The sequence below is a fragment of the Rhamphochromis sp. 'chilingali' genome (assembly GCF_963969265.1).
Source record: "Rhamphochromis sp. 'chilingali' genome assembly, chromosome: 2".
NCBI lineage: Eukaryota > Metazoa > Chordata > Actinopteri > Cichliformes > Cichlidae > Rhamphochromis > Rhamphochromis sp. 'chilingali'.
In genome coordinates this window covers 5,193,741-5,481,231 of record NC_137930.1, presented here as the reverse complement: position 1 = coordinate 5,481,231, position 287,491 = coordinate 5,193,741, and the positions used below count along the sequence as shown (strand labels likewise).

At 41.2% G+C, this 287,491-nt stretch overlaps 16 protein-coding genes and 2 long non-coding RNA genes across 29 annotated transcripts; 6 read left to right on the top strand and 12 right to left on the bottom strand.

The window, feature by feature from the left end:
- Positions 1–2,005: 2,005 nt before the first annotated feature.
- On the bottom strand, positions 2,006–4,048 carry LOC308392519. The gene is made up of 3 exons (XR_013970827.1): positions 3,399–4,048; positions 2,532–2,667; positions 2,006–2,251 (listed from the first exon to the last, which is right to left on the bottom strand). It is a non-coding gene; the product is annotated as an uncharacterized lncRNA (long non-coding RNA).
- A 7,609-nt stretch (positions 4,049–11,657) lies between these two features.
- LOC308392873 (carbohydrate sulfotransferase 6-like) lies at positions 11,658–15,317 on the bottom strand. Of its 2 annotated transcripts, none has more exons than XM_080876162.1 (2): positions 15,179–15,317; positions 11,658–13,770 (listed from the first exon to the last, which is right to left on the bottom strand). In XM_080876162.1, the coding sequence occupies exon 2, from the start codon at positions 13,684–13,686 to the stop codon at positions 12,448–12,450; it is 1,239 nt and encodes a 412-aa protein (XP_080732288.1). In that variant the 5' UTR covers positions 13,687–13,770; positions 15,179–15,317; the 3' UTR covers positions 11,658–12,447. The 2 variants fall into 2 exon arrangements, with proteins under 2 accessions (XP_080732288.1, XP_080732289.1); XM_080876163.1 differs by lacking the exon at positions 15,179–15,317 and adding an exon at positions 14,530–15,166.
- Positions 15,318–18,924: 3,607 nt separating this feature from the next.
- chst6 (carbohydrate sulfotransferase 6) lies at positions 18,925–31,878 on the bottom strand. Of its 2 annotated transcripts, XM_080875141.1 has the most exons (3): positions 31,662–31,878; positions 25,025–25,125; positions 18,925–22,485 (listed from the first exon to the last, which is right to left on the bottom strand). In XM_080875141.1, exon 3 carries the CDS (start codon positions 22,404–22,406, stop codon positions 21,210–21,212), a length of 1,197 nt encoding a protein of 398 aa, XP_080731267.1. In that variant the 5' UTR covers positions 22,407–22,485; positions 25,025–25,125; positions 31,662–31,878; the 3' UTR covers positions 18,925–21,209. The 2 variants fall into 2 exon arrangements, with proteins under 2 accessions (XP_080731267.1, XP_080731266.1); XM_080875140.1 differs by lacking the exon at positions 25,025–25,125 and having other exon boundaries at positions 18,926–22,485; positions 31,662–31,876.
- Positions 31,879–50,548: 18,670 nt separating this feature from the next.
- On the bottom strand, positions 50,549–63,017 carry tmem231 (transmembrane protein 231). Its single transcript, XM_080873968.1, has 7 exons — positions 62,598–63,017; positions 61,470–61,636; positions 60,175–60,303; positions 54,514–54,657; positions 53,746–53,827; positions 53,554–53,659; positions 50,549–51,545 (listed from the first exon to the last, which is right to left on the bottom strand). Exons 1-7 carry the CDS (start codon positions 62,734–62,736, stop codon positions 51,383–51,385), a joined length of 930 nt encoding a protein of 309 aa, XP_080730094.1. The 5' UTR covers positions 62,737–63,017; the 3' UTR covers positions 50,549–51,382.
- A 1,338-nt stretch (positions 63,018–64,355) lies between these two features.
- Positions 64,356–73,567, top strand: gabarapl2 (GABA(A) receptor-associated protein like 2). Its single transcript, XM_080875825.1, has 4 exons — positions 64,356–64,563; positions 65,728–65,783; positions 66,693–66,865; positions 70,515–73,567. The coding sequence occupies exons 1-4, from the start codon at positions 64,530–64,532 to the stop codon at positions 70,627–70,629; spliced, it is 378 nt and encodes a 125-aa protein (XP_080731951.1). The 5' UTR covers positions 64,356–64,529; the 3' UTR covers positions 70,630–73,567.
- A 1,399-nt stretch (positions 73,568–74,966) lies between these two features.
- On the bottom strand, positions 74,967–84,606 carry adat1 (adenosine deaminase tRNA specific 1). Its single transcript, XM_080875824.1, has 9 exons — positions 84,306–84,606; positions 84,009–84,077; positions 83,871–83,925; positions 83,655–83,785; positions 81,644–82,235; positions 78,587–78,732; positions 77,976–78,075; positions 77,803–77,889; positions 74,967–76,219 (listed from the first exon to the last, which is right to left on the bottom strand). The coding sequence occupies exons 1-9, from the start codon at positions 84,487–84,489 to the stop codon at positions 76,087–76,089; spliced, it is 1,497 nt and encodes a 498-aa protein (XP_080731950.1). The 5' UTR covers positions 84,490–84,606; the 3' UTR covers positions 74,967–76,086.
- A 1,695-nt stretch (positions 84,607–86,301) lies between these two features.
- wwp2 (WW domain containing E3 ubiquitin protein ligase 2) lies at positions 86,302–149,901 on the bottom strand. Of its 2 annotated transcripts, XM_080874382.1 has the most exons (24): positions 149,835–149,901; positions 146,677–146,758; positions 141,583–141,739; positions 141,145–141,266; positions 137,809–137,946; positions 125,451–125,529; positions 123,429–123,586; positions 122,146–122,392; positions 121,116–121,205; positions 115,579–115,753; positions 101,013–101,067; positions 99,616–99,697; positions 97,910–98,038; positions 96,735–96,813; positions 95,266–95,337; positions 94,873–94,961; positions 92,931–93,090; positions 91,406–91,539; positions 90,160–90,300; positions 89,928–90,048; positions 88,970–89,074; positions 88,797–88,893; positions 88,363–88,435; positions 86,302–87,027 (listed from the first exon to the last, which is right to left on the bottom strand). In XM_080874382.1, exons 2-24 carry the CDS (start codon positions 146,744–146,746, stop codon positions 86,928–86,930), a joined length of 2,673 nt encoding a protein of 890 aa, XP_080730508.1. In that variant the 5' UTR covers positions 146,747–146,758; positions 149,835–149,901; the 3' UTR covers positions 86,302–86,927. The 2 variants fall into 2 exon arrangements, with proteins under 2 accessions (XP_080730508.1, XP_080730509.1); XM_080874383.1 differs by lacking the exon at positions 97,910–98,038.
- Positions 149,902–150,959: 1,058 nt separating this feature from the next.
- On the bottom strand, positions 150,960–159,981 carry LOC308391645 (diacylglycerol O-acyltransferase 1-like). The gene is made up of 18 exons (XM_080874303.1): positions 159,862–159,981; positions 158,438–158,622; positions 157,458–157,545; positions 157,329–157,369; positions 156,806–156,891; positions 156,612–156,664; positions 156,408–156,513; positions 155,839–155,934; positions 155,693–155,752; positions 155,513–155,616; positions 154,847–154,885; positions 154,145–154,186; positions 154,000–154,044; positions 153,795–153,904; positions 153,650–153,715; positions 153,472–153,559; positions 152,041–152,103; positions 150,960–151,776 (listed from the first exon to the last, which is right to left on the bottom strand). The coding sequence occupies exons 2-18, from the start codon at positions 158,566–158,568 to the stop codon at positions 151,573–151,575; spliced, it is 1,422 nt and encodes a 473-aa protein (XP_080730429.1). The 5' UTR covers positions 158,569–158,622; positions 159,862–159,981; the 3' UTR covers positions 150,960–151,572.
- An 846-nt stretch (positions 159,982–160,827) lies between these two features.
- Positions 160,828–164,749, bottom strand: polr2c (RNA polymerase II subunit C). Its single transcript, XM_080874891.1, has 9 exons — positions 164,657–164,749; positions 163,331–163,380; positions 163,021–163,089; positions 162,879–162,931; positions 162,362–162,490; positions 162,227–162,278; positions 161,956–162,124; positions 161,788–161,862; positions 160,828–161,276 (listed from the first exon to the last, which is right to left on the bottom strand). The coding sequence occupies exons 1-9, from the start codon at positions 164,740–164,742 to the stop codon at positions 161,132–161,134; spliced, it is 828 nt and encodes a 275-aa protein (XP_080731017.1). The 5' UTR covers positions 164,743–164,749; the 3' UTR covers positions 160,828–161,131.
- Positions 164,750–164,981: 232 nt separating this feature from the next.
- Positions 164,982–173,115, bottom strand: coq9 (coenzyme Q9 homolog). The gene is made up of 9 exons (XM_080874234.1): positions 172,987–173,115; positions 170,906–171,131; positions 170,659–170,794; positions 170,426–170,568; positions 169,583–169,667; positions 169,398–169,502; positions 166,061–166,216; positions 165,783–165,836; positions 164,982–165,612 (listed from the first exon to the last, which is right to left on the bottom strand). The coding sequence occupies exons 1-9, from the start codon at positions 173,042–173,044 to the stop codon at positions 165,577–165,579; spliced, it is 999 nt and encodes a 332-aa protein (XP_080730360.1). The 5' UTR covers positions 173,045–173,115; the 3' UTR covers positions 164,982–165,576.
- A 2,049-nt stretch (positions 173,116–175,164) lies between these two features.
- On the top strand, positions 175,165–187,227 carry ciapin1 (cytokine induced apoptosis inhibitor 1). 3 transcript variants are annotated; one of them, XM_080906723.1, is made up of 10 exons: positions 175,165–175,452; positions 176,443–176,795; positions 181,660–181,822; positions 182,357–182,500; positions 183,471–183,550; positions 185,225–185,393; positions 186,079–186,155; positions 186,372–186,493; positions 186,804–186,885; positions 186,980–187,227. In XM_080906723.1, the coding sequence occupies exons 2-10, from the start codon at positions 176,472–176,474 to the stop codon at positions 187,088–187,090; spliced, it is 1,272 nt and encodes a 423-aa protein (XP_080762849.1). In that variant the 5' UTR covers positions 175,165–175,452; positions 176,443–176,471; the 3' UTR covers positions 187,091–187,227. The 3 variants fall into 3 exon arrangements, with proteins under 3 accessions (XP_080762849.1, XP_080762851.1, XP_080762850.1); XM_080906725.1 differs by lacking the exon at positions 176,443–176,795 and having other exon boundaries at positions 181,631–181,822; XM_080906724.1 differs by lacking the exon at positions 176,443–176,795 and having other exon boundaries at positions 175,166–175,452.
- Positions 187,228–187,693: 466 nt separating this feature from the next.
- On the bottom strand, positions 187,694–195,693 carry prmt7 (protein arginine methyltransferase 7). The gene is made up of 17 exons (XM_080906710.1): positions 195,446–195,693; positions 194,758–194,794; positions 194,456–194,605; positions 194,253–194,361; positions 193,903–194,015; positions 193,572–193,801; positions 193,315–193,495; positions 192,701–192,828; positions 192,295–192,433; positions 192,128–192,211; positions 191,988–192,035; positions 191,722–191,811; positions 191,269–191,430; positions 190,672–190,746; positions 189,883–190,043; positions 189,398–189,494; positions 187,694–188,394 (listed from the first exon to the last, which is right to left on the bottom strand). Exons 1-17 carry the CDS (start codon positions 195,538–195,540, stop codon positions 188,236–188,238), a joined length of 2,058 nt encoding a protein of 685 aa, XP_080762836.1. The 5' UTR covers positions 195,541–195,693; the 3' UTR covers positions 187,694–188,235.
- Positions 195,694–195,940: 247 nt separating this feature from the next.
- Positions 195,941–218,282, bottom strand: exoc3l1 (exocyst complex component 3-like 1). Of its 5 annotated transcripts, none has more exons than XM_080874452.1 (16): positions 217,987–218,282; positions 215,052–215,179; positions 208,230–208,405; positions 207,090–207,309; positions 206,167–206,370; positions 205,448–205,647; positions 205,144–205,362; positions 204,947–205,017; positions 204,480–204,597; positions 204,149–204,274; positions 203,642–203,742; positions 202,839–202,955; positions 201,589–201,859; positions 201,273–201,428; positions 200,139–200,275; positions 195,941–198,943 (listed from the first exon to the last, which is right to left on the bottom strand). In XM_080874452.1, exons 2-16 carry the CDS (start codon positions 215,092–215,094, stop codon positions 198,757–198,759), a joined length of 2,346 nt encoding a protein of 781 aa, XP_080730578.1. In that variant the 5' UTR covers positions 215,095–215,179; positions 217,987–218,282; the 3' UTR covers positions 195,941–198,756. The 5 variants fall into 5 exon arrangements, with proteins under 5 accessions (XP_080730578.1, XP_080730579.1, XP_080730577.1 ...); XM_080874453.1 differs by having other exon boundaries at positions 218,094–218,282; XM_080874451.1 differs by lacking the exon at positions 217,987–218,282 and adding an exon at positions 216,170–216,569.
- A 5,053-nt stretch (positions 218,283–223,335) lies between these two features.
- Positions 223,336–240,052, bottom strand: anln2 (anillin, actin binding protein 2). 3 transcript variants are annotated; one of them, XM_080875855.1, is made up of 24 exons: positions 239,913–240,052; positions 239,009–239,108; positions 238,726–238,893; positions 238,325–238,399; positions 237,483–237,667; positions 237,172–237,264; positions 236,148–236,232; positions 235,432–235,641; positions 233,801–234,111; positions 233,575–233,666; positions 230,660–230,789; positions 230,093–230,228; positions 229,647–229,835; positions 229,431–229,557; positions 229,206–229,254; positions 228,461–228,514; positions 228,348–228,380; positions 228,240–228,264; positions 227,631–227,737; positions 227,139–227,192; positions 226,575–226,661; positions 225,852–225,959; positions 225,205–225,353; positions 223,336–224,691 (listed from the first exon to the last, which is right to left on the bottom strand). In XM_080875855.1, exons 2-24 carry the CDS (start codon positions 239,100–239,102, stop codon positions 224,535–224,537), a joined length of 2,718 nt encoding a protein of 905 aa, XP_080731981.1. In that variant the 5' UTR covers positions 239,103–239,108; positions 239,913–240,052; the 3' UTR covers positions 223,336–224,534. The 3 variants fall into 3 exon arrangements, with proteins under 3 accessions (XP_080731981.1, XP_080731982.1, XP_080731983.1); XM_080875856.1 differs by having other exon boundaries at positions 228,240–228,261; XM_080875857.1 differs by lacking the exon at positions 235,432–235,641 and having other exon boundaries at positions 223,337–224,691.
- LOC308392685 (monocyte chemotactic protein 1B-like) lies at positions 239,403–247,993 on the top strand (the record flags this gene model as incomplete). The annotated part of the gene is made up of 4 exons (XM_080875858.1): positions 239,403–239,437; positions 247,307–247,542; positions 247,635–247,761; positions 247,897–247,993. The coding sequence occupies exons 2-4, from the start codon at positions 247,479–247,481 to the stop codon at positions 247,991–247,993; spliced, it is 288 nt and encodes a 95-aa protein (XP_080731984.1). The 5' UTR covers positions 239,403–239,437; positions 247,307–247,478.
- Positions 247,994–253,833: 5,840 nt separating this feature from the next.
- On the top strand, positions 253,834–254,349 carry LOC308392075 (monocyte chemotactic protein 1B-like; the record flags this gene model as incomplete). The annotated part of the gene is made up of 3 exons (XM_080874932.1): positions 253,834–253,897; positions 253,991–254,117; positions 254,253–254,349. The coding sequence occupies 3 exons, from the start codon at positions 253,834–253,836 to the stop codon at positions 254,347–254,349; spliced, it is 288 nt and encodes a 95-aa protein (XP_080731058.1).
- A 1,537-nt stretch (positions 254,350–255,886) lies between these two features.
- LOC308392250 (C-C motif chemokine 16-like) lies at positions 255,887–257,077 on the top strand (the record flags this gene model as incomplete). The annotated part of the gene is made up of 3 exons (XM_080875217.1): positions 255,887–255,956; positions 256,743–256,866; positions 256,996–257,077. 3 exons carry the CDS (start codon positions 255,887–255,889, stop codon positions 257,075–257,077), a joined length of 276 nt encoding a protein of 91 aa, XP_080731343.1.
- Positions 257,078–273,688: 16,611 nt separating this feature from the next.
- LOC308391850 lies at positions 273,689–277,841 on the top strand. The gene is made up of 3 exons (XR_013970706.1): positions 273,689–273,822; positions 276,355–276,475; positions 276,880–277,841. It is a non-coding gene; the product is annotated as an uncharacterized lncRNA (long non-coding RNA).
- Positions 277,842–287,491: the final 9,650 nt, after the last annotated feature.

Here is a 287,491-nt window from a genome sequence, read left to right as displayed (position 1 = left end):
TTGTAAGATTTAAATGTGCCGTTGCTCACAAGTAAAATGTGAAATAATCAGCAGCTTGTTTTTATTTAAATATTTATTTCCCATAATAAGTTCAACAGGGTAGATGTACTTAAGGAACATGAGACTTTTTCAGATAAATAAAGGCAAATATTGCAAACTACACAAAAGGCAGCCGCTAAAGCGTTTAAGTTTCAAAACAGAACAAACGAAACAGACTACTAAATTGTCAATTCCACTTAGAAACAAAATATTAATTCTAAAAATAAATCTTAGTTTGTTTTACAGAAGAACAGACAAAACTGACTAACTTTTGTCAATATCAAATAAACTGAGAACTAAAAGGAAATTCTCAATCTCTCCTTGTTGTATAGCTGAGCTTTTCAAACAGTTTTAACAGTTACTTTAGTCTGACAAAAGCCGAATAACGAATTAGCGCTTCCAGTCAGAGACTGAGGCTACGTCCACACGTACACGGGTATTTTTGAAAACGGAGATTTTCCGTTTTCGTTTTAAAAAATAATCCCGTCCACACATAAAGGCAGAAATGAAGGAAAACGCTGCTATGAACATGCCAAAGCAGCAGGTGGCGCTAGATTCCTAACTGTGCAGAAATGTTGGCCAATCAGAAGTCTAGAAGCCTCAGTGGGAAAAAGTAAACAAAGCTGGGGCATAGAAGCAGAACCGAGTCGTATGTGTGGACGGACAGTAACTGTGTGTATATGTAAGCATTTAAACACTGCAGAGAGTAGAATTAACAGTATTGTAGAAATTCATTTCACCGAAACAATAACGCGGCGCACAGTGTGACGCATGCACCAGTTTATTGTATTTCCAGACTTGCTTTCGGCACAATTTACAGTGCACGCTACTCTGTTTTTTGTCAGACTTGAAATAGCCGAAATACCTTCACACTACGGAACTTCTTTGGCTCTTCCGTTCGACAATCTCTCCGGCATTGGAACCATCATCTGTTTTCTCTTCGGTCACGCTCGGTTGATTTTTCTAGTCGGCACACTCATTTCCTCCATTACGCGCTGGCTCCATTACCCGCTGGCTGCTTCCCAAACAAACACACGTGCGGCTTGGCACTTGTGCTGTACATAACAAGTCACGCGACGTGACGCTGCGGCTGTGATTGGTTCAGCTCTGCGCTACTTAATTTAGATTGGCTGACCTTTTTTTTTTTTTTTTTTTTTTTTAAAGAGGACAAGAGCGGCGAGGTCTATCGCGATAGCTTAATTTCTCTATCGAGTAAAAGTTATATCGCGATACATATCGTTATCGTTCTATCGCCCAGCTCTAGTCACAATAGGTATTAATTTACATACAACATTACACTTTCTGAAGACGGCTAACTCAGTCATGTACATATATATCCCAGTCTCTAACTTATGCACCACTGTTTTACACCTTTTAGTTTTTAGTTTAGTTGTTGTTCAACTGCTCATCAGTGGGATGTAGTGGTGTGACTTTGTTGTGTGGGCACAAGAGGACTACCTAGTGCAAAGAATATACATGGATACAGATGTGCACAATGCAACCAGAGGAAAGGCAGACTATTTCTTTTTTTACATATATATGCCAAGATACCTGTGTTTGGAAAAATGAACAGTGAAAACATAGCAAAAAGAAAAACAGATCCTTCAGGCTTGCTGGAACAAAATAACTGATGTTTTATTTGCAATGTATTTCATGAATTATTTTGTTGTTACATGTTACTTTTATGTGAAATCAATAAACTGTTATTTAAGCAATGGCATCAATTTCATTTTTTAAAAACACACAAAACATTGAATTTGTGTAGAACTTATTTACATGGTATTTAAAACTCCATGCCTAGCATACTGATATACATTTAGACAATAACACAACTGAATGAAGAAAATGACAAATGGTATTTTTGATGTTACAAAAGCACAAAGTCACTTATGATTTTAAAACGATTTAGTGATTTACTTTATAATTTTGATAAACAATTTTGTTGAATCTGAATAGTAATATAGTAGTATAATTAAAAAGTATTAACATTCAACATTTGCAATGAATTTGAATTATCAGTAACTTAAACTCAACTATCAGCACTCAAGTACCAGTTCTGTAATTAAGTATTGTCAGCTAAGAAGTCCATGTTGCAATAATGCGGCTCACTGTGGACTGGTGTATGTTAAATCGGTGTGCCAGGTCCCGCTCCTTCAAACCAACTGACAGGAAAACCAGGAAAAAACTCGTCAATTGGCTGTAGCAGCTGCCTCTGGAAGGTGAAAACAAAAGGGAAAATGTTACTCCTTAAGCTATGAACTAGTAAAATTATGCTTTTCTTGGCTAAATGTTTTGTAATGGTTATGCATACCATACTGTACCATGGGGTAAACAATGAGGTGCTGTAGTACACAGGTGTATGTATGTAGGATACTGAGTCTAGCATACATACACCTGTGTATGTATGCTATTGTACATTATGTAATGTTATTGTACATAAATACAATAACATTACACCTCTAGTTCTAACTACCAACAAACCCATAACCTACCGTTGATGTGCGTGCAGGTGTCAACACTTCTTCGTTCCGATTGGCAGCCGACTTGGCTCTTGAAACCCGGATCATTTTATAGCTGCAAGGCTCAATCAAAAACCAAAATGCCATCAAATGAGCATAGCTTGGAAATCTATTCACGAGAGAGACATACATCGTGTCAATCATTAATTAACATCCAACATTGGCATAAAATAAACTGTGACAAATATGCTAATGGTATGCTGTATAAAATAGTCTGATTAAGAGTCTATTTGGTGTTGTATTTTATCTGTAGCATTAGGATATCGTTTAAATACTAAAGCATCTACATGAAACATACAGTCAGCAGAGAAAAAGTAAATTTCTATTGTGTTTCATTAAGACTTGTTACACCCCGGCCTAGGCAACCGGAGTGCAACACGAAAAAAGTAAAAATAAAGAAAAAAAAAACACACAAAAAAACCCCCCCACTAAAGCTCACCACCAAAATCCCAAAACGAAAGTATCGACAAATCTATTTACAGCTATTTAAAACAAACTATTTATTTACAACAAAACACCAAACTATTTACAACACGGGGGAGATCGCGACCATGACACACTGAAACACAGGGTTTAAATACCTAGAGGGAGCAATCAGGAAAATGGACAACAAGAGGGAAACACAGCTGGGGCAACTCAGAACTGACGAGACAGGGAAACGTAAACTGAAAACACTAAGATAACACAGACTTTCAAAGTAAAACAGGAAACGCATAACAGTCACGCCAAAAACAACACACTGACAACACCGAAACGTAACAGACTGGAAACACTTGAAATTTAACTGATGGTGACCTTGGTATATTTTAAACAGTTAGCTTGAATAGAACTTAGGTGTACCTGGTATAGAATCGGATGTCAGTGTTGGAGCCAGCAAAACGCTGTAACCCAAATTCTCGCTGGACACGTAACTCCTGTATTTCCTTCCTCAGAGTCTCCACGTTTTTTGAACAGGTCTTCTGCAGCTGATGCAGATATGTCCAATGCAGACGGCTCGGGGACTGAGCAGTAGTCATGATCTCTTGTAAGACGAACTAGTTCAGGGCGTCGCTCCGTTCTCTCCCAAACACTACGCCGCGGTGGTTCAACTTTATAGCCATTCCACTCAAAAAGTGTTGGTACAGCACCTTTAATAAGCCGCCTTCGACCATCGAGGGTTGTTGGCTCTATGAGTTGATCACTGGCAAAGTGTCTGCAGCAGAGCCTGGTGTGAGAGGTAATCGTGAAATGATCCCGGCGTATGTTTACCAGCCATTGTCTTCTCAAGTCGGAATGGGTCGGAAAGCCATGAAAACTTAGTATGCCGTTAAATTTGGCTGAAGCCGAACAAAATAAGACACAGCAATGCTCGGAGTATTTCTTCTCCTGTTTTTGAAAATGTTCTGTTTTAAATACTTTCCTTTTTATACTCATTCTGAAGGGACATTAGCATAGCTACCGACAGATAAACAAACATACCGGAAACGCCCAAGCGGTAGTATTTGGAAACGGAAATACGTCACATGCCCTAGTGCAAGTAGTCCATTCTACACTGCAATCATCGAGTCCATCCTCACCTCCTCCATCACCGTTTGGTACGCTGGAGCCACTATCAGTGACAAACAGAGACTGGAGCGTGTTGTGCGCTCTGCTGAGAAGGTGATTGGCTGCAGACTCCCATCTCTGCAGGACCTGTACACCTCCAGGACACTGGGGCGTGCAGCTCGGATCTCAGCTGACCCTTCTCACCCTGGACACAGTCTGTTTGACCTGCTCCCCTCAGGCAGGAGGCTCCGGTCCATTCGCACCAGAACCTCTCGCCATAAGAACAGTTTCTTCCCCTCTGCTGTTGGACACATGAACAATAAACGTACGACTGTTCCCACCACTAACACATGACCCTACGCTGTGTTCACTGCATCATTCCATGTTTGGCACTGATCACCACCTGCACTCATGTATATATCTTTCTACGTAGCACTTTTAATTCTTATTCTTATTTTTATTTTTTCATGTCTATTTAAGCGTAATTTATGACAGTATGTTTGCACTGAAGCACCGCAGCAATTTCCTAATGTTGTAAACCTGCTCAACATTTGGCAATAAAACCCTTTCTGATTCTCTGATTGTATTTTCATTTATACTATTATGTTTTACTGCAGGCAGAGGTTTTTCTGTGTGGAGTTTGCATGTTCTCCCCGTGTTTGTGTGGGTTCTCTCCAGGAACTCTGGCTTCCTCCCACAGTCCAAAGACATCCACTTAGTGGAGATAGGTTAACTGGAAACTCTAAATTGCCCATAGGTGTGAATGCGGGAGTGAATGTGAGCGCGAATGGTTGTCTATGTCTATGTGTTAGCCCTGCCTCTGTCCAGGGTGAACCCCACCTCTTACAGCTGGGATAGGCTCCAGCGCCCCCCGCGACCCTGAAAAGGATAAGCGGAAGCGAATGGATAGATGGATGTTTTACTGCATATTTATTGACAGCATTATTAATTGGCTTTGTTCACACTGTTGCAGAATTAACGCTGTTTTTTACTTATAACAAAAGAAGTTCAACTTTAAAAATAACATCTTAACCGGTAATAAGAGTCACCTGTAAGAAGTGCCATATCTAATCCCTGTCACCTCAAAAAAGAAAAAAAGTACTAACAAAGGGAGGAAAATGAATGTCTGGACTATATTCAAACAAATTATAGAATTCACGTGTCTGCAACACTGTGTGCTTCAGGTCCCAGAATAATACTGGGATTTTCATAAAACAGAGCACAAATGAACTGAACCGAGCTTCTTTTTCACAGAAGTGTGCACAGAGTGAGGGACTTTGCTCTATTGAATGTGTAACAAATAAAAGTGAAATGTCTGTAAATACAGCTATCAATTAATCTTATCTTCCTTCTTATTCCTATACAGTTTCTGACTGACTTGTCTTACAGAGTGAAATAGAAACAGAATGCAAACATGTAATAATGAGTTAATCTGTACTTGTTATTCTGTCATAATGAATCATTACACTGACTGACACATTTCATTAATGCTGGTGTCTTGACAGACAGAAATTACATGTTTGTGTTGCACAAAGGGCACTTTAAGAGCAATTTAAGAGCCTCAGACACTTAAATGGAGCCAGGATGCAATGCAATTAAGAGCTTAGTGCTGGTCTAAGAAAGGGCAGGTAAACTAACCCATGTTGGGAGACTTTAGTCGATCACATCTAGAAGTTTTGATGCGTCACTTCTGGTGGGAAATATCTGAATTAGTGAATTTTTGGAAATGATATCCAAATTCAAGAGTTTGATGAAAATAATTCATATTTTATTAAACTTTATAAAACAATCCACAATATTTTTTGAAGGAAAATGTCCTTCACTCAAATGTTTTCCCTCCACTCAAATGAAACATTCTTTGTCAATAAGCTTTTGATGAACTCGTGAAAATAAAATACAATTTTAAAAAGCCTTTGCAACACTTTCCAGCAAATTCATACATACAGACCAACAAGCTCAAGTAAAACAAATCAACATGTATTTCTCACTGTCCGTGCCGGAATACCACCCGTAGAGATGCCAAAGCCAGAGGTGGGAAGTAACAAAGGGCAAATACTCCATTACTGTACTTAAGCAGAATTTCCAGGTATCTATACTTTACTTGAGCATTTCTTTTTCTGGCAACTTTTTACTTCCCACATTTCTGCACAAATATCTCTCGGCTACCTTCTACTCCATGTAACAGGAGAGGAACAAGACAGGTTGTATTTAAAGGTAAGGACTGCTCAAGAGCATTAAATAAACTGTAAAGTTAAATATTACACATCAGTTGCTCATTTTGTAAATCAGATATTTGATCTGTATGATATGCAGTTATGTTTTTTTTCCCTTTTGTTAAACACCCTGCAAAACAAACTGAGCTTTATAGTTGCTTGTGATATTCCGAGGTTGCAGGAAAACCGGTTCAGTGCTGAATAAACAGGTTAGTTTGCTGTGCTGTGGTGGGTGTACTATTTTTCTGTGTAGGTGGTTTATGATTACAGTAATTTGGTACATTATTTAGACACGAGTCTCTTGTGGAATTTTCCTTCAAAAAGTGCTACTTTTTAACTTTGTGTGTGTTATTATTATTACTATTATTTATGGTGTATCTATATTGAAGAAAAGCATGAGATGACTGTTATTTAATGTTTGATTTGTAGTACAAAAAACATGGCATCCATCCATCTTCTTCCGCTTATCCAATTCAAGGTCACCGGTGGGAGGCTGAAGCCTGTCACAGGGTGAAAAGCGGAGTACAGGTCTGTCGGAGGGCTAACACAGAGACAGACAACCATTTGTTATCTAAAATCATGGGGAACATCGACTGTGTGGATCATTATTCATCCAACAATTAGCATATCTCTGTCATACTCTCTCTGTCGTACTTACAAAAAATACATATGAAGATCTAGTGCAAACCATCTATGCTGTCTTCAGTGTGCTGGTTCAGCGTATTCTTGAATCCTAGTCTGTACAATTGGCCTCCTCAACACAGCCTCTGTTTGGCAGCTACAGGCTGACCTGGGTAAACGGCTAAAGTTCCCACAGTACATTGTAAAAACATCTCTCCAGACATGATCATTATGTCTGAGGCCTCAAAACATCTGATCATAAAGCAGTTAATGCAGTACTTTTGTTAAAAATGGGATTGTTTCTGTCGTGCATTTCAATGATTTTATAAAAGTCAAAAATGTCTTTCAGAAACACAATGAGCAAATTCAGACCTGTCTTCATTCTGGTATGATCTAGTGATTGGGGGGCCTTTCCTGCAGTCTGGGTGAAAGATGGGCTGATCCTATATACAGTATCCAGTATCGGTCCGATCCTGACCTAAATTACTGGATCAGATATCGGCGAGAAATAAAAAATCAATTAAATATCACAAAAGCGCCTCACAGAACGTCCGACATGGCGTAACCCAGCTAGTGACCTTAGCACGTCGGAGCAGCAGCTGTTGCGTGCGAGACCTGTCGGCGGACTGGAGTTGCTTCACAATGAAGGCATCTGGAGCCTTGCACAGGAAAAACGTTTCTCCCACAGAAAACGCTACATCCAGATGAACAGAATCAACTTTCAGAGATTTACTTACCTGGATGATAGAGCATGCATCAAGATGACCATACAATGGTTAGACTCACGTCTTGAAACTTGAAATGTCTGAAAATACAGCCGTTGATAAATCCATGTTAGTGTGTTAGATTAATGCCTGAATGTTGCAATGCGCCATTTAAAAAAAGAACAGATTTACACACATGGCACATTAACATAGTTACTGGGAAGGCTCATGATCTCATGCAGCAATTTCCTAATGTTGTAAACCTGCTCAACATTTGGCAATAAAACCCATTCTGATTCTGATTCTGATTCTAAATAATGTCTTGTGTTGTTCTTCTGCACAGGGGCGCTACCAAGTTTGCTGACCACCCCAGTGGCCCCCTCCTTGACAAGACAGTCCTAGGTTGGCAAAAATGTTAATAAACGCGAGCACAAAAGAGAGGAAGGCACCCTAGTTGAAACATAAGCTTGTTATTTGTTCCTGCATTAAAGCATATTCTTAGCAGATCATCCAGCGACTGTGGTGTTGCAAGAATTTGCCCCACTTCATAAATCTTTTTTTTTTACCCTTGTGTTTCTTCTTCCTTTCTTTCTGTGTTTCTATTTTTCTCTTCTTACCCCCCTAATTCCAACGTGAACCGTAAAACCTTAGCCCTAGACCATGAGTAAAATTAAAGCTCTAAATCTTACAACATTTTTTACTCAAATCTTAAACTGGTGTGAATAAAATACCCAATAAATTATGCATATGCTATATTAAGGGAACATCAGTAAACTGCTCAAACAGAAAAAATGGGTAAAAGAAAAGACAGAAAGGAAATCCCTTGCATGGTATTTCCAAGTTTGTTTGTTTAGTTTTTTTTTGCTGTGTGTTAGGAAAGATTATTTCTGTTGCATTTACAGTCCAATGAGTATTAAAAAAGTAGTTTTATTGTATTCCAAAACTAAACAACTATTCCAGGTTCTTCCTTAGTTTCACTGAATATCGAGCTAACAAAGATGAGGAAGGATGACAAGATGATACTTATTAGTGACTCAGCCAGTGGATGGTACTACAGTGCAAATTATCCTTTGATGAGAAAAGCTGCTTATCACCCCCTTAAAATGTGAAGTCAACAAGGTTCCTAACAATAGACTAAAATACACAGGAGTACCTGTCATTATTTATTGCTGCCAATAGTCAGGAACAGTTTCTGACTGATTCATCTTACAAAGTGAAATAGAAACAAAAAGCTCAGATATAGAATCACAGACACGTGTTTCAAGTCTTTCACACAGTATAGAAAGATATTTTACTGCAGTGGAAAAACCTTCCCAGATAACTAATAATAGCACACATTACTCTACAGTAAACCTCATTCTCTCACAGTGAGTCGCTGTACTGACTGACATTTATTCTATACTAATAACTGCCTTGTGTTCAGTTGTTTCACTCTTCAGTATGGGAAGCATCATGCCCAAGGGCAGCCAGCAAACAAACCGCCAACGTTCTAATCAGTAGATAACATGCGCTATGTCCTGAGCTACAGCGCTTCAGCCACCCCTGATAATAGAAACATATTTATTCAATCCAAACCTTCTTTGTTTTGTCTTGAGTGATACTTTGTATCATTACTTTTGAGACTCTGAGAATGTAGGTTAAAAGTTGCTGAAATTCAGAATCAGTTAATGCAATACTTTTGTTAAACACCTTTATCTGAAAGTCTGTGTTTCAATCACAAGTGGATTCTTTAGTTTAAAATCCATAGTGATGGCGTACAGAAGTAAAATTACAATAATTATGTCACTGTCTAAACACTTGTGCATGTAACTGTATCCTACATATGTTAGAAACACCCACTTTGGACAACTTACTACAGATATACATAGATTTTACAGTATATGACAAGTACTGGCTTTCTAAGACAAGCATGCATATTCCTGTAACTCCATTAAATTTGTTTTTCTTTTTTCACGGTAAGGATTAATAGATGAGCCATATTTTGCTGTAGTGTGTGATACATATGAGGAAACATGACAAGTGACGCCAAAAGCAGCAAACCTGTCTACAGCAAAGTCTGTCATGATAAAGTGGCAAGTAGCGTTACTACTCCCTCTTGTGCTGACAAGTTGCAATAACACCAAAAACATGAAATGGCTCTAACACACCGGCCCCTAATTGTTCTTTGGCAGAGCACATAACAATTTCACATTTCACAAAAATAACAGAGCCATTACTTCAATAATTACAAAGGCATCAAATACTTAACGAAGAAAGAACGAAACCTTTTGCAAATTAATCATCGTAATTTGTATTGACTTCAAAAAGGTGGCGAATTTTGGTCAAGAGCCTTTCAACGATCCTTGTCTTAGTTTTTTAGACCCCAGATTAAACGAGTCCTCCTTTGTCAGGATACACCTCAAGCACTTTTCAAAGGAATGTGGGGACAACGTGGTGCTTTGGGATGAACTACGCAACATCGTCTCCAGATGAAAGGCTTTTTCTTTCTTTGTTCCATTCTTGCCTTTCTTGCAACAATGGCAAATATTCTCAAGTCCATCTTTTCCAGAAGAGATGGCCCAATTATTGAATTTGTTTCCATCTTCTTAGATATTGCTCAATCCTTTTGAAAACTCCTGGTGGGAGAACTGGTTTTCCTTTCAGTAAAAGAATGATTTGGCGTAAGTGGGATATTTGTTGCGATCATCAATTAATGTAATGGGACGGTCATTCAAAATGTTTTCGCGCAATATAGTGCGTAGCCCTTTGTCGTCGTTGCATTGTCTCACTCACAGCATGACTATTTTCTTCAACCCATTTAATTAGAGCAGGTAGGCATCCATGTCAGTCAAGTCGAGCAGCCACCTCTACTTTTTCTGGTATACCGAAAAAGTAAATTGGGTGGTTGTTACATTAAAAAAGTCTAACTTGTAATTTGAACGCAATAATTTCGTGTTTCTATGAACGTAATTAAATCATGAAGGATCTGTACGAAATTCAACAACTTAATTTGTTCTTGTTGAGATGACATGATACAGTCTAGTAAGAGTGGTTAGTTGCTGAACTCATAAAATTCACAAGATCGAACGAGATCTCAAACTGCAGGAAAATCACTGGAGTTAAAAGAGGCAGACAACTACACACACACCACGTGCATGCTATTGCTATTTATTGTGGATTAACCTGTCAAGGACAAAAACAAAAAAAAAATCTGCATCAAATACAGGAAATCATAGCTTTCTTGTGTTTCCTAGATTGTTGGCATGGTGGTTAGTGCTGTTGCTTCACAGTAAGAAGGTCCTGGGTTCAAATCTACATTCTGGCTAGTTTGCAGTGGTTTCTCTCTGGGTATTCTGGTTTCCTCCCACAATTAAAAGTCATGCAGTTATTAGGGTTAACTGGTGATTCTAAATTACCTGTGAATGTAAGTGCAAATGGTTGTTTGTTTCTATGTGATAGACTGGTGAGCTATCCAGGGTGTACCCTGCCTTGTAACCTATGGCTTCAGGGTTATTTCCCAGCCCCCCTGCAACCAGGATAAAGATAGAAGGATAGTTGTTGAAGACCCATTCAATTTTTATGGTAACCAGGATCTACACTTTGTTGAACATTATGTAATATGAAGACAACATGTAGTATTTAAGTGACCAAGTAGTATTGGGGTAAAAGTTATTGAATACTGTTGAAATAAAATGACAAAATTGTGAAGGATTAAAATATTCCAAGAGCTCAACTTACTTCATCTAAACATGTTTCAATCGCGTTTTATGAACACAAAATGCACAGGTTTATTGAATATGAAAAAGTTGTGTTGATTTAACTCAGTTGTTTAAGTTTCTGCCAAAGCAAAACATTTGTGTGCAACCAATGTCCACTATTGAATCAAGGCAATCCAACATGGCCTTTTTTTCAGTGTACTGTGAGCTTCATGAACTACCTGTCCATTTAAGTCTCTCTGAAATGGAGAGTGCTGTGATCTTATGTGTGTGTATTTAAAACCTCAACTCTGCTGATACAAAAGAGACCCAAACCAGTGCAAAAGAGATTCAAAACCAGTGTTTTAATGAGTAGAATAAGCCATTTAAAGTTTCCATTGATTGAATAAACCTCAAATTTGAGTGCTTATCATGTAAAATATTGCAAAATATAGCAAATTTCCAAAAATGTACAAGTGAAGATATTGTTTTATTCAGAACACTCAGTCATTTAGGAAAACCAAAACTCTCACAAAGTTGTGACTGAAGTCCATCTTTAGTGTAAGTGTTTGGCAATTTTTCATGTGCTCAAAAAAATCACTATCAACATTTTCCCAGATATCACCCTAAACACAATTAATAGTAGTTAATTTACCCACTTTCTCTTACTCTGAAGAGATAAATCAACATGATTTAACATTTGCTACTCATTCAAGTCATTTCAACGTCAAGCCTAAATGTACCATCACAGATTAAATGTTCTATGATGTTTATATGTGATGTTATTCTGTCTGTGCAGACAGCAAGAGATATTTGATTTTCATTAATTTCTCAGAGTTGGTTGCTGTATTAAAAGATGTATAACTGTGAACTTGACTCATTTGTTTTCAGACTGATATCAGATGAGCAACATTTATGGCAGGTTGGTTGGTGTACTTTACAATCTCTTTTTGCAGCAATGAATAAATAAATAACTATAAGTTTTGTCTACTTATAGAGACACTTCAGGAAAAGTCATGTGATCGTGGCACGCAAACACTAAATGTACATTAACAGAATACTGTGCTGCCTTTTCACATTTCAGTCTTCTTACAGTGTCCGTGCTTTAAAAATGGACATTATGACAGTGTTCTCTGTTTTTAATAGTCGTACCCTAATGTAGTTTTTTGTGCGGTCCATCTGTCAGAAAGTCTTTGTCATTCTTGTTGTAACTGTTGTCCATGTGCTGTGTTTTATCAGGTGACCAGCTGAGCTGTTCTTGTGGTACCAGCAGATCTACGTAGAGATTCTTCTGCTCTATTTCACTGTTTACCATCGTGTACCCGAGATAAGACATGGCCTCTTCACACACTTCCTGTACTCGTTTGACCGTGTTGTGTGGCAGCATGGTGCGCCAAGCCTGAGAGATGTCAGTGGCGCTTCGCGATGTGATGTCAAAAGCCTCTTTAATGGAGCCTTTGCCTTTTCCGTGGGTCACCTGGTAGATCCATGTGGCCAGCTGTGTGGTCATCTCCAGACCTACAAACTGATACAAGGATTTGATCTCCTTGACTGGGTTGCGCGTCACATCCTCGTAGCGAACCAGTTTGTAGCGGCCTTTTAGAAACGGAGGAGGCTTCAGGACCGCCCTCTTATTGATACGCAAGTGGCTTCGACAGATATCCTGCATGACCTGATACTGTACCTCTGCTTCATTGATGGGTTTCTGCTCCAAGACGATCGCGTTATCACTCGCTAAGTATTCAGCTACCTTTTCCTTAGACCGCATCACTCCCCGTGGGTCTCGGACCAGGTGGATGATGCGGAGATTTAAGTTTGGGTCCAGCAATAGTGGGTAGAGGGATTCTAGCTCAAAGATGCGCACTTCCTTGTACACCACATGAGAGTAAAAGCCACACACCTGCTCTACAATCTTCAGGTCCCGAGGTTTACAATTCTGTTGGCAGTGTGTCTTGTTGCTGAGCTGATTACGTGGCATGAGAGGACAGACCGGGGGTGAGCACAGAGCTCGACTGTGACTCCACATAAACAACTCTTTCTGGTTCTCTGGAAGGTAGGACTCCATCACTGAGAAGTCACACTGGAACAGGCTCCGTAAGAGATCCCTCAAGGCCATTCGAAGTGCCCGTGCACCATTTTGCCTCAGCTGGGTCCACACATGCCAGCCAGGCTCCATAAGATAGAAGACAGACGGGTGCTGACTGAATACCTGGCCCAGGAAGGATGAGCCTGATCTCCATGATGACAACAATAGAACGTGGACTTTGTCATTGGAGGGTTGTGGGTCATAGAGGCTGAGCTGCATGTACCAGCCGCTGACCAGCAACAATGCTGCCCCACATAGGATCACTTGGAACTTCATGGTGTTGTGGTTCACTCTGTAGTGCAACATTATGGCTGTGAGCTGCTGTCCAGTCAGTGGTGCTTTGTGCGAATTCTTCTCTCTTCAATCTTGTCTTAAGCTGTGTCTCTTTTGCTGCATAAAAAATACACAAATAATATTAATTATTTTTTATAAAATACCAATTTGTTTGCAAATCCTGTCTTTGCTGGAAAACCTGGCATGCCACTGGTTGTGAACCACCTTCTTAAACATTTTAAATCACATGATACAATTTTGTATATGGTGGAGAAACTAAACCGAAACGGCAAACATTAACCAGTGATACTTTTTGTAAGGGTCATTTCATCAGCACAGAATTTTAGCTTAAAAAATCTTGCATACTCCTTCTGTTTCCCTTGTTTGTCTCTCACTCTGTGTGTGTGTGTGTGTGTGTGTGTGTGTGTGTGTGTGTGTGTGTGTGTGTGTGTGTGTGTGTGTGTGTGTGTGTGCGGTTTTACCACAAAGGTCTGCTACCCAGTACCCAGTTGGAATTAAAGTTTATCTTTGATGGAGTGATGCATCCAAATGTGAAATTTCTGATTGAAATAGTTGTCAATATGCATGGAGGAAGTTGAGAAAGGTACAGCAGTGAGTACAACAGCCATACAGTTCTGTCATACAGTCTGATCACGAAAACGTAAATACCCACATCAAGGCTTACTGCAGTAAGAACCAAGGTCAGGTTAACTATTAATTTAACAATATCTAGTGCATCTGCAGCAGTCGTGATAGCATGACACAGTGGGACACTGATTCTTAGAGCGCGTAAGTCTGTCGAAATCAGAGTTTGGGAAATATCCATCATACGTGTGTGCAGCTACAAAGAAGTCATTCATCAGGTTTTGCAGTTACCGTTAAAGCATGAGCTCACATCGAAATTGCAAAACAACTGGAAAGACTGTCCAAGTTTGTGGTACGTCACCAAACAAGAGCATGTAGCAGAACAAGCTGCGTGTCACTGTAAGAGAGGATTTGACAGGTTTTTCATTGTTTTTGCAACCCGCACACACTTAAACACTCAACACCCCTGACTTTCTGAAGCTTCCCATTATACCGGTTATACTTTCTGTAACAACATTTAATGTGCTGTCTTTTATCAAGAGGGATGATTGGTGGAAGACAATGCATGTTTTGATAATCACTTAATTATTTCAGCTATTTTACAAGCAGATATGCTGACTTATCAACATCTGCTTTTCTTTGTTTGATATGACAAAGGTCTAGGTAGTCTAGGTATCATTCTGCAAAAGACCAAATAATTAAAATAATAAAAAATAATAATTATAGGCAGTTTGGCGATTATTAGAAATACTTATCTGCAACCACAGTGCTGTTATCCTCCAATGATTTCAAAGGGCAGCAAAGTTGATTCTCAGAATCAGAGAGTCATCTGAGTCAATTAATATTTTAAGTGACTTGGCATTGTTAAGCTCGTTTTCTGAAAGATAGGGTTAGGGTTAGGGGTTAGGGTTTATCCAGTATTCTGGGCTGTAGAATCTACCGTAGCATCGCAGAACAGAGCGTGTCCACAGTCCTTTGAGTATCCCAGGGGAGCTCTCCTCTCCTTCTCCGCTTCCTCTGTCAAATGCTGCTGCTCGGATAATTATTTTCTTTAGTCCCCGGGCGTGTAAAAAGCGGAGATTTTGGGCGGAGTCTTGCATGCACAGAGTTGACGGTGTGGCAGGGGACTGCCACAGCCGATGCTATCGTCACCTTCCGGCATAACAGGTCAGCTGGGGGATGTTCGAAAGCTGGAACAGAACTGTTAAAAAGCCGTAATTTACATTTACCCAACTGCCGACATCGTTTAAGACATTTGCTCTTTATGTGTTAATTATCTTGTGGTTCTGTCTGTGTTTTATATCTTCTGGTGTGCCAAAATATGATCATCTGCCAAACAGTAATTTCGGATGTTCCCAAAAAGCGATTGCCCGTACCTGTAAAATACTTATTTGTTGAATTATAATATATGAAAAGTGTCTAATGCCTCACTCACGAATGGTATCAATTCATCTTGAGCTACAAACAACATTCTGGCTGCATCAGTTTTTAACACAGCAACTTTTATATATGCTCAAGAGTTAAAAAGATATTTTAACTGGCCTAAAGGGCTGGATTGATTAAATTGTAGGTACAATATCATAAAGATAGCCTACAAGTCATAAAGATAAAGAACAGGTAATGTCTTTAATTTATATATAACCTTGTGAATCCTGTTCGTTATTTAACAATATGAGTAAGACATCACACACACACACACACACACACACACACACACACACACACACACACACACACACGCAAAACAAGACATTGGACATGCAAACGTAGCAGCCACGATAACACAAAAAAACAAATATATATATATATATATATATATATATATATATATATATATATATATATATATATATATATATATATATATATATATATATATATATATATATATATTTTCCTCCCCCCCCATTTCTTTGTACTTTCACGTCCATTCCGAGAATTCTGGCAATTTCCCTTAAGGAACTCGGTGACATTTGTGAGTTCTTATAAGCGATGATTAATATTTTCTCCGAGGTCTGCAGCAGATCTTATGAACTAGACCAGCAAAAATGCCACTTACTGCCGTTGGGGGTGAGTGGATGAAAACAGGACAAAGACACGGTGAAAGAGAGGCAGAGGTGAATAACCAATGATTAAATGCGTAAAGAGAGGCGTAAAAACACGCAGCGAGTGAAAAAGGTGAGTGAAGAAACAATGCGTCATGTGCAGCTACAAAGAAGTCATTCATCAGGTTTTGCAGTTACCGTTAAAGCATGAGCTCACATCGAAATTGCAAAACAACTGGAAAGACTGTCCAAGTTTGTGGTACGTCACCAAACAAGAGCATGTAGCAGAACAAGCTGCGTGTCACTGTAAGAGAGGATTTGACAGGTTTTTCATTGTTTTTGCAACCCGCACACACTTAAACACTCAACACCCCTGACTTTCTGAAGCTTCCCATTATACCGGTTATACTTTCTGTAACAACATTTAATGTGCTGTCTTTTATCAAGAGGGATGATTGGTGGAAGACAATGCATGTTTTGATAATCACTTAATTATTTCAGCTATTTTACAAGCAGATATGCTGACTTATCAACATCTGCTTTTCTTTGTCTGATATGACAAAGGTCTAGGTAGTCTAGGTATCATTCTGCAAAAGACCAAATAATTAAAATAATAAAAAATAATAATTATAGGCAGTTTGGCGATTATTAGAAATACTTATCTGCAACCACAGTGCTGTTATCCTCCAATGATTTCAAAGGGCAGCAAAGTTGATTCTCAGAATCAGAGAGTCATCTGAGTCAATTAATATTTTAAGTGACTTGGCATTGTTAAGCTCGTTTTCTGAAAGATTATGTCATAATTGTCCTGAAATTTGCTGTCCAAAGTCCAAAATTTCTGCTGGTGTCTGTTTGTGGTGAGCATCAGATCAAAGTTAAGAATTATAAATTGTAATTATAATTAGCTTCTAGTGCACTTTCAGGCCCGTGAGACTCATTTAGACTCTCGGACACTAAGCCATGGCTCTTTGTGAAGTGCACACATTTCTGCATATCTGCCATTCAAAGACACTTTTTATAGAGTTTATTTTATGTAATATTCAATACTGAACTGTATGTGGGAGCCGAATCTTCAGCCCTGCTGAGAATCCATGTGGGACTTTACTTCCATGGGCATATCATGCAGGCCAGTTACATGCAAATACCAAAGGGTCATTTATAGCTGACATATGAAATTATCTTGCAGACCAGTTATATATAACAGAATAGTAACTGCTCAGCTGGGGTTCCAAGCAATTCAAGCAGGTACTAAAATATGACATCATACCCAGAGTGCGTGCCACCAATTGGCTGGTCAGTGGTATCACTCAGTGGGTTATTCACAAAAATCAAAGCTGCTATTTCTGAAATCCAGCAACGAGGAAAATGGCTACAAAAACAATGCTCTGTTCATCCAGTCTCACAAAAAACCACAGACTGAGCAACAGTTACATCGTTGCCTCGACATCCACCTTTGTTGTAGCATTCATGTCACATACTAATTATGTCACAGGACCCTCGTCAGCATTGCTATGACGAAGACCACACACATTAGGTAGCACTCGATTGTAATGGAAAACAAATGGATCCGAGTCAAGTCGTGGTGGGTCAATCCAAGTAGGTACTAATGGAAAAGGAGCTTAATGGTATTGCGGGCCAGAAGTTTGACGCCCCTGGTACGGATGCTTGATGTAAGATTTCAGGCTATAGGACAATGAAAACTGTTTTGTAAGGACATTGTGTTATCAAGTTGTGAAATGAAAGTGTGAAGTGTTGCCCTGATGGTAGGGTATGGAAACAAATTTCAAAATCCATTCAATACTTCGTGGACAGCATCAGCAGGATCAACGAAGCTGGAACCATTCTTTTGCCAGAATCTGGAGGTTTGAGTCGATGAGCGCCACTGAATGATGGACAATCGATTGCACTCGCTCCACTCCACAGTACCGAGGTAGCAGAGCTCCTTCTTCCTCAGACTTAAACCCTGCTGCCATAGAATGTTTCAGAACACTTCAGGAAACCATTCTCTGTGAGACTGTATGCAACTCCACTTTCTTTAGCAGGTACGTACATCCGTCACCATGCCAGAATATACTTGTTACACCTGTTTCCAGGCAAAGTGTTAAAAACCCAAAAAGACACCCACCAGTGACAGGGGACCTTTTGCTGACTCCTGTCAGTTGTTCTCGTGTTAAACCAGATTCCTATGTGAACAACAATATGGTGAAATGTACATTTATTCAACTAGCATTCTCACATTCTCTTGCACAATCTTGCAAAATCAAATACTCTCAGATCCATATGTTTTTCAAGGGTCTTCTGAGCCGCTTTCAGGCCTTTTTTGCATAGTGAAATCTTCTACAATGATTGAACATGAATATCTCAAAGACTGTCAAAGATAACCTGCCATGGTTACTAGAATCAACAAGTGAATGAAAATGGCATTTTATTTACAATAAATGCCATTTTCTTGTTGAAAAGTATTCTATATCCTTAATTTTGTATTGTAATGAAATATTAAATAAATAAGAAAGTTATTTTAATTATTTGTGCTCAAATATGCAACTTTCCAGGACAGCTTGAAATTGTTTTTAATATTTTAAACAGCCATTTCACATTTTCTACCATGAACGTAAAACAGAGACAGTCGAACAGCAAATGTTCTGAACGTTGGCTGTTTTGAAACAGAGTAACCCATGTGTAAATTTTTGCATCTCACAGTAAATGTTAGGCCCTGACAGTGTCCGGCTGTGACCTTTTATTTTAACTATGTTGTTTATGTATTGTGAACGGTACTATTTTTATTCTTTACTCTTCTGAGAACATGCTTCCTAGTACAGGGCTCTATGGTCACATGATTAGTGGTGGTATTCTCCAACGCATGTTCAGTTTCACGTCAAAATATGCCTCTAATTTTTCCACTACTCTTTGCTCTGCTTTGAGCTTGCTGGACCGCCCATCCCTTCAAACTGGAGAGCACTAGTTTCCTTTTGAGATCTTGAGTCTGTGTATTTAAGATTTTATCTTTGCTTATGGAAAAGAGACCCAAACCAGTGCAAAAGAGATTCTAACCAGTGTTTTAATGAGTAGAATAACCCATTTAAAGTTCCCATTGATGAAATAAACCTTAAATCAGAGTACATATCATCTCAAATAAACAATATTTTGTTATGTATTTTACTCCATGATGTAAAACACTTCTGTACTTCATAGCAAGTTTCCAAAAATGTACAAGTGAAGATATTGTTTCAATCAGAACACTAAGTCATATATGAAACACAAAACTCACACCAAGTTATAGCTGAAGTCCATCTTTAAAAAAAAAAAACCATGACAATTTTTTATGCATTAAAAAAAATTAATGTACATTTTTTACTACAAAGCACCCTAAACACGATTAACAGTAGTTCATTTATCCTTTTTCTCTTACTGTAAAGATATAAATCAACGTGATTTAACATTTGCTACTCATTAAAAGACATTTCAGTGTAATCAAGTATTAATCAATAAAACAGACAGATCCCGTAAACAAATGTAAATAATGACACTGAGCACTTTTATCCAGTTTAAGTAAACATGTTAATTCCACTCCTTCATGAATGTATACCTTCATAGCTACAATACACTGTGGAAGTGAGGAGTTTCAAGTGGGAGCAAAAAAAATAATGTTTAAATTCTCAGGCACTTAAATGGAGCCAGGATGCAAAATAACGCTGTTAGTTCTGAGCTGAGAGCAGGTCTGAGAAGGAACAGATAATCTATCCCATGCTGTGAGACTTTTGTCAGTTACATCAATATATTTTGATGTGTCAGACATTCATTTGCAGAGTAACAGGAGACTGACTCCATCTTAAAGCAACATTTATGGCAGGTTTTAGTAACAGCGTTGGCGTGCTTGACTCATTTTGGAGCAAAAAAACCATGATTTTTTGTCAATACCTGTTTTTTTATACTGCAGGGTGTCTGGTGATTTCCGCCCATTACTTTTTACTGCGGGATGAATTAAGCTTGAGTCCAGTTAGTGAGTTTCCTGGCTGTACCGTATTAATAACATGCACATTGCTAAGAGAGGGTAGGTGCGTTTCATTGTGCTAATGCATTTTCTCACGGCTCTCTGCAGCTTCTTAACTTTTCTCACACTATCAGCATGAGAAAAGTATGTGAGGTGCCAAATGAGTAGCCCTTCAGTTCTAAGTGCTGTTAGTGCGTTAACACATCAGGTGCTGGTGATACTTGGAGGCTGGTCAGTATTTATGCATCGTGTTGCACCATTAAAGACTTTGCATAGGAAACATTTGTATTTATTTGTTCTATGCGTCTTGGTTGTCCTTGAGGTGCACATAAGGGATTTGAAGAGCAAGAGTAGCCACTAGAAAGCATCAAATAGCATCATCATCATCATGAATCAAGCCTTCAGGAGACAATGGTTTGATGCATATGCTTAAAACAATGTGGCATGCAACGGCCAATGGCCGGCTCTGTGTGTTTAATGTGGCACATCATAAATCAGGATTTTGGTTATGTTACATCGTTTTGTCATAAATTGTTTTGTCAGTGAGTCTGTGGACTGTTTTTGTGTGTGGTCTGTGCCTTTAAGAGACTATACATGTCCCTTGTCTGATTGGGTGAGCTGTTTTGGGCTGGCTTCAAAATGGCATCTGCTGATTGGCCCCCACTGTCAACTGGCCACTTCAAAAACTGTGTCTCCATACATCCCCTGACAGCAGCTGACACCAGACCTAGTTTTGATTAGTTTGATTTCTTGCTTTTGACCTTGGTTTACCCCAGAGTTAATGGTTTCAGTTTTGGTATTATTGGTGTCCCCACTTCGGCCTCCAAACCAGGAGAACCAGGGCAGGGTGGTACCGTTATCCGGTCCTTTGAGTAGTCCATTCTTTAAAAAGTCTGTTTTTATTCCTGTTTTAACAAGTCTTTGTCATTCCAGTTCTAATTGTTGTTAGGGTGCTGTGTTTTATCAGGCAACCAGCTGAACTGATAGGGTTCCCGTGGCACCAGGAGATCTATGTCAAGCCTCTTCTGTTCCTTTTCACTGTTCACCGTCCTGTACCCGAGCAACGACATGGCCCCTTTACACACTTCCTGGATTCGTCTGACCTTGTTGTATGGCAGCATGGTGCGCCAAGCCTGGGAGACGTTGGTAGCGCTCCTCGACGTGATCTTGAAGGCCTCTTTAATAGAGCCTTTGCCTTTTCCGTGGGTCACCTTGTAGATCCATGTGGCCAGCTCTGTGGTCATCTCCAGACCTACAAACTGATACATGGCATTGATCTCCTCGAGTGGATTGCGTGCCATGTCCTCGTAGCGAACCAATTTGTAGCGGCCTTTTAGAAACGGAGGGGGCTTCAGGACCGCCCTCTCGTTGATACGCACATGGCTGCGACAAATCTCCTGCATGACCTGATACTGTACCTCTGCTTCCTTAATGCGTTTCTGTTCCAAGACGATTGCGTTATCACTCATAAAGGCCTTGGCTGACTCTTCCCTAGACCGCACAACTGCCCGTGGGTCTCGGACCAGGTGGATGATGCGGAGATTTAAGTTCGAGTCCTGCAAAAGTGGATAAAGTGATTCCAGTTCAAAGAGCCGCACATCTTTGTACACCACGTGAGAGTAAGAGTCACACGCCTGCTCTACCCCCTGCAATCCCTCAGCACCACATTTCTCTAGGCACAGAGTCTGGTTGCTGAACTGATTACGTGGCGTAAGAGAACAGATTGGTGGCGAGCACAGAGCTCGACTGTGACTCCACATAAACAAAGACGACACATTGGGGTACTCTGGAAGGTAGGACTCCATCACTGAGAAGTCACACTGGAACACGCTCCGTAAGAGATCCCTCACTGCCATTCGAAGCACCCTTGCACCGTTTTTCTGCAGTTTGGTCCACACATGCCAGCCAGGCTCCATAAGATAGAAGACAGACGGGTGCTGACTGAATACCTGGCCCAGGAAGGATGAGCCTGATCTCCACGATGACAGCAGCAGAACATGGACTTTGGCGTTGGAGGGTTGTGGGTCACAGGGGCTGAGTTGGGTGTACCAGCTAAAGAACAGCACTACTCCTGCCCCCTGTAAAATCACCAGAAACATCATGGTGCTGCAGTTCACTCTGTAGCGCGGCATCGTGGCTGTGAGCTGCTGTCAGACAGTCGTCCTTTGTTTGAATCCTCTCTTTGGTCCTGTGTTGAGGTGTTTATCTTTGCTGCATGAAAAAGCAAGACAGACAGAGAGAGAGAAATTCATATTCAAGATTTGACAATCATGTTTATGCAGCACTCAAAATCTCTTGCAAATTATTATCAAGCATGTGTCAAGAAGAGAGAGCCCATACGCTCTTATAAATTAGCTGACTTTGGGACATTAATAGTGACACAACATTGATTAAGAAAATATGACTTTTGTTATCAGTTTTTTTATCTGATGAAAAGCTCAAATAATAAATAAATTAGATTAATTTTACTTAGAGACTAGTTATACTTGCTCCAGTAAATGAGGCCTTGTGCAGCTTTAAATGCTAAAAAAAATTACATGTATAGTGGAAGTATTTTAAACTGTTTTAATTTTGATGATTATGGCTCATGAAAATCAGAAATCTGTTATCTCAAAGTGTTAGCATATTTAATTCAAAGTTTGCATATGAATGGCGTGTATTTCTCAGTCTATTTTAGCACTAAAACCACAATCATGGGGACAACTGCCGATGCAACAGTTACCCAAATGATCATCGACATCCTGTACAAAGATTTTTGTATTTCATTTCAGGCTCATAGCGCCTAGGTACAGGAGTCCAGGTTTTTGAATGGTTTGAGATACTATGTCCTCTATGTTGGTGGTGGTGGTTGGTCTGCTGTGTTTCATCGAGTCCAAAGCCAACACAGCATTTCCCAGGAGATGTGTGAACACTTCATGCTTATATCTCCTGACAAGCTTTATGGACATGGTGCTTCCCTTTTCCAACATGACATAGCACCTGCCCACAGCTCAAAAACATCATTACTGTGTGTGACTGGCCTGACCTGGCACCCCAGCAGTGCAACAATGTGATCGCCTCCCTGCCACACCACACGTGCTGAAATTCTTGGCAAATAAGTCCCAACCAAGTAATGAGTTTGTAAATATGGTTTAAGTAAATTTTAAATACTTTTATCATGTGTCTGACAAAACATAATCTGAGATACTGAAATGATGATTTAATGAGCTTTAAGCCCATAATCCCTGAGTAAAGAAACATTTTACATAGATGAAGAACCTAACAATAAACTAGTGCAGAGTGAACTCAGGTCAAAGAAGTGGAGCAATATCCTTTAAGAGCACTACTTAGAAATCCATTGCGTTCTTATTCTATTACAGTTTTGTTTTCATCTAAAGTCTCACCTTAGACATTTTATAGAGATGTCTGCAAAGATTATGGCTAATGTCAGTGCGTCAAATTACAAGCTGAGCAAGTTTCAACAATTTAAAAGGATTCAAATGACACTCAGCCAGTCAGACTAAGTCACTAGCTTATATCTGTTATAGCCCATATAATGTTTATATCTAACTTTGTAAATAATGTGTTGCTAATATTATTAAGTGTACTGACAGCTAATAAACCAAAGATAGGTTCATTTGATAGATACACTCCTCACACTTGGAACACATCATGCACTGACTGTACCTGACAAAGTCACGTGCTACACACAGCACAGTCAGACCTTCCGGCACAATCTCAGCAAAAACTGTGAAAAGGTATTTGAATCATTCATTACCTTTTCAGGTTTATTTTTACCCATTCATGTTCGCACCTTCATTTTCAGTGCAGATAAAACAGATAAGCAGATAAGATTGCAAAACGCTCTTGCAAATTTTTCCTGTTGTACTTCTGTGTCTGTAATTAGCTCAGTGCATTTTTACCTCATTCTTTCTACACATACGCACGAGTATACATCCATCGTCACAGTCTATTTTAAGTGACTCAGTTTCCATTACAAAATCACATAAATTCCAAAGAACCACCTCCCATTCTGCTTGCTTTTTATTATTATTATTTATTTATGATGTGTTCTACAATATTTGTCAATTTAACCAATTTTGCAGGGCAATCTTCATATACAAGATTAATTTTCATATATGAGAGACCTGACAGAATATGGAAATGACTTTTGTGCTTTTTCCTGCCTATCTTGAAATCTTTGAAGCATTTCCACTGGACTAAACATGTTAAAAACAAAGACTGTGCTGAGAATTCAGTGACATTTACAAGCAAAGCTGTCATCCAGAGAACAAGTTAGAAGCATGATTGCATCTTAATTGGTGGATTTTGAGACATTTGTTGGACTTTGTGTCCCTCGCTGCTGCAGGAGAACTTCATGCTGGTTTGGAATGCAGAGAGAGCTCGGGTTAGTGCAGAGAGAAAACTGCAAACACTGGCACGGCTTCACTGAATGATTTTTCCTGCATCATGCCACTGTAGCAAGCGGCCTTTATGTAGCTGTTCAGTGTACATTTTTAAGGATTGAAGAAGAAAAAAGTTCATTTACATTAAATGTGTTTTCATAGAAAATAAAGGGTCCAGTTTTATTGTTACTTCATTGCATATGAGATGGTTTTAGTAAAGTTATAACTTTTGGCTACTTTTAAATGCGACACTTTCTATTGATACTTTTTAGATACTTTTAAACCAACCCTATACAAAACTCTGATCTCTCCCCTAATGTTCCAATGTCACGCAACATGCTAACATGTGAGGCGTGTCACCTCACCGGCGGCTTATGACAGGAATGCTGTCACCTGATGACAGTTGAAAATACTGGCAGCATTCTTCTTTCGCCGAGTGCAGGAAGAAGGAAGAAGAGCAAGATCCCTGATGATAAAGCAAATCATGGTAGTATGTCATAAGATGTCTGAACAGGCTGGGACACGAGCTAATCAACTTTTGACCCTCGAGATAGTGAAACAGTGATAGTGAAATCCTAGTGTGGCAATAACTACCTAGTTAGTTGGTAACTGATGTGAACCACCCTTCTTAAACATTTTGAATCACATGGGCTGATTTTGAACATGGTGAAAAAATCAGACCTAAACATCACACATTAATAATAATAATAATAATAATAATGGATTGGATTTAGCGCTTTTCAAGGCACCCAAAGCGCTTTACAATGCCACTATTCATTCAGTCTCACACATTAACCACTGAAACTTTACACAGGTATTAATCACGCCACTGTATTCCTGCTCTCTCTGTTTCTCTGGGTCGTCTGACTGTTGGGAATTTCCCTCTGTATCAATGTAGAGTCATTACCTTACATACAAATTGCCTCGAGGTGATTGTTGCTGGGATTTGGTGATATATTTAAAAAATCTATTTCATTTATTGAAACTATCAGGTGTTAGGGCATTTAGCCACCTGCTACTCACAGATAGAAGGGCCTGAGTTTGACTCGTGTATCTGGGGCCTTTCTGTGTGGAGTTTGCATATTTTCTCAATGTTTGTGTGAGTCTTCTCTGGGTACTCTGGCTTCCTCACACAGTCCAAAGTTCGTGGGAATTAGTATTTAATTATTTAATTATTAATTAGTGATTCCAAATTTCCCATAGGTATGAATTGCTGTGTGTCTCTCTGTGTCAGCCCTCTTTCAGATTCCAGGGTATGCCCTACCTCTCAACCCTATGACAGCTGGGATAGGCTCCAGCCCCCCCTGGTGCATGAAAGTATCAGTCAAAGATTCAATCCTCAAATATTTTCAGACAAGCACTTATTCATCCACCGAAAAACACACGCTAAGCTCGACATTTAGCTAATAACAGAAGATGAAACCTGAGAAAGTTACAGTCTTGTTAGCTGCTGATCCTTTCCCTATAAGAACCCCTTACCTGTTGAGTAACCTTCCTCTTAAACTTTCAGATAAATGCAGAAAAAAAATCTTAAAATTAACAACTTGTGACAACTGGCAAAAGAAATCTTTCAAACCATATTTACTCACTTGTACTGAAAGGCAGGATTTTATTGTATTATTTTCTAACTGAGCTATCACTAAATACTAAAATATCTGGATGAATGTCTTGCTTAAACTGTAATGCGCGTCCACATACTTGCATGTGGGCGCAGATCTGATGTAGAGGCAATAATGCCAGGTAATGTCAAGTTTCAGATCACTTTGTACTCTCTTAAATTTCAACAGGCTGCTCAGCTGAAAAAGTGGAAACTTTCCCCGAGGTGATGCTGCACAATTTAGCATTGTAAGACTGAAGTGCTGAATCGTCAAAAAAACGAAAATCCCGATTGGCTTTCAAAGATGCTGTTAAATGATATTTAACTGCTGAAAACAGCAAGCACTGTGCACTCAGACATAAGGTGACATGGATCCATCACATGCAAAACTGCCTGAGGCTGTAATCTGCCCTTTAATTTGAAATGCTAACATGAGCCTGCAGTGTCACAGACACAGTGGATAAACAGGGACAAGCCTGCAGAATGCCGCCCAAGATCAACATCATTTCTGTTAGAAATATAAAGAACATTTATACTGGAGATGAATTTCTCAACCCACAATTAAAGGAGCGATGGCAATCTGTCTTAAGTTTGGGATCACAGAAACTAAAGCGGGACAAACCACATATGAAGCTACAAGTGTGTTGGTGGAGCAGATCAGGTGTGATGGCGCAGTGGGGAAAAAAGATTATTCTCAAAATTGTCAAATTCTTTTGTACTGTGACTTCAGTAGAACTGTTTTGTTTGTAGGGAGACGAATCAGCTGACCAGGGCACTAGTCAAATGAAGTTTATAAATATGATTCCATACAAGAGGATGATAAATGACACTGGCATTTTGCTGCTGGGATTCTTTCACCTGTGCTTTGACAAATTTCATTTACTGATTTTAAATCTGTTTTCGTCTTGCAAGTTCCCGTTTTTTTAGTTATGTTCCAAGTATTGGACAGCTGGACTGGACAGAAACAGCGACTCATTATAAAATTAAAGAAAGTAAGTGTGCTCTGCAGAAAAGTAAGCCCAAAATTAATGAAGGTCTTTTTGTTGGTTCTAAAATCTGTGAACTGATACTTGACGATGAGTTTGAATGGAAACCGGAGCCAAGTGAATCAGTAGCCTGGGAAGCATTAGTGCAGGTTGTCCAAAATTTACTTTGGAATCACAGAGCAGAGAATTTTGCTAAAATCACATCAGCTAACGAGTGCAAAATGTCACTGAAGATGCACTTTTGTTCACCCAAACCTGGGCAAAGTCAATGATGAGCGTGGAAAAAGATAAAAGATCAAATAAAATGTTGGAAAACTGATACCGGGGACAGTGTAATCTGAGCTTGATGGTTGACTGCTTCTGGTTCTTTGTAAAAGACATGCATGCTCAGTACAAGTGCTAAAGTAAGTGGCTAAAACATTTTTGAGCAGACATTTTTTTGACAGTCTCAAATGTATGCTCAACTGTGAGGTTCAACCATGTGCACCTCACAGTTGAGCAAAAGTTCAGCACAGTTCATTACTGTAAACGTTGCCACAGTTCCCTAGCACTAACTAATCCCAGCAGCCTGCACACGCAGCCTTTAAATTGATCTGAATGCAGTGCCCTGATCAGGCTGCATGAAGAACATACTTGACATTAGGTATTACCCCGCCTCTTAGATTTAATTACTCATGAAGGTGCTGACATGTTAAGACTTTCTCTCCTGTTTATGTCTTGAACAGATTAGACAGCACACTGAACAATGGAGAAGTAAACAAAAGGTAAATGCTTTTAATACCCCAATCTTCATCTGGATTTATATAATTTATGACTGTGTGATATTATACACACGCACCTTGTGTAAACATGGATCTGCAGCGTCTTGTGTGCAGACATTGTGCGACGCCTTGCGTGGTGAGTCCAAGTGCAGGAGACACTTTGCTGTCTTTGTGAGGAGAACAGTGCTGGCAAGCAGCACCGTGAACTACAGCGCTGCAACACCGAAGAGATCCAGATATTCGTCTGCTAAGAAGCATACATTATTGCACCTGCATGGCGAGCTGCGCCAGCTGCAACCTTTCCTTGTGATTATCATTTCTGACAAAGCGGCTACTCGAAAACACTCGCTGCTCGTCCTGCTCAGCTTTGTGTGCATGAAAGAACACAGGCTCTCAGGGTTGTTTCGGGGTGTCTTGCAGCTGCTTGATCAGTGGATAAATAAACCACAGAGTCAGCCAAACCTCAACAATCCACTTAAATTAAATCACTCGCTTTGTTCATGAAGTCTGCCTGAAGGTGGCCATTCTTTAATTGTACTTTCTGATGTTTGTAGTTGGTAATGGAATGCATATAAGAGCTGCAGAGTGCTCTTTAGACCACTCTGTATCTTGTAAGTGTACAGATCCAACTCTAAAAAGCTTCTTAAACATATGACAAAAGATTTGAGCCGATATGTGTATAAACAAAATCAATGAGCCTTTCAAGCTGGCCTATCACATACTCTGTAGTCTTTGTGAACCTGAACCGTACTTGTTTCTGAAAAGTAAAAATAAACATTTGCTCAGTTTTTGACGTAGTTGTTCACACTTTGGCCAAACAAGCAAAAGATCCCTAGTTTGTTGAAGGAGAGTTTGTGGGTGCTCTTGGCCCATCAGCCAATCGTGGAAAAGAGTAAACTTCTTAAGTGCAAACAGCTAAAATGAAGCCAAATGTTAAAAACCGTGAAAAGTGCCCGTTGTCCCTGTCTGTGCTTTCAAAAATGTATATTTGGATATTTTATGGGGGTTTTCTCCTATGAAACTCTGCGTTCACCTTCTATGGATGCACAATCTGATACTGGACACAGGTTCAGTCCTATTCAGTTCATTGTTGCTCTGCATTTATAACTCTACATAGCAGAAGCGTTGCTCCTGTTACCAGCAGCACAGCTAATATAGCATGGAGGAAGCTGGCAGCATAGGTTCAACAGTCGGGAGGTATTCCAAGCATACTGCATCAACAGCTTTACATATTTGAAGTGGTTTTTACTGCTTATCAAACTGTTGCCAAGTGGGGTGACTCAACTGAAAATCTCCAACAACAGTGCTTTCTTTGTTGGTTTCTCTCTCGCTCTGTTTACTTTAACACATGTTGGGAGGCTTTTACTATACTCACTGTAACATAAAGTGTTGATAATCTTGGTTAATATTAAAATAATCTCTCATTTCACCTGCCTCCTATTACACCAGTCTCCTTCCCCTGCTCTGACAGCAGGGTGCAGTAAAGACCTGGTCGTTTTCTTCTGTAAGCAGACCTGAAACAAACATTGACACTGAAAACATGATTCATGTGTGTTTTCTTTCCACCTCTTCTTTCTTTTTGCATTTACATTTATCAGCTGTTATAAATGCTGATATTCAGCAAATCACCAGCCACCAATTTTTTGCAAGCTATTAAATTTCAAGACTTGGTGGCGTTTAAAACAGCGCAAATAAGATAGAAAAGAAAGAAATAAAGTGTTTGCAAAAGAGGGAAATGGAATTTTAAAATACAAAGTGTTAGAACAACTTTTAAAAATGTCTATCTCAATAGCAGGAGTTAAATTATGGAACAGTCTAACAGAAGAAATTAAAGAAAGTAACAACATAAACCAGTTTAAAGTGAAATATAAAAAACTGATTTTTAACAAATATAAGAATGAAGAAAACGGGGTAAACCCAGGGCGGTAATGTTGTTCGTAATAGTGTTTTAGTTTGTTTGTCTCATCATTTGTGAATCTGCAAACGTTGCCACTCAGTCCTTATTTATATGAAAGTAACTATACTGTGGTGGGGCTTGTTTATTTGTTTTGTTTGTTTGTTTGTTTGTTTGTTTGTTTTGATTTACTTTTGCTTCATATGTTGTTTGTTTAATTTAAGGCTAAAACAAAATGAAATCAATGAGAGGTAAAATTTGAGGCGGTAGGGACTAATAAGTGTATACTTCTGCCTACTCCGTTTCAAACAAAAGAATGGAATGATATTTTGTAATGATTGTGAATTCACGTTTGAAATAAAAATGAAATGAACTGAACTAAATCATAAATAAATCAGCTCATAAAATTTGTTTATTTTCTGTAAATGTTCCTTAAGCATGTGCTTATATAGAAACAGTCTCTCAGCTATCCTCCGTCAGAAACACCTTTGACATTATGACTCATATTTCTTCTCATAACCTGAAACACTCATAGACACATCCAGTATTTCCTCTGATGTCACAGTCCCTTGATGTGTTTCTCAAAAATTAAATTGTAGTTTCCTTTAGAGTACGAACAACGTAATAACAAAGCCAGTGTTCTTGGTTTGCTTTGTTCTTGGCCGTTACTGATTCCCCCTTTCGTGTTATCAATACTGCTTTGTCTTTTATCTCCACTCCCTTTGAATATTTAACCAGTTTAACACTAATACGAAAGCACACATAAGTAATGGTCAGTGGTACCCATGCACCAGTCAGCTGGGATGCATCTTTTTTTTTTCAGACATTATTTGGTAACTTTATATTTTTGCTGTGGATTTCTACACTGTCACTATCACAAAGTGCTCTTAATCCACTTACTATTATTATTGTTATCTCTTCCATTGAATAGCGATTTGTGTGTTTGCAGATCAGCTGAAGTAATCTTATCAACTACCCACTGGAAACGCTATAGAGGAAAGCCCACATTTAAGGATGATTGACACGGGCACTTGAGCAGAGCAGGCTTCCTCATATTACCTCTATAAGTTTACAGTTAGTTCAAACACTCAGCCTCAGGAGTACCCATCACCATTCTTTCTTTTATATATATATAAACATTATGTCAAATTCTGTTTCAAAATTGGGGGGAAGAGAAAAATTTTAAATGAAAGGCAGTGTGACAAATTTAATAGCTTTACACCTGATGTTTTTGAAAAAAAAAATAGCTATATATTCATCTGTACGACAGATAGAGTCTCACATTTTAGACTGCTGCTCAGCGTGTGGCCCGTATAATGTCTGTCTGTGAAGCACAAACGTGACATGAATATTGGCAGCTTTTAATTACTTCATTCATTCACTGCCTTCAAATGAACCCCGTGGAATCTGGTAAATATTGTACAGAATAAAAACGGCCGAAGAGGCTTGTAGCTGGCACTTGTAATCACATTACAGAAGACTGTGTAACGGCACAGACCAAACTAACTCTGAGGGGATAAACGGGGGGTAATGGAGTCCCCTGCGCCTACCTGGGTGGTCACGGATTCTGATCTTTGGAGTTTCGTTACATTGTTGCGTTGCTCGGTCTTAAAGACGAATTTATTGACATGGTTGTAAAAGAATCGCCAAGATGGGCAGAAAAGAGGGTCGTAACCGTAGAGAAGCGAGCGGGTTGTAGTTTATTCGTCTTTTTTTTTTTTTTTTTACCTCTTATTCCACCAAAGAGAAAGAAAAAAGTCTCACCTTTTATTTTGTTGTCGGTCGCGCTGTCTGACAACGGAGCCGGTCCACAGCCCTCTGAACTCTCCCCTCCTCCGCCGCCCTCGGTCACCAGCTGCTCGGAGAACTTTCTTGTAGTGGCCGTGCACAAGGCGAAGTTTTGAGACGTGGCCGGTGGCAGTGCAGGGCTGACGGGCTGGCAGAGGGCTGGGCGGGGGCTGCTGGTCACAGAGATAGGAGAGTGGTGGAAGGTGGGTGGGTGCGTGGATGGGTGTAACGGAACAGTTATAAAGGCGACATTTACGGCGCATCGATGGCAGACATCCTTCCCAACATTTATTCGTGTGTGTGGTGCAGTAGGCTACAGATGTTAACTGCCCTGTGGTCCAGTCCCAGTGTTTTATCTCCGTTACCAGCTGCAATGCAGCCACTACCTTTATAACTCTGTGTTTATTGTACTTACATTTTAACCCATCCGATCTTTTTTGGCCACTGAAAACATGTTTACAGAACTATTGTTATGTTTTATATTGTTATATTTGTGCTGTCCTCTTGGTCAGATTACGCTTTAAAAAGACATTTTTAATGTGAACGAGATTTTGATATCATTCACGAGGGATACATTTGACATATATTTCACATATCCTCCTGAGAACCAGCAAACAAGTATCTTCCAGTTTAACGTTTTTTGTGATGCCCTGCCTATTTGAACGTAGAGGCGACTCAAAAACATGAGGTATCATTGGAAAGGCACAGATGTCCCCGTTTGAGCTCACTTTAGGGCTTATTACAGTAGCTTGAATAAATCAAAAGATGTAGACCAAAAACAGATGTCCATTTGTCCAGTTTTTGGCAAATACACACTTTCAAGTCACTTTCCTATTCAAAAATAACTTTGCAAACAGGAGAGACACTAGATCTAAACTCAAGGACGCGTGAGGAAAGTTGACATTGTCGTCAGAACATTTCCATCCTATTTGTTTTTGCTATTTTCAGTACAGTCAAGCTTTAAAACTAGCTGCACAAGCTGACGGGTAGATAAATGAGGGCTCCTCCTCTGCACTGGCTCATCGGCTCAGTGTCCTCCCCAGTTATGCTGGTTATCATCATGGCTGCAGAAGCACGAAGCTGCAGAACTCTACTGAATCTCCAAACATTGATTCTGTTCATCTGGACGTAGCGTTTTCAGTGGGAGACTACTGAATAATTCAGCTGAGCTCGCATTGCATTAATGTGGGGGTTTTAAGTTTTCATTACAATGTCTCACTGTCTGCAAGGGCCCCTCATCATAACTTTTCTAGCAGGCTACAATTTCAAGTGTCCATCCTCCGTTTTGATAAGGGACTTAACCAAGGTGTCGTTGAGCATTGTGCCTTAAAGTAAACTTTGATATAGTTCAATCCAACGACTGTCTAAATGTATTTTCTACAGTCATTGGTTTAATCAGTCGATAATAGGAGAACCAAAGCAATTTTAATAGCCAGTATGTCACGGCTGCCGAGGCGAGCTGTGTGGTGTTGGAGGAAAGGAGGACCCAAAATGCAGGCGATGACTGATGTTTATTTACAGGGTGGTGTAGTGGCAAACAAGCAGTGAGGGATGACAGGGAACTAAAGAAACCTAAACTGGAAAAACTAAACAACAAACCTGAGAACATACGAAATGGGGAGAGTGGCAGAGAGCCGCAGACAGGGAACAGGACACTGTGGAACACAGATGAACCGACAACAGGCAGGAGAACACACAGGGCTTAAATACACACAGCAGTAATCAGGGGACGAGACAGGAGGGCAACACACCTGGAAGAAGTCAGAGCTGACGGGACAGGGGAAACGTAAACTGAACACACTCACACGAGACAGGGACCTTCAGAATAAAACAGGAAACTCAGACACAGAAGCAGACAAGACACTGAACTAACTAAACAGACAGATTCACAAACAGACAGTGTGACAGCATAGACAGACAGAACACAGAAGTGGGACCAGGGTAAGCACAGAACAGAAACCTAACAAACGGTAAATCATAACAGAATACATACTCAGGATAAACAAAAGCATAAAGAAACACAAAACACTGAGTCGGCAGACTCAGGACCATCACACAGTAAAGCAGCATCTGTTTCGTCCAGCATCTGTGCTTGTTGCACCTTATAAGTTTGACCATCCTTTTGTTTTGCAGGTAGGCCTACATAGATTTTACAGGTTCGGATCACTGAGCTTTTGTGAATTCTTTGCGTGTCCCATTCAGGGACCAGTAAAGAAGTCACTGATTCTGTGCTTTATCTTCAGCTACAGTTTCTGAATCACTTTTAATGTATACTGTACCATTGCTACTTGGTGGGGTAAAGTTATGTTTCACATATTGTTTTGATTGCCCAGATTGTGATAATATCGTGTAAAACAACAAATGAATACTAGAAAATACTGTGCATTGTTTTTCTGGAAGCATGGAAAACACTGAGGACAGTACACAGGTTGCTGGCAAATGAATGCCAGTATGTTATTGCCAACAAAATGTATTTACATTACTGTAAATACATTTGCAGTAAAAATATCCTGCCTCACTTGCATTTACATGAAAGTTGCTGTAACTGGAATTTACAGTAATTTGCTGTGAGTCTGCATAGAAGTTTGCAACTCTGCCTGCCGCACACAACTTAACATGACATATATGTCTCTTAACTTGGACATAATAGTAATTCAACATGTAGAGCTATGTTAATATTTACTACAGCAATGTAGCTGACTTGTCATTAGCTAATCTGAAACCGGCTGGGGTTATTTTAAACCCTGGCAGTTTGTGATGTCTGGTTTGCATTATTGTGCCAAACATATTTGCTTTTCCAAGATGAGCTCCATAAATTGTCTATATGCTTCTCTTGTTTGTGTTTTTCTTTTATCTGTTTATTTATTCATGTCCATCATTATTTCTATAAATAGCCTAAGGAGTTTGGAATGAAGGTGACTAGACTTTCTTTAAGTTGCTAATAATTTAGGGGTTCAACAATTTAAAAATTCTGTTACCTGTTACATTTATTGAAACTATCAGGTGTTAGGGCATTTAGCCACCTGCTACTCACAGATAGAAGGGCCTGAGTTTGACTCGTGTATCTGGGGCCTTTCTGTGTGGAGTTTGCATATTTTCTCAATGTTTGTGTGAGTCTTCTCTGGGTACTCTGGCTTCCTCACACAGTCCAAAGTTCGTGGGAATTAGTATTTAATTATTTAATTATTAATTAGTGATTCCAAATTTCCCATAGGTATGAATTGCTGTGTGTCTCTCTGTGTCAGCCCTCTTTCAGATTCCAGGGTATGCCCTACCTCTCAACCCTATGACAGCTGGGATAGGCTCCAGCCCCCCCTGGTGCATGAAAGTATCAGTCAAAGATTCAATCCTCAAATATTTTCAGACAAGCACTTATTCATCCACCGAAAAACACACGCTAAGCTCGACATTTAGCTAATAACAGAAGATGAAACCTGAGAAAGTTACAGTCTTGTTAGCTGCTGATCCTTTCCCTATAAGAACCCCTTACCTGTTGAGTAACCTTCCTCTTAAACTTTCAGATAAATGCAGAAAAAAAATCTTAAAATTAACAACTTGTGACAACTGGCAAAAGAAATCTTTCAAACCATATTTACTCACTTGTACTGAAAGGCAGGATTTTATTGTATTATTTTCTAACTGAGCTATCACTAAATACTAAAATATCTGGATGAATGTCTTGCTTAAACTGTAATGCGCGTCCACATACTTGCATGTGGGCGCAGATCTGATGTAGAGGCAATAATGCCAGGTAATGTCAAGTTTCAGATCACTTTGTACTCTCTTAAATTTCAACAGGCTGCTCAGCTGAAAAAGTGGAAACTTTCCCCGAGGTGATGCTGCACAATTTAGCATTGTAAGACTGAAGTGCTGAATCGTCAAAAAAACGAAAATCCCGATTGGCTTTCAAAGATGCTGTTAAATGATATTTAACTGCTGAAAACAGCAAGCACTGTGCACTCAGACATAAGGTGACATGGATCCATCACATGCAAAACTGCCTGAGGCTGTAATCTGCCCTTTAATTTGAAATGCTAACATGAGCCTGCAGTGTCACAGACACAGTGGATAAACAGGGACAAGCCTGCAGAATGCCGCCCAAGATCAACATCATTTCTGTTAGAAATATAAAGAACATTTATACTGGAGATGAATTTCTCAACCCACAATTAAAGGAGCGATGGCAATCTGTCTTAAGTTTGGGATCACAGAAACTAAAGCGGGACAAACCACATATGAAGCTACAAGTGTGTTGGTGGAGCAGATCAGGTGTGATGGCGCAGTGGGGAAAAAAGATTATTCTCAAAATTGTCAAATTCTTTTGTACTGTGACTTCAGTAGAACTGTTTTGTTTGTAGGGAGACGAATCAGCTGACCAGGGCACTAGTCAAATGAAGTTTATAAATATGATTCCATACAAGAGGATGATAAATGACACTGGCATTTTGCTGCTGGGATTCTTTCACCTGTGCTTTGACAAATTTCATTTACTGATTTTAAATCTGTTTTCGTCTTGCAAGTTCCCGTTTTTTTAGTTATGTTCCAAGTATTGGACAGCTGGACTGGACAGAAACAGCGACTCATTATAAAATTAAAGAAAGTAAGTGTGCTCTGCAGAAAAGTAAGCCCAAAATTAATGAAGGTCTTTTTGTTGGTTCTAAAATCTGTGAACTGATACTTGACGATGAGTTTGAATGGAAACCGGAGCCAAGTGAATCAGTAGCCTGGGAAGCATTAGTGCAGGTTGTCCAAAATTTACTTTGGAATCACAGAGCAGAGAATTTTGCTAAAATCACATCAGCTAACGAGTGCAAAATGTCACTGAAGATGCACTTTTGTTCACCCAAACCTGGGCAAAGTCAATGATGAGCGTGGAAAAAGATAAAAGATCAAATAAAATGTTGGAAAACTGATACCGGGGACAGTGTAATCTGAGCTTGATGGTTGACTGCTTCTGGTTCTTTGTAAAAGACATGCATGCTCAGTACAAGTGCTAAAGTAAGTGGCTAAAACATTTTTGAGCAGACATTTTTTTGACAGTCTCAAATGTATGCTCAACTGTGAGGTTCAACCATGTGCACCTCACAGTTGAGCAAAAGTTCAGCACAGTTCATTACTGTAAACGTTGCCACAGTTCCCTAGCACTAACTAATCCCAGCAGCCTGCACACGCAGCCTTTAAATTGATCTGAATGCAGTGCCCTGATCAGGCTGCATGAAGAACATACTTGACATTAGGTATTACCCCGCCTCTTAGATTTAATTACTCATGAAGGTGCTGACATGTTAAGACTTTCTCTCCTGTTTATGTCTTGAACAGATTAGACAGCACACTGAACAATGGAGAAGTAAACAAAAGGTAAATGCTTTTAATACCCCAATCTTCATCTGGATTTATATAATTTATGACTGTGTGATATTATACACACGCACCTTGTGTAAACATGGATCTGCAGCGTCTTGTGTGCAGACATTGTGCGACGCCTTGCGTGGTGAGTCCAAGTGCAGGAGACACTTTGCTGTCTTTGTGAGGAGAACAGTGCTGGCAAGCAGCACCGTGAACTACAGCGCTGCAACACCGAAGAGATCCAGATATTCGTCTGCTAAGAAGCATACATTATTGCACCTGCATGGCGAGCTGCGCCAGCTGCAACCTTTCCTTGTGATTATCATTTCTGACAAAGCGGCTACTCGAAAACACTCGCTGCTCGTCCTGCTCAGCTCTGTGTGCATGAAAGAACACAGGCTCTCAGGGTTGTTTCGGGGTGTCTTGCAGCTGCTTGATCAGTGGATAAATAAACCACAGAGTCAGCCAAACCTCAACAATCCACTTAAATTAAATCACTCGCTTTGTTCATGAAGTCTGCCTGAAGGTGGCCATTCTTTAATTGTACTTTCTGATGTTTGTAGTTGGTAATGGAATGCATATAAGAGCTGCAGAGTGCTCTTTAGACCACTCTGTATCTTGTAAGTGTACAGATCCAACTCTAAAAAGCTTCTTAAACATATGACAAAAGATTTGAGCCGATATGTGTATAAACAAAATCAATGAGCCTTTCAAGCTGGCCTATCACATACTCTGTAGTCTTTGTGAACCTGAACCGTACTTGTTTCTGAAAAGTAAAAATAAACATTTGCTCAGTTTTTGACGTAGTTGTTCACACTTTGGCCAAACAAGCAAAAGATCCCTAGTTTGTTGAAGGAGAGTTTGTGGGTGCTCTTGGCCCATCAGCCAATCGTGGAAAAGAGTAAACTTCTTAAGTGCAAACAGCTAAAATGAAGCCAAATGTTAAAAACCGTGAAAAGTGCCCGTTGTCCCTGTCTGTGCTTTCAAAAATGTATATTTGGATATTTTATGGGGGTTTTCTCCTATGAAACTCTGCGTTCACCTTCTATGGATGCACAATCTGATACTGGACACAGGTTCAGTCCTATTCAGTTCATTGTTGCTCTGCATTTATAACTCTACATAGCAGAAGCGTTGCTCCTGTTACCAGCAGCACAGCTAATATAGCATGGAGGAAGCTGGCAGCATAGGTTCAACAGTCGGGAGGTATTCCAAGCATACTGCATCAACAGCTTTACATATTTGAAGTGGTTTTTACTGCTTATCAAACTGTTGCCAAGTGGGGTGACTCAACTGAAAATCTCCAACAACAGTGCTTTCTTTGTTGGTTTCTCTCTCGCTCTGTTTACTTTAACACATGTTGGGAGGCTTTTACTATACTCACTGTAACATAAAGTGTTGATAATCTTGGTTAATATTAAAATAATCTCTCATTTCACCTGCCTCCTATTACACCAGTCTCCTTCCCCTGCTCTGACAGCAGGGTGCAGTAAAGACCTGGTCGTTTTCTTCTGTAAGCAGACCTGAAACAAACATTGACACTGAAAACATGATTCATGTGTGTTTTCTTTCCACCTCTTCTTTCTTTTTGCATTTACATTTATCAGCTGTTATAAATGCTGATATTCAGCAAATCACCAGCCACCAATTTTTTGCAAGCTATTAAATTTCAAGACTTGGTGGCGTTTAAAACAGCGCAAATAAGATAGAAAAGAAAGAAATAAAGTGTTTGCAAAAGAGGGAAATGGAATTTTAAAATACAAAGTGTTAGAACAACTTTTAAAAATGTCTATCTCAATAGCAGGAGTTAAATTATGGAACAGTCTAACAGAAGAAATTAAAGAAAGTAACAACATAAACCAGTTTAAAGTGAAATATAAAAAACTGATTTTTAACAAATATAAGAATGAAGAAAACGGGGTAAACCCAGGGCGGTAATGTTGTTCGTAATAGTGTTTTAGTTTGTTTGTCTCATCATTTGTGAATCTGCAAACGTTGCCACTCAGTCCTTATTTATATGAAAGTAACTATACTGTGGTGGGGCTTGTTTATTTGTTTTGTTTGTTTGTTTGTTTGTTTGTTTGTTTTGATTTACTTTTGCTTCATATGTTGTTTGTTTAATTTAAGGCTAAAACAAAATGAAATCAATGAGAGGTAAAATTTGAGGCGGTAGGGACTAATAAGTGTATACTTCTGCCTACTCCGTTTCAAACAAAAGAATGGAATGATATTTTGTAATGATTGTGAATTCACGTTTGAAATAAAAATGAAATGAACTGAACTAAATCATAAATAAATCAGCTCATAAAATTTGTTTATTTTCTGTAAATGTTCCTTAAGCATGTGCTTATATAGAAACAGTCTCTCAGCTATCCTCCGTCAGAAACACCTTTGACATTATGACTCATATTTCTTCTCATAACCTGAAACACTCATAGACACATCCAGTATTTCCTCTGATGTCACAGTCCCTTGATGTGTTTCTCAAAAATTAAATTGTAGTTTCCTTTAGAGTACGAACAACGTAATAACAAAGCCAGTGTTCTTGGTTTGCTTTGTTCTTGGCCGTTACTGATTCCCCCTTTCGTGTTATCAATACTGCTTTGTCTTTTATCTCCACTCCCTTTGAATATTTAACCAGTTTAACACTAATACGAAAGCACACATAAGTAATGGTCAGTGGTACCCATGCACCAGTCAGCTGGGATGCATCTTTTTTTTTTCAGACATTATTTGGTAACTTTATATTTTTGCTGTGGATTTCTACACTGTCACTATCACAAAGTGCTCTTAATCCACTTACTATTATTATTGTTATCTCTTCCATTGAATAGCGATTTGTGTGTTTGCAGATCAGCTGAAGTAATCTTATCAACTACCCACTGGAAACGCTATAGAGGAAAGCCCACATTTAAGGATGATTGACACGGGCACTTGAGCAGAGCAGGCTTCCTCATATTACCTCTATAAGTTTACAGTTAGTTCAAACACTCAGCCTCAGGAGTACCCATCACCATTCTTTCTTTTATATATATATAAACATTATGTCAAATTCTGTTTCAAAATTGGGGGGAAGAGAAAAATTTTAAATGAAAGGCAGTGTGACAAATTTAATAGCTTTACACCTGATGTTTTTGAAAAAAAAAATAGCTATATATTCATCTGTACGACAGATAGAGTCTCACATTTTAGACTGCTGCTCAGCGTGTGGCCCGTATAATGTCTGTCTGTGAAGCACAAACGTGACATGAATATTGGCAGCTTTTAATTACTTCATTCATTCACTGCCTTCAAATGAACCCCGTGGAATCTGGTAAATATTGTACAGAATAAAAACGGCCGAAGAGGCTTGTAGCTGGCACTTGTAATCACATTACAGAAGACTGTGTAACGGCACAGACCAAACTAACTCTGAGGGGATAAACGGGGGGTAATGGAGTCCCCTGCGCCTACCTGGGTGGTCACGGATTCTGATCTTTGGAGTTTCGTTACATTGTTGCGTTGCTCGGTCTTAAAGACGAATTTATTGACATGGTTGTAAAAGAATCGCCAAGATGGGCAGAAAAGAGGGTCGTAACCGTAGAGAAGCGAGCGGGTTGTAGTTTATTCGTCTTTTTTTTTTTTTTTTTTTACCTCTTATTCCACCAAAGAGAAAGAAAAAAGTCTCACCTTTTATTTTGTTGTCGGTCGCGCTGTCTGACAACGGAGCCGGTCCACAGCCCTCTGAACTCTCCCCTCCTCCGCCGCCCTCGGTCACCAGCTGCTCGGAGAACTTTCTTGTAGTGGCCGTGCACAAGGCGAAGTTTTGAGACGTGGCCGGTGGCAGTGCAGGGCTGACGGGCTGGCAGAGGGCTGGGCGGGGGCTGCTGGTCACAGAGATAGGAGAGTGGTGGAAGGTGGGTGGGTGCGTGGATGGGTGTAACGGAACAGTTATAAAGGCGACATTTACGGCGCATCGATGGCAGACATCCTTCCCAACATTTATTCGTGTGTGTGGTGCAGTAGGCTACAGATGTTAACTGCCCTGTGGTCCAGTCCCAGTGTTTTATCTCCGTTACCAGCTGCAATGCAGCCACTACCTTTATAACTCTGTGTTTATTGTACTTACATTTTAACCCATCCGATCTTTTTTGGCCACTGAAAACATGTTTACAGAACTATTGTTATGTTTTATATTGTTATATTTGTGCTGTCCTCTTGGTCAGATTACGCTTTAAAAAGACATTTTTAATGTGAACGAGATTTTGATATCATTCACGAGGGATACATTTGACATATATTTCACATATCCTCCTGAGAACCAGCAAACAAGTATCTTCCAGTTTAACGTTTTTTGTGATGCCCTGCCTATTTGAACGTAGAGGCGACTCAAAAACATGAGGTATCATTGGAAAGGCACAGATGTCCCCGTTTGAGCTCACTTTAGGGCTTATTACAGTAGCTTGAATAAATCAAAAGATGTAGACCAAAAACAGATGTCCATTTGTCCAGTTTTTGGCAAATACACACTTTCAAGTCACTTTCCTATTCAAAAATAACTTTGCAAACAGGAGAGACACTAGATCTAAACTCAAGGACGCGTGAGGAAAGTTGACATTGTCGTCAGAACATTTCCATCCTATTTGTTTTTGCTATTTTCAGTACAGTCAAGCTTTAAAACTAGCTGCACAAGCTGACGGGTAGATAAATGAGGGCTCCTCCTCTGCACTGGCTCATCGGCTCAGTGTCCTCCCCAGTTATGCTGGTTATCATCATGGCTGCAGAAGCACGAAGCTGCAGAACTCTACTGAATCTCCAAACATTGATTCTGTTCATCTGGACGTAGCGTTTTCAGTGGGAGACTACTGAATAATTCAGCTGAGCTCGCATTGCATTAATGTGGGGGTTTTAAGTTTTCATTACAATGTCTCACTGTCTGCAAGGGCCCCTCATCATAACTTTTCTAGCAGGCTACAATTTCAAGTGTCCATCCTCCGTTTTGATAAGGGACTTAACCAAGGTGTCGTTGAGCATTGTGCCTTAAAGTAAACTTTGATATAGTTCAATCCAACGACTGTCTAAATGTATTTTCTACAGTCATTGGTTTAATCAGTCGATAATAGGAGAACCAAAGCAATTTTAATAGCCAGTATGTCACGGCTGCCGAGGCGAGCTGTGTGGTGTTGGAGGAAAGGAGGACCCAAAATGCAGGCGATGACTGATGTTTATTTACAGGGTGGTGTAGTGGCAAACAAGCAGTGAGGGATGACAGGGAACTAAAGAAACCTAAACTGGAAAAACTAAACAACAAACCTGAGAACATACGAAATGGGGAGAGTGGCAGAGAGCCGCAGACAGGGAACAGGACACTGTGGAACACAGATGAACCGACAACAGGCAGGAGAACACACAGGGCTTAAATACACACAGCAGTAATCAGGGGACGAGACAGGAGGGCAACACACCTGGAAGAAGTCAGAGCTGACGGGACAGGGGAAACGTAAACTGAACACACTCACACGAGACAGGGACCTTCAGAATAAAACAGGAAACTCAGACACAGAAGCAGACAAGACACTGAACTAACTAAACAGACAGATTCACAAACAGACAGTGTGACAGCATAGACAGACAGAACACAGAAGTGGGACCAGGGTAAGCACAGAACAGAAACCTAACAAACGGTAAATCATAACAGAATACATACTCAGGATAAACAAAAGCATAAAGAAACACAAAACACTGAGTCGGCAGACTCAGGACCATCACACAGTAAAGCAGCATCTGTTTCGTCCAGCATCTGTGCTTGTTGCACCTTATAAGTTTGACCATCCTTTTGTTTTGCAGGTAGGCCTACATAGATTTTACAGGTTCGGATCACTGAGCTTTTGTGAATTCTTTGCGTGTCCCATTCAGGGACCAGTAAAGAAGTCACTGATTCTGTGCTTTATCTTCAGCTACAGTTTCTGAATCACTTTTAATGTATACTGTACCATTGCTACTTGGTGGGGTAAAGTTATGTTTCACATATTGTTTTGATTGCCCAGATTGTGATAATATCGTGTAAAACAACAAATGAATACTAGAAAATACTGTGCATTGTTTTTCTGGAAGCATGGAAAACACTGAGGACAGTACACAGGTTGCTGGCAAATGAATGCCAGTATGTTATTGCCAACAAAATGTATTTACATTACTGTAAATACATTTGCAGTAAAAATATCCTGCCTCACTTGCATTTACATGAAAGTTGCTGTAACTGGAATTTACAGTAATTTGCTGTGAGTCTGCATAGAAGTTTGCAACTCTGCCTGCCGCACACAACTTAACATGACATATATGTCTCTTAACTTGGACATAATAGTAATTCAACATGTAGAGCTATGTTAATATTTACTACAGCAATGTAGCTGACTTGTCATTAGCTAATCTGAAACCGGCTGGGGTTATTTTAAACCCTGGCAGTTTGTGATGTCTGGTTTGCATTATTGTGCCAAACATATTTGCTTTTCCAAGATGAGCTCCATAAATTGTCTATATGCTTCTCTTGTTTGTGTTTTTCTTTTATCTGTTTATTTATTCATGTCCATCATTATTTCTATAAATAGCCTAAGGAGTTTGGAATGAAGGTGACTAGACTTTCTTTAAGTTGCTAATAATTTAGGGGTTCAACAATTTAAAAATTCTGTTACCTGTGTGGGCATTTCTGAGTTCAGTTGCCAGCAGTGTTGGTCAAGTTACTTGAAAAAAGTAACCAGTAACTAATTACTGATTACTTCCCCCCCAAAGGTAATCCCATTACTTTACTGATTACTTATTTTCAAAAGTAATTAATTACTTAGTTACTTAGTTACTTTTTAAAAACACGATTTACAACCTGAATAGGTGATAAAGCGATAGATCTTTCAGCCCAATTCTACTTTTTCTGCATAATCCATCATACAAAATGTAATCAAATGGAAAAGTCTCTTTTTAAAACTTGTTTTATTAGTTTTAATCTTTTAACTTTATGCATCAAGCAAAAATTTAATTATCTGCAACATTCTCTGACTGGAAGAAATTAGTTTAACATTTAAACCTATTTTCTGCACATTCCAGCACATAAAATAATTTTTTTTGTGTTTACACTCAGTCTTTCAAATAGATGCAAGTAAAACACAGCAGAAAATAAATAAAGTCAAAGACTAGCGGTCCTGTTGCTCTATTTTCACCTGTAAAGCAGGAGTGGCGTAGGCGGAGGTTTACCCTGGTGCAGGTGTGCTGCAGCGGTGTGGAAGAATCCGCGAGTTTCTCTGTGAGTTTCCCATTACGTCTTTGCGCACTCGGTGCTTGCTCGGAGGTTTAGGGTTTTTTCGCTGTAAAAAGAAGTTTTCTTCCCACGCACAGCGGACGCTAATGTTTTTGTCACTTTATATGGAATCAAACTCAAAGTAAGGTCAGTACTTCCACGCTTTAAACGCTGCACGCTCATACTCTCTCCACACTCCATATATTATTCACTGTTGATCTGCACACAGCTGTTGTCACGAACGTCGCACTCGCTTACGTCATTGTCATGAGACATTCTCGCAAAAATTCACGGTTTTAGTAACGCAGTAATGCAGCGTTCCTACGGGAAAGTAACGGTAATCTAATTACCGTTTTTGCAATAGTAATCCCTTACTTTACTCGTTACTCGAAAAAGTAATCGGATAACAGTAACGCGTTACAAGTAACGCGTTACTGCCCATCTCTGGTTGCCAGGGATTAAATCTTTTCTCTATGCTGTTCATCATTTGCTGATATTTAAGAAATCTACTGTTGGTGAGCCTATATTTTGATATGCATTCTTGGATTTTTTTTTTTTTTTTAATTGTCATGAGTAACATGTTCCAGATTTTTTATTCGTTTTTATGAAATGATGGAAAATTCTGTGTTTTCTTTTTCGGGCAAACTATCTGGATTGTCCCACACCTCCAGACTCACAAACCAACCTCTTCTTCCCCTGGGCTTGTGTAGAACTACTAGTAGAATTTTCCAGTCACCCTATGAGCTATGAGCATGTTCATATGAAAAGAATATTATTGGCAAGATCTAGGTCAAAGTTACCATGGCAGAGAGTGAAGTACCTTTGGAACACTGAAAACCAGGGTTTAACCTAAATTAACCTCACCAAGTGCATATCCTGCCCGCAAATACAGGTCTCTGGTGTGCTTTTTTGCAGCACAGAGTTAGCTGTATACAATGCAGCGATATTTCCATTGCAATAAGAATCCATTAAAAAGATTCATGCTTACATAACCTTTCAGAAACCCTGAGAAGACAGAAATGTTTGCAAATGGAAGTCAACCAAATAAAAGCACTGAGTCGATCATAATCGTTATGCTAAACCAACACTGCACACATGTGTGAACAGAAATACAATATTTTAAAAAAAAAAACCCAAAACAAATATGCCTGCATTTTTGTTTTTTTGTTTGTTTGCTTTCTAAATTGAGCTTACCTTCAAACCCTGCCTGTTGCCAACCAACCAGGTAGATTCCTCAGATTTGGTACTTTAGTACATTTTCAGCTCATTACTCCCTTTCAACAAAAACGGTCTAAAACTGATTGTTTAAAGCAGTCTGGTGGTTATGTTTAACATGAACATCCACCACTTTAACAGCATAAATAATGACAAAAATCACCTAGACAGAAAGTGAAAATCATAGCAAATTTGCACATTTCAAATGATTTTGATTTTTAATTCCCCACTTCCTCCTTTTGATAATGAAAATAACTTGCTTGGTACCTTAATGGCACCAATGTTGCCTCACTGCACAGGCTGCACTTCCAGGCTGGGGACCTTTATGACTCTGCACATTCTCCCTGTGCATGCATGAATTTTCTCCAGGTTCTCATTCTTCCTCCCAGAGACATGTGTGTTGGTTAGGTCAGTTGGCTGCTTTATACTGGCCTTAGGAGTGAATGGTTGTCTGTTTCTCTTTGCAAGCCCTGCAGCACACTGGCAACCGGTCATAGGCCTCTCACGCTATGCCAGCTGTCACAGTGTCTTCCTTTCTTGTGGCATTTAGTGAAGCAGAAGTTCTTACTTTGCTGCTCTGACAAAAATGGTAATAACATAAAAATAATTAAAAAAAAATAAGCAAAAATGTGAAAAATAAGCAAAATTTGCCACAAGTTCTCTTCTTGATTATAATAAAACTTTAATAGCTGGGAGTGTTTTCATAAAACTTTGAGATTATTTTGGCATTGTTTTCATTGGGATGAAGAATTAGAAAGAAATCTGTATGTTGATGCTCTGTCTCTAGAGCAAAATAAAGTGGAACTTGGGAAAAGCAATGAAACACTGAAAAAAGAGATGCAAACAAGGGATGCACCTGTTTCCTGTAAGACCCAGACTCATATCCTGTTTTCCTTCTCTCTGCAGCTGAAAGAAAAGCTTTTTGGTGACCAGTAAGAGCTGGATGGAGGCGGAGGAGGGACTTTGGGCAATGATGTGGAATTAGTTGTAACAGTTGCAATAAGGTGTTAAAAAGAGTGCTCTTTCATTCAAACAGGAGACTTCCAGTTTGAAGTGAGCCAGCACTGTTATTGGTTATATGGCTCTTTGTTACTTTGTCCCTGCATTCCCAAAAAACAATGGTCTACGACCCTGTTTTGTGAATGGACCTGTTGGCCCATCCTTAGTAATTTCAACATCTATTGGTGAGATTCCCACAAGATGCTGCATATACGCCCATGGAAACAGATTGCATTTAACAGGGTTGTAGAAACACTAAGCTACTGTTACTAATAAGATCACAATACTAACTTTATTTATGTTGACTCTTTATAAAAAGCAAAATAACAGTTTGCAATATTGAAGCACAAAGCCGGAAATTACAGATTAAATTAAAGTTAAGGTAGAAACAAAACTTCTTAATTTCAGCTTCTCCCTTTAGGGGTTGCCATTCTGGACCATCTGCCTCTATCTCAATCTAGCGCTACGATCCTCCTCTCTCATACCAACCCTTACACATCCTCCTTCATTGCATCCATTAACCTGCTTTGGATTTTCCCGTTTTTTGTCTGACCTGGCAGCTCCATACTTAACATCATTTGCCCAATCAGCTATTCCTCTTCTGCACATGTGCAAACCATCCCAGCCTCACTTACTTTGTCTCCAAAGCATTCAACCTGAACTTTCCTTCTGATGTGCTCATTTCTAATCTCCCTCCTGATCACTCCCATCTTAACATCTTCAGCTCCACTCCTGTCTTTGTGTTAGTACCACTGTCTCCAAACCCTACCTCATACCAGCCTCACTACCACCTCTTCTGTTACAAATCACCCAACACTCTTCATCACCGCTTGCGTGCACTGTCTGTTGCTTTGGCTGGTCGATCCCAGGTATTTTAAATTTACCTTGTCCATCACCACTCCAAACAAGAAGATGCTCAGAGCCGATCCCTGATGTACTTCCACCCCGACCTTGAATCCATCTGTCACTCCTACTGCATGCCTCAACACTTGTGCGTTTTCTTCCTACAGGTCCGTCCTTACAGACTTCTCTGTCAGTCTTGACTTCCTCATGCAGCACCGCAGTTCCTCTCTTGGGACTCTACCCCTATCTCTCCAAAGTTACTGCAGCTCTGCACGTCACCCTTGAACTTGAAATTGGATTTCTCTATTCTTCAGGAATCCTCTGACCAAAATTATGTTAATCAATCTGTTTAAAAGAAGCCATCTCTCCTAAAGATCTTCATATTTCACAGACATGCCATCTGAACCACCTTTCCACTCTTCATAGTGTAATATGTGAAATCTGCACTTCCTGACTCACTTTCCTCCATCCATCCTCCTCTCTTTCTCATTTTCATCATTCATTAGCTCCTCAGAGTACTCCTTCCATCTTCTCAGCACACTCTCTTCATTTGTTAGTACATTATGATCTCTATCCGAAACCACCCTAACTCAGTACACATCCTTTCCAGCTCAGTGTCTGTGCTGCCTCGTCCTTTCCTCAGTGCCCAGCCTCACATGCAATGCCCATAAGCCTTTATCCTTTGGCACCCTCTCTCTTTGCCGTACACCTACCCTCTCAGCATTCCTGCCAACTTTCTTCATCTCCTTGACTATCCCACTTTTCTTTGCTAACGTCTTCCTTTAAATATGTTCCTGTACTTTGTCAGTGCATAGAAAGTCACAAATCATCAGCATAATGAATGAAATAATAAAGAGCAAAAATTGTGAGGCTGTGAGGACAGCAGTCCACCTCTCTTAAGCTAAACAGGCATCCTAGTCAGAAAAACGCACCCATTTGATTTTTTTAAGGCTTTAAGTTAGGATCGTCAGGTATAATATTCCAGTCACATATTCTACTTTATGTTTGTGCTGTTGTGGTGATGCAAAAACATCCTTATAATAATGAATCTAATTGACTAATATGAAACATTAACCAAATATAGCAGCAGCGTGTCCTTTCTGTGTCTCTTGGGTAAAGTTTAGTTGATAATAAAACACCTTTTCTTTTCTTGTTTAAGAGCATGCAGCACGTTTATGATAAAGATAATGACATCAACAGGAAGTGAGCCAAGACTTATATGTTCAGATAATCTGACCTTGAGAACGAATAAAAGGTAGTACCCACAGAATGGTTAAGACATGATCTTTCTGAGATGAAGTTGCTGAGCTGCTTGGGTGTTACTAAATCGTTTCGTCCAGCACAAACTTTGACTGATTGGTTTAAATGAGCTAATGCTCTGGTACAGGCACAGAACCACATAAACACACATGCACACATTAAAAAACTTCTCCCTGGAGGATGAGTCACAGGGAGGAAGAGAGTGCAGTACTGCAGCCTATACGCCCAAAGTCAAAATGAAGTAACTACAGAGCCTGCTAATAGTGTGAAAGATACAGTACTGTGCAAATGTCTCGAGCCACCCTTTGTTTCTGCATATTTTGTTCCCAATGGGACAGATTTTCCTGTAATGTGTAAAAGTGTTCTTAAGTTAAGCATTCAGTAAATACTTTTTTAAATCCACTGAACACCGATCTGTAAATCATTCAACCATCAAAAGGCTCCTAGCTCAGTCTCTTGATGTGTGGAAACCAGTGTGGTTTCCAGTGTGTAGAAATCAGTGTGTGTAGAAACCAGTGTGGTTACTACACATAACAGACAACTTAGCAAAGAACCAATTTTAAATTGTATCTTTAGGCATTTTGTTACTAGCAGTGTATCTCAGAAAACATCATTTGTTGCCTTTTATTTAGTTAAATCTATGAAAAATGCTCAAAATAACAACAGTGTTTCTGCACCTGTATCATTAAAAGTTTTAAGGAACCCGGACAAGTGCACAAGGGTTATCTGAAAATGTTGTCCTTAAAAAAAATGGGGATAACAGACATCAGAGACAGAGGTAATCAGAGGTCAATTGATCCAATTCATCTACTGTTTACTGAAGCCTGATCAGGAATTCTCTCAATGCTGTCAAGAAGCCAAACTATCTATATAATTGGTTTAAAAAGTTGTCATACTAAATATTGACTTTCAAACTTAGATTTATACAGACTCTATTTTTGCCTTATAATCTGTATTTCCATGTATGTTTGCAGATGTATCAATAAATCGCTGCTCCAATTTCCCATTATCTTATCAACAAATAAAAAAATGGGGGGTGTTTCATGAATTTTGCAATTAACAGTGAGAACTTGGTGACATATTAAAAGGCTTGAAAGTGAAGTTGGCCATTCTAAACCACTCTGCTCACAGTCTGCTGGCTGTCCATGTTGTACGCACACTGAATAAAAACATCTGCTGTTTGTGCAAAGCCCTGAATGGCCAAAAGGGGAGAGACACAGAGGAGCTTGGACTGCTACAAAAACATCGGTCAAGCCAACCAGCAACACACACACTGCTTCTCCTCCAAGCACCAAAGCTTAAAGGACGTGTAATAAAACATGAAATGCTTGTCACCTTTTTATTTCCAAGAGTAAATGTTAATGAGAAACTGGTTTTTGCACCACCAGGAATGCTTCCTAACACACAAAGAAAAATTCTTCTGTCCTAATCTTGAGGATTAGGGCTGTGACAACTCCAAGACAGGGAGAGAATCATCCTTCAGCCAGTTCGAGCTGTGTTGGCCATTTGCTCTGTCTAAATATTCTGATGATAGGATCGGTTAACCATTAATTCTTTTGAACCTCATGATTAACATTATCTCATTTTCTCACACTTAGTTCCTTCTGGTATTTCACATGCTAGGATTGCACATTTATGATCTCTGGTTACTTGCAGCCCTCCATTAGCTCGGTTGTTGTGAACTCCTTTGAAGTGCTTTCACACAGGAGATCATTAGCTCATTGGTTATTAACCCTATGATATAAAGTGTCTTAAGATAAATATTGTTGTGAGTTGGGGTTATGGCTTCGTGAAAAAGTCACAAAACATTAAAAAACAACAGGTTGCTTCAGAAAAAGTCTGAATACTTAAAAAAAAAAACAGGTTTTAGTTTTCATTTCTTAGGAAATCATCACACACATGTTATGGTTAAAGCAGACACACATAGTTAAAACTGTAAAAAATATTTATTATCCATTATGCCACAACACAAAAGACTGATTCTGCCACATACACTCACACAATAGCACAAACTCTTCTCATATTTCCTAAACAGTTGCTAGAAAACAGCAGTAGAAAGAAAAAGATCCACTTTTCAGAGAAACAACTATTCAGCTTTATTAGAGGAGGTTGCTCCATTGCTCCTCAGGTGGTAAAGAAAAAAGCAATAAAATTTTAAAATCTTAAAGATTTGCTACATGGGATTTCATTCATACAGAAACTCCTGTTTCTCACAAAAAATATCTCCAAACTGCCAACTACAAATTCCTAACTACAGCAGACAGTTTGTTTTCAACACTGCCACGCCCATGGATGTTCGAGATAACGGGACATCTGTGAGTCGTATAACTTCAGTGCGCTTTATCGTATAGAGGCAGCTGTTGAGTTGTGCCAGGTCAATCAGCGCTACGTGCACTGTTGTCTCTGCACAAAAGAAGGAACCTCGAACGTGTCTAACCTTTCAGACACTACTTTTTGTTTTTTAAGTTCCTGCGTGCAACAAAAGACAGACTGATTCTGCTTTCTAACAAATATCAAAGCAGTTTTAAAATTGAATGTGCAGCATGGGTGCTGGTTGTACTGATGTTGCGAGGATGCTGCCTGGTCCTAATGTGTGAATGTGTTTCAGATCACCAAAACAGGTTTTCTGGACGATGATGGGGCAGCACTTACTGCTAACTGTAAACCTGAGTTAACACACGAGAGGCAACAGCAGAAAGAAGTTCAAAGAAGAACAAGGAAAAAGAAGATTGTGGGCAGGCTGCATAAGGAGGTTGAAGCACTACCATCATGACATGTGAGGTTTTCCCACTGGGACTGGGACAGTTGTCAGAACCTGGTTCTGGAAAACAAATCTCTGGATGCGTTCAAAGACCCAGAGGAAGATGAGGAGGATGCTGACATATTGAATCCAGGCAAATTTGATGGTTTCCCAGAAGCCGGGGCGATAGGTGGAGGGAGAAGTCAAGGCAGAAACAATGACAAAAATTAGACACCACACCCCAAAATCAGGGGTGTCAAACATTAGAATCAGAATCAGCCCAACAAAGACTCCAGTCTGGGCCTCTGGACTGCTTTGGCAGATGTGAATGCAACGGCACACATTTTTAATTTTTAACTGTATTTTGGCACGGTTTACAGCTTCTGCTACTACTAATGACCTTTTTTAAGGTCATTCACACTACACCAAATGAATTAAATAAAATACACAAACAATTAAATGACAGAGGTTTTTTTTCAGGATAATTACATGTTAGAACAATGAACTACCAGAACTTTTTCTTTTAACTTTTACACATCTGTTTCTCTACTGTGCAGAAAAATGACGTAAATGTAATGTTGTATTTGCACTTCTTATTCTTATATTAAGACATCTCCAGGATTAAATGTGCAGTTAAACCTCTGTACAGTGACAGAAAGGGGAGTCTAACACCTCTGGCCCACTTAACGTTGGAGCGTGGGCTGAGCGTGGGTTGGAGAGGGGCCGATGGCACGATATGGCAGCCTCGCTTCTGTCAGTCTGCCCCAGGGCAGCTGTGGCTACAACTGTAGCTGCCTCCACCAGTGTGTGAATGTGAGAGTGAATGAATAGTGGTATTGTAAAGCGCTTTGGGTGCCTTGAAAAGCGCTATATAAAATCCAATCCATTATTATGTGGCCCACTGTATAATGTGACTGTATTATGTTACTATGCTGTTTCTTGTTTTATTGCTGCTGGCCTCTGTGAGCTACCAAACAGATTTTGTTGTATAACTACAATGACAAAAAAGTTCTTCAAGTCTTTAAGTCACTTAAGTCACTTTAATGATTTTAACATCCCTGCTCTAAATTTTCTGTACTCATGTTTTACAAGTTTCTTAATTTTACCTGACTTTTCTTTCACCCAAAACTTCATAGCAAAGTTTAGCATGTGAATAAGTAAAGCACTGAATGGGACAAAGAAAACGACATCCCAGTCCCCTGACATAAAATGTTAATATCATGCAAACGGAGCTGAATTACCAGCTAAATTAAAGCACTTAGTTAATTAAGCTACTGCATGTTATTCTAACTCACCACATTCATTTTACTTACTTTTTCTGATGCAGTGATTTTGCAGAATTATTTTACAGTGCTTTGAACAACAAAGCTATGTGACGCCTGATTGAGTAAAGATGAAATAATATTTGATTTTTCAGAGAATAAACATTCAGAGGTTTGCTGCTACAGCCTCCCTTTACCTTCCTAGTTTTATGCATGCACAGTACTGCTGTGGAAAACATGTCCAATAAAAGCCTACTTACATGAGATAAAATTTATCATAAACCTCTTTTTTATTATGAAATGTTTCTGGGCTTCTGGAGACATGGAGCTAACATATACTGACAGAAAGTTTACTTAAATTATTTATAATCATTTTTTACATTACGAGGTTTCACAAATGTCCAAATGAAGGATCACCCCAAATGAGTTCAAGGTTTTTATAGAGGTAGTGTTTGAGATCTCTCTTTATCGCTTCATGAATCAGAAAATACACAATGAAATCCATATTCTATAGCCAAAAAGGCCATACAAAGCATCACGATACAGGCAGGAATAAAACAGGAAACTCTGGTGTATGCAAATGACGTAGAAGAGTATGTCAGAGTGTAAGAAAATGACTGTTAAAGTTTTGTATTGGGAAATGACAGTAATTTACATACATGTGCATTACCAGAGGTGTAAAACAAGCACCTCAGTGTTTGTTCTGGACATTTCCTTTGTATTACCATCTCAAAAGCATGTCAGAGGACTGACAAGACTATATAAAATACCTTGGAAGCTCAAAATTGAACAGTCCATGAAAAAAACATGCTTTGTCTGCAGCGTCCCACCTTAAATAAACCTTATCCATAGAAAGTATTCAAAGATATATTTTTTTGAAGGTTACTCTATGTGAAAACAAACATGTCCATTTTAATGTATTTATCAAAAGGATATCTGATGACCTCCACAGGGTAGCGGATTTCAGCTTTAAACTCAAAGGGAGCAGCAGCAGCTCGTCCTATAGTCCACACGGGGATTGGGCAGGACAGCACTGTGGTCACTGTGGCAGGAAAAAAAAATACACACTTGCAAAATTTGACTAAATTTACATTAAACCGAACAAGAGCAGCGCCTTTGTCAACTCACAGTTTCTGTTCTGGTAGCTCCTGATTATATTCTCGAGGTCATACGCGCTCGCAAAAGGGCTGGAGCCATCGATCACCGACACCTTAGCATCAACGCGGAGGAAGAGAAAACAGCACATTAATGTATAATCATCCCCCATAGCATGTATTAACACTGACACAGCAAAGATGCGTGGTGTACTGCAAATATATTTTTATACGGGGTTATTGCGATGGCTAAAATCACTAGCTGAATTACTCTGATATTGAAGTAAACTTTAGATTAATACTTCAGGAGTATTTTATGCAGATTTGTTTTGTTTTATGTGGAGTTACATTTGCTGTGGATGTCTAAGTCACACATATTCTAAAAAATGACACCATATGGATACAAATTTGGGCAGGTGCCTCTCTGACACCATCATGCATACACCCAGTTTAAAAGCGCATTTAGTGGGCTGTTACAGTGGTAGTGAGTGCTTAACAAATACACGCCTTTACAGAAGACAGAAAAGATAAGAAGCTACTGTTCTGCTGTGAATGACCCTTCTTGTAAAGCAAGACACTTGGGATGTGGTTGGTGTGTTTAATTTAACATTAGCAAACATTGTTAGCAAACCAAACACATGCATACTACAATGACGCTAACCACTGAAGCACGAAGCTTTTGGATATCAGATCTTAAAAGTGCCTTTCTGCTCCGCTCCAGGCTCAGAATGTGGTAGCAAAGCACTCATCTACTCTAAAGGGTGTAGCGAGAGAAAAAGGTGGTGATCCCGTGTCCTCTTACATTATAAATATTGTAGAGCCCCCTGTGAGGCAAAGGCGTTCTCTGCTGCAGCCTCAGGTCTCCGCTGATGAACAGCTTAGCTCCGGGGACAGAAGAGGAGTGCTGCATGTATGCCAGACTCTGCATCACCACGGTGGACATCCGCTGGGAAAACAACAACAACAAATATTACGCTCTGCTTTAGCTGAACCACCAGCCGTAGACGGTCCTGAAGGCCCTACTTTGGTGCTGTCACACTGAAGGCCACATTTTATTATTTACAGCACTTTGAAATACCTGTTATTAAACAGGTAATATTTATTACCTGTCTGAAAAAATGTGTTTACACATGTAATAATTGGGGCCCAAACACTAAAAGTGTGAAGGTTATTGTATCTGCTTTGTTGTTTATCAATATTCAGGCAAATGAATCGCCTATTTGAGGCTCAAAAACTCGTGAAATTGTGCATACGCCTCAGTTCTGCTGAAAATTTACATAAAATCTACATATTTTACCGATTTAGCGTTTCAAAATGGCTCTAGAGCGCCACCGATGCTGGCTATTAAGAAGTACTACAGACACATAGCTGAGCTACATGAGTCAAATTTGGTAAACATGTATAACATGAGACAAACAAAAAGTCTCGGGGCCCATTGACCTAAACCTAACAGGAAGTCAGCCATTTTTAATTTAAAGTGGAATTTTGCGGCAATTTCGTCCATTTTCAGGCCTCGTACGTTAGCTAACTCCTCCTAGGGTTTTTATCAGATCTACATGAGCTTTGGTGAGTACAATCTAAAGGCTTCGGTGATGTTAAATTGCAAAGCTTTTGAATTTTCACGAAAAGGCGTGGTCCTGGCGGCACGCTAATTTTCACTCATTCGCCACAGGACACGACATTGTCAAATCTCAGCTAAACATCGTCCAGTATGTCCCAAACTTCACAGCTTCGATGCGAGTCTAGAGACATCTGTGTGCCAATATTAGGTCACACTTATGGCGCCACCTAGTGGAGACAGGAAATACACAGTAGGTTATTTCCCGTCTTCACTTGTGGTTCAACGTCTGATATGCTTCAGAGATCTTTAGATGGTATTCTCCATCTAAAGATCTCTGAAGCATGGGAAGGGTCGCCACTATAAAAATGATGATCTTGCCAAAAATAAATTACTTATTTTTGATGATCCCTAACAAACCATCACAAGATTGGTTCAGATCTCTGGATTCATATATTTCCAAATTCCTTTGGAAAGATAAACCCCCGCGTATTAGCTTAAAAACGCTACAAAGAACCAAGGATAGAGGAGGATTAGATCTGCCTAATTTTCACCAATACTTCTTAGCCAACAGGCTTCAGTTCATCTCAGAATGGTTAAAACATACCTTCTTAGTTGAGCCCTGGCTAGATGTTGAACAGGCACTATGCAAGGATCTAGAGATTTCAGACCTACCATTTATTAGCTCAAACATCAAAAGACATGAATGCTTTAAAAGTATCAACATCAGCTTTTCTCTAACAGCATGGTGGGAGTTTCTAAAAATAACGGAGTCTTCATTAATCCCATGCAAACGTACACCTATCTGGAATAACCCTGACATATTACAAAACAATAATATGATTAATTTCCCAGAATGGAGTTGTAAAGGAATTAAATACTTAGAACATATATTAGAGGGAACAGAATTTATTCCATTTGACAGACTAGTTGAACAATATGGGATCAACAAGACAAGGTTTTTAGAATATCAACAAATTAAATCCATAGTAAAAAAGAAATTTAACCTCAGTCAAGTTGAATTACAAACACCACTAAGTGCGGCACATTTTCTTACTCTTAAATCCCCCAAATTATTATCTAAAATATACAGAACACTTTCTAAATTAGATGAATCAATATCCCTTCCTACTGCAAAGTGGGAAGCAGATTTATCAGTCAACCTAGACCAAAACTTCTGGTCTCAGATTTGCTTAAAAACTTTTAAATTAATTAAAAATCCCAGTCTGCAATTAATACAATACAAAATACTTCATAGAGTGCACTATACAGGTCATCGGATGTTCAAGATGGGCTTTACATCTTCCAACAACTGCTCACACTGTCAAGGCAATACACCAGACAATTACATCCACGCTCTTTGGTTCTGTCCACCAGTGCAAAAGTTTTGGCGCGAGATATGTGAAGACTTATCAAAATGTCTGAAATGTAACATTCCAACCTCCCCCTTAGTGTGTTTGTTGGGCAGCTTAGATAATGTCACTTCAGAAAAGAATATAGCCCATATGATCTTCACTGCCCTATGCATAGCCAAGAAAACAGTCCTCATGAACTGGAAAAATAAAAATAATCTTAATTCTAACCAATATAGAAATTATCTATTAGATTACATTAGTCTTGACACAGCCTCTGCCACCACATTAGATCAATTGCTCTGGGCCCCTTTTATCAGCTCCATCACCTAGTGGGGGTGGGGGGTCATAGTTTGGTCCCGCCTTCACTGTTGTGATTGGTGAGGGGGTAGGGACAGGCTTAGGGCGTCGGGGGGTTCCCCGGAGGCATCTTCCTTGGGGGGCTCAACCCGGGGTAGCGGTCACGTCCGGTTGAGGGCTCTGTTTCCTCGCGGCTGCGTGCAGCGGGGCTAGGGGAGGGTCTGTGCTGACGGACGTGGGTTACTGACCTGGCAACCTGGCTGCCCCTGGGTGGGTCCGGGATGGGCGTGAGGTTTTGGGAGCGCTCCGTCTCTGGGCTGGGGCCTGGGCCGGGCCTCGGGGGCTCGGGTCCTGGTTGGTGTGTTGCCGGGGTTGTGGGCGGGTGGGTGCATGGGGGCCCGGCCCTGGAGCAGGGTGCCGCCGGTGCATCGAGCCGCCTGGGGGGCTCTTCAACTGGTGGGGGGGATGGTCACATCTTGCAGGAGCTTTCTTCTCTCAGGAACTCTCTGCAGGAGGGGGAGATACAGGAGAGGTGGAGGAAGATCTCAGCCTGGGCGTTTACCGTCTTATGTAGTCTGGAAGATGTGTGGTTGGTGGGGTGGGTGCAGTTTTCTCTGTGGTGGGGTTGGGTGGACTGTCCAGGGCTCTGTGGAGCCGGGGGGCGCTACTGCACTGGGCCCCGGTCTGATGGGCCTGGGCCCCCCTTCCCTGGCGGATCGCGGAGGGTGGGAGTGCCTACTGGGGTCAGCGGGGGAGCTGGCCCCAGGGAGGGGTTACCTGCCCCTCCCTTCCTTCCCTCCCCATCTCCAGCTGCCTCCCTCTTCCCGCTCCTCCACAACCACCCACACATGCAGGGCCTTGGAGTGGGGGTATGTCACCAGGGTGCAGAGGAGGCTACCCCCCCCCCCCCCCCCCCCCCCCCCCCCCGTCCCCTTCTGGCTGCCTCTGCCTCAATTTTATCCCACAACTTAGACATTCACATTATTCACACTCTCATCACACATACATATAGGATCTTGGGGGTGGGCACAATCACGGAGTCCAAATCACCATCAGGGTGTATACCTCACCCCTGACGTCGTTGCCCACCTCTCAATTTTAAATACACTTAGTCATTGAGGGTTAGCAGGAGGGACTATGCGCTTACCTGCTGCTCCTTGGCAGGTAGCTCCATGCCCTCCTGGGTTTTAATTGCACCTTAGAACACATATGCATCAACACTACAATGAGCGGGTGGAGGGAGGTTTGGAGTCTTCTCCCACCCCCATTCTCTGCGGCCTGCTGGAGCGGGAGGGCTAGGAGGAGGAGTTGGCCGTCCGACTGCGGTCTGGGGTGTGGGGCCTCCCTGCTGCTGCGGAGTCGGGGGGGTCTGCCTCTCCCCACCGCAGGGAAAAGGGTAACACCACCTGGGTCTGGGTGCAATTCCCCCCTCCAGGGGCAAGGGTACCTAGACCCGGTTTGTAGAGTACGCTTGGGGAGTGTGATTGTGTGTACAGCGTCTCTTTATGTCTGTCTCCACGTTGGTTGAGTGTGGAGTGAGTGCATATGAGAGCATGAGGGTGGGAATGGATGTTTGTGTCTGTGTGTGCCTGTATGTCTGTGTCTATATGTCAGGTTGGATATCAGACGCCACCTCTCTGGGGACACCTCAGGCCCTCCAAGGTTTGGAGGCCTATCTCCACCCACCACCACTTCCCCTGCCGGTGGCGGACTCCCTCAGGTGTCGGTGTGTTGGTGGTTCTTTGTGTCTGGGGGTGGGCGTCCGGGTGCACACCGGCTCACTCCTTGGCGGCCGCTTGTCGGGGCCTGGGGCCTGGGGCTCGCTCGGGCCCCTTTGGAGGTGGGGTGCCCCCGGCCTCTCGGCCTAGGGCTCGGTCACTCAGGCGCAGCTGGGGGCCGGCGGAGCTCACGGGCGCGTCACTGCAACTCCCCCTGACTTCTGCTCCGCGGCTGCTGGGCGAGCCCTCATCTGGGACTCTCCTCAGCTCTTACTGGAACAGTGGCGCGGCTGCCCCTCTGTTGGTCTTCCATGGTCTCTTGTGTTCTGGGGGCCTCTGGATGTCTGGAGTTTTGATCTCCTCCATACCCGCTTCACACCCTGGAGGACGGGGCTGTGGCCCCCCCCACACTCCCTAGCAGATCATTACATGGAGAAACCTTTGGAATGCAAGCATGCTGATCCACACAGGTATGTACACATGGGTATTCACAGACGCGGACTACAGCTTTCTTGGCTGCTGCCTCAAAGCACACTGTGCGCTGTCTATCTTGCGTGCTGCACAATATCGTTTATTACTTAGTAAATACTGATATCTATGACTAGCTAGTTTATTGTGATGGTGCTTTGTTTTCTCTATTATTATGTTGCTCTTTGTTGTTTGCTGTCTCCTCTGTTTGTTTTTGTTTGTTTGTTTTTTTTTTGTTTTTTTTCTCCATACAGGTGACCCAGGAGTTTTTTTTTTTTTCTCTCTCTTCCCCCCCCTTCTCACCGTCTCTTCTCCCCTTTGGTTTTCTTTCTTTCTCTCCCCCTCTCTCTCTCATTCATTCCCCCTGTCCTATTTATTAAAAAAAAAAAAAAAAAAAAAAAAAAAAAAATGACAAAGGATGAACTGAAGCTCTGCCATCACGTAATGTCGCATACTGCTGTTTCTGATGTCATTTAAAAAAAAAAAAAAAAAAAAAAAAAAAAAAAAAAAAGATGGTATTCTCCATCGCCACCTATATCCAGGTGCAGCGCACCTGGATATACGCCAGGGTGCGGGGGCCCTCTCGTCGCTGCTTGCAGCTTTAATTCTATTTTTAGCAGGCAGAGTGAGAGAAATATTGACATTTAAAACTGCTTAAAAGGCTTTTAAAAAATCCCCAAAGCTACTAAAACTGATAAAAATCACGTGGTGATCTGTGCCTCTTAGCTCCAGCCCCACCATTACCTCACAAGTTTTATCACGTTTCATAACATTAGTTTCGTAAGTGAAAGAAATAAACTTTTTATGGCTCCTTCTCAGGTTTAAAGTTAGTAGAAAGCCTTGTCTGATGAAAAGGTGTTTCCTACGGAGGAAAGGTCAAACCTAAACTATCTAAAGTCAGTAACGTGGACCTCTTGGCCATCTTATTGCTGTTGGTGCCTTTTTGGAGCATCTTTAGTGGTGAACCATGTTATTTATGGCCCAATGTGCAACCTTTAATTTGCACTAACTAGCTTAACAGATTCATGGAGTGTCTGTGCGAGTGGGTAATGCTGTGGGATACATACAAAGAGCTGGTAGCTGAAGGTGAGCAGCAGCTGAATGCTGTACACCTGCTCATTGGGTTTCAGAGGAAGCTGCAGCTGAAAGACCAGGAGGTCCAGTTTCCCATCCTGGTTCTGGTCCTCTTCTCTCACCTGCAAAGTGCAGTCACAGAAGAACAAAGCAGACTCTACTGTTATTAAAAGTAAAAAAAATCATATCTGTCCACTGTTCAGTACAAACATGATGTTTATTATGCAGGAACGGACACTTTTTTAAACCAGGGCTCGCTACTTAATACGTTTTCCAGCTTTTCAATGACAGTAAACTCAAACTGCTCACTGAGCAACTGGACTACGAGGAAAAATAACATAATTGACATTTCTAATGTATTACACACAGTGAAATCATTAATTATTGTATGAAATAAGAAAATTAAAGTAATTGCCATGTGAGGCCTTTCGGTACTTTTGTGATGGTACAATGCAGACTTACCTAATGTTTTTGTACATTTATTACAAGTTTGTATTGGAGCTGAAAAATATTAAACCAATACATAAATGCCAAAATCTGCAGCTATTCTATACTGACTGATTTTGTGAGGCAGTTTTGTATCAACGTGGGGACACCAAATATTGATATTGTATTAAATAAATTTAATAATCACTAAAAACAAGAACAAGAAGCTGCACCTCATGCACCACCATCCTGAGATAAACGAGCAAAATTTACATTTAACTGGCCCACCTGAAAAACATTGCTTCACTGGACACACTCGCCTTAACAAAGCTGCCTCCTAATTCAAAGCAAGCTAACGGCTCAGCCACATAAACGAAATTCAACAGCAACCTTGTGACATTGACAAAAACTCCCCACAGCACTAAATGGGAGTCTATGGAAACTCCCTTACTCTTTGAGAAGGCCCCAAAAGGGAATCAGGGGAACTGCATGTTCATTTCTCAGCCCCATAAGTTGCTGCTTGGGTCCTACTGATGAAAAACACTGATGCACTCACTAACAGCTACTTTGGTCACAAGCACCATTCACAAATACACAGAATGAGCATGAAAATGAAGCTTACACCACGGCCAAGTTTCTTACTTCTAAATTCTGATTTCAGCATAAGCTCTAATCACCTGTCTAATCTCATCTAATCCAATCCAGTCATCTGCTCAAAAAACTCAACTGTGAACACAGTGCTTTAGTTCATTACTTAAATATCATGTCTTCTATTAAAACAGGATCGATTCTGCTGTAGTTTGTTACCAGAGAACATAAGCACCGTGCTGATTTGAGTGGCGTGTTGTGAACACATTCTTACAGTGACAGCAGGAATCCGGAGGTTGGCTCCTAGCATGTTGTTAAGTTGGGGGAAGGTGCTCCAGGCGACATATTCTCCCCTAGTACTGGTTGCTGCAACAAGCAGAGTCTGATACTGGAATCTCACAACTGGCTGTTCCTCATAAGTGCTCCTTTTTATCCAAAAACCTAAAATTAAAAACAAGTTTGAGAACAAGGAGCATGTATTTGTACCACTCAAACTGTTCAGTTTTCTACAACTACTTACTTGGTGTAATTACAGACATATGCAAAATAAATCAGACTAGCACCCATTTGAAATAAATAAATAAATAAATAAATAAATAAATAAATAAATAAATAAATAAATAAATAAATAAATAAATTGCTGGACCACTCCTTGGAGGTCAAGAGACTGGAGTTGAGATTTTTGTGTGGGGAAATCCCAGTAAATTCCGGTAAATCAGCAGTTTCTGAAAGACCCAAAACAGCTGGTCTGGCTCCAACAACCATGCTGTATTCAAAGTCAGTGAAAATAATACTAAAATACATTTCTTAAATTATCCTCATTTAGAAAACAGAAGCAGCTTGATGATGTCACTGAAGGCTTCTGTTTTCAACTCTGTTGTCATTTTACACATGGACACCACCAACCACTTGCTTATCAGTTGTAATAATAAACGTGAAAATAATTACTGCCAATCAAACAACCACGTACAATGCTTTCTATGTGTTTTCTGTTTAAAGCAGACATGAATTAAGCGTTTTAACATGTTTCAGTCATACGAGAGCAATAAGAGAAACAGGGAGCCTGTGATTCCTGACAGAGATAAATGAAGTCTGATAGTGCAAAATGAATCTTAATAGGTGTATAAAAGCTTCAATCGGGAGTTTTATAAATGTAATTTAAAACTTCATGGCTTGTCCCATGCTTTGATACCTAGCAGACTTGGGAGAATAGAGGAAGTGCCACTGGATTTTGCCTTACCAGCAAAATCTATCTATGAAAATTCCATGGCGTGGCGCAACCCGGGTGTTTTTCCATGAGTGACGTGCAAACAAATATTTTGCTTCTATTAGCGTGGCGTGTGTTGCTGTTAAAGGGTGTAGTTTTTAGAGCGCATGTAGAGTTTCTGGACCGTAAATGTACCTTGGCTCCTGTAAGCAACCAGCAGAGGCGGGATGTAGGTGAGGCACAGAACCACAACCAGGAACAGCGTGGCTTTCGTGCACACGCTCGTTTTGTACCGAATCAAAGCCGGGTGAGAGTACACCTCATAGAAAGCCATAAGTCTGCTGGAGGTATAAACAGCTCAGTCTTCCAGATAGCAAAGATGCTAAACCGACGGAAAGCCCTCGGAGGATCAGCGTGGGCAAACCGACAATAAAATGCTAAGCAACCACAAATTATCCCTTAGTCATCTAACCGCTTCCGTAATGAAGTGAGTCTAGTAGGGCACTGGTCAAAAACACAGCGAATTAACATGCTATTTATGTTAGCACCAAGTACCGCGCCATGTTCCTTCCTAGCTTAGCGTCTGGCGGTTACCATGGCTGCCAGTGTTCGCGTTTGTGCTGCATTCACGCGATACCAGCACGGTGAGGAGCACACACACACACACACACACACACACACACACACACAAAACGTGTACAGAAGCAGAAACGCATTACAGGCAGGGATTCTATATTTTTGTGGTTATTGTGCATTTATTTCTTGTAATTTTGACTTTTGAATAATTTCATCACCGTTTTCATCAGTTTGCTTCGCTTTGCGGCCCTTTTTGTGTCTGTTTCAAGTTGTTTGCGGGGTTTTTTTTTTCAATCTTTTTGAGGATAGGGGGGTCTCTGATTATTTTTTAGTTTCTCTTTGAGGAGGTTTTGTGTCTCTTACTTTGTGTCTTTTTGCATCTCGTCAATTTGCACCCGTTTCAGGCCACTTCCTGTATTTGCCTATGTTTTCAGTTGGGTATGTCTGCAAACACGTGTCTGTTGGGTTTTTTCTATCACTTTCTGTTCATTTTGCATTTTCCCTTTACATGCCAATCTAAATATTCTTTATTTTTCACTATGCAGTCACATAATGAAATTCTGTGTGGTAGTTTTCATCTTAAAATAAGATATTAATTGCTACATAATATATAATTGTACACAATAGAAAATAAATCATCATTAAAGATAATTTTGTGTTTGTTATTATTATTATTATTATTATTATTATTATTATTATTATTATTATTATTATTATGGATGGTTGGATGGGTTCATTATGCATTAACACCGATGTCAAATTCATTTTACATTGTGGCCCACATGCAGACCACTTTGATCTTAAGTGGGCCAGATGAGTGAAACTCTGCTTATTGTCATTGACCAGAGGTTTAACTGCACATTTACAGTCCAAATCGGTTTTTCTACATGATAACGTTTTTGTACTGTAGTTAGTGAAAAAGTAACACCAGCCTTAATGATTCTGGGCTTATATTGTAAAAAAAAAAAAATACATGTGTAAAATTAGAGAAGCAATTCTGCTATCTCATTGCCCAGACTGTTCTGTAATTATATAACAGAAAGTTTTAGTTGTTAATTTTTTTTTTAAATTTTTTGTCTGTGGACTTTTTGCAAATCAATAAATTGCTCTAGTAGAGCATCATTTAATTGCTTATTTGTTACTTAATTACTTTGTTATGAATGGCTATGAGGTGGGAAAAGCTGTAAAAGGTATGAAAATACAGTTAAAAGTCCAATATTTGTCATCTTTCACATTTTCCAAAACCCCCCAATGTGCCTGATTACACTCTTTGCCCGGCCGAAGATGGCCCCCGGACCTTATGGTTGACACCCTTGCATTCGTAGCTGGACTGAGAGCACTTGAAGGCAGCACCAAAACCATCAGCACCTCCCCTGTGTCAGACAGTGACGTCACCTCCCTGATAGACGGACAGCTGAAAGCTCCTGGCTCAGCGGGGTTGTTGACGTTTTGTTTTGACCGCTTTTGTCTGGATTTTTGGACATTATCCGCAGATTCAGAAGCCCGCCTTTCGACCCTGCCGTCACGCGTCAGTGCGGGGATCCAGCAAAGATGAAATGGATGTTTAAAGAGGACCATTCCCTCGGTAAAGGGGTTTGGATTGTTATGAAACGAGAGATCTTGTCATGTCACGCACCCTCCGTTCTGTCTTTTTCTCCGCATCCATTGTTGCCATCTCATCCCATATAGGTGTAGAAATGTATTGCTTGCCTCAGCATATAAATCCATGATGGCTGATGCTGCATGGCTAGCAACTAATGCTAAGATTATTCTTGCAAGTGTTATGACCGCTGTCAAAATCCGGCTCACCTTTCATATCCCTGATGCATCCAATCAATCCTACCCCGAAATGTGTTTTTCCACTGCATGCATGTTCTTAACCAAAATGCATTTAAAAATCCCACAATTTAATGTTGCTTTGCCTATATGTAATCACTACTTAAAACCCTGTGGTAATAACATGATTAAGGGCTGTCAGGGACTGTTGTGGCAAATTCGGCTGTATGCAGTAGGGCTACAACTTTTTGTGTTGGTTCATGCTGCTGGGTAACCCCCTCCAGGGTCTATTTAACTAGGCCTTATAACTTAAATGGGTACTGAAGAGGGCTTCCTCAGTGATTCAGAGCTGGTAACACCTAACACAAACAGTGTAAGTGTTATTATGTTTATTAATAATGTGCCAGAATTTGGAACTGAGTTTGGTGTAAAGTTCTCTCCAAATTTAGATTGCTGGAACGGCTTTGCTCCTCAGCCTTTGTCTCCATACTCTCTTCAGATAATCTCGAAGTTCCTTTTTAAAGAAACACACAGCAAAAGTAGGCCTCTTAACTGGGCTAATGAAAGTGTGCACCTAAATGAAGCACACATCTTCTCACCCATCACCTCATCCTCTCTGACCTCTGTTCATTGTTTTCCCTGCTGCAGGCAGTCTTTCCTCCAATAGATGCTCTTTCCTCCTCCTGATATAATAATCACTTAATAAAAGCTGCTGATGTGACTTACTACTGATCTGTGACAGTAATGCCTTTAAGTGTCCACTTTAACACACATGATCACACTGTGAGTTGATGTTAGAAGGCATCCGCCGCTCTGTCTGCGTAAACTGCAGTCAACCTTAATGCTGTGCTTGAATGTGCATTTGAGCCGATATATCTGACTAGCCTTGGCTTGAAAGGCCAGAGGAATCCCAAGAGGCCTCGCTCAGCCCTTTAATCTCTGACTTCCTGTTTGTTTCCTGTCTCTCCTTCAGAGCACCGATGTGTGGAGTCAGCCAAAATACGCAACAAATATCCTGACAGAGTACCGGTGAGTTGTGGGGGAGGGCAGTCACCCAAAACCTGCTAAATTCACATCAGGATTGGGTAAATGTGCAGTCCTCTGGCATTGTTTAAATAAGCAGAGCTGTAGGCCCGTAGCAAGAAGGATGGTCCTTCTCATCTTTAGCCTGGAGGATGCAACATTCACGGTTTCCATAAAGAATTTGAGATTCTGATTGACCAGACCACCATCCATTTTCTTCTGCCTATCCGGGCAGAAAATGACCACAGGACAACTTTCCATTTCTCCTCAGTCTGTCTTAATTAAGTTAGGCCCCAGCAGAGTGCCTAGGTCTGTTCAGTTTGTCTATTTTTTCCATTGACCATGGTTTACTAATGTATTCCTAAGCCCATGCAGTGATTACTATAGAGAGCAATGTCTGTCTCTAATGCAGTAGAACATGAGGACCCCAGAGATCAAAATTTAAAATTAGTTTTCAGCCTTGTCCCTTGTGCAGTGGGATTTTCCCTCCTTTGTCTGAATCCTTTAATGATGTTGTGCGTCACAGACGCAGCGACAACCTGGGCACACTCTACCTCTCGCACTATGGCAGCTGGGATGGGCCACAGTTATGGCTCTGTGACGTTTGGTGTTGCATTCAGCCAGTGAAAATTGCAAATGCAATAAAAACATGCGTGGATAGAAGAAGGACTATCAGCCATGGATTGTGACGCACCTTAAAACCTTACAAGTACCTTGCTGCTGAGGGCTTACTGGTGACATATGTTCTTACAACTTCACTCACAGACATTATTGTAAGGCTAAGCTTAATGGTCAGCCAGAAGCTTTCAGATAGGGAGTGCAGGTGTTTGCTACAGTATTGGGAGATTTGTGGCCCACACACAGCATGACCACAGTGTGTAAGAATGCATTTGTCTGTTAATGTGTGCACTCCAGGTGATAGTGGAGAAGGTTTCTGGCTCTCAGATAGTGGACATAGATAAGAGGAAGTACCTGGTGCCCTCTGACATCACTGTGGCCCAGTTCATGTGGATCATCAGGAAACGCATCCAGCTGCCTTCAGAGAAAGCCATCTTCCTCTTCGTTGACAAAACGGTCCCCCAGTCCAGGTGAGAGTGCGCTGCGTTCTGCAGCAAGTCAGTAGATTTAAAGGTCAAACTCATGAGTGTGCACCACAGAGACCAAAAAACCTTGTGCCAACTCATTCTTCTCGATAATTTTATTGAATGTAAATGTGTTAGATGATTTGAACTTTTTTTGAGTTTAACAATACCTTTGAAATAAATATTTATGCTGTATATTGTTAATATTTACTTTGAATTGCATGAATTGTACTCTGTAGTTGTAGCTTAAGAAAGAAATGTGAGTTACGTTGATTTTTTTAGCATCTGTTCTCCTCACTCAGATGTCTCCTGGGAACCAAGAATTAACTGATTCGAGTTTAGTGGTTTTTGGCCATATCGCCAGAATTCATTACATAGTTACAGCAAAATTTCTGCAATAAATACATAAAAATAAATATGTTTAAAATCTGTTAGCCACATTTTACCCTGGATCAACAGCCTGACGTTATCAAAGCTGTAATGTGCGCACTGTGTGTTACCTAAAATGTGTTTAACCATTCATCTTGTGTAACTGATGAGCAGGATCGTATGTAGAAGTATTTCTTATCCAGCTCCATTTGAGTCTGAAGCTACACTTTCACCTCAATCAAAACTTTCACCAGTTTTAAGATGGAATAAGCTTCATGGTTGTTGTAAGGTTAAGTAAACAAAGAAACTGGAAGCACAGCTGAACTTGGTGTATACAGACAAACATGAACAAGAATAAAAGAGTAATATATTATCATAATTTAAAACACCAAGTACATAGGGGCTAATCCTAATGTTAGCAGCTTTATCAATGGTATGGGTAAACAGTGGAATAGATGGAAATAATAGAGGTAGGTGAATATTATAGAAGGGGTGGGGGCGTCAAGGGTGGATCGATCCAAATATCGGTAGTATCGATACTAGCGCTGGTATTGGTATTGGAGCAATATTAGTGCGATAGCATCGATACTTTGTTTCTCTCCTCTAAGTTCTGTGCGTTGCTCCCATTCACCAGAAAGAAGTCATGTCTGTGTAAACACTGCTCCTCTTTGGACACTTTGCTGTCCTGTGTTTAGTTGCCCTTGGGTCACGTGTCCTACCGGCACTAAACAGCTGTAAATACTAAAAACAGTGATACTGTATGTATTCGAAGAAAATTCTCTTCTGTGGCTACACCATCAACCATAAAAGACCATGAAAAAGCACAAGAAATGAAGAGAGGAGGTAATGTGTATGTAAATTCCTCAAATTGACCCAGACAGACAGAGCTCGCTGTCACAGTCCTTTCAGAGAGGCAAAGAATATCCAGGTAGCTCACGTAGTGGTGAAGCTAATGTTAAATAATTCAGTTCATCAGCGCAACTTAACGTGGACGTGTTATTGTCCACCGTAATTGTTAGTGGTCATTGAATTATGTTCATGATGATTCATCTTATAAATCATGACACATCACTCTCCACCATATATTATTTTTACTATAGTGCTTTGCACTTAAGGTAGATATTGCACAGGGATCAGCAGTTTTCTAGGTGTGAGTGTTGAGTAGCCTGATGGTCGATGGGAAGAAGCTGTTTTATGCTCTTTATGCTCCTGTACTTTCTTTCATAAGGCAGCATGAAAGTCTCTCATCTATTCGTCGTTTATTCAATTAAATCCGGTTTTACTTATATAGCACCAATTTCTAACAAAAGTCACTTCATTGTGCTTCATATTGTGAGGCTAAAACCCTGCATTATTAGAAAGAAACCCCAGCAATCACAAGGGACCCTATCAGGAAGCAGTTGACAAAAGTGGGGAGGGCAAACTCCCTGTTAACAGGAAGAAGTGTCCATCAGAAACAAGTAGGTGCAGCCATCTGCTCTGACTGGTGGAGGCGGGACGGGATGGGATCAGAGAGAGGCGGCTTATCAAAGGAATCTGCTTCTGAGTGCTTTGTAGCGCGCTGATACTGCTCTCCTTATTAAAGTCTAGCCACAGCACGTATGCCACCTCTTCACTAACAAAGCAATAATGCTGGAGCCAAATCTAGAACCAGTTCCACAAAAAAGACTGGCTCTGGGACAACGTTTTTTGGCATCGTCTCTACTGATGTGGTTGCTCCAAGTAGTTGTTTAGCAAGAGGATGTCAAAGATGTTTCAGAAGCACAGCTCCTACAGTCCACAGCTTTGATAAATGGAACCAGAAGGAAGAACCACTAGCGGCTCTTTTTTATTTTTAAAACTTAAATTCATTTTTTATGAGGAATTTATTCCACACGTAAATCAGCTGTTGTGAGGAATGTTCATGTTCATGTTGCAAAAACATGCATCTGGCTGTAATCGCTGAGCTCTCAACCTCACGCTCCCATTGAAGGTATTAAACAGACGGCCTGTAGTTTTTATCAGATTTGACAGTGAGTCTAATGAAATTTAGACACACCGACACAGTAGGGCTTAACATTGCTCAGGTCTTTGTCATATTTGACATGACATAACCACTGGTTGCTAAGGAAATGTGCAATGCTAGACTGGTTGGCAGATTTCCCAGGTAATTCTCAGTAATTACTAGTTGTTGTTGTTGTAAAATCGACGCAGTTCCCACCTTTAAAGTAAACGCTGCAGCTAACTTTTACTTTTAAAGGCACACGGTCTGCAGTTCTGCTTCTGCAGTTTAACTTTGAACAGTGTGAAAAGTGCAGGTTTTCTGCAGGCAAACCCATCATTGGTTCCCCACAGAAAACCACGATCTGGGCCTTGAGGGTTAAACTAGGCTAGCCCATAGCAGGTTTGCCCTTTTGGGTTGGCAGTGGGTCTATCCACAGATCTCCCGCATGAACCCTGAGGAGGAACATTTGCTAGAATGATTGTCAAATGCCCAAAACCACAGACAAGTTATCATCACATATCAACTTGTGTCTACAAAATCTCAGTACATGCAGTTAAATCCTGGTACTTAGATTACAGTTTCAAATTACTTTTATATCTGTTCCTCCATTTAAAGGGTGGAGCTGCCCAAATAACTGCTGGGTGGAATTACCAAGGTCACTATAGAGTGGTGAGAGTTGCTTCAAGAAGGATTTTGATATATCTGTGCACTGTATATAAAGAATGCACATAGCTAGTATTGGGCCACACCTCAGGCTCAGCTTCTGAATCCGGTTTTCAGTCTCATTGAATTTCAGTCCTGTGGCATCAGCACATTAACTGTGCACCAGGAGCTTAATGATACGGGTTTCCAAGGCCGAGGAGCTTCTGTCGGTGTAATGTGTTTGTTGCCCAGGCCTTTTTTTATACGGTGTTGGCCTAAAAGTGAATCTATTCCACAATATGCATTTGTTTTAATTGCCAGCAGGGGGCGACTCCTGAGGTTCTTTGCTCTGCGACTTCACGTTCCTGATTACTTAATGGGCTAACTCAAAGTAGTTTGAAGTGATACTGAGTAAAACCTAAATTTAATTTAATAATTATGGTCATGATATGAGTCAGAAACCAGGATATCCGATAGCCGTCTTCCAGCATGTTATTCAGAAGCTCACACTCATGACCTCTCAAAACAAAAAGATGAAGGTGGCATAAACACTCGGCGCAGTAATGCAATGGTGTCGAATCTGTCTTTAGGTAAAGCCTGTAGACATGACTGACTCTGTTTTGTGCATCATCTAACTATTCGGTTTTTACTGTGTTTCAGTCTGACGATGGGCCAGCTGTACGACAAGGAGAAGGACGAGGACGGCTTTCTGTACGTGGCCTACAGCGGAGAAAACACCTTTGGTTACAAGGCCTTTTATACAGCACAGGGTTAATGCATAACTGATTACTAGTTTCTCTCTCACACGCTTGCACACACACACACACACAAAACCCCAAACACACCGACACATTAGGGCTTAACATATACTGGTGCATAGTGCTTCAGAAATTGGCCTTTACATGTGTTACACAGGTAACGCACCTACACATTTGGCACTCGCATTTCTGATCAGCTTTTGATACTTAAAACTGCTCATTTATGATGCGAGTTTGCTACAATAAACAAACTTTTTTCCCCAGATGCTTGGATGATGTAAAAAACAAACAAACAAACGCTGAACTTTATCATGATCTCCATTTCAAGGCCAGTTACTGAGAGAATTATCTTTAACACTGCCGCGAATCTGAATAACAGTCATGTACATTAAAGCCACTTCAGATACCATTCATCATCCTGGCACTGTTAATAAACACACACACACACACACACACACATGCACAAACCAATCATTATGTGACACAGTCATGCTCCATTTTATTTGTTGTCACAGATATTTATGTTCAGTGGAAGTGAGAAAGAGACGCAGTAATCCTGTGACTAGAATACTTACCCGCATTCTTTGTATTGCTCATCATATCATGTATGAAATGTTCACCACAAGACAAAAGATACTCGTTAGAAGGCCCAGGATAGGCTTGAAGGTTGATCATAAGCACGTGAATGTTAGCCGGCGCCACTCCTCGGGATGTTACCGAGACTGCTCCAGCCCGACGGTAGTCTCTCGGCACAGGATGTTGTGCTGGATAAACACGAATTCATTGAACTGCTTCAAAAAATCCAACACTTTACTTGAAGTTTTAAAATACCGTCAGAAAAAACAACAACATATAAACAAAATACAATTAATGACAAAACAACCTTGTAATTAATAAAACCTTAATGAATATTTCCTCAATTTAGAGACACAAACAACCGAAGCCTCGTTATTTATTATTATTAATTCACTGAACTTTTAAAAATGTAACATTTCTGTTCAAACCCATTAAGTTCTGAAATGTTCAGTGGGAGTTATTCTATGAATATTACACTGACAGCACTAATAAAATATTCCAACAGTCTTCTGATTCCCCCTGATTCATAATAACCTGTGAATGAGTTTAGCTAAATATAAATGATGTAATGGTACAAGTCAAACATATTGACCGCACCCAGATAGCAAGGAGACACTGAACAGATGTTGATTTTCATTCTGAACCGTCAGAATCGTCAGGATGGAAATGTCAACACAAAACCAATGTTGAAACAACATTGAAATACCGATGAAACCTGACACTGACATTGAAATAACATTGATTCACTGTTGTTCTGTCATCGTTGGTTGTTGATCTATTTATAGTTGACAAGGTGACAACAATCACGTTGAAAAACCATCGATTTATGGTTGAGCGGGAAATTAAAGCTGCTCACACTCAGCTGCGGTGTATATTTAGCACTGAGAGTTTCATGTTCCTGCCAACTTTGTTGTCACTGCACACTCAGATTTGCACATGTGCTGGTCTGTCACCGTGCAACATGGATGACCGGAGTGTCGCGTTACCGTCTTAGCCAGCGTGCGCAAGCGTGAGCGGCCGGGAGGTGACTGCAGTTCACAGCTGTGGGTGAACTTCTCTCCTTTTTCTTTTTCTAATCCAATATTTAAATTTTAGCATTCAGTGTTTTATTTTTACTACCTGTGTCTTGGGGTGCAGTCGAGTCCTTATGTGACATTTAATTAAAAAGTAAAGCTATTTGAATTGTATTAAACTCGTGTGAACGTTTATGTTTAAATCCTGTTTAACATTTAATTATGGGCTCATTAACCACAATAATAAAGAGCTCGCTATTTATTTGCGATTTTTATTTCTGGGAAACCTCATCCCTCATGAAATGTGATTGGGAATTGAATATTCACAGATCTGTAATTAAATTGTTTTGCGCGAGTCCTGCTGTGTCTTTTGTGTTATTAATGAGCTGTGATAACTGGGATTTACACTTCAGTGCATTGCACCATTTCACTTTAGGGAGCTCAAAAAATGGACAGTAAAGAGCCGAAAGGATGAAATCGTCATTAAAACGGAAACGTCTTGGCTACTCAGAAAACACACTTAAAACCAGGGCTGAAGGATGTATTCAGGTCTTTACTTAAAAAAAGTAATTAAGTAAGTAAAACTATATTTATAGGGGCAAGGATAAAAAAAAAACAGCATTAAAAAATGAAAAATGTGACAAAACAATCACCATAAAGTGATTGAAAAACTTACAATTCAACAGAATCTTTTCTGAATGTGTCATGAGATTTAAATATGAATTTTAAAACAACGGGAGAACTATCGGGTTAATAAACACGGAGGTCCCACTCTATTTTTGGCTTTATAGGCTTGCAAACATGGCTGGAGCGAAACCTGCGTTTAGAAATGACGCGCCGTGCTTTGTCATTAACTTCAAGTAAAGTGTTGTTTGTCTGCAAAGCATTCACAGCCTTTTCATCTCTCAGCTCTCACGTTGCATTCAATATGACTTCAAGCTTGTAACTGAGATAATAAACTTGTATTTAAAAAGTTTAACAAATTCAAAGACCAATGGAGCCAAAGGATGACGTTTCATACACACAGACTTATGGCCGGAGGAGATGCCTCCTGCTGGCAGGTTTAAGACTCGCACTGGCTTCATTTTGCACACCTGAAAGTTACACCTGTCCGTCCACTGCAGAGCGTCTATGGATGACTCTGAGGCTGAACTTTTAGTTGCACCTGTAGTTTCTGGTGCTGGTTTCCACCCATCATTTGACCTCGTTGCAGTTTTCATGTCTGCGCTCCACAAAGCTGGTTCACTGTCTGATGTTGTGTAATATGCATTGGTAATTCTTATTTCATCAGTGTTGTATGAATATAAAACATATCTTAAAGACATAAATAAATTTTAGATATCTGATAAAGGGAAGGTAGCTGGAAGACCTGACCAATAAAAACTAATGTAAAATTTACGGTGTGGTCTTTGACTTGGTGGTTGCACTGTAGAGTTTCACAGCTGTGTCCCTATTTTTAATGCTTCATACACATAAACACTACATGATGATGTAAGGGGGTCCGAGGAAGAGGCGCACAATTAAAGGCAGAATCGTCCACTTTAATAAAAACCTAGAGATTTAATGATGAGCACTGATCGTGTTGACAGGCTTGTAAAAAGATGTAACACAAAAATGCTCCATGCAGCAAAAGCTGACATTTCCTAGTTTTTTTTATACTTTATGTCTTATAATGCATCAACGTAGATTAACTTCATTAGCCCTCACCTTTCAGACTTAATCTACTGGAAAAGCATGAAGTTTTCAATCCGACGCCTTTACAGCAGAGTTCAAGCTCACTTCTTTTTAAAGGGGACAGTTTTAAATACTGTTGCTCTTAAAATGCATCACCTCATTTATTTCCCTCAAGCCCCTGGTCTTTCTAATAAATCCATAGTCTTTGCTGATAACATGAGTTATTCTCTTGAAATCATTTGGAGCATCTCTGGAAGTCGAAGCTCCAACTGGGAAACATCACAGTGGAATAGATTCACACATAGATACACAGAAGTGATCATTAATCTACTGAGTCAGAGTTTATAAATAAATTATCCTAATATTTGTCAAATACTGTGTGCCACATTATCTGTGACAGATATTCATGTTCTTCAGGTTCAGTGATATCGAAGTCGGCCGTGGCCATGGACCCTTTAAAGTCTAACTACTGCCAGATACATTTACTGGCTTAATCAGCCACTCACGTGGCAGAAACTGTGCATTTAGGGTCAAGATGACCCGTTGAAGTTTAATCTGGGCATCAGAATGGGTGATTTAAGTGACTGTGGGTGGTTTTCTTCAGGAAATGTTTCCAGCACCTTGTCGAATTAATGCCACACAGAATTAAGGCACCTCTGAAGGCAAAAGGGGTCAAGGTGTGTCTAAAGAAGTGAGCGTTTGCCCCTGGTTCAGTTTTCCTGTAAGGTCTGTTTAATCGGACCTCATGGGCTGAATCAATACTTCAAATATAAAACTCTGCTTTTTCTGTATTAGTCCAACGCTCACAGACTAAAATTATGAAGCTGTTAAAAGATTCTCTTGAATCTAAAATATGATTGATATTGTTTTCCCTTGGCTTGTAGTGCTTTTATTCATCTGATTATTGAATTGTGCAGTTCTGGAAACATCAGCTTTCTCTCTAATGGAAAAGAACTACAATGAATCCCCTCATGCCAAGGGAAAAAAAATCCAACCGAAAACTTGCATTAACCTCAGGTTTATTTATGCAACTATCCATATATTTAAAAAAACAATATAAAGAATTTAATTCAATTTTATTAATACAGCACACAAAACACAATGAGGTGCTTTATATTGAAAGGTAAAGACTCTATAATAATACAGAGAAAACACACAGCTTTCTATGAGCAAGCACTTGGTGACAGTGGGAAGGAAAAACTCTCTTTTACCAGGAAGAAACCAGGTGCAGGGAGAGGCAGCCATATGCCACGACCTGTGGTTATTTTTCCCCTGAGCTACAGACGAGCTTGCACTGATGTAATCAGATGTCTGCAGCCCAGTTCTCTGCATCTCTACGATGGATGTGACGAAAACAGCTCAAAATCGCTGAAGAATGAGAATGAGAAAATTGAGGGCATCCTGGACATAAGCCACCATGTGCTGTTTGTCATTAGCAGAGAGGAAATAGCAGGAATCAGCTGAGCCACATCACCAACTGAACTGATCCTCTGTCCCTGCACCGTGGTCCTGAATGAACGACCTAACTGTTTGTGCAGAAATGTGCAGCTTTACCTTTTTCTTCACAACAATGTGTCCTACACAGGCCGAGTTAACAAACTGGTGCGAAAACGTTTTTGCAGGGTTCAAACCACTGCCAGAAAGTAACTGCTGGTCGTTTCCTTACGATGAAATTAGAAAGCTTTTCCCAGAATTTGCCAGTTCAACCTGATAAACCAACTAAAGCAATTCCTTTGATTCCAAATTTTGACATAGTCTGGGACTTCAGGAGTATCTTCATGTTTTTAGTGCAGGACGCATTCAAACTAGGAGTGAGACTGGAGGCTGTGTTTTCCTGTGCAGGTATAAATGGCTGTGCGCTTTTAAGAACACCTGGCAGCTGGAGCCACGACATGCACTGTGAAAATAAGCCATCGTGTGTGCTGCATTACCAACAGTTTCAAACAGCGTGACAGCGCAGAGCGTCCTGCTGAGGCAAACCTGCACTGCAGACCAGCTGAGCCAACACACACACAGGAAGAGAGGAAAAAGACAGCGCAAATTAAAGAAGCCAAGCTTGTCCTTTCATTAAAAGGGTGCCGCAATCCTTTCTGTTCTCTGCAGCATGTTTGAAATCCGAGTTTCACAAGGTCAAACCTTGGGCGACCCTTGACCTCTGAGTTTCTCCTACAACAAAGCTGCTTTGTCATCAAGCCTGTCGAGAGTGAGTTGTCAGTGGAAGAGGAGGAGGTTTCTGTCACTGCGCGGCCACAGAGGGAATGCCTGACTGCGCAGCTGCTGCCAGGCCTGCTGGTACGACTGGGAGGCCTGCTTGTAGTCCCAGTAGGTCTGCAGCTCTGCTTTCCTGGACACATGTAAGAAAAGAAAATCCTCGATGTAAAGCAAGAAGCAAAAATTATTACTCTAAGTTACTTTTAAACCACTACAGAAGTACAAAAAAACCCCATTGGCTGAAACTGTTCGTGCAGATTGCTGCTACAACCTGTTAGCACGTAAAATGAGCTGAAGTTTAAGTTCTGTAATAAAGATTCAAAATACATCATTCAAAGGGAGAAAGTGGATTACTGTGTGTTAGATAGGAGAAACAGATTGTTCAAATATCTGCTGGTTACCGTGGTTACTTGAGCCACTGTAGTAAAGAAGAACATCTTGTAGATAAAGTGATCAGGACTGGCTCTCAAAAGGCAGATTAACGATTGATTTCCCTCAGCTGCAACTTCCTCCTTCGTCTGCCGTTTCTCCTCCTCGGACGTACCTTTGTCATTAAGTCCTGTCATTGTGCTGAGCTGAGTGTTTACAATATGTCTGTTGTGTGTGGGCCGTATCAGGTTTTCTGACAAACACAAGGACCTTTGTCCTCCATTGTTAGTCATCAGAGTTTCATTTTCTCAGATTCATTTTCAGGAGACCTACTGTCATCCTGAAGCCATTCTTCCACATAAATGTAGCACAGCACACTATGTGACAGGATCTCCAAAAACAAAGACGATGCAAACAAAGTAGCCGTGTGACAGACTTAATATAAGTACACAGCCAGGGATTCAACTGCAAGGACCAATTTTCACAGAAAAAAACCTTACAGATTCCTGTCGAGTGCAACATGAAACCGCAGCAGCCTTGGACAGTCCTTTATTTGGCAACAGCCTGGCATGACTGCACCACGGTGGTGGTTTTATCCATAGTTTAACAGGTAACAAAATGAGAGCAGAACAAAGGCACCAGCCGAGAGAAACAGTACCTCCAGCATGTCCTGGATTGGCCCTTTAATCTCCTCACAGCTGGACACCACATCCTCAGCTCATCTCTAAAGGAGAGCCCGAAACCTGCCGAAGTCCAGCCGCTACCCGGAACTCATGGCCAAAAGTGAGGTAAGGAACAGAACACAGCACCCTTCTCCACCTAACCTGGTGCATGTGAGATCCACATGACCTTAGATTTGGAGAAGCTGCTAACTCTGAGCTCAGTCACTTCAGACTCGATTACAACTTGCTCCAGTGCAAGCTAAAGGTCACTGCTTGATGAAGCCTTAATACGAAAGCTTAATACAAAAAAAATCAAAAATCACCTGATAACTTCATAAAGTGATCAGTAAACATGAAGCCAATCAGCAGCAGCATAGCACACAAGTCTGAAAAAGTGCACACACAACATTTTAACCCACAGCAGGCTGGAAATCTAAGACTGAGGAATTCAAACCAACCCCACCTGTTTAATACGAGCGTAACAGTCAGATTGCATAACACGATTTCCAGTAATGAACATTTCACAGTGATGTGAACATTTCCTTAGTGATTGGTGCACGTAGTTTTATGTGAATGAGAGTTGCACAAACTGAGAGAAGCTGCACTGTTCTTCAAATATTGCAGCTCTCGTTGGAGCGTTTTCAAAAGCTGCAGCGAGTTTCTGAAAGAGCCAATTGTTTGTTACCTGAGAGAGTCGGGGAGAGCCGAGGGATCGGTGGCCGACACCAAAGACAAGAAGGAATGAAAAAGCTCTGATTTGCACAGAAGAGACCTGAAATCAGAGAAGCACGCCGGGATGTTTGAGAACACAGCAAACTCACATGGTACTCATGTATGATGACAGTGGATTGGTTCTACCTGGCTTTTGCTGTTCCCAGGGCCTTCTTGGTGACTCCGTGTTTGTAGCCGTTAGCGGTGACATCTAGTGGCTGCTCTGTTACGTTACACCAGCTGATGGCTGAAACACAGGGAGCAAACCTCAGATACACGCCGAGATTGCAGCTCAGTGCTGGAGCAGTTTAAACACAATTAAAACTTTAATTGAAACCGTAAAAACTGCTTCACTGAGTGAATGGGTTAAATGCAGAGAGGAATTTCCCCACGGGGATCAATAAAGTATACATTATTATTATTATTATTAAAAAACTGATACCATTAACAGAAAGAGACAGCTGCAAACTGGACCTAAACTGAGAGAGGCCTGCAGCGAGGCAGACACCCTGAGTCTAGCAGATACTCTTGATCTGAAATCCTTTCTCATCTCATGCTCAGTTCCTCCACTAAAGCAAGTGGAGGAACTAAAGCAATTTCCCGATTGGGTGATCCTCACAAACAGAAGGTCTAAGCTGCAGGTGGGTGTGGCTTCTTTGAGATGACTATATTAGGGATAGTCCATGGTTGATGTCAAGTGTTGACATCTAGTTTTTTGGCACTTACAAATAATTTGCAGAATACGTGGACAGTCCTACCTGCCCCGCAGGGGGAGATGCGGCCCTGGCCGGCCTGGTGCTGGAGCTCAGTTTGGGCTTGGCTGAAAGGAAACTCCAACGTGGCCTGGAGCAGCTCGGGCGGACGTACGGCGAAACCGGCAGGGAGGTCCGATACACAGGCGCACCTGACAGCACAGAAGCACTGCATTTAATTGAGTGTGGTCTGATTTGATGAAGACTATTCACTGCCTAACACCTGCAGTGCTGCAGGTGTTCCACTAAATTCCACAGAATTTAGCAGCTAGAAAATTCCCACATGATTAAAGTGATATCAAAGCAGTTCTTTATTGTTGCATACTGAGGCGTCAAAATGCATTATCTTCATGGGTGAAAGAGTTCATTGTCTGTGTAAATAAGTGATAATCACACAAACTGACAGCTACCTTGATGTAACCACTTAGCCCGATTACAGATGTTAGGCTGTCAGAAGGCAGATAAAGGAAAGATATCCTGGTTATACGGCCCAAGGAAGTGGTTTTTAAACCAGCACCAGTTGGTGCCTGTCCAACATGCACACTGCAACAAGAACACTATGCTGTCTTAAGTATTTGCTCGTCTGCTTTCACGTGCATATGAACTTGAGTGACATCCCATTCTTAATCCATGGGGCTTAATATGATGCTGGCCCACCCTTTGCAACTATACCAGCTTCAACATTTCTGGGAATGTAGGAGTGTGTTAGTGGGAATTTTTGACCAGGAATCCCAAATACAGGAAGGTCTGGAACTGGCTCTGTTTAAAAGCCCTAATCTCTGAATCCCATGAGCATTACCCAGTAGGCAAACACAGCTTAGATGGAGCCAGGGAGGAGACTCACCCAGCTCAAACTGGTACTCAGCCCTCCGGATGCTGATCCTGAAGGTGTGCTTGCCAGGGTGGCTAAGCCCGCTTCCTCTTCAGCCACACCCATTACCAGCAGCTCTCCTCTAAATCTGTGTACTTGGTAACTGACTGGTTTAAATGCAGTAGCTTGGAAAATTAAGCCCCAAGGATCTGTTCATTTTTAAGGTTAAAGTAACATGTAAGAACCCACTGAGTGACGTTCTAATTAAATGCAGATTTTTACCTTTGAGGTTTCACACAAGGTTAAAAAGGAAGTGTCCACTGTTAAAAACGGTTCTTTTGATTCTTAGGGCCAAAAAGACACGGCTCAAAAGTGGTCTTTTACTTTAAAAAATGATCTTTAATCTTACATATCCCGGGATATGGAGACTGAGCACACACAGAAACGCCTGCTCACATCAGCCAGTCTCAAGCAGAAAACAGGAAGCCAGGTTATTTATGTACCTCTCGACGTCACATACAGTTTCATTACACACAAAACTTCTTCTATTCAGTTCCTCTTTTCTGTGTCTGATTTATTAATATGCCTGTGCACTAAAACTTCTTGTGCAGCTTGCAATAACTTCCCCTTTCTAAGGTCTGTTGCCAGGGCAACCTGTCTAGACTTAGTCTCACTCTGTCGGTTCCTCATATTCTACAAAAAACATGCAGTTTCTGGTCAGCCTGTAACCTAGTTTTACACTGAAGTCTGGGCCTCTCTTATATAAACCAATAATAATCAGCATAAAAGCATTTAAGATTATATATATATTACCTAACACCACCTTTTAGACTTTTTGAATGCAGGATGTTTTACCAAAGCAATTTAGCAGGAGCGAACTAGAGCCAAAAAAATCTCTTGAATCATACGTATCCAATAAACTTCTCTAAGCTAGTGCTGGTTTTGTTTGATTTTGAGAGAGATTGACCAAATAATGAGCACATCCAGGTGAGACGATGCACTTATCTCTATTTCGTGTTGACATAAATAATCCCAGAGGAATACAGGGGAAATCCAAATCTGCTCAAAGTTATCAGCTGCAGGACATCAGTGGAATTCTTTGGAAGCTGTAATCTAGCAGGAAAACAACAGAAATCCAGATCCTCTTCAATTTATAATCAAACATGACAAAATGAGTAGAGAAAACCCCCAAAAAAAATTTCCAAATGTGAACTCTTTGATCCAATCTTCTGTAAGGCTCGTCTCCCAGGAGACAAAAGGATGAACAGCTCGTCTCTTCTGCTTAAAACAACAAGGCTTCGCTCACGGTCTCCACTCTAATTCGCTCCAAAGGGGTTCTGTCAGGCTGAGGTTAGGATTCTGTGCAGGCCAGTCAAGTTCTTCCACACCAAACTAGCTCATCCATGTCTCTATGCACCTTGCTTTGTGCACTGGTGCGCAGCCGTGTTGGAGAAGGAAGAGGCCATCCCCAAACAGGAACAGTCTTGGTGTGCTGAGGCATTCAGGGGCCGAGCCCAATTCCTCCAGAACAACTCCACACCATAACCGCCGCCCTCCACCAAACTTTACACATGGCACAATTCAGTCAGACAGGTACCGTTGTCCTGGCAACTGCCAAACCCAGACTTGTCTGTCGCATTTACAGACAGGGTAGCATGAACATGCAACATTGTTCTGGAGTCCAGTGGCCTCATGCTTTACAGCACCGATGCTTTGCATTGCACTTGGTGACGTAAGGCTTGGATGCAGCTACTCCACCATAGATACCCACTCCATGAAGCTCTCTGCAAACTGTTCTTGAGCTAATCTGAAGGCCACATGTAGTGACTAGAACACCTGAATTCAATGATTTAGATAGTTGGCAAAATAGCTGAAGAATTAAGTTCACCATTTAGCAGTTTTTTCTCTCAGGAGTTGGTGGAGAGGACGTGTCTTCGTTCATTGAAAGGCAACTGTTTGCAAACAGGTCGTTTTTCTGGCAGAAACCAAACTGAACTGTGAAGTCATTACACTCATTTCACTTTCATTAATATCTGCTGCATTTAGCTTACTCTAATTGAACCTAACGTTGTTTTACATCAAGGAGGGTCCTTGACATGCTGGTCATGACTGGAACTGTTACATAAACCTTCAATATCTCTATTTGGTGTTTATTATTATCACGAGTTGTGATTACTGGCTCTGTATCTGTTTAGGTGAAGTTTTCACAGCGCATGACTAATAAAAATATAAAGCAGCCGGTTCAGCATTACCTTGTGACCAAAGCTCTCTGCATGACTTCTTGGTCATATGGACACTTTCCCACCACCATGGTGCTGAAGTACAGCGCCTCCTGTAGGTAATGGGACAGCAGTGCACCCTGGAAGCCCAGCACCCCCCAGCGGGCCATCTTGTCGCTGCAGGAGAGGGAGAGAGTTGGCTCTCCTCTGCCGGGCTTTACCCGGAGAACGCCCGGACTGTGATACCCCACCCCAGGCTGCAGAGGGTCAGCTGGGCCACCCGGTACACACTTGGCCCCTGTTCTGTGAATGTCTGAGACCTGATGATGCAGGCCAGTGCCATCAGTTTGAGCCAAGACTGCAGAGCTGCTGGTTTGTGAGGATGTTTCCGATGTTTTGTTAAAGTTCAGCGATCCACGCTGTTCTGTGTCTCCTCTGTCCTCTTCCTTTGTCTCTGCCGTCTCCTCCAGATGAGGCTGCTTAGAGATTCGCTCCTCGCCGGATTCCTCTGCTTTCCTTTTCAGGTCTCCTCCTCCATCAGTCTGTTCATGGCCCTTTACTGATGTGACAGGAGGGCAGGGCTGAGGCTGGCTGTCAGTCATGGGGATGATGGAGGCGTCGCCACCTGGTTTCAGATTGGACAAACAAATGGCATGAGGGCACACTTCTGCATGATTAAAGCCAAGATAGATAAAGGTATGGTTAAAGGTAGAATGCATATGTCTGAAAGACAACAAAAAAGAAAACGCCTGCAAATGCCTCACAGCTAATAACAAATACTACAATGTAAGGCTACGTCCACACTAATGCGTTTTAGTTTGAAAACGCATCATTTTCTCTCCGTTTTGGCCTCCCGTCCACACTGAGACGGCGTTCTCACTCATGGAAAATGCAGCGTTTTGAAAACGCTCTCGAAAACGCGTAATTTGAAAACGGTGCTTTATGTGTCGCAGTGTGGACAGCGAAAACTTTTGACAGCCCTATTAAAGCTTAATATCAGTCCGTACATGCTCCAGAGAGCTTTTCTTCAAATTCTTTAATTCTCACTCGCTTTTGCAACTTTGTACTTTTGCGTTACTCGCAGCAACAACTTCACCTCATTGTCAGTCCATTTAAAAAACTCGGTGCTTTCTCAACGTTTCGCCGCAACGTTTTTCCCATTTTCCTCTATAAACCATTGTGCAATACATATTTACTTTTTTCTTCTTACACCAGATTGTACTTTTTTTCTGTTAATACTGTTTATATGTATATAGTGCATATATTGTGAAGTTTTTGATATATAAAGCTGAAATTTCACAGCAATCATTACAGGTGTCCAAACTTTGGACCATAAAAGTTTCGTGTAAATCAGAGATGATTAAGCAGGTGAGCAACGATGATTTGAGAATTACTTTCTCTCTTTGTTCCCACAGAACTGTGCCGGTCTCAGTTATAGCGCAATGTGCTTTATCACAAATGATCCCTGTTCTCTGCATGAAAAGGCTGGACTGACTTCCTTCACAAACAAGAATAATCATGTCAAGTCCTCAATTATTCATCATCTCATGGAACTAATTTTACCATAAAGAGGTTGGAGAGTTAAACATTAACAATCCTTATCAGAAATGCATCTTTATTATTTATGGGCTAACAATGCCGCTGCTGACTAATATTTAGGTTTACTGCTTAATAAGCGGATGTTAAATGTTATCAGTGGTGAATATTTAACTGTTGCCATATCAACTCTGCATCAAAGCTCAAGAGCTGAAAGACTTTTCAGGCTATTTGTTTGCATCTCTGGCACAAACAGGAGTTATTACATGTTATCATTTATAAAGACCTTCATTACACTCTGCTAGAATGGGTTATGTAATCAAAAAACAGAATAAATCTAAACTGGGTAAGTTACCAAACTACCTCACATTAACTCACAGTAACTACAGCTGATAACCTAGCCACTCTCTGTGTGAGCAACACAGATCTGGTTTGATTTCTTTCCATCTACTTTCTGCTGTGTGTAACTGTATTCGTTATTGTCGCTGTCCTGTGTGCTGACACTCACAGGGAGTGTGGCTGGTAAAAAGGAGGAAGGAAACTCTGGGCCGAAGCTTCCACTTTCCTCGCTCATCTGCTGCACAAAACACAGAGCTGCCCCGACCGCTCACAGCCCCGTGCAGCTCCTGGATCAGGTACCTGCAAATAAAAACGCATACATATACATAAAGCAATCAGCACAGTCAAACAGCCTGCAGTGACACAGGTGGGTTCATACACACACCTGATACATCCCCTCCTGGCAATGACCTCTGCGTGGCTGTCGTTAAGTACATCACCTGAATTAAAAAGGAAAACAAAATTTGGTTTGCACAATCGACACCTTCAGCATCTGAGACACAAAACGTCCATCTGCACACACCTGTGGGACTCATGGCGGTCTGTCCAATACATTTGGTCCCAGTTCCCAGAGAAACAACCTCCATAGCAACTGTGATGGAAAAAGAAAAATATCGCATCACTATACCTCACTCATATCAGTGTCTACAGGTCCGCTGAAATATACATTATGGACATAATTTAGAACAATTTAAAGCCTTTTTCCCCATCTTCAGAAAACTTTAAATGTCTTTTTAGCACTGACGTTTGATAGAAATGGGGAAAAAATGAATGAAACCGGGGTTTCAGAACAGTGGACTGGTCCATCCTGCCGAACAACCTGAATGAGAGTCAGCTCCGCGGGTGATCTGGAGCACAGCGGCCAGCAGGGTCCACTCTCTGCCCGGCTCAGGCTTCCCTCTGCGGGGAAGCTGACTGAAACGCTCGTAGCACAACTTGGCGACTTCATCCGCGCTCACCACATTAAAGCGACGGGGAAGGCGGATGTGAGCACCAGTAGGCATTTCAGATATGATTAAATTCACCGTTAATGTCCCGGTGTCATCCGAACACTACAAAGGTGGCATTTTCATTTAGAACTGCGACTAACTCCGGTGCACTTCCGGCGAATGAGAACGAGAAGTTACTTCCGGTCCCAGCAAAGGAAGAGGTACTTTCACAATAAAAGTCCTCTCTTCAGCACCCTATGTCAAAACATCCACCAACCCTCTTCTGTACGTCACCAAACCACCTCATCCTTACCTCTTGCCTGTGTCCAGTGGGCTGATTAAGTAAACCTCTCCAGCGTACTCACTAAATTTATTGTCTTTCCACCGCTGTAGACATAATCTGTTGTGCCCAGAGCCACAAACTGGACGGCCAATGGGAGACTGAGAGTGAAGATTCACTCAAAGTTTGCGTGCATGGTTACATCCAAACATGCATTTTCAATTATTGTGACCCAGTCGGCCAAACCTAAAACTGCTTCGGGCTGAGCTCTAACTGGGGGGCCCAGGCAGAGTGTAATCCCCCCTACAAAGACAGTGAAATAACATATGTCAACATTCCTCAAGCCGTCTCTTGTCAGTAAAAAGGTGACACCGCTACCCTTGATAATCAGTGTAAAACACCTTTAAAATATTTTTTATTATCTGATTTTTTTAAAACAAAAACCACAAACAAAGCTACAGAGATGGTTCGTTTTTTTAAATTTTCCCTAAACATTTCAATAATATCGTTGATTATTTTTTAAACACAGTAATGATGGCAATCACGACAGCAATTGTGACATGGTGAATTTTTCTATGCAAAGCATGTTTTTATAAATATTCTATTTTGGGGAATTAATCATAAACCACACATAAAAATAAATTTTGAGTAAGGTTATCATTTCATCTTTCTTCAACAGTACAGTATTGTTATTGTGAAGTTCAAATCTGACATCTGGACATTGCTAACCTCCATCATCATTTGAATTTTCCTCTGTAAAGAAGTTATATACACTTTAATGATTGTAAGTCATTATGTAATTTCTGTGCAAAAGTCTCAAGCCGCCCCTCATGGGTGCAAACATATTTACAACTGGAAATACAGTATATAAGGCAAAAACAGTACAATTCTGTACAATTCTAAGGGGCCTGAAAGTCAATATTTGGGATGACCACCTTTACACTTCACCATAGATTGAACTCTGAGGCTGCTTTCATGTCATTTCTTTAAGCACTCTTCAGGAGTAGCTCTCTGAGCTCCTTGAAGGACATTTAAAGCTCCTGTTTGAAAGCCGGCTGCCTTTTTGTTCCGTCCTCTATCAGAATGATCTCACACTGCTTCAATAATATTGAGATCCGAGCTCTGGAGAGGCCACTCCATGACTGATAGTGTTTGCTTGTGTTTGTCAAACTGTGTTATCGTTGATATTTTTCATAAATTCAACAAAAGAAATGGGAACAAATTATGTGTCTTTGCGAAATGCTCCTAGTACCAAAGTGCCTAAAGATACCATTTAAAATGTTTCTTTGCCAAGTTGTCTGGTACTGGTTGAGTTTGGTGCCTTTTTATTCTTGAATGACTCAGAGTTTGGTGTCAAGTAGCTTAACAAACAAAAGAAATGATCAGGTTCAAGTGAAAAAGCCGCCAGTGTCCAAAGAAAAGCTGTGAAAAACCTTCAGAAAGCCTGCAGAACGATTGCTCAAGAGCACTTTAAAAAAGAAAGTCTGATAATAAAGAAACAAAGGGTGGCTCGAATTGTTTGCACGGCACAGTAAACCAATTAATGCTGAACCTACGTCACTCACACTGGATTAAGCATTTTAAAAAGAAAGCCTCACCCAAACATCTTATGACTGAAATCTCATTTATTTGAGTTATATACAGGAGAAATCGACTGAATTTCACAATCAACAGAAAAAATAAAATCGCATCTCATCTCTCTGACCTCTGTAACAGAGGCGCACTAGTTCACAATAACAGCTTCCTCTCACACGCTGCCGTCTCGCTGCTTTAATATGCTTAAAATGTACGTCTCTCTGGTAGATATGTTGTACTGCATTTGCGGGTAGCTGTGCTGTCGCTGTGAGTCGCTGCTGACATTAAAACTATCATGTCGTCTGGTTTTGGTGCGGTTCTAAGCAGTGAGTGAGGAGGGGGGGGGAGTGGTCATCCTGTTTAATCCACACACATACACACCATTTATATGCAAATACACAATGGCATTAACATGAGCAACCACACACACACCCACACACACACACACACGTAAGCATTCACTCTTCTGTGTTCCTGTGCCTCAAGCCTGATCCCATGATTCAGCTCACTAGCTCACTAACATGATCCTCGCCCAGGGAGGGCTTGTTTAGCTGACAGGTGACTCCTCAGCCCTGTGATGAACAAACAAACGCAAAATAAGACCAATAACAAAAAACTATTCGTCGATTTAAGTGTCGTCCGTCTCTGCCTCCTCGTCTCACTCCTGTCCAAATCCCTCCGTCTCCTCGATGGCGAACAGGAGCTTCTCTCGGAGCTGTTCCAGGCTTCGGTAGGGAGGCAGATCCAGACGATTGAAGCTGAGGAAGAGGAGACAGAGTTACACCTCAGCGTGGATTTACAGATGGAACTTCAGGGTGACATTTATCTATTTTTTTTAAACGCTCCCAGGCTGCTCACAGCTCAAACAGAGGAAGTGAAATCCTGATTTTTATTTTTCCCCCCTGTAGTAACCGTTTTAAATCCTACCTGCCCTGCTCAGTGGCTTTAATTCATTTTAGATCATGTGTATTTTTAGCTGAAATTACTTTTGTAGCTGAAATCCTGTCCGAATCCACGTCCTTAAATTTCAACTGTCTTTTTCTTTCTCCTTTAAAACGAGAATTCCCTTCGAAATGTAGCAGAAGTGTTACAGCTAAGATACAAGCGTCTTCTCCTGATACTAATCCAGGAGGTGAAGGTGACAGAGGGGCGGTCCTGAGATGGTAAAACATGCATAAAAAATGTGACTCTTGTCAGGAAGGTTCTGAATACTATGTGACTTTAAAAAAGTGAATTTATCAGGAATAGCTGCTCGTTTCAGACAGACGATGACCTGAGGGACTGCACAGAGACCATCTACAACATGAAGAAGGATTCTAAATTATGCAAAGCTGCTCTAGTAGAGTCCCAGAATAAAAACCTGGAGCTGGAAGTTGAGTGAAATGAGTCCACTTTAAGACGTTTAGTTAAATCTGCTGATCTGTCTATCAGATGTCTTTTTGTACATTCATTTTTGGCTCAGAGCGGCAGCTCTCTGTACTGTGAAAAGACTGTAATCTAAGGAAAGTGATTTAAGTAGAGAGAGGTGAAGAAGAAAGTGCAGGCAGGGTGGAGATGGGTGTCAGGGGTGATTTATGACAGAAGGATAGGTTCATAAGATTGTTGCGAGAGCTGCTATGATGACAAAATAACAGGAGGCCGAGCTGAATATGTTCAGAATTTCATTGGGAGTGAGCTAAGTGGGCGGGATTAGAAACGAGTACATCAGAGGAAAAGCTCAGGCTGAGACAAAGTTAGAGAGACGAGTGCAGAGGATGGATAGTGGATATACTGAAGACAGGATGTGGAAGAGGGAGCTGCCAGGTGGGAGGGAAAGAGGACATGCAGGGACTGATGTGACAGAGGAGGATGTTGGGATAGGGTGATGGAGGCAGGTGATCCGCTGTGAGGTTTGTAAAGCTGTCCTTCTCGTTTGTAACCTTGCTAGTCTTAGGCTATTTTTAAGTTTTTCAGAGGAGCGCTTCAATAAACACCTTGCTTTTTACCCTATAACAGCTTGAACAGGCTCCGCCCCCTCGACCCTAAATAAGATCAGCGGGAGACGATGAATAAATGGATGATTCGGAGAAGCAGAACATGAGGCAGCATCTTACCATGTGTGGCTTCTTGGAAGCCAAGTCTCCTTCCCCACTTTGTCTATGCAGAACTTCTGGGGACCATTACTTCCTGCAGGACACACACACACAAACAAAACTCAAACCCTGAACAGGAAGCTGAATGCTGCCGACTCGCATAGCAGAAACTCAAACTGAAGATGATTAAGAAAGTGAGTAATTTTATTATATCTTATGAAAATGCTCTGGGATTTCCAGCTCCCAGAGCAGCATGGAAAAGCTTTTGTTTCAGCACTTTGGTTTGGAGCTAAATGTCTGCTCAATTTCCTTACAATTGCTTGAGAATTTCCTGTTAGTGTCTGTAAACATCACAGGTCCCTCCATGCAAAGGCAGAGATCTATTTACAACAGTATTAAAACCAGGAGAATCCTCATAACCAGGACACTCCTGTCCCTGTAAACGCAGTCAGTACCTATGAGCTCGGAGAACCCTCCGACGGGCAGCCGACAGGTTCCCGTTACAAACTGAAGCAGACGGATTCTCTTCTCATTGTCCATCTCTTTCACCACCTGCAGAAAAAACGCTCAGGTCAGCGCTTTCCTAGGAGCATCAGCGTGGTAGGTGTGTGTGTTTACAGGCCCATACCTGCCAGAACCAGTGGATCTGCTTGCTGTTCTTGGTGTAATGTCTGTAGATGGTGTTCTTCTGCCAGTCGGCCAAATCGATCTCCTGCATCCCACAAAGCATCAGCTGCAAAAAGGACAAAGACGGGGGGGTTACTTTAAAATTTGGAGTTTAAACTACTCACATGTGACTTCACTCTGTGTGCTCAGAGACATTTTTGCATGTGGTGGTACAGAACCCTGACGTCCTTTATAAAACTTTACTGATTACAGCCCAAATTCTCACATTTCCTCCTGATAAACGGGGCTCCTGCAGCTCAAGTCGGATGAGATTTCAGACTTTTCAAAAAAAAAAAAAAGAAAGAAAAAAAAGTCCAAGCTTACCCCCCACCAGCTTGTTTTGGGGGTTTTTCTCTTGGCTCATGAACTCTTTCCCTTCTGTTCCTCTTTTCTGAGTTCTGTTGTTTTAGGTCTGCTTCCAGAACAAAATGTTTGCATATGAGGTCAGCGAGGGTCTGTGCCTATACAGCTCACTAAAGCTATGATTGGGGAAAACCCAGGAAACTATTCTGATGGTCGTCACACCACGTCTTTACTGATCTCTAAAGAGGTGTCAAAACGGCTCAATAAGGGTGCAGGGAGGTCCATCCCTCAAAGAAAAGCTAATGGTGTAAAAGGTTGAGACATTTACACTCAAATAACTTTATTTGAGTACATGGTGTGAGATTAAACTGCCTCAGGCTTTCACTGAATTCACAAAATATCAGTGTCACACGGATCCTGATCCGTGTGACTTTAAATCCTCAGTGGAACCCTGGGGCGCAAATGAGTGGCATTATGGTGCGATCAGGCAAAACACGAAGCATCGTTTTCACGTGGTGTGATTTTTGCTGGGAGACACACACAAGTAAAACGAGCTGCTAACAGCTGGATTCATGACATTTTAAGCCTAAACACCAATAAATACAAGTCTTCCTCACCTCCAGCTCCTTCTCGTCAAAGTAGCGAAGCCACTCCAGAGGCACCACCTCGTTGAAGCCGTCCAGGAAGGCTTTGGTTTGCTCCTCCACCCCGCGGGTGAACCTCCAGTCTGTCAGCAGGCTGCGTGAACAAAGAGGCTGCTTTTTATGGTTTGCTCTCCACCACAGACCTTGTTTCTCCTACGCTCATCCGTCTTCATCAGCCCAACTGTCCCCATTTCTGCTTACTGACCTGATGTACTCCTCCTTGTTCTCCTCGGTGACCAGCTCGTTCTCCCCGTCGTCCTTCAGCTGGTGAGTGGAAACCTTCCCGAGGATCTCCATGTCCTGTGCAAAATAGAGCTCCACACCGCACTCCTCCAGGTTGTTCTCTCTGAAAACACAGACGCACACATAATGAAACTAAAAACATTAGCACCTCGTCCTCTCTGTGTCGCCTGCAAGACTGACCTAAATCCAGCAGCCTTCTTGGAACAAACTGCGACACCAACTCCTTTATGTGGCAGTTCATACATAAAATATAAAAATATCAGAAATATAATTTTTTTTTTTTTTATGTATTTACTAATACTGTTAATTTAGAGAAGGGGTGTCAAACATAAGGCCCATAGGCCAAAATTGGCCTGGCAAAAACTGCAATTTGGCCCACTGGATACCTTTAGAAAATGTAAAGGCGGGCATAAATTTTTTACCTGTATTTTCCTGCTGAGAGTCATTATCACTCAAAGTAGCAACAGATAAACATGCTTCTGTTCACCATGTTTAGAAATGTATCTTAATAAAATTGAATAAAAGTGGCTGTGAATCAACAAAAACTTCATGTTTTACAGATACGGGACAGGCTGGGCAGCTGCCAGAACCTTTTCTGTAATTTTACACATTTATCGTGTAGAGAAACTGAGGCGTATTGTTGAAATTGCACTTCCTAATCTTATAACAAGACATCTCAGGGATTAAATTTGTACTGAAACTTCTTTACACTGACAGAGTTTCACTTGTTCAGTCAACTTCAGATCAAAGTGGGCTGTATGTGGCCCTCGATGTAAAATGACCTTGACATCCCTAATTTAGAGTAAAACCTCACATTAGGTGGTGGTCTGATAAATTTTGTAGTCTGTCCAGCTGAGGGCGCTCCTACTCCACTGTTTGTGATCAGCACTGTCAGCAGCACATGTAACAGAGCAGCATCTCAGAGTCTTATCAGCTAAGCTTTTAGCTGGTTTGTCAACTAAAAGTCATTTAACAATTACTTGATATATCAATGTGGTTTGGGAGGCATTTTAAGACTTTCAGACTTCCTGCATCCAGGTTTCTGTTGTTTGGATATAACTGGCTTAGTATGACCTATTCACCTGGACTCCTACTGTTCATTTCTTTTATTAGTTAAAACTAACTAACTCACATGCCAACCTCTACCCTTGTGAGCATAAGGTGGCCAGAGCGCACAGATTCAGAGGAATCATAACTGCATTACTTACTTGACCCACATGATGGAGTTATAAAACTCCGGGTCTATCGACTCCAGGTCTTTGAGAGTGGGTTTCTTGTCCAGCATTCGCTTGTAGAAAGGCAGCGTGAAGCCGGTGTCGATGAACTTTCCATGATACAAAGCCTGCAGGGAGGATTTATTACATTAGAAACCACAATAAGAGACGCCACCTGGTGTTCACCGCTCACATTTCATAAAATGTAATTGGGTTAGGCTGATGATAGCGCAAGTTTGAGTTCCTGGATGTAACAAAGCAGAGGCAGAGGGAGGTTATTTTTGGCCTGCTGTAATTCTGCGATATTAGTGTTTTTTTATGGACTCTGGTTGCACATGTTTCAAATTAACGCCCGACAAATTACACATATTTTCATCTCGGACGCGCGCCATGCTGATGATTCACACGGGGGCCGTTTTGAGCTCATTCAAGTGTTAGAAACGCTTTAACAGCCAATCACACTTGCAGAAAAAATGAATGGGGCTTTTATTTCTGAAATCACTGCAGCCACAAGAACAACGCAAATCATTAAGACTCAGACGTGGACATAAACATGTGCAGCGACCACAAACGGCTCCAAACCACATCTTAATCTTTCCTTCGTGTGTGTGTGTGTTTTCAGAGAGAGCACACTCAGTCAGACGGAGCTGTTTAATGTTAAAAACCCTGTGAGAGTTCAGAGCTACGATGAGCCAAGAACAACACAGACGCTCACTGACTCAGTCACAGACTATCCTGTCCTGCTGACCCACCGCATCTGTGGAAGCAGAGCAGAGGGTGACCGAAGTGAGAGCAAAGCAGGTAAGGAAAAGACACGAGAAATAAAGTCAGAGAGGCTTTGGGAGCTGGGAGTGGGTAGAGACAACGATCTTTGTGAGGAAAGTCAGCAATGTGCAGTTTAGGGCTAAATATAGGCAGCTGCTGCCGGGTGTGGGCTGGGTGCGGCAGTGAAGTCATGGTGTGGGTGAGGGGTGGGGTAGCAGATGGAGGGGAAGGTGGAGGGTGACGGCTTTGGGACCTACAAATTTTTTTGAGTTGACCCCAGAATGCCGTGCATGAATGCTTCAAACTACTTCAAAACGAAACCTGCTCTGAGCGAGAGCTTTCCCGGCTGACAGCCTGTGGAATGACTTTTATGTGACGCACTTTCAGGAAAAATCCAAAATATGCGATATCTGTTCTAAACAGTGAGCAAAACTAGCTAACCAAAGATTAGAAATGCAGTCATCTAATCACAAAGGTTAGTTAAACACACAAAGCCTACATACGTGCGGTGAAATCCATTTTTGCTGCTAAAGTAACAATATTACTAAGATCGCAACACGATAGAGGAATGTCTCAACTACATCACATCTGCATTTTGGCTTTCCCAACGTGAGCGTCGCTTCAGTTTATTAAACTGAGGTTTCACTTTAAACACATCTGGATACAATGTTGCCGTATGTGGCGATCAAGTGAAAAAAAATGGCTCAGATGTAACAAAAGAACTGTGTTTTTGTGCGATTTCAATACAGCTCACCATAGCGATGAAGCGACCGATGAAGCGAAAGTACGTGAGGTGGTCGGGGTTTATGGAGGATGCTGGGTTGATCTGCAGACAGTAGTTGTTCTTGCCAGCATACTCAAACAGGCAGTACATGGGATTCAGGACTTCATGGGACAGCAGGAAGAACCACTCCCTGTGGAAGAGGAGAAGAGGACGTGAATGCACGAGAGGAAGACACAAGGCTGTCATCCTGCAGGGACCTAACAGTAACATACAACACTGAAATTAAACACCTCAAAACTATTATTTTATTTTAAAAAACCCAAAACACATTCTATACTAGCTGTACAGTCAACAGAAGAGCACATGATCACAGGGAGTTTATAAGAAAAGCAAGAAAATGAAAAAGCATTTCTCCCACACGAGAACGAGGTGCTTTTTTTCATTGGCAGCATATAATTACGACATTTATCATCCTAAACTTCCAGCATCTTCATTTTTCACTCATTTGCTGCTTTTAATCTTCTTGTCAAAAAGACAGGAACCAATTACAAGGTGTTGCCAAGCTCAACTCTAAAATTACTGCCAAACATAAAGTCCACTGGCACGGCTTAATACTGATGTCCTGTAGACACGATGATTTCTTTAAGCTCATCGATGCCTCGTGTAAATCAAATAGAAGACCAAATAAGGTTGGGTTTAATTCTCTTTATTCTGCTGATCCTTAAGATGATGTTCATTTCTGATAATGGATCTCGCTGACCAGTTATTAATCTAAATAAATTCTTTTAACTGAAAAAGAAGATTTTTCTTATGACTCTGAAGTGGTTTAGATGGGAATAGAAAGTACATTTATAGTTATAAACACATCCTACAAGCCAAATCTGACACATGAATTACATGGAGGCAAAACATATAACATTTAGGATAAATACAGCCAGGTAGAACTAAATAAAAAGACACAAACAGACTGTGGAAGGATGCACGTTAGAGAGAATGAGGGCCCCCTCCACCAGCTGCAGCACCAGAACCAAGCACTCCCAAGGCCCCTGCCCTCTCCCCTTTGGGAATATTAGGGAGGAGGGTGTATGGACTGACGGACGCAGACACCTCCCAACATCCCGTCCGTGGTTCTACCCTGTGGTAGAACAGCATGATGTCACCTACCATAGGGTAAAACCACTGACGTGACACCGGAGACAGAGACACAATGCAAAACCAAAGAGAACAAAATGAGGAAAAATAACAACATGTACAGAGAGGAAGACCTGAGTGACAGCAGACGCAGCGGGCAGCATGGACACGTGTGATGGACGGATGGAGAGATGGAGGAGGACAGCAATGTTGTGAGAGGGTGAGAGAGAGAGCAACAAGTAACCCAACACTATCACACACGTCTGCACTTCTAGAAGGCAGAAAAGGCAGTTTTATATCAAAATGATGTTGCTGTAACAATTTCAGACAAAAACAACAGATTAAAATCTGCGCCATTGTGTTACTGCATCTACAGGCTGGAAAGACATACATCGGTATCACTGTGTCTAGGTTTAGGCATCATAACGGTGACAACGCTACCACCATCAGGTCAGGATGGAAACTGTAACGATGCCCTATCTTGCAGGAAATTGACCTTAAAAACAAAATTTCTTTCTCACTTTACTTACAAAAAGATTGTAGAGGACAATTTTTAAAATAAAACAATGAAGCTGGGGGAAGAACAATGCAGAAAACAAAGATTTTCAGAGAATCGCAAGTTTTGAAAAGCAGTCATTTAAACACCACTGGTTTTTCCGTTGCTTTTTTACCCAACAGGAAGCTGGTGCAAAGATTGAGAAGCAGCAGGAACAGACGAAATACACCATCACCAACGTTAAAAACCCCTGGATTACATAACAAGCTTAACAAACCCATATAAAATGACAGAATTTGAAGATGTAAAGAGAAGCTGCAGGAAAGAGTTTTAGGCTGCTCTCACCTGGCGATGCCACCGTAGTCCAGCCCCTCCTCCCCTCTCATAATGATGTAGAGCCGGCGACGAAGATCGTATGGCTTCACGTTCATGATCTGATGACAAAGCACGTTATTTAGACGTTGATGGTGTCCAAGAAGTGGCCTCACTTTCAGCCATTCCTAGACTCGCTCCTAAAGTAACTAAATGATTCTCCTGATACAAGAAGCTCTTTCAAATTAAAAGCCCTCAAAAAATTCACCACACAGAAACCCTTTATTCCTTATCACAGTGTTTTTCTATATAACATAAAGCACCAATGCAAAGCAGAGATAAGATAAGATGTAGTTATTAAATGTTACCATTATGTAAACTAGAAGAACAAAAAAAAATAACAAGTGTGTTTCATCCGTCTCTGACCTGCTGAAACGAGTCTTCAAACAGCGTCTGTCTGGACACAGAGATCTTCACGTGGCTGGGTAAGGCATTAGACTGCACATTTCAAAAAGAAAAAAAAGAACACCACCATCAAGGCGAGAAGAAAACCTCGGGATATTTCTGTAATCCCAATCCTAATCCCTTTCTACAATTCACATGTGTCAGCATTTAAAACAGGTACAGCGTTTACAGAGCACGTCACTGCTTGATCTGTACCATCTCATTACTGATGTTTCTCTTTTTAGTCTCAGGCTGCTGGGTGTGAAGTATACGGAGGATAAAAAGCGGCAAAAAGTGAAGAACACTATGGCTCACAGACACACATAGTTCAACTTTTAAAGATTTTTAACAAAATGGCAAATACATTTAAAATAAAGCTATGGCATCTTCATCAAATCTTCTTGAGTATGAATCAGAACACTGAGATTAAATGAAGACTGACAGGACAGATGGGAAGAGCTTGATGCTGGAGCATACCAACTAACTCCAGTTCATCCAGGGGGCTTAAATAGAAGCTAGTAATAAGATTTTTCCAGACACCATAAGTATAAACAAACTGGTAACGATGCCTACATATGCAACCTGAGATTTTCTCTTTTTTCGAGACGGTATCTGAAGCTGTCTGTGGATCCATGGATGCCTCCCCCTCTAAGACCTCCCCGTAACCACAATGACATCATGTGGCTTAGCTTAGCTCAGTCTGAGTTCAGTCACAGTGGAAATGTCACTTGACAGATATAAAGCGCTTGCCAATCAGTTTGGTTTGGTTCACATGCCGCTAACATGTGAATGCTCCTAAAGCCGTGTCTACTACAAAATAAAAGCCTCCTGAAAGTCCAACTTTGCGTTAAGAATGTCAAAGACTCGAAGATTTTATATGAGGCTAAAACCAAAAAAATCTTGCCGTTTTTGAAATACTCTCCAATTCTGAACGTGCACTCTGTTCTCCTGTTCAAAGGCTTGCACCAGTAAACAGCTGCGCTTCTATGACGGTAATGACTGAAAGTGGCAGCACTCTAACGCCACAAACTGACATTTTTCCCTTATTATCAGGATCTCACAGGTTTTCTTTCTACAGTATTAGAATGTGCACAAGCAGATGTAGCCTTCAACTCCCAATCAGTCTAAACGGTCTATGCAATAATGCTTGTGATGTGTAAAACGATAGTTTCTCTCTAGTTTGGCCCTATACTGCTGTAGCTCGTGAGGAAAGGTGTGCAGTTTTAATAAAGAAAGTGATGTTTTGTCTTGAGTTTATGTAGAGAGGAAATAACTGCCTGAAAACCAAGTCGTCCAGAAAACTGAAAATATATTTTTTGGCCACACTTTTCCAGTCTTAGAGTGAATTATGCTTTTTTTTCCTTCTCTGGGTGAACAGATCCAGACTGCAATAATCAAGGTGAGCAAAGTGGGGAGTTTTATTGTGGCTACAGACTCTATTTAACACTTACATGGCACAGGAAACGGAACTGGTGGTATTTCCACCTGAAGCTGCGGTCGTAAGCGCCTGGTGAACCGCCCTGCCGTGACCTGCACGCGCACACACACACAGACACACACACACAGAAAACAGAGAAAGTTGGTCAATTTTACAAGTTTCAACAGAACTCTAAAGGTCAGCTGACCAACAGAAATTTGGCGTCCTCTTTTGAGGAATACTTAATTTGCATCAGCTCTACAGCCCTCGAGTGTCTGAGTCGCAAAGACAGAGGTGAGCCTGGCCCCGCAGCTGTGTTAGTATAAGCTCCACCAACCCACTGTATGCGCACACGCACGCGCACACACAGTGGATATCTGCCTTGTCAGCAGCACAGAGGCTGAGAAGCAGAAGTAGAGTTAGACAGATGATTTGGGGGGGAGTGAAGAAGAAGGAGGCCTCTAATGCGTCGGGTCTGTGCTTGCCGAGCTGCCAGGCACATCTCGGTTTGGGTTAGGAAATGGCGACCGCAGCAGCAGAGCGCTGGCCGCGGACGCACACTCCTGCAGGATCCAGTGTAAGAAAACAGTGAAGGAGGCCTCTGTGAAATAGCAGCCTAAAAATACGTGCAAATATCTGCATGAAAAGCAGCTCGCCGATGCACACACACACACACACACACACACACACACACACACGTCTTCAGCACTGACCACACAAGCAAATACACACTTGCATGCAGAAACACAGAAAAGCACAAACACCCACACAGATGCCAGCGCAGTCTGCAGTGGATGTGTTGTCGCACATCTGCACATTCTGGGATTTGAGACTGCTTCAAGGCAAAGCAAACACTCACAGGCTGAGGGGAAGAGCAGTGTGTGTGTGTGTGTGTGTGTGTGTGAGTTTTCTGAGATCCTCTGTGACACTGATTCTCTCTGACTCAAAGAAATATTCAAAACAGGAGAGAAAGGAAAGGTAATGGATAAAAAGGAACAGCAAAGATGATGGGAGTTTAGAAAAAAGATTATTTTCAGGTTTTCACCAAACGAGCGGCTTGTGTGACTTAATATTTTCAATGCAGTTATGTCAGGCCGAGGCAAAAATCACTTAAATATTTTGGAGAAAGTGTCGAATGATCATTTAATTAGGAAGTCTTTGCCTCGGCCTGTGACAGCTTTGGGAGGAAAGGGCTGAGAGAATATTTACCCTGACTCAAACCCAGGTCGAGGGTCTTTAAAGGTGGTGGTGCGCGAGTTGTGGTCCACGAAATATCGGACTCCCTCGGCGGTGTACTTCATCTCCCAGCCCGGGGGCAGGGGGTGCTCCTTGATCATCCTGCAACAGGGGAGAGGGCAGTGAGCGCGGTCCCGGCTCGAGGGGCCCCGTCTCGGGGGATGAAACTGACATACCTTCCCCTGCCAACTCGTGCTAAAACCAGAAAGCCTGCGCCGGTGTGCCACAGTGGAGTTTACCTCCTATGAGCATGGCAATGGTAGGTTTGATTATTCAGGTGGCTTCAAACCACAAGAACGCTTAGAGGACACAGAAGCAGCATGTTTGGCTTTAAGGTGAAAAGCAGTTTTCTTTCCCTGATGCTTTAGTCGCTCTATTTAAACCTACTGTGTTGATTCGAGGTCTAAAACTCTAAACTTTTGTCACGGTCAAGGTTGTGTTTAGGTTAAAGTTTAGCACCCCGTGTTTAAAAAATACAAAGTGTATTTTTTTATTTGTTCAATGCGATATTTGATTGATCTTTTATTTAGTTGTGAAATGGTTTCAACTTTACACAGACACACACACACTTATTAAGGAGTGCAACGATACTGACGGAAAACCTGATCATTTAAAATTAAATACGGATGTATAAATGGTGTCAGCAGTGTGATATTAATCTGAGTAATTGTTCTTTTTGTATGCTTTTGTGTAGTTCTGACTGAGTCTCTCACCAAATCCATGCACTCCAACGCATTATGGCCACTTTTTTTTTTCTTTTCTTACATGCTCTATATTTTTTAATCACAATAAATTTCATAGCAGTCGCCCTGATCTGCCTGTGAATCTGTTTCCTTTCTATCGTGTTCCCGGATGCTAGGCTAACACAGTGGCATCACCACCTCACAGTAAGAGGTGACGATGCTAATACAGCTTTGTAATAGATTCCTGTCTTAAAAAGTGCTACATAAATAAACTTTACTTACTAAGAAGTGCCTGCTTTTAAATCTGTCTGTTGTCCGAGGAATTTGCAGAAATGCAGAGGGGGAACAGCGTTTTTCACTTTTCAAACCAATTTGGATGAAAATTAAGAAGAACAACACAGCTTTTCACCTTTTCGTAAACGTTGTCTTTTTAACGTGTTTTTGCTTTGCTTGTCTAGCCTGAAAATTTGAATCAAAGACTCTATAAAAGGGGAAGGGGAAAATAATCAGTTGGCTGCATGCTAAAAAATGAATAATTTACAAGAAGAAAATCATGCTTTTAGGATTCTAGAAAAGATCTAGAATGGCAACAAAGGTGTATCTAACACACCGAGGAGAGCAACTGAATCTCCAGAAGAAGATGCAAAGAAGGCTCAAACTCTGAAATGTCAGCGGGTCAACTAGTATGGGTGAGACGAGAGGAAAATCAGGAAAGTGAGCGAGATGACCAACAGCGCATCAGACCTGTGTCCAACATAATGTGAGGTAAAGCTGCTTTTTTTTAACTTATGTCAGGCTGTGAAATAAATGTTCCTCTCGGGGATAATACTCTACTCGTGTTTATATCATAATGTAGATGAGTCACTGTGTTGTCATACTAAACTGTGCATGACTACCACGTCTTGAGTATGAGCAAACACCCAAAGCGGCACGCCACCTAACAAGCAGGCCAACACATGCACGCACACAGAGATATTTTCCAGCTCGCTGTCTCACCCTTGGGTCCGAGGATCATCCCACTGCGTCGTCCGTGTGTTGTGGTTGACGAAATACACCCTGCCATTGTCCTGACGCTTCTCTGTGGAGACAAATGGGGCAGAAGGAGCATGCTCAGTGGGCTCAGAGGTTCTTGGAAAACTCCACACTCGACGGGATCAGAGGGATCACCTGACCGAGAGGAGAAGAAGAAAAAAATCTCGCCGCTATGAGAGAAAAGCAGCGAGTCTTTGTGGCATTTCGCTGTGGGGTGATCCAAATACCTCACCGGGGTAAAGCAAAATGTGTGTGTGTGTGTGTGTGTGTGTGTGTCAGAGTGACCACAGACATACAGCAGAGAGTGTACACTGGTGCCCCATCCTCCTCCTCCCGCCGCTGGTCTGACATCTTTTTCTCATTAACAGGAGTGTGTGGAGGGTTCAGAAACAGTAGTGCTCGCATTGCAACTCCTACTCACTCCACCCCCCACTTTACTATAACCACCCCACTTGCCACTTTCCCTTCTTTTCTCCTCCATCTCCCATCTTTCTCTTTTTCAAATCGGAGCAACCGCAGATGAGGAAAAAAAAAAAAAAAAAAAGCGCACCGAGAAGCAAATCAGAGCCAGCGATGTAATTGAGGTTTTGAGGTACCGCAACATGTTGAAAAGGCATCACGGGCAGAAAGCTGGGGGTTTTTATTTTTTATTTTTGGAGAGAACACGGCTGTGATGAAGTCTGTGAAAATGTTGGCGGACCGGGAGCCGCCAGCAGCGTTCGTTTATGAATGAATGTGCGGGGGACAATTCGCCGTGGCTCCGGTTACATTGCTCTTTTGGGGCAGCGGTGGATGATGAAGAGCCCCATCAATAACGCAGCCCTCTGTAATTTGTGGATTTCAGAGCAAAAGGAAAGCGTACAGTGATAAATGAGTAGAGCGCTGAAAAGAAACCATGAGACACTTTATCCAGCTTTTCTACATGGGAATGAAAATCACCATCAGTGGAGGGATTTATCAATCAATTAACAGTTGGCTGGCTCACAGGTCAGTGATTCAGGACAAATGTAATAGCCACAGAACCAGAAGAAAGGTTTGAAATCTCCAAAAATGTGCTTTGAGATCTGTAAAAGGGAGGGAAAATTTCACCGTGCAGCAACTGTTTTCCAACACCTCCACCTAACAGCTGCACGCACATAAGGAAAGCGCATTTTGAACCATTAAATCGAAGGTTCACGTCAGGTAGTTTGAGTGTCGCCAAACCTACCTGCAGGACCGGTGAGGGAGGCAGAATCACTCTTTTCAAACAGGCTGTAAATCTAGCACACCTGGAGACGATTTTAGAATATTCTCGTCTTTGCCTGGAGTTTGTTAACAGTCGCAGAAGTGTGTGCATGTGTGCGTGCGTTAGATGAACTCACCCCATCCAGGAGGCAGCGGGCCCAGAGGGTCATTTTCCACCGGAGCACCGGATGGCTGAGGGGGGGGGAACACAGAGAGAAAACAAATCCGGTTAGGACACCTTTAAGTGTCTCCTCTCATAGCTTGCTTTTGCTCCGGTTTTCTCTCGGTCCTCGTCGCCACCATCGCAAAAAAGTTGTGGAAAACAAAAACACACAACATGTTGTGAATAAACCAATCAGAGCTCAGGTGGGTGAAGAAAAACTGAGAAAAACTCATACAGGTGCTCCTAACTGTCGCGACCAAGTCTCTGCTCGACCTCCCTCCCTCAGCGATATCTGTGGCTAAGTGAGGGTGTATGTGTGGGTTATGGGGAGAAAAGGTGGATGAGGACGGGGTAGTGGGGTAGCTCCTCTCTGCCTCAGCACTGAGGGGCGACTGAGAGAGCTGGCCGGCCGGCGGCTCGTATGCCTTCCAAAAACTACACGCTCGGTAGGAGGATAAAACAACAACGCTGTTCCAATGAGCTCACTGGCTGGATGCAAGCCCCACCCCCCCACCAGCTTCCCGCTCACCTCCTCCCTACCCCACCCAGAGGTCCTCCTCCTCCACCACCGCCTCCTTTCTCTCGCTCTCTTCTAGCGCTGCTGTGAAAGTAGGCAGGGAAGTGCAATGTCTGAGGGAACTGAGGGAACATTCATGCTTGTTCCAGACTGGACACCACCCACCTCCCTGGCCCCCACCCACCCCACGCCTGACAAAAGGCACCTTTATTCACCCTGGGCCTGGAAACCACTGTGGGGTTTACTCAGCCTGTACTCATGCACACACATACACACTGAAAATGAAAAAAAAAAAAAAGAACATGTGTGCGCCATGGTGTGGAAAGTTTGTCCATGACAAACAGTCAGTCAGTGTATGTTCTTATGGGGGAACGAACACACACACACACACACACACACACACACACACACACATATACAGGAATATATTAGCATGAGTGGAAAAGCAGCTGAAAAGATGCTTGTTAGGAGTTAGCAGAAGATTTTTATCAAAAGGGACGATTTAGGTGTGTCGCAAGCAGCTTCAACAACATTCCCTGCACCACCAAGCAGAGTGCTCCTCATTCTCATGACAACATGTTGTGGTGCTGCTGTAAATAAAAACGCTGCTATTTAGCCATAAAAAGCTCCGCTTGGGAGAAAACCCCCCCAAAATCAATTAGAAAAACTTTTAGGCGGATTCACGACCTTTCTGATGGACAGCTGATCGACACTCTGCCAAACTTGCTGGGTGTGTTGCTGAGGACGTGAGTGAGTATGTGCAGTGCCATGAGGCCCACTGTCATATTTTGGGTAAAAACACTTTGTGTTTCTGCTCCAACATGTGTGGAGAGATGACACACAAACCAGGGACTGTATATAAAAGATGGACGCGGCGACTTTATACAGGTTGAAGCCTTAATGTTAGCATTTTGCTAAGTTGTTGCATTTGCATGATTCTAAGTTGACTGTGTGGGTGCTAATAAATGAACTACCACAAAAACAGAAGCACAAACCTCTTTAAGGTCTGTGCCAACTAGCAAGCCACCTAAACAAATGCTCCAGTTCCAACTATTGCAGTTGGGCAGCCCACCAGTTAATTACAGCCGCCACACCATTAACTTTACATCATCCCAGCACACAATAGTTATAAAGGGGACAAACTATCAATGATTTGGATTGTTTGGATTCAACCTCTTACCCCTAAGTTTAGTGATTATAATAGTGTGTCTTTTCTCTCAGTTCCCTGAACTTCAACCAGTCGCAGCAGATGCCCCGCCCCTCCCTGAGTCTGCTCCTGTCGGAGGTTCTTCCTGTTAAAAGGGAGTTTTTTCTTCCTGCTGCCGCCAAGTGCAAATTGAACCGAATTAAATGTGGAGCCCGAGCCTATTTCTAACACGAAACCTCTCAACTCAAACATGATATTGCATTATGTCTTTGGTTTCCTGTGTCAAATGATTCAAATCACTCATTCATGTTTGGATGAGCAGTTCCTCAAAAACCTGCAACTGGACAGTTGTAGCTGCAATAAATAACCTAATTTACACTCTTAGAAAACAGGCTGAGCACTGGTTTATTAAGGGGCGGGTTTAGACAGCACAGGTAGTCTTTGTTGTCTTCTGTTGGCTATGAAGGGAAGGTGGCAAACCAGCATTTTCCAAATGAAAGCTGGTGAACCTTCAAAGATTTTTTTTTCCCACATAGACATATTGCACCACACAAGCAATGATTATTTCCTGAGTAACCATAAAGTGGAGTACTATCCACCGAATGTCAGCATCACCTTAAACACCATCCCGCCCCCCCTCCCTCCAAAAAATGTGACTGTGCCCATTTAAAGAAGCTGTGTCATGGAAACAGTGAGGGAACTGGGATGGAAAGGACTGGGCCTGCTGGAGGAGCAAGAGTGGGCACATAGCAGGGTTAAAGGGTGTGTGTGTGTGTGTGTGTGTGTGTGTGTGTGTGTGTGTGTGTGTGTGTGTGTGTGTGTGTGTTGTTCCCATCGACAGCCAATCTATGCCCCGGCGCCCCACCCTTATGGGTTTTCTGTGACTAAAAAAGGTAAAAGGAGAATATAATGATATAAAGACACGATGACTTCATCTTGGCTCTGACCATTCAGCTCTTCAGCAGCTTCCAGACGCAGTGAGGCTGGAGGGAAGAAAAGAAAAGGAGGCTGAGAAAACAAGGGAGGGGAGAGGAAGCGAGGGAAAAGCGGCGTGCTGGCACAAATGTGTGAAATAAAGGTTGGGTATTATGGACCTGGAAGAAATACGCCACAAAGGCCTCGTTCAAGGCCAGGCACCACAGGTGAAAATGGCAATTTCAGCTGGTTGCTTTTAACACTTCAGAGGCAAGTTAAAAAAAAACAAAAAAAAAAAAAAACACACACAAAACAAAACTGAAATGCTTTTGCACTGTGAAATCCTTCGTCACATTTTGGTTGCAAAGAGGACTTGTTGCTTGCTTTCCACATCTGCAGAGAGCAGAGAGGATGGTGTGTGCACAGCTGGAGACGGGAAAATCTGAGGTCAGGGAGTTCATGAGCCAGTCGACACTTTATCTGTGTGGGTCTTTGAAACTAACACATTCAAACAAATTAATGGCTCATAATTGTCCAGTGTTTATGGTGCTGTGTGAATTTACAGCTGCACACCTATATGAGATTTTTAAAGATACTTTTACAACCTTAAACTAAAAGTGATGATTAACCACTCTTTTTCTTGATGTACTGAAAGATTTTCGGATTGATTATAATGTAATTTTCTGTGTTATGTGATGTATTAACAATATGCCAAAGAACATCTGACAGTGAAGTTAAAATGCTAAAAAAGAACTACAACATTTGAAGAGCAACACATTAAACTTGACTGACTTTCGAACATATTTTTGTCATTCTTTCCATGGGTAGGTGTAATAATGGGGCTAAACTGCCATGTTATCAATAACCTACTGCTGGATATTGATATTTTTCAGACTCTATGACTGTGACCACACTCACTGCTCCATCACTCTTGGTGTTAATCAAATGAACAGAACCTACCGTATTGAAACAGGAAAAGACTCACTGGGAGACAGCGAGGGAAAGCTCATCAGGAAACCTTAATAACTGATTAAAACTGAATTATAAACAAACAAATAAACAAAGACATGTGAAACATGTCCCGGGAGCCGGTTTTAAGCCCTCTGCCTTTCACTACCTCCTGATCCACACTGCGGCTGAACAATCCACGGGAGGGCTGGCCTATGTGGCTCATTCAGGCTGAGGGCCCCAGAGGCTCGCCAACCAGCACCTGCCCCACGCCTGGATCCAGGGTAGGCCTGATAAACATGGTCCATTGTTTCAGAGGTCACTTTGACTCTAAATCAACCTTAGGCCAGCCCCTCACCCGGGACCAATCTGCCTTGGGAGACTCTACCAGGGGCAAAGTGACACCTGCTGGCATCACCAAAGCTCCTTTAACACAATAAAGGCGTGATTCATGGAGGGATTCTCAGAGGTTCACAGTAGAGGTTCTACTCCTCCACATGGAAAAGAGCAAATTAAGGTGTTTTGGGTATGACCAAATAGAAGGAGACCTCAGAGTAGAGCCAGGACCCAGGCTTCGGACAGTGGTGCCCCTGAAGAAGAGCTGAAGAAGGTGGCTAGGGACAGGGAGGTCTGGGAGGTCTGGTAGTTTAGGTAGCTTAAACTGCTACTGCCCCGTGAAGCAGCCAGAAATGGACAAACATTTATACTTACTTGCTGCTCTTTTCCTTCTAAAGGACAGTCTTCAGTTCAATTCAGCTCTATTCTTATCGCACCAAATCACAGCACCAGTTGTCTCAAGGCACTATATATTGTATGGTAAAGACCCTACAATAATAAACTGATACTGTGATGTATGGCAGACATGTAGGGCTGACTTGAGGTGTTGTCGTTATTATAGGTAACAGATACAAACACGTTGTTGTCACTCTGTGATTTTAAATGGTGTACATAGTGTGGAAACTAATTATTTTCAATTTTCCCAAAAAATATTTGAATGATTTTCTCAATTAATTGACTTTTAACTTGACTTAAATTCCAAAAATTATGAAGCATATTACACACTAACCTACTATAATGTCACATCTATTTGTGTTGTCTAGTCAAGTCTACAACCACACGTTAACTTCGCAAACGATGAAGGAAAGCAGCAAAAGAAGAACGTTTCTGCTTGAAAGTGAAACACTGTTGCTGATGAATAAGTGATGTGAATAAGTGCATTACTTTATTACTTTTTATTACTAGTTCTAAACAATGTTGTCAAGCTGAGAAGACTTCTTTTTCTGAACGAGATTATTGGCCAAAATGTCTTTGGAAATTGAAAGGATACAGCACTAGCTCTTATGAAAACTGCCATGAGGGCTTAAAGACTCGATTTGACAGCACACAGTAAGTTCCTAATTGGTTTAAATCTTCTAATTTCCATGAATAAATTCACAATGATATAAAGACCAGCATGAGTGCAGTTTTATAGGCTCTGTTCATTGTTCCTTTCCTGTTATAAAAGTGCTCTATGACGAACTGAGTGTAAACAGAAGTCGACGTCACATCCAGTCATGTGGACTGTGTGAGTTTTCTGTTCAAGTGATAAAACACAGGGCTGATTCAGGTAGAGCTGTTAAGGAGTCCTTGTTGCAGCCAGAAAGGGCCAAAAGTTAGAGGGCAAGGGGGAAACGAGGGAGGGAGGAAGGCCTCTGAGGGAAGGTGAGGGGGAGCGAGTGAATGAGTGATGTGAGAGCTGAGAATGAAGAGGGTAAGAAAGGGGGAGGTTATCTGAAACGAGTAGAGATAAAACTACAGATATTTTTGAGGCGAAGCAGAAAACGGGGATTTTGGAGAGGGAAACGGGAGATTGGGGGGATTCTGGAGAGGCGACAGAAAGATTGGGGAGGGGTTAAAGGAAAGAGTAGAGGTAAATAAAAAGGAAAGGCAGAAATGGGGGAGGGCCGGAAAACAGCAGTTAATGACTGCGAGCTACTCTCACTGGGGCTTCTAACGAGCAGCAATTACTCGCCAAACACACATTTGGAACTTCTATCACTGCGAGGACTGCAGCTGCAATCATTATTTTCATTCCACATTAATGTGACAGTTATTTTCCCTCCTAACTGCTTTGTGGCTAAAATATCACGAAGGTAAAATCTGCTCAAAGAGATAGACAATCTTTTTTTTTTACAGTCATGCGATAATAAAAAGTGCACAAAATATTCACATTCGAGTTAAAAAACTCACAAAGCAATTTTTTAAAATATCTTTTTGCATTTGTTGCAAACTCTTGGTTGGTTGGGATGAATCCTCTTGTACCATCAAGTCAAAACTTTTTGCCGTTTGAACGATGTTAAGATCTCACTGAAAACTGAAAGTTTAAAAGCTGTTTGTTTTTTCCACATCACTGTAAAGAGAGCTAGAAAAAGACAGCCCTCTACAACCCAACTGGCAAAGGTGGACCGCTTCCTCGTCAACTCTTCTACTACAGAACTGCGCTGCCCTGGCATGTGGGGACAGTGACATCCGATTTCATCCGTGTGTTCAAAAACATCTGTAAAGATCAGTGGGTGCTCTGTCATGGATTGGGGCTGCGTTTAACCCAGCGGTGTTGGAGATGTTGTGAAAATTGGTGGAATTGTGAACACAGAAAGGTACAGTCAGATTTTGACCCGCCATGCTATATCATTTAGAAAAGCTTCAGATTAATATCACTTTCATTTTATAGCATGAAAATAATCCCAAACACACTGTGAATGCTGTTAAAGCAAACCTCGGTAAAAAGACACACAGTGGAACACTCAGTCATGGGCTGGCCTCCCCAGAGCCCGGACCTCAATGTTACTGAAGCAGTGTGGGATCATGCTCACAGAGAATTTAAGAAAAAAAAAAATCAGCCAACATCCAAATAAGAAATTTCAATGTCCTTCAAGAACCTTGGAGCACTATTCCTGAAGACTACTTCAAGAAATTACAAGAAAGCTGCCTCAGAGAGGTCAGACTGTTCAAGGATAAAGAGGGTCACACCAAATATTGACTTTGAAACTTGTTACAGTTGTACAGGCTTTATTTTTCACACATATATATTGTAGCTCCATGTATGTTTGCAGATGTTAAATCGTTGTACCTATTTTCCATGTTCTCAACACTTTTGCACAATACCGTGCAGTAATGTGATGTTAAAAAGTGCCCAAGTGGCAGATACCACAAAAGCAGCTAACCTTAAAATCTCAAGCATTCTGTTCAAAGTAGGGCTGGGCCATATTATACCGTTCACGGTAATACCGGTATAATGTTAGGCAACGATAGGAAAATGACATATCGCGATAGAATGGGAGTAAAACGCGCATGCGCAGTGCCTTTGTTTTCATACGCACATGGCCGATTGTTGAGTGAAACAGATGAACCAGAATTGGTTTGTAAAAATGGTGCAACTTCAGTGATGTGGAACTGGTTTGGTGTTTGTCCGTCAGATACACAACAAAGCACATTTTTTTGCAGAACATGCAAGCGGCCGTTGTTATTGTCATATTTGTCGGACTAAGATGCTCTTAAATCTGGGAGTAATCTGGGTCCTAAACTCCGTATGCTTCAGGTCAAACGAACACTGCAGCATCACTTAGAGTTAAAAACTGTCTAAATTCTTTCATCTTTAATAAAACGATCAGCATTGCTGCTTTACCAGGTGTAACTATAAAGTTTAACTTCCAGGCATCCATGAAAACAAAAGTTATTACATTTAACGGAGTTAGAAGTTAGCAGGAAGCTAGCGGAAGTTAGCTCGCTAGTTTCGCTAGTTACCTAAGCATGATATTGCATGTTCTGACTGAGAGATTTCTGAAAAAAAATCAAACGTACAGCTCTGCTATCACTTCCAACATAGATGAAGACAGGAAACTAAACAGCAGTGACGTTTGTAGGGTTACTGAAGTTGGGCTAGCTGGTATATAATGATGTGCTACGTGATCGCTAGCGACACAGCTATGTTAGCATAACATAAACAGTGAAGCTGGAGGACGAACACTAACACTTTTCCACTTATAAAAGTTAACGTGAAGGTTCTTCATGGTTAGAGACAAATGCAATCGCATGGCAGGATGCTGTAAACGGACCAAACTTCAGTCAGGAGAACAACTGAGATAATCCATCCACAATACGAGGTTAGTCATTAATATACTGCAACAACATGGGAATAGAGCAGCTGCCAGAGAATTCAACATTAATGAATCAATGGTACAGAAGTGGAGGAAGCAAGAAGAATGAGTTTAATAAAGTTTGATTTATCTGACTGCTTTGTTTCACTTAATGTGCCTTATAATCCCGTGCACCTTATGGTCCGAAAAATACGTACTGCACACTGCAGTTTAATGTTGCAAAGCACCTCTTTTTAACTTCAGTGGATATTATACATGGTTACGCTCAGGATATGTCAGCCCATTTCTACTGGAAATGCCTTTTGGTTAAACTTTCAGCAAGGAATTTGCATTTGCACTGTTACATTTTTATAAAGCTTTAATGTACATAAAAACCAGCTTCTTGTTTAAGTGAAAATAAATGGAAGGTTGTCTTTTTGCGCTAGTAATGTTGTGGAGTTGTATTTTGTCTCGCATCAATTATATCGTCGGTTATATCGTTATCGCAAATTCTCAAATATATATCGTGATAAATATTTTTGGCCATATCGCCCTGCTCTAGTTCAAAGTGTGTCCTATAGTCACTACCAACAAAATCGTCTCACCTCCCACTCTAAAAAAAAAAAGGCAGACACACAAAACCATCAGTAAGCAGCTGAAAAGTTTCAGTACTCGAGTGTCCAACTCCTTTACAACACCCAGTGCATGATTACTTTGGTGCCTGTGTTTATGGAGCTTTAGACAGTCCATGTTTTTGAGTGTGTGCACAGTCTCATTGCAGCGGCATGGTCCATTTAAGAGGGCGACTGGCCCCTTGGCTCTCTTTAGTTGTCATGTGCTTCAGAGGAGAAATGTGGCACCTGACCTCAACATTACAGCCCTGTGAACACATCTGCACCAACACACACAGAGGAGGAGCACATGACTGCATGGCAAGATCATATAGCTCCATATCACAATATCATCACCAATATTGCAAACTTGACTAATGGGACATTTACCAGTAAAGTTCCACCACAAACAAAAAAAAATGTAATTGGGGGGGAAAAATGGAAGAAAGCTTTGGAGGAGTCATGGTGAGCGTGTGAGCCAGGCAGCAGAACATGTGGCTGTGTTCACAGGAAAACTATGAAGAGTTTGTGTGTGTGTTCCTTGTTCACACACACTGGGACCATAAATAGTCGCTGCTATCAGCAGTGTGGGCATTCCAAGACAGAGCAGTGTACTATCAACACGGAGGGCAGACCTGACTCTTGGGTTTTCTCACACACTTGGAAGGAGAGAGGGAGGAAGGGAGGGGCGAGGAAAGAAAAAGTTTCCAGCTCGAACTGAACCTTTCTGTGCGGACATTAAAAACCTGAATGAATAGTGACACCGCTTATAACTTTGTTTTTGTTTGTTCAACTATTTTTACGTTACTTATACAATCTGACATCACTGGAAATGTTTACATATGGGCTAAGTTGGCCATTAGTCAGCCTCTGCTTAGTCTGCTCAAGGACCTGATTGAAAATATTCTTCACATCATTGAGTATCGGGGCCAAGCTCGGGTGAAGAAGTGGGGTCTGTTCTCAGACGATGCCTCATTGAAGATGCTGATCGTGTTGACACAGACATACACTTTGCTGGGAAATTCAAATGTCACAACAAGACAAAGGTCAGGGAGAAAAGGTGAATTTGAGGTTTATTAGAAAAATTTAATTAAAAAAAATATACAAAAATTTGTGCACAAATTAAAAAGCCAAAACACTGCACTGTTGCACTGATTAGCTAAGACGAAGAGGACGTCTGTGCTGAAGATAACAGGTGACGCAGACGCCATCAAATAATCAGCAGACCACGAATCCTCCTTTAAATTCACTAGTTTGCGTGAAAAACACTGCTCATTTCCTCCTTTATATATTTATTCTTGAACTCTACCTGGGCAGAGAATAATCTTTGATAATGTTCATTTATCGTACACTGGAGCTTCAAACTATTCTAGCTGCATTTCCTCCTCCCTTTAACCCTTTCTTCTGATTGGCCGTCCCTCGCAATTAAAAAGTATGAAGAGCAGGTGGGTGGGGCTTCTGTCCCCATAGCTACAACTGATACAGATGACAAAACTCTTACCCCCTGTATGAAAATTTGATTTTCCAAGTACTGTTAAACAGTGCAAGGATTTTTAACGTAGCTTTTCCAAACACTGCTTTCATTATTTTACTTTATTTTACATTAAAATAAAATTATTTCACAAAATCAAAAAAACTATATTAATCAAATTAAACTAAATTATTAGCCTCCCTGATGCTAATAATTGGTCCTGGCTCAGCTTCGGCGCCTAATAAGCTCATCACTGGACCCACTTCAGTTTGCCTACCAGCCTGGCATTGGAGCGGATGATGCCGTCATTCACCTCCTACATCGTTCCCTCGCTCACCTGGAGACCGCTGGAAGCACTGTGAGAATCATGTTCTTTGATTTCTCCAGTGCCTTCAACACCATTCTTCCCTCGGTTCTAAAGGACAAGCTGGTGAACTCTGGAGTGGACCATCACCTCACTACCTGGATCCTGGACTACCTCACCGACCGACCACAGTATGTGAGGACTCAGGGCTGTGTGTCGGACAGGGTCGTCTGCAGTACGGGGGCCCCACAGGGAACAGTTCTGGCTCCGTTCCTCTTCACCATCTACACTGCAGACTTCTCCCACAATTCCACCCAGTGCTTCCTGCAGAAGTTCTCTGATGACTCTGCAATAGTCGGCCTCATCACTGATGGGGACGACAAGGAGTACAGAGGTCTGACCCAAGACTTTGTGGACTGGTGCCAGCTGAACTACCTCCAGATCAACGCCAGTAAAACCAAGGAACTGGTGGTAGACTTCCGCAGGCACAAGCATTCTCCACTGCAACCACTGAACATCCAAGGTATGGACATTGAGGCTGTGGACAGCTACAGGTACCTTGGTGTTCATCTGAACAATAGACTGGACTGGACTCATAACTCAGACGCCCTCTACAGGAAAGGGCAGAGCAGGCTGTACCTGCTGCGGAGACTCAGGTCGTTTGGAGTGGAGGGCCCACTCCTGAAGAAATTCTATGACTCTGTTGTGGCTTCTGCTATCTTTTATGGCGTGGTCTGCTGGGGCGGTGCATCTCTGCTGGGGACAGGAAGAGACTGAACAGGGTGATCCGAAGGGCCAGCTCTGTTCTAGGATGCCCTCTGGACCCAGTGGAGGTGGTGAGTGACAGGAGAACGGCGGCTAAGCTGTCATCCCTGATGGACAACATCTCCCACCCCATGCAGCAGACTGTGACAGCACTGAGCAGCTCCTTCAGTGGGAGACTGCGGCACCCACGGTGTGGGACGGAGAGATTTCGCAGGTCTTTCCTCCCCACTGCTGTCAGACTCCATAATAAAGACTTTAACTGATCAAGCACACACATCCATACATATGCAATAATACTAAGTGCAATAATCCTTTCTGTCATCGTTGTATTTTTACTCAGTTGTATATAGTATTTGTATTTGTATTCTATTTTTATCTTATTGTATATTTATTTTATTTTATTCTACTGTATATAGTATTTTATTTTATTCTATTCTGTACAGTTGTGTACTGTATTTATTCTTATTGTATTCTAATTTTTGCCTCATAACTTTTGCACTGTCCACTTCCTGCTGTGACAAAACAAATTTCCCACGTGTGGGACTAATAAAGGTTATCTTATCTTATCTTATCTTATCTTAAATAGTCAGACGTGTATCCTCTTTGCTGGATAACAGCTTGAAGTTGTTTGTTGTAGTCTTACACACGCCCCCTGTTTTGTTTTTGGCAGGATGTGCTCGAGTGACAGCTCAAAGGTTTTTATACTGTGTGTAAAATAGGTGTCAGGCTTTAACTTGATTTTACAAGCTTTGAGCATTACAAAGTCAAAGCACATCATTGGACAGCAGTGATTTGTGCTGTGGTTCAATAAAAATGTCTAATAATCCTGATTTTTTTTCCAAAATAATTCTGTTGTTGTGTGCAAATTTAAATAATTTATGCTTTCTAAAGAAAAATAAGATATTTAGAAACGGTATGTTAAAATCCACTGCTCTGTTAAAAAAAAAAATAATTAAAAGACTCATCTGTCTTAGGGATATCCTCGTTCTAAAGTCACGGCTTTCAGCCAAAGGGATTACTTTCACATAGACTTTGACCATGTATAATACAGCCATCCACCATTGTAACAGGATTGTGGAGAATAAATCTGACAGCATTCAGTATCAGATCGAGATAACAAACACTGATACAGCTTTCATCTTATATGAGAATGTGAAAAAAAGTAAAATAAAAGGAAAGACCGGTGATGTAATCAAAAGAGGACTGTTTCCATTTGATACGGACACCCTGTCTATGCATATCTGCTGATAGAGAACATCAATCCAATATCAGTGTTAAATGAATTAAATTAAAATTAAATTAGCACCTGAGAACAGGACCAAATAAACAATAATTCGCCTTCTTTATAAGCACTTCTCTCATTTCAGCTCAGTATTAGAGCCTTTACTACACAGGCTGTAATTTATGATCATGCTAATTTCTCCTCTCTCTGCTCTCATTCCGAGTGCACACCTGATAACAACATTATGCTTTGTAATCGTAAGAAGCCGACAGATGAATGATCGTTTTTGAGATGATTAACTGTGCAGGTTCACTTGGCTGCTGTTTTCAGTTTAGTTGAAAACTTCTGCAAACATAGAAACAAAGGAAAACTGCTGACGCAGCAGCTGGAAAGTATCTCCAACCTACCTACTGTTTGCTGTTGCTTCGTCTGTGCTATGTATAAAAGTCAAATGAGGAGATCGTGCCATTCTTTTTGGAGATTTCAGAGTGATCTGATCAACATAACACATCAATGCATCCCTAACAACTGCAGCAGTCCAAAGTAATTAACGTGTGTAGACAAGAAGTCAGGAAAAATACAAGCCACAATGAAGACCAAAGCTAACTTTGACAGTGTTTTCCATTAAATGTTTTGCCTTCAAGTTCAAACTCAGATCATGTCAAACAGATACTGTCCATCGTGAAATCAACAATGAGTGAAACAAGTGTAAAAAGGGAGGGACTCACTGATGGATAAAAGAGCTGAAAGATGATGAGAGCATTTAAAAAATGACTGGAGCAAAAAGGACAAGCTGATAAAAAACAAGTGAAGGTTGTTTCAAAGACGACAAACACGACAAAGGAATCAGACAGCTGGAAGCATATAAAATAAGCCGCCACAAGCAGACAGAGTAAAACAGAAAGACTGAGACGAACACACAGATTTCATAAAAACTGAAACACCAGCACGGGGAGTGCAGGGCGGGGTGTTTTTATAGAAGCCTATAAGAGTTTTAAGGCGTTTTTTTACTAATGGTCCATTGAGAAGGCTCTGTTGTTTTAGCCCCATAAGTTTTTACTGTCTGGCTGCAATCTGACCTTGGCTGCTTCATGGAGAAGATTGTGATTGTCAGAAGTGCGGCCAAACATCAACTGGCTGCGCTGGAAAAATACTATAAACAAGTCTCAAATATCATCCCTAACCCCCCGCAGACGACGCCTTCAGACTGCTCGACTTACTCAAATCATACAGACATTAGTCTCGTGGTGCCTGCGTGACAGTCATGTCCAAATCTAAACAAAGCAAACGTTTTGTGCCAAATTCAAGAATTTCACCGTCTCCTCAGTCTAAATGAAGGACGGCTTTTCCAAAACATGGAATCTTCCGCCTCAAAAGTCTGGTGTTTTTAACCAACTTTATTTTCCTCAATTTCAAACCCGCCAGAATGGGGGAGGATAGCTGTGTCTAAACGACACAAAGAGACAGCTTTACTGAGACTAGGTGGCTATTACATTAATGTTCCTTATAGCTTGATTCAGACATACCAAGATACATTACCGCGTTCCCTCTCGTCTCAGAACTTGACCAATTTATAGCCACCTTTCAATTCATTTCAGTTGTATTTATGTAATGCAAATTTACAACAGCATTTGCCTCAAGGTGGTTTATACTGTAAAGTAAAGGCCCTACAATGAAACAGAGAAAACTCTAATAACCAAATGACCTCCTTGGATTTTGCACTCAGCAACAGCGGGAAGGAAAAACTCCCTTTTAACAGGAAGAATCGGGCTCAGCGAGGGCAAAACACACTGTGGAAGAGACCCAGAGATTTTTGCAACCTCACTAGTGTAGTGCATGTTCATAAAGAATTTAACCCTGGGTATCTTTGGTTGCAACAATTCACATAATAAGAAATAATAAACTTCCAGGTTTAAAAAGGGGATATGTATCTACACATGCCTGCAAAGCCCTAAATACTGTGTAAATTTAGGGTTATGAAATCTGGGAATACGGTAAACTCTGTGTGCGTGTGGACCCTGTCCTGTGGACAGAGTGGCGCATGCAGTACTCAAAAAAAACTTTTAGCCAAAACATGAGAACTGCTCACCACTGCACTTCGTTTAAGTCCTAAACAGTTTAACCAGCAAGTTTAAAGGCGATCAGATGATCAGCTGTTGAGATAGATTTATGAGGAGTTGGATGGACAGACACACGTTTATGGTTTGGCTCAAAGCATTGACCAACACTGCCAGAAAAATAACCCAGAATATGTAAGTAGATGCTTGGTGTTATCTGGAAATGCTGTCACCACATAGGTTTATGCATCAGAGAGATAACAAGAGTCTGTTGTAAACATTTAAGGGCTTTAACCACCAAGGTTATTTGTTCTCAACTTGCAACACTGTAGCTTAAATGGATATATGCTACTAGTGGGGTTACTTTCCAATTGTTCCAACATTTTTAAAGTATTCAAAAACATCTTTGACTGAGCTCTTTAAAGGCCAGTGTACTGCATGCTGGAAACCACTAAAACCCTGTGGTACCTGGTAGAGGAAGCGCTGGCTGAACTGGTGCATGGCGCCCTGCAGCTGGCTGCGCTGGCTCTGCCACTGCTGGTAGTTTCGCACAGACTCGGCTGTAGGCCTCTGCCACGTGGTGGTTCTGGTGTTGTGGTCCACATAGTAGAACCTGCCCCGCTGGTCCACTCGTTTCTCCCAGCTGCAAGGGGGGACGCAGAAAGGGTTAGTCGGGGCAGCAACGGGCGCTGTGCCTTTCAACAAGATTTTATTAATCGCTTCAAGAGTGGGTGGTTGCATCGAAAAGCTGCTGATAGCAACGGTACTTATTTATGGAGACGAGGAAAGAGAAACAGACGAGAAAAGGAAGGAAAACACAGTGAGGAGGCAGATAGAGAGTAGGATTCAGGAAAGGAAAAGAGGCAGGCATAAGGAATGTTTCCGATGGAAAACTGTTTAATGCTTCCTTTTTAAGGATGTTTTAAGATTATTCCAAAGTCTCAATCTTGCTTTGGATTAGTGCTCCAGTAAATCACCTAAAAATCAGCTGTAAGAGACAGAGACTGAAGCTAGCTGAATTTTGTTTTAGTACGTTATCACTTTAGCTTAGCCTGAAATATCAAGTAGTTTATTCTCCTTAAGCCGACGCCTGGCGTTACGCATGATGAGTAAAAACAATGGAATATGTCAGGTTTCTGACTGAGACTAACCATGTCCTTCATGTGAGTGCTCAGTTGTTTATGTACATGCTATTCTTCCCCTGAGACAGGAGGTCTGGACTTGGACTGAGATAGTGACAGTCTACTTAAAGACAAACACACAAAGAATAGACCCACAGAGGACAAACGCATGAACAAAGCCCCCCTCCCCAACACACACAAACCAGCTCCCCAGGCTCACCAGGACCGACTGCTGCTCTGCTGCTATTCTTGTATCTCTGACTTAAGTTCAACAGAATTTGGTAAAGAGAAAACAGCATCGACCTCCGAAGGCTAAAAACACTCACTGCAGATACAGACCAGCTTAAAAAAAAATCCAAATGCACACAGACAGCCTCAGATAGAAAATAAATAGTCGTGCACAGCAGCACCACACCTCCACTCTTGTCTTGCTACATTTGTTCTTTTTACCTTTCATATATTTGGAGAACAGCACAACTGCTACTTAACGACTGATTGAAATCAGCATAATACAAGCAGTGTAGCTGGCTCACACAGAATCAGTATGACTGGAGCCGCTGCCTTTCAGTTTGTCTAAAGTCCAGGACCACTCGCTGCAAACCTGAGTCTCTAAACAGGCTCAGTTTTGTTGCACTGAAGCATATATGCAAACTCACATTCAGGCTGCAGGAGGAGAACTGCATGGAAGATTTAGTTTACCAACCGAGGCTAAGAGTTTACTTGCTGCATCATGTTTTATTGGATGCCTGCATATTTATATAACACAAAATGGTAATAATTTTCATCTGTTGGGTATTTAAGCCTTTAGTGCCCAGCAGAACAAGCTCACAGTGAGATGGAAGAAAATAAAAGACATGCAACAGAAGATCCTGGACTTGGTTACATCTTAGGACAAAGACACACATTACGCATTTCTCAGGACAAACAATCTTCTTGAAAAGTAACATGCATAGTTAGGTCAAGGTAAGTGGAAATAATTAGTTTTAATGCCGGCCCACAATAATAATTTTTCATCTACTTGTTAAATTGTTAATGATGGGGGGAAAAGTACAGTTCAAATTCTTTTTTAAGTCAGGCTTTTTGGTTCTAATAACCAGACAGCAGCCCCATGTTCAAAAGTTAGTAACTAAAAAATGGTAACAAATACAATGAAAGCAAGCGATCCAATAAGGTGTTTAATTAGATAAATTACTATTACATATATAATATTTAAAAACACTGCTGAGCTCTCTAAGAACTTGATATGATATTTTATATGATACTAATGGGTGACGCAGTGCATGAATGTAAACACAGACAAACCAGGAGGATCATGTGACAGCCCCGGCAAAGAAGTCTCTTTCTCAAGGACACTTCAGTAACACGGATGACTGCAAACACAGCGAGTTATTTGGTGGAGGGACAGTCTGTCTGACCACGATGCCTCTGAGCTTTCTTTAAAATGCACAAGAAAACTCTGCTCCCTCTCTGATATTAGCGCTGGCTTGTTATTTACTGGAGCCGAGGAAAATCCCAGAGCCCACAGAGGCCCGTCTGAGTCTCTCCTCAGTTGGGCTATCTGTCTCTGACGCTCTGTACCAGTTATGGTACCATGTCATTAACCATCTACTCCGCGTATTTCCTGGAATTTGTAGACTACAGTCCCATCACCATGTTCAGATCACACAGTGCAGTGTTGAGCTTCGTTTGAACAGTTCAATCATTATTTATAACCGTGTCAATCAAAAGCAACACTTATTAGCTCCGTCTCCTGTCTGTGCTTGACTTACTTAAACTGCTGAATTATTGGTGGGAAAAAAAGGTAATAATGAAAAAAACAACATTAGGTGAACAATATGAGCATTCAGTGTCGATTCCATTTTGGGTTATACTCCAAGCAGAAAGAGTTAGTTGCATCTTCAAGCGGCTGAGATGATTTCTTCTGTAGAGTGGACTCAGAGTTAGTGTGAGGAGTGCAGACAGCCTGGAGCCGCTGCTCCTTATATCAAAAGGCCAAAGCTGGTGGTTCAGGCATTGGGATGGGACTGGGATGCCACCTTGATGCATCCTCTTTTGGAACCTTATTTCTCCCATATTAGATTCTCTTCATTGGCTCCCTGTTAAATCCAGAACCAAATTGAAAATCCTTTTCATCACTTAAGGTGATGACTAATCAGGCTGCGTCATATCTCAAAGACCTTATAGCACTGTATCAATCAATTAGAGCACTTTGCTCTCAGACTGCAGGCTTACTTGTGATTTTTAGGATATTTAAAAACAGACATCTGGAGAACCAGCTTCCAGTATAGATCTGGAAGAAAGACACCCTCTCTACTTTTAAGATTAGGCTTCAAAGTTTACATTTTGATAAAGCATATAGTTAGGGCTGGACCAGGTGTCCCCTGAATCCTCCCTTAGTTATGCCAAAATACGTCTAAGCTACTGGGGGCTTCCCATGATGCACTGTGTTTCTTCTTCACTCACAATGTGTTTATATACCTCTTTGTATTGAATCATTAGTTATTATTAATCATCTCTGTCTCTCTCCCACAGCGTGGCTTCGTTCCTTCTTCCTCACCTCACCCCCAAACGGTCACAACAGATGGCCGCCCCTCCCTGCTGGAGGTTTCTTCTAAAAGAGAGTTTTTCTTTCCCATTGTCGCCAAGTGCTTGCTTATAGGGGGATGTAGCACTTTAAGATGACTGTTGTTGTGATTTTGTACATTATAAATACAATTTAATTCAAAAGAAGTAAACTGAACAGAATTAAAATGCAAGAATTTATACCTTTAGGTGTATCGTTAACCAACAAAGAGTGGATAGTCAAAAAACAAGACAGAAAAGGTAATCTCACATGGGTTTCCCGTGGAGGGCAGAATGAGATTAAAGCTTCAGGCCGGGCTCGGTCATGATAGCTTCAATCTGAACTCTGGTTTGTTTAGCATCAAAGAAAAAATACTGTTGCTCAGTAACACAGCCGCAGATCTGATTACTGCTTAAGGCTTTGTTAAGTTTTTCAGACTGACTTTTTAAGTGGAAATCACAGCTACACTTTGGTCTGGCATGCTGTACTTCTTCTTAACTCTAACCATTTTAGTCAAGATGTAATCATTTGATGTTTTGAAATGCTATACTGGATATAAACAAAAGCTTTTCAGTTTAGTCTGTTTGGTCTAAAGAAATTTTTGAGCTTGTGACGTGTTACTGCTCACAAACCCTGCAAATGATATGATGAAGAACAATGTGAGAAGCTCTCCTCAGTCTGGCTTTGGATTGCTTTCATTCTTTAAAAAAAAACACTATTGCCTAACTACCCCAACCCCACCCCCTTCATCCTCTAAACAGCTCCTGATGTGTACATCTGGAGCGTTAGCGCAGTATTAGCTTGCTAATTGATCCTCTGAAGGGCCACAACGGCCATCCGCCAGTACAGTGGTGGATGGAAGTACATGTGGAATGAAGAAAGGACTTTTGTTCTCTGGGCCCCCACGCTCTCGTTCCTTGTATGGAAAATCTGAGGTGGAGGTTTGGGGGGGGCAACCGTTTCCTAAAAACAGCCTCTCTTTCTCTCTGTCACCCAGTCAAACGCTCTGAAAATCAATCAATACTCACTCCAAGTAAAAATGTGGTAAATGGGCTGAACTCTGGCAGAACACTGTACTCCAGAAGAGGGAGAAACAGTGTTCTCGTTACGATGCCTCCGCACACAAACACTACGATCAAGCTGCAGCGTTAGGCACAGTTACAGTGCAATGTGTGTGTTTATGCCAGAGAACATATAACGTGCTCTTAATAAAACAAGAAGCTTTGATCGGGCAGAAACCAAGACTGGGAGGGAACTTTATATGTTCAGCTTTAATTTTAAAGTCACAGTCCACCCAGAACTGAAATTCTTGTGGCAAGTTCACTTCAATGGAATTGCTGCAATCAGAGCTCACAGGGGTCAGATGCCCCTCCCACCAACTCAGAGGCTGTTTTGGCTCGTTTCAACAGAACGCTGTCAACTTTAGCAGCCAGTCAGCTGATGTGCTTCACAAGGGCCTCAGAACAATAAAGCGTCTCTCATTTCCTTCTGTCCCACAACACCTCTGCTTGCTTTTCCATCGTCGACACTGCTGACTCACACACTCCACTGCTGTTTAGTCATAATAAACTCCATTCTCTTTTGGCCAGTTTTGCTTTAAGTTTTACTTTTTTCTTTGATAAAACATTCTTTTTTTTTTGTCATTTTGACTTTGATGTTTCAGGAATGATTTAGGCGTCGGCCTAAATCATTGTGGCACAGGGCATTTCAACCTAGTCCAGTTTAAACCTAATGTCCTCAACCGTTCGGTGCAGGGCAATGAGATCAAACTGCGCCTTTATTGTCTACCTATGCTGACGTGCAAGCCTGGAACAGAAACAGTACGTCATGATTTCAACCTGGAACAGAACACTTGTTTATCTTCAGTGGGGTTTTTTTTTGTCTAGATGCTGAACTCCGCTGTTGTTCCTTTTCCCGGACAAGCCAACTTTTTACACAATCAGCTCTCAACCTACGCAAAGTGTCATTACCACTGGGCAAGGACGGCACACAAGTGGGCCTCTGTATCTTCTGTAATTACCATAATCCTCCTCTCTATGTAGCCAAATAGACACAAATGTCAGACCATTAATCTGAATCTGGCATAAATGGTTATTTAAGGACAGATCCTGCTTTTCCCCAGTTACGTTACTGTCAGATGGTGAAGCTAAAAAAAGTGGCCACAGATATCAGAGGAAACGGTTATTTTCAGACAGGTGATGACTGAATGCCCTTTAGTTTACAGAAAGGAATGTTGACACATGCATTAGCCTAACTTTACGTAACCCTAAACAACCAGCGCACTGATGGAGAAAACACATTTAAAAGTGCTACGGGCGCACCCCGGTGGCAGTGGTCTCTCCCACGTTGTGGTTTTGGTGTTGTGGTCAACGTAGTACACTCTGCCATGAGGCAACACCCTCTGCTCCCAGCTGCACAAAGAGAGAAGAGACAAGCACGCACAAATATTCATTTACTATCACACCGAATACATTCCAGCAACGAGATATCCAAGATTTTCTTGGACTGCCAAATACATCTTAAGTTTTTTTGTTTTGTTTTTAAAGTAGTCAGGGAGTGTCCCTTAATGTAATAAACCTCTAACTGTATGTCGCTCACCTGCAGCCATCCACACACTTAAGCTTTTTAGGGGCACTGACTCAACAAGTGTTGCTGAAGTTTTATCCTCTATACAAAAAAATCATTCACCTCGACCTCTGTAAACACACGACTCACACTGGAAACACCATTTTAGTCTATCAGTAAAATATTCTTTTCTGACATATTGGTGGCAGTCATCTCATTCTGTGCTTATTCATCTGATAACTATTAATGAATCCCCACTTTTAGGTTGAAACTGCAAATATACACACACTACGCAGATTCTTACAAAACTATTGGAAGATTTGACTGGGTTCAGAGTTTCAGAGGCAAATATGGTGCTGGTAATAAAACGAATAAAACTGAAATAGGTGAAGTAAGCTACAAGAAGCAAAAATATATATAGAAGGCAGACTTCATTTTATTACAGGATGAGGAATGAAAAGGAAATTAAATGTTTTAGTATGGGAGGACTCAACTTTCTCAAAATTAAATACTTATGACGCATTCACAGTTTACACGAAAGATCCGGGCCTACTCCAGCATCCATACAAAGTTTATCTATACACAATAACAGATTATTAATCACTGCTTACTTTTAACATTTAATGTGCTAGCATTTTTACATGTAGATACAGCAGTGTGTGTTTAAGATTTTCTTAAACAATAAATATTCCTCTCGTTGTTTCTGTGGCAGTCTTTCGTATCGTTTATAGTTTGCTGCTCAAACTACAGGCTGACTATGAGATGCTGTGACACACTGGCTCTTACCCTGCTGGGAGTGAGTCTGTGGTGGGCTCTGTGGTGCTGTTGCTGGCCTGCTCTGTGCTAGAGGTGGTGTTGGAGCTGGGCTCCACTGAGGCAGCTGGACCCAGGGCTTCCTGCTGACCAGGAGAGGGGCTACTGCTGCTGCTGCTGCTGGCAGCTGGAGACCTGCCCGAAGGAGAAGATGGAGGAGGCGTGTGTAGGGACACGCCGCGATTGTTCTCCAGTCCATTAGACGTCAGCTCAACCTTATCTGAGAGAAGACACGGGCAACAAGAAGCATAAGAAAAGCTGGGAAGATGATGTGATGCGTTCTTACAGTCAATTAAGAAATTACGGTTTAAGAGTGAGTGGACTGATGGCTGCATGAGAGATGATTTGGGACCAAGATAGACAAACAAACGTTTTTTTTGATTGGTTGATTACAAGTAGCTGAAGCATCTGCTGTATATTACTCAGCTACTCTCTTTTCCCACATTTCCTTTCTCTCCACCAGTGCTGTCAAATAAAGGCATTAAACGCTTCCAATGACCTTTAAATTAAATGTTAAGTTTGGCAATCTTTAGACGGTAACACAATTTCAAGCTTCAAGTTTGGCATTTGCACTTGGAAGGTGTTTCTAATTCCCGAAAATGAGTGGGCGATCCTTAGGCTGCAAAATAAACAAAAATCTATCTGCCTGTGAGAAAATCACCGAAGGATGCACACATACAATGTTTTTATTGACTGAAGCCCCTGCAGTAGCCTTTCAGCATATTTTTCAGCCTGCTCATCTCGATAAGTTGCTTAATTGAATCATTTTGTTTAATTTTGTTTAGTGTGTTGAACGTCTTTCAAAACTGTGACACTACGCATATCTAAAATTGTCATGTGACATATTTAGGAGTGGATAAAAACTTTTTGATTATTTTCACTACAGCTCATCTCCTCATAATTCTTTTTTATCACCTAGAAAATGGTAGAAAGTGTGAAGAATTCCCATTATCTCTTTTATGTTTCTACTTTTTCTGACCTAAAGTCCAAAATTTCTCTCATTTGTGACAAAGTAAAGCTTAAAATCCATTTTCCATACGAAGCATATATAAAAGCTGCTGATTAAATTTCTGTAAATAAACAGCTGAAATATTATCTTAGCCACATCTACCATTCGCTGTAGCGTGGTGTAACGTGGTTATTTTCTTGGATGCTCCCTTTTAAAAGCTTCCTCAGCAGTGTAACCACGTAAGTGTAAAAAGCCTGTGTTCTTAAACTGTGCGTGACACCGTGGCGAGGTGAGCAGACTTTCCTACCTGCGCTGTTTCCAGGGCTGCCGTGACTCTTAGAGGACTGCCGGCGAGCAACGGGTCCGGGGATCTGCTCCTCACTCAGATCCCCATTTGTCAGAGAGCTCCCTCTGGAGTCCCCCGAGGACTCACCCTGCGAACCCCCCACTGAGTGCCTGTTGCTCCTGAAAACAGAGAAAGAAAAGAAGAAGACATATCAACATCTGCACTTACTTTATTCACCTCGTCCTTTTATATCCTTTGTTTTGACGACTCACAATTCAACCACACACGCAGAGGTGTCAGCTGCTTTTCCTCTCTGAACACTATCATATTTTCCCCAACGCTAAATATAACTTTGCTTTTCTGACGAGAAAGAGAAAAGCACGATGGCTTGCCCCCCCAGGACTGAGGAATGCTGGGGCCGAGCTTGGACGGCGATCTCTAGATTCAGTTGTTTACGCAGCTCAATAAGGAGAAGAACTAACAGTGCAGTGTGCACGTCTGCATGTTTTTATGACCATGTTCATGCAATGAGAACACTTGAGAACAGCATAAGAAGCCTCTCATCTTGTCTGTTGGTGGCATCTCTTCATATGCAGTATAGAGATGTTGACTGCCTCACCATGAGAGCAGCGGTTTAGGCTCTTGGCTGAACTGTGCTTAATGCCCCCCCACAGTGTTTAGAGGGAAATACCATCTGACCCCATGCACTCCCGCAGCAAAGCTTGGAAATAAATGCAGCCTGCTCCACTATTTATTATCTCGCTACCATTCTAGCCAGTGAGAGCTGCGTCTGAAACCACACTTGGGGGGGGGGGGGGGGGGGAATAACATGCTGGCACTCTGCATAAGTGCTTCAGTCGAGTGGCTTCCTCCACTCGACCCTTTTCTTCTCTTTTCTGCATTTATTTTGATTACAATTACGCCTGGGGTTTATGACTTTCATAAACAGTTTTTTAGAAACGGGTTTGGAAAGTTTAGCATTGTATTTATTATTATTGTTCTTACTGTACCACAACGTCTGCAGACTTTCTAAAGCGGTGGGATTAAAGAAGCCTCTTTTTCTTTGAAAAGGCATTTTTGGTTTGTTAGGCTATAAAGAATCACAAAGTCTTTTAAAAATCTGACTTATGGAAATAAACATTAAGACAGAATAATGCTGAAATGATGGCTTTTATAAATACACTCTATTATTCTGGTGTTCAGCTATTCAACAGGAGATAATCATGACTTGTATTTGATGTTTTGCTCGCCTGATATGCCAGAAAAGTGAATCTCTTTGGAGTTTTATTGCCTATTAGAAAAAATGAGCTGATTTTTATTTTTTTTTATTTAATGTTTTAGACATAAGCTATAACTTTAGCTTATCTAATGCAATATATCCCGCAGGAGATGCCAGTACAGTCTACAGTATTCCCCACATAACTCATAAAGAAGCTCTAATGAAAGCTGGCTACAGTGTATGCACCTCCTTTTGTATATCTTGTTATATTTCATGTTATAATTCAGAAATTTTATGAGCCTAAATGTCACTGTTCATTATGACAGCCATGGAGTTATGACAATTAAGAAATCCCAGACTTTTGGGCCATCTGTCCTGCTGTGTCACCCCAAGCTCTTCAGGAGCTGGAGAGCAAAACAACAATATCCCACGACGTGCTCTAATAAAATAATAAAATAAAATATCAAATTTCCCCTAGATGACAGCAAGCTGTGCAGATCCAGGAACCCAAAGTCCGTTTTATGCAGATGCCAGATGGTGGGAATTATTACACCGTGACGCAAACGCAAAATTTTGGGAAGGGGATAAATGATCCCCTTTCTTGTGTGGAGAAAACCACAACTAACCACCACATATGTTGGTAGAAAAAGATTCAGAGTCTTGAACTGAGCTATTTCCCAGAATCCCCCGTTACATGTGTAACGGCACAATGAGTTGGATGTTAACCAGTTTTACTCCATTAAAATATTGTTGAAGCATTGTTGAGGACTGTACCCAAATCCCAAACAGTCACAGTGTGTGTGTCTTTGTGTGCGTTTTCTGACCTGGCCTGTGATCCCGCTGTACTGGGAGTCTCCTCGCTCTGTGTCCTCCTCAGGTTGGGTCTATCCGACTGAAGTATCTCTGCAACAAAGACCGATTACATCATTAGTGGACAGACATACACACGGACACATCCATATCACGCTCCTACCAGCACAGTAACAGTTCAGCAGTGAATCCTTGACTAGATAAAAATTAGTCAAGTCTCCTTTAGCTTGTGACAAAACAGTGACAGTTCAGGCTGTTTCTGTCCCCTGCAGTAGACAGCCCTGTTACTATAGCAACCCAATGCAGTCCAATAAAGAAATAAAAGAGGAGGATGTAGAGTCAGGTTTGGTTTAATTCACTAAACAGTCACAGGGCCAAACAAGTGCACGTGCAAGGTTTCTGAAACTAAAAATAAGGATGTGTGAAATTAATTTAGTGTACTATTTAATTCACGCAATATTTCTGCAAGGTAAAACAGAAGGTTTAACCTCAGACACCACTGTTTATCTGCAGGAAATGTCACACTTGGTTTTAGGGCAAACAAAAAATTCCCAAAATGTGTAAAATGTCCATCTGCATCTAAAGGTCAGAGGTCACTCTTTCGAGGACGCAATGTTCACATTTTGGACAGAGAAGACAGATGGTTTGAACGAGGAGTAAAAGAAGCCATCTATGTCCACTGTGAACGAACATCTCGGATGAGAGGTGAAACATCTTCAAGGAAACTTAAAGAAGTCCAGATGCTTTTCTTTCCAAGCTTCTTAGACTATGATGACCTGGATGACTGAGAACCTTCACAGACATAAAATGTCAAATATACAATTAGAAATGTTATATTTTCCATAATAAATACACTATAGTGAGAACTGGGCTCACATCTGTCAATCTGGACCAAGTGACAATCCTCAGGGCCGGGCCCAAATGAAGCAAACACATACTATAATCATCAAAACCTGCAGTTCCTCCAATGGCCACTGGAGGCTGGCTCTAAATTTGAGACAATCCCCATGGACTCGTATGAGAAAATGTCCATTTTCAGCAATTAAATAAAGAGGTTTACAACCTGGCACTAAAACATTGTTTGTCTTCTTTATAACGGCTGCACATGGATAGGAGTCTATGACTGACAGTTGTGCTAACAGGCAGCAAATCACTCAAATGAACCTCTGAATGGTTCAGATGTTTGATCTGGACAAAAAAAAAAAAAAAAAAGATGGATGGATGGATGGATTTTGGATGAAATTATCTCAATAATCATAAAACTATACAAATACAACATACACAACTGATTTGCTGCTCAAAAAAAACTTCAGTTGCTAGTAGGGCTGCTCAATTAATCGAATTTTAATCACGATTACGATCTGGGCTTTCAACGATCATTAAAAATGACTGAGCCGATTATTAGCCCCTCCCTCATTTATCCGCGACACCTTAAAGGCCGGTCCGTGAAAATATTGTCGGGCATAAACCGGTCCGTGGCGCAAAAAAGGTTGGAGACCGCTGATTAAGAGGACCCGAGGGAAGCTCGGAAAGCTAAGCAGAAGTTATTTGGAGAGTGACTGCCGTTGGTTGAAAAGAGAGTTTAAAAAAAAAAAAAAACTTCAGTGGTGTTGCACACTATTTTATATTATTTTTTTAAAGTCATTGTTAACCCTTTAAAGCCGGTCAGAGCAGCACGCTCCGTTTTGCGTAACTATTGTTAAATCCCTGTAGAACCTGAACCGTGTAAGCTAGCGCAATAATTTGTTTTGCATATGAAACCGGAGGAGTTGTACTTACATCTTATGCCATCAGCTTGTCCTCGGTCACGGTTTCGTTCCACATATAGCTTTGCAAAAATTGCATAAAAAGCGCTTGCAGGAACAAAAACATAATATTCCAGAAACATGCTTTGCCGTTCCTATCAGCTGTTCGTAACACTTCCCACAGTGAAATGATGCACATGCTGTTTTCTTTGCAAATTTGCATCATAGGATTGTTTTTTGTTTTTCCTGCAGTATATAAAAATTGCTGTATCTCCAAAATAAAACTATGAAGACACTCAAAATAAATTTCCTGTGGTGGGAAACTATTTTTTGCAACTTTATTGTATTTAAAGTTTTGAGGGATAAACCTCTTAAATTTCTCCAAGTAGAAATATATGTAAACAAAACAAAAGCGATTTTCAACTTTTTTTGTAGTTTATTACACTTTTTTGCAATTTATGTAATTACTATGGACTTAATGCAGACATATTATTAAAATATGGGCTATAACAGTTGTATTGATGTATAGCAACTTGAAATGCTCCCACAAATGGCACTACAGCATGTAAAAAAAATAATATAAGCTCTGGTGGACTTGGTTCTATAGTAGGTCTTAAAGGGTTAAATAAATATCGTCAAATAATCGTGATCTCAATTTCAGTGAAAATAATCGTGATTATCATTTTTGCCATAATCGAGCAGCCCTAGTTGCTAGTAAACTATATATAACTAGCGAATGATTCCACGTGGTGAATCTCCTTTATGAGCAAAGTTTGCAGAATAAACATCAAGTTGCATTCAATAAAAACTTAAACTAGTGAATAAAACCGTAAACCCATCAGGATGTGTTCACTTACACCACACAGTAAAAGAGCCAAGCACTGTTCACAAATGAAAGACTTTGAGTCGCCCCCTGCTGGCCATTATCAAGAATGCAAGATCAAGGGACTTCACATTAGCTTAGCTTTACAGACTCTGAAGATACATCTTGCGAATACAATCCATGTTTCCTATCACTTCGTTACCATCGCTGATAACAGGCGAAAAACTTTCAGACAAATTAACTTTTTAAAATCACACTTTGAAGCAAGTATTGACAATCCTGGCTAAAAAACTCGAAGCAAACTCACTAAGCAATAAGTTCAGCTTCCCTAACATCATCATTATCAGTCCCAGTGTCTTCTAAGACAGCGGTCCCCAACCTTTTTTGCGCCACGGACCGGTTTATGCCCGACATTATTTTCACGGACCGGCCTTTAAGGTGTCGCGGATAAATACAACAAAATAAAACTAGTACCCGTACCGAAAAAAAGAAGATTTATTCATAACACACGTGAAAAGACCCAGGAAAACCGAGTAAACGATAAAAACGATAACAAAATAAAGCTGAAAACCGATAAAAACCCTGAAAACCATACATTTCACACCTGAGCCTCAACTCTCGCGGCCGGTACCAAACGACTCACGGACCGGTACCGGTCCGAGGCCCGGGGGTTGGGGACCGCTGTTCTAAGACACAGATTTATCGTCGCACTATGAAATTTGCGGTGGTTACCTGTCCCTGCATCTCAGAACTGTACAGTAAATGACAAAGTGCTCATACTGAGGCTTTGTGTGCACAAATAAAACAATAACCCTGAAAACCATACATATAGGTCTGACACATGTGGTGGTGGAAGCACAGTTGGCGGTTTAATAGAGACCATTCATGCTTGTATGTATCGAGTAGTCTGTGCTGGTTTGTGTGCGCAGTGGTATGTGGTCTTGGCGGTGTGAGGGACTATACAGTCCCAACTGTGACTGAAAGCCACAGGCCTGTAACGCGCTTTTCATTAACACTCACTTTCTCCTTTACACACCACCTTCCTTCGTGCCGTGGGCACGACAGCCTCAAATGGCATCCATGTTTACACATTTACATATCCCGCTATCTAAGGTAAAGAAAACAGGTAAAGTCTCACTGACTCACATACTTACACACACACACACACACACACACACACACACACACACACACACACACACACACACACAGAGCACTATTTTAGAGCTATGAAAGAGCTTCTTGTGAGCAGACCTGGTGGACATACAGAAAAATAAACAGTGGTCTTGAGGAGAAACCATTGTGTCATAGCCCGCTCACTGAGTTCATCATCCCCCATCCCGCGTAATGGTCCAATTACTGCTCTGGTGTGTGTCTGTCTGAGGTGGTATGCCTTCTCAACATCTAAACTTCAGTGAAAATAACAGAGGGCACACATTTCAGTCACACAGCTGCTATGGAGAGACTGGAAGCTTTGGCTTACTTGTTTAACCTCAGTGTCCACTCGGATTAGCCCCTGTGAAAGAGAACACCTTTGATTTAAGACTGCAATAAAAGAGGTCGATGAGGCCGAGCCCAGAGGTGTTCACTGATGTTAACAACGACACAAAATGAACACATTCACACAACTTGCAGCCAGGGCGACAAATGAACTGATTATGACAACACTTAGATGAGGGTCTACACCAGAGGTATTAAAGATAAGGTTCGGGGCCAAGAATCAGCCCAGCAAAGACTCCAATTTCGCCCACTGGACAGCTTTAAAAATATGAAGGAGTGGAACTTAAACACAGACACCAACCCTAATATCCTCATTTGCCACACATCCTACTCCAAGGCAATTAAATAATAGATAAACAATTAAATTACAGAAAAGCTGCAGTTTTTCCACAATTTACTACAGAAATGTATGTTTGTTTAATTATATAATTAAAGGACGTTTTTAGCAAAGGACTACAGGGACCTTTTCTGTAAATTTACACATTTATCATGTAGTTTCATGCTTCAAGGCCCAATTATCAAAGTTTGATGTCCCTGGTCTACATGAAGCACCGGGGAGACGGTCATCAACTGGCCATTTATTTGTAATGATGATCGTAACAGGTCTTCATTGCATAAAATTTCATTGCAAATGGAGCTTATTTTTAACCTGTATCGTGATATTAGGATTTATGAGTAACTACAAAAACAAATATTGGCTTTTTAAAACCATGAAATATCGGTACTGGTATCGGTCTTAAAATTCCTACACTGCCTAAACTCTACATAACAAGTAACAGGGCTCGCAAAATCGCTGGCCCGACGTCCCGGGGCTAGCGATATCTCTGGTCGGACGACCAAAATCTATCTCAGCCCAAAATGCGCAGTTTGTGTTTAACTAAGCATTTATGAAATCACTTTATTTTTTTCCCAGTCTGTTTATTCAGTGTTGGCCACACCACCCTTTAATATCAGTCCCTATATATAGACATCATTGGGCAGTGACTGGGATTTTCACATCACATAGTTGCCCTCGTTTTGCAGACTGTAACGTCTCATCCATGGACATTTTCTTGTGGATACATGCTATACCGCAATATATACATCTGCCAGTGACACTTTTGGCTGAATTTCTGTCTCACGCTCTTAATGAGTTCCACAACTCTGGCACATTTAGCCAGTTAATTAACACAGTCTAGCGTGACGTCTCAGTGTTGACCAGTGTTAGTCAGTGGGTCGGATAATCTGAGGGTGTCTGTGCTGCGGTTTACATGTGTCTCCTGCTTCTGTGGGATAGGAAGCTGTGAGTATGTGGAGTGTGTATGTACGAATCTGACAGTTACAAAGTTTGCCAAAAGTTGAAATATAAGGGTTTGTTTATGAAGCCCACCACATGCGTGCGTGTGTGTGTGTCAGAAAAGCTGCCAGGGGAAGTGAGCAAACCCCCAAACTAACAGAGCTGCGTTCAGACTGAGAACACAGAGCCCCTTGACATCACCAGAAGTAACACACTCCCACCTTTATGCACTTTGTATATTCAAGCAGCTCACATACGGCTGAGCACACACACTCTGCAGAATGTAAAACACATGTGCGCTCACACACAAGTGCAAAAAACCCAAAACAAAACAACAAAACCCCCACACATCTGCATCGACACTCAGGACAACATAAAAAACACACACAAAGTCAAGTGCCTCAGCTTGAAACCCAGGATCTGGAGGGCACACTTCAGGCCTCTCCTCCCCCTGAAACACACACACACACTTGCATTCAACTTTGTCATCGCTGCCCCTGCAAGCTTGAAGAGGAAACCCCCCCCCCCAACTCTCGCTACCATGCACACTGCTCCAGGATCACAGAAGGCGATTGTACTACTGAGCTGCAAGCAATGAGACTCAATTACGCAATTCTCTGCAACAAATTAGACAAAAGCGCTCCTGATGTTGGTGATTATGTGTGTGGAGAGGCTGCAGATAACAGAAAACTGGGGGGTGGAGGGCTCTTTTCGTTGTACGTCAACCTTTGACCTGCACACACACTCAAATTACGGATGCACGCTTGTTTAACTGCATTATGAGGGCCTCGTTTTCACTGCATTCATTCGTTTATATCCAGAAAATGGTCTTACTTTAAACCATGGTTCCACATTTTTCCATAAACGCGCTCACTCGCTTCCACGCCAAGACTTTGGTGAGAAGATCAAAGTCAAAAGAGCAGCATGCAAGCTTGGCTTTGTATCACAACTACTCAATCTTTACAAAATTATGCGTAAAAATGAGATGTTCCCACTAACCTTTCTGCAGCCAGCTCTAGCTGCTGGATGAAAGGATTATCCAGAAAGTCAAAGTACTCTGTTAAAGATCTGGATATTCAAATTTTTTTTCTGTTTATTTTGAATATGACAACACTGCATTTAGGTTGTTTAGGTTGTTTGGGCTGTAAAATTACATAATAATTCTCACCTTTCAGGAACCATTTGAACTTTCTCTGCAGGTTAAGGAGTTACAGTCATGTGAAGCACGCATGATAAAATCTAGGCCGAGCTGATTCTTGTGCCTGTGTTCAGCCAACAGTACCTTGTGAAGCTTTTGTGCTGTCGTGACAAACAGCATATCTCTGTAAAGCCTGTCTTTTCTTCTTTTGGAAACAATCTGAATTTTGTCTGTAGCACAAACGGGAACGGACGGACACTTGTAGCATGGGCTTGCCACCAGGCGGATAGTTTAAAAAGGCATTATGGGATAGTTTGCAGACTCCTTGTTCTTTATGCACAAAGTGTTTTCAATCGACGACGGGTCTGCAGAGCAGTTTAGTAAACTGCTTTATTACAGAGTTATGCTGTTGGAAAATGTGCCGAATATGTTTAAGTGTGACTTTGCAGAAAAAAGCAAGACCTTCTTTTAGCTTTATATAGCAGCTCCATAACTTACATATACACATGTAGTATCAAAAGTGCCAACAAGCTATAATAAACTTTGCAGGGAAACTTCAGCTTCCTTTGAAGGCCTCAAATCCACATGGGGAAAAGAGTTGGGTGTCAGATGAAGTTTGGGATTCAGTCCTCTCCGGTAAATTCCACATCACTCTGCGCTCCCTATTACAATTTAAAGTATTTCGTAGGTCCACTTATCTAAACCCAAATTAGCTAAGATTTATCCTGGCTTAGGCCCCCGCTGTAATAGGTGCGGGTCTGATGATGCCAATCTCACCTCACCAAAAATTTGGTGAGGTGGAAGGCTGCTGCCCCGCCCACCTACAGTATGTTCAGTGACTTGCTGATCTCATGTCGTGTCTTAGTCTTGAAGTCTTTGCAAGGAAAGGTTTTTGTCAACATTAATCGGCCCTCCCGAGTTTTGGTGTTCTGTTAACTTTCTTTACCTATGAGGAGTTCTGCTCTGCCTTCGATGCAACCAGTGTTTATGTTTCCTTTTTTTTTTTGGTAAACTGTATGTATATCTTAATAAAAATATTTCGAGTAAAAAAAAAAAAAAAAAAAAAAAGTGCCAACAAGCAATGCGGTCTGATAATGATTTTCAGTTTCCAGAGCCCTGAGCAGTGATTTTCACTTCCACACGAGGACACCAAAGCTGACCGCCCTTCAGGATTCTCTGCATCTCTTTGATTTTTTAGTTTTATTTTTTGTTCATTTTGTTGCAACACATATCGCTGCATCTATTTTTCTGTGCTGAAAAAAACCACACTGTTTGCATTTTGAGCGAATCAATGCTGGGAGAGCGTCCAGCCCACCCCACGACCCTGAACTGGAGAGGCAGTTAGAAAACAAAAAAAGGATGGATGAATTGTTTCATTGCTGTTTTTGTACCATTTTCAATTAAACTCAGGGTTTATAGAATTTGCAGATGATTGCATTCTGCTTTGATCCACATTTTTCACAGAGCACCAACCTTTTTGGAAATTGGGTTGATGTTGGAAAAACACTGTAAAGAACAAATAATGCATCAGAAATTTATTTTAATTATCTTTTAAAAGTCAGAAAATTACAGATAAGTCCACAAAATATTAGCGGACAATGTTTTTCCTTTTTCGTGAACTATTAGATTCATTGTGTCCACACTGATTTAGTGGAATTATTCATCTGGTGCTAACTGTGATGAAGTCCTGGCATGCAAATATGGAAAGAGTTGCCGCAGAAACAGCAGGGACTTTGGCGACTGTGTCCTTACAACTTAAAAACATGTACGTGTATGATTCTTATGTGCATTTAAATCCAAACAATTATCTAATTATCAAAGAAAAGCCCCATTTACAGGATTTGTTTTTCCATCTTGTCCCTCTCGGGGAGATATATGTTACAACAGCATGCACACACTCGCACACCTCCTCTTAACCTCTCTTCACATCTGAACAGTCACAAAGAGACACATTTACGCAGCCCATGCTGTGGCAGGCCTCAGGCCTCACTGCTGGCTGTGTTCATTCAGCAGGATACACTGCGGGCTCTGTGTGGCGCTCTATGAAGCCTTGTGTGTGTGTGTTGCACAGAGAGAGGAGATGGATGCATGGAACCTCGCTATGGCTTTAAGAGCAGATTAAGAACACCGTATTTGTTTAAAAAAAACATAGACCCAGTCTTTGCTTCCAAACCATAAAGGAAGGCAAAATGTTAGTGTAGTGCTTGGGAGCGGAAAATTCTGTTGACTGAGAGTCAATAAGTGTGTGAAGTGTTTGAAATCCTTCCTGGCAAACTATGGAATCATTTTATATTGGTTTGGGAATAGCAATACATGAATGTGAAGATAAAATATCAACTGAGGCCACAGTTACACAGTGTCATATATTCTTTTAATATCATGATTTAAGTGTAACGATATTCTTGTTTTGTTATTCTTGGCCGGACAGACAGACTACTGGGACACTATTTAAACATCACCTAAACTCTCTACTAAAAACAACAACCGACTTTGGTGAAATGAATAAATACTCTCTAGTCTAACTTTACAGTAACTGTCATCAGGTATGACACAATACACCTGAAGCTAGCCACTGCATAACAAATGCTTTATCCAAATTCTTCAAAACTGTTATCTTTATACAGTTAAAGCAGATAAAAGCAATACAGAGAATATTTTCTGATGATCCAGCGCTTTCTAAAACTCAAAGTGCACTCAGTGAAAAATAAAGAGTTTCTAATGAGCAGAAGCCTGAGTCACCGGGAATGTGACGGCAGAAGGCGGACAGAGCGTGGAGATGTTTTTGGCAGAAGCGAGCTGGCACAAGGGCAATAAAAATAAATTTGTTGAGACTAACAAGAGCGTAGCCGCTTCTGCCGCTGCTTTTTCAGACACTTTCATTTGTCAGATATACGGCCTGGAGGCCAGGCCCTCTGCTTGTCTTTGGAAAGTGTGAAAATGGCAGAGGTGGTGGTCAATTTTTAGACTTTTTACTGTGTTTTGCACCAGGAAGCATTGTGTTCCAAGACATTAAGACAGCAGCTGTCAAAATCCGGTGCAGAGGTGTGATACAACATCAATTTAACAGCCTTCATGACATTACCCATGGCCTGCTGTGCCACTGGAAGGATGTTAAAACATGTCAAAGTCACGGAGGCATGTCAGTGCTTCTCTGACTTTCAACAGCAGCTCTTTTTCTAAGTGGAAAAAAACGACTTTGCACACTAAGACACCTCCAGCTGTTCATCGTATGTGTTGTGAGGATGAATCCTGAAATGCTATGGTGTTTACACTGCAAAAACTCAAAATCTTACCAAGTATATTTGTCTAATTTCTATTCAAAATATCTCATCACACTGGAAAAAAGACACAATCAGCTACAGAGTGACATTTCAGTGAGATATGGGAACTTGTTTTTAGTGCATCTTGGATCTGGAGAAACATCACTTGTTCCATCGGCAGATTTTTTTTCACTTATTTCAAGCAAAAATATCTTGTATAAGTGAAAAGAATGATTAATTAAATTCTATTATCTAGATATTTAGAAATATCTGAAGCAGCATTGTACTCTCAGAAAACATCAAAGATCACAGGTAAAATGCTGACCTTACTTTGACTGCTGCAAAGGAGACCAGGTCAGGTCACATTACTGCATGTAAAGGAGGCAGGAGGAGGCCAAACTACTTGTCAAGCTAATGAAATCTTCATTCATATAAATGTACATGAAATTACCATCAAATCTGACTTTTTCTCCATAATTTACGCCAAAGCCAATATGGCCGCTTTTGACAACGCACTTTAGATTTAAAGACTAAAGAACATGAGCAAACGTGTGTGTTGCCTGTTAGATAAAATAAGTGTAACACCTCTGGTCAACACATTAAAAGGTTATCAAAATGATCCTGGTTCTATGATAGACGTTACTTGGAATTACAGCTTGAATGACTGATGGTGATTATACTATAAACAATATAATCAATATAAACATAAAAAACAACATTATGGCATTTCAGACATGACAAACACAAGCGGTTAAATAGTTTACATGGAAATAACAGGACATGGAAAGGTACAGTGCTATTACTGCTAACATTAATATAATTAATAAAACTGCAAAAATGTGAAGAGGGCGCAAACGCCTTCGCTGTCGCTACAAAACAAACATCCATTTAATGCACGCTGGTATTTCCTAATGAAATAAGTGAAAAATGTCACAGTATAGGATGTTCAAAACATCAGTAACAACTAGTTATTGATTACTCACACCTACTGACAAAGGATGGAGTCTGCTGGTTAAAGTCTACAATACTTAAACAAATTCCGATAAAAAAAAAGCAACAATAATTTAAAACAATTCAGTTATTGAAGCATTTATTTTCAGGTTATTCACAACATTCATGCTTCAAACCTGCAGCAAAGGTTTACTTGTTTTTTTGGTGTAAAAGTGTTGCTACATAGCAGAACACTGCACCACCATCACACCACAGTCTGCTGAATCTTTAAATTTCAAGCTGAATCTTTTTGCAGTTAAACTGTTTCTAGGATTAAAAAGACAAATCAAATGCAAAGTTGCATCAGTCTACCAAACCTTAAGGCTCACCTTCACTATTCCTGCTATTTTTAATTGCACTATGAAATGAGGTTATGGCTCCCTGGAAACGTTTGTTATTGTCCTAAGGCCTTCTCCTGCGTGGGAACCAACAAATATTTTAATTTCCAAAGGTTTAGGCAGCCGCGTAGAGAACTCAGTGACTGTGGGTTGCTGGGACAAGGTTTCGGGAAACAGAGTATTTATGAAGCTTTGAAATTTGAATCACCTCCCTAAAAATAATTAGAGTTAAATTAACTGAGGTTAAAGGTGCTTTTTGGACACTTACATTTTTAAAAAGAGAGAGGGAGAGAGAATAAAAAAATAATCTTGCTTTAAGGCTGAAAACAATGTCAGCTTTTACTCGGCTGTCTTTAGTAAGACTAAACACAGTAAAATGTTAAGGCATGCTACTGTACAGCCACAGCGTAGAGCAGGAGGCAAAGTAGGCCAGCAAAACATAGAAGGCTTCCAGTCCCACTGTTTTTAATAAACAGTGGTTAAAGTACTTTTAATAAAGTAAGACTGTTAAGCATCTGCCTAACGTTTCATCTGATTCCTGTCGACACCCACATCTGGATAACTTTACAGATGTGGGTATCTTTAGACTTATTTGTTGATTCTCAGTAGACCATCTAAAAACTAATACAAATGAAAGACAACAATCAACATTAGATTAAAACAGCATTCGGCTGTCACCGGTGTCACCACATAAGCAATGTACCAACAAGCTGTCATGTCACCATGACGAAAAAAACTCCACTACAGAACATGTCAACAGCAACTGTATTTAACCTGAGAGCAAAGAGGGCAAGAAGAAGCGATTTAGACTATTTTGAACCCTTTGGCTTTTTCCAGCACTCATTACCAGGGCGGCGAGACACACAAGCATCTCACTGTACAGATATATCTGTGTGTGTGTTTGCTTTCTGGCAGTGCTACAAAATATTAAAGAGAAAGAGCAAGGGGAAAGAGGGAGAGGAGGAGAAAAACTTTAATACTGCGGTGTATTCTGTACTAATAAGCTGTCTGGGCTTCTGTGGGAAACTGTGTGTGTGTTCACTTTAATATAGCTTGTCTGACCGGTGTAAGCTTTGCCATGCACTTCTGTGTGCTTCTCCAAGGCTTCATGTTTGACTGAGAGCTTTCTTTGAATGTGCTGCATGTTATTTCATTTTTATATTGTGCACGGTGCAGCTGTGAGACAAATCTTCACATCTGTGGTGTGACTGCTTTGCAATGTGCTTTTCAGGTCATTTCTGTGCGATTACCTTTACCCTTGTGCATGTGTGCGCGTGCTTGAGAGATAAAGGCAGGACTCACTGTCTGCTGCCGTGCTGCCGTTGGGCAGCGAGCCCAGATCAACAACCATGCCGTCCAGACAGACGTTGAGCTCGCCTCCTGCTACAACCGAGCCTTTGTTCTCCGTCTGCAGCACCAGACTCAGCTGGACGTTCTCCACTAGAGGGTGGAAGAATGACAGACAAACAGAGAAAGAGGGGATGAGTGACTGAGAAGGCAGAGGGACAAAGGAAAATGGATATCCTCTGTTATTGCTCTAACAGAGGAAAACAGCGTGAAGTCACCGAATACCACAAGGATTGTTTTCCAAAGATGTCGTCCCCCATTTCACTTGGAAAATATTCTGCATGTTAACAGATATACAGAAGGTCTGACTGATCCCCTCACACGTCCAGTGTGTAAAGTTGTTTTTAATTGCAGTATTTACATGAAGTAAGTCGTCTAGCTGCCAGATTAAGTTCCACACTGCACGTATGCACTGAATCTGCCCACAGCTTCCTGCTGGGCTCAGAGGCTTTGCTTTCACATCCACTTTGTTTTTGGTTTTGGGGGGTTTTAAATGCTCAAACCATTTCACAGTTAGAGAGGTAAGACTAACATGGTTTGGACATGAGGAGAAAAAGAGAAAGATCTCAGAGGAAGTTCATGGATGTATGAAAGGAGGACATGCAGAGTGGTTGGTGTGACAGCGGAGGATGCTAGGGATGAAGGAAAAAAAACATCCTGCTTTAAATGTTTCTCTAAGATATTTAAGTTAAAGTTATATATTGCAGCTTTATTTCATTTTAAATTAGATGAAGGGTTCAGGCTTTAAGAATTAAAGCTCTTGAGCATGTACCGCTCCCTTTTTTAAAGGACAGGTGTGGCATTTCTTCATCATTGACCCTGTGCACGAGAAAATGCTAACTTCCTGGTTTGAGACCGGATGTGGGGTTGTACATTACTTTGTGGTCAATCGCTACTGCGAAGATATACTCCAAAATCATGTCCAAAACTCGAAAACGGAAAGATCACGTTAAGTTACAAAGAGGAGAAGGTGGGAACACTCACCGCTGTTGTGTCATAAAAAATCTAATGATCAATTTTGACGTTTAAAGCGTTTAGATCGATCAGTTGCTTACATCACTCAACACAAGCAGAACTGCATCACTGCAGCAGAAGACACATCGTCCACATTCAGAAGCACATCTCTGTATAGTGACTGGTCTTATGATTTAAACAGGCAAATGTAAATCGCCGCTTGATTCATTCATTTGCTTAACTTGCTTTGGACCGTAAACAGGGCGCGAATAGGACACCGGAAACAAAGCTCCCCACAGGAGTTTCCGCACCGGAAGTAGCATATGCTAACGCACACATAGTCAATAGAGCTTCCATCGTATCTGGAAGCCGTCGCTGTGAATCCAAAACACAGCTGCAGTTCAAGTACAACTCAAAAACCGTTAATCCTCAGACTTTAAAAATAAATCCATCGGATATAACAGGAACACTAGTTTAACAGGAACATCGGTGGACACAATAAGGAGCTTGGCAACATGAAGACCCTGACATCCAAAGAAAAGAGAAACGTGGTGCATAATCACAGGATCCTTTTTACGGTAAAAGGTCTTCAGAACACGTAGCCAAGCACACAACACTCTCCAGGAGGAAGGCTTAATACCATCTACACTTAAGATAAAGACCGGGATGGGAAGTAGGCAGTAAACAAGTGTCTATCAGGCTCTCAAACACATATGCCAAATTAGACTTTGCCTAAAAATTGTCTACAAAGTTCTCTGTACAGATGAAAGCACGACAAAGCACCTAAACTAAAAATGTTTTTATAAATATTTTCATTTGTTCAATTACATCTAAGAAGACCATGTATAAGATATAAAATGTCTGTAATAATGTGTCCTTTGATATTTTTGTTAGAGAGTGGGTACATCTTTTAAGATGAGTAGCAAAGGGAAGTTCACTCTCTTCAGCTTGAATGTGCAGGCTCAAGCAGGAGACGCCTAAGGCCATTGCATCCTAGTGCTCAACCTACCCCAATACAGGATAAGAGATCAAGATAAGCAAGATCCATCCAGTATGGCACCATCTTAGACATACTTACATTACAGTCTTATAACTCTAAGACTCGTCTGACTCAGTCAAATATGCAAGGGTAAAGAATATTAAACGCTTACAGAGGAGTTATTTAGCAGTAACCATCAAGCCAAAAGTTACAGAACACTGAAATCTTTTCCGAGGAGTTCATAACAAAGTTAAGTTAAGCTTAGCTGGCAATGTGCCACCATCACTGAGGCTACTGAAAAGGTTTGAGACATCCAATCAGTGTTACTGTTCAGTTTAAGTGTGAATATCAAATAAAACTCTCTGTCTCAGCACTGTTAACAACAGTTATGCACATTTTTACTTTGAAAGTAAAAAGAAAATTCAGGTGTTGCGCCAGTTATACATCTGCATGCCTTACCTCACTAAGTGCCTCTGAGTGGATGAAAACCACAAGCATGTGAACAAGGCTCTGGCACCCTTGGTGTTAGTTAGCACATCGTTCTTTAAAAGAAACAACTTATTCTGTAAGCTTGAGTACTTTCAGTTTTTTGCCAAATCTGCTGGTGATAAAGAAAGTTTTTTATTAGTATAGTGAGCTTCTGTCAAAGTGGGTTAAGATAAGCTGCAACAGCCTGATTAAAATAACTGACAAGTAACTATCAGAACTTCCAATGCTACAAAGAAAAGTAAGAAAAATTTAAATTCTATATATTCCTTGCAAGGCCTCGGCCACTGCGTGTAATTTTTAAGGTTATTTGATCTAATCTAACTAATGCACATGGATTTGGAGTCGGCATTTTAGTCTCAGCAGCCTCTCTCTGACCGTGTCTGCCGTGTATTTACAGCAATATTTTCGAATTTCCTTCATAGATGGTTGGTCGTGGCTTACATGATGATGTGATGAAGTCTCTGGAAGACACAGAACCTTTCTGTATATGAATGTATATGTCCTGTATACAGACTTTAAATTCCTTATACTGCTAATAATTTTGGTTACACGAAAGCAAACATTGTTTGGGTATGCTGCATATCATCAGAGTAATTCTGACAGTTCCAAAGAGGCTTTGGAAATTCACCAGGACTGTAATAAAAATGCCCAAGTGCAATTTTTAGGTAATTTTATTTACTCAAAGTAATATAGAGAAAATTTATTAAAAAGAATTTTTTTTTATCATCAAATAGCCAGGAAAAAAACAACGAGGAAAAACGCACAAACCTCTGTTAAGTAAGGTAGAGAAACACGTACAGCGAAATTGTGCTCGACATGCATGGTGACTCCAAACTGTGTGTGGGTGTTTGTGTGCGTTTTTTTCTTACTCTTGCCATCGTGCGAGCGCAGCGTGTCCAGCAGGTCTATGGTTGCGCTGCCCAGTAGCTCCTTTCTCAGGGTGTGGCAGCTCCACAGCTTTAGATCCAGACGACTCTGTGGCGTCACATTACTGCAAAACGGCATGAAAAATACATCAGCTACAAATGCTTCTGCTTACAGCAGCTGCATTTTATTATTGCATCCTGCTCTTCATCGCCTTTAGCGACGGTACGCAAGTTCTACCTCAGACAAAATGCTTTAAATAAGCTGACGGGAAACAAGTACAAAATCTCGATTAAATTTTATCTGTGTTAGAGCGCTACCACGACAGCAGTACAGTCCAAACACTGTCAGATGCATGCAGTTAATTTAATGTTCTATTGAATTGTTTTAACAATAAAACCCTGGCTCTCATGAGAGCCCGAGTGTGTGTGGTGCTCACTCACAGGGTGAGGTCTTCGTTCCACTGCAGCTCAAGGTGCCCGCTACGTTTGCCTGTTTTTTTGGTTTCACTGGTGAGGCCGTCTGCAGTCACCTCAACGAAGGAGCTCAGCCGAGAGTGCCGGTTCGGCAGCTTTGGGGACTGGGGCTTCGCCGACACCACTGCAAACACACACACGCATAAAGCATGTATCGTAGTGGAAGAACACATCTGTGGTTGTGACAAAACCTCTGCCAGCAGTGCAGCAGTGCTGTCATTTATGGCAACAAAGGACAATAAATGTTAACAAAAGAGAAGCATTTCTTTTTTTCATTGAGGTTTAACTGACTGCAGCTCTGGTAAGAAAGAGTCGGAGCTGATCAGATCCTCACGTGGAAAACGACAGTCTAATCACACTAAAGAATTTTAGTTCAGAATCAGAACACTTTATCAATCCCTGCGGAAATTATGTGGTCACAGTTACTCCAAGACAGCAAGAACAGCAACTACCTGAATTATATTAAATAATAAAATATATTGCAAAGTTACAAGATGTAACAAAATAGCTTACAAATAGTTCTAATATTATAATAATAGTTCTAATAAACAAATATTCCAGTACATTACAAAAAACTAAATATGACACTGAGACGGCCTTCTTACTATACCGACATCCTCTGTAAAGGATGTTCAGATCGTTAGGGTGTGTGCACTGTATGCTGTGCATTAGATGGAGGAACTGAACAACAGGAATGACTTCCTGTGTCGTTCGGTGATACATCTGGGCCTCACTGAACAGCTCCTGTGACTCGCCAACAGTGGGTGAGCGGGATTGTCCAGCATTGTCCTTTTCTTGGACAACATCCGCCTCTCCGACAACACCTTAAGGGAGTCCATCTCCGTCTCCACAATGTTACTGCCCTTGTGGATCAGTTCATTGAGCCTGTTAGCATCCGTGACCCTCAGCCTGCTGTCCCAGCATGCAACAGCATAGAGGATGGCACTAGCCACAACAGACTCGTGTAAAATCCAGAGCGTGTCCAACAGATGAGAAAAGGCCCCGGACAATACAGACGGCTCTGACCCTTCCTGTAGAGTGCAGTGGCGTTTTTATTGTCACTGTGTAATACAAGGCAACACCCTTCTTTTTAAATCAGACTGACTGGTGATTGTATATATGCAGTTTCTTCATCCGGGTGACCATGGTAACTAAAGCTAATGCAGCAATGCTTCCAAAATAACTGGCCAAATAAGTCTTTGTAGGAGTGTTAAGATGGCTGCCAAGAGGCGATGTGTACATATAGGATTCTGGATCCTGATTTTTATGAGATTGTTTTCTATTTATTATGTAATAATGTGAAGCAGCGCGGTGTACACTACCATTCATTTTAGGTCACCTGGAACGGTTCTCAGCGGTGCTGGAGTTAAAAGTTAAATAAGTGGTTCAGTAAATTGGACAAATGTTACAGCGTACTGCAACACCCTAACAGAAACTCCTTGGACTGTGTGTACTCCTGCATGTATACTGGCTGTTGTGAGTATTTTGTTACACGCTGTGCGCCACGGCCTGTTCAGGATGGATTTGAAGTACACGGAGTGTATCAGACAAATACAAACTTTGCCCTCTAGTGGAAGAAAGGAAACCACCTTCATTTATTTAATTTTTATTTATTTAATAAAACGTATTTAATTTATTTAATTTTGGGGGAAAAAAGAATTGACTGACCACAATAAAGCCTTCATGTTAAAAAATTTTTTTCCAAACATTGCACTGTTTACTTATGCTCCATTTAAGGTAGAATGAATATTTGAAAGTAAAGAAACTTTTTGCATCCACTGATTTCAAGCTTTTTTGTTCTCTTTTTTTTTTTTTTTTTTCCCATTTGGAGTGGGGTAAAAGTGTACATCCGGACATTGGCGAGCTCAGAGGCTTGGAATTCTTGCAGGCCTGCTGATACTCTTGTTATCGCATGTATCAGTCCTCAGAGGAGCTGATTTCTTCACACTGAATCACAAAATCACAAGATTGCAAACTGAAGAACATGCTGACTAGCAGCGTGTCGCAGAGGGCCTCTGATCAGGACTACCGACTGAAAGAATAAATGTGACAGATTAAGATTTTTAAAAAAAACAGAGGGGTTTCCATCTGTACTTTTTCCTTTGCAGTGAGACCTTAGCAGATCCACACTGGCAGCAACATGTTGATGACCTCAGATCTTCTGAACATCTGGCATAATAGAACATGACTCATGTGAAGTTCTCTAGAAACAGGGAGGAAGTGACACGGGGAGGTGGGAGGTGTGCCAGAAATGGAAGAACTGAAGTAAGTTTCAACAGTGTGGGAGGATGTGGGAGGAGGTGGGAGAGGTGGAGGAGTGGTAGACAGCCTTTGAGAGCAGATCGGTAAATAAAAAGGTGAGTCAGTGTTCATATGATCAAACCTATGGTTATGACTCTGGTGCAGTTCAAAGACATAATTAAGGAAAAAAGTTCTGATGAACTTTTTTTCGTCTCTTTAAAGATAAGGGGCAAGAAAATTCATTTTATTCCCGGCAGACTCAAGTGATTCATGCAAAAACAAAAAGTGAGTCAATCACCTTATAGCTTCATGTTAAAATATTACAGCATAGTACAAAGAAAGATTTATAGAGGTGGAGTTATCTGATGCATGGACGCTAGTTTCAATCAGTAAAAAAAAGAAACAAAAATGCTAAGCTATGCCTGACTTGAAATTTTGATTCAGATCTGCCAATCAGGAAGCTCTACAGAGGTACGTCATTTCTTTATTATCCAGAAGGAGAAGGCAGAAGGTGTCGGCTATCCAGCAGTTCAACATGAACACAGTGACTCCATATCCATGCAGTTATCACTGAAGCCATTCAAAGCTCACACACCTGGCGCCAGTTTGTTCATACTGATGCTGTCACTACCTAAGTTTGCATTTGCACCATCTGTTTACAGGTAACGACAAAACAACAGCTCTCATTAGCAAAGCTAACTCGAAAGTTCGAGTTACGGATGGGTTTTCTTTTTCTCAGTGGTGGAGACACAGTCTTTTGTTCAATATTTATTAACAGGCACAAACAGGCACTTGTGTTTGTGCATTACACAGTTTATGAATGCATGCCTGAACACCAAACTGCTAACGACGGGCTCTAAAACAAACTAACCTAAACATGCAGACTTCAAAACGCTCAGGTCATATATCCTTATATCAGGTCTATGATGCAAACTCATATTAAAAGGTAAGAAATACTGTTACTGTGATGTTTTCATCCTTTTGACCATTTCAAGTGTTGGATGATTAAACCAAGCAGGACTCTCAGGCTTGGATTAGACTCACTGTACGACACTGTTCTCAACTAAATCGATTTTTGGAACGACATTGAATGACGTCTCAAACACATGAACTAAACCTTTTGAAAATTAACACAGAAAAAAACTGTTTTAGAAAAAAAATCTCTGCATTGACACAGTTACTATGGTAACTTATGCTGGACACATGACCAATGAAATCTCTCAGCACTGAGCCTGAAACAGAAAGTCTGGAGCCGTAAACAAGGTTGTGTTGTAGGTAGCACACTCATCTGGTCACCTTAACCTCCAGTGAAAAACCACCAAAACCTCAAATCAAAATCTTTTATGTGCAATTTGAAAGTCGCATTAAATGTTGCATTAAAACCCCTGCAGCTCTGCTGAAGCTGCGAGCCCTCCTGCTGCCTCAGTCGTTAGAGATAAGAACATAAAAAGTCTATCACAGCCATCTATAGTGAATCTTTTTTGTTTCCTGACTCCTCCATTAATTAATAAAATTCACTCAAGTGAACATGATCTATAAGCAAAAGGCTTCCTCTATTCTCCAAGCTAGTGTCAGGTCATCATTTGGCTCTGTTTCTCCTGGGTTAATGCATAAAACTAACAAAACATCACCATCTGTGGGAGATCACTGTCATTCTGCAGGTTAAAGTGCACCGTATCTATATTTTCCTTGATTATCGCAAGTACAGATCAGGATTTTAAATATGTGATATTTTCAATTGCAAATCGGATTTGTGAAAATGAAAATCCATCAGTAGATGTGGCATTTACATTGATGCATGCGCCAGCTGCGATGTAGGTGTTCAGCTGATGAGCTGAGAGGTGTTAGACTGCATAACTGCCTGGATGGATTGAAATTATTTATTTAAACCACAGAGGGAAAATGCTGCAGTGCAAGGTAAATTCATCCAACGAACCAAGGTGTGAGCTAAGTGAACTTTAAACTTTGCGGATCCTGGTCTTTACATTTTATCAAACAGTCAAACAAACTAAAAAGGAGAGAAACCTGAGGGTGTCTGGATTGTTCCCCTCATTTCCTGTTTTATTTTCTAACAGCTGTTTGTCTTCACCTTTAGTTATTTCTATTTCCGCCTCTTCTCCAACAGCGAATTACACACCTACACACCTACAGGTAAAACCCCCAGTTTCCCTTTCTTTCTTGCCAGGTCACCTTTGTACTTCTGGCAGTTAACACCTCTGGGCACATCTCCGGTTTTCCAGGTAAAGTTTTTCCTCTTTGTGGTTTGTTTGAGTGTTTCTCTGTTTAAATTTTTGCCTTTTGTGTTTACATTGTGCTGAACCCTGGACTGACATGAAGTTGGGGACTTTTTGGACCTAACTTTGCCATCTTGCAGTTGGATCTTCATCTCTGTACTGAATCCTGGCAAGAAGATAATATTGCATTACATTAAGAATGAAAATCCTCCTTTATCTCGCTTTATAAGTCAACGTTTATGTCAGGTAGCGACCAATGCTGCTTTTCTCAAGTCAGCAAGCTAAAAAAAAACCAAATATTTGTTTGCACAACAACAAGTACAGCCCCGCGTCACTAAACTGGCCCCTCCAAAGCTGGTCGCAGCTCATCATTCATGGTTTCACAACCAAAGCAGCACTACTTCAAACAGAAAGGACATAGTCACATTATGAAATATGTTTATGGGTAATAACATATTGTCTTATGCTTGGAGAAGGGATAGCCAGATAAAGAGATTAAAAAAAAAACAGAAGTACCTGTACCACACTTCTGTTTGCGGTATCAACATTTTGTCTGTGTGAGCAATAAAGTAGAAAAAAAAATTACCTTTCAAGGTCAACTGAGACTTCTCAGTGGTCTGGGCACTGCCAGGTCTGCTCACGCTGGCAGCTGCCATGACATCACAGCTCTGTAACACAATCACAAACACACAAAATATTACAGTATACTGTCACTGCCTTCCAATCAGGTGTGTGTTGGGTGATACAGCTCTTCTATGCAAAAAATATTGTGGTGGAGGCAGAATTTTACTGCATTAGATGGTAAATCTGGAGCAAGAGGTGGATGACATAGCTTGATTTATGTGCAGTGTCTTGAACGACAATCTTGAAAGCAACGCAAGTTGTCTCATATTATTTTAACGTCACCAGCAGAACATAACCCCTCCTTCAGACAGAAAAGCATAAAACTCCCACCACACTGCACCTCCAGTCCTTAAACACTCACTCCAGGGGAGTGATAAGTGACGTTGTCTAAGCACATTTCGCAGCATTAGAGAGAAAGCTAGCTGGGATAACCTAATTCAACGGGGCAAAACATCATGACATGCAATCACGCATCACTTATAACTGCACAGTTACAAAACTCCCACAAGCAGAAGGGAATTCTGAGTCTTTTAAATGACTGGAGAGGTCGTATCACTACATTCACCGGCAGCAGAGAGAGACACGGGATGAACAGGATAAAGAAGCAGCAGAACACAGGTGGCGCTACCCCACCCACAGCAACAGGTACCAGGTGGTGATAGTAACGGGTGTTTTTCCTCAAGACATGACAATTTATGCCAAAACATCTGGAAGAAAACATCCAAATGGAGTTTGTTTCAAAGCAGCTGTGCAAACATTAAGGCCAATGAGCCCGACCGATGTTTACTTTAAAAACTGTGGCGTTAGATTCAAGTCAAAAGCAGGACGCAATGATTTCCACAGCCAAATATCCACTTTCTCTTAACACAGCAAAAAGCTTATTTATTGCTTTAGTTATTTTATTATTATATTATTTTTATGGTCACATTAAAACACTTAAAAACAGACGTTACACATACTTAACTCAGCAGTCAGCTCAGATATGTTAATGACCACCCAAGCATACACACCGACTTGTTTCAGCATTTTCTAGTATAACGCTTCCCCCACTAACTGGCTCAGACTTCACTGCCATTCAGCTGTTCCCACAAAAAGGATCTCTCGCTACAGGTCTGCTGCTCTCTCCTGAACTCCACCTGGCAAAGGTAGTTCTACTGCTGTAAAGATCTGCTGAAGGGCCACTTTAACCACAAGCTACACCCTACAGCTCACCAAGCCTACAGAGCAAACAGGGCCTGCCGTCTCCAGCTCCAGTCCAAGATAGTGGAGGTGAATCTCAATTGAGGCAGCCCATTTTATCACTCTGTTTAGGGATTAGGGAAACTGCTTTTTGTAAGCACATGTACACACTCAGATTCCCCTCTATGCCACAAACAGAAATCAGTAGGACACTATATTCTGGCAGAAGCCACAAGACACTTTAAAACTATACAAAAGGGCCACTCATGCAAAAATAATATAGAGTGAGACATCTAGACTCTTGCTGGTTGAGTGTGCATACTTGTTCTCCACTCTGATCACACTGCCAGAAACACTAAATCAGAGCGCATTCACTGGGAATTCAGCTGTATTTAAACATATATATGAACTCAGACATCAGGAGGGAAGATCCACAGACCCAGTAAGGAGTCCTCTCATATCATTATCATGAATGAACAGCTTATACAGGCACATGTTTGCACAATTCATGGATGCTGTAATAATGTTCACTTACCCTGGTGTGATTACAAACCTTGTTCCACTATTGTAACTAAACCAGATTGTTTTCATGTACATGCAGATTGCAAGGGCTTTAACAACACTCAGGAAATTAAAGGGTGAATCACTATATTATTTATAGGCGAGATTACCTACCCCAAGTTGGAGCTTGTCTGAACTATTTTGTACACTCTGTGTGATCTGTAAGACACTAACTACTTATCACAACACTGGAGTACAAGGTATATAAAGCTGATTAAAGGTGCACTGAGTAGCCTGTCCTAATGAATTTACATTAAAGGCGTGAAGTTGTTCTCCCTGTAATATTAAGTAAAAGCTATGACTTTCATCAAACCCCATCAACATCACCTTGAGCAAAGTCAGAGCACCCTGCTGAATTTAAAGCACCGCAAATACAATGCAGATTAAGGCTGGACTCTGCTCTGAAGGTGTGCTTATACTGATCTGTACTATATGCATCAAGGAATTAAAATTAAAAATAAAACCCCGATTCTAACACTGCTCTGCGAAGGGGACCCTCGTTTTGAAGGTGACATGCTGCAGGCACTGCAACCGAAACCAAGACAAAACCCAGCCAGAGGTGACCTGGTCCGAGTCAGAGTGACTAACCGGGTGTTGGATTGCCAGAATATCCACCTGAGGTCTGTCTCAAGGCTGCAGATAAACAGACGAGAGCTACCAAAACAAAAAGCGCACAGCATCCTCCGTCAACCTTGTGAAAGAAGCTGGATGCTGCGCAGCGTTTCTTGGCCGCTGTGAGCTGTCTGAACTTCTCAAGAACCAAGAGAGGTTTAAATGATCCTGACAAACTATTTTATCGCTGCCGTATAAAATACCTTTGGCTGCTGCGCACATAATACAAACGCGGAAGGTGATCAAGGTTTGTATGCATCACCGTCAACGAGAGCAGACCAAAACGCTAACGCTTCTGGTCACGTTTGCAAAATAAAATCTCCTGTTTTGTTTTGTTTTGTTTGGGTTTGTTTGCGTTGAGAGTGCGGAGACAATAAAACAGCAAATTAATCCTTTTATCAGCAAGTAGAAACTGTCGAAGGTGAGCTTCTTCTATTGAAAAACACAAATGTATTAGAGACTCACAATTTATACATTGATCTTTAAGAATCTGAATATTTCAGTCGAACTCTAGTCGCATTTATTTCGAAAGAAAAGCCAACACACTTCCGCTTTGACTCAACGAACTTCAGCTAGCTTACCTAAAAGAAGCTAATAGCTAGCCAGCGAGCTTCTTGGTGGGATTTTATAAAAGGACATGCGGATAAAACCCGTTCTAATCACCTGACAGCAAGTAAAGCCTCACCCACAGCCTCACTGCTCTCCTCATGCCATGGTACACGTATTGACACGATAACAGTTTAGGCTTATGTGTGATCCTGGACGTACCTTTTTCAGCTGTGCTCCGCCGCTGTCGCTAGTGAACTTTCATTTCCGCCTCAGTGACAGTATCACGTGACCTAGCGTTCTCATTGCACAAAGGATTGTGGGTCGTAAACAATAATAAACAGCCCACACAATTACCTTAAATCACCTTTAATATATATATATATATATATATATATATATATATATATATATATATATATATATATATATATATATATATATATATATGTATATATATATATATATATATATATATATATATATATATATACACACACACATACATACGGCCTCTTGCTTTCTTACAAACCATGAAAAAATATTAAAATATGGAATGAGGAAAGCATGCCCCTACTTTTTAACAAATCTGTGTATCTCTATGTAGTTTACATCTTTATCTAAGCTCTGAATGATCCCTGGTTTGATCCCAGGAGGAGACACAAAACCCTAATCCTACTGCAAAAGTATGAAGTTTGTTCGAGGTCAAATGCTTAGCCAACCTTTGCACTCATGTCCCCCAAGGCCTAGTATGTTGTTATGAAGTTTGAAGACGATCCTTAACAAATTGTGGGTAATATAAAGCTTTTAGTACTTTCTACATTTGGTGGGTCCTTGACCATGACCCGATTTTTTACCAAAATTAAATCAGCTTCAGCTGTTTTTGGCATCTACCGTCTCCCAAAATTGAACACAATATCTTGAAAGTGCATGAAAAGTTATAAGTTTGAAAATTTTATTTTCTGTACATTACCCCAACTCCCACTCTCCTCCTTCGACTGTAAATATCCTGATTGATTAACAAACTGTTTAAACCTGTACTGTTTAAGTTTGCACTTTGAGTCCACCTGCTTTCACTTGCATTCATGACAGATGGTAAGTGCATTTGAAAGGTCTTGAGAACCAGCTAACGGGAGCAGTACGTATCTGCGCAAGTGGGAATTTGTAACTGTGTCCTCCAGCAGCAGGCAGCAAGTGAGCAGGTGATTTTAGTGTTGAACAGGCTGTATTCCTATCAGATGGCAAATGTTAATCCACAAAAGAACCTCCAGAGAAGAGGAACCTGATGGGAATGTTGGAATATGCATCTAGGATCTACGACAAGGAGAGGAGATGAGGCTAAGTAACTCAGATGGCTTTATTTGAAAACAATAGCCTGAACAAGTAACGGGGTATACTACAAACAAAATTCAACAGCGCCAGTCTTTCTTTGTGTTAGCTGCCTCGACAAAACCCTACCTCAGTCGGAGATAACAAGTATCATGATGGAAGTTATAAACTTTCTGTTGAACTTCGCTTTCTGCTTCAGATTCTGTGCACACTCACATAAGAAGAGGCAGTCTGCGGTTCTTGTGATTCGGTGAACTTATATAAATGAAGGCCTCTTAATCACACGTTGACGTGGCGGCGTCCTAGCAGCAACTTTGATTACAGCAGGAATGGTCACATCAGGAAGAGCTTTACAAATTAATTGCAGCTGAGTCACCACCTCACTTTGCTGTCCACATTCAGAAAGCACGAATGTACAAATTTAAATAAAGAAACCTTAAACAGTCATTTATTCCAATAATATCAGCATGATGTATATGCATAGTAGCATAACTCAGGTTTGGTGTACACAGAATAATATGTATTGCTGAAGTGAAACATCAGGCATGTGCAGCTTTGCCTCACAGATGAATTCTCAGCCCAGTCATAAATGCAAAAGTGTAGGAATATCTGCTAGACTGCCTTCACTCAGTCAGTGAAGCTGCAGGAAAACTCTCCGCTCTGATGTTGGTGGTGACTGTGACGGGCAATGCTGACGGTTAACGCGGAGGCTGACGTAGTGGTCGTGAAAGTAAGTGGCCACAGCTAGAGGAGGGCCCAGCAGCAGGAACAGCCACACTAAACCGTTGCCATAGTTTCCCTGGAAATAGTTTCGGAGGAATACTGCGACCAAGAGCTGCAAGAAGAAGACATAGTGTCAGCTCAAGGCACGCCCCGATTATAATAACACAGTGCATTGTGTTAGGTGTGGAAGGCCAAAAACAATAAAGTGGATCAGGTTTAATTATTAGGACTAAGATTTCAGTGTGTAATCTATGTCTCCATTTAAAGCCTTTTTGCATTTGTTAACACTGTTAAATAAAAGAGCATAAAATTCATCCATGAATGATAAAGTTGGATCCCCATACAGCAGCAGCTGCCACCAGTGCAATAATCTCACCTCAAACACCATCATGAGAAAGATCCACAGACGGCAGCTATGCAGTGGCAGAGCAATCATATACTGTGTAGGAGAGAGAAGAGAACCATCACGGCTCATTAGTACTGGTGTTTATCCAGAGGTACCAGCTTAATTTTATTGTATAGAAGTGGGCTGCAATTCAATCCTAATCTCTAATCTCTTTTCCTTTTCCCCAGTGGGAGAAAAAAATCACGAAGTCAAGAAAAAATGTGAAGTCTGACTCAACTCCAGAAACCAAACTACCTAATAAAGCGACGGTGGATGTCACTGACGTGGGTCAGCTGTGGTGAAACTACAATGTCCCACTGATGGACTACAAAGACTCATCTCACACTGACTGCTCTGTTTCATGCAGCTTGTAGGTTATAAACAAGGTCATAAATCTCACTTAATTACCAGACAGAGGAACAGAGGAATAAAGATATATAATAATATACAATAAGAATGGTAGGATACAGTAATTTACAGTAGTATACAATAGCATAATGCAAATATAATATCAAACAATTCAAACAAAGTGACGATATAACTATTCCAGTAAAATAAATAACATAACAATCAGTGCAGGTGCTTATAAAAAAAAGTGACATAGTATTGTGCAATGAATAAAAAGAGAGTAGCAGCGTATAATGGAATGAAACAAACATTCAATAACATACTGTTAAGTAATATTGCACAATCTGAATGAGAATAAAATAACATTGATATTAATCTTAAGAAATGTCACCCGTTTAAAAAAAGTCTTTCAGCGTCTGTCACTGATGTAAAGTCAGTTCATAAGAATCCTAAAGGCCAGAAATAGTTTTACAGCGAAAACTTAACCAAAGTGTGAAAACAGATATTTTTAAATCTGAAAACACGAGTTCAGAGAGTCTAAAATAGTTCCACATTTACTTTTAGCTTCACATGGGACACAAACCAAAGTTTCTGGGGCTAAAGATCAATGTTTGGTCCTTGAAAGGTCACCTGCAATCTTGGAGTATATGAGATCGTTCAGAGGTAACTTCTGGGTCTGAAATGGGAAGAAATGCAGAAGTTCCTTAAACCTGCATTCTGGTTAATGACCAGCAGGGTTGGCCCTTGGATGTTGATTCACCTTTACAGTGTCTCTGGCCAGTTCTGCACAAACTTAGTCTGAACGTTATTAGATTGCTGTAACTTATGCTGGATTCCCCGTTTATTAAATGCTAGATTTGTGGGACTAAATTCAATAAAGCCAAGGCCCTGACATTCAAGCCTTACACTCTATAGTTGCAACGATGGTCCTCTAGCACCTTAAATATGATACTGTAGACCAGTAAGGTAAGAATCAGATACTGCCATAAGCAAGGGTGCAATGTATCCTGTGCCAAAGGAGATAAGGAAGCATTGATAGTTCCTTTCCAAAGATGCCAGAAGAGTGGACTGTACCTCACAAAGCGCAGCAGACATCAGGAAAACCAGCAACTCGGCATGTGATGGGGAAACATTCCTCTCCACCAGACGAGTGTAAATGTGTCTTTTTATGCATAAAAAGAAAAACATGTAAGCAAAAAAAACAACCCATGTCAAACATTCAAGCACACAGACCAAAAAATGTTGATAATACCTGTGACACCACCTCTGAAAGGGAATATTCCAGTTCTTCCAGAAAGCAATCAAAGTTGTAGCGTTCCTGTAGATAAAATATAAACTGCATTAATTCTGAGATGCAAAATTAACACAAATTACAGTAAATGTTCTGTACAACTGACCACCAGTCTCCATAAAAATGGCGATCACCAAAGCGCAGCAGTTCTGCACAGAAGTTCAGGTATGCATGAGTCAAAAAGAAGAAGAGGAGCCACAGGAAGTGGGTCGGTGCCTGACAAGAAAGTATGTGTTAGCAATGCCAATATGCCACACATACAAACTCTTATCTCTAAGTATCATGGACCAAGGACAAAAGAAATCACTAACCACCAGCCCCACGAGGTGCTCCACCCTCGTAGTGATGGCCATGCTCTGGATAAAAGTATACAAATAGAAAGAAGGGTGGATTCAGCAAGGGTGGGAGCTGCCCTTGTTTTAATGAGCACACTTCAGAAGATCATGTTTCACTTACAGAGAATGAGATTTCTGATCTCTGGAAGATGGGTTCAATCCACTAGAATGAAACAAAGGATTCTAGAATCATGAAATTCAACTTGGTTCTTGAAGATAATAGTCATCGATTTCCATGACTCCCTACTCCATGAAATACCAGCTGAAGATTTTACCCATTTATAGACAGGACATTAAAATCACTGAGAGGTGAATCAAATGCACTGAAGTCACTTTGATTCAAATAATGCTGCAATAATGGCACAGCATGTCCAACCACACCAATGAGGAACGGGTTGAGGAACACGATAAAGAGTCATGACGCAGTTTTCTAAACTCCCGAGGTCATAGCCCAGTGCCTGCTTGACGCCCTGTGCACAAAGGCTCGTGAGTCCAACGAGTGGACTGTAAATGCTACAGTGATCAATGCTCTTCATGTGTGCATTTTTATGTACGTGTTGAGAGGTTATAGCCAGGAAATAACTTCTTGGTGTTATACTAAAGTTTTAGGACACATAACAAAACATGTATCAGCAGAGTACATTCAATAGCATCTGTCATCATCAGTGCTGCTCCTAATTCACACATACCCCCCAAATCAACCTCCAGAGTGAAACATGCTCTCACAGCCGTGCAGTGCCAGACTCCCTGAAAGGTCTGCACATAAATGCAGTGATACTAAGCTACTGTATAACAAAGAAAGGACTTCAGCGATCTGCTGTACCTGCTGCACAATGCCAACCATGATCTGGACAACCACCACCTAAAAACAGAAAATTATGTTTAATTATCCCATGTAGTGTGTGCACAATAATTTTACATTTTGTTGAAAAAAAAAATACATTAAAAAAAAAGACAAATATTCAACACATGTGATTTAATGTGGCATACAAAACAAATCTTAGATGTCGGGACTTTAAAATGTAGTAGCTAAGTCCTTACGTTTCAAATTCTCTCCAACAATAGAGAATTTAACAGGAGAAAAGACAGAGGAGACAGGAACAAGGAGCAGCAGAGACTACAATACAATCAAATGAAAAAGAAATAACGAAACAACAAGGATTTATATCAGGAGCAGTCACACTGACATTAGCGGGGACAGAAAATCCCCTGTGCAGTGTCAAAGTATTACAAATACAATACTTCTGGTTAAAGGTTCAAAGATAATCTGATTAAAGGGCCTGAAGCTATCCAAGAAAAAGGTTTGTTAGCGCTCGTTTTGTTACCATGCCAACAGAGGATGAAGAACGCCACGGAGCGCTCAAGTCTAGACTTGTAAAGAGAAAACGGAGTCATCCATATCAGCGCTATTAATCCTTTTTACTTTTTCTATTCTCCTCTCTCATAGAACAATACTGTGTAAAAATAATGACACCAGTGTTCAGCTCACCATTTCTATCAGTCTGTGAAGCAGCTTATTAATGCGGACATTAGGACAGCAGGGGAAGCCCCTCTGGAAGCAGAGAGTGGGGGCGAGGAGGAAATAATAGAGCTCTGAGAAAATAAAGACAGAGTTAAAAATGCTGAAACATCACTTTGAGTCACTATAAAGAAATGAAGCAGCTGTTACCTCTGAATGTCAGATGCTCATTGTGGTGTTTCTGTGATGCAGGTCCATTCTGATCTTTCTCTAAAAATAAAACAGAAGCAAAAAGCTGCAGCAGCTGCTGTTCTTCTGAGATGGGGTCAATGAAAAGTTTAGAGTTGCACAGATACCTAAATGAGCCAGACGATACCAACGATTTGTTTCCTGGTAGGAATAAAGCTTCATCCCCAGAATAGTGAAGAACAAGAGAGAGAAAAATGCTCCACCTGGTGGACAAAGCATAAACGTGCTTTTCAGACAATGAGACACATACACATGGAAGTCCTGGAGTCCAACAAATCTGCAGTACCAGTGCGATGCTGTCACGTCATCCCCTCCCCTCACCCAAACCGGTCACGGCAGGTTTGGTTCTGCCACAGGTCTCCTTCCTAATAAAGGGAGGTTTTCCTTCCCACTGTTGCCAAAGCACTTGGTCATAGAGTGGTCAAATGATTGTTGGGGTTTTCTCTGTTTTATTTGTATTTTTGTGTGGCTTATAAAGTGCTTTGAGGCAACTGTTTTGATTTTGTGCTATATAAATAAAACTGAATTGGATTAAACTGAATGTCAACATGGATCAAAATCTGACCTGAATCTGTTTCCTGGTATACTTAATGAAGTGGCCAATGACTGTATTTTATAAGGGAACTCAAATCTATCGGTCTGGATTACAGTAAATATGATGCAGGTTTGAAGTTACCTGTTGACATTGCAGGCTCGTGTACGATGACAGCAGGAGGAAATAGAACCAGCAGCCCCAGATTAGTAAGGTGTAAACGATGTGCGTTGGAGAGAGACAGCATTGCCTGACAAACAAAGATTTGTTATTTTTTCTGTGTCAAAAAGTCCCTCTCTGGAAAGATACATCCTTTCACATCTAAAAGAGAAAATAATAAGCTCTCACCTTTTCCTGGGACCTCTCCAGAAGCAAAGCTATCAGAGCAAACGTGTTGGCAGCTGGGAAAATAAGAAATTTATTCATTCACAACAACAAGTGTGCTGCTGGAGACACCTATTCTCTCTACTCTAAAGTAATCCTGTATCATTCATGATGTGTTGTTTCTCTGCCACAGTCCTACGGATACCAATGGTTCTCACCCAGAATGAGGATGACTGACGGCCAGTTGCAGTTGTCCTCAATCAGATGTCCCAAAACCTTTTTGACATCTATCAAAAATCCATGTCTGTTATGAAGAGGAAAAAAGTAAGCTTTAGTAAACAGTAAACAGAGAGCAGGGATGTATTTAAACTGGAAAAAATACTGTAATGAATAGAAATTCTTGGTTTTTAGACCAAGAGGTTTTAATATGTTCATGTGACACATTCAGTGTGGCGTTTCTCCTCACAAATTATCATCCAAAAGTCTTCTGGATTCAGAGTGTGTTGTGCTGTTGTGAAGCGCAGTGCTCGTGCTTTTCTTCCACTAAATGTGCCCGCAGAGTCCCAGCATATAGATTTTACACTGGAGTAAAGCATGGGAGGTTTACTAAACATGAAACTTTAATGGTTTACAAAAAAGCAAGTGTGTTTGTAGGTGAAGGGTCTGTTTTATAGATGGATGTGAAGTCCACCAAATCTGAAAATTCAAACCAAAAAAAGGACAGAAGCCATTTATACTCACTGTATGAAATTCTCCAAGAACAGGTGAGCATGAGTCAGGACCTTAAAAATCAGAATGACAGCGTTTTTATAACTCAACAAAATCTTAAATGTATTTCCACAAATGATAAGGCAGGGCTGAGAAACTAACCAGCAGGATGATGATCCAGTTGAGGATGCCTCTGTATCCGGTAAAGCTGCTGTTAGAGCTCAGCAGAGAGTCTTGGATGCTGTGGCAGCTGCACAAAAACACATTTTCATCTTCATCAGGCTTATTTTTTTTTGTTTTTTCCTGTAAATATTATCCTGTCAGCTCTAATATGACTGCATCGCAAAAACATTCCAGGTCTCCTCCAGTGGTAAACAAATGGAAAACCACTCAGCTGATGGTTTTTTGTTGGTTATACGAGGCCCTGGGATATAAAGAAACTAAACATGTCTACATCTGATTGTGTGTTTAATATATTTTAGCCCAAATTCAGAGGATTTTAAATTAAAAGTGACACTCAAGAGTCTGAAGATGGTTTACTATTCATTAACTGTTAATTTTGTAATGATGGTGCTGAATAAGTATTTAACGGGATGATCTCTGTGTAGTTATGAAACAGGGTGTTTTGGCTCTACAATGGGCCACAAAGACCACACGGTACGAAAACACAATGTCAGAGAGGTCGGTGTAGTTGTTATCCACCACCAAAGTTCAAGGATTCAAGGATGCCAGTGTTCACATTTTGGACCAAGAAGACAGATGGTTCAACCGATCACCTTCTTTTGAAGCTTTTAAGATGTAGGAGAGGGTTTTTGAAGCTGTGTGTGAGATTAGAGCTTCAGAATTAGATGGCCACGCCTGCTGTAACATGTGTCGTTACTTGTTCACCAAGTTGTCAAGTATTATTCCTCATCTACGTTTCACGCTATCCTCCTGAACAGTTATTTCTGCACAATGACAGCCAGGTCTGATGGGTTCTGTGAGTTTTTATTATATGATGCCTTACACGTATATAAATCAATGCATTCATAATTTTTTATTTGTGCTTTTTATTATTTGAGTAAAATATGTGAACATTTCATCTGCTGGTGAGGTCATACATCTGCCACATGGAGACACGAGGAAAGCAGCAGAGAGCTTACCAGAGCAAAGATGCGTAGGGGTGTTCTTCTTCACTGGTTAGATCAAATGTAGAAAAGGAAGTGCTATCACAGAGGCTTATACCGTCTTCTTCGACTGAGGAGGAGGAGAACCTCTTCCTCATCGAAGCCATCTTTAACTCCAAGGATCAGTCCACCGAGGTGGAGGTTACAGATGTTTGAGTCCACTTTAAGAGTCAGAAAACAGATTTATTTAACTCTCACAAATAACATTCTCTTATTAGATATTTGATTTGAAATATTAAGATGATCAAAGAATAAACATAAATATTACATAGTGTCATATTTTTATCTGAATTTCATGCAAGAAATAAAGTGTAGACCAAACTCCGCAAATTCCTATTTACGTACACTGCTTAAATAATATCAAAGTTTCTGTTCTATTCTATCCTAAAACTGGGCTCTGAGGAGGTCAGCTGATATTGTTCCAATGGGTGCTTTTTATATCCAGTTATGCTTTCCTGCATTTGCAGTGTGTTTGGGATCACTGTCATGCTAAAAAATAAAAACCTTTCCCAATCAGATGTTTTCCAGATGGTATTCCATGGTGGATTTTAATGTAATTGTACATTTCTGCATTTCCATCAGTTTTCTCCAACACGACTGGCTGAAATGGAGCTCAAACCACGACAGAGCCTCCACGTGCTTTACAGATGGCTGTACACACTCACTGTCGGGCTTCTATTTCGAACTCTTCTATATACAAAAATTTCAGATTTCCTGTTTCCCTTCATTGAGACAGGATGTCCCTTAACACCTACCCATCCTGTGCAGTTTCCTCAAAGTTTTTGAATTCTGACACAAGATTGACTCCAGAATTTTGCACAGTTGTTTACTGTACTTGTTAAAATTTTCTGCAATGATTTATTGTCTTTCTAATCTTTGCCATGTTGAGACAATGAGGCTGTAGGTTGTGCAGAAAATACGAGCGCATCATCAGATCATTTAAATGCAAACTGCATCTTAGAAAATAATTCCAACCAAATCGCTGTAGTGGATTACCACTTTGGTGTTTTATCGCTTGTATACGCGGGTGAACATTAAGTAAGATAAAGTTTTAGCCTTTACCCGAGCTTTAAGTTCAATTTGTGAAAATTCGGCAAGCATACAAATTATTATTAAGCCATTTAGTTCATGAGAAATTAGACTTTAGATGTCCTTTCTACCTCAAACGACCCGTTGTCGCAGGCATCTTATGCTTAAAAGCCAAGAGGTTACATTTTTGTGTTGCTGCTTGTCGATAAAATGTACGCCGAATGAAATAGCTGCCCGAAATACATTAGTCAGTCTAACCAACTCGTTTTACAACCACTGTAACACCGGGTGCTAACAAGTCAAACTTTTAATTTCCGCATTTCCTAAAGAAGCTCGGTGTGACCTTCTGAAGCGAAAGAAAAACGTCCTACCGCGTCATCCTCCGCGTGCAGCATCCTTCTAACCAGGTCCACATCTCAGAGCATCCGCCGCCTGTCAGCTGACTGCCCGACACAGAGCTTCTCTGACCTCTGAGCCCTCTGAGGACTGAGGAGGTGCTATTCGGTGTGAAGCCACGAGATCCTTTTATTGTGAAACATTCAAAATAAAAGCCCACTTAAAGTAAAAAAGACTTTAATTTCTGAGATGCCAAAATAAAGGCCTGTAGTCTGATTGATTAATTGTCATTTTGGTGCCTTATACGGAAGCCCGTGGTTTATATACATATGTCATTTATTGTTCCTCCAGTATCCAATTCATATTTTGCACACAGTAAATGTCACAACAGCAGATTTAAAGTATTAATAGATTCATAAGATAAACATTTTACATAAAACAATGTTTACAGAAATTGTTACGCTTTAAAACATTCATTTCTTTTGTACCATAAAGGGATTGTAAACAAACGATTAACTTTGTGCATAAAAATCAAAGAGTTGTCTGGGAATAAAGCCTTCAACTGATTTAAGTTTAAAGGTGTAAAATAAAAAGCGGGGAAATAGAAAGCAGGGTTCCCAAATGAGTTTTCTCCCAAATGACTTGAAGAAAACTCCTGCCAACCAAACATTACTATGTTTTAAGTCAGATAACTAAATGTGTAACTGTTAATACTGAAACTGCTCATTTCGATCATTACTGAGGAAATAATTGATGCAATTTATATGAAAAAAGTTATACGTTTTTCCCTTCATCCACTCAGCACCCAAAGAACTGTACGCCTTCACTTATATATTCCGACTCTTTAGACCTAATTAATTACATTTAACCTTGATTAAATATATCATTTTAAAAACAGCTACATCTGGTATTAAAACCACATATTTATTCACAGGCTGCAGATGCAGGTTAGTTATCACAAGCCCAGAAAAACTGAAATAAGGACACTTCATGAAAAAAGATAATTTCCTTTAGAAAATATTTATTTAAAAAAGGAACATTTAAGGAAAAATAACAGTTTAAAGTGTTACACTGACAGCAAAAAAGATCAATATGCATTTGGCTCAAACTCCAAATTAAGCAATGATCTCGCAAACTCATTGAATTTTACATTTCTAGTGACTGAGACTCAATTTATTTATTATGACCAGAAAACACAACCCACATTTTAATGGATCAGATCTCAGTGATCCTGCCAGCCTGCAGGGAGGACACAGCAAAGCCATTTCTGGATGTGAAGATCAAGCTGGTGTGGAGGAAGGTCCTTTAGTTGATGATCAGTACGTCGTTCTGGATCTCGTGGCTCAGCTGGGTTTGGAGGTCACTCAGCTTCTTCTTCAGGACAGCCAGCGCTGACATGACAATGGTCTCTGGCCGCAGGGAGCCGCATGACTCCACGTTGTAATAGAACCTGTGCAGGGAGAAATGTGAGCCGAGCTGCGTGCAAAGTTTCCTTATAAAAGTCAAAGTCATTCAACTTCAGAATTTAGTCTGAAACTTCCTGGATTGCATTCAGAGCCTAAAACACATGCACGGTACTGAACGTGCTAATCTTTGCTTGTGTCTGGAGTTCATTTCAAGCTCGTTTTGGTAGACCAAGCAAAAATAAGAGAAGGTAAGCGATCACAGCCATCTCATGCTTCTTTATTGACAGTAGATTCTGGCCATCTCCAAAAGCCTGTGTATTGATGTCTTTGTGAATATTTAGGGTGGAAATATGCAACACTCCTCATAGGCTTGCCTCAGGACATTTTCATGCAGTGGGAAACACTAGTGTGAATGTTCGATTCAAATAATTCAGGAAACTTGTTTGGTTTCAGGGATCAAAACAGACCTAGATCCTTCTGGCTAAGGTCAGGTAATGCAAATCCCAGTGGGCAGAATAATAAAGATGAGAAAACATCATGAAGCTCTTTGCTAACCGTTCCGGTTTCCCGTTGGGGTCGTAAGGGGCCTGAAACTCGTCCTCTTCGATCTCTGAGTACTCGCTCTTCGGCCTGGGAATCAGTGCATTGGGTGTCAGTATTTTTATGATAATTATTCGTTAACAATGTAGTTTTTAGATGAGCCAAACTGGGAGGAAAACCTACCACTCCTCGGGTCGTGGATAAACTGTGTGTCTCAGTGCATTGTCGGGGTCATACTCGAAGGAGACCCCCGCTGTTGGGTTCCACTTGGCGTGTTCCTTCCCAAAACCTTTCTTAGCGTAAGCTCTGAGCCGAAGTTCCTGACCTTTACGGAGCTTCACCAGCAAAATGTCTGCGTGGTATCAGAGCACAAGAAACATTTATGAAGTGATGTGAAAACAGACACCAGGCAGAGACCTCAGCAGTCGGTATGTACTCGTGAATACAGCTTTACCATCTTGCTCGACGTAGTCGTTGGGATCGTTGTCTCGACTCCTGGAAGTCACCTAGAAAACCACAATGCACCACAGTCAACTTCACCTCTGCTTCCAGTCAACTAACGATCCTAGAAAAAGGAGAAAAGCCTCACCGGGATGACTCTGGGGTTGTTAGACAACAGGTCACGCGAGGTCACGTGACGCGTCTGGTCCTCGTTACATCGAACATCCAGGGTGAGCTCCACAGAGCACTCCTGACAGAAATCCTCACAGGTGCAGTCCTGCAGGAGAATTTGACGTTGTGGTGTTAAAGCCGGCGCCCGCATTCAAAAGTTAGGAAGCTCTTGGCTTTGTTCACAATCTGATATCATGTATTGTTCACACCAGGGAACCATCAGGTTAATGACCAGTCTGAGTCTGTTTATGTTGTCACAGGCAGCTGACAAATCGTGTGTAGAAACCACAAATGTCTGAAAATTAGGAACAGCATCTCTGAGTCTCACGAGCAGGAATGGCACTCTAATCTGGCAGGAGGAGTTTTTGCAGGAAACAAGAGAGAGGTGTCCCCTGAACAGCAAGCGTGGCAACACAGATAAGCTTTTAAAAATACGTTGGAGAAACAAGGATAAATTGAAACTGTGGTTGGCTGTGCTACAAATGTCTGCTTACCCTGGAATACTGCATTTTGTCCACGATGTCGTCGCTGGTGAGTGGTATGAGCCCTGAAGATACAGGAAACACTCAGGTTTTTACAGCAGCCTTCTTTGATCTCTCGCACTACCACAGGTATTACACACGCTCTCATACATACCCACTCTGTGGGCGATAAACTCATCGTGCAGTACAGACGAATTGGCGTCGATCTGGATCCAGTCGATGGCTGGAAATGAAGCAGTGCAGTGCAAGTCAGTCATTTAGGCTTGCAGAGGTGGGTTTGATACTGAACGCTTTCCCCAGAGTTCTGGTGAAGCTACACAACTTTATCCAACACAATATCCGTTTTGTTTTGCTCTCCATATCATAACAGCAGCTGAGACTTGACTGCTTACTTATATAACTGTACAGAGGACCCCACCAGAACTTGGCGATGTTAAGCAACGACACACACAAAGCTACTGTACCTATTGTAGGAACCTCCGACATAAAGACACGGCGGAGGGAGTTTGCAACCCTGAAAAAGAGAAGAAGAAAAAAAATGGTTTCAGATGAATAACACACCGTTAAAGTCCCCCTTAAACTCCAGACTGTGCTTTCAGGTTTTTATGTGTGCTTCATAGAACGAATTCTAATAGTCCAAGATCACCTGAAATCTGCAACTGAGAGGGCTGAATTATACAAACATTTAAAAGGGCTTCCAGTGACGAACGATGAACGATGATTAATAAGTCAACTAGCAAAATACCAAACTATTACTGATGCTGATTACTGATCAAAGTTTTGCTTTTTGTTTTTAATCAAAGAGGCATTCCTTAGTCATAACATCAGCAAACTCTGTATTTTCAGATTTTGGACTGTTCAGACATTAAAAAAAATTGCACTCCACATTTTCACGTTGTGATGTCACAGAGGCGTTAAGATTTTTATCTGGAATGACTATAATGGACAAGCTTAGAATTGATGGATAGCTAGATTTGAATTATGAGGGACATTGAAGACTGAGTAATATGGAGACAAAGTTAGAGAGGGAAAGCTGATCTGCTGTGGCCAAACAGTCGCTGAAGTGAGAAAATAATCAGGAGACTAATTAAAGAAAGGAAATATTCTTCTAGCGAGAAACAGCTGATTTTTTTTATGATTGATTGCCTAATCAATGAAATGTTTCTTTTAATTATCAGACAAAACACATTTTACAGAATTGCAAGACAAAGAAAACTAAATTTTAAGATAGTGTCCAATGAAGTTTCCTCAGCTTTAATTGGTGTGTTGTTAGACTGCCAGTTAAACCTGGTAATCTAACAAAGGAAAGGCAGGAAAATACTTTAATCTTTAGGAATTTTCATTTCCTTATTTAAAAAAAAAAAAAGATTAGAGAAAAATGTACATTTTAATCAACGCTGGAAAATATAAAAAACTAATGGAATAAATGTTACTGTGCAGTAAACTAGCCCATTTGACTTCTACTTATATTTCTTTATTTTTACAGCCTATGTATTTACTTATTGGTTATTTGTATATGAAACTTTGTCCTAAATGGTAATTCATTCACAGTAGACTAAAGACCCATTTAAAAACATGACCTAACTAATGTGAAGCACCTGCGTTTACTTCCACATTCAGCTAGCTTAACATACACTTAAATAATAATTATATTGTATATTAAATATTAGTTATACGAGTTAAACGAAAGCAGCTTTACACTGTTACTCAGCGTGTGTTTTGGTGCTGAGAATAATGGCCGCCCTCGTCCTCCTCACACACTGCACAAGGGAAAATATACTCGTACTTACGCCAAATCCGTGTTTTCGATGACAAACTTGACATTTTCATCTGTCAGCTCTGTGATCTTTACCGTTGGCTGGTTAGCATACGGCATTACTGAAGCTAAATGAAGCTAAACTAGACGTTTCACTATCAACACACTTCACACTACCGCTGCTTCTGCTTGAAGACCTCCACGGAAATATTTACGAGGCGCTGATTGGCCTCGAGATGTAAACGCGTACAGTGATTGGGTCAAAAGAGGCTCGAAGGCGGGTCTTCTTTTAACCACCGGGTTACAGACGACGGTAGCTCCCTTTTCAAAACAAAAGCACAAACTCTCAAGTTTGACTTGCTTGCAAACATTATCTGCATATTCCTTTTCAGGCAAGAACTTTATTGTCTCACATTAATCTAAAACAAATATTTCAAGCGTTTAGATTGGTGGGCAAACCAAGACATTAACAGACAATGTATTGACGTTTCAAAATTGCTTTTTCATTGTAATACAGTTAGACCAATTACAATTAATGCAAACGTCCCAAATCAGACACTTTAAAGTCTCTATATACAAAACTTTAACTGCAGAACATTTCAAATCATTCTGGTGGCACAGGGTTTTCGCTCTAGTAAAATATAGCGACTTTGACCTGAAACGTAGTTCTTTAGTGGGAAACTGATTTCACAACTGAAGACAAACCAAAAAAAAAAAAAAGTTAAATATACAATTACTATTTTATTGAACTTTCACTTGATTCAACAACTAAATTGCAGATCTGTGTCCTTCTGTACAAAGGAAAAAAAGATCTGAGCAGGAGAGTGAAAGGATCAGCGGGTGAGAGTTTCTGCAGGTGATCAGAAACAAATTTGCTCCTTCTATTGTTTATTAACAGCCATAGTCCAATATTTCAGAGTTCTGCTCATCATGTGGACGGTCGGGATCGGTGCTTCATCTTCTCTGGTTCAATCCTGTGAGGTTCTTCAGCTGTGAAAAAGAGGCGTGCAGACATTAATGAACACAGTTTCCTTCAAGAACGTGAGAGTTAAGAGCACAGATCAAAGAAGAGGGTGAAGACTTAAGTATCTCCGCTAATCCTGTGGCAGAAGTTATGAGAAGAGTGAATTTAAATGGTGAATATAACACAAAAGACTCACTGTAACAGCAGCTCCCATGAGTCCCTGCACCACTGCTTCACCTGTTGACTGCACCTACACATCAAAGTGGAACATACAGCTTACACATGGCTGAAGAACAGGTTCAGGTGTCACATAAAGACTCATTTTTACATGATTTCTCTTAAAACGCTAAATCTCAGGTCATTTATTTGTTATTATCGTTGCTGGGTGATGCTGCAAAGCGATTAAAGATGTGCTTCTGCAAAAACATTCAAAAGAAGTCAGGAGTGAGTCTTTAACAATGTTTCACTCTCTACCTGTTTGGCTGTGGTGGCCATGTTGACTACATCTTGGATGCGGTTATCGAGGAAGGCCCAGGTGTCCTGGTAGTCTGGAGAGGAATCCTGAATCATCACCAGCTCTGTGGTGTTGTAGATGCCCGTCAGCGCCGCACGCTTTGTGTACCAATTCATCTACAACAGAAATGAGTCCTGCAGTTTTACTCCTAGTCCACATTTATTTCAAGGTAAACTCAAAAGTAAAGTAAGTAAAACGGATGCAGTGGCACATAAAACAACTAAGCTGTAGTGCCTCTTCACCTCACTGTGCAATACCTTTTGTGCAATACTTTTGTAAATAGTCATTTGTTCATTTGTTCAAATGAACCAGCTGCTAGTTAACGAGAGACACCCGGAATGGCTAACTGAAGGCCGGACGGTCCTGATCCCCAAGGACCCCAAGAAGGGACCGGTCCCCTCCAACTACCGACCAATAACCTGCCTCAGTACTACATGGAAGCTCCTGTCAGGCATCATATCGGCTAAGATGAACAGGCACATGGGTCAATACATGAGCGGGACACAGAAAGGAATTGGCAAGAATACCAGAGGCGCAAAACACCAGCTACTGGTAGACAGAACAATCAGCCGAGACTGCAAGACCAGACTGACCAACCTGTGCACTGCCTGGATTGATTACAAGAAGGCCTATGACTCAATGCCCCACAGCTGGATACTGGAATGCCTAGAATTGTACAAGATCAATGGGACCCTAAGAGCCTTCATCAGGAACTCAATGGGGATGTGGCGTACAACACTAGAGGCCAACTCCAAGCCCATAGCACAAGTTACCATCAAGTGCGGGATCTACCAATGAGATGCTCTGTCCCCACTGCTGTTCTGCATAGGCCTGAACCCCCTCAGTGAGATCATTAACAAGACTGGCTACGGATACCGACTACGGAACGGAGCAGTTGTCAGCCACCTCCTGTACATGGATGACATCAAGCTGTATGCCAAGAGTGAACGAGACATCGATTCACTGATCCACACTACCAGGCTATACAGCAATGACATTGGAATGTCGTTCGGACTGGAGAAGTGTAGTCGGATGGTAACAAAGAGAGGGAAGGTAGTCAGAACTGAGGGGATTGAACTACCAGAAGGCAACATTGCAGACATAGAGGACAGTTACAAGTACCTGGGGATCCCGCAGGCAAATGGGAACCATGAAGAGGCCGCTAGAAAGGCTGCAACCACCAAGTACCTGCAGAGGGTCAGGCAAGTCCTGAGGAGTCAGCTGAATGGTAAGAACAAGATCCGGGCCATCAACACATACGCCCTGCCCGTGATCAGGTACCCTGCTGGGGTAATAGGCTGGCCAAAGGAGGAGATAGAAGCCACTGACATAAAGACAAGAAAGCTCCTGACCATGCATGGAGGGTTTCACCCCAAGTCCAGCACCCTGAGGCTGTACGCTAAGCGGAAGGAAGGGGGCCGGGGACTGGTGAGTGTCAGCACCACAGTCCAGGATGAGACAAGGAACATCCAAGAATACATTGGGAAGATGGCCCCAACTGACCGAGTGCTCAGTGAATACCTCAGGCAGCAGAAACCCAAGAAAGAGGAGGGAGACGAGGAACCATCATGGAAGGACAGGCCCCTGCACGGTATGTACCACCGGCAGATAGAGGAGGTGGCTGATATCCAGAAATCCTACCAGTGGCTGGACAAAGCTGGACTGAAAGACAGCACAGAGGCACTAATCATGGCAGCACAAGAACAAGCTCTGAGTACAAGATCCATAGAGGCTGGGGTCTATCACACCAGGCAAGACCCCAGGTGCAGGCTGTGTAAAGATGCCCCAGAGACAATCCAGCACATAACAGCAGGGTGCAAGATGCTAGCAGGCAAGGCATACATGGAACGCCATAACCAAGTGGCCGGCATAGTGTACAGGAACATCTGTGCCGAGTATAACCTAGAAGTCCCGAGGTCAAAATGGGAGATGCCCCCAAGGGTGGTGGAGAATGACCGAGCTAAGATCCTGTGGGACTTCCAGATACAGACGGACAAAATGGTGGTGGCTAACCAACCGGACATAGTGGTGGTAGACAAACAGAAGAAGACGGCCGTAGTGATCGATGTAGCGGTTCCGAATGACAGCAATATCAGGAAGAAGGAACACGAGAAGCTGGAGAAATACCAAGGGCTCAGAGAAGAGCTCGAGAGGATGTGGAGGGTGAAGGTAACGGTGGTCCCCGTGGTAATCGGAGCACTAGGTGCGGTGACTCCCAAGCTAGGCGAGTGGCTCCAGCAGATCCCGGGAATAACATCGGAGATCTCTGTCCAGAAGAGCGCAGTCCTGGGAACAGCTAAGATACTGCGCAGGACCCTCAAGCTCCCAGGCCTCTGGTAGAGGACCCGAGCTTGAAGGATAAACCGCCCGCAGGGGCGTGCTGGGTGTTTTTTTTTTTATTTATATATATATATATATATATATATATATATATATATATATATATATATATATATATATATATATATATATATATATATATATATATATATATATATATATATATATAAATTATTCTGTAACTCTGTAACTTCTGTGCTGTGCTTTTTTGGAAATCGAATTTCCCAGAGGAACCCACCCGAGGGATTAATAAAGTTCTATCTAATCTAATCTAAAAGGTCAGCTTTAAAGAAGAGCACACAGGAGACTGCACCAGAAAACAGTGCTGTGCAAAAGCCTTGAACTGCCACTCATTTCTTTAGATTTTGCCAGGAAAATGATTGCACCGATTTATCGCAACATGCAAACTTAAATGTAAATACAACAAGAGCCAACATGGGGCTGGTTAGTTAGCTACAGCTTAGACAATACGTATGTGATAGTGGTGATTTTGTCCTTGCACACAGTGTGAGAGCATGCATTGCCTGCAAATTTAAGCACGACTGGAGTTTGTGTTACGGCTGCAGGTGTCAATAGTTTTCCGAGGTTACACCTTTACTGAAACAAATCAAATATTACCAATTACTACAAATGTATCAATAAAAAAATGGAAAACGATCACTCATGAGAAGGTCGTTAGCCCTCTTTTTCTCTTTGTTAGTTAAACAGTATCTGTGATATAATCTGCTGACTGGAGCGATCATTCGCTGTTTTTATATAAATGCTCAAGTGGCACCTGCCAGCTAATAAGAAACAAGTATTTTCAGTGTACCAGCAAGGACAAAGTGAGGTGTCGATAGGGGCAGTAACCTGGGAGGTGGCAGGTCGGATATTTTGAGGGTGGTGATGAAAGGGGGACAGGAAGCTATGAGGAGGAGAAGGAGAAGAAGAAGAAGAAGGGTGACAGGATCCACTCACGTCTGTGGATCGGTCTCCGGCGTAGTACCAGATGTCGTCCATCAGCGTGGAGAGGTGCTTCAGGCTGTCGGGGATGTTGTGGGGAAGCAGCAGTAGGCTCATTGCCTGAGAAGACAATATCAAGTAAAGCTTCCTGACCTGTGAGCACACTCAGAAGCTCATATTCTCAGTGTTCCATGCTGTACCTGTGGCCATGTTTCGATGTAGGGGATGTACATGCGCAGTCTGGTCTCTACAGCGTCTCTTATAAAATCTGCAGTCTTCTTTGGTCTGCAAGAGAAATCTGTCTTTACATCTCTCACATTTTTTCATATTACCTGTCCCGCTGAGTGTTTTATTTTCCAGCCTAAAGCGTAGGTGAATAATCAACCTGAATTAAACCTGAGCTCAAGCTGAATCTGCACAGTTTTCCCTAAACTACTCACTCATCCATCCAAATCATTGAATTCAGGTGTTCCAGTCACCTCCATGGCCACAGATAAATAAAATCAAGTCCCTAGAGGCCTGTAGGCTGCTGTCAGTCAATGCAAACCTCCAAACTTCATGTGGCCTTTAGATTAGCTCAAGAACAGTGCACAGAGAGCATTACTGAATATGTTTCCATGGCCGTGCAGCTGCATCCAAGCGTTAGATCACCAAGCACAATGCAAAGCATCAGATGCAGTAGTGTAAAGCACAATGGCACTGGACTCTCGAGCAGTTCAAACGTGTTCTCTGGAGAGATGAATTACATGTCTAGCAATCGGATGGATGAGTCTGGGTTAGCACAGTGCAGACTGACAAGTACCGCTGTCCTGGCAACCGGCAAAGTGTAAAGTTTGGTGTAGGAGGGATTATAGTGTGGGAATGTTTTTCAGGAATTGGGCTCGGCCTCTTAGTTCCAGTGAAAGGAACTCTTAATGCTTCAACACACCAAAAGGTTTTAGATAATGTCATGATCAAGTGCATACGTTTGTGAAAGCAGAGAGCAAATACTTGTGACAATATAGTGTAGCTGAACTGCAAAGTGAGCTGCTGTGTATACATACTCAGCCTGGCCCAGCTGGACCTGATTGTGCTGTTCAGCCAGGATCTCCGTCAGCTGCGCATTGCACTGAGCGATGAAATGTAGGACCAGGTCTCCGGATCCTTTCTCGAACATACCGGTGGAAGCAGAAGACAAACCCAGACTCTGGTACAGACACAACAACCACAGCGTTAACGGTGCAGCTTACATACGAACACAGGGCTACACGATAAAGTCTTTGAACTACTCTCTCACCTCAGCACCAGCTGCGATAGCTTCCATCGACCAGCCGTGCAGAGGAACAAACTCCAGAGCGGCAGTCAGGATTCGAGCCTGAAGCTGCTCCTCTGTTTCATACTCCTCATCTTGCTCCCCGCTCTGATCCTGGTAACTTCACAAAGACAAACGGCAATGTGAGACCAAGTGTAGCTCTCCCACATCAGAAAGCATCTTGTAAAATCCCTGTTGAATGACAGAAGTGACTAATGTAACGATTACTGACCTGGTGTTTGGATCGGTAGACTGGTCGGCTGCCGGATCGGAAGCAGAAGCCGCCGTGTCCTGTTCAGCAGAGCGAGCCTGGTAGTGCTCATGGTAGGTGGTGGATGAGGAGGTTGAGGAGGGAGGCTTGTCAGATTTGGACTCATCCTGAAGCCTCAGCCCTGCACAGCGGAAGCCTCGTCTCAGACTGCCGCACTGAGGGTTTGTTGCTGTTGGTGCAGCCACCACTGGAGCATACAAATATATGGATTTACTTCCACAGATTCATTTTTAATACGGTGTACTTGTTTATTTCTCGTAATAATCGTGCTGTATCGAATCTCTATCGCCTGTCACTTTCCTCCCAGTGTGTGCTGTTGTTGTTCACACTTTTACCAAACTTTTAGAAAAAGGATTAAATGTGACAAACCACAGTACAAAGTCTCACATTTACATTAAACTCAAGCTCAGTGAAACCTGTACAATTTATCACATGGTATGAAGTACTTTATTTCCCCATCTGTTACACTTAAGAGAAATATTGGTGAGAATGCTGCACTAAATACTTATTATACTACACTCATTGGTCACTACATCAGCTGCTTGTTAAGGCAAATATCTAATCAGCCAATCATGTGTCAGCTATTCAGTGTATACTGGCATATAGACATGGTCAAGATGACCTGCTGAAGTTTACACTGAGCATCAGAATGGGAGGAAAAATGACTTTGAAAGCGCCATGGTTGTTGTGAGAGAATATTTCAGAAACTGATGACCTGCTGGGAATTTCCCCACACAACCATCTCTAGTTTACAGAGAACGGTCTGAAAAGAGAAAATATCCAGTGAAAAGCAGAAGAAGATCTCTGAACGCACAACACTGGAAAAATGTTGCCTGGTCTGATGACTGTCGATCCTCGTCTCAACAGTTCAGGCTGGTGGTGGTTTAATAAGGTGGGAGAATTTCCCTGGCACGCTTCTTGAAACCAGCTGAACACCATTCAAACACCACAGCCTATCTGAGTATTGTTGCTGACCATCTCCATATGACCATCTTCCGATGGCTGCTTCCAGCAGGTTGAACACGTCACATCATCTCAAACTGGTTTCTTGAACATAAAAAGAGTTCACTGTACTCAAATGGCCTCCAGTCACCAGTCCTTTGGGATGTTGTAGAACACATTCATAGATGTGTAGCTGATAAATCTATAGTCTCGGGGTGATGCATTCATGTCAACATGGACCAAAATCTCAGAGGAAAGTTTCCAGCACCTTGCTGAATCTGAGCCATGAAGAATTAAAGCACCTCTGAAGGAGAAAGGGCGTCTAGCACAGTGCTAGCACCTAATAAAGTGACCTGTCAGTGTAGGACATATGGACTTAGCTTTATTCGTTTATTCATTAACTATTATTTATTTATATATATATATATATATATATATATATATATATATATATATATATATATATATATATATATTTTCTATCAAATTATAAAAAAATACCCCAGTATTCCAACGGGAGGATTTTAAAATTGATTTGTTATACTAACTCAGTATAAATTAGGCTGTTTAGGTATCAAACGATTGATAGCTTTCATAGTTTAAGTGTGTATTTCAGTGGAAAATGTGCGGTTTGGTACATTTTTTGCAAACTCTAATCAACAAATACTGAAGCTTTACCGTAGATACACTTCAATAGGAGACTGCACATGTGTGTTTCACAGAACTTGCAATGATAAGAGGAAAAGGGAGCTATAATTAGGGGTTTCATTAGAAACGCTCAGACAGCTTGTATAACTGCAGACAGCACGCCCCCTCCCGGTGTAGGAACCTGTTTACGTGTTTACCCTGCAGTCACCTGTGAGGTCTGCCCGGCAGAGCCAACCCGGACACTACAAACCTCCTAATAGCCCCGTTTTTGGAGCTACACTCAGTTCCCTGTTGCTGATATCGTCCTTCATGATCACCTTTGGCGCGATCAGCTAACGCTAATAAAACGCTCGTTCTAAAGGCGCTGATAACGCAGACACAGACACGCGTTCTGGAAAACGTGTCCCCGGCTCTCCGGTATAATCACAAAACCAGCGGTGACCCCTTCTTACCGCTGCTCAGGCCACGGAGTGCCCTTCCAGCCCGCAGACCTCTTAGCAACGCCGCCATATCAGCTGCTCACAGCGGCGTCACCACCGCGCGACTCGCTCCCACAGCGGAAATCCAGTCAGAGCATTTCAAAATAAAACGCCTGAATTAGGTGTGTATGTTTGTGTGTGTCAGAGGTGGGACCAAGTCATTGTTTTGCAAGTCTCAAGTAAGTCTCAAGTCTTTATCCTCAAGTCTCAAGTCAAGTCTCAAGTAATGTCAGGCAAGTCAGAGTCGAGTCTCAAGTCACTGGTGTAAAAGTCCGAGTCAAGTCACAAGTCTGAAACTTTGAATTTCAAGTCCTTTCGAGTCTTTAAAAAAAACAAACGAAAAAATAATGTTGCAGTTATGCTAAATGTAAATATTAGACCATGTAATTTTAAAATCTGTGTTTTTCTCAACACATACAAAATAGTGAACTTAGAAAATATACACAAATTGTGAAATTGCACCTCTTTAAAATGCAGCTCAATTAAACTTAGCTCCAAGAATAATTTTCACCGACAGTTCTGAGATACGCTGCATGTTATTCTTGGATGCGGTTGTAGGACCAGCTTTAAAATCGCATGACAAAAATATCATACACATTAAAAAAAACTGTATCACCAACGTAGCCTGGAAAACATTTGCTAGTTAGATGAAGTCAGCTATCTCATCGTAGCATATTTATATGCATATTTATAATTATACGGTTCTTGGAGTGAGTGCATACACTCATGAAGTTTAGTAACTTCCGGTCACTGCAACAAGCCCAGGTACAGTTTACCGACGGATGGGTGCAGGACCTTGAAATGCACCGTGTAGAACGAAAGACCATCGTACGTATCATAAGTTTACCAGTCTCACAAATCGTCTTCATAAATACACATTCCTTAACCGTTTATTAATAGGACCTTTGAGCTCAACGGTAATTAATTAGTAGTGGAAATAATTTCTGGTAGCATCACAGAAATGTAGCAGTGACAATAATATTGTATGCTGTAATCGTACTGGGCAATTAGTGATACAAAAAACCTGTTTTATCCTGTGAATAAAAGTATGTACCATAATAACAGAAGCGAAACGCAATATTGTGTCAGGACAATTCACTATTTATGCACAATAAATAAAGGAGCATAGCGCGACAATTTCTGTTCAGCGCCAGACTTGCTTGTAACCTATATCACCAATTATGTTAAGAAAAATGACGCATTAACTACAACAGCAGACTGACCTTTGTGTAAATGCTTGGAGCAGACTAACCTGTGAGCTGGAGTGTTCTAGGACGTTATATTTGATCTTTGAATGGCTGCAATCCAGGCCGTCTTTGTTACTTCGGAAACATGGCTCGAACAATTTCTCTTCAACGACATAATCCGATAACAACCGATCTCTTTACCCGTCGGCTTCCCGTGGCTGTCATGCGACCGGCTATTGCAGTTAATAATACAACGGCTTCTTGACATTTTTGTGTTTCTTTTTATCCTGTGTGACTGATTTTAATTGAAAGCCTGCGTGCGCTAGTACCGCTTGCCACGAGTTCCCAGAATCCTTTGCGGTTCTACCCGTGAATGACGTCACATTTTCAATCTCTATATAATATGCATGTTAAATTTTATATTTGGGGTAAAATATCAAGTCTTTTCAAGTAAACCGGTTCAAGTCCAATTCAAGTCCCAAGTCTTAGAACATTTTTTCAAGTCAAGTCTAAAGTCATAAAATTAATGACTCGAGTCTGACTCGAGTCCAAGTCATGTGACTCGAGTCCACACCTCTGGTGTGTGTGCGTTTTTCACGTCTGTGTCCCAGTAATCATAAACTTGTAGCTAGAGCATTTAATTTCCCAAACGCGAACACTCTTTTTCAGTGTTTATACATTTAAACTCAATCACGCCTGTAAATTACAATAAAACTAAGACCATCGAATTGTGCAAAAAAAAAGAAGTAATTTTAATAAATTTAATAGTTAAAAACTTTTCCATGAAAAGGTTTGAAAAATATATTTTGGATTATCCTGTATTAGGTAAGCATAAACCTATTGCGTCTAAATTAATTTATATTAAGTCAAGTATACATAATGTATGAAGAACCTTCACACAGCCTGTGGGCCCGTGGGCCAGGCTCAAATACTTTACTTTGAAAATAGGAACCGGAAACACGCTCTGACGTAACTGTAGCTGAGTTTAACCGCCATCAGGACAGCAGGCAAGTCTTCGTGTAGGCTCGGTTTACGTTTTGTTTCTTTAGTTAATTCTGCCACCAGAGGCCTTTTAGGAGAGCAGTAGACAAACGTTAAGCCTTTGATACTGCGGGTAGCCGTGTAGCGGGAGCTGCTTGGTGTTCACGCCGTCGTTAGGAGCTGATTACGAGCCTCTGCCGGTGCTGCGTCACGTTGTTTGCTCCTCGGAGCTCCTGAAACACCGGAGTCAAGAACAAACCTCTAATTATTGGTATGTCACGTAAGCGGTTTTTTCTGTTTTGCAGACTTTAAACACATCTCTTCACTGTCACTTACAGAGCGACAGGGAACCTTCTAGACCTTTGTACGATAACATTAGAATAACATTTTGTAATTTGGCTCTGATTGGATCTTAAAGGCTTTTTATTACACTCATTTGCACTTCCACGTTTATATTAGAATAGCTTTACATTAAGATTCACACTTGTATAAATACCCCTTTGATTTGATTTTTACTGTGATTTTTACTTTAACTAATAATTAGTTAATGTGAGAAAACATGCCTTTCATGTATATTGATACTGTGTTTTTAGGAAATCTCGAATGATATTGTGCCCATCTTTGAAGCACTTTGGGTCAGCTTCTGTTCTTCAAATGTTTTGTAGGATATGAATAAAATAAACGTTACAGTCAATACAAAAAATTTCAGACATGTTTCACAGTGCAGGTATGCGGCCCAGGACAGATCCCCTAAAGCTTCCTCAACATCATCTACCGCTGAGTAATTACATGTCTGAGAGGATGGTGTGTCATGTATGAGTGCTTGAACACAATATGAGGTACCTGTGCTTTTGGTAAATACACCTTTAAAGCTCACAGAACATGTGGAAAGACAGAGATGGCAGTTTAAAACTATTCCCACATACAGTGGGGCAAAAAAGTATTTAGTCAGCCACCGATTGTGCAAGTTCCCCCACTTAAAATGATGACAGAGGTCAGTAATTTGCACCAGAGGTACACTTCAACTGTGAGAGACAGAATGTGGAAAAAAAATCCATGAATTCACATGGTAGGATTTGTAAAGAATTTATCCGTAAATCAGGGTGGCAAATAAGTATTTGGTCACCTCAAACATGGAAAATCTCTGGCTCTCACAGACCTGTAACGTCTTCTGTAAGACGCTTTTCTGTCCCCCACTCGTTACCTGTATGAATGGCACCTGTTTGAACTCATCATCTGTATAAAAGACACCTGTCCACAGCCTCAAACAGTCAGACTCCAAACTCCGCCATGGCCAAGACCAAAGAGCTCTCGAAGGACACCAGGAAAAGTATTGTAGACCTGCACCAGACTGGGAAGAGTGAATCTACAATATGCAAGCAGCTTGGTGTGAAAAAATCAACTGTGGGAGCAATCATCAGAAAATGGAAGACATACAAGACCACTGATAATCTCCCACGATCTGGGGCTCCACGCAAGATCTCATCCCGTGGGGTCAAAATGATCATGAGAACGGTGAGCAAAGATCCCAGAACCACACGGGGGGACCTGGTGAATGACCTGCAGAGAGCTGGGACCAAAGTAACAAAGGTCACCATCAGTAACCAGTGTTGGGTAAGTTACTTTAAAATAGTAACTTAGTTACATTACTAGTTAGTTCTCTCAAAAGTAACTCAGTTACTTCAAGTTACTCGTTACTTTCAAAGTAACTAGTTACTAGGGAAAGTAACTTTGGTTTTACTCAGAATTCTCTTGTTAATGTGTTGCTTCCATAACTTTGCCAGTCTTCTAGCTTGCTTACTTGCCACAAGTGCACTGTGCCACCTACCAATAGAAAGGAAAAGATAATGTGCATATTTCCACAAAACAAGTCCCACGCCTGGACCGTCATTGACTACTGCCATGATTCTAGCCTACGTCACGGCGTCATGTGCGCCTTTTACATCCAACACAAAAACTGCAGTTGTGGTGCTTTGATTGTACTCAGAACTCGGAAATTCTGCCTTCTGAATAGGAAGATGTAGGCAACACCAGACTGCAGATGAGCTGCATACAGGGCTGGACTGGGACAGAAAATTGGCCCGGGCATTTTGACTAGAGACCGGCCCACCATTATAGGAAAAATCATAAAGCCTTTGAATGAAAATAAACACTGTTGTGACAGTGATGTACACTGTTCTGATGGTATATATGCATCAATCTATCAATCGTTTGTTGTAAGATTCAGATAATTATTTTTTAAAAGCTAGACATTTTAAATGAGAATAAGAAAGAAAAGTATTTCTTTGTGCCCCCCTCTCCCTGTTAATGCCCTACCTGGCCCCCTGGCAAAACTTTGCTAGATCCGCACCTGCACAGTTACCAGCTGTCAGCTACAGTGGGGCAAAAAAGTATTTAGTCAGCCACCGATTGTGCAAGTTCCCCCACTTAAAATGATGACAGAGGTCAGTAATTTGCACCAGAGGTACACTTCAACTGTGAGAGACAGAATGTGAAAAAAAAATCCATGAATTCACATGGTAGGATTTGTAAAGAATTTATCCGTAAATCAGGGTGGCAAATAAGTATTTGGTCACCTCAAACATGGAAAATCTCTGGCTCTCACAGACCTGTAACGTCTTCTGTAAGACGCTTTTCTGTCCCCCACTCGTTACCTGTATGAATGGCACCTGTTTGAACTCATCATCTGTATAAAAGACACCTGTCCACAGCCTCAAACAGTCAGACTCCAAACTCCGCCATGGCCAAGACCAAAGTGCTCTCGAAGGACACCAGGAAAAGTATTGTAGACCTGCACCAGACTGGGAAGAGTGAATCTACAATAGGCAAGCAGCTTGGTGTGAAAAAATCAACTGGGAGCAATCATCAGAAAATGGAAGACATACAAGACCACTGATAATCTCCCACGATCTGGGGCTCCACGCAAGATCTCATCCCGTGGGGTCAAAATGATCATGAGAACGGTGAGCAAAGATCCCAGAATCACACGGGGGGACCTGGTGAATGACCTGCAGAGAGCTGGGACCAAAGTAACAAAGGTCACCATCAGTAACACACTACAACGGCAGGGAATCAAATCCCGCAGTGCCAGACGTGTTCCGCTGCTGAAGCCAGTGCATGTCCAGGCCCGTCTGAAGTTTGCCAGAGAGCACATGGATGATACAGCAGAGGATTGGGAGAATGTCATGTGGTCAGATGAAACCAAAGTAGAACTTTTTGGTATAAACTCAACTCGTCGTGTTTGGAGGAAGAAGAATACTGAGTTGCATCCCAAGAACACCATACCTACTGTGAAGCATGGGGGTGGAAACATCATGCTATGGGGCTGTTTTTCTGCCAAGGGGACAGGACGACTGATCCGTGTTAAGGACAGAATGAATGGGGCCATGTATCGTGAGATTTTGAGCCAAAACCTCCTTCCATCAGTGAGAACTTTGAAGATGAAACGAGGCTGGGTCTTCCAACATGATAATGATCCAAAACACACCGCCCGGGCAACAAAGGAGTGGCTCCGTAAGAAGCATTTGAAAGTCCTGGAGTGGCCTAGCCAGTCTCCAGACCTCAACCCCATAGAAAATCTGTGGCGGGAGTTGAAAGTCCGTGTTGCTCGGCAACAGCCCCAAAACATCACTGCTCTCGAGAAGATCTGCATGGAGGAATGGGCCAAAATACCAGCTACTGTGTGTGCAAACCTGGTAAAGACCTATAGTAAACGTTTGACCTCTGTTATTGCCAACAAAGGTTATGTTACAAAGTATTGAGTTGTATTTTTGTTATTGACCAAATACTTATTTGCCACCCTGATTTACGAATAAATTCTTTACAAATCCTACCATGTGAATTCATGGATTTTTTTCTTCACATTCTGTCTCTCACAGTTGACGTGTACCTCTGGTGCAAATTACTGACCTCTGTCATCATTTTGGGGGGGAACTTGCACAATCGGTGGCTGACTAAATACTTTTTTGCCCCACTGTACCTAAAAAAGGATCCTGGTGTTATTTGCCTCTCAGAAACAGTTCATAACTTCCCTTCAACTCATTCATGTCACCTAAAAGGTAAACCTGTTTCTCCATCACAGCTCTGATGATCCAGTAAGGACATCTCCTGGTTTCATCTTCATGTTTCCCTCTCACCAGATAACCAAACCATATCATGACCAGCAGCTTTACAGCTGTGGCTCCAGCAAACATCAGCTGATACTAGAAATTAATATTAAATAAATTCTAACAACAGCTGATCAAGCTTAAACGTGCTGCTGTTGTTTAGCGCGACATCCGCTGGTTTCCTCTTTCGGCGCAAAGTGGGATAAACAAACAAGAGAGCCGATCAGCTGATCATTGATCAGTTTTCATGATTGAAGTAGAAACAGGAGAGGGAGGGGGGAGAATGTAAGAAGAAGAGGCAGCTGTGCAGCAAAGACACAGAATAATTCCAGCTTTGTGCCTTTTTCATTGTAGCTGAATTACGGGACAAACTGTTCCTTTTCACCTCAATAAGAAACGCGTAATATTTTCTCTGAATACCAGACGGGACGGTTGGCAACTCTAATAACTTATGAACAAAATAAAGTTAAACATCATTAACTTCATAGCACCCACCCAGCTGTATAGAAACTCCGTCATGCTAGCTAGCACGCAGTAAGGAAAAAGTCAGAATAACGAAAATAAACTCCACCTAAACTTGGTTTATATCTGACCCAGAGAGACTGCAGGTCATAACTTCTTACCTGAAGTTCAGTTCACACTTGGACCGGCGGCCGCCTCGGGTCTCTTTTCCTTCATCCACCTGCTGGCCTCCACCACTTGCTAATGTTACTGAATCTGTGGAAGCTCCGCGATAGCCACCACACGAAGTAACGAGTAACGACCCTATCTAAATCCCAGTAACGGCTAACGCGTTCCTGATTTTGGCATAATAACTAGTTACCGTGCTCGTTACCACAATAATAACGTAGTTACTGTAACGCGTTACTTAATAACGCGTTAGTCCCAACACTGTCAGTAACACACTACAACGGCAGGGAATCAAATCCCGCAGTGCCAGACGTGTTCCGCTGCTGAAGCCAGTGCATGTCCAGGCCCGTCTGAAGTTTGCCAGAGAGCACATGGATGATACAGCAGAGGATTGGGAGAATGTCATGTGGTCAGATGAAACCAAAGTAGAACTTTTTGGTATAAACTCAACTCGTCGTGTTTGGAGGAAGAAGAATACTGAGTTGCATCCCAAGAACACCATACCTACTGTGAAGCATGGGGGTGGAAACATCATGCTATGGGGCTGTTTTTCTGCCAAGGGGACAGGACGACTGATCCGTGTTAAGGACAGAATGAATGGGGCCATGTATCGTGAGATTTTGAGCCAAAACCTCCTTCCATCAGTGAGAACTTTGAAGATGAAACGAGGCTGGGTCTTCCAACATGACAATGATCCAAAACACACCGCCCGGGCAACAAAGGAGTGGCTCCGTAAGAAGCATTTGAAAGTCCTGGAGTGGCCTAGCCAGTCTCCAGACCTCAACCCCATAGAAAATCTGTGGCGGGAGTTGAAAGTCCGTGTTGCTCGGCGACAGCCCCAAAACATCACTGCTCTCGAGAAGATCTGCATGGAGGAATGGGCCAAAATACCAGCTACTGTGTGTGCAAACCTGGTAAAGACCTATAGTAAACGTTTGACCTCTGTTATTGCCAACAAAGGTTATGTTACAAAGTATTGAGTTGTATTTTTGTTATTGACCAAATACTTATTTTCCACCCTGATTTACGAATAAATTCTTTACAAATCCTACCATGTGAATTCATGGATTTTTTCTTCACATTCTGTCTCTCACAGTTGAAGTGTACCTCTGGTGCAAATTACTGACCTCTGTCATCATTTTGGGGGGGGGGAACTTGCGCAATCGGTGGCTGACTAAATACTTTTTTTCCCCACTGTAATCCAGTGGAGCCATGTTCCAAAAGACTTGAAGCTTTAACAGCTGCCAAAGAGGCTTCTGCAGAATACAGAATCAAGACTCTGTAAGTGGGAGTGGAGTTGAGCACTGGATGAATCTGTTGTGTCTTAATGTTACAGACATGCCAGTTTGGCCTTTCTTGCAGCCTGGCTGATTCATCAAGTTACAGACCTTGGGTTGAAATTTTACAACCTCCACAGACACCAAAACTGCAGTTTCTTTTCATTATTTTTTCCACTGCTGCTTGTTTCTAATGAACAGCTTAGCTTTGACCCAGCTGCTGTTTACAGAGTCAGAGAGTCTACACGATAGCAGGAAGAAAGAGTTCACTTGCTGTTGATTTTCCCAGAACAACAAAATTTACTTTTTTGTTTTTGTGCAAGTACATGTGGGATTTATGTTGTCATGGTGGAGGCCACAGCAGCAAAAGGATGGAATGCTTCAGTAGTCATTACCTACACCTTTAAACACACAAACTTTGATGCTGCACTTTCAGGTATAAAAACTTGAGTTCACTTCCTCCAGGGAATCATGGCAGACCTTGGCATCAGAGCAGGAGACAAAGTGGTGCTGGTGTGGGCTCAGCCTTCAACACCTACGGCCCTGAAGCAGTACGCAGAGGAGCTGGGAGCGGTCGTCGGTCCGGATGGTAGAGTGGCGGTGGAGAACATGGACAGGCTGCTGCTGTGTAAGTTCACCTGATAATTTCTTTTTAACACATGCTCTGACTTAACCTCTTAAGGAAAACTGCTGAAACAGCAGCTGTAGACTGTCATCATCACCACAATCAACACGCGTTAAATTCCCCTGCATCTCTGTCATGAGTTCATGTGTGCAAATGTCTAAAAATAGTCACAATTACAGTACTTATCGTAACTGCTACTTAACTACTCGGGAGAACAGCTGTTAAAGAGAGGTGCTTTCTGAGGTGGCGGGAATTTAAAATGCACTTCATGTACCTGGTGAACACAGATCTGCCTGTAAGAGGTTATTGATGAAACTTGCAAATGAATATTTCTGAATCGATAGAACTTTAAGACAAAGGAAACTCGAATTCACAAAGAATATCCATTTTCTTCCAGTGCACCTGCACACTGGGTCTTATGGTTAACCCACCTCCTACGTCTCACTTTGAACCCCTGCTCCATTGTGAAATACTTTAGTTTGCAGTTCAGAACATAGCGTATTTCACATTAATTGTCTCCTCCTGTCCTCTCCTCAGCCTCTCACGCGGCCTCCACCTTCAACTGGGTGCTCTCTTGCCTTCTGGCTGACAGCTCCTCCATCCACACTTCAGAGACTCTAGCAGAGATAGCCAGAGTGCTCAAACCTGGAGGGCAGCTGGTCCTTGATGAACCAGTTACAGGTAAGAGACAGTAGTCCATTCATCCATTTGCTGCTGGAAGATAAAAAAGATACTCCAGATGTCCCACTTAGCAGCTCCTCCTGAGGGATGGTGCCCTTTGTTGAGCCAGCATGGAATCCTTTTGACCTGTTACATTTAATCCTAATAACACTGGGACTTCACTGTTATTCATTTTGTCATTGTTTTTTTTGTTTTTTTACTTTCATGGATTTTTAAAAAATATGCTTGGCCTGCAATAGCATTTTTTTCACATCTGAACCAATCACTGTTCAGTTATTAAAAGGTTAAACACCTCCTGAAGTAGGAGCTAAGAGACCCCAAAAAACAGGGTTCCAAGAAATCTTCTAGTACCTAATTCCTGCAGTCATAAGAGCTGTGAAAAGGTTCCTGTGCCCCTGGAACTGGGGCATTTTAAGGAGCTCCAGCATTACTCTAACCTCTCCAAAAGTTGATTCTGTTCATCTGGACGTAGTGTTTTGTGGGAGAAATGTTTCATCACTCATCCAAGTGACTTCTTCACTCTCAGCTGACTGCAGGTTTCCCCAATCTTATAAACAGTACATTTGCATAATGACTGAAACCAGCCCACTGAAGGAACAGTGGGCTGGGAGGTCAGTTCCTTAATCTTAATTATGCAAATTCTCATGACCATTGATCAACATTAACAACAAACCATTACTCTGACCGCTCTCTGGAGCCTGCTACTCGGTCCCGGCAGGTGACTGGTAAGGATGACAGGTGAAATAGTAACCACTGGCAATGCAAAGTGTCAGGTATCAAGTTTATCTCACTTCAGCAGCATGACTGACGTGACTTTGAATGAGAGTGAAGGACACTGTTGTTTGACACGTGATACAAGAGTGGCCTAAGTGTGCACTGTTACAGTGGAAACGCATTATCGACAGCAGTTTAGGTGTATTTATCCTCGGTGTCGATGTGTTTTAATGTGCTGAGTATATCTGTGTTACAGAATCAGAAGGACAAAGTGTGAGGACAGCTGAGAAGCTGGTGTCGGCTCTGAAGCTGTCCGGCTTTATGTCAGTAACAGAGGTGAGTAGTTCACACTAGGGCTGTTCGATATAACGATATATATCGGATGACGATATAAAAACGTCTGTCGTTTCATTTTACGCTATCGTTTGTTTCGCAGTGTGGCAAAATAAAATGTTTACGGCAATATTTTTTTCATCGTTTGATGGTCACTGTAGTGGCTATATTAATTTGTTAAATTTCTCTTTCTTTTATATTTAATATGACCACACTACGGATGGACAAGCGACTGTTTTTACGCGTTGCTGTTAGCAACCACGATGGTAAAACAATGGCGTGGCTCCGCCGTCTGCTTGTTTGTTTTGCATATTAACCTTTCACAATAAAGCTCAAGATCCTGTTGAGGCTTTTCAAAATAAACAAAATCCTGTGAAAGAGTATGCAGTATTTACGGATGAGAAGCAAAAAAAGAGCCGTCAGGTGCTAAAAAATAAACCTTGGAGTCAAACGTTAGAACAGGCTTTTCCCCGCAGCACGCCGTGTAATAAATATTCACAAAGAAAACGGCGGCCGTTACAACTTATGTCTAAAAATGTATCGTTTCATGCACTGGCTAAAAGTCATAACTCCAGGTACACAACGCCCAGCTGAAAACACTTCATGCAAGTCGAGCTGCCCGAGATTCATGGAATTTACAGAAAATTTTAAATGTTGTGATTTATATCGTTATCGGGATGATAGATGTCTTATATCGGGATATGAGATTTTGGTCATATCGCACAGCCCTAGTTCACACTGTGGAGTAGAGGGATGTTTTCCCCAACATCTGCAACTGTGTACTCCAGCAACATGCATATTCAGGACATTATTCCACTTAGACCAGCTGATCGGAGCACTTGAGGCACCGGTTGACATGTTGTGAAGTTAGTTTTGGGTTTAAATTCCTGGAAGCTTGTCTCTGTAAACAGATTTTGAGTCTCCAGCTGCTTGAACAGTGAGGAACATGATTGGAAGAAAGAAGTTGGTATGGGTCTTTCAGTTGCTGGCTTCTGAGAATCCCCTTACTGAGGAGGTCTAATTATTGTTAATAGTTTGACCTGATGGTCATTTTTGCTTCCTCATTCACACGGAGCATCATCTGCCTCCATCGCATCCTATCCCTGCCATCCTCCTCTGTCATGTCCATATTCAACATCCTTTGTCCAATATATCCACCATCCCTCCTCTGCACATGTCACAAGGGTTTTCCCTAAAACCTGCATACCTTTTTAGTTTTATTTAATTTTTTTTAAATTTGCTGAGATTAAAAAAACGTGAACTTTGGGCAAAACGCTACACTGCCACTTTCTTCCCAGCCCAATAACGGTGTAATAGGGACAGGTGTAATAGGGACAGGTGTAATAGGGACAGGTGTAATAGGGACAGGGAAAGTGCTACACCAACATGACGCCACATCCTACCTTAACCAGTGCTGACTAATAAGGGAGGGCACAGTATAACTGCTGCTCTGAGTGTGCTGCACATCCCAGAGTGTTAGTATGAACATGGAGGAATCCTCAGTTCACTGTGGGTCCATCAGTTAAGCAGCGAATTTAGCTGCTACACGTTATTTCTGTGGGTCTTCACGTCACGGGTGGGGAAAAAAAAATGCTCCCAGCTGGGCGTATTCACAAGGCTGGATCCAGCCCCTGATTTTGTGCCATGCTTATATCAGTTTGCTGTCTCGTCATTCAGATCAGCAAAGCAGAGCTCAGTCCTGAAGCGCTGAGCTCCCTCAGGGCAGCCTCTGGTTACCAAGGAGACTCCCTGTCTCGAGTCCGCGTATCTGCCTCCAAACCCGACTTTGAGGTGGGGTCATCGAGCCAGATCAAACTGTCGTTTGGGAAAAAGACAGCCAAGCCAGGTAGGCTTCATAAGTACGCTTTGTTCTTTCTCCTGTTGTCTCTGAATCCACAGCTCACCGTCTCTGTCAACTATGATCTAATATAATAGGCTACAGATGCCAGATTCCCTTTAGTTTGTAGAGAGGTTTGAGTTGATGATGATAGGGACATAAATCTGTAATTTTACAGATTACAGATTTATGGCTTTGTTTATGGCTCTAACAAAGGAGAAGTTACTGTCTGGGCATTAGGAATACTTTATGTTAATAAACTGAGTTCTGCTCAGTTTAAAATGAAAGAAAATCCAACTGAAGAAACAAGAAGTACCACTATGAAGTCAAGAACAATCAAGTTAGGAATCTGCTGACCAATTTGGAAAAAAAAAACCAAACGTTTTCACGTTTTAAAGACTATCAACAGAAGACGAGTGACTTTCTCGACTCTTTATACAGACACAATAATCCAGTTTGTCTGCGATCGCTTCTTTTTTATTTTTAATTTTTATGAATAATGTAATTTCCACTTGGAGGACGAAACTTCATTTCCTATTCGGGCTGTCTGTCGTCCTCACTACAGTAACATTTTATTTTAATTTTTTTTTTTAACAATGCTGCATTTGCATCATTATAAGTGACGAGTGAGTCTGTGAGCTCCTCAGACTGTCTGTGCTGTGAAGCTAATGTTGGTTAAAATGTGTGATTTCAGCAGAGAAACCTGCTCTGGATCCCAACACGGTGAAAATGTGGACGCTGTCAGCCAACGACATGAACGACGATGATGTGGTGAGTTTGTACACCGACTGAAGCGCTGAACCACGCACACGTGACCGTTTATTAGGCAGACTGAAATCCTCTTTTAAAGAAAAATATATGTATTTCAGCACGATGTAGTTTGTGGGGAATTGCTGATTTTTCTGCAGTTTCTCAAACCTGGAGTAATGCAACACATAAATGACACACTGATGTTTTTCTTGTCCGTCGTGTTTATGTTCTGTGTAGGATCTGATGGACTCGGATGCTCTGCTGGATGAAGATGACTTGAAAAAACCTGATCCAGCTTCTCTTAAAGCTCCGGCCTGTGGAGAAGGAGCCGACAAGAAGAAGAAAGCCTGCAAGAGCTGGTGAGGTTTTGTTTAAATCTCACATATTTTGGAGAGATTTAAGACCAAGATCCGAGCTTTCAGAAATGTCAGTGCACTTTTAACCAGATATTACACGATTTACCCATGCACAACCTTTGGGCTCATGCTCATTTTCAGCTTCATGACTTATAAAATTTATGTTTGAGATGTCCGCATTAAGGACGTCTGCTCTCACTGACAGCATACAGATCCAGTGTTATGAGCAATCTGAAGTTTGCGGCGATCTGAAACTTTTGCATGAGCATGAAGGACATCATGTGACGTGATGCTGTACTGTATCTTTGTGTAGCACGTGTGGGCTAGCTGAAGAACTGGAGCAGGAGAGTAAAGGAAAACAGAAGACTGACCTGCCAAAATCAGCCTGTGGAAGTGTGAGTGTATACTTTCAAAAGCCTGCATTGGTTCCTCATCCCTCCTCTGGTTCTAATAAAGAAATAATAATTATCTTTGTTCTGTTTGTGGCAGTGTTACCTTGGCGATGCTTTCCGATGTGCCAGCTGCCCGTACACGGGGATGCCGGCGTTCAAGCCGGGAGAGAAAATCGTTCTGGACAACAAAACACTGACGGATGCTTGAAACACAACTTCAGCAACGCGCACTGCTCAAACCTCAACACATGACATTCCTCTCTTTTCCAACCCTGTAGACACGATTCCCTCTGATTAAACCCCGAGGATCAGTGAGGCACCTCGCTGATCCATTTTGTGTATAATCCACACGGGAGTAAATATGCACTGAGAATGTTTGAGTCCTGCTGTGATGAGATTTAAAACATAAAGTAAACTCTCAAGATGATCAGTGCAATTACACCATACAGAAATGTTTTTTTCAATCTGTCAGCTGGATTGCAGTTTCCATCATTGCAGCTTCAATAGAAATGATTCATCATTGACTACAAAGTCTATAGTGAGAGCGCCTTCACCTGAAGGCTTTCTAGGTCATTCTGAAAAGCTGACATGCTTTCTTTATTCCTTGAATTTAACTTCCATTTACACCTGATCGCTAACAGCTGAAGAACCGAGTGGAAACGTATTGCTGTTTAAGATTTACGAACGCTGACATCGAAACCAAACCGCATTTAAACCGTTCAAATGAAGGGTCTGTATGTATGTGGAAGGCAAAGAAGTGTTGTTGCCTCTCTTTGTTTCATTGCAATAAACTAAAACCAGCCTTACAATGTTCAAACATATCCCATTTATTTCACTGCATGTGACTAAATACTTAAGAAATGGTTATTGGTATTGTGACTGCAGGTGGCCCAGGATCTAAATGTAATCCCTTGCTTTAACAGCAGCTTTAAACACTCGTTTTAGAATATGACTTCTTTCACAAAAACTCTTGACGCCAATTTAAAAAAACAACTTTATAAACAATTTCCTGAATATCAAATAAATAGTCTCTCAAAACAACATTTGGCTTTACTAGACTGTAACCTGCTGACTTACAGCTGCTACATCTCTTCTAAGTTTTTGTGTACAAACCTTTATTGTAATGAGAATTAAAAAAACGACTTCAAACAGACTTTTAATGTCCAGCTGATACAAAATATCCCGCAGCGGTATCATCTCAGAAAGTAAAAAATAGAACTGGTGACATCCTCACTAAGCTTCTCATGTTCCACACTCTGAATTATGGTTATTCATGGAGATTCAGTCAGAACAAAACATGTTAAATGTCAGGTTTGGCAAAAAGTGAGCTGTTCAGTCGGTGATTGCTCGACGTCACTGAGATGTGACACTGAAGTCCATCCTAATGTCTCCTAAACTGGGTTCAAAGGTGAAGCTGTAGGACACCGCGGCCCTGCCGTCACCTGAGATCTCCCACGGCGACCCGAAGAAGTACACTCCCTGCTTCCTGTGTCGACTCCACTCGCAGTCGCCCTGCAGGAGAAACATCTGCTGTAAAACCCAACAAGTCCACTGTGTCCCCAAACTTCACACTCCCAGTGAAACGCTCCACCGAGGACCACTTTTAGTAATCTTTAGTGATTCTTTAAACTTATTTTGCTTTAATTGTTTTTCATTTACAGTATTGTATATGCACTCATAATCACTGTTCTTCTCATTGAAACAAAACAGCCCTACCAAATAATAGCAGGTAAAATCTGTTGACATTAGAAACAACCAGGAGTACTGACAAGCAGCCGATGAGGGTTAAGAGGGTGCAGACACCCGGTCTCCTTCTAAACTGCTGCAACTACAAAAGAAGACTAAAATTGTATAACAACTACACATCTGTTGGTAGTGCTGGCGAATGCCTGGATAAGAGGTTCTCCCTGTGGTTCCTCCCACAGCCCAAAGACATGCAGTTAGTGGTGATTCTAAATTAACCATAAGTATGAACGTGAGTGTAAATGGTTGTTTGTCTCTCTGTGTTAGTCCTGCAGCCTGTCCAGGGTGTACCTCTCCTCTCACCCTGTGGTGGCGGCTCTTTCAACACTGTGTTAGCAATTAAGTGTTAGCTCATTCAGAACTCTGCTGCTCGAGTCCTCACTAAGACCAAAAAAGTGGACCACATCAGTCCAGCTCTGAGGTCTTTACACTGGCTGCCTGTCCGTCAGAGGATAGACTTTAAAGTTCTGATGCTGGTCTATAAAGCTCTGAATGGTTTAGGACCAAAATACATCAATGACCTCCTGACCCAGTATGAACCATCCAGATCCCTCAGGTCATCTGGATCCGGTCTTTTATCAGTTCCCAGAGTCAGTTTGTTTGCTTGTTTTAATCAATTTTAAATCGTGCTTTTTATTTGTTTTTGTTTCTAATGTCTCTGTAAAGCACTTTGAATCACCTTGTTGTTGAATTGTGCTATACAAATAAACTTGCCTTGCCTAAAGAAAGAGTCATTTAGTAACGAAATGAAGCTCTAAACTGAGGCAGATACCTGCTCATTGATTGGTCCGTTGAGACCTGCGCTGACAGTGATGTCATCTGTCAGGTGGTACTCCATCCACAATGCAACACCATGGCAACGACCTTCCCTGAAAAGCATGTTTAACATAGAAAATATGCTACTGACTCAACTCTATGAAGCAGAAGATGAACGTCAAACCTCACAGTAGTATTTTAACAGCATCAAAACACAACAATAAAAGGAGCTCTACGGGGTGAGAGAAAACCCCGAAAATCAGACGTCCCCCGCGAGCAAGTATTTGGATGGTGGGAAGGAAAAACTCCCTTTTGACAGGAAGAACCAGGCTCAGGGAGTTGCTGCTTCAACCATTTGGGACTCAGGAGAAAGAGAAGAGACAAAACAAACTACAGAAAACAAAAGACAAATAACACAACAGCCACAATGATAGAAAACTGACATATTAGACTGACATGTATGTCTCAAATTAGTTCTGGCACTGATTAAAGTAACTGTACCTAATGAAAGACAGCAAGCCCTGGCTGCTGATTGGCTGCTGAGGGAGGCACTGTGTGAAGTCAAAGGTCATGGTGGCGGTGGACTGGGTGAGAGCCCGACAAGGATACTCCCACAGGGGGTGTGGCTCCGCCTCACGGGACTCGCGGAAATCCAGAGAGCGCTGAGGGGACATAAGGATTTATTTGGACACAGATAGTTACAGTTGTGATCAGCAGGAGTCGATGAGCTTCGAATTTATACCAAAAATTAATTAAAGGTGTTTCACACGGCTCATTTGTAGATCCACTTCTTTTTGTAATATATTTTTATTACATTATTTCATCGTCACAAATTGGTATGTACATTTATATGCAGATGACACAATGTTTTACTGTACTGTTGATTCTGCATTGAAATCTCCCAAATCACTCATTAGTCACTAACTGCTTTGCTTTCATTATGTTTTCTGTTCAGTTTTTGAAGGCTGAAGTTCAGCAGTTTGAAATGATTCAGCAAGCTTGTGCACATGAAAGTCCTCTCTCAGGGTCAAACTAGTATTTAGAGGTGTCTCTGTTTGAGTATTTGTCTTATTCCTGACACCTTCAATCCCAAAAGCTAATAGAACTCACAAAATAGAAGTAGCACAGAGCACCCTGACGGTAAAGTTCAATAAAAACGACTACAGATCATCTCTAATGAGTTTTTAAGATAATGCTTTTTACTGATCCAAATGTTACAGTGTTGCCATTAAAATAGAAATAACTCATTCAAAACCTCATTTAACATCCAGTGAAATCATCTCATTTTACCTGGACCATTTCATCCATGGGCGTGACATCGAAGCCCTCGCAGGTTCCACACGGCGCTCTTATCCTCCACAAATCCTACCAGGCGGACAAAGACAGAAACAACGCGTTTATTTTTTTGGTTAAATAATTGGATATACGTCTAAAATAACTGAATCTCAAATCACAGTCATTCCCCTCCACGTGAGAGGAATCTCACAGCATGTAGAACTGAAAGATGGAGATGCAGAAAATGATCAGAGTATTTAACACCTTCACTCACTGGTATGAACAAAACAAAAACAAACAAACAAAATAGCAACTTGTTTGTTGCCATTTGGATGAAACATTTAACAGCGCCTTCATCTGTGAACAGTCTTCATGCTTAAAACTAATAAGTATTAACCACTGAATATGACCTGAATTCACATAAGCAGCCAACATCTGATAGATTGATTAAGTATTTATTTGATTGGTTAAAGTGTAAAGTCTGAAGGATCATCGCAGAAACAAGTGTAAGCTGATTTCCACAAAGAGAAGATTTTTTGGTTTATGGGTCCCATTCTGGGAACGTTTGATCGCCCTGTATACAGATGATAACAACAATCATAACGGCCTCACCTGGAACTCCACAGCCACCATGTGAAGGGAGGCAGAGCGGGGCAGGATGCTGGCGTCGGGTCGCAGAAGACCTGCCAGGGCGGTGCGACAGTACCAGAAGAACAGGGAGTGCCACGGCAGGAGGCTGGTGCTGAAGTACGGTTCACCCATCAGGACGGAGATCTGCACAGGAGAGGCCAACATCACCTCACACATTTCAGTTTCCTTAGCACTCATGTGGGTGGGACTCCTGACGTAAAATCCTCTCTGTCATAACAGATTAATAGATGCTCCCAGTTTGACTGGACTGGACCAGGTTATGTGTTACCACAGTGATTTAGCCAGGTCAACACAGAAAACACAAGACTTTAAACTTGTCAACCCTTTAATCCTGCTTTGAGGTACATCCTTCTAAAGGAGTCTAAATGTGTTGCATTCAGATGCTTCCTGGTTGCATCGGGAAGACGACGGTACCTGTTCTCCTCCTACATCATTACTGGTCAGCTGCTCCGGCCTGATCTCCAGCAGCTCAACACGTCCTTTCATGGAGTTGGCTTCCAAAACCTGCAGAGAAAGATGCTTTCATGTTGATATACAGGACGTAACAAGCAGGATAAGACACAGTTTTGGTTATATGAAACCATTTTATCATCTTTTTACCAAAATGAAACAAGAATAAAAATCATACAGTGCCTGAAACATTTCAAAGCATCACCGCTGAGAATGATCTGAATGATTACCTCATCAATAACCTGTTTAGACATTTGGGAGTTCTCCAAACCGAACACCTGAGTAGAAAAGGAAACACAGGGAAGTGAAAACAGGCGTGACGCTGATGATGTCACGGAGCGACAGTATCTGTGAGGTGAAAGCGGCGTACCTTCTTGGCTCCGAGCATGTGAGCGAACACAGGAAGCAGACTCCCGTCACTGACGCTGAGACACACGCTGTCCTCTCTCAGCACCTGAAGTTCACCCAGCTCGTTAAACCGCAGTCGTATTTGAGAATATATGAATTTACACAGGCGGCCTCGATGCCTCCACTTACGCTGCGCAGAGCGCTGACGTAGCTCTCCGTACGCCGTCTGTCGTTAAGTTCGCCGAAACGCGGCCGAGTCCAAACCAGGTGAGCCTGGCAGGTGCAACATGGCCGAGAGGGAGGAGCCTCAGTCTGTGAGCCCCGCTGGCTGAAACGATCGACATTCAGACCAGTTTGTGACAATTCCCAACCAGGAGGACATGTTTGTGAGTAATGTCTGATAATTCAAGTTATTGCTGTTAAACGTGGTTCTACCATCCGCTGAATCATAGGGTGCAGCTTTTCACATGAATCTTTTCACTCATATTCAGTGAGAACAATCGCACTGATGTCTTCTTGTTGAGCTGCAGACAGATTCAAGAAGTCTCTTAAATAAATTGTTCAAAGCGTATACATGCGTCTGAGCAAACTGTACCTGCGAGGCTGCAGGCTGTACCACAGACTGTAGTCATCGTGGCAGACCATCAGGCTCAGCTCCTCTCCTTCTGTCACCTGGCTCTCCACAGGCAGGAAGTACACGCTCTGCATCCAGTGGTCGCGCCACTGAAAGACACGACAGTGACCGATGATTTATCGACTTACTTTTTGCCGTGACCAAAAAAAATGTCCCACGTGTGGGACTAATGAAGGTTTATCTTATCTCATACTAAACGCAGTGAGTCAAACCTCAGCTGTTTATGCAAAGCTAAGAAAATACCTTCATATATTTTAGCTTTAAAAAATATCAGTTCTGGCTTCTTTATCCTGTCAGTTGTGGATTTTACTGCAGTTTCATTATTATGTACAAAATCCATGCAAAGATGAAGACTGCCAGGCACATTTTCCTACTGTTTCTCCATGCTGCACACACCACAAAGAATCATGTCACAGATTTTTGCTGGCATCTTCACTGAATATAAAGTGAGTGCACTGAAGTGTTGTTCCCTCTGATATTTAAGAATATTTGTGGCACTGCTGCCTGAGCTGTTAAAGAGCTTGCTGTAGTCTGATGCTACTGGCTGCTTAAACACAAGCAGAGCAGTAACTCACCGGGGCCATCTTTGGCTCTTGGTAAGTCCAGCTGGGTGCCATGGTGCACACTATGGACCCAGTGGGGTCCATGTCCAGGTCCCACCAGGACAAAACCGCCTGAGCCCGGCCGCTTGACTGAGCCACAAACTGGGAGGAGTGGGCCTGGAAGGCGCTGCTTACAGGTTTGCTAAAATCCACGCTGAAAGGAAAGGATGACAGTCAGAGAGGGATGTGAATAACTGCAGATGCATACGAGCAAGTGTCTCCTTTCTTACGTGAACATGGTGCAGACGGGACCCAGCGGGGTGAAGCTGGCAGGAGACACCTGGCTCAGCTGGATGTCACACACCGCGTGAGCTCCGGCACACCGGCCCACTGCGGGCGGAGGGACCAGCCTGGCCCCCTCCACCTCAACTGGCTGCAGCTGAGCCCAGCTCCACAGAAGCTCCGACTCTACCAGCTGGGCGTAGACGGTGGCCCGGTGAGGGACGGCCTCGCAGCGCTCCTGCGGGGCAGCAAAAGGAAAGTAAAACTACCGGAAACAGTCCAAACCTTCAGCTGTGAGGAAGCTGCTGACGAATGCAGGAAAAGTGTGACAGCACACACCTGCATCAGGTTTTGGTGGGCGTGCTCGTAGCTGGGCAGAGCTCCTTCACCGATCAGCTCAGTATCGAACAGCTCTGTGATCAGGACGTTGGCCTTCACCTGCATGTCTCCATCTGGAAAACAGGGTTCTGGTTATGAAAACAGATGCACTGCTGTGTAAGTAATGAATGCTGTTTTTTTAAATGTCCTCTGCTTGTTTGGTTTTGTGCTTGGAGTGAATCGTTACAGTTTGGGAGAAAAGAGTGATGTTAGTAAGTTAATATATGGACAGAAGATTTAATTGATTTAGGGTGAGCTGTGAAGTTGAGATTCATTAACACACAGCCTGATGCAGTACTGCCGTGTCTGACCTGGTCCCACAGTGACGTCTGTGGAGTGTTTGTTAATAATCTTGATTTTGTCGGAGAAGCCGTTCTTCTCCACGATGCACTGCGCCGCCTCGGCCATCGGCTTAAAAACCTGCAGGGAAGCATCACAAAGTTATTAACTGATATTAAAACACCACAAGGGGGAAATGAATCCATGCTGAAGGAGAGCGATCAGTGATGTTCACCTCCACGGCGTAACAGAAGTCAGCCCCGGCCGTGATGGCCATCATCGACAGGAGGCCAGTTCCGGTGCCGATGTCCAGCACGATGACCCTCTCGCTGCGAGCCTTCACTCTGGCTACAGCAGCCCGGATGCCCTCATAGTATTTCTTATTCTGCAGTGGAAGACATGTTAGCGGTGTTGTTCTTTTATTTCTTCTGTCAAACACGACACTTGTTATATGTGTTATCCATCTATTTGGGTTTATTATTAGTAATAATAAAAGCACTTCTGAGAGTTCTGAGGGACTTTTTCTCCAGGTCTTACCCTGTCGTGATCGTGCAGCATGTCTGCATAGGAGGACCTGAAAGATAAACCGATGAAGGATCATTGCAAATTTTAAAAAACTGATTAAAGAAGAAAAAGATAAAAATTAGTCACTAATGCAGTTTAAACGTATAAAATCATCATTTTTGAAAACATAACCAACAAAGAACATGTGCCATAACAAAGTCAGTCAAAGGAGCTTAATTAAAACAGAGGAAAGTTAAGAAAAAGATAAATAAGAAAATGAATGTACAATTTAAAAAAATATGTTCATGTTCTGTTTACATTTGGATTTAGAAAGACAAACATATAATTTTTTTAAATTTTATTTTACAATTCTCATTTTTTAGGCCATTTTTTCCATGATATTTTTCACTTCAGTTAACGTTGATTTTTCAAAACCTTTTATTGATCAGCAGCAGTGTAGAGTGAGACTGTATCTGTAGTTTGTTTCCATATCATTATCTGTGCTTTTAGATCTCATATTCTTATCTTTATTGTGCATTTTTACACGTTTAAGTTGAGAATTTTCATGACAAACGTTACAATTTCTTTTGCCGGCATTACTGAACTTCCATACAGGATCACAGAGTGGCGAATATCTTCAGTGTTTCTAAGGATCTTTGTTTTCAGGGTACGCAAGACATCTGTAAACCACATCTGTGGTCACTGGACGCCCTGAGCATACCTGGCTATCTCCTGGTGGTAGTCGTACTCCTCGCTCTCCTCCACCCAGTCTAAAGCCCCGGTGGTCGGGTTGGCTCTCCCGCAGAAGGTCTTCATCTCCGCCACGACACTCGGACCCCTCTGCGGTTGAATGACGGCTGGTTTCACCTGAATATTCTCTACAAGTAGGCAAGTAAACACGATCACAGCAGCAGCGTTTCTCCAAAGGAAGCCGCCATCTTGCCACGTGACGTCACGTAGGCGGAGTCACGTGACGCTTTGCGTCGTTGATATTTTCTTTTTTGGTATTTGTGTCGTTATTGAAGTTGTAATTTAGGAGTTGGTTATTAAATACATTTATAAAAGATAATCGGCCTTGTGAAAAGCTAAATTACGAAAATAAAAATGACAATAAAAATATTAGAAAAACATGAGAAGAAAAAAACAGAATAGAAAAGAATAGAAAAGAATAGAAAAGAATAGCCCTTTATTGTCATTGTACGTGTACAACGAAAGTGTGGGTGCTCCAAACAGACTGTAAATAGTAGACAGCAGGAATTTAAACAGCTAAAAAAATATTAAGAAGAAACAGTATAATAATTCATAAAATAAAAATATAAATGATTTCAAAAGTGACTATATTAGTTACTAGAAACAGCCTTTGCAAATAAAAAAACCTGAATGAATAAAATTTAAATTCACACCTAAATCTTGCTTTCATTATCAAAATAACGTTTCATCATTCTCTCGAGATTCAAAGATTTTTACTGTCAGTTTGCTGCGTGTACAGGACATCCAGCAAAAATGAAATGCTGTTTCTCTCACACACCGTAAAGAAGAATTAAGAGGCAAGAAAGATAAAGGACACTCTAGCAAAATATATAAAAGTCAAACACATTTACAGTGCAGTAGTTCAAGATATAAATAAATACTTTATGCCAAGTAAAGAACATAATAAATAAATAACACTGCATCTGCTGATTGATAGTGATTTCATACTTAATATGTGCCTTATGCTTTTAATAATAGAAATACAAAGTTTACTTGATAAAGACTTTATTAAAACACTTATGGAACAGACTTTATGCTCTTTAGAGGCTTTGAACCAGAAATGTAAAACCAATAACAAAACACCAAACAAAAGACAACAGTTGACTTTGTTACATAAATACAATAAATACTTTCTAAAAAAATGAGATAAACAACATTTGGTACAAACAGCAAGCTTGAAATGAAAACACAGTTTCAGAGTGATTACAGAGCAGCTGCTCTGGTGGGATGTTCACAGCTGGGAAATCTCAAAGAGAAACCACGTTCATCTTTAAATAATAAACTATAACTTATACACACTTTCATTTGTTCTTTTTTTTAATGTATGCACTTTCCTAATTTATCATCCATTTTTATGTCACCTTAATTTTAACATTTCAATGCATAATGCCATTGTTTCATGTCATATTTTTATATTTTATGTCACTTATATATTTAATGATTCATCAGTGTCTCATTTTTATTAATAATCCAACCACGTATTTAATATTTCTTATTTTCAGTTTAATTTCATTCTCATCTTTTATTTTTTTGTCACTTTTCTTTCATAATGCCACTTTCTATATGATCATTTCTTTATTTCATGTCTTTTTCTTTCATTTTGAAAGCTTTGGTTTTCAATATACATTACATAAGAGTTATGCTTTATCTGAATTTCTACTACACCTTTTATCTATTTTACCATAGTAACTTTGACTCAGCGGGGAGCAAACCCTGCCAAACACCCACGCTGCATTAATGTGTATACGCATGCTGCACAGCCAATTTAATTTAAATTCAACTCAAAGCATTTTTATGTTTGAAGCCCACCAATATCATAAATCTGTCCCATAACCTCTGTCTTCCCTCAAATCAGAAGAAAATCTCCACAAAAAAAGTTTAAAAGTGTCTTTTTTTTCTGTAGGAAGTTTTTAGTTTATATAAAGATATCTAATATGCAGCAATTTGAGTCTTAAAAATGTTTTCTCACAAAGAAATGATCAAAAAACTTTGGTGCAGTTTATCCAGGCAGATTGTTTGTTTCACATAGAAACGTTTATGCTGATGTGAGATTTTACTCATGCAGGTCAAAGCAATGCTCAGCGCTGACTCTTTAAAGTGACAGGAAGCAGAAATAACGTTTAACCAGTAACATGGTGGGTAATGAAGAAGAACGAAGGCAGCGTGCAGGCCTGTTTGTGCTGTTTGTCACTTTAAACCTGAACCAAAAGTCCCATTTGGACACGAATAACATCAACAGCTTTTTAAAGTCTGTGAAAATATGACAGCGTATCGAGACTATTGAAGGTTAAGGGAAAATCACAGTATTTAAACTCCTTTTGAAACGTAGTTTGTTGTTTCTCTTAATGACTGGAAAGCTGTTGCTTGTGTTCTAACATTTCCTTTTAAAGATATTTAAACAAATTGAAAGATATAAATTTTACCTACATTTTACTTGGAAATTGTTAAATTAGATGTTTTTCCCATCATAAAAATTCTGTTTTCCTTTTCTTTCTTGTGTTGATATTATTTTTTCCCCACAAATCATACATGTGTGTTTCTCAGAATTGTATGACTTTAATCTCAGGATTTCTTCTTGCTTTACCCAGTCGCTCAGTTTCTCTGTTTGTATTTCTTTACCTTTAGTAATTCGCTCTCATTGTAATGGACACGAACATTCAGGTAGGAAAAATATAAAAAACAAATAAATGTTAATAGATGAACACATTTATTTATCTTCTATCATTTGCTTAGAAATAACAGAACTACAGGGCGTCTGGTCGCTGTTAATGTGACAGTTTGAGAAAGTGGAAAACAGAGTTCAGAGAACAGGTTACTTACCTGAAGCTGAATACTTTTTCACTTTGATCATAATATAATCCCCAGAGAAAAATAAGTCATATATGGTGTGGACTGATAATAAAATCACCCAACCTGCCAAAGAGAAATAAATTCCATCCAAATGGGGCTACAGAGAGTGTATGAAGTGCACAATAGTCCTGTTACTGGACTTTAAAAATCATCCACGTCCTGTTAACTCTGTTGTATAAACTGCAGAAAACTCTGACAGCGACTTCTGGAAGTATAGAAGACTTAAGGCAAACAAAACAACCCCTGCCTCGCAGCTGATATTAGACCTGGACCAGCAAGTCGCCACCTCAAACCCCTGGTAAGCTGGAGGAGAAATAAATTCATGTGCATCACCGAGATCTTGAATAAATAAGGAGAGCTGGAGACTCTGCTCAGCACTGTTTCTAAGTGTTTATTTAGGAGCTCCCTGCTTTTTACACGAAACCCCTGCAGCTATGCACACTTGGCAGTTGGCAGGCAGAAGGCCATGGTGGAGGGAGGCACCAGGATGTCAGTGAAGATGGGTCGGTATCCGACGGGAAGAGGGGGAGCGCTCTGCTCCAGCAAATCCAGTACAGCCCCTTTGATGTCCCGAGAGACGTCGCCTCGGATTTCCAGCAGCACGGACACGTGCTCCTCACTGAGAGAACAAACACAAAATCTTTTTCTACATTATTCACCAAAGGAAATGGACTGGTTCTTACACAGCACTCAAAGCACCTTACACAACTCACCTCATTCACACAAGCTCTTAGGTCTATGTAAGTGCTTTCTATGTAACATTCACACACATTCATGCTCCGATGGATGCTTGGGGTAAGTATCCTGCTCAAGGATATTTGGCTTGGGCCGGGATCGACCCGCAAACCTTGCGATTAGCAGATGACCTGCTCTACTTCCTGAGTTACAGCCAGATCATTTTAAATCGTATGGCATCGCTTTGATGATACCTTTTCTTTCACAATGTCACTTGATTTTAGCTTTTCCTTCTACAATGTTTATGCTTTTGATCATTCTGTTTTATATATGAGTTTATTTATTTCGCATTGATTTTTCTCACCTTTTCACCTGACAGCGTTACTTTAATTCAGACCATTTCATTTTATCTAAAATCAAATTTTTATTTAATTCACATCACCTTATTATACTCTTTTTTCCATAAATGTCACACTTTATGCCTTGTTTAATATCATGCCTCATGTCTCACAGCCTGAAAGTGAGTATAGACTAAGTATAAAAACTAAATGTCAGGCTTTGTCCGTGTGCAAACCTGTGTGGTGAGAAACAATAAAAAAGATTAAAGACTTTAGATGTGCTTAAAGAACTTTAAACCCTCCTGCTGTCATCTCACAGAGGTCTGAGAGATCTTCCACCAACGGTGATGCTAATTTCTAGAGGCCTGATTGGTCAGCAGGCAGCGAGTTCGTGTTATGGCTCTGTTCAGTCTGGGTTTTTCGTTTTGCAGCTTTGTTCAGGTAAGTTATTTTCCTACTCCTGTGGTGCGTGCAATCATAAAAAAGGCTTTTCTCCTTTGAAACGTGCTGACTGACTGATTATGAGATGAATTAAACCTCAGAAACAACCCAAAGACTTCTTGAAACATCCCGTTTTGTCTGCTCACTTTGGAAGAATTTGTTCTGTTGTTTGTTGTTTCTTCACTCACTGAACAACCAAAGACAATCAGGGCTGTGGCAGCTTTATTAAAGACGGTGTTTCTGAAAGCTGACGTATGATGTCTACAATACAACTTTCTTCTGAACAACACTGGCAGTATTTGTTTTACACATCAAGCTTACAGAATGAGCAGCAGTTAGGGTGGAGGAGGTGCTGATTACCTGATGTCAGGATATTTGGCTGCAAGTCCAGACACCTCCAGTGTGAGCATGTTGGGGTCTTTGAGGCGGATGAATTCGGCCAGGACAGGGAGTAAGGCCAAAGGGTTCACTTCAGGTGCTGACCCTTCACCTTCCTGCTGAGACAGATCGATGCACGTGTGGCTTTGAGTGATCGCGCACGGACAGGTATGAATATTCTGTGGAAATTATTCAGTTAAGACATCGCAGCAGATGAAAACACGATTCTCATGCAGTACAACGGCAAACTATATGTATACGAATACCCCAAAGTGCTCAATGTTAAATAAATAAATCAGTAAATAAAATACTTATGTATGATTTTTCTACTCAGCGTGTTATTATCAAAGAAACTTATTTGACCACTTCTTTAAAAATAATTGTTCTACCAATGAATTTATTAATTAATTTGTAGTTAACAATAAAAGTATTAGAAGTATTTAATTTTGTCATGCAGTAATTCATATTACGTTTCTATTTCACAATATAGCTTTAAAAATGTGTTTATTTCATAAAGCTATAATCCCACGTTTCATCTTTTTTTTACTTTGTTCGTTTCATTTATATATTTTTATTTCTACATTTTTCCATTTTTTTCTCAATTTCTTTATGTTATGTCATATTTTAGTTTTATTATACTTTAGATTATTCAATTTAAAAAAAAAATTCATCATATATTGTTTAAATGTTCAAAAATTAGTTAAATTGTACGTCAATGTTTATCTAATTATGCATTTGTAATTTCATGATTCACATGATTACTTTTCTACTTTTACATCCTTTGATTTGGTCTCTTTTTTTATGTTAATCTTATTTTAATTATTTCATTTTTATTTCAAACTATCACTTGATTTTGTTCCATTTCATTTCATTTTTATGTCCTTGTTCATTTTATAATGTTACATGTCATGTGTATTTTGTTAATCTGTTAAATTAATTGAATATTGACCAGCACGGGCCTAAATAAAATACATTTTATTGTAGTATGAGTAATGTAGTACTCATATTTCTACAAAGTCTCAACCTTAACATACTGATATTGTTCAGTGTTACATAACCTGCTACAGTTTTCTGAATCATGTGTAATAATATTGTGTAATAGTACTTTATACCCACCAGGCTGTGGAAGATTTCTCTGAACAGCTGGTCGTCCTGAAGCATCTGCTGAGCGAGCTGCCTCCTCTCCTCGCCACTACGACACACCAGCCTCTTCTGCATCAGAGCCCTGACGTACTCCACCACCATCAGCCACTGGGCCTCTTCCTGCAGACGCTGTACACACAGAATGTATAAAATAAATATGCACTATGAGACTTATTCCTGTCTTTGGAGGTTATTTACACTTTCTTCGGTTATTAGGTTCTGTACCTTTAGACCACCTTTACCCTCGACACACACAGTACATTTCTAAACCGCTCTCTGAATCTGATACCTGCCGGCAGGGAGGCCGAACGCGCAAGTACAGCTCCAGGTGACGCTCCAGGACGCGGCAAAGTTTGGGGGTCGGGTCTCCCTGAGCCAGCCAGGGTCGGGTGAGCAGGCCTGGGAGGAAAGGCTTCAAATCCAGCAAGAGCTGATCCATGACAAGCCGGCACGCCCGCCGCACCGCCCGGTCCAGAGCTGCCAGAGGGTTAGGAGGAGTGCGAGTGAACTGGCCTGCCGACTGGGACGACTGCTGCTGCTGCAGGCTCTCCGTGGACTTCCTGCACCGACAGTGAACAACGATTAATCCTCTCTGAGACCACACACATCTTTGCTCCTCAAATCGATCTAACTGTTCACTGCACCGATCTGGCAGGTCACTACAGCTGTCTCATACGGCACTAAACAAGCTGTTTTTAGGACACTCAGATTCCGTGCCATGATCTTCATCTCTGGAAAACTGAAAGGCGGTGCTTCGAGGCTCCTGAAATTAATCACATTTAGAGCAAATACCGTTTCACAGGCGCAGCTATTCACTGTGTCTCACATGACATACACCCTCATGTTGTGATGGTCTGCTTGCTTGCTTATAACGTTTCCATGCCGATGGGTGGAGCAGAACATCAGCTCAACTGGAGTGTTTCCTCAATTAAACTCCACCCTTCCTCAGACCATCAGCGGCTTTTCTTTCACACAGATCTTTGCTTTGTGCCACTCAACATGTCCAGATACACACGTCATCATTACTGATGATTCTCACCTCACAGTTAGGTTTTTCTTTGTCTATTTTTAATTTGATACCAAGATAAATTAGTATTTAGTGGCCTTCACCCTGTATCTTCCTCTTTTGTCATGGCTTTAGAGCCAAGCCAGTGTGCAGAAAATTACATTACGACAGTTAATTATTAATGGCTAACTGTTGTGTGACTTATAGCTAAACTCATAATAAAGATCAGGACTCAACCTGTGCATCGGGATTATGTCCAAAGTCTAAAAATATGCAAAGGAACCACTACTGCATGTAGAGGCACTGGGATGTCTTTGCTTCAGAACTTCCCAGTGGAATTCTTCCATTTCTATTTAAGTTTTTTCAAAGTGATATTAAGAAATAATAAGTGACCCCACACCATCAAATGATGGATCGATTCAACATGAGAGCACTGAGAGTGTGCACGTCCTGGAGCATTTATCAATCAGAAGCTCCTGTGTGTGGTGACTACTTACTTCCACACCTGCACTGATCTTCCACTACAAACTTACTTGAGGATGATGCAGTTGCTGATGGAGGCCAGCAGATAGTGGAGGTAGAACTTATTTTTGCTGTTGCTCAGATCCCTGCGATGCTCCTTTCCGAATTCCACCAGAGCTTCACGAAACCTGGAGGTTAAAGTAGATGTAATGATTCACAAAATTATTGCAAAAGGAAACCTCCGGAGCTGAAAAATGCAGCAGGGAGAGCATAAACTGTAGTTCTTCTAACTTCCCACTAGAGGCATGCTCCAAAAAAAGAGTCAACCCCAACAGACTAATGAATCCAGCTGGATACTGGATTTAGGGGCATATCCATGCTGACTGAAAGGTATCCTGACAGAGGTGGCATGAGCTGATCCATGCTTGCTAGGCCTCACCTCTGTTAAGTGGAGTCATTAACCTGAACCTTCTACCACACTGGCTATTCTGCTTTGACTTTGAGGCATTCTCTTCTAGAGAAACTGGGACATTTTCTCTTTTTGGACCATTTTCTTTAAACCCTAGAGATGGATGTTTGATGTTTGATGTGACTGAAAGTCTCAGAGCAGTTTGAACCTTAGCAGGTCGCCTTGACCATGTTTGTATGTCTAAATCCACTGAGTTGTTTTCGTGATTGTTTGTTAATAAGCAGTTAAACAGGAGCATCTACTGAAATGACTGGTGAGTGTACAAAGCAGCAATAAGGAAATGATAAAACTTGATCTGACTTGAAGTCTACAAACAGTGTAACCTGGTCTAAAGAGCAAATACTAAGCAAAAGCTGGGTGCAGTATGTTCAGGAGCACAGACACACAACGTCCATGCGCACACACCTGTTCAGGAGGTTCTCCATCTCATACAGTCCCATCTGTATAGTCTGATCTCGCAGGGACTCGCCGATCATCAGAGCCACCCGGGCGTTCTCCTCCAGCATCTACCACCGTGACACACAAATCCACACAAAATACACAGCATAGTTATATAAAACACTCCGAGAAGTCCACACCAACTCTACATTCAGTGGGGAACTTGAACTAAGTTTAATAGCAGAGAATGTGAGATCTTTGTTTCTGCCAGTGCATTTCCAAGAAGCACATAATTTCATTACATACAGAATCTGCAGGGTGTGGACAGGGATGAAGATCATCATTGTGATTACATTATCACGTGATTACATTATCCAGCTCCAAAACCAGGACAGAATCCACAGTCATGCTGCATGCGAGGATTGTGAGATGCTCATTTAAAGGTTTATTAAAGAAACTTTCAAATGTGTAAAATTTGCTCCACGTCATGGATCTGTGATTGTATTTATCTGATGTTTTTATAGCACTGGTTACCTGTGTGATGATTGTGGGCAGGCTTGTTTGGTAGAAGCCCTCATGGTCTGTATCTGGCTCCTGGTCCCTCTGCCAGTCCTGCAGCTCCACCTGCAGAGCTTTGTGCATCCATTCAGATACACTCTTCTACAGCAGCAATGACACACACACACACACACACACACACACACACACACACACACACACACACACACACACACACACACACACACACACACACACACACACACACACACACACACAGACTATGTGTACTTAATGCAACAACACAGACAGTTTCAATATATAAAACATCTGTCTTCTGTATATGCAGACTGTATCCAGTGCTCACCCGAACACTCTGCACGTATTTGCTCTGCAGCTGCTCGAGTCCCTCTGTGGAGATTAGAGGCCTCAGCTCTTCTCTCTCCATCTCCGTCACCAGCTCAGGATGACCCATCATGTCCGGGCTGCCAAAACAAGACTGCCACGTTCAGATTTTAGTGGCTTTAATAGTCATTGTAATGAAGTATTAATGAACTCGCGGCTTCTTGTGACATTAATGGCTGAACGTGGGTTTGCAGAGTTCAGCCAAAGGGTGGCGTTTCATGCTAATAAAAGTCCATAACTTCACAGTAATAACAAAACAGAGATTTGAAAGAAAAGTTTTGCATCTCTTGTTTCTTCTTTCTTCCAATCTTGTGATTAGCTCAAGATTAAAATCTTCCAAACTGCTGCTTAGAAATATCCTGAAAAACTCTAAAAAACTTTATGGTAACAGAGAAAGGATAAAATACAGATTCTGATCACGAGCCTCACCTGTTGTAGATGTGCAGCACCCAGTTGAGCACAGCGAAGATTTCACCGCTCTCCAGGTCCCAGCTGCTAACCTAGGCCACAAATATCACTTACATGTAGACAGTGATGGTGGTCGGTGTTTAAAAAAACACTGACCTGGACAGAAGAAGACAGATCTGTAGTATTCATGATGAGGTGGCATTGTTCATTTCACCGACCTGTGTCAGGTGGGCATGTAAACAGCGGTGGCTGGCCCTCAAGTAGGCTCCAGTCAGCTTGTATTGTTGCGGGACGCAGTGCTCCAGCAGGTGGCGTACGGTGGCCAGGTCGGCCATGATGCCGTGCTGCAGTGCAGAGAGGTGACCTGCCAGACCCGGACCACGTGTGTGCAGATAGGAAACACTGCGAAACCGCGCCGCCACCGCCTCCTCTAGTACCTGGGAGTATGAGTGAACTGAGACATACATTTGTATATTCAAAAGCAGAAACTTGGTAACAGTGTTTGTATCAGGTGCCGCTGACCTTGAAGAAGCACGCTCTCCAGCAGCGAGGTCGTCCAGGGGGTAGGGGCCTGCTGTTGCCTCCGCCGCCTCCCCTCTCCTCCAGCAGAGTTTGGTCCAGCGCCTCCTCCCGCTCCACAATCCTCACAGCGGATACAAACGGCGTGGGGTTTTGTCGGGCCAGAGCCAGAGCACTGCTCACCACCGCCCACAGCTCCTTCCCTGCAGCGCCAGGATGAATGTGGAGTATGAAGATATCAGGTTTCAACCAGCAGACTTTGTGCTTTCATCATCAGGACCACAGAAGCTGGGATTAAAGATTTTATTAAAGCTGCTAATACCCAATGGCACTCTTTCCATGACACTGCTTTTTCTACACGCTTCTTTGATGTATTCTTGCTTTAGAAAAGTCAACTGTAAAGCTTATTGCATATCCTGGGTGCATACTAAATATCGCTGAATGTTATCATTTGTTTTCTTTTATCAATAAAGATTTTTTAAAGGTTTCTTTCCAGAACAAAACTGGTTGCTACAGCTGCAAATGCCTGAAGGTCAGTTATTTAAAACCATGTCTCAACAACTTTAAGCAACTTATATGAATGAATGGTCTTTTTTTTTTTTTACAGAAACATGTAAATCTGATTAACAGTGATGTGTTGTTAGGCTGCTAGGAGAGGAACTTTAACAAAAAATGATGGTTGAGCTTGAACAGATTTTCCCATATCTTAATGAGTTCCTCACCCAGTGCATCGACCAGGTGCCGGACTCCAGAGAAATATTTGGCCACCACTTCCTGGTCTTCAGTGCTGAGTGCACCTCCTGCGGCCTTGTTGAGCTGCCATAGAATATCATCCTGCAAGTACTCCAGATCCATCAGCTTGGCATGGGCCTCCAACAGCCGCCGGGACTCCACCAGGCGCTCTGTCTCCATCACCATGCTACGCACTGGGCAATAGAGAGTATGTGGAGGTGGTTTACATGGAACTATAAGAATTACCAAAAGAATTATTAAACATGAAAAGGTTTACACTGCGCTATAGTTTCTGTATGAAGTCATTATGAGTGGATATCCCATAATACGGTCATCATAGCTGACGGTGACATCAGAAGCCCCACCCACCTGCCATTTAAACATGGCTGCAAAGGGCAGCCAATCAGAACACCTCTTTTAGGCACGCAGACATACCTCTGAATATCAGGCAGAAAAATAAGGGGATTTTCCAACCAGCAATAGCGTAAATGTCATATTCACACACTTTTAAAGCTTTTAAGGCGTCAGCATGGAAAACTCAGTATCCTTAAAATACACATTAGAGCAGTGGGACACCTTTTTTATATGTTTTCAAATCAAAAACACACAGAAACAAACAAAGTCACAGTAAATTTGCCAAAATGCATCAATGTAAATGTTTTATGGTGTTAGTGTCAGCTTTCAAATAGTTTTCCTGAAATCCTGTTCCAGCATAAAACTGTGTAAAATGATGTCATCTCTAGATTTAAAGTCCTTTCATGTCAAATTAAAACCAGTTATAATAATCTGCTCATCATATAACAGGATTAAGGCAAATGTATGCATGTATGTATGCAAAGCGTGATGACAGGGACATCTACGTTAGTCACTTTCGTCATGGGATCCTACTTTCATCCACACAGCTGCTTCTCACCGGAGTAAAGTCGTGGCAGGTTGCTAACGGCAGTGAGGAGCTGACTGTGGTTTGCAGACACCTCTCTCAGTCTCTCCAGAGATCTTCCCCCCTCTGTGTTTTGATCAGACTCCAGTCCAGCTTTCTTCAAATCACGTGACACTTCCCTCAGCTCAGTCCGGGCCTCGCGGAGCTGCTCCAGACCCCAGCCCACTCCCTCCAGGTACGACTGGACCATGGACTGGAAAGAAAGGGATTGCAGTGTTAATGTTAGGTCTATTTACAAAAAACGGAAAAACAGCAAAACTTTTCCTCTGTCCTTCCACCTCCCTACATGCCATCTTTCTTGTGATTGGATGTAACGGGACTAAAAACCCTCCTGAAGGTTTTCGTGATTTTTGGTCAGCAGTGGTTTTCTCCTTGGAACTTTTCTATGGATGCCATTTTTTTCCTCGTCTCTTACTGAAGAATCATGAACTCTGACCTCTACCGAGACAAGTGAGGCCTGCAGGTCTTTGATGTTGTTCTGGGTTCTTTTGTGACCTCGTGGATGAGTCATCGACGAACTTTTAGGGTAATTATCAACACCACTGTTCCAAGTGGTGTTGATAATGATTCAGTGGAGTCCCAAAGTCTTAGAAATATCTTTCTTTTCCAGACTAATAGACATCAGTGACTTTGTTTCTCACTTGTCTCTTTAGATTGCAGAATGATGTGCTGTTCATTGAAATCTCAAGTGATTTCTTGAGTCGGCAGGTCTGGTGGTAATCAGTCCAGGGTGTGGCAACGGAACTTGAACTCAGCTTTCCAAGATAAAAAATCAAAGTTAATTCATGATTTAAGAAGAGGGGCAGGTAGCTTTGGATAGCTTTTTTCACCTCAGTAAATAAAATCATTACTTTAAAAACACATTTTCTGTTGAACTGGGTTATAACTATAATTACAACTTATTTGATGACCTGAAACATTTAAGTGTGACGAATAAGAAAAAAAGAAAGAAATCAAGAAGAGGGCAAATATTTTTTGCAGCACTGTATGCAACAGAAAATAAGGAAGAGTAGATTAGGTTTCTTTTATGTGCCTTATTGGGATAATTTAAACTGCTTTAAACTACTGCTCCATTATTGTGCATTGATGCGTACTTGTGGACTGTGTTGTCACCTTCAGTCTGGTGTGAACGGATGCTGTCCTCTGACTTTCTCTCTTCCTGTATTGACTGAGTCGCTCCAGATGTTCAGGCCGACAGAAAACACCCGACGCCCACTTCAGGGCAGCGCCGCGGGCCAAACACTCTGCCCTCTCCACCTCAGGCCACACCTCAGGCTGTGGCACCATGTCTGAGAGACAAAGAGAAGAAAATATCAGGCAGGGAGATATAGTGAAGCAACTCGCCCATAAAGAGGCAGGCCTGCCCTTAAGCATACTCTGTTTTATTGTCTTTTCAAGCTGTAATTTACACCATGAACATCACAGTGTTGAAACTTGTGACTGAGACGATAAACTCTTTTACTGAAGTCATAGAGGAAGTGAGCAGCAGGTTGATTCCTCCTGGCCTTTCTGTTCTGTTCCAGTCTGTTGTGTTTGAAACACCCCCTGTTGGCCATTAGATAGAATGCAGGTTTAATTAACTTCAGCCCTCAAAGCTACAAACATCTTTTATATACAGTCAGTGTCACACACACCGCAAAGAGGCGTGTTTTATCCACTACTTGCTTCTAGCACAAGATATATTAAAAATACTAAGTTCTAAGTTCATGTTTGGGTAAAATGTAAAGAATAAAAATTACATTTTATTTTTATATATAAAAGACTCTGAGCCGTGTTAGTAAGCTGCTGAGCCATCCTGTGTCACTAGAACAGCTTCAAAGCTCAAAGTCTCAGGACTCCACAGGAGGGAAGGAACACCACTCTTCCAAAACATATCCCCTCATTTGGTATTTTGATGTTCCAAAATCTCCCTTAGGTGTTTAGTGAATCTCATTTTCATTTTCTCATATCATTTTCATCCTCATCAAAGCATTGAGCCCTTATGTCCTATCAGTGGGGGGCATTATAATCCTGGAAATGACCACTATGAGAAATGTTTCATCACAGGGAATAATTTTGTTCTGAGTTGTCGTTGCACATTTCTCTAAGAGGACAAGAAAACACAAACAAAGGTTTAAGTTCACCGTTTATTATATTATGTTGATCTGTTTTAATCTGCACGCGCCAACTTATACTGCATTAGACATGTCAGAGAAGTTCTAGCTTTGCAGTAGTAAATTATGGATGTTAGTTAAACTATTATGTATGTTTTATTATAATAAGATGTTCTACATTTGTTCCATTTTATTTCCATCTCAGTTCAGCCACTGAGATTCTGTTTTATTTTTTACCTCTATGTTGGAATAACAAAGCTAAGAAACAACACGTCGGGTGTGTTGCTGCATTGACATGACTTTCACTCGGTAATGCTTGATTGATACAACGGCAATAAATCTATGCATACAGTGCAAGTAATTTTAACATTTAATTCTGTGTTTTTTAAGTATTTACAATTATTGTTTTTCTTTTGCAAACTTTTATTTTTGAATAAATATTACTTCCTACCACTGTTATCCTGTCAGGGCAAGCAAGGCAAGCAGTGCTTTCCTCATCAAATCTAAAAATAGATGCAAATTGAAAAACAGTGATTTTTCCTTTCACTTTGATCTTAAAGCTTCTCATCTATTTGTGCTAATTTTGTGCTCATCTTCCATTAACAATGCAGGAGCTGGGCAAGTGGAAGACAGCAGCTTTTTTTCTGGTGGATAAACTCTGGTTTTTCGCTGATGGGACGGGAGTGTGTGAAACAATCTGGCTCAGCCTTCACTGCTCTGAGATCAGCTATGACATGCACTACATATGGAAACACAGCTAGCAATAGCAACTAAATGAGCTTTAGTGATTTAGCATCAGTGATGAGTTTGGTCTTGCTAACCACCTTGGCCAGCATGAGTCATGTAGAGTAAAAAAGTTGTTAATAACTTCTTACATTAGCAAGAAAAGCTGTGACGACGGTAGAGAGGGGAAGGCAGCTCTGACCATAAAATAGGCAAGTTGACTAGGTGCAGTGTCAACAGTGCTTTTAAATAAGTATCTATGAGAATGTCTGACAGTATTTAATTTAACCAGCTGGTTTGCCAACACTCCACATGACATGATGGAGTTGGAAAACAGAATCTAATGAGACAAGGGGAAATAAAACTAAACAAAATGCACATGAGATAAGAGACTAGCAAAATAAAACAGGAAGTAACAAACATCCAAACAATGACACTAATATACAAACTAGTCACTAATGGGAACGCTAAGAAAAAACAAAGGAAAACCCTGTATAATCTGATCTCTAAGTAAAATACTAACTGCTACCCATACACCACACTAAAGTCAAAGGTCAAGAGTGTACAAAGAGGGATACAAAGAGGGGCATTAAATAAAGGATTAAAAAGTCCGCAACTAAAAAAATTCCAAAAGCCAACGGGCAGGGTCAAAAAACCAGGATCATGACACAACATTCATATTTTAATATTGAGAGTTAACCGTGACAGATACTACTCAAGTCTCTGTTCGCCTTACTGCAAAACTCACCGCATGCCACCGCTTCCTACCCACACCTTCCAAATCAAGGAAATGATAAAAGTCTGCTCGGTCACATGGTATTAAAGATGGGAGGTCAGCACAGTCAAGGGGAGCGGACACACAGCAGAGCAAGGGGGGAAGCAACAAGGGGGACCAAGTGAAAGCTGCTCTCCATCTGATCGAAAAGGACCTCTCTTGTCCTCCCTTTCTTTACACCTTCCTTAAAAATTGTAATAAGTCCGTTTGATAGTAATATTTTAACACAGTTTATTAATTAGCTCAAGGACAGTACCTATATGAAAAAATAATGCTAGCTGGTGCTCTTCTTTGTACATAAATACTTCCCTTCCTTTAAGTGTAAAAAAACATATTCAGAAACTGTCCATGAGCCACAAGCCGTACAACCGTAAACTCAAGTGAAAAACATCACTCCCTCAGGTTTTCCATATTGAATCATCTACAATATAGAGATCACAGTGGAAAGGCAAAAAAATATGTACTTTATTTCTTCTTGATTCAAACAAAATGTTTGATTAAAACAATATTTAACATTTAAGGCAACTTCACTCCTACGCAGTAACGCTAGCACCACAACAAAAGGGAGAGTGAGACATTTAATTCATGTGAGTAACGACTTACTCAGTGACTTCACTGCAGTTTTCACACCTGGCAAAGCAATCCAGTGGACCCATCATCTAAAGAGTCCAATAAACTCAGTAACAAAACGAAAATGCTTGATTCCATATAACAGCTGAGAATCAAATAATACAGCATAAAGTTAAAATATTCAACTTGTATAAACATTTAACTTCATCGATTGAGGGAAAAGGAATCTGACATATTTTAACATTTATTTTATTTATTTATTTATTTTTTTACCTCTGATAACTTTCTTGTGCTTGCAGTGGATCAAACAGTGGATCAAACAGTATATTTTGTCCCCCAGAAAACCAGAGCTCACGTCCTCATTTTAATATTGATCAGACCAACAGAGGCAGCTGTGTACCGTCAAAGGTTTCTGTTTGACTTAAAAACACTTTCCCCTGCAACACTCAAGATACTTCTGGTATCCCGCGGTTCTTTACAGCAAAAGAACTGTGTGTTTGTTTGTGTGTTTCTTACAGAGGAATAAACACACAAAACATGCAAGAAAACTTTAAAGTGCAAGCGGAAATGCAGAGACAACATGTTAAACGCCTTATACTCACTGGGTGTGACTATAGTTCAGGGCTATTACCATCATGAGATTAGCTGCATTACTACAGGGAACAGTATTTGATCATATTTAGACAAACTGGGCTCCAAGTGAACGAGTGATTCTAAATGTCACAGTTTAAAATCATTTGAAGGAAGTTTTGAAAGCTGGTCACAACCTTTCCCATGACAGAGGAGCTTGAATTGGCTCGATTATGTGCTAGAAGAGAAGTTTCACTCCCTCGGCAGCGTCATTATTTCTGTCACAGCAGCTCTGCTTCAGAGAAATGCTCGTGCAGAAATGTGCAGTGATGAGATTTGTTCCCAGCTGGGAAGCAGCCTGTCAAGAGCGATTATGGATTGCCTCACTTAATGTTTTTTTTAATCGCTTTCTCATTTACCAGCACAAGAAAAGTACACTCTGATTTTGTTACGGCTCCCAAAGCTGCCCCCAAATATTCTCCCATAATTTTCTCTGAATGTTCAGTATTGAGCTACCCACCACAGAACATTACATTCAGTGAGGAAAAATACAGACTTCTTATGAGATTTTTATTTTGGAGAGCTGGTGAACTTTCGCTTATTATACCATTAACACAGCTTTGACTTTAAAGCCTTATTAATCAAAATGTAATGAAGACAGAGGAAATAATATAAATAATAGATACAATTTAACAAACTGAGTACCAACACAGAGAAACCTAACCCCTATTTACACTTTCCTAGAATATAGTTATCGTCAATACACTTTGCAGATAAACCTTCATATCAACCCTCAGAAATTATAGATAAAACATCCCCCAAAAGGTTGACTCTGTTCATCTGGACGTAGCGTTTTCAGTAGGAGAAACGTTTCGTCACTCATCCAAATGACTTCTTCAGTCTCAGCTCTCTGCAGGTTTCCCAAACTTTATAACGAGTACATTTGCACAATGACTGAAACCAGCACCACTGAAGGAACAATGGGCTGTGAGGTCAGTTTCTTCATTAATAGGCAAATTGCCATGACCACTGATCAAAGACCATTGGTCCACCCCAAGGATCGAATCCCTCGACACAAACAGAGTAACATAGTGTACGCTGTTAAGTGCCAGGAGGATTGCCAGGATTTGTACATTGAGGAACCCAAACAATCTCTGGCGAAGCGGATGGCACAACACAGAAGAGCCACCTCGATTGGGGAAACCTGCAGTCAGCTGAGACTGAAGAAGTCACTTAGATGAGTTACAAAACTTTTCTCCCACAAAACGCTACGTCCAGATAAACAGAATCAACTTTTTTGGGGGGCGGATTTCCTTACTGGATGATTGAGCATGCATCAAGACATAAATACAACACTGAGCGGGCCACAGCAGATCATCTGCCTGCATCTCACAATGTCCCTGACATCCTCCTCTACCTGTCCTCCTTCACTAATTCCACAAAGCTTGTCTGAGGTCTTCCTTTTTCCCTCCTGCCACATTTATCATCCTCTGTGAAATATATCTCTTCTATCGAGTCTAAAAATGGCATCATACACATGACCCCCTGTCTCTTGGGTGAAAGATCAGGTGATTCCAAGACTTCAGTGAAGTGACAAGAATCAGGATTCTTGTCTTCCTTGTATATAGTAAAAAAGAGACAATGCCTAAAAATGTACATAGCTTCCAGCATATCCCGAGTTACCCAACAATTCGGGAATGGGAAGTGCTGCGCAGTCAAACAATTCTCCCTGTCCCAATGGAGGGACTATTTTATAGCCCAGACTCTTTGTGTTGTGCCTGTCAGGTAAGCAGGATATCATATCTCATCTGTGAGTCAGCTAGAACACAGTTAGTCACATGACTGCCTCAATTGGAATTACACAACATAATTGGTCTTAATGGAATAATGTACTGGTTAGTGACTCAGCAGACAGCAATGTGCTGCGCTGGGTCGCCTGGCTTTCTGGCACTCTGGAGGTTGAAAGGTTACAGATCTGCAGCACAATGGACAATATGATCGTTAACTGCCGACGGCGATTAGACAGACCTGATTCATAACGATTTTGCAGAGATTGCAGAAAATGATTTACTGCTGATTTTATATGAGAAGATCCTGATGAGTTTAAAGCTGCTACTTAATGTTCAGTAGTTGGTCTAAAAGTCAAATATAAGTGGAAAGGAGTGAGATCAATTTAGCTGACATTTTCAGATGGCTGCAACTAAAGATGCTGTTTCTTATCATATATGTGTGATAAGAAAACCAAGAAGGTACAAACAACAAAAACATGCTGATGCAGAAGCTACAGTGTTTTCAATCCACATCGACTCCAATCCTCTATCTGAAGAGGCACTTTCCCCTTAATAACAACCGTATGGTGAGTGATTTCTTTTTAAATCACTCACCAGACTGGATACTGTTAGGTTGGCCTCACCTCTTCTAATTTCCTGAGCTGGAACTCTCAACCAGGTTTGTGCTGTTTGGACCATTTTAATGGAATTATGTGACAAGGAATATGACCCACAGTGTGTCCAAGAAGCTTGTGCTTTAGTTCAATCTAGCATTTTGTGTTTTTTGCAGTTTTTTATATTACTTAGCATAACATAACTAAATAGCAGGTATCTGTGTCTGTGCACTCATTCAGTTTATGCCAGGAGCTTGCTAACCGAGCTAACTTAGAGCTCCAAAATGTAGACTTCATGTAGCGGGTGGCTGCATACATCTACATTTGTGGGTCATTGTTCTCAGCATATCTGAGATTTCTGACATTAAACACAACAGCACACGGTCACTTCAGCAGCTGCAGTGGAGCTTTCAGTTATACAAGATCTTTAAAGCCCTCGTGAAATGGATATTTGAACATTCACAGGTTTGAAATTGCGTCATGAGAAAATTAAACTTTTATACCCAAACACAGTTGGAGAGTCTGTAGTTTTCTCGCCCCCCAGCAGAAACACTGGACACAGGGAGAATCCTGTATCTCACAAGCACTGGCTTCTTCAATATTTCATCAGTCACTACAAATCAATCCATCAGTGTGAGGCAAACTCCTCTGGTGTGTTCATTCATTTCTCTCACAGAGAAGTAAGAGTGCAGCCTCACGCACAGCTTTGTTTTGGTTCTAGCTGTTAAGAGGCTTTAGAAGAAGTGGGTGTTGGCCACAGTCAAGCAGTGTGTGTGTGTGTGTGTGTGTGTGTGTGTGTGTGTGTGTGTGTGTCCCATTACCTTTTGGTTTGTCACCACCATTCTTCTGATCCCCAGCTGACATTGGAGTTCAGTTTTTAGCCGCCCATCCACCCGACGAGTATCCTTTTCCCCTGAGGGCCGGTGCTGAAGGTGCCCAGGGCGCAGATCTGATGGAAGACAGTGAAGGAAGACACTGATGAGGAAGAGGAGAGGAGGAAGCAGAAGAAGAAGGAGAAGGAGAAGAAAGGGTGGAGGAGAGAAGGCACATATCCATTCTACTGAAGGCTTTCCTCTTTTCCTCTCTCTCACACACATACACTCTCTCTCCAGACACATCCTCTGCTGAGAGGCCGGCAGGAAAGGAGGGGGAGTTAAAGGAAGAGAATAATGCCTGAGGGTGGAAAGAGAGGGGAGGGAGGGGGAGAAAGGGAGGGTATAGGGTGATGTGCTGCTTTCAGGAGCCTGTGCAGAAGATGGTAAATGCTGTTAGAGGTGATTGTTTCTAGTTTTATAGCCAACAAAACAATTGCAAATAAATAGTTGATTATTAGCGTTTTCTTTCAACTAGAGGAATTGAATTTCATTTTTACAACAGTCCGTCATACCTTTTTTACTTTTTTAAAGGTAAAGACCCCATGATGTTAGAGAGAACCCCAGTAATTAGAAGATTCCCCGTGAGCAGCACTTGCCAATAGTGGGGAGGAAAAACTCCCCTTTAAAAGGAAGTGACGTCGAACAGAACTCGACTCAGGGAGTTCAGGGTGAGGAGACAATACAGGAGACATAATGGTAAAAGTGGTAGTAATAACATATAAACACATGTGGAGTGAAAAGAAGGTGGAGGATGTCTTATGTCGAGTGGTACGATCCCACAAAGCACACTGGGAGGACTTATGAAGTTTATCTAATGAGTTAAACTGACTGCAGTTCATGGCGAGCAGTATGATAGAGGCAAATCCATGTTTGCACAATTTAAAATATTTCAAAACATTTGGTGAAACACGGTGGCTCACAACAAAACATCAGCTGGACTGTTGATCATGTCGTTACATGACAAAGAACAAAGGAGAGGGCTTCAGATATTTCCTCTCTGTTATTCTGAATCATTAATTTGCCAAACATGCATGTCTTTGGAGTGTTGGAGAAAGCTGGATTACCTGGAGAGAACCCAGGTAGATAATGGATTTGAATCAAGGACCTTCTTTCTGGGCGGCAAAAGCACTAACCACTGCACCACCATGCTGCCGCCATCACTACCAAATCACATGAACTATCCTAATAAAAAGAGAGCAAAGCATGAAACATCGAGTCACACCTTGAGGCGACTGTTGTTGTGGTTTGGTGCTGTATAAATAAAATTCAGTGAACTAAATTAAGAGGAGGATATACTCAACCATGGCCACATCCATCATTTGGACCTGGAAACATATCATTAGATCATCAGTTAACAAGTGGATCACAGCACAAGTACCAGCGATAACCAAAAACTTTGGCAGAAAGAAAAGTTTGATATGTCATCTTAAAACTACAGAGGCTGTCTGTTTCCTCAACCCAACTGGGAGCAACTGATACCCAAAGTCTCTGCCACCCATTCTACTTTTTGAACCTCAAAGAAGTGGACAGTCTGAAACTATCAAACTATGAGGTCTTTAGGATATGATGGGGCTTAATCATTCAAGAGTTGTGTTAATTAAGGATTTTAAATTCTAGATTTAACAGGCACCAAGAGGTACTGCGTGAAATGGATAAGAGCTACAAAACAAGACAACAAGATCAAGAATAAATGCACAAATTTAACTGAAACTTCAGTACTTAGAGTTTTTGCTTCACCCAGCTGTTGGTGATATGTCGCACCTATAAACACATCGCTGCTTAACCCATGTGTTATCAAATAACACTGTATCCCATGGTACACTTCAGTCACAACACTGAAACGATTGTTTGTTATGGCATCTTAAAAATGTCCCATGTGACGCGAAAGCATCACAAGGGAAAGATGACGAGGGGAGGAGAGCAGGAAAACAATCCAGATGGTGGCACATGGGGTGGGGGTGGGGGGGCACAGCGAATGGACCTGGTGTTCCAGAGGACCCCCCCCCAGGAGTCTGAGAGTCTCCTCGACTCAAAGGGAAACCACTTAACAGAAGAAACAATGTATAATGCACAAGTCATTATCTTACAACCCAGTGGAAAAGAACAGAGCCAACAAGTAATGGAGTCCTTGATGAGTAGTGTTGTATTGGAAGGCACTTTGTAGGTGTCTCAGATGATTTAGTCAAGTTCTGGATAAACTGTTGTGGAACAAAATGTGTTGAAAATTTCCACTCAACAAAAACAGCACGTGTCATTGACCCTCTCTGATCCTCTGCAGCTGTCTCACCAGTACCGGCTACTGCCCCCGAGGACAGTTTGTTTATTTGCGGACCAGTTGAGTCCTCTGACCCCGCCGCCCTGTTTACGCCTCCAAGCTTCCCGGACCTCTTCACAACACAGCGAGGAGCGTGCCAAGTGGCCCCGTGGCCGGAGCCAGCACAAACACAGTCTCCCATCATCTTTTGGTGCTGCATTACTGATTTCCTCAAGCGAGTTTAGCATTTCGGCACGGGTGCTCTGCAGATCGAATAACAAACCAAACTGAAACGGACTTTGAGAAAGGCTGAGAATGACTGATGTGGCCTGTTTAATGTGTGAGAGCTGCATCTCCAAACAAAGAATCAGACGTGGATTGCACCAGGTGAAGTTTTTTTTAGCCACATTTCTTTGTGGACTTGAGAAATGTTTTGAATCTACTAGAGTAGCTTTCCTGAAGTTTAATGAGGTCTAACGATCGCATTAGATATATCTATTCTCTATGACATCACACAGAGTCAAAAGTAGAACAAGCTGAAGTCTGAGCTTTTGGTTCACACGGATGAAGAAAAGACAATAAGACAAAAAAGCAGTAGCTTCCCTTTTAGAGCATCTTTTTCCTTACTCGAAATAAAAGTTTTCCACAAATGGCCTCCAGAGTGTGCAAATCTGTCACCACTGGGTCGGTATTTCAGTGTTCGCTCAGCTTTTGAAAATATTCCATTGACCCACCTCAGCCCATCGAGGGTCCGGAGCAGTGTGGGTGTAACTTTCTCTTTGATGGTTCGCTGAAATCGCACATACCCAGAAAACTGACTGGATTTCTTTTGAATCTCTGGTGAGATGTGAGATGAGTGATAGCTGGTGTGCAGTGTTTATGAGCTACAACTAAAATCACTTTTTAATGCTTCCTTATGCAGCTGGCTGACACTGTGTCTGAGGAGGATGTGCGGAAGTGCTTCAGGAAGGTGAACGCACGCAAAGCTACTGGTCCGGACGGGATTCCCGGCCGCGTCCTCAGGTCATGCGCGGCTCAGCTGGCTGGAGTGTTCACACACATCTTCAACCTTTCCCTCTCTCTGTCTGTAGTCCCAGCCTGCTTCAAAATGGCCACCATCGTCCCTGTACCCAAATCCTCCACCATCTCCTCATTGAACGACTGGCGACCTGTAGCCCTGACCCCCATCGTAAGCAAATGCTTCGAGAAGCTGGTCAGGGACTTCATCTGCTCTGCACTACCCGACTCACTGGACCCTCTACAGTTTGCATACCGCCACAACAGGTCCACTGATGATGCCATAGCCCTGACACTACACACTGCCCTGTCACACCTGGAGAAGAGAGACACGTATGTGAGGATGCTGTTTGTAGATTACAGCTCAGCATTCAATACCATCGTTCCCTCGAAGCTGGACAGGAAACTGGACAGAGGGACTGAGCAGCTCCCTCTGCAGCTGGATCCTTAGCTTCCTGTCTGACAGACGCCAGGTGGTCAGACTGGGCAGCATCACCTCATCCCCCATCACACTGAACACTGGTGCTCCACAGGGGTGTGTACTGAGCCCTCTCCTGTACTCACTCTACACCTACGACTGCACAGCCACTAACAGCTCCAACATCATTGTGAAGTTTGCGGACGACACTACAGTGGTGGGTCTTATCACCAACGATGATGAGACAGCTTACAGGGAGGAGGTCAGCGCCCTGACCCACTGGTGTCAAGACAACCATCTCACCCTCAACGTCGCAAAGACAAAGGAGTTGATAGTGGACTTCCGGAGGTGCAGAGAAGTACACACCCCCCATCACCATCAACGGCGCTGCTGTGGAGAGAGTGAGCAGCTTCCGGTTCCTTGGCGTACACCTGGCTGAGGATCTTACGTGGTCAGTACACACAAACAAAACAGTGAAGAAGGCGCAGCAGCGCCTCTTCTTTCTCAGGAGACTGAAAAGATTCGGCATGAGCCCCCGCATCCTCAGGACCTTCTATCACTGTGCCATTGAGAGCATCCTCACTGGATGCATCACCACCTGGTATGGCAACAGCACCGCCTACAACTGCAAAGCTCTCCAGCGAGTAGTGCGGTGCTCTGAACGGATAATTGGAGGTGAGCTTCCCTCCCTCCAAGACATCTACAGGAAGCGCTGCCTGAGGAAAGCGGGGAGGATCATCAAGGACTCCAGTCACCCCAGCCATAAACTGTTCAGACTGCTTCCATCAGGAAGGAGGTTCTGCAGCATCCGGTCCCGAACCAGCAGACTGAGAGACAGCTTCTTCCACCAGGCCATCAGACTGCTGAACACGTCATAGACACCTCAGCTTCACTACTGGAACTTCAACATTATGCACTCCACACTGTATATAAATGCCACTTGTTTTGCACATATTCAACTCTGTATATTTTATATATTTTATTATTATTATTATTATTTTATTTTATTTTTTTACTATTTAATTTGTAAAAATGTGTACACACACACACACACACACACACACACACACACACACACACACACACACACACACACACACACACACACACACACACACGTAGGAAAATATTTAGTATACACATCCAGAAATGCATACACTATTATATATTGTACATATATTTATTAGTTTCAGGTTGGCCATTCTTGTATTTTGCTCGTTTGTGTTGTTGTGTTTGCACATCTCTGTTGCTTGTGGGGCTCGCACACAAGAATTTCACTCGCATGTGCTGTGCCAGTGTGCCTGCACATGTGATGTGACAATAAAAAGTGATTTGATTTGATTTGATTTGAAAAAGGGGAGATATATATGTAAATCAGCTGTATTGTGAATATAGCTGTATATAGAAGATGGAAAAGGCTACCAGGCCTGAAACTTGAAGTCAGTGAGGAAGAAATTTAAATGGATTACTTCTGATGCCCAGCAGAAGGCAAAACTCTGATTGCAAAAAGAGCTCAATGAGGAAAACAAAAGGCCACTTTACTTACTTTAAAGTCTTATTTATTAAACATCAGCTTCATTTAGTAAAAGCTGGTTCCATTTCAAGCCAAAAAGACTTTTTTTTAAAATAAATGCTTCAGTCAGAATCAGCTCACTTGTGATATCTGGTGTCGACAGACTGAGATCAGAAAAATGCAAAATGAACCTTCACAAACTAATAACTCTTCCAGATCTTTAAAAGAGAGTTTGTCTTTAAAAACACCATCCCATTGTTGCATGATCTCTAGAAACACTACCTGCGTAGGTTTCATATTATTTTTCACAAGTTTTGTTAGCATAGATCTTTGCATTAGCTACTAGACTGTATATAAAAGATAGCAGTAGTCCCTGCAATATTGTCCACTACTTTGGAACTTTGAAGCTTTAACATTAGTGTTTTGGCTGCCAGCATATTGACTTCTTTGGAGCCAGAACAGACCATAGTTGCATGAGAAGGTGGAGTAGTAAATATTGGCTAATGCTAGCTAGTTCGGGGTATTAGTAGCTGAGAAGGTAGAGCAGGTCACCTACTAACTGGCAAGGTGGCGGTTTAAACCCTGGCTGCCAGTCTGCATGCCAAAGCATCCTTGAGGAAGATGCTGGACTCCAGGTTGTTCTCCGATGCGCTCGCTGGAGTGTGAATCTTATTAGGCATAGATAAAACAATGCTTATGTGAATAAGATGTCATATAAAAGTGCAAAATTGTAGGAAAGCACTATATAAGAACCAGCCTGTTTATAATTTAGCACGCTGCACCAAAAGAAAGTGTAACACATAGCCACTTGCTAATAGTGCTAAGTAGCTAAGTGCTAAGGACAACATGCAGCTCACAGCTCCTTGTGTACATCCACATACCTTTAATACCATTATTAAATTCACCCAGTATTAAGTTATTCACAGACCATAGACCTACCTATATTGGGCAAGTTTAGGATTTTAACATGAGACTGATTCACTTTTGGAACCAGCCTCAAGTAACTACTAAAGGAAGTTCATTTTGGGTTGCAGTTTGTTTGTGGACCCACGGGCAGCTTATATTATTGTGTTGGTGAGAAATTAGGAAGAACCATATCAATAAGCTGGAAGGTGCTTTAAAAAAATAACTGAAGTTTATGTGATAAATTACAGGTATCATTATAAGCTTCATTTTGTCTCTTACTTTAAGCACACTACCCAGACAACTCTGGGCACCATCAGCTCTTGTATCTTTACCACACAGGCACCGTTTCCTCCAGAGCCATGTAAGGAACAGAGCTGAGGATGACGCACCAGGATGTTGTGCAGAATGTATTCCTGTCAGGGTGGGACGACACTGATAAGGACAACAGGGCCGCTGACCTGACGTTCCCTGCTCCTGTCACACTGACAGCAGGGCTCAGTGCAGTCAAGTGTTTCTTCCTCCGTCTGTGTCGCTGTATGCTTGGTCGCTCCTTCTGCTGCAGAGTCTTATATGAACTCACAGCGGCCCTGCAGGATGAAATCAGATATTACTACTGAGACCTTTACACCTCAGGCTTTCCGGTCTGCTGGAGGAAAATATGTCACCATCTCGTGGTTGCAAAGCAATACATTGCTGCCTTGAACATGCTTCAGTTATAGTTATAGTCAACAGTGTATATGATGCGCAACCAGCATGGATACAGCACAGCACACCATCTGGTTTAAGCGTCATTAAATTTTCAGCAGCATAATGAGTCTAACAGCATTTGCTGAGGAGTGCTGCCTCACATCACCTCAGGTCCACAGCCAGTAAAACCAGCTGAGACGGTGTGGGAGTTTAAAAGATGGGTAAAAGTCCAAAAATGTAGTGAGGGGACAGATAAAAATAAGAGTATATTGCACTGTGTTTCATTTGTCCAATCAACTTTAAACTTAGTAGGCTTGTTGCAGTGGAGCACTTTGAGGTGTCCGGGACACCAATTCTTAGATTTTGGGTAAATCAGGCTCTGTTACTGTTTTCTTCTACAGTAACTGCTGACTGCTTGACACTGAATAATTCCTGAGCCTTTTACCTGTAAGTTTAACCTAAACCTAATTCTAACTTTAATCCTAAAACCCAGACTTGAACCCTCAAACAGGCCTTTGAAGGGATGGTGCCCACAAAGAGAGCTGGGCATGTTTTCATTTCATTTTATTCATCTTTGCCTTTACCGAAATTACAGAACAGAAATTTTCTATCACACCTTCCTGCCTGAAATTACTCCAATTGATTCATGTTTGGATGAGTGGTTCTCAAGAAAGTTGCAACACACATTGTTTAAAACCCGGCTCTGCTAAACAGGCACAATCACACACATTCTGGGAGTTTGTCCTTATAGGTGTCCTTTCTTCAAGAGCATATTTTATGATGTGTTTAAGGTCAAAGTGTAAACTGTGGCTACAAAAGCAAAACAAACCTCTGACGCACTCACATTTCTCTAGTAAGACTTCAAATTTAACGAGCAGAAATGGTTTCGTTCGAGCATGTTTACATAGCTGTAATGAATAATGAACTGGCTTCCATCTGTACTGATCTAATAGACCAGTTCTACATTCCTGCCCCACAATCTAGCAAAGCTCTGGCAGGCATAATGCATCGCCGCCCTGCACCCAGAGGATGAGGCTGCTGACACAGCCGTACGGCCGTCCTGAAAGCTCAATCACGTGACCCGCTGCCCCTTGTTGTTGTCATCACCTTGAGCACCGTAACACCCAGCGGCGCCTCCACCCAGAGGAGCAGTGGGACGAACAGGAAGTCTAATTCTAGAGTACTTCCTGTATGACATTCCTGACCTGAGCAGCCTTCCTGCCAGATTCTCTTAAGCGCCCCATGTATAGCAGGTTTACGGCTGAAATGGCTACTTTTATATGAATACATGAGCAGGCGAGTAATTGTAGTAAAACCTTTGGGGATCTGTGCACAGGCTTTCAAATATTTTTTGCATTAGTAGGAAAAATGGTGTTTATTGTTAATAATTGGTCATTTGTTTAAAAATCCCAGTCTGTATCATTTAAACCCATCAGTCAGAACACTTTTGTAGCAGTTATACTTCATTTATTTTACCGTTTGGCTTCCATTAAGTGCATAGAATGAGAGTTCACATCATCAACATTTAGAATAAAGTGACAGAGATGGACAATAGCAGAACATCAGGCAGACAGCATTCATTGCAACAGCGTGTCAGGGGCCTCCCCAGCTGAAATACACGTAAAATATGATTTTATTTATCTGCACTTGTAATGCAGAAGACTGACACTTTTAGAAATAAAACAGATGCACTGACTAGCAGTTTCATGGCTGATAACTGATGACATTCAGGGTATTTATACACATTTTATCATTTAGATTCATTTAATTTATTCCCTCTTGTGTGCCAGGAGGAGAAATGCATGCATACTGTATCCAAACATATGGATATATGGAGGGTAAACAACAGCTACTGCTCTTACTAAAAGGCAGATTGGCTGATATATTTGAACAAGACCAATACAGATGCTTACAGATTTACCAGTATTTGATTGATTATGATATATGTTGGTGCATCCCTGGTTTTCAGCACGACATCATATTAAAACTAATTATATACAGACTTCATCTCCTGTAGATATTCCATAGAATTCCACAAATTCTTTGGAAAAATCCCAAGATGATTATCTGTCAGTAGAGAGGTCTGAACGCCTGCCGAGAATAGATTTTACATTACTTACTCCCATTCAACACCAGCCAAAATTAATTCTACAGTTTTAATTATTAGTGTTTCTGTCCATTTCAAACACGAAATCCCAGATTACTACAGTTAAAGATTTATACCTGTATATATTTATTAGTGTCTCTATATAAATTTTAGCCTTCCCATTTAAATGATACAAAAAATACAATCTGAATCCAAATAAATGCAAATTATAGCAGAAACATATATGAGGGTATAAGGCAAGAGTCATCTCAGATACTGAAAGTGCCCTTTATTATTACCAGCAGAGGCTGAAGCAGCTGATTGCCACAAAAACATAGATATATATATATATAAAAAATGTAAATACTCAGATAGCTGTGACTTGGGAACCAAACAAAAGTGTTTGGATTCAGGTTAAAAAGAAACACATACAAGGAAAAAAAAAAATCTCCCAAAGATAAATCAACGAGACACATGTCAGCGAGGCAAACACTCTGAGATGAAGAGTAAACCCTGAAGCACATCCCAGCAGGTGTCTTAGTGATGTGTTACAGTATACTCTCCCTCAGGTTCCCACTGCTGGACGTGTTTGCCTGCTGACTCTCTGTTTGGGTTCGATTCCACGTGTGAAAGTCCAAAAGAGCCTGGTTGAGCTTCTCCATCCAGTCCAACCTCTCCTGCTTGGTGTCTGCCGAAAACCAACACCTGAAACAGGAAAGGCCTTCGTCAGTTTGTGTGCAGCTATTAGTGTCCAGCCTCCACCCAGTGAGTGGTGTCACCGAAAGGTGTTTCCCATCAGCTGTCAAAAACACAACACCCACTGTGACATCACTAGCTGGGTGCAGCCAGAAGAGCAACGTCATGCGTCATGCTCACTGTAAACAAATGTGGAATAGACTGGCTTAAATGTGTAAACCAGTCAAACAAAATTAATCAGTGAGAAAAGTAGATGAGCTCAATTTTGTGAGCAAAGCCTTAATTCTCTTAATTTTTCCAACAAGCAAGCAAAACGAGCCATCATGCACAGAACAGAGGTCCTGACAGTTAAACCTGAGCTTTTCCTGCTGGATAAAAGTGAAAAAGTCCGTTTGCAGCTGTGATTCACACTGAAAGTAGGCTGACAACAACACATTAAACACTTCGCTCTAATGTTCCTGTCTGTTTGTGCAAGCAAAGACCTCATTTTCAGGGAGTCGGGGTCGTTAAATTCCTACTTACTTGGCTGCGGCATCCTGGCTGAGGTCTTGCTCCTGCTGCGATACGCTGCTTACCAGCTCAAAGGTGAAAGGTCGAGCACACAACTCCCTCTTGACAGGCCTGACGCACTGACTCTGTGAGCTGGAGAGAGAGATGCTGCCTTCTGCCTCCTTAGAAGTTGAACACAAAAGACCGATTTAAGGTCACTGATGGCAACAATTAAACTTGGCCAGTTACAGGGTACGCCCTTCAGAGTCGCCTTCTCATGAGTGCCTGTGCAGGTGGTCAACTACACATTTAAGTTGCTTACCTTGCTAGTTAGAGCCACAAACAGCAGTCCCTAAAACTAATTATTCACGTTTTATTAATGTAACAGTTTCTTAGATTTAAAATGTCAGGGTGCTAACCACTGCTGATTGGAGCTAGAGCTGAAAACAGAAAAGTCCGTTTAAAAGTTTTGACACTGCAGCAAGCAGGCATCGCAGTAGCACAGTCATAAACTTCCACTGCGAAACCTAAAAATAGCATCCACCCCCAGAAGCTACTCAGACATGCACAAGAAGATGACACTGAAGAGATGGCAAAATTTAAATCAGATATGCTTTTTGATTTTTATGGGCTGGAACTTCCATATTTCACATCTATGTAATAAACCTGCTCGTTCATACCTTTGTTTCTCTGTCATTTGGATAGTTCCAGTAGTACAGGTTGCATTCCTCCAGGACAAAAAAGCAGCGATGCCAGACCCCATACCCACTGATCAACTCGAACATCGTCTGGGAACACAAACACAGCAACAATGCAGTGAAAACAGGCGTTTAAATTTAGAGGAAAATGATTTGATGTGTGTAAAATTTAGCTGAGGCAGGATCTGCACTCCCTGCAATGTGACTTTAAGAAACTGAGACATGACTTCAATTTCAAAATTTTTCCCCTTTGATATCTGGAACATTAATGTGTGCCTGGCACTTTGTCTTTGATTTGACTCACTGGTCCAAATTATCTGATGCTCACGCAACGAAGGCTTCAAGCTTCCAGATCACACTCGTGATTCATCTGCGTGGCTGGCTTAGAAACTAGTTGTTAAATGGCATGAGAGAATTTTTTCATTTTCAGACAAAGCGCTTAAGCACAGTTTCAGGAAGTCTCCACCTATGCTAACATGAATCATAGCTGCCAGCTGGAAACAGGAGTTTTTGTTCTGGTCTGCAGCCTCTGTGAGCTCAGCATCGTGACACTGAACCAGCTGCATCTGCTACAGAGCGGCAGACGGAGTGTGAGTGAGAATGGAAGAATAAAGTAAAACACCCAAGAAAATATCCTGCTAAGATAAATCTCTCTGTGACATACTCAGGTTTTTCTTTAATATAAAAATATATAAAATTCCTGACCAGGAAGCCTTGGTGCTGGACGTCAGAGTGGCTCTTGCTCTCCAGCTGCAGGTAGATGTTGCCCTCTAGAGGGGAAAGAAAGGGCACCTAAAGCCAGAAAAGGACAGGGAGGGGCACACAGTGTCAGACTGGCAGGATTTTAAATGGTGGTAACAGAAAACAGCATTTCAAATACATCCCAACATGCTTTTCTACACATAATCTAACAGATGACCGGCAGTGGTCACTTCGACAGCGAATGCTGCCGTTTTCCACGGAGTAAAGATAATTTCAATCTGCAGGAATCAAGAATATAGGAGAGAAATGTAAGAACATGTACACTGACTACACATGCAGTAATATGTATCAGCGAGTTGAGATCACTTTATGTCCTTAAGAACAAGTTTCACATTCAAAATGGCAACATAATGGATAGCCTTTAATTTCTGAGATTCGTTCAAGTTCTTTCTTATCTAAAGTGACAGCAAAGTTATTTACAAATAACCCTCGAAGGTTTTTATGAATTATGAAATAGGTGAGTTTTCAGAGAGGTGGAGGGGTGACAGAATTGTGAAAAAGTGAAACCTTTTCCTGAAATTCATCTCCCAGCAGCCTCCTGACTTTGCCATCCAGTTTCATCTGAGTGAAAGAAGCAAGAAAAGAGGGGGAGGGACACAGACACGTTACATCACCAGTGGGCCCGTGCATGTGTGGAGTAATAACAAATCAAAAGGGGGAAAGCATGCGGGGTGGTGTTTGCAGCACTGTGCTTCTTCCTCTCAGGCAGCGGCAAATCCCAAAGACAGTGCTTTTATTCAGCTGCATCACTCAATCAGCAAATTCACATTTACACAACTACACAGACAAAAGAAGCTTCCATTTGTATTCATCTTATTTTTTTACTTCTCAAGCTTTCAAAGACAAGTTTCCATCGCCAAGTCCTATTTCTCTTTACCAAAACTCACATTTCCACTAGGTTCCAGAGTTGCTGAATAATAAAATATTTGTAAAAATGTTGAACAGGCTTTCACCAACAGTCCTCCTCAGTGTTCACCCCAGCAACAGACACAATCTTACCTTATCCAGGGGGAATTTGCTGTGTCCCAGTGAGGCAAACATGATCTTATGAGAGCCGACCAGACAAAAGTTACTGGAGCGACGGGTGATGAGAGGAGGAGCAGCAGCTGAAGGAGCAAAAGCAAAAACATGACTAATGTGCAACACTTAGAGCTGGAAGTATATCACCAACCACCATTATAACCATCTTTGTGCCAGTTTGTTCAAAGAGTGAAACAGGACGAACTGAAGCCTCATCGGGGTGTTTATGCTTCAAGTCAAGTTTATTGATATTGCGCCAAATCACAACAAAACATAAGGCACTTTATATTGTAAGATAAAGACCCTACAATAACATAGATAATAATACACCCCAATAAGCATGCACTTACAGCTAAAAATCAAGTTCAGTCTAAGACTTAACAGTGAACTTCATGAAAATAAAATTTAGGATCCAGCTAAAGAAATACTAAAGAAAATGGAAACTATACTCCAACTGAAGCCAATATAAAACATTTTAAGGCCTTTGGTTATAAATATGCATTTAAGACATTTGAAGACCTGTAACCATGCTGCTCTTTATGCACTGACAAAATAAAATAAATTAGTGACCAAAATAAAACAACTTACATGTTGAACTGACGCTGGATCTCTGCTGGAAAATAAGACAAATGAATAAATAAGAGTAAAACTCAAAGTATAACCACGATTTGATGAAAAATAAAACTGAAACCTCACCGTGAGAGTGTTCAGAAGCTTTCTTGGAGTGACCTGCACATGAGAAGGCAACATTAATGAATTTAAACATTGTATATATAAACATGCAGTGAGCTCAGAAATGACCAGCTTACCCGTGGCTTGGTGGAGGCCCGCTCCATGGTGCAGTTACTGGCTGAGGTTTGGGACTAGATGGCAGAAAAACAACATAATAAAAATATAAAGTAATTTCAGTTTTAGACAACAACACTCCACATTTAAAATCAACACAAACACAAAAATAATAATAATACATATTTTACACATTTGGTATATTGAGCAGTAAGAAGGTCATTAAAAAACAAATCACTAGGCCTAATGCAGCACACCTTAAACTGCCTTTAAAACCAGCACACACCCAAGCAAAGGGCAGCCTAACCAGAGCCTTATACAATCCTGCTGCTAATGCTGAACGACCACAGCTGTTCAACTACACTCCGATTACTGATAGGCATTAGTTAGTCTCCCCTGGCTTCAGAACTTATAACTGAAGTAAATCTCATGAGCTGTCACATAAAGAAAAAACAGTGGCTTCTGTATTTAGGTGGGAGGACTCCAGGACGGCCCCTCTCCCTACAGGATCGCCAACTAACAGCACGCCAGCTTACAACAGCCTTCCATCAGATACCACAGAGACATGCCTGCAATGCTGCAGCAAACAATCCAACCAAGTCTCTTCAGCTAATCCATTAGATACACTACAGATGTGTGTATTACATTAGCACATCTGGCTGCAACATCACCAGTTCACAGTTAACGCACATGAAAGGTTTATAATGATTTAAAACGTGTATAATGTAAATAGTCATAGAAAATGAAGCTCTATAGATTGTGACTGACCAGGCTGTAGACTTCCACATCAATTTCAAAGGATGAGCGAATATCCTTCCTGAAACATTAAGACGAAGCAATGCAATGCATTAGGATACTTTGCATATCAATTACCAGAGTCACAAAATGAGAAATCAAAATGCTGTTTCAGAGCCGCAACATGAAACGTCACATAAGGTCAAAGGCCACAAACATTTGTTCCAGTTTAAGAGTAGTTGATGAAATGCAGCTTACATAGTGACAGATGTGGGGAAGGAGATGGTGTCTCCGTTCTGAGCATCTGCAGCTGTGGCCAGAGGGGTGGCGACGATGTTGCAGGGTCCGTAGCGGATAAGAACAAAAAAGTAGTGACTTGGTCGACCTAAATGACAAACAAAAACAACATCGTGAATGTTAAGAGTGAAGCCATTAAAAACCAAACAAAGGCAGAAATCTTCTCAGCTGCGGTACCTGCACGGTTGTGTGAGGAGCAGACATATTCCACCTTGAGCGGCAGCTGGATGTTTGTGATGCTGACAGTGCCTCTGCAGGGCTGCTGGGAAATAGATTCACTGTCCTCCACTGCTGCCTCTCCAGATTCTGAGCTCCTCTCCTCCTTCAGTCTGGCCACCTCAGCCAGCAGGGCAGAGCGCTTCTCACCTGAAACAGAAAATATATCATAAATGCAAGGAAGACAAAATAGATAAATATTATAACATATCAGCAAAGAATTGACAGTTGTGGATATCACACTGTCAGTTTTGACTGGTTCCTAATCTTAAAGACCAATGAATGACCAATAACGGCTGCAGAGAAGAAGCTTAGATGACAGGAATGAAAGTGGCTTATGTGAAGAAGCATTCCTGACTCTATGCTGAACAAAGATGCGGTGGTTTAAAATCTTGCAGTCTACATACACGAGACCAGCAGCAGTTTCTCGGCTTCGGCCTCCTCCAGTGAGCCTCGCCCGTGCTCCTCATCCGTACAGCAGTTCAGGGCCTGCAGCGTCTGGTTAATCACAGTCTGCAGTTTCCCAGCTTCTTCATTAAGAGCCTGGACACAATCGACCAAACCCAGAGCATCACTGATACATGTAACATATTCAAAAGGTTCCACAGTTTTTGGGGTTCTCACTCTTTAAGAAACATTTTGTTGCACTACAGTTCCAGATACAAATAACATAAGAGTGTTATGAGGGGCGATCACGTTCGAAAGTATTAAGTTCCTCTGCATAAAAGTCTCCATTAAAACATTCCACATGCTTGAAATTTAGACCAGATGAATGTCGAGTTAAACATAATTTCAGCTTTTTAAATTCATTGCTCTACTGATTTAGTCCTGCTCCATTTGTTGAAATGGAGAAAGACTTCAAATTTCTGTTACTCCCTGTGTAAACTTCAGGACAGGTAAGTTGTTGGACAATATTGAGCTTAGCCTTCCGTAATATCAGTGTTTTTCTAAACTAGTCAAAGCAAACTACACACCGTTATTTTCTCCTTGATGTTGACAGGCGGTTGAGGCTTGGGCGTCTCTTCAGCCCGTCTCTGAACCCCCGGAGTGACGCTCTGAACGATGGGAAGCTTACTCTGCCTTTGTGTGCGGTAGGCATCGATGCTGACAACCAGAGAACAAACAAACATTAACATAAGGATAACAATGTTTGAAAAACAATGTGTGAGTGCTGGCACAGTTCAAGAGTTCACAGAACAGTGTGGGTAAAGCATCATGGAGCTTTCTGAACATGCACAACATGTAGATTTGATTCGTTACACATTAGGCACCAACAACCCCACCAGACTGCTGAAGAGCACAATCTCATGTGTTGGTGCAGACTGACTCAGTCGTTTTTACTAACAGACCTCAGACTGTGCAAATGAGCCCACTGTGAGATCTGATAATGATATTATTGCAGTGTAACTGCTGTAAACTGATAAAATGTTCATGATCCTGAATTTGGATCAGATAGTTTTTTTCTGTTTTAATAACTTGGAGGAATTATCCCATTTTATGAGGAACTAGAGAGTGGTGTAAATGTATGGAGATTAGTGACTACTGCCAAGGCTGTACCAAAATACAAACAAACAAAAACTTCTATCCTTTACAGCACAGGGGTCCGTTCTTCGTACCTCGCTTACTACATCCAAGATCAAATCATCGCGCTAACTCTGAGCTCGCTATTCCGGTTCTCCGAACACACCTGTTGTTGACGATTAGTATAGCTGGATGAAGTAATGTGAGATCACTGGGTGGCTTAACAGGGGCTACGCATCGATAGTAGAAACATTGATCGGCAACCCTTTGATTGGTCGGCGAAAATGTCGAAGGAGCGCGCTCAGTATTTTTCGGCAGCAGAGCAAGAACTCTTGATTGAGGGATTTCAGGAGTTTCAGAGTTTAATTAAAACGCAAGGGAACACTGCAAAGGCTGCAAAAGCAAGGAGAGAGGGCTGGCAGAAAGTTGCTGACAAATTAAACTTGTAAGTAATTTAATAATAATAATAATGGATTGGATTTATATAGCGCTTTTCAAGGCACCCAAAGCGCTTTACAATGCCACTATTCAGTCACTCTCACATTCACACACTGGTGGAGGCAGCTACGGTTGTAGCCACAGCTGCCCTGGGGCAGACTGACAGAAGCCAGGCTGCCATATCGCGCCATCGGCCCCTCTGGCCAACACCAGTAGGCGGTAGGGTAAATTTATTATATTATATTACATTATATCCTCTTTCACATTAGAGCCACAACAGGACCCACTAGAACATGGGAACAAGTAAAAGTGAAATATAAGAATATTCTACAGAATGGTAATATTTATCACTTATATTGCTTTTAGTCTCTTGAAAAGAGACCCTGAAATAATCTGTTTGTTTATAACAGCAACCAAGAAAAGGGCAGAGCAAAAAAAGACAGGTGGTGGTCCTGCACCCCCTCGTCAACAAGTTGGTTAAGTAAATAATACCCTCACGGGAAAATCGATATCTCTCAATGAGCACACTGTCGCGCTGAGCTAAAGGATCCTGTCTATCCCGCAATATACGCTGAATTCTGGAAACTCTCCTTATCAATCTTGCACCTTCCGCAATGGGCTGCTCGCGTATACGGACAGGACATGGCTGCGACAGACTTCCCAAATCCACCTTCGCTTTTATAGCCGTGGTCATCTTGCTTACATGAAGTAATTTACTATTACTACTCTGAACTGTGAATTACATCTGAAATAATCAAATACATGAAATAGAATGATTAATAGTATATTTCCCTTTTTTTTAGGAAATGACCTGTATGTATCTGTATGGAATCAATAAAAGGATCAAGTACTGCATTAACTTTAGTTACATTGATGTTATTTATTTATGGTAAAACAGTGGTAAAATATCGCTGTTGCTTTCGTATAAATGAAGCGGACATACCTGAGTGGCCGCGATCTAATCTTGTTTACATAAAGTGAGCCTGCTCCCGAGCAGGTTTACGCTTTGTTGCTATGACAGCAAGTCCCGGATGAGCTTCGGGGAACCGAACGATCCAAGATCACACGAAATCGTCAACAATCAAATCCAGCTAACTTACTTAGCCAGGTACGAAGAACGGACCCCAGGTGTCAAACTCCAGGCCTCGGGGGCCGGTGTCCTGCAGGTTTTAGATGTGTCCTTGATCCAACACAGCTGATTTAAATGGCTAAATTACTTCCTTAATCATGTGATTCAGGTGTGTTGACCCAGGGTGATATCTAAAACCTGCAGGACACCGGCCCTCGAGGCCTGGAGTTAGACACCCCTGCTTTACAGCTTCAGAGCTCACTTTATATTTTATGAGCCAACTCTGTAAGCATCTTTTGGAGTATCTCAAAGCTCTGAACATTTGGGTTTTTAAACAATTTGAACACAAATGTATTACTATTACATTTGTGCAGCACGGTGGCACGGTGGTTAGCACTGTTGCCGCACAGCAAGAAGGTCCTGAGTTCAATTCCAACATCAGGCCGGGGTCTTTCTGTGTGGAGTTTGCATGTTCTCCCCGTGTTTGCGTGGGTTCCCTCCGGGTACTCCGGCTTCCTCCCACCGTCCAAAGACATGCAGCTTGTGGGGATAGGTTAATTGGATAATACAAATTGTCACTAGGTGTGAATGTGAGTGTGAATGGTTGTCTGTCCCTGTGTGTTGGCCCTGCGACAGACTGGCGACCTGTCCAGGGTGTACCCCGCCTTTCGCCCTATGACAGCTGGGATAGGCTCCAGCGCCCCCCGCAACCCTGAAAAGGATAAGCGGAAGCGAATGGATGGATGGATGGATGTATTACTATTACTCTTTACGTTTGGCAACAGTTTGACTGTGAAAAGATAACAGCTGGGATTTATTATAACCTGTATTTGTGTATGACCATGTAACTGCTGTGATTACCTGTACAGGGGAGCAGATTCAGCAGGATGGGCGCTAGTTTCCTCTGGTGTCAGGAGCAAAGGAGGGATGGGCTCCTGGCTTGCGGCCAGTCGCTGTTGTAGGAACATTAGCACACATGTCATAAGTTGTGTTGTTTACAGGGCACTCGTTAATGCTGTCTGCTAGTGGAGGACACCAACTCTTTCAGCTTCTGAGTGTAGCTTCTATAGACTGGAATAAATCTTACCAGTGGGGTGACCACAGCCTCTACAGACTTGCTGAGAGGAGAGAGGATGCCAGTGGGAGGAAAGTTGAGCAGCTCATCCCTGATGCCATCAACCTTATCACTCTCATCACTCTTCTCCTCTTTGGCCTCTCCCTCTTCTTCACTTTTTTCCTTCTCCGTCTCCATCTTATCGTTTTCGACGGAGCAAGCCCCAATACCACTGTCGTGATCCTCAGGGCCTTCCATCCTTTCAGCATATTCGAGCACCTCCTCGAACATCTGATCGATAATTTCACCAGTGTTGGTCTCCTCACGAAAGCTCACTTCAGTATCTGAAAAATATCACAAATGTATGAAATCACTTTGAATCATTTTCTGACACTTCAAATGCTTCTGTGCAAATAGCAAATCTGTGTTTTAGACATCAAACAAATCATTTCGTACGTTCTTCTCAGCACAGCTCTGATGAAATAATTGTAATTGTTCAATCTAGACAAAAACCACCCGTGTATTTGTGCACCATGGACCAATACCATAATCTTTCAAAACATGCACCTCATGTCCAACAGACTCTTTCACCCGTGAGTTTCCACCTCTCCTAAAGTGTCCTCAGGTGCTCACACTGCCCTCACCTGACAGGGCGGTTTCTGTAGAGGTATTGTTGTCAGACACCCCTGAGCTGTTGATGAACTCGGGCTCCAGAATAAAGGAAACCTTCTTTGAGCTCTCTCCTCGCTTGTGAGTGTCTTCTGTCAGACTAACGTCAAGATTCACCCTTTCATCGACAGATTCCTGCCCCACCTCCAGGTGATCAGATGGCTGGATCTCTGCTGAGGTCTGAGCTCCATCAGCCTCTGTTAATGCGCCCTTGGGCTTTACCACAGGTTGTGCCTCATCTTCTAGATTTCCCTCTAGTCCCGCATGCTCATTTTGTTCATTTTCAAAAGAAGTAGGCAATGCTCGTTTGCCTCCATCTGAGCATGTGCTGTCTGACTCTTCTTTTATACAGGCTGTCTGGGTTTCCTTTGACTGTTCAGCTGCATCATCATCGTGACTGCATAGTTCCATTTCTTTCTGCTCTTGTTTTATTGTAAGAACATCACTATCTGCTGTAAGTAGACCCTGACTACCTTCTTTACATGACTCCATGCTCTCTTTGTCTCGGTCTAAAGTACACTTCCCTCTCATTGAGTTTTCTAAACAGCTTTCTGGTTTGGATTTGTCATCTTTTTGTATTTCAGAACAGCCAGCGGTCTTAGTAGAGACATCAGAACGTGGACCATCATCCTGGATGTCAGTGGGTTCATTTTCATCTGTTTTCTCTTTGTTCATTTGGGATGATTCCCCTTGCACGTCCTTCACACATGCTTCGTGTACTTCATCTATGGCGGATTCTTCCTCCATACACACTGTGCTTTGAGGATATCGCCACATCCTTAACTCCTCATCTGTCGATGGTTCAATCTCCCCGTCACTACAGCACGAACTATCCATCTTTTCATCGTCTTCAAAGGCCAGCATGTCAGAGCTACCCTGTTCACTTACTGTGGACTCCTGTGATGTTTCCTTAACGTTTGACTCATGTGGAAGAGTTAATTCAGAGAAGCTTTGCTCATTAGATGCAGTTAAGTCAGACATGTTCTGATCCTCACCAGAGGGGGCTTTGAAGAAACTGTGATCCTCGCTAAAAGAAAGCTTTAACACAGTTTGGCCCTCTGGTTGTTGGGGACCTGGCTGCTCTTCTTCATTAGCAGACAGAGCCTCTTGCGTCTGTCTGGGTTCTTCACTGAGAACACACCGTTTCTGCATTCCAGTCTCTGAATAAGCTGCAGGAGCTTCAGAGTGACCGGATGTCATCTCACCTGTTGAGAAACAGGAGTCTCGCATCTCATCACTACACACCTTTTATAGCTTTATACTTGTTAAACCTTCAGAGCAGTTACTGAACATACTGAGTCATTTATATAAAGAGCACAAAATCTGTACTGATACTGAAAAGAAATACCATTTTAGATGCGAAATGAACTTGCAATTAAATTTTTTTATTAATTAAATTTGCAAGATGTAATCAAACGTGCTCTATTAGTCGCATTATTCCTAATTATTGGTTACATAACAGACACAAGAGTTTACAAAATATTCTGAAATGTAAAACTTTTCTCCTTAAAAATGAGGTCAGACGAAAACAAATTGAACAAATGGCAAGTGGCCTGAGATTACATCCCTGGTACATAAGTGCTGTTCGAATGCGTTTGCCCCAATACAGATGTTGCATATGAAGTCCAATACTAATTAGAATTGTTTTTGTTTCACATTATAGAAAAATATATGCTTCAATTTTAAATCTAAATGACACCCAAAGCCTTACCTGTCATATTAAGAGATGCGCTGTCTGCATTTGTCGTCGGAGGTTCAGTGAAACTACCGTCTTTCACATCAGCGACACCTTGATCCTGCCAGAAGATCAAGAACAACAGGATTAAAGAATAAGAAGGAGTTTTATTGACTATAATGATACTATGTTGATGACTACATACAAAAGGAAATAAAAGTTCAGATAAAAACAAATTAATTTAATTAAGGGACAGTAAAATTGTAAAAGAATTCTAAAAATTAAAAATCATGAAATATAAAATTCACAGGAAGAAAAAACAGCCCCTAAACAAAGTGAACCAAGAAAATATTGACAGGGTGCAATAATGCTGAACAGTGCAAGTCTGTACAATCTTCAAATGTACAAGAAGTGCATGAATCCACCACTGCACACCAAACATGACCTTTGTTACCGCAGTGACAAGCCAACATCCCCAAAACCATAGAAGAGAAAAGAAGGTGCAGAGTAAGGAATGAAATTCTGTCTCCAGCAGTGCTTCAAGACATATTTAATCAACTGATCTCTGCCCAAGTCTATGTGGCCCATAATACCAGGTGACTAGACAACGCAGGGTTTTACACTACTGACTCACATCCCAGAGGCATGTGGGAGGCCACTGCACTCTCCTTTTTGATCTAGGAACACTGGAGGAGGGACCTGAAGGGCCACAAGGAGTCCTCTCCTGTTTATATAAACTGTCATGTTAAAAAAATCTATGAAAACCAACAGTGAAAAATGAAAAGTACAGTTTACAAAAGCTATAATCCACAAAAACGAGTTAAAACCCGAACAAAGTTTTAGTCAAAGCAGGACGTGCCGAATTCTTGTTGACACTGACTGTGTGCATCAATTACTATTTACTGTTTCACAGCTGTGATACTAATCCACACTGCTATACTTGATGGCAATTCAAGCACGAAGCTTTAATTTACCCATCGATTTTAAAATAACAGATAATAAACTATGACAGTTTATTATCGGAGCTCTGTAGGTGGAACGTCAGGGTCTGAAAACTCACCTCTGCTAAAGCGGAATCTGAGCTGCTCCGTTTCAGCCAGGCGTTCTCAGCAATGGGCTGAAACGGCACCTGACTCAGTTCATGCTCCCGCTCCTGACCAGTGAAAATATATCAGATTTTAGACATTTATCACAAGCATAATCAATTATCCAGTATTTCAATATTACAAAAAAATTATTTCTTTCTATGTTTTTTTTAGTATTAGATTTAAATAATAAATAAACAAACAGAAATAACAAATTTCCCCCCTTAAGAACCAGCACATGGGAGTGTTGAATGTGCATTTCAGTGATTAAAGCTGTTAAACCAACCTGGCGGATGCGAGAAACCTGCTTTGAGCTGGGTGTAGTTGAGCCCTGGAGTTTTTGTTGGATGACTGATACAAAGCTGGAGCGTGTCCGGGGGTATTGGTTGGCGGGGCTTGGGGTGTTGGTGGGGCTACTCTGGAAAGAGGCCATTTTGAATCGCTCCATCCGCTGATTGAACTCTGCCTCACCTGGAAAATATTTCAGACAGTGTTTAAGTCAAAGGTGGGGTACTAAAGACCAATTACCTTAAATAACTCTAACAAGGTGGAATGATGGCCTTAAGCTTTTGTTGGTTATCAAATTGAACCAATGAGCTAAATTAATAGAAATAGTGCATGAGAAATAGACGCTTGTCATGCACATCCTCCCATAACACTGCATAGATATAATGCAAATAACAGTAATGCTTTAAATATAAAGTAACAAAAGAACAAAAGAAAATATTTGTGAATGGAAATGACAGCAGATGATTGGAAATCAGCTACTGCTCAAAAACAAATTATTTAACTCTGAGTTAAATCATTCCATAACTCATGTTAGCCAGATGTATCATAAAAAGAAACACCTGTCATGTTCACTACTGACATACAGTCACTGCACATGTTGTGTTATTTTAGATTAGAACTTAGCAGCTGGGTGTTGCAAACTCAGGGACGGGCAGTAAGGCCAATGTCAGGACTGAACTTCAGTCTGTGTCCCTCTGTAATACACTCTAATTAATGGAGTCATTACAGTAAGCAATCTATTTAGGCTTCAGTCTTTAAGACTGAAATTGTTTGTAGTTAGTTAATAACAGGTGATGTTGATAGAGAGGTTTTTGAAGGTGTGCTCATATGTAATCTCACCAAGGAGAGGCTCTTTGTGGCCCTTGCTGTCCCCGCCTGGATCCGAGAGGCACCGCTGTGCAGGAGGAGCTCCTCCTAAAATACAACACACTTTGTTACAAACTACAGGAATGATCCAACTCCCACACAGTCACTCGGGCTCAACAGAAATTACTCAACATCTTGACAGCAGGTCTTATCTTGCTTGTAAATAATCTAGTTGACTTTTGATCTGCTATCTGAAGCATTACCTGAAATGCTGCCAAAAAACAGAGAAGTTTGTTAGCTACCCAAACAAAGCCAGTAGTGCAATAAATTCCACCTTTGTGAAGGTTTTGTCACAACTGTACTGTACAGATCAGTCAAGTATTTTGTCACATATTCAGCATGCATGAACTTGTATGCAGAAAACAGTCATTTACCATCTCTTCTCTGGGTGAGCTGTTGAACTCGTGACCGGACTGAGGGAACTATTGGTGTGTCGGGTTTGGTTTCAAGCTCTGCTCGGCGTCCAGAGGAAGATGCTTCAGGGCAGTGGTTCTCCTGACCGGCCGCTTCCAGACGGCGCCTCTTCTGACTGTCATTGGTCTCTGACACAGTAAGACATAGGCGACAGGCATAAGGGACTCCTTCTTGTAAATATATGTATATTTTGTAAATATAAAGAAGAAGGAACCTTGACATTGGTTTAAGCCACAAACAAACCTGGTGCTGAGCAGTTATTGTCCTCTGAATCCGACAGCGGTGCTCTCTGTCTCTTCAAGCCCATATTGTTGCCATTTTCCTCACCTGCTTCCATATCGAGCTTCAAAAACATTAAGCACTGAATAAGTATTTTTAAGAGGTCAGTTTCACTGATTTGAAGATAAAACTCGAAGACCATGAACAGATTTACTAAAGAGTAAAGCGGTATCAGCTAGCAATAGTTACTTTCTCAATAGAAACAAGCCACATCAGAAAAAAAAACTGATCAAAATCCAAAGAAATAACTGCATGCCAGATTGAATCTAGCTTTGTAATTTCAACAGTGACTAATGCCTTTACCGATTTTCCAAATAGCCGCCATATAACCAAGTTTTATCCTGTCTATGGCCATCAAGCTTCACTCCCGACCAGGCCTGCTTCGAAAATCAGGTCAGTAAACTCAGTGACATTTATCTGCCTACAACAAAGTTAAATAAATTTGCAAAATTAAAAATGTTCTATTATTAAATGACACAGATTACCGCAGCTAAAACTAAACGTGAAAACGCCCCGTTTCAGCTTGGCTCGTTTTTAAAAACAAAAACACTGCTGGCTGATTGGCATCGCTCTTCAGCGAAAACTGAAGCATTTACTTAACACAGCGACAACTTAGTTATCTACGCCAAGTTTTTCTTCTCGTCTCCGAACAACCTGTCACGCTAAAACATACTAGATTAGCACGCTGAACGCATCCACACCCTGGGTCAGCTTGGCTAGCTCTTTTCAAGCTAACCTATCTAAAGTTAATGCTAGTTTAGCTTCCAATTAGTTAACTTAATCAACAGAAACTTAGACCGGTAGCTCGAGTTTGTCTCTATATGTTTTGTTTCTAAATGGCTCCCCCCCCTTTTTTTTTTTTTTTTACCTGAGAAGATATCCGTAAGAAAGTACAGGTGTTACACGGGACAACCTTAACTAACAGAAACCACGAAACAGTCCTCTCGTTGTTTGCTCTCTTCTTCTAACTTTGAATTTCAGCGGGTCTTCTGACGTCAGAGGAACGAGCGATTGCAGTACCGTAAATATTCATAAAGAGCCCCGATCTGATCTTTGCCGTGCGGCTCCTGTGGGGCGTTAAAATCTGATACTGCGTCCATTCTCCAGAAATAGTAGATGAACTCTTTTAGTTAAATACCCACCGATGATTATTTACATATTTGTTTTCCTACTAGTTGATGTAAAAACGGCTTTTGTGGAAATTAGGTGTTTATATTACGGTAAAAACAGAGTAAACGCGCGGACGGTTGCTGACTTTGGTAAATAAGGTTGTAATAAGCTTTCCCTTCCTGGAAGTTATGAAGTGTACCACATCTTTGCTGTTACACAACTGTCGTATATATTTAGCTTAATATGATCTCAGAGCTCGTCTCTAGTATGTTGTCTGATTGATATTGTTGAGGTTCCATTTAAAATATCTAAGCTACACCTATATATATGAACAGCGTTTAATTATTATGTGATTTCTCTGTTTGATGTCCTGCAGACAGCCAACTCTGTTGTTAAATATTATAAAGCTCTATGACATACATGCAACGAGTAGTTACAAAAATGACCAGTAGGTGTCGCAGATTGCTTTCAAAGGTAAGGCTTGGCGAGCATCTTTGTAACTTTCAGAAAACTTCATACTAGACACAGTATAAAGCTGGTATGAAGGTGGAATGAATGGAATGAATCTCAGCATCATCAGCTAATGAATCTGTGCTACACTTGATGTAACCTGACCATGAGCATCACAGCTGCCGTGCACCAGTCACACAGTAGTGTAGTGTAGTGTAGTGTAAACCCATGACAGCACAGCAAACCAACCTGTTTATCCTGCACTAAAGTATATTTGTGCAACCTTTAAATAACACAAAGTTAGCATACCCCAGTTTGTTTTTCAGCATGATTCACAACATACAAAAATGTCACATGTAAAGACCAAATAAAACATGAAAATATAAAAACATGAGGACATATATGTAAAATTTCAGTTGATCAGATACTACTGAGCAGTCCTTACCTTTAAGTGTAGCCTCTCCTCCTCCTTTCCTGTTCTGTCTTTCGTATCTTTTTCCACCTCTGCGTAAAGTTAGTACCGCATCCGTCACTTATGGGCAACTGCACTGGTTCTGGTGATGCCAGAAATACGAAAAACACCAGTGCATGTTATCTCCTGACCATGGTGATTAATACAGGAACATGATTGCCTTTGACATGAAACTGTTTAGGCCCAAATCTTCTGATATTTGAAGGCCTGCAGCAACATGAAACAATAACTCCCCTTAAATGTGTTAAACCAAAAGCAAGAAGCCTGTTTTAAAAATGTAAGGAGGAGAAAGTCCAGATCTTTGTTTATATATGTAGGGAGAAATTGCCAGAAAAATAAATGCTCTAGTAAAGTACTGATACCTGAAAATTGAACTCAAGCACAGTAACAGAGTATTTGTACTTTGTTACATCTCACCTCAGCACGACAGTAGTGAAATTTAAAATGGGCAGAGACAAAGAACTCTGAATTGAAACGATGGCAGTAAAAGTATAACTTGCAAAGGAGAAATCGTGTAGAATCATATTTGTGTGCAAAGTAAGCGAGCTTCAAAGTCAGATGCTGTTTGCTAAACTCCACCCTGATGGTTCAAATCCATAAAACGCAGCACCCCTCGGAGCAGCAGACCATAGAAATCATGGGACCTATTTCTAACGGAGCCTTAGGTCCACCCTGCCCTGCTACACCAGAACTTGGGATTTCTGCTACTCTAACTACCAAATTCCACTTTAACCCATATGTTGAATCAGCAAATGGTGAAGATGTAGCTTATAAAGTTGATAATAATGCAAATTAGTTGAAGTTTCTAAATTATTTCTCCTCAGCAGTTCAGTATGACTGGATTTAAAAGGGAATTGTTGTACTTGGGTGAAGTTATTTTGGCGATAGTCAGTTCAAGCTTTTCTCTATAGTGAAAAGCTCTTTTTTTCCCTTGTAAAGTAACTTGCTCCAAGAGCCGACAGCAAACCAGTGACGTGTGAAATGATTCTGCTGACAATGCTTCAAATGTATGTTTTTCCACACTTACACTTTGTAGACAGTTCCTGTGCACTCACAGCGCACGTTTCCAACCGCAAACAGTGAGTTACATTCATTTCCTCCCACCTCGAAACTGATTGTGGAATGAAAAACCAAACCACAGACGGACAAATGTTGACCTTTCCATGTAGGTCCAGTCAGACCATCTCTTACACAGTGAGAAATATACACGAGCATATTATAATGAAGGAATTAGATATTTGTTATTGTAAAAACGAATCTGATACAGTACGTGGTTATAAACAAATAACCCAGTAATTTATATGACTGTACACAGACTTTGTTTTAAAAAATAAATAACCCTTTTAAGCTACTTACATTTATTTAAATTGAATTTCTGTGTCTTTTCCTCCATGATGAATGCACTGCAGTGTTATAAATATCACTTCCTTGTCCCCGATGTCTGCAGCATAAACCCAGGGAACTGAATTTGAGTGTGAAGTCAGTGAGGTCAGGAGGAGCAGAAATGGGCTCAGAAGCAAAATATCATGAATTTGAAGCTCTACTGAGGTATTTTATTTTTCATTTTCATTCTATCAAAGGTTTTATTTTTCAATTTAAATCTTCTTTGTGATAGAAAGTCTAACAAGGACACCCAGGAGAGGTTAAGGTAGAAACTGGAGGTGGCTGCAGTAATGGCCTAGCTGAGCACCTGAACGGAGGAAACGCAGCATTTGTTGATGTGCATGGGTTCTAGAGTCCAGGTAGACATTTTCCTCAAAGGATTAAAGGGAAGCTTAATATTTACAGTTAGTTTGTCTAATTACTTCTGACCAGAAATATTCCTAAGCAGTTAATTTTCAGGGCGGATGGAGAGTAAGGATGAGGATCCAAATGCAGGAAGCCAACTTTACCTGAAGGTGAGCCTTGAATATGACGATTAACAGGAAGACCAATATAACAGATTATAAAGTAAACAAACAAGTTGACCCTTCACTTAGAGTGAAACCTCAGCAGAACTTTGAACTCAAATACATTCACCAAGAATTAAAGACCCCAAACTATGAAAATGAAAAATTATTCAAGTTATGCAACACTCTCTAATCATGTACTAGAATCATGCACTACTTTAGCTCATTACCTGTAAAATGTAAAATGTCACTTGTTGAGCTTTTTGAAACGTTAAATATGAAATTACCTGCCACTTTTTGAAAACGTTTTTTTTTAACATAAAAAAGCACTACTCTTTTTTGTTGTTGCTCACTCCAGTTCTGTTCAGCTAGCAAGACTAAAGTACTGAAGAAGTCAAAGTCAGCTTTATTGTCAAAAACCACATGTACAGATCATACACAAGCCACGGCCCTCAGAGTTACACTAAAACAACAGGAAGATAAAAAGATCAATACAATCTTATATAAACAACAGTGTTCAACACAGTCCGGGTGTTTGTGGGTAAGAATTTGTGTGCAAGTGTGGTGAGGGAATCAGTGAAGGGCGATGGTGAAGGTTCAGAGTTTCTTATGTCTGGGGGGTTCAGGGGGAAGAGGTGAATGCAGGTCTGGAGTTCATGAGAGTTGAGAGGGACAGAGCAGGGAGAGAATTCAGCATCCTGACAGCCTGATGTATGAAGCTGTCTCTCAGTCTGCTGGTTCTAGCCCGGAGGCTCTTCAGTCTCCTTCCCGATGGCAGCAAACTGAAAAAGTTGTTGGACGTATGAGTGGAGTCACCTGTAATGCAGAGGGCTTTTTGGGTGAGGTGGGTGCAGTAGGCGTCCTGGAGGGAGGGAAAAGGAAATGTAGCTTTTTCTATCAGGACACAGTGCAGGAGCCATATCACACATTGGAATATGAATAACATACAGACACAGACAGTTGATTGTTTGGGCTTGTTCTATCAGATATCTTGAGACCGTGAAGTTCCGGTTTCAATATTTTTCAATTTTTATGCTTAAGGACAACAGATGGAAATTAGCCCTTGGCTATAATCTGGTATGTTTACATTCATGTAATTTTTTTTTACATTTATGTTCATTAACATGCACTGTCCTAAATAAATAAATAAATATGCAGATTGGAATGTGACTTTGTGGAATGTGTCAATTTAAAGTTACTTTGTAAACTGTTGCTGGAATTTTAACCCCTTTATTCTTTACCTGCTTAATTACAGCTGCAGAATATAGAGAACATATATTTTATGCTGATTTCAATTTTTTTTTTTTACATTATCACAATATCAACTTCATAATTTGGGAATTATGTTAATCCAGTATGTAAAACTCAGTTGATAAAGTGTCTTCCCTCATTAATATCCCATAATCATCTGAAGGTGCTCTTACTGTAAGATGGGAGCATTGAAGAACCACATGAAGTGCCAGACGACATAAAGTTAGATGGCAGGGTTAGTGAGTGCAAAGACAGAGTGCTGAAAAAGTCTCCAATGTTTTGGTGACTAAGAAACTCCAGAGTTCCTCTTCTGGAATTAAAATTGTGATGTGGGTTTTCATGGCCTGTAGGTGTAATGTGTAGGTGACCCCATACGTTTGGCCATATAGTATTCCACACCGCCTACCTCCCCTTAAGCCATGTTGAGCCAGGTTGATGTGACTGTGTCTCAAAGAGCCTCATTTGATGAGCAAAGTTTATCTTAGTCAGCACTCTTAGGCTTTCTTTAAGCAGCTCTCCAAAGCTTTGAGGTGTGTTTGGCTTCAATATATCCAGGTTTATCAGTTACTTTCACTATGCCATTTATGTAAGCATTTGTATCACCTTGTATTATTTTGCTTTATTCTTCATTAAAGTTTCATTTCACAAAGCTGAACGACTCCATCAGACAGTGAATGTAAAGGTGTTTTCATGCTGTGGCCTTTGTTTTGGAATTTATAAGTATGCTGGTTATGAAAATGTGTCAATAAAAGCAGTTGAAGGTGAATGTGCACAATGTGACATATTAGGACGTTTACAAAGGCATTATCTGAATGCGGGAAACTTCTCTGATCTGCACAAAAGGTTGCATGAATGTAATGTGGTTCATATGCTGCTAAGAGATGGTGGTGACTATCAAAGCGGAGCCAATGAGATTTGATAAGGGAATCAGAGGAGTCATTGTCATTCAAAGGAATAATACATACATACAAAAAAACACCTTTCATAACAGGGAACACCCTCAGGTGCATTTTTGTAAGTCTCTTCTGTCACTGCACTGGATGAATTTTACTCATCCATCCTCTGCTTTTCTGTTGTGGGGTTCCCTCTAAGAATCCTTTGCCCTTTCTATAATAAGTACAAGTGATGCATCAGAAAGCAATGACATTTAAGTCACTCTTTTATCTTAAAAAACAAACAAAGTTCGTCAGCTAGCTGTATATCTGGACAAGAAAATAGAACACAGTGGTTTCAAACTGTTGATGCGTATGTATTTTGTCTACACGTCATTAAAACACTATACATTTTCTTTTTCACAGTACGTTTTTTGTGTCACATGCATGTGTTTAATGGCAACACGTGTTTCTTAAATTGAGGTTTGCAAACTGGCACGGTTGAAAGTAGGTGCATGAAATGCATCTAAATAGGTTACGGGTGCATCTGTAACCTGGGTTTTGTACACATCTAAAAGCAGCACTGATAAGATCTTGGGAACATCATGAAATCTCCATCACTTCAGTCTGCACCACGAAACATTTGCATAGAGAGGAGAACTGAGTCACGTTGTGCTTGTAACGTAGTTCACCCTGGAGGAGGCAGAAACTTTAGCTGCTATTCTTTGTTTGTAAGCGCTTGGATGAAATTTTTTAGCTAAGAAACCCTGAACTTTGACTTTTTACACAAGGAGATAGAATGGTTTGAGGGCTAGTTTACCCAACAGAAAAGAGGTTCTATATCTGAAAATAGTCATGTTATGAAACCTTCAAAGCTCTCTGCCTACAGAGTACAAAGTGAAAATGTGGTGGAACTGCACAGTAAAAACAGCACAGTTTCTTAGAAAACTCTCGAGTGTTGTTTTTTCCAGTTCTCTGTGGCAACATCACTGAAGTAGAAATCCAAACCAAATATTTCTGCCTGTAGGACCGAGACAGTCTAATCCACAATTACAATAAATTCAGCTCCCATGACACAGAGATTTGACCTCTGAAGCCTCATTTACTGTTTCTTGTTCTGCAGTTAATTTCTAGCCGATATTATAGGCTCTGTGTACATAACCTTAACGTATATTTCCCTCCCTATGTCAGCAATGTTAACAGTATCTAGCAGCACAATCACCGGAGCTGGAAATGAAGCCAATGCTTCATTCAGACTGCACTGCCCTGAGTAATAACATAAGCTTGTTTCTATGATTCAGCCTCCAAAGACTTGCAAATAGAAATAACCACCTTTACAGCAGAAATTATAAAGTTTAAAGCTTGGTAACAAAATTCACAAAATCTGTCCATGAAGGGATTTTTTACATAACTATCCCCTTTAAACTGTACAGAGGTGAATAAGGACACAGCCCATAGCCACTCACTATTAGCCAGTAAATTCATTAATATAGACCTCTTGACCTCATGACCTCTCCCACGTGTGCACAGAGCCAGTCTGTGGGAGTCAGAATTGTGGCTGGGCTGTAAAGGATCAAATACTCACATTTCTCTCAGTGTCATGCAAACCAGTTTAGAACTTTTTTGTGATGTGTGTGTTTTTTTATTTTCAGTTAATTGTCTCTCTCCATTAAGATGAAACTATCATAAAAATCAGAGACTTTTCATTTCAAGTGAGCAAACCTACAAATTTAGCCGGCAATCAAATAATTTTCTTTCTTTCTTTTTCCTCAGAATTTCAGTGGAACAGTCAGTTGCCCCACTTTCACTTGTGTAGCTCTAAATTTGGTACAACTACAGTTAAGTAAGTTTTTATCAGGTTCAGTGAGATCAGTACATGCTGACTAATTGTGGTAAGCATAAAACATCTCAAATTTTAAGCTTTGTGGTAGAAGCAGCAGGAGTTTTTTGACCTCCAGCCGGGCCTAGTGATGGGTACTCATTTGGGTTGTGAGTCAGTCTATTCCCCATGTGCTTGGGGAAACACAACTAATTTTGTGAAAACCACACACAAAATGTCAGGCATGATTGTGATCAGTTTCCTTTGTCTACTAAAACCCCGTAAAAGAACCTGAAAACTAGAGGTAACCTGTACAGATATAAACACTGATTACACTCTCCCCCACTTCCGCTGATTCTAATCTGTCAAATGTCCCCTTACTCTAACTTTCTTCCGCAGTTGCACGAGCGGTGGTTTGAGTGTGCTTTCGTGTCGGGGATTTCTGAGTTTGGGGCGGAAAGGTTGACATCACAGAGATAGAAAAGGCATAGGATTTATATTGGATGCACGGCTGGTCAACATCAGATAAAACACGACGAAGAAGATCCTCCTCATCCCTCCTCTCAGCATCATGAAGACTCTCTGCTTCTCTCTGGGACTGCTGCTGCTTGCAGCCTGCTGCTGTGATGCCATCCGTGAGTGTTTAATCTTTATGACTCCTTGCATTTGTTTGAAAATTTACAGCTGACATGTTGATACTGACTTTAGTCTTTTACCTTGCTCTCAGCGAAAGGCGTAAAGTTCAGCACAGCTCCTGGAACCTGCTGCTTCAACTTTAAAATAAATGCAATACCGGTGAAGTTGGTGTCCTTCATCACCCAGACGCACAGCTCCTGTCCCAAGAAGGCGTACATGTAAGTTTGATATTTTCAAACAGGACTGGTCATGAATAAAGTATAAAAAGGGATATGTGAAGTTTAGACAGGCCGTCTGCAAGAACTCAATCAAAGCAGTGTGAATAAAACGATTTTTGTGTGCATGTTTTGCAGAGTCCACACTGTCAGAGGAAAAAAGATCTGCTACACTCAGAGCTTCCAGTGGGCTCAGGACATGTATCGGCTCCACAACACTGAAGGCAGCAGCTAGCCGCCACCAAGATCGTCAGCTATCAGCTTTAGTTAATAATTGACTGCTTTTTTAAGGCCTTATGGCTTCGCTTTGTATTTGTATTTTCATAAAACTGGCTTAAAAATAAACAAAAAATTTATGCAAGTTCTCTGAAAAGCCTGTTAGACGTTTATGTGACTGATCAGATGTGTGTTAGGTATGTTTTGTGCAGGGCAAGAACTGTAAAGAAATAATAATACAAAAGTGCTTTTTACTCTGCTGCCTCAAGCTCAAAGCTGTAAAAAGATCTTTATAATCTCATTAAATACAGATCTTAAAAAAACTGTCATCCAGTGTTTCTCAGTCTCTTGTTTTCATTTGAACAACTCTTTGAATCTGTAAAAATGGTAAAAGATATTCAGAGATAATAACCAGAGAAACAGCAAAATCTAGAACGGAATTACCTTTTAAAACAGGTTGGTGCAGCACCACTTCTGCCTTGGTGTATTTTTAAAACAAGCCCACGTTTCAGCAGGTTTGAGTAGTTTCACCAGCAGACGTGAGAGCAACTTCTATGAAAAGATGGTTGCATGTGCTGATTCAACCGGGGACCAAATTTTTGCTCACAACCTGACTAAATCCCTTAATTGTATACAAAATGATCAAAACGTGCTCCACCTGAAGGAGCAAAATTCAGTTGAATCAATCAATTAATGCTTCTGTATTAGTCTAATAATGCCATACAATATACAGTATATAAATCTACTAACCTCATCAGGTTTACTCCATTTTTTTAGGCACGACTGTAAACATTGCACTCGAAGTTATTTCGGTACATTTCAGCTTCTGAAACTGTAATTTTTACACCTGTGAGGATTTTTTTTGTTTTGACACCAAGTAAAATCTTTACGTTGAATCCACGGACTAAAAACAGCTGAAGAAAGATACAAAGATCACGAACCCAACAGTGACTGCTGGTGTGTGCCACAGGCCTCGCAGTCACCTTTAGGAAATTTATATTAGCTCATTTTACTGGCATGTATGCCATGACTCATGTGTAATTCTGGGGTACACTGACATTCGTAAGCACATTAGAAAGCATGTAGGGGGATTTAATCTGAAACGAACAAAGACGACCTGCACCAGTCTGCATTTATCGGAACGTAGTTAAACCACAAGCTGATCTGTCGTTGTGATAACATCTGTGAGGTTTTAGCTCTTGCGCTTGTTTCTGTGTTAACGTGTACTTATCTTAAGTCATCCGTTGTCTGTGTGTGTGTGTGTGACCACCCCTCAGCGATGGCTAGAGTTCAATCTTCACTGATAGCATCAACACAGGCTGCAGACCTGCAGTGCAACACACAGCATTATCGGTTCAATCTTCAAACACAATTTACTGCAAGCAGCTGGGCAACAATAACACCCACCACCCCAATCTAGGTCGCTTATAAGATGAAGAAAATTTTACACTTACGTAATTAAAAAAGTTCAATCAGTTAACGGCTTATAACACTTGTAACGTAAGACAAGGTTTATTTGTCATATATATATTGAAAGTCTACATAAAGGGACTGTGTTTACCATTTTTAAGAAGAGGGTTTCAGATAACGAGGTGTGTGTACAAGTAGTCTCTGTGAAATAAAAGCTCATGCTTCCTAAACGACATTTTGTACCGTGATTCAATCAAAGTCCTCTAGCAGATTTTAGGAATATCAATCTGGAAATGAATAGAAGGTGTTCTATATACAAAATATGGATAAAAATCAGTTACATTTTAGTTAGAATACCAAATCACAACAAGAGTTTCCTCAAGGTGTAACAGTGGGAAGGAAAAATTCCCTTTTAACAGGAAGAAACCTACAGCAGAACCAGGCTCAGGGAGTGAAGGGAAGCCAATACAGGAGAAATCTGCTCTCTCTTTCTAGCCCCTGTCAGGACTCTTGCTGCAGCATTTTGGATTAACTGAAGGCTTTTCAGGGAGTTTTTTGGACATCCTGATAATAAAGAATTACAGTCGTCCAGCCTGGAAGTAATAAATGCATGAAGTAGTTTTTCAGCGTCACTCTGAGACAGGATATTTCTAATATTCATTAGTTATATGCTACTCGGATCAACTTTTGCTCTCAGAGTTTCTGTGATTTTTCCTGTCATATATTTAGGAAACTGCAATAAACGTTTCTCAGACAATTTGGTCCGTGTTGACAACAGAGCATCACACAGTTGATCAGCTGCACATCCATGATGTACAGCTGATCCATGACTCATTTGTTCCACCACATCCCATGTTCAGGGAGGCTGTGGTGTTTAAAAGATGGGCAGTTAGTAGCCAAAGTGGGGCCCAAAGTGTGCCAAGAAAATATTCCCCACACTGTTACCCCAGCAGCAGCCTGAACCATTGATATCAGGCAGGATGGAGCCATGCTTTCATGCTGCTTACACCAAATTCTGACCCTACCATCTGACTGTCACAGCAGAGACTGAGACTCATCAGACCAGGTAACAAATTTTCACTCATCTATTTTGACATATGGTGCACCGAGAGATGCTCTTCTACATACATTGGCTACGATGTAACAAGTGGTCCTTTGAGTAACTGTTGCTTTCCTATTAGTTGAAGCAGTTTGACCATTTTGTTCTGACCTTCGGGATCAATTAAAGCATATTCTCCCACAAAACTGCTGCTCACTGAATATTTTATTTTTCCTGAGAATTCTCAGTAAACCACAGAGACGGTTGTGTGGGAAAAAGCAGATCAGCAGTGTCTGAAACACTCAGACCTGCCTGACACCAACAACCAGGCCACTTTCAAAGTTTTTAAAGTGAACTTTCCGATGCTCAGTTTGAACTTCAGCAAGCCATCTTACTTAAATGCATTGACTTGAAAATTTCCTAAACCAGCAGGTGAAGTTGGCTTTTATGCTCTTCTGCTGCTTCCTTTCAGGAAATCAAATTATATAGAGCAGGGGAGCAGGTCACATCACCCCAGTGACCCCGATAATGGAGAAGAAGCCTCTAAGACGTTAATACTGTCAAAGGGTTTATTTGAATCAAAACCACCATCTTTGCATAATGAACCACAGAGAAAGAATCCAAATGCAGGACATAAAACACCAAGAAAGAATAAAATCCAAATCTTTAACCCAAGACACAGGTCAAGACATTAGCAGGTGATAATATTAGAGCAAAGACCTGACAAAAAAGTAAGGTAAAAAATCAGGTAAAATATCCATACACAGAATAATAACTGCAAACATGAGAATCACAGGCATGCTGGAGTGCAACTATAACAAGACAGACTAAAGAGATTAATGAGTAATGGGAAAAAGGTGTTGCACAAAAAGGGCAGGAAAGAAGACACAAGTTAAATAGACATTTTACATATTGCAAATAAATTGCTGCTAAACAAATAGAGAGATAAATTAAAGATGACATTTTTTTTTATTTTGAGGTGGATTTTATTATGATACTGCTATGTGAACATGAATAAACCCCGACAACCAGACACAGGGTGGGCATCTGGCTGGCCATCCTTTGATGTGGTTTCTTGGTTAGGGGTCGAGATCACTGTGGTCTCAAAAAAAGGAAAAGAATAACATTTTTACACTTCATGTCTTTAAATTTGATTAAAAATACGGTATGTGTCAAATTTGACCTAGAATACCTTTGTTGCTCAAACCCCATGCATCTCAGAAATGTTATTATGTTACTGTACAAAAAACTGCTTAGTAATAAAAAAACATATTTTTAAAATACATTTCGTGTGCAGATGCTTGTATGCGTTGCCTAATGATTCTCGCACAGACCATCACTGTAACCTGCACACTGCAAGGCTCAGAAAGTGATGATTAAGGACTATTGGTGACAGTTATGAAACAACATTAGAGGTTTAATAGTGGAAACATTATGACTATGTATGATTGTTGGGTCTGTGTTTCCACATGCCCCACTAGTTTAGAGACTTATTCCTCAGGAAGAGCGGAAAACAAGACAGAACATCTTCAACCGGCTTTTTAACTCGCTAACGAGGGAAGTTTGGGTCAGAACCAGCTCTTGGAGCTCACGCTCCTCACCTGACTCCAAACCCAAATCCTTCAAAGAGCAGCTGTCCTCGTAGCCTTTTTATTGACAAACTGTTACAGTACACATCACAGCAAAAGCACCTCCCTCCGTAAAACCCCCCTTGGTGACAAAGGCAAGGCACTATGTGTGTGTATGTGTGTGTGCACGTGTATGCATGTGCAAGAATGTGTGTGTGTGTGTGTGTGTGTTTGAGTGAGTGTGTGAGAATGTGTGTCTCTCTGTGTGCGTGACTTCCAACTGTTTCTAACAACATCCTTAGTCATAAAATGGTAATCTCCCCCACACCCAATATATGTTTCACCATGCACAAAACAATGAAGCCATCGAAAGGGCGGTCAAAGGAGCTTGCAAAAAAAGCGTCTGGACTTCTTTAAGTTGCTTGAAGACGTTTCACCTCTCATCCGAGAAGCTTCTTCAGTTCTAAGGTCAAATGGTGGAGAGTCCCAGATTTAAACCTAGTGGGAGTATCCCTCCACAGAGGGACAAAAGGACCCCCTGATGATCCTCTAATCTCCTGAGCCAAGGTGTGAAACTGGGTGTGGGTCCCAATCAGCCATAGTTTCGGGTGAGCTCATTGTGAAACCTCATTGTGGCCCCACCTTATCATGCGAATTCCTGAAGTCAGATGGCCCAAGATGTGAGTGGGTGTTAAGGCGTCTGGGGAGGGAACTCAAAACTGGATTATAGATGGCAGAGAGTTGGTGTCGTAAACCACCGCCTCTGTTCAACGACGAGCGACCATCTTTGAGCCCAATCCACAATGAGCTCACCCGAAACTCTGGCTGATTGGGACCCACACCCAGTTTCACACCTTGGCTCAGGCGATTAGAGGATCATCAGGTGGTCCTTTTGTCCCTCTGTGGGGGGTCACTCCCACTAGGTTTATATCTGGGACTCTCCACCATTTGACCTTAGAACTGAAGAAGCTTCTCGGATGAGAGGTGAAACGTCTTCAAGCAACTTAAAGAAGTCCAGACGCTTTTTCTTCGCAAGCTCCTTTGACTACGATGACCTGGATGACTGAGAACCTTCACAGACATCCAAAGGGCAGGAAGCTTACCAAACATCAAACAGAATCTTCACAAGGGATGTGTCTGTGATAAAACCTCTCCCAGCACAGAGTGGCTGGAGAGGTGGTCAGAGACAAAGGAATGTCTTGATCCTATAGATTGAACTAAGACTTTACAAATTTAAGAACCACAATGACAACATTCAACAATTAGACTTAACAATGATGTAAAGACAATGCAAAGGCTTGAATGAGTGGTTTGGCTGACCTTGTTTTATCACACAATCAGAGTGGCGGTGAGCCCCTCAAACTTCCTGTTGCCTTATATTTGTTTTATAATTTTCCCCCCACTTTTCTTAGAACGACTTTGAATATGCAGATGAGGACATGTGAGCAGGTCCCCCTTTAAACTGTACAGGAGCATAAGGTTATTATTATTATAGCCTTTGACTGCCAGGTGAATAAGGACACAGCCCATAGCCACACACTATTAGCCGGTAAATTCATTAATATAGACCTCTTTACCTCATGACCTCTCCTACATGTGCACAGAGCCAGTCTGTGGGAGTCAGAATTGTGGCTGGGCTGTAAAGGATTGAATACTCAAATTTCACTCAATGTCATGCAAATCATTTTAGAACCAGCCGAGCCTAGTGATGGGTACTCAAGGACTTGCAATTCTGCATTTGGGTTGTGAGTCAGTGTATTCCCCATCTGCTTGGGGAAATGGGTCAATATCAGATAAAAACACGACGAAGAAGATCCTCCTCATCCCTCCTCTCTCAGCATCATGAAGACTCTCTGCTTCTCTCTGGGACTGCTGCTGCTTGCAGCCTGCTGCTGTGATGCCATCCGTGAGTGTTTATTCCTTTATGACTCCTTGCATTTGCTTGAAAATTTACAGCTGACATGTTGATACTGACTTTAGTCTTTTACCTTGCTCTCAGCGAAAGGCGTAAAGTTCAGCACAGCTCCTGGAACCTGCTGCTTCAACTTTAAAATAAATGCAATACCGGTGAAGTTGGTGTCCTTCATCACCCAGACGCACAGCTCCTGTCCCAAGAAGGCGTACATGTAAGTTTGATATTTTCAAACAGGACTGGTCATGAATAAAGTATAAAAAGGGATATGTGAAGTTTAGACAGGCCGTCTGCAAGAACTCAATCAAAGCAGTGTGAATAAAACGATTTTTGTGTGCATGTTTTGCAGAGTCCACACTGTCAGAGGAAAAAAGATCTGCTACACTCAGAGCTTCCAGTGGGCTCAGGACATGTATCGGCTCCACAACACTGAAGGCAGCAGCTAGCCGCCACCAAGATCGTCAGCTATCAGCTTTAGTTAATAATTGACTGCTTTTTTAAGGCCTTATGGCTTCGCTTTGTATTTGTATTTTCATAAAACTGGCTTAAAAATAAACAAAAAAATGTATGCAAGTTCTCTGAAAAGACTGTTAGACGTTTATGTGACTGATCAGATGTTTGTTAGGTATGTTTTGTGCAGGGCAAGAACTGTAAAGAAATAATAATACAAAAGTGCTTTTTACTCTGCTGCCTCAAGCTCAAAGCTGTAAAAAGATCTTTATAATCTCATTAAATACAGATCTTAAAAAAACTGTCATCCAGTGTTTCTCAGTCTCTTGTTTTCATTTGAACAACTCTTTGAATCTGTAAAAATGGTAAAAGATATTCAGAGATAATAACCAGAGAAACAGCAAAATGTCACGGTGGGTGCTGGCCAACCGTGGGGATGTGGGGGAAAGTGAACCCAAACGCAAGACTTGGTGCAAAGAAAGCAGTGTGTTTATTTACAGTGAGCCAAAAGTTACATAACAATAAATCCCTGTGAGTTCCCTCGTCTCCGGTGCTGTGTCTTCTTCCCAAAAAGTCCTTGTTTAGTGCTCTCTGCTCCTGTGTCTCTGCACTCCCCGTGCTCACTGCTCTCTCTCGTCCCACGCTTACATGCTGCTTACACCAAATTCTGACCCTACCATCTGACTGTCACAGCAGAGACTGAGACTCATCAGACCAGGGAACAACTTTTCACTCATCTATTTTGACATATGGTGCACCGAGAGATGCTCTTCTACATACATTGGTTACGATGTAACGAGTGGTCCTTTGAGTAACTGTTGCTTTCCTATTAGTTGAAACAGTTTGACCATTTTGTTCTGACCTTCGGGATCAATTAAAGCATATTCTCCCACAAAACTGCTGCTCACTGAACATTTGATGTTTTCTGAGAATTCTCTGTAAACCACAGAGATGGTTGTGTGGGAAAAAGCAGATCAGCAGTTTCTGAAACACTCAGACCTGCCTGTGTCAAATTTGACCTAGAATACCTTTGTTGCTGAAACTCCATGCATCTCAGAAATGTTATTATGTTACTGTACAAAAAACTGCTTAGTAATAAAAAACATATTTCTAAATACATTTCGTGTGCAGATGCTTGTATGCGTTGCCTGATGATTCTCGCACAGACCATCACTGTAACCTGCACACTGCAAGGCTCAGAAAGTGATGATTAAGGACTATTGGTGACAGTTATGAAACAACATTAGAGGTTTAATGGTGGAAACATTATGACTATGTATGATGTAAAGACAATGCAAAGGCTTTGCAGAATGAGTGGTTTGTCTGACCTTGTTTTATCACACAATCAGAATGGCGGTGAGCCCCTCAAACTTCCTGTTGCCTTATATTTGTTTTATAATTTTTTTTCCACTTTTCTTAGAACGGCTTTGAATATGCAGATGAGGACATGTGAGCATGTCAGACTTAAGCCGAGGGAAGCAGGACAAATCACTTCAGATCTGAAACACCAGCATCACCAGGTCTACAGCGAACATGAAGACTCTCAGCCTGACCGTGGGACTGCTGCTCGTGCTGTTTACTATTTACTACTGCGACGCCTCACGTAAGTCTGTTAGTCTACTTCCTGCATCACACTGGAGGGAATTTCAACTGTGAACATGAAATTCTTCATTTTTCTGTATTTTAAGTGATTAAAACAAAAATGAAACTAATTATTATCTCAGGGAAAGGACAAATGATTGAAAGATTTTTATATTTTAAAAATTCCCCTCTTGCGGCTGTGGCGGTCTAAGCTCGGATCCTCTACCAGGACTGTGTTACATATATTTGTGTGTGCATGTGTATACAATTACATTTTTAAATATGAAGCTGTATATAATCATATATACAATTTTTACAATTTTTGTTGGATGTTGAAGTTTCAAAAGGTTATTTAAATATCCAGCCCTTACTGTCCAAGTGTAAAAAGGTATCATTAGCATAAGCTAAAATAAATTTAACCATTTTCTTCTAAAATCTGCTGTCACATAAAAATAATACAAATAATATCTACATTTTAAATTATATTAAAAAATAATATTTTTTGTTAAAAAAAAACAACTAAAACTTTAGCTTGCCTGGGGTAGCTGTACATCTTTAGCCAACAACTAATTTGCATCTACTATCATTTAATATTTTAAATTACATATATATAATTTTACTTTACATGCTTACACACTAGTATCTGCACAACAGAAAAAGCCTTACCCAGTTTAAAAAATAAAAAAAATCTTACACTAGGACATAAAATATAAGCTTTCAAACTGTAGGTTTTGTTTAGATATAATTGAAAACAAGTTGCGACATAGAGTCGTAGCACTAAAACATACCCTGTGTTTTTCTCTTACAGCTTCTGGAATGGGTTTAGTGCCACCTGATCTTTGCTGTTTTAAATTCTTTGATAAAAGGATCCCAAAGGTGCACATCCTCTCCATCAGAAAAACTCACAGCAAATGTTTAACAGAAGCCTTTGTGTAAGTTTGTACTTCAACATCTCTTTGCTGCCCTCACTAATATTTGCAAAGCATTGTATTATCCTTCTTTTCTATGAAGAATAAAATCTGTGATCTGAGAACAAAATAATGACACTGATTTTTTTGCAGGATCAACACGCCCAGAGGCGATTACTGTGTGAGACAGAATGATGACTGGGCAATGGAAGAGTTCGTCAAACGCCACAATTAAGACATGAAGAATCTACCATGACCCCAATGACCGGCAACCAGCGCTGGAGTTTTAGCTCTTTGTACTTTGCCTGCTTAAGTAGTCTTACTATTATTGAAATGCGGATACTTTTATTTTGCATTTATCAGCTTAATTATCAGCATAAGTTTAGTAAAAAGTTGCATCTCTGAAAAGGGAATTTGAGTATTTGGTATTTGTTTGTCTCTCACTCACTTTGGCAGCAGGACTTTAAAGATCTAAAGATTGAAATTTAAAGGGATTTCACTCGGGTGAGGACAAAGACAGCTGCAAACATCACACATTCCTGTTTAGTTAATGAATTCTCCCTGAATACTTGTTTTGTAGTGCAATGTTTCTGATACGAGTCCTAATCAGGACAAAAAAGTAGCAGGCACAGAAATGTGCTAATTTATGTCACTTTGATTCCTGCCGACCTGAGAACAGAGACTATGTCAAGTCTTGTTAAACCAGATTATCCCTGCAAGAGCTTCATGTGACGACGATAGTCTTCAAGTTGAAGTGTGACAGTAACAATGAAGGAAAGTTCTTCCATAATAACACAAACAGTTATCCTGCTGCAATATGAATCGTTCTCCACAAAGATATAAATCACTGCTGGAGGACATCACTGAAGAATGGAGGGCTGCTTCTCCTCAGTCAGGGTGTAGCTGATTTAGATCAGTCTGTCTTCTCACCACCGTGTTTCACTGTAGCTTCGATCCACTGTGGTATCCATCCCTCGCCTGTTTCTCTCCTTACATATGCCCTTTTTTCCCTGCCGCTAATATCTAACGTAGAATTATCATTAAAAACAATTTTAAATTATTTTGATGCCTTAGACGCTTACATGATTTCCATATTCAGATAAAAATGGTGCATGTGAAATTTAATGTCTCCAGTCATTTTACCATTTACTTTCACCGTGCCATTGTTATGCAGATACAGTGTGTCCAAAGCATTTATATATCTCTGTATATTGTTTTTCTTTATTCATTAAAGTTGCATTTCACAAAACTCATCGACTCTGTCTGACAGTGAATGTTCAACTGTGCTTTTATGCCGTGGCCTTCTCTTTGAATTCATCAGAATAGTGAATAAAATCAATAAAATATCCCACTTTAAAATACAACAAATTTTAAACTATAAAAATGCTGGTGAAAACATTTGAGTAAAAATTGTTTGTCATTTTAGGAAAACTTTATAACAACAATCACAAGGGTGCTGAATTTCTCGTCTTGCACCCAAGTTCAGGTATGCTTGTTGTATTTATGTAGGTGCTTGTTAGTGGTGAGCGCTGCACATTCGGGACTGTGGGAATCATTGAGACACTCAGACACTGAGCCATGGCTCTGTGCTACATACAGAGATTTCTGCACCTCTTGGTATTTAGTGACACTTTGTATATAGTTTATTTTATGGCAATGGCAATTTTATTTAGCTAGTACATTTCATTACAAGCCAACTCAATGTGCTTAACACAGAAAAACATAAAAACCCATGTTGGTTTACAATGCCAAAGGCAGTGAAAACGGCAAAATACAATAAAACTGTTCTGTCGTGATGGGTCATCGGAGTCTAATCTTCAAATACATTAACTATCTCACTAAATCATGTTTAAATTCTTCCAAGTGATCTTTCCTTATGAAATAGTTCTTAATGATAGAAAGCAATTCTCATAATCTTATTGCTGTGATTATCAAAACTAAGAATGATACCAATTCCTGACTTGCCGACTGTATCTTAGAGACAGAGGTGATAAATATGAAAAAAATTGCCTCTGACTTCCTGTAACAGCAACTAGTATTTCTGTCTTTTCTCTGATCAGTTCTAAAAAGTTTTGATACATCCAGCAATTAATGTAATCAGTTAGCACATTAATGTTCAAGGAACTGACCTCCCAGCCCATTGTTCCTACAGTGGTGGTAGTTTCAATCATTATGCAAATGTACTGTTTATAAGATCGGGGAAACCTGCAGTCAGCTGAGACTGAAGAAGTCACTCGGATGAGTGACGAAACCTTTCTCCCACTGAAAACATTACGTCCAGATGAACAGAAGAAGTTTGGGGGTTCTGTTTATAAGTTGATAAGTTTGTGAACAGAGGTTAGATCATCAGAGGAATGTGATAAGTACAACTGTGTATCATCTACAGAAGAATGGTAGGCTATATTATGATTCTTTATGGCCATACTGAGTGGAAACATGTAAAGGTTAAATTGTAATGGACCTAGGACAGACTCCTGAGGAACCCCTTGTTGAATTTTCATTTGTGCAGATCAGAAACTGCTAGTTGAGACATAAAAACTTAAAAACCCTTTAGATACACAGAGAGGCATCATCAAAAACCGCACCTGTCAAACCAGCTGTCATGAAGCCCTTGAATCAGAATGTCAGTGCTGAAAACAGCAGTGAGATCAAGAAGGATTAAAATCTAAACTCTTAGTGAGTCACTATTGATCTTTAGGTCAGTGATGACATTAGAAAGAGTTGATTCTGTGCTTAATTGGTTCTGAACCCTGACTGGTCATAACGACTGTGAGAAAAAAGGAATTTATTTTATTTGTCATAATACTGTTGTCAAATAGTTTACTGAGAAACCTCATAAAGCATAGTGTTTAACTTGGTCTTTAATATTGCACTGTAACATATCCTTACATGTTCTACTTGTAACTATAGTGCAACATAGAAATTATTCATTTAGAGAAGTAGTTTTATGTCATTTACCATGGCACACTGTTTCATTATAATACGACTTCTGTTTGCCAACGTGTAACGATGCTGCACAGCAGGGTCATTGCATTTCATAAGCTGGTTTGCACTGAATTGCATGATTTGTAGTATAAGTGGTGGGACTGCCACATAATAATGGGCCACGACTGATTAACACATGAAGCTATATTGTTACATCCAGCCTGTGGGCCTTGGGTTTAACATGTGTGGCATACACCGAAATAGCCTTATCACCTTTATAAGCTTTGATCTTCACCAGTTTAACTGAAAGAACCCAGCGTCCTCAGATGCCTTCGGATGAATTCACTGCTTCTGATGAGTCATTTCTGTCTTCTTGATTTGTGTTAAGCTGTATTTTTTCAGTGTGAACGACCTCAAGCTGCTGTTCACTCTTTGTACAGGAAAGGTTTTGTCTGCCACAGTTGTTGATATAATCTTGTTGAAGACAGCCAGAGCAGTTTTATTTTGTCACTGTGCTTATTTGTCTTAAATGAACTACAGTGTAAAGCACTCTGGAGCACAAAGCTTCATTGAGGCAGCTGTTCTTTAGAAACGTACTATAAGTTTGTAGTGCAGTAAGATGTTTACTTGTTTACACAAGCATTACGTAGGAGTACGTAATGATAATGGGTATTGCTTTATAAATAACTGGACATGAATAGTTTGAGATCAATAAATAATGTTGTTCTACTACTTTAAAGCTATATCACATTTTGGGGTCAACTTGAAGGAAAGGCAGATGTGAAATGTGACATGATATTCTAAATCTTAATATGGTACTTTCTAAATGTTCACAATACACAGCACATTTGTAGGGATTGTAGTTTTTAAGTTATGAAGCTTGTTGTCAATTTTCTGACAAAATCAAGCGTTAAGTTGACCTTGAAGAGCTCAGTGGAAATAAGCCAAATTTTAATGGATTGTTAACATGAGCTCTACTCTCCTCCTAAAGGTTTATCTGAACCAATGCAAAACCTTTCTTGCAGATTCCAATTTAAGTGACAAAAACTCACATTTCTTTCTCAATATTTTGGGTACTCATCAGGCAGGAGACCAACAACCCCATAGTCAGTGCGGAACACTGGTGAAAGAAAAACAGCTTTTTTTCATTTGTGTTTGTTAAGTGCCAGCATGGTGGCATGGTGGTTAGCACCGTTGCTGCACAGCAAGAAAATCTTGAGTTCAATTCCATCATCAGGCTATCAGGCCTGCAACAGAGGCAAAACAAAGATGAAACAATCAAGCGGTGACAGATGTTGTAAACAGACACCAAATATTTTCACTCATCAATGAGACCTGAAACCCAGGCACCGAAGTGACTGAAGACGTAGTGAAACAAACAGACGGAGGCCAAATTCTCACAAACTGTTCCCTTGAGGAGCGAAGAAAGCAGGTGAAACATGCCAGAGGAAAACATTCCATAAGAATTTGCTGCCAGGTTGTTTTACTGGAAGTTTGTTATTTATCTAAGACGTGTTGTGTTTGTGCAGCATTTTCAAACTATCATAAAGTGTATTTAGGTTGGTGTCAGGAACATTGTGCCAACTTGGAAGTCAAAAAGCAGCAATAAAGGCTCAGTTTTCAAATACAGTCTCAGTATCTTTATCCTGCAAAATGTCCAGCAGGACTGAATTTTTCAGACATGACCAAACACAGTGCGTAGAAGTTCCTGCTGAGGCCTTGCAGTTCAAACAGAGGTGGAAGCTGATGATTCATTTGTGTTTTATGTGGTGAGAGTTTCACACGGTGCAGAATTTTACATTTCAGCAGGGTTACGCAGTACAGTTACACACTGATAACTTTTTTGTATGATCCCAAATCACATCCTACTCTTCTTCAGTGATGTCTACAGCAAGTTTATTTTTCCACACCTGTGCTACAGCATGGATGCTCATTACATCCAACACATCAGTTTGATTCAAGGCACTGTAAAGATGAGATATGGCTTTCTTGGCTGGGAGAAGTAACTGCTGATATCCTACTTTTAATATTGAAAGTAGTTTTTTGGGGGGTTTTGAAGTCTGAGAACTGAATGTATCTAAAAAAGAAAGTAAAGTTGGGGATGTTTATTGTTTACCACAACGATGCCTGTAAGTCTGCTTCTAGTGCTTTGTTAGTTCTTTGAATTTTCTGTCTTTCTCTTTATTGAAATGGAGAGTGAGACAGAGCGAGGACATAAAACAGGAGCCTTTAATCTGTATCCTTTAATAACAAATTGTGTTTTTGTTGATGTTTGTTGCCTGATGAGCATTAGCCTTAATCATTTCTGATATGCTGTAAGTCATTAGAAGCAGACACAATATTGAGTAATCCCTGTTTCTTTTGTTGCAGCTAATTATGCAGAGACGTGCACGGCAGGTCTTACCACACTGCCGCTGATGAAGTAGATGATAATAAGATGTGTTCAGCTGAAGAAAGAGAAATCCAATCTCCACTCAATGATCAAGCTGGGGGAAAGAGAGAAACTGAAAACAAACCAACACTCATTATTGTCAACGGGGCCCGGAGGCCAGTATGTGGGTGGGGACCCGAATCAAAAGACAGGCGGAGGGTTTTTCACAAGCTTTATTATAAACAGAGAGATAAGCAATGACACACACCATGGAAATGTGGCAGCGAGAAGATGGTTTCTGAATTTGAAGCTTACTTTGCAGGTTAGGAGCGTAAGGTTCTGGAGGCCTGCTTACCACAGTTAGGTATCTGATGAACTGGCCAGTCTCCATAGCCAGTCTTGTTAATGCTCGCACTCAGGTGGGGCTCGGGCCTATGCAGGACAGTAGTGATGACAGGGTCTCTCATTGGTACATCCCACACTTTATGGTAGGTTGTGCTACTGGCTTTAAGTTGGCCTCTAGTGTTGTTCGCCATCCAGTCCATCTATAAAGATAATGCATGCACTGTAATGACTTTGAACTGGCGCTGAATACATCTTAAGTGCTGCCTCACTGATTGCTGTCAATGGATATTGACAAATGGCTATAGCCTGGAAATATGGTGCACCTAGCATTCAGCAAATATACAACATGTAAACATAATACATACATACTACATAATATAGTGTGGAAAAACTGAGTATCAATATACAAATGCATCAGATATCAGCAAATATCTCAAATGTTGTCTCTCGATTCTACTGTCGACTTTCACTGCAGCCTGAGTAAAGGAAGGTTGTGCAGACAGTGAAGATTGGGACTAAGCATGCATTATCAGTGCATGTATTTATTGGTAGAGCACCGAGTGGTTTGTTTGAGCGTTTTATCAGATATATTGAGTCCCTGAAACTTCCTGTTGTCTCATGGTACAGAAAAACCCCAATCTATTAACCACCTTTGGGGTTGTTGATCATTTTTCCAGTTTCTAAGAAATGGTTTGAATATGCAGATGAGAACATGACTTAAAGCAGGGTGATCGGACCGATCACTCAGACATCTTCTGAAACATCAGGATCATCAGGTCTACAGTGAAGTCAGCATGAAGACTCTCAGCCTGACAGTGGGACTGCTGCTCGTGCTGTTCACCGTTTACCACAGCGATGCCTGTAAGTCTGCTTCTTGTACTTGTGTTAGATCAGTTTTTGAATTTCTGTCTTTCTCTGCATTCAGACACAGAGTGAGACAGAGCGAGGACATCAAACTCATATAAGTTCATGGTCATGAAGACCAGTGTTGATCTTAAATTCTTTACTGTAATTAAAAGTCAGATTGAATCCTCGTGTAAACAAGTGTAGTCACATGTTCGGCATGTACTTCACTGAGACAGACTTTTTTAAAACTTAAATTCTTTTTTCTATTTTCTATGTATCTCTGTCTTTTATGTCTTTGCTTAATAATCTTACTCCAAGACATAAAATAAGAGCCTTCAAATGGTATCTTTCATTAAGATATAACAAATTGTATTTTGTTACTTAATGAAGCATTAAACTTCATTATATCTGGTATGTTGGAGAAGCAGCCACAGCACTGAGTAATTCCTGTTTTTCTGTTACAGCTAAGGCAATGATTACTCCTGACCTTTGCTGTTTTCGCTTCTTTGACAAACGGATCCCAAAGGCGAACATCGTCTCCATCGTGAAAACTCACAGACAATGCCCCACACCAGCATTTGTGTAAGTTTGTCTTTCACTGTCTCTTTGATTCGATCACTAATGTTTACCAAGAAGTCATATCTAGGGATTGAGAGTAACGTAGTTTCTATTCTCTGTATGTCCTGTACATGTGGCAGAATTGACAATAAAGTTGACTTTGACTTTGACTTTGATGTATAAGCAATGTATGATCGTCCACATTGAAGCCATAACTCTGCTATTAAGAGTAAAATGTGTAAATATGAGAGCAAAATAATGATTCTGACTTTTCTACAGGATCAAGACACCCAGAGGGCTTTTCTGTGTGAAACAGACTGCAGAGTGGGCAATGGAACAATTTGTCAAACAAGAGAGAGGAGCAACTAAACCAACGCCACAGTCAACAGCTCAAACATCTTTCATGACTTCGATGAATGCTACAAGCCGAAATGCATCAGTCACTCCATGAAGTTCCTTCAGAAAGTTTTTATTTTTTGCATTATCACAATATCAGCCTAATAATTTGTGGATTATGTCAAACCTCTGGCAAATAGTTTTCAGTATTTAGTTAATGAACAAAGCTATTGGGGCACATCTGAATCTTTGAATTCAGGTCTTTTCTGTCTTGTTGCCGCAGGTGTATCAAATCCACCAAAATGCCATTTAGTCTGTACAAACACTTGTGAACGTCTGAGTTGTTATGTTGACCCAGCTTGATGTGACAGTATCTCAATATCTCAGTTTATAATGCAACAATATATAAAAAACATGTATTGAATCATTTGCTTTCACTATGCCATTTAAACGCTGCATTGTTTTGCTTCATCCTGCATTAAAGTTTCATTTCACAAAACTGAGCGACTGAACCTGGAACAACATTTATTATGATGATGTGGGAACAACACCGACACGAGGATAACAGATCGTGCCCCTTTGTAACAGTGAGGCAGACCATGACAAGTATAGTGGAACAAGAGGCATTTATTCACCATATAGCTCAGAACAAGACAATGAGAGATTTTTCAAGCCTTCTCTCTTCACAAAACAACAACCATCACCCTGACTAATTGAAGCTGGCATCCTTAAATACTCTCAGCTGTCACAGGCTAAACCATTATTCCACTAACAGGTGAGTTCTAAAATCCCACCCCTCCACCACGTTATACAATACATACATTTCAATGAATAAATATATACATACATTTTACATTTTCATATTAATAAATATTTTACACTTCTGACACCATATCCATTATTATAAAAACCCCCAAAACCCCAAGTTCTCCTTACTGGTAAACCTTATTTGCTCTCAATCACAACCTTTCCTTTTCACAGACAACGACTACATTTCTTGATGAGTAGCAGCTGTGCAGGACCTGGAACAAAGGCTACCAACTAATTTTAAAATGCACAATAAATATTCAATATCCCCAGATTCCACCAACATGTCTCCTGCCACACCAGAGGAGACAAGACTTTAGACCATGTGTATTCCAACCTGGCTGGAGCCTACAAAGCCGCACCCCTCCCCCACATTGGACAATCGGACCATCTCTCCCTGTTCCTCACACCTCGGTATTCACCACTCATCCAACGTGTGAAACGTGCTGTGAGGACAATTAAAGTGTGGCCAGAGGGGACAGACGCAGTGCTCCAGGACAGATTTAAAAACACAGACTGGAATATGTTCACCCACACAGACCTGGACCAGTACGCCTCATCTGTACTGGATTACATCTCCAAAACCACAGACAGTGTCACCACCCAGAAACGGATCACCATGTACCCCAACCAGAAGCCTTGGATGAACCGGGATGTTCGTCTCCTCCTGAAGGCCCGCAACACTGCCTTTAGGTCAGGAGATGCACACGCCTACAGCACAGCCAGGGCTAATCTAAAGAAGGGCATCAAAAAAGCCAAACACCATTACAAAAAGAAGGTAGAAGAACACTTCTCCAACTCCAACCCCCGACGCATGTGACAAGGACTCCAGACCATCACAGACTACAGGACCACCAAACCCTCCCCCGCATCCTCTGATGTCTCCTTCCTCAACGAGCTCAACAACTTTTATGCTCGTTTTGAGCGAGGGAACCCCACAACCACAACCAAAGCAGACGTGACGCCAGACCACCAACCTCTGACTCTCTCCCCCACCGATGTAGGAGCGGTGCTGAGCAAGATCAATGTCCACAAGGCTGCAGGTCCTGATGGCATCCCCGGGCGTGTTCTCAGAGCGTGTTCTGGGGAGCTTGCAGGAGTGCTCACAGACATATTCAACCTGTCCTTGGCCCACGCTGTGGTACCGGCCTGCTTCAAATCCACCTCCATCGTCCCGATACCCAAAAACTCCAACCCATCTTGCCTCAATGACTACCGCCCAGTAGCACTCACCCCCATCATCACTAAGTGCTTAGAGCAGCTGGTCCTAGCACACTTCAAATCCTGTCTCCCCCCCACCCTGGACCCCCACCAATTCGCATACCGCCAGAACAGGAGCACAGAGGATGCAGTCTCCATCGCACTGCACTCTGTCCTCTCACACCTGGACAACAACAACACCTACGCCAGAATGCTGTTTATAGACTTCAGTTCAGCATTCAATACAATCCACCCCTCACAACTCATCAGGAAACTGACAGACTTGGGCATCAGTTCCCTCATCTGCAAATGGTTACTGGACTTCCTGACCAACCGCCCCCAACATGTCCGGCTGGATAACCACTGCTCATCTACCATCACAATGAACACCGGTGTACCACAAGGCTGTGTGATGAGCCCTTTCCTCTACTCCCTCTTCACCCACGAATGCAGACCTGCTGATGGTTCCAACACCATCATTAAGTTTGCAGATGACACCACGGTGATTGGCCTCATCAGTGACAACGATGAGGCCGCCTACAGGGAGGAGGTGGATCGTCTGGCTGAGTGGTGCGACACAAACAACCTGCTGCTTAACACCGAGAAGACCAAGGAGCTCATCGTGGACTACAGGAGGAATGCTGACCCACATCCTCCCATCCACATTAAGGGGACGGCTGTGGAGCGTGTGAGCAGCTTCAAGTTCCTGGGAGTCCACATCTCTGAGGATCTCATCTGGACGACCAACTGCTCCAAGCTGGTCAAGAAGGCTCACCAGCGCCTCTTCTTCTTAAGGACTCTGAGGAAGAACCACCTGTCCTCAGACATCCTGGTGAACTTCTATCGTTGCACCATCGAGAGCATCCTGACCAACTGTATAACAGTCTGGTACGGGAACTGTTCTGCCTCGGACCGGAAGGCGTTGCAGAGGGTCGTGAAAACTGCCCAGCGCATCGCCGGAGCACCACTTCCTGCCATAAAAGACATCTACAGGAAGCGGTGTCTGAAAAGGGCTGGGAAAATCATCAGAGACCCCAGTCACCCATCACATGGACTCTTCACCCTCCTGCCCTCTGGGAGGCGCTACAGGAGCCTCCGGACTAAGACCACCAGGTACCGGAACAGCTTCTTCCCCACAGCTGTCAGACTCCTGAACTCTGCCTCCTGACCTCTGACCCACGTTAACACATGGACTGAACATACACACACCCACAATGGACAACTGTACCCTCAAACACACAATAATAACATGGACTGAACCACCACTCACAACCACTAGCACTTTATATAGCCTCTGTAGAAACTATCTACACCCTCACTTATCTTAACTGCACTACTGTATAGCTCTGTGTAAATAATCATTCTGTACATACTTATAGTTATAGAATATTCACAACATACTTCATACCGTGTACATTATAACATACCATAATAGACCCATTTCTGTAATATACTCACATATCTATATTATTGCTAATATATATTGTAATATATCTATATCACTAAAGCACTTCTGGATGGATGCAAACTGCATTTCGTTGCGCTGTACCTGTGCATGTGCAATGACAATAAAGTTGAAATCTAATTCTATTCTATTCAATCAATAGTTAAACTTGTGTGCAAATCTATGCTTAAAGTGCAACGTAAGGTGCTTTTAATAAAGTGAAAAGTGTGCCCCTATAACTGCTATACAAATTATCATATAAATGGTAGTAAGGGAGTCCTCTTCCTTTCACCCGTCTTTAAAAAAAATGTAGCAAGCTTGAACACCTTTCTTAATATTACAGCTCAGGATAGGAAAGCGTTTTTCCATTTCTTCCATCATACAATTTATAACTGAATATTTTGATTCTGAATATTTGTTTGCTGTGTGGGTCTACATGCGGTCCAAGGCAAGAAGTAACAAGAGAATCATTAAGTTTTCTTGCTTTCTCTTTACCACAATATCAGTCGACAGGTCATCAAAGAAGGATTCAGTATAGCAGGGGTAGACAACCTTTCTGATGATGAGTGCCATCTAAAATTTCCTCAGAGGTCAGTGTGCTATATGATTGCATTAGCAATAAATTTAACAACGCTCTATATTAACAGTTACACACTATATAGAACCACTTTATAGAATTATATTTGTTCGCAGATATTGGCCGCTATCAGCAAATAGTTATCAGCTATTTTGAAACAAAGAAAGACACTTTTTATCCATACCAGCAAATGAACTGTACAACAGAACATGCAAATGCTATTTATGGCCTCCTCACAACAATGATAAGAAAAATAAACTGGGCCAATATGGCATGTTTGTTAATACAGGGATACACATGTTATGTGATCTCTGGTCTCCCACTCAGAGACACAGGTCTCCGAGTGTCCAGCATTCAGACGGCTACCTGAGGACACTCTTCATGTGAGAGAAAATCTGCTCACACAGATATGTAGAGCCAAATACTATCAGTAAGGCCTCTGCAATGTTCTGAAGACAGTTAAACTTGTCAGCTAGTGATGTCCAGCAGGTGAAAATGCAGCTCCATGAACACGCACAGCTGTGGATTCCAGCTGCATCTGTATTTCTGCAAACTTTGACCCCCCACAGAGTTGAGCTTTTCAGTTCAATCAGCTGCATTTTGATGTCCTCTGTGTCCAGCTGGTAATGCGAGACAAATCCAGCTGCTCAAGCTTTCTGGTTTGATCAGAAAAGAAAACATTGGTCCATACACCTGAAAGTCCCCAAAACACGTTGTGAATTTTGTCTCGAGTCTACGGATGTATCCGTGTATTGCTGATGCTGCGCTGAACGGAAAGCTCCTGAAGCTTTTGAAGTGTCAGAATGTGGAAAGCTAACAACGTCCCTCTCATCAGTAGGCTAAGTTATTTTTAGCCAATTACAAGCTGAATCTGGTAGTTGGGGTTGTTAGCTAAGATACCGTCATTAAGAAGAGGCACAACTAATGTGTCTATGCTAGCTGATTTGCAATGTGCACCGCTGGCACCATTTATTTTTTTTAATGCACCTTCTCAGATTAATTCACTGCGTGTCGTGCCCAGGGCTGGACTGGGACAAAAAATCAGTCCGGGCAAAATAAGAAAGTATTTCTTTGTGCCCCCCTCTCCCTGTTAATGCCCTACTTGTCTCTCAGCAACACTTTGCTAGACCCGCCCCTGCACAGTTACCAGCTGTCAGCTACTTAGCAAAGGATCCTGGTGTTTTTTGCCTCTCAGAAACAGTTCATAACTTCCCTTCAACTCATTCATGTCACCTAAAAGGTAAACCTGTTTCTCCATCACCTGTTCAGCTCTGATGATTCAGTAAGGACATCTCCTGGTGTCATCCTCATGTTTCCCTCTCACCAGATAACCAAACCATATCATGACCAGCAGCTTTTACGGCTGTGGCTCCAGCAAACATCAGCTGATACCAGAAATTAATATTAAATAAATTCTAACAACAGCTGATCAAGCTTAAACGTGCTGCTGTTGTTTAGTGCGACACCCGGCGGTTTCCTCTTTCTGGCAAAGTGGGCGATAAACAAGAGAGACAGGACGTGGCAGAAATGCCGATCAGCTGATTATTGATCAGTTTCATGATTGAAGTAGCAACAGGAGAGGGAGGGGGAGAGAATGAGAGGAGAATAAACAGCTGCAGCGTAAAGACACAGAATAAATCAAGCATTGTGTCTTTTTCCATTCTAGCTAAAGTACGGGACAAACTGTGTTCCTTCTCAGCTCAATCCGAAACACGTAATATTTTCTCTGAATGAGGGACGATTCCATTTTTTACGGGATGGTTGGCAACTCTACTAACCTTATGAATAAAATAACGTTCACTATCAGCAACATCAGAGCACCCACCCAGCTGTATAGTAACTCCGTCATGATAGCTAGTACACAGTACCAGTGATTGTAACTGATTGTAAAAACTCAGCACAACGAAAATAAACTCCACCTAAACTTGGTTTATATCTGACCCAGATAGACTGCAGGTCATAACTTCTTACCTGAAGTTCAGTTCACCTGACACTCGGACCGGCGCCTCGGGTCTCTCCTCCTCTTTCCCTCATCCACTTGCTGGCCTCTGTGGAAGCTCCGCCATAGCCACCACCAAACAACTGAGTTATTTTTACACATCTGCCAGCATCTGGCCAATCCACCACCTTTTATTGTTTATACCGTTATTAAAAAAACAAAAAACATCGGCCCATGAAAACGAAATATCACCATCGGCCCGTCCAGGTATGAGCGTGCCATCAGTGATTCCACTAGATTTATAGCCTCAGACAGGTCAACAGTTTTGGACTGAAGCATTTCTGATAACATGTTAGAGTCACTCAGAGTTGTAAGGCTTCCAGCAAAATATCACATCCATCTGAACCAGATTCCCCCTTTGCTTCTACAGCTCTCTGTGCATTGGTCTCTGATGAGATCTCTTTTAGTACACACAAAATAACCGGCAATCTGTCCATGATATTGCAGCACAGTATATGTCAAGAAGATCTGCACATATTACAAAAGCACTGCAGTTCTCTTGGTGCACCATGAAACACTTCCTGCTGCACTGTCAGTCTTATGTAATGGATGAAAGATGCAGGTATAAATAAGTGTTCTAGCAAAGAAAATACATTTCCTGCATTGGGAACTGTGTCCTTTATCCATCCTGCTACACCAGAATATGACCCACTCACCACAGATGCTCCATCATACTCTTGGTCAGCGTGGTCACAGCTGAGCTATGTTTTAAGTAGCAGTGAATATTAGAATTTCTGCTTTTATCTTAATGTATGTCTAGTTTTTAAGAGAAGGAGAAATTCAAACCAAAGGAGACATGCCATTTTTAACATGAAGAAACGCCCAGATTCACAGTGAGCGGGTCACAACGTTAGCATTTTAGATCTTCTATTGCAGTTAAAGGTCAGCATGGTTGTGGTCTGTTGTAATACAAACAAACAAAAGTACCCAGCATGAATGTGTTTACATTTGATCAAAGCCACAGTCTTTCTCTAACTTTAACTACAGTACTTGTAGTTGCTTAAAACTATGAGGTGGGATCAGTTATAACTGTACCTCCAATGCAGCTTGAAATGTTTCTGCAGCTAGCATTCAGACAAATATGCAACATGCAAACATCCATACTACATGTTTTTGTGTGAAAAAGTGGGTATCAATACACAAATGCATTTTTAATATTTTGTGTGCAGAAAATGATTTGTGTAACCTGAACTGATGCATATCAGACATGAGCAAATGTCTTACGTGTTGCTCTGTGATTCTTCTGCAGCCTGAATAAAGGAAAGTTGTGCAGAAAGTGATGATTAAGGAATATTGAGGAAAATTATGAAATTACAGAAGAGGTTTGACAAAAAAGATATACAGATATAAAGATGCAGTGCATGCAATGTAAGGACCACATGATGGAGTGGTTTGTTTGAGCTTGTTTTATTAGATAATCAGAGTGATACCGAGGCCCTGAAACTTCACGTTGTTCTTTCTCAATATTTTGTGTACTCATGCCAGGAGACCAACAACCCCATAGTTAGCATGCAACAGTGGTGAAAAAAAAACAGCTTTATGTTTTTTGATTCACTCTTTTGGTAAAACAAATGGCTCAGCACAACACAGCATGTTACTACATGAAAATATGAAGGTGGTAGGAGAGAAATAAAAATAAGTAAGTATATATTAAGCTAATAGTGCACAGCACAGGCCTGCAACAGAGGCAAAACAAAGATGAAACAATCAAGCGGTGACAGCTGTGGCAAACAGTGACCTTGTTGTAAACAGCCACCAAATATTTTCAGTCATCAACGAGACCTGAAACCCAGTCGCCGAAGTGACTGAAGAGGTAGCTAAACAAACAGACAAAGGTCAAATTCTCACAAACTGTTCCCTTGAGGAGCGAAGAAAGCAGGTGAAACATGCCAGAGGAAAACATTCCATAAGAATTTGCTGCCAGGTTGTTTTACTGGAAGTTTGTTATTTATCTAAGACGTGTTGTGTTTGTGCAGCATTTTCAAAACTATCATAAAGTGTATTTAGGTTGGTGTCAGGAACATTGTGCCAACTTGGAAGTCAAAAAGCAGCGATAAAGGCTCAGTTTTCAAATACAGTCTCAGTATCTTTATCCTGCAAAATGTCCAGCAGGACTGAATTTTTCAGACATGACCAAAACACAGTGCGTAGAAGTTCCTGCTGAGGCCTTGCAGTTCAAACAGAGGTGGAAGCTGATGATTCATTTGTGTTTTATGTGGTGAGAGTTTCACACGGTGCAGAATTTTACATTTCAGCAGGGTTACGCAGTACAGTTACACACTGATAACTTTTTTGTATGATCCCAAATCACATCCTACTCTTCTTCAGTGATGTCTACAGCAAGTTTATTTTTCCACACCTGTGCTACAGCATGGATGCTCATTACATCCAACACATCAGTTTGATTCAAGGCACTGTAAAGATGAGATATGGCTTTCTTGGCTGGACCTGGGAGAAGTAATTGCTGATATCCTACTTTTAATATTGAAAGTAGTTTTTTGGGGGGTTTTGAAGTCTGAGAACTGAATGTATCTAAAAAAGAAAGTAAAGTTGGGGAGATTTGTCTATTTGTTCAAAGAACAGCCAGATATCACCTTCACCTTAGAGAGAAGTCTTCGAAGAAACCTCAAGAACCAGAGTCAGTGGGTGTGTGGCTGACTTTAGCATCTTAAATCTTTTGTTGTGGTTTCTTGGTTAAGGTTTGGCATGATAGGGTCTGGTCTCATACCAAAAAAAAAAAAAAAAAAAAAAAAAAATATATATATATATATATATACACAACATGAACATTAAAACTGCTGTCCTTCTTTAACTTTAACTATAGTGCTTTGATTGCTTTTACCTGTTGGTGGGACTCTGGTGCAATGTAGCTCGGAAATGTGGCGCTCCAGACGTCCAGCAACATGCGAATGTACACTCATCAGACATGTTACTGTATGAAGATCTGATCAGTAACATAAAAATGTTCGGTAACTCATTACTGATGGTTTGAATAACTACCTGCTGCCTGTTTATTCTCACACAGACCTTCACTGCAGCCTGGATAAAGCGAAGGTTTTTAGAAAGTGATGATTTGGGACTATCGGTGAGAATTATAAAATGACAGGAAATGTTGAATCAAGGAAACAGGATGAATGAACGAACCACAAAAAGAAGAGTTTATCATCAAACTACATCTTGACATTTGCAACTTGACCTACTAACTTTGTGATATAAAGACAATGCATGCAATGTAAGAACTTTGTAGAACAATGGGCGTTTTGTTTGAGTTTGTGTTATCAGATAATCAAACTGATAATGAGTCCCTGAAACTTCCTGTTATCTCATGGTACAGAAAAACCCACTCTATTAACCAACTTTGGGGTTGTTGATTGTTTTTCCACTTTCTTTAGAAGTGCATTGAATATGCAGATGAGAAAGCGACTTAAAGCGGGGTGTTCGGACTGATCGCTTCAGACATCTTCTGAAACATCAGGATCATCAGGTCTACAGTGAAATCAACATGAAGACTCTCAGCCTGACGGTGGGACTGCTGCTTGTGCTGTTCATCATTTACTACGGCGATGCCACACGTAAGTCTGTTAGCCTACTTTTTCTTGACTGGTGGGAAACTCTACTGTGAGAATTCAATTCTGCATTTTTTTCTTTTTGTTTTTGTTTTCTTTGAAAATGATTGTAAAAGTATCATTTTTCCTAAATTTAGCCTCTGACTAATTAAAAGGCATGGACTTTGATGCCTCTTTAAATTAAACACTAAATTTTACATTTAAAACATCATCTTCCTAACACAGATAATTATCTCAGCTCGATGAAAAGGATGAAGAACACATATTTTGTTTGAAACAGCTTAATTTTTCTGTGCATTTGTCTTTTTGTACAAACACAAGTGCAGCAGCTAGGCCACCAAACTCATCTATGTTCACAGTACATGCTGAACAATATTGATTGCAGTTTCAGCAACATATCTGTTCTTCTACATTCAGGCCATCTACGGTCATTTCATGTGCATTTTGGATTTATCATCACAGTTGATCTACTAAAAAATAATATAGATGATGGAAAAGCATTGAAAACAAAGAAACAAACTGAAAAGAGAAAAAAATCTCTTTTCAGTGCTATGATGTTGGACGTGCGTCTGTTAGCCCACTGTCCACTCCAGGCAAAAAACGAACAAATACAAAAAACTGTTGTTATGACATAAAGGAAAATTTCAAATAATGACAGGATTTAAAAATGTATTTGAGAACTAGCCCAGTGTCAGATTGGTCACCCGTTGTCTACAACATGGACAACAGTGGAAAGAGGATGGACATAAGCATTATTAAAGAAGCCTGAACTAAATTAAAAGAGATAACTGCTGAATTTCACAGATTATCACAACAATAAATCAATGGACTTTCAATCTTGTTTTCACATGTACGTGCAAAGTATGAAAATTTTTTAACAGCTAATCTTAAAGTTAAATTTCAATAAATCTTTTTTATTTTTGCAGTATTTGTTATCTTGTGAGGCTCAAAAGCGTCCAGTTAGCTATTCCTCTAACTTTATAATGCTGATTTGATTTTCCAGCATCTTACTTTTTCTACAAATCTTACTTATTTTATTTTGTCATTTGGTGTAATTACTTCGCTAAAATAAACATAACCAGTTTCTGATCATCTCCTTGAATGCAAAATTAAAACATAAAGTTTAAATAAAAAAGTAACACAATATTGCCGCTAAAAGCTAGCCAGCCTAGTTTAGCGCTGGTTTGAACTTCCTTGGTTTGTGACTAATCAAATCGCATTTTTCTCTTTGTCCAAAGATGGAGTAACAGCTTTACTGAGGCTCTCAAACTGATTTGTGTTTCAAGAAAAACAGTGTTGCTCTCAAGCAGCATATTCTTATAACACCTCTAAATATATCATTCTGTTAATGTAATGACATCCATTTGAATCCATCCATTACCTGTGCTTTTTGTATCTATCACAATTGATATAAAAAACACAGAACTACAGTATTTTACTTTCTTCTGATCCGAATAGCTTGAGAAAATCTTTAAATATATATATATTCCCCTCTCGCCCCTGCGGGCAGCTTTGATCCTTCAAGCTCGGGTCCTCTACCAAACACCTGGGAGCTTGAGGGTCCCGCGCTGTATCTTAGCTGTTCCTAGGACTGTGCTCTTCTGGACAGAGATCTCCAATGTTGTTCCTGGGATCTGCTGGAGCCACTCGCCTAGTTTGGGAGTCACTGCACCTGTTGCTCCGATTACCACTGGGACCACTGTTACCTTCATCCTCCACATCTTCTCCAGCTCTTCTTTGAGCCCTTGGATTTTCTCGAGCTTCTCGTGTTCCAGCTCTCTGATATTGCTGTCATTCGGAACCGCTACATCGATCGCTACGGCCGTCGTCTTCTGTTTGTCTACCACCACTATGTCCGATTGGAAGTCCCACAGGATCTTAGCTCGGTCATTCTCCATCACCCTTGGGGGCGTCTCCCATTTTGACCTCAGGACTTCCAGGCTGTACTCGGCACAGATGTTCCTGTACACTATGCCGGCCACTTGGTTATGGCGTTTCATGTATGCCCTGCCTGCTAGCATCTTGCACCCTGCTGTTATGTGCTGGATTGTCTGAGGGACATCTTTACACAGCCTGCACCTGGGGTCTTACCAGGTGTGATAGACTCCGGCCATGATTAGTGCCTCTGTGCTGTCTTTCAGTCCAGCTTTGTCCAGCCTCTGATAGGATTTCTGGATGTCAGCCACCTCCGCTATCTGCTGGTGGTACATACCGTGCAGACAGCGGAGGTGGCTGACACCTCCGCTGTCTGCACTATAAAGGAATAAGAAAAGGAAAATTAGACCCTTACATTCTGGCATGTTGTTGGACATCCCTCATTGTGATGTTTTTTCTTCATTACATTTTAACTGTGAAATCGAGTTAATAATCTTGCTCTAAGACATAAAATATGATCCTTCAAAGTGTATGTTTTATTAAGATATAATAAACATCACTGCGGTGCCTGCTGAGCGTTGACCTTAATTACTAAAAACATGAAAAAGTATTTGTGATGTGTTGGACATCAGTACTGACAAATCTCTGATTTTCCTCTTACAGCTCATGGAGTGAAACCAACACCTGACCTTTGCTGTTTTAAATTCTATGAGAGAAAGATCCCAACAAAGCAGATCAAATCCATCAAAAAAACTCACAGCAAATGCACGACACCAGCATTTGTGTAAGTTTGTCTTTCACAGTCTCTTTAACACAGTCACAAATATTTGCCAAAATAATGTATTATCCTCCACATAGAAGCTGTAATGCGTGGGGTAGAGCAGGTTATCTACTGATCGCAAGGTCGGTGGGTTGATTGCCGGCTTTCCCCCAGTCTGCATGCCAAATATCCTTGGGCAAGATACTAACCCCAAATTGCTCTCTGATGCATCCATCGGAGTATGAATGTGTGTGTGCATGTTGGTTAGAAAGCACTTAGAAAAATGTGTTCGTGTAATTGGGTGAATGCACAAGTTGTGTAAAGTGCTTTGAGTGCTCAGAAGAGTAGAAAAGCGCTGTATAAGAACCAGTCCATTTACCATTTAAAAGTTAATATGGAGCAAAATAATGATACAGATTTTTCTGCAGGATCAAGACACCCAGAGGGGATTTCTGCGTGAGACAGAATGAGAATTGGGCACTGAAAGCATTTGTCCAAAGAAAATAACACAATAAGCCGAACTGCATCAATTACTCCATGAATTTGCTTTTTAATCCAGATGTATTGCTGGAGTTTTGACCTCTCCATAATGTGCCTGCTTAATTACTGTCAGCATTTCTGAAGACAAGATACATTTATTATGCATTGATTTAATTCAAAATAAAGATATCAATTTTAGAATTTGAATGAAATGTTAAAAATTATTTTTCTGAGGTTTTCTGTTTCGTTGCCACAGGTATATGAAATCAAACACATCTTTACAATTGGCAGTCTTTACAAGCATTTGTGAAAGAATCAGTCGCTTTGAAGACTGTGAGACTTCTGTCTTTGAAATACCACAATCATCTGAAAGTGAAAGCATTCAGTGGCAGATTGGATAAAGTTACATGGTGGGGAGAGTGCAGAGACAGAGGGCTTTAAAAACGTCTCCAGTGCACTGCTGACTCAGCATCATGTGTTTCCATGGCCTGTGGGTGTAGCGTGTAGGTGGCCCAAACTTTTGTCCACACTGCCTACATTCACTTACAGCATGTTGTCCCAGCTTGATGTGACAAACTTGTCACATGTCCCAAAGAGCGCTGCTAGGCTTTCTTTGGTCTTGGAGATGTTCTTCAAAGCTCTGAGGTGTGTTTTGGGCTCATTAACATTCTGCTCTGTAACTTACTTTCCCACAAACATCCAAATCACAGTCGAAGTGCATTTCTCAAGAATGCAGTGCCACTTGTCCTCAGTCAGGGTGCAGTTGATTTCAGTTCAGGTTACCACCTGTAGAGCAGGAAACACCTCCTTATATTCCACTTTATTTTCCTGCTGCTTATCTCATACTGAGCTGTCGTTAATTTGAAATATTTTTGATTTTGCAGACTTTGAGGTTATTTCCAGGTTCAGATTTGTTTTCACTTTGCCATTGTGATACAGATGCAGTATATCCAAAGCATTTGTATCTCACTTTGTATTGTTTTGCTTCATTCTTGAATAAAATTTTGTTTCACACAAATCAACGACTCCATCTGACAGTGAATGTGTTCTTTTATGCGGTGGCCTAATTAATGGAATTCATCAGAATGCAGGTTATAAAAGTTTGTTAATGTAGTTGAAGGTCAAAGTGGAAAATGTGTCATAGGGAGGACTTTCACAAACTCATTATCTGAACGTGGGAAAATTATTTGAGCTGCTCTGAAGTTGAATGTGAATCTGCACAGACGTTTAAGTAAACAAATGCAATGTGAAAACTGGAAGTCATCAATAGTTATCAAAAGTTTAAAATTAAAGTGTAAAGAAATATTTTCATATTCATACATTTTGAATTTTCCATGTGAGAGAAGGAGTGGATTACTTTAAGACTTCATGAAGATGTGCTTTTTAGGGGGTAACCAGATTAGGAGTACTGGCCTTCAGGCCCATGTGACAAACAGAGGGAAATGGTCAGGCTGCTTTGAGGTGACAGGATGGAAACAGTAACTCAAATAACCACAGCAAAAGCACACACCGAGTGCTGCTCAAGTCAGTCATAAACAAAACTTTCCATGTGGAGGAGGAGGGGTGGATATTACTTTAAGTTTCCCTAAAGAAAAACACTTTTTAAAAAGAAAATTGCTTTGACTTTATACAAAAGCTAACAAAACTTTCTATGTAGTTTTGTTAGCTTTTATCATTTCACAATTTCAGATGTTAAACAGTAAGTGACCATATATATAGCCTGCTATGTATCAATAGTTCAGGCTGCTGCTAATAGAGTAAGGGTATGGAAGATAAACTACACTGCTGGCAGGGTTTAATACAACCAACTGGCACTAAGAATAATGAGGGTGCCCAGAGGACAATAACAGTATGTGTGTATGAGATTTAAAGATCATTGCATTTCATTTTTATTTACATTTTACAAAGCATCCCAAGATTTTTGGAGTTTTCCAGAGGAACAGAATGCTGTTTGAAATCCACGTAAATGTTACCACTGGAGGGTGAGCAGGCCAATGGGGAATTTGAGGAAGGTAATTCAGATTGGTTTGATGAGTGTAGCTGCTTGCATGGTGATGAGTACTGGAGATAGGAGGCTCTTCAGTCGGCAGAAGGACCACTAGAAACAAGGAGACGTAAGAGCAAGAACACAAGGTAGCCTCTTGGAGAACTCGGTTTGGACTGTTACACTCCTCTTTGGAGGCAAGAGACGAGCACAGCAGGTCTTATTACACTGTCATTAATGATGTAGATGATAATCAGGCGTGTTCGGCTGAAGAACAAAGAATCCAATCTACGTCCAATGGCCAACTTGGTAGAGAGAGAAACTGAAAACAAACCAGCACTCATTATTGTCAACGGGCACCGGGTACGTGGGAGGGATCCAGACACTGGCGGAAGGTTGATCACAAGCTTAATAATAAATAATAAGAAAAATAATAATACATACAGAGAGATAAGCAATGACACAGTGTGGATATGTAGTGGGGAGTTTCTGACATGAAGGTACATGAAGGTATTTCTGCTAATTTACATTGACTTTTAACATTATTATTTCAGTGAAACAATAAACGACCTTTCTATTTTTTAATGTTAAGGTAAAACAATCTGTAGTATCCCGTTAAAAACAGCTTGCTTGTATGCTGATAAGGACTAAGAACAGGAGGCTCTTCAGTCAGCAGAAGAACCACTAGAAACAAGGAGAGCACGTAAGAGCAAGAACACTTAAAGAACTAAGAGGCCTGTTACACTCCTCTTTGGAGGCATAATATTATGCAGAGACGTGCACGGCAGGTCTTACCACACTGCCGCTGATGAAGTAGATGATAATCGATGTGTTTGGCTGAAGAATCAGATATCCAATCTCCACCCAATGATCAAGCTGGGGGAAAGAGAGAAACTGAAAACAAACCAACACTCATTATTGTCAATGGGGCCCGGAGGCCAGTATGTGGGTGGGGACCCAAATCAAAAGACAGGCGGAGGGTTTTTCACAAGCTTTATTATAAACAGAGAGATAAGCAATGACACACCATGGAAATGTGGCAGCGAGAAGATGGTTTCTGAATTTGAAGCTTACTTTGCAGGTTAGAAGTGTAAGGTTCTGGAGGCCTGCTTACCACAGTTAGGTAGCAGACGAACTGGCGCTGAATACATCTTAAGTGCTGCCTCGCTGATTGCTGTCAGTGTATATTGACAAATGGCTATAGCCTGGAAATATGGTGCACCTAGCATTCAGACAAATATACAAGGTGTAAACATAATACATCCATACTACATATTATTGTGTGGAAAAACTGAGTATCAATATACAAATGCATCAGATATCAGCAAATGTTTCAAATGTTGTCTCTCGATTCTACTGTCGACCTTCACTGCAGCCTGAATAAAGGAAGGTTGTGCAGACAGTGAAGATTGGGACTAAGCATGCATTATCAGTGCATGTATTTATTGGTAGAGCACCGAGTGGTTTGTTTGAGTGTTTTATCAGATATATTGAGTCCCTGAAACTTCCTGTTGTCTCATGGTACAGAAAAAACCCAATCTATTAACCACCTTTGGGGTTGTTGATCATTTTTCCAGTTTCTAAGAAATGGTTTGAATATGCAGATGAGAACGTGACTTAAAGCAGGGTGATCGGACCGATCATTCAGACATCTTTTGAAACATCAGGATCATCAGGTCTACAGTGAAGTCAGCATGAAGACTCTCAGCCTGACAGTGGGACTGCTGCTCGTGCTGTTCACCGTTTACCACAGCGATGCCTGTAAGTCTGCTTCTTGTACTTGTGTTAGATCAGTTTTTGAATTTCTGTCTTTCTCTGTATTCAGACACAGAGTGAGACAGAGCGAGGACATCAAACTCATATAAGTTCATGGTCATGAAGACCACTGTTGATCTTAAATTCTTTACTGTAATTAAGTAGATTGAATCCTCGTGTAAACAAGTGTGGTCACATGTTCGGATGTACTTCACTGAGACATATTTATTTTTTTAACTTAAATAGGAGCCTTCAAACTGTATCTGTCATTAAGATATAACAAATTGTATTTTGTTGCATTAACCTTAATTATATCTGGTATGTTGGAGAAGTCATTAGAAGCAGACGCAGCACTGAGTAATCCCTGTTTTTCTGTTACAGCTAAGGCAGTGATTTCTCCTGACTTTTGTTGTTTTCACTTCTTTGACAAACGGATCCCAAAGGCGAACATCGTCTCCATCGTGAAAACTCACAGACAATGCCCCACACCAGCATTTGTGTAAGTTTGTCTTTCACTGTCTCTTTGATACAATCACTAATGTTTGCCAAGTAAGTCATGTATAAGCAATGTATAATCGTTGAGATTGAAGCCGTAACTCTGCTATTAACCGTAAAATGTGTGAATATGAGAGCAAAATAATGATACTGACTTTTCTACAGGATCAAGACACACAAAAGGCTTTTGTGTGTTAAACAGACTGCAGAGTGGGCAAAAGAACAATTTGACAACCAAAGGAGATTTTGACCCAGCCTGATATGACAATGTCTTAAAGAGCTTCATCTGATGAGGAAAGTTTATAATGCAACAATATGTAAAAACATGTATTGAATTATTTTATAATTTTCTTTCACTATGCAATTGAAATCATTTTTCTATCACATTGTGTTGTTTTGCTTTATTCTTCATTAAAGTTTCATTTCACAAAACTCATCGACTTCATCTGATAGTGAATGTAAAAGTATGTGTGGTTTGTGGCTCAGCTGCAGGGGAGGGGTGGAGTAGCGGGTGCAGGGTGTGCTGTCAGGGAAGGCTGAACCCAGGATCAGAGCTTTGGGGGTGCTGAGCACCCAGGAGAGCTGCCCAGCCAGGCAAGATAAACCTGTCTCTGTCAGTCCCTGCATCCTTAAATGTTGTCCCGAGTTCTCTCTGACTGTCACTTTGGTGCATTTAAACCCCTGTTCCTCCCTGTCCTCATCGTCTGTTGTCTTAGTCTCCGTTATCAGTCATCATAATTTTACCATCTCTGTGCAAGTCAGCAAATTTCTTTATTAAATCATAAGCTTCTTAAATTCATCAAGTCTCTCTGTGCCTGGGTCCTCGTCACAAAACATGACATCACTGTTTTGTGCATTTTAACACAATTTAATCCCCACATTTGTGAAAGAAAAGCAAAACACTTTTTTGAAAAGTCTGTAACAAAACCATCAAATCTGATAAAGGTTATTTAAATGCCGCAAAAGAAGAATGGATTGGAATAAAAAAATACACATCCTAACCTTAATTACTGGGGGAGAATAATGAATGATGCTCATAGTGAGTAAAAAGTAAACTGAGTGCGTTTTTTGGACAGAGATTCACTTTTAATGTGTATGTATAATATAATGCAGATACATAAAAATACTCCCAAAACAGAATAAATTATTACGAAATATTAATAAAAACTATAAAAATGGAGGCAACTTTGCCCGTGGTTGAATGTATACAATGTATGAAAAAATCTTTATTGCAGATGCTAATTTTACTAATTTATTAATAATAATTTTGTGTTGTAAGATTTATGACTTTCATGCTTTCATAGTGGTACTTGGGAGAGCTTGACATTTTTATCAGGTGGTACACACTGTAACAAGTTTGAGAAACACTGATAAGTGTATGTGTGCTTTTGGAAAACATTTAAAGCTGCAGTACAGAATCTTTGAAACAAGCTTAAAACATTTTTAGAATATAAACAGAGCTTCTGCTTCTCTTTACAGCTCCTCACTCCACCAGGGCTGTTTGGCTCTTTCTGATAGTGTGCAAATGTGATGTACGTACTGCGGCAGTCATACAGACAACTGGACGGTCCAAAAGTTGGCCTACCTATTACTGGCTGAGGTTTTAGTAGAGTTGTGGCTGAACCACATAAAAATATATCATTAATTTTAATCTCCCCAATCAATGATAATGTTATATTGGAATGTTGTTAAAGAGGGTCAAAATGTTTCAACCCAGTTTGTTTTGCAGATTCTGTATAGCAGCTTTAATATAGGGAGAACACAACTTTCAGATTGTGTGAGTAAAATCTGGTTTTTTCTCTTTGTCAGTTTAACAGTTTCTGTTGTGCCTGTCACTATTCCCTGTCTGTTTTCTTACCTGGTTCTTCCTGACCTTGTACTTTCTCCTCACGTTCCCCTCTTTCCTCTCTCCCTCTTTGGACTGACAATCATACACAAATAGATTGTATTCAATTAGATGAAAAATTACATTAATATGAAAAAAATTCTATTAAGATCACTAACAAAAAGTCCTCTCTCAGTGTACTTTCAACCAAAAGGCAAATAACCAAACCACATGAACATCTAATAAAAGATAAATATTGAAACACTGATCCAACATTATTCTTGATTGACGGATCATTTGATCTTACACTTTTACCTGAATGTGGCTCCTTTTTTTGTAAAAACTTCCTTATATCCAGTATGAACCTGGCTGTCTCTCTGTACACAAACACACACACACACAACAGGAGTTATAAGGTTAATGGGCATCCAGTCAGTTAGCTAGTTAGTATCCATTTCAAACAGGACAGTGGTAACAACAGTAGGCTGCGGACAATTCTAAGTTTTAGATTTTAAATAGGCTGTATACATTTCAATGGGAGCAACAGGATGGTCAAATGTCACTGAATTTACTACTGAGCAGGACGGATTGTAGGGTAGCAAACGTTGTCGGAAAACACGTTTTAGACACTGCAGGTTACCTGGTGTAAGGTTTTTCAGCTAAAAAGAAACCTGGTCTGACTCCTACCTAACTATATAAAGAGTAACTGAAGGTTAAATGCAGCTAATATGTCCTGTTTTAAGCCAGGCACTTAAACCTCCGCTCCGCTGCGTCTCAGCCACCATGGCTCTGGCAGCATTTTTGGGGGTGCTAAAGCACCCCCAAAAATGGGCTAAAATCGCCCCTGGCTGAACCACACAGCTGTTCTCCATCACTGGGTCATGCCTGCCCTATTTTACGAAGATGCTGGGACCCGACGAGAGAGCGGTGTGGTGTGCTGAGCAGGAGAGGGCAGCTGAAAAACTCCATGAATAAATTGTCTTAAAAAATCCTAATCAGTGAAACAGCTGTCAACGTACAATGTCGTGTGCATGGTGGAATCATTTTTATATCACTGCTTCATTCTTCGTTAAAGTTTTATTTCAGTTTATAAAGAAACAATATGTAAAAACATGTATTGAATTATTTTATAATTTTCTTTCACTATGCAATTGAAATAATCTTCATTAAAGTTTCATTTTACAAAACTCATCGACTTCATCTGACAGTGAATGTAAAAGCATTTTCATGCCTATGTTTTGGAGTTCATCGGATGTGACTGGAACACCTCAATTCAATGATTTGGATGGGTGAACATATACCCACATAACAGACAGGTCTGGCCTAGATCTGGTGTCAAGCTGGCACTGCTGGCTGACTTCTGGCATGATAAGTGGTATGTCATCCAGATGTGGTCCAGACCTGGCGTAGATGGCACTGTTTATGTGATGGCATGCCACATCTGGCCCGATTATGGTTTGGTTTATGTGGTCCAGGCTCATAGAAAACAGGTCTGGCCTGGATCCGGCATTGAGCTAGCACTTCTGACTGACTGGTGTCATGGCAGAGTGTATGTCAACCAGATGTGGGCCAGGTTTGGCAATTATGGCATTGTTTATGTTCCTATTTTCCTATTTTAGTTAGAAAGCCCAAATGCCATGTTGCAATACTATACTGCTATGGTAGCCAATGTTTAAAATGCAGGTTTGACAGGTTTGTGAGTAGGGATGGGTATCGTTTAGGTTTTATCCGATACCGGTGCCAAATCGGTACTTTTGAAACGGTGCCGGTGCTTAAACGGTGCTCAAACCGGTGCTCAAACCGGTGCTTAAAGAATGGAGAACACAAAATTGGTCCAAAAACCTCTCATGTTCAGCTGTTTTTTTGTAAAAAGATAACAATGTTAGCCTTTTCTGCAGCTAGAGGGCATATATGGTATCACTCTTGGCTGGAAGCAGTGCTTAAACAATGGAAAAAACACAAACTTCGTCCAAAACCTCTCATGTTTAACTGTTTTCCACTTTTTCTTTGGTCATTTTAGCCTTTTTGGCCAGGGTGAAGGGAGTATCTGCCATCAAACAAGAAGACAGCCGCATGTAACTACGACAGTGTTTGCTAGTTCACCTTACGTGCATTAATGTAATAACGTGGTTAGCCTACTCAACGTAAATTACACACAAACAACATTAAGCTACTCACTCAGAGAAGAACGGCTGCTGCTGCCATCATCATCCGTCATCATTTCTGCTACACTGGCAGGGCTAGGGGCCAGGACTCTCCTCTTCGGGTTCTTGGGGGATGTTGCTAAGTCCGGGTCCGATAACAGGCACCACACCCGCAGTAGATGTGCTCGGTGTGAGGTCTCGCAGCAAGCTATCAAATACGGCGCATTTTTCGGCTTTTAACAAAATGCTATGCGTCGCCAGGTGTTTCATCGGATTTGAGGTGTTACCTCCTTTGACAGTATCACAGTATCAGCTTAAAGCACTTGTTGCAGGCTGCTGAGTTTGCATCTTTTGCTGTGAAGTACAGCCAGACTTTTGACCGCTTCGCCTTGGGCATTTTTAATCTGTAGCTCTGCTCTAAAAGAATGTACGTACCTGGGCCCGCCTACTATCCTCGGAAACGTAAAATGATTGGCTAGAATTCAAAGTGTATGACATCTCAGGAAAATAAAGCACCGAAATAAAGCACCGAAATGTGCGCTGCTTTTCGGTCTGGTTACTACCGTTTATGTCAGAACCGGTGCCATCATGCCACCGGATACCGGTACCCATCCCTATTTGTGAGTGTACACTTTATCTAAAACCCTAGTGAGGGTTTACTCATGTTTACCACTGGGTGGCTGCAGCTCAGGAGGTAGAGCAGGTCACCTACTGATCAGAAGGTTAGTGGTTTGTTTCCTGGCTTCTCCAGTCTGCATGTCAAGACAGTGAATGTGTATGAATGTAGTTAGGAAGTGTGTTAATGTGGATTGTTGTATAGAGCACTTTGAGTAATCTGGGAGAGTAGAAAAGCACTATATAAGAATCAGTCCATTCATAGTCGGAGCAGAGTTTTGTCATGTTACTTTTGCACTATCATGTTCCGGCACATGTTGTTATTACATGGCTTGATTAAGGTACACATTAGGCTGACATCTTGGGCCAGCACAGGGCCAGCAGTGTGTCTGCAACTGGCCTTGTGCTGGCCCATGTGTGGGCCACCTCTGGCAAACCAGATCTGGGCCACCAAAGGGCCGTCATCCTTTGCGGTATGTGGGCAATGTGTAAGCACATTGTATGGGCCAGATCTGGGCCATAACAATTTTGCTTTGTGGGTAGACTTTTGATGATATGGTTGTTACGCCCCAGTCTAGGGGTACAGGAACGCAACATAAGTTTGAAAAGATTGCCCCGCCCTGGTCCCCAAAACCATACACAGAGGGAAAACCAATGTCTTAGTGAATGGTGATTTATTTCACTACACTGCAAAAATGAAGCTCCGGGGTGAACAAAGGCCAAAATAACAAACAAAACAAGCTAAGTCAGGAGGAGGTGCTATCTAAAACCCTATGTGAAATCAAACATCAAACAAAAGACAAGCGCTACACCTAACTCCCTAACTGAAATAAACAGGAGAAAACAGTGCAAGGAAAAACAATAAGGCAGCTCACCCCTTCTGTTGCAGTGCTATTTACAATGAAAACTAATGTACACACTATATACAGAACTGAGAAAAGTCGCACAAAGTCACAGGCACAAATGTCTCAGGTTTTGGAGGCCAGGGTCAGGTCTGCTGCTGCTGTCAGTGGCTGCCCCCGGGACAACTGCTGGTGGAGGGATTTTGAATGCGACCACATGATCGCCGGACCAATCGGCAGCCGTCAGCTCATCCACTCAGGGACCTGCAAAGACTTAAAGGCACAGACAAAGGAAACAACCACCAAAACAGATTATGGACAGGGCCATAACAATGGTATATTATGATATATTTTCTTGTCCAACTTTGGGCCCCTTAATTGCGACCACAGTGTACCCATCTTCTGATTGCAGCTTCCAGCAGAATAATGCCTCATGTCAGAAAGGTGAAATCTCCCCAACTGGTTTCTTCAACTCGAATGGCCTCCACAGTCACCAGATCTCAATCTAATAGAGCACCTTCATGATGTGATGGAACAGGAGATTAACATCATGGATGCATTCTCTCATGGAATTTAGTGCTCGTGCTCAAGAATACTTCCACAAATTACAGTCCATGAACACAATTCACTGTGGCATCCGCAAATGCAGGTTAAAGCTCCATCATGCATAGAAGAAGCCATATGTGAACATGGTCTAAAAATTCTGGTGTTTTCTGTTTTTCACCAACAGGGTTCACTAGTGAATTCAGTTCAATTTTATTTTTACAGCACCAAATCACAACAACAGTCGCCTCAAGCCTGACCACCTTTCATAATATTACAGCTCAGGATAGAAAAGTGTTTTTTCCATTTCTTCCATCATACTATCTATAACTGGATAACATTTTTTGATTCTGAACA

Excerpts from the sequence above, each read along its gene's own strand:
- polr2c (XM_080874891.1), bottom strand. The coding sequence starts at position 164,742 with ATGCCGTATGCTAACCAGCCAACGGTAAAGATCACAGAGCTGACAGAT. Across the intron at positions 163,381-164,656 it reads ATCGAAAACACGGATTTGGC|GGTTGCAAACTCCCTCCGCC; the intron begins GTAAGTACGAGT and ends TCTCTTTTTCAG. Across the intron at positions 162,279-162,361 it reads ACAACCCCAGAGTCATCCCG|GTGACTTCCAGGAGTCGAGA; the intron begins GTGAGGCTTTTC and ends GTGGTTTTCTAG.
- wwp2 (XM_080874382.1), bottom strand. The coding sequence starts at position 146,746 with ATGGCAGCTGCCAGCGTGAGCAGACCTGGCAGTGCCCAGACCACTGAG. Across the intron at positions 137,947-141,144 it reads GCGCTCGCACGATGGCAAGA|TGGAGAACGTCCAGCTGAGT; the intron begins GTAAGAAAAAAA and ends TCCACCCTCTAG. Across the intron at positions 89,075-89,927 it reads TTGACGAGAAGGAGCTGGAG|CTGATGCTTTGTGGGATGCA; the intron begins GTGAGGAAGACT and ends TCCTTTTTGCAG.
- gabarapl2 (XM_080875825.1), top strand. The coding sequence starts at position 64,530 with ATGAAATGGATGTTTAAAGAGGACCATTCCCTCG. Across the intron at positions 64,564-65,727 it reads TAAAGAGGACCATTCCCTCG|AGCACCGATGTGTGGAGTCA; the intron begins GTAAAGGGGTTT and ends TCTCTCCTTCAG. Across the intron at positions 66,866-70,514 it reads AAAACGGTCCCCCAGTCCAG|TCTGACGATGGGCCAGCTGT; the intron begins GTGAGAGTGCGC and ends ACTGTGTTTCAG.
- LOC308392873 (XM_080876162.1), bottom strand. The coding sequence starts at position 13,686 with ATGTTGCACTACAGAGTGAACCACAACACCATGAAGTTCCAAGTGATC.
- tmem231 (XM_080873968.1), bottom strand. The coding sequence starts at position 62,736 with ATGGCTTTCTATGAGGTGTACTCTCACCCGGCTTTGATTCGGTACAAA. Across the intron at positions 53,828-54,513 it reads GGCTCTACAATATTTATAAT|GTGTCGGTGATCGATGGCTC; the intron begins GTAAGAGGACAC and ends GTTGATGCTAAG. Across the intron at positions 53,660-53,745 it reads GAGCTACCAGAACAGAAACT|TGACCACAGTGCTGTCCTGC; the intron begins GTGAGTTGACAA and ends TTCCTGCCACAG.
- prmt7 (XM_080906710.1), bottom strand. The coding sequence starts at position 195,540 with ATGAAGACCTTCTGCGGGAGAGCCAACCCGACCACCGGGGCTTTAGAC. Across the intron at positions 194,362-194,455 it reads ACTTCTGTTACGCCGTGGAG|GTTTTTAAGCCGATGGCCGA; the intron begins GTGAACATCACT and ends GCTTCCCTGCAG. Across the intron at positions 188,395-189,397 it reads ACGGACCAATCAATGAGCAG|GGCGACTGCGAGTGGAGTCG; the intron begins GTATCTGCCTCA and ends TTTCTCCTGCAG.
- chst6 (XM_080875141.1), bottom strand. The coding sequence starts at position 22,406 with ATGCCGCGCTACAGAGTGAACTGCAGCACCATGATGTTTCTGGTGATT.
- anln2 (XM_080875855.1), bottom strand. The coding sequence starts at position 239,102 with ATGGAAGCAGGTGAGGAAAATGGCAACAATATGGGCTTGAAGAGACAG. Across the intron at positions 227,738-228,239 it reads ATCCAGCGTCAGTTCAACAT|CTGCTGCTCCTCCTCTCATC; the intron begins GTAAGTTGTTTT and ends TTGCTCCTTCAG. Across the intron at positions 225,960-226,574 it reads TCCAGCACCAAGGCTTCCTG|ACGATGTTCGAGTTGATCAG; the intron begins GTCAGGAATTTT and ends TTGTGTTCCCAG.
- coq9 (XM_080874234.1), bottom strand. The coding sequence starts at position 173,044 with ATGGCGGCGTTGCTAAGAGGTCTGCGGGCTGGAAGGGCACTCCGTGGC. Across the intron at positions 171,132-172,986 it reads ACTCCGTGGCCTGAGCAGCG|TGGTGGCTGCACCAACAGCA; the intron begins GTAAGAAGGGGT and ends TGTATGCTCCAG. Across the intron at positions 169,503-169,582 it reads ACATCGAAACATGGCCACAG|GCAATGAGCCTACTGCTGCT; the intron begins GTACAGCATGGA and ends TTGTCTTCTCAG.
- LOC308391645 (XM_080874303.1), bottom strand. The coding sequence starts at position 158,568 with ATGGCTTCGATGAGGAAGAGGTTCTCCTCCTCCTCAGTCGAAGAAGAC. Across the intron at positions 156,514-156,611 it reads TGGAGAGGTCCCAGGAAAAG|GCAATGCTGTCTCTCTCCAA; the intron begins GTGAGAGCTTAT and ends TTTGTTTGTCAG. Across the intron at positions 151,777-152,040 it reads TTCTCATGATGGTGTTTGAG|CTCTTGGTCGCAGTATTCCT; the intron begins GTGAGATTATTG and ends TTCTTCTTGCAG.
- adat1 (XM_080875824.1), bottom strand. The coding sequence starts at position 84,489 with ATGCCTACTGGTGCTCACATCCGCCTTCCCCGTCGCTTTAATGTGGTG. Across the intron at positions 83,786-83,870 it reads GCCAGGAGGGGATGTATCAG|GTACCTGATCCAGGAGCTGC; the intron begins GTGTGTGTATGA and ends TTTTATTTGCAG. Across the intron at positions 78,733-81,643 it reads CAGAGAGCTTTGGTCACAAG|GTGCGCCTGTGTATCGGACC; the intron begins GTAATGCTGAAC and ends CTGTGCTGTCAG.
- exoc3l1 (XM_080874452.1), bottom strand. The coding sequence starts at position 215,094 with ATGTCAGCTGGGGATCAGAAGAATGGTGGTGACAAACCAAAAG. Across the intron at positions 205,648-206,166 it reads GCACCTGGTCGATGCACTGG|GGAAGGAGCTGTGGGCGGTG; the intron begins GTGAGGAACTCA and ends CTGGCGCTGCAG. Across the intron at positions 198,944-200,138 it reads GCCAAATATCCTGACATCAG|TGAGGAGCACGTGTCCGTGC; the intron begins GTAATCAGCACC and ends TTGTTCTCTCAG.
- ciapin1 (XM_080906723.1), top strand. The coding sequence starts at position 176,472 with ATGGCCAAGACCAAAGAGCTCTCGAAGGACACCAGGAAAAGTATTGTA. Across the intron at positions 176,796-181,659 it reads CCATCAGTAACCAGTGTTGG|GGAATCATGGCAGACCTTGG; the intron begins GTAAGTTACTTT and ends CACTTCCTCCAG. Across the intron at positions 186,886-186,979 it reads CAAAATCAGCCTGTGGAAGT|TGTTACCTTGGCGATGCTTT; the intron begins GTGAGTGTATAC and ends TGTTTGTGGCAG.